This window comes from Dendropsophus ebraccatus, chromosome 7 (genome assembly GCF_027789765.1).
Source record: "Dendropsophus ebraccatus isolate aDenEbr1 chromosome 7, aDenEbr1.pat, whole genome shotgun sequence".
In the NCBI taxonomy this organism is placed as follows: domain Eukaryota; kingdom Metazoa; phylum Chordata; class Amphibia; order Anura; family Hylidae; genus Dendropsophus; species Dendropsophus ebraccatus.
The window spans coordinates 86,249,063-86,507,815 of NC_091460.1; the positions used below are offsets into that span (position 1 = coordinate 86,249,063).

Genomic DNA, 258,753 nt, shown 5'->3' on the forward strand with positions numbered 1-258,753 from the left:
ACCTTGGAGCGATCCAGTATTGCAGAGGCCGGGGTGATCAGGACAGGTGTCACACGGGAAAATGTTGTCCTTCCTGATCCCCTGTTACACCACACTCTGCATTCTCTGGGGTCTCCCTTTCTCCAGTGTGGGGGACGTCACCTGGAAAATGTTGCCCTGGTGCGATACGGGGTCCTCATATCCAGAAGCGCTGGGTCAGTCCGCTCCATGGCTGCTAAATATTAGGGCGCTATTACTACTTCTGATATGTTCGGATCGTGCCGCAAGCTACAGGGCAGCGAGAGACCAGAGGAGGGGCGCTGGTATAAAAGTTATCCCCGTACAGATGGTGACCTTTATCCAGCAGTGGAAGATCAGTTCCCGGACGATCTTCCCACTAACTCCGAGGATGGGGGGGCATCTGGGGCTGGATTAGGGTGTACTTCCTACATACACTCTAAAGGGTACGTGCACACTGCGGAATCGCGACAGATAACCCTTCGTGCATTCCACAGCTGGCACCCACGGCGGACTGATGCAGGCGCGCGTCTCCACACGTGTCATAGACTCCATTATATGCACGGGCGGATTCCGCTCTCCGTCCAACGTGTTCATTCTTTGGATGGACGATGGAATCCGCCCGTGCATAGAATGGATTCTATGACACGGGTGGAGACACATGCCTGCATCAGTCCGCCGGCGGGTGCCAAGCTGTGGAATGCACGAAGGGTTATCCTTCGCCATTCCGCAGTGTGCACGTACCCGAAATCTGTAAAGAGTACCCTAAGGTACGCTCACAGAGTTTGTAGAATTTCACGCATACCGTCATCTCTTATTGGACGGTACTGGCGGAAAAGATGTGTCTGGGGGGCAGCGTACGCTACACTACCCCCAGACACGTCACTGGAGGATGAGGATGATGAGATGAATGGAGGAACGAAGGACCCCCATTCATCCTCACTGGCTGTTTCGGTGTCGGAGGTTAATAATAACGTATCCCTCTGACGCCGAAAACACCCAGGGGGCATCTTATACGGGGATTAGTATATGGGGTATGTAGTGGTGTAGTGTCAAAACTTTATTCAATGTCAGTGTGTGTATGTAGTGTTTTTTACAGTAAGTATTAAAAAAAAAAACCTACGCAACAAAGGAGTGCTTGATAAATGCCGCACTTATGTGCGGCACTTATAAGCAGACCGTGGCAGTAGAATATAGAACAAAAAAACACCCTACGCAAAAAGGAGGAGTTGCTGATAGCAGCGCACTTTAGTGCGATGCGTGATCAACACTCAGCGGCGATAGGGTGCGGAAAATAGAAAAAAAAAAATTTAAAAAAAAAAAAAAAAAAAATTTGAACATCCTGTAGCTGCTGATAAGGTATTACACATATCAGCCGCTGAGGCAGCAGAGCGGCAAAATACGGAAAGAGCCGAGCTGGAGCCGAAAATAGCCGAGAGAAGCCGAACGTGACGTCACGGAAAGGAAGCCGAAGACCGAACGAAGACGAGGATGCCGCGAACCCGGAAGACGCCGATCAGGAGCCAGGGACAGGTGAGTAATGTACAAATACCCTGCTCTGGACCCCATCGGCTACCTAGCTGAGGGGTCCAGGGCAGTATTTACTATATTGTGGATTGATCGCCCCCCGCCGTGCCACCGGCCGATCGCCGTGAATGGCAAGGCGGTACCGGCGGCCGTTCACGGCGATCGGGCGGTTGGCACGGCGATCACCATTACTTTTACAGTAATGGCGGTCGGTGCCGTCCCGGACAGCATGACCCCATTTATTCCTGGGACATCTTTCGACAAACGAACACGGAAAGGTTTTAGTTGCCGCTATTGGCTGATCTGAATTCATCAGCCTATAGCGGCGATCGTAATTCACGGGACTTTTCAATAACCACCCCCGTGCCGGGAAAGCTAACCTGCCACTAGATTTATACAGGACCATCATTCACGACGAGTGTGTGAAACACGACAGCGACGGGGAAACATCGGGCGGAAAATTTACGCCCTGTTGTGCTAAATACAAGGGCGGCCAGAGGGCGTAAATGTAACCTAAGCTTGTTTTTTTTAGTGCTTTAAAGTAAAACCTTTATGCTATGTTCACACACAGTACAATAAAAGCAAAATACATATAAGTATTTAGATTTACATATCTACAGTAGGTAAAAATGCCGTATTTTGTATTTAATAATGAGCTACATTAAAGTCTATAGAAAAACAGCAATCTGTGAACATATTGTAAAAAAAGTACTTTTTTTAAAGTGTGTGCACAGACTGGCATTTTTTCAAAGACATTTATGTAGCAAATTATTAGATTTAAAATATTTTATACCTATTTTACTTACATATTTTGCTTTTATTTTAGTAAATGAACATAGCCTAAAACATGGGCATGCCATCTCCCCAAATGCAGCACCCCCCTGTCTGCCCATCAGATGAGCAGGATATATGCCAGGGAAAAGCCGCAGATTTTGGGGAAGTACACTTAGGTGAACATATTCCACCTATTAACTTTAGACCCTCCTTGGTGCACAGCTATTTCTGGTTGTGTACATTTCAGGGGGTGAGAGCAGACCTGGGTTGTTTATCAGTAGTACACACACAGGTTCTTTCTTTCCCTTACTTCTTTGGTCAATCACAACAGGGAAATCTTCACTAAAAGAAGCTTAGTGCCCTGTGCGCTATAGGAAGATATAGGTGATTCTTCTAACTTGCTAATAGTTTCCCTTTAATCTACATAACATACATTTTCCAATATAAGTTCTATTTTTTCAAAACCAGTACTGGAAGAAACTTTGTTACTTCCAATGAATGAAAATGTGCCTTGGTCATTTGATGGCAAACTCCTTTCCATATAACACTTTAAGGTATATAGTTGACCTAAACGGGGATTTTGATTGAAAAACAGCTCTATTTACTACCAATAGTCAGCCCCATTTGGCAATTAGCAGAGATCTATGGACCAAGGTGCTGAACCCATTGGCTGTAAATATGAGGAAGAGTGGATATAAAAATATTGTTCTATATATTCCAGATTGGACAGGTTTTACCCCCCCCCCTTATAGCTTTGGGCCTTAGTTGCTAACACAAACTTGCTTTTCATACCACTAGTTGTCACTAGTCTTAGTAGAATTGATAGGCTTAGAAGAATAACAACCAACATTTATGGCTTGCGTCCTTTTCCTCTTACTTACAAAAGATACTTACAACCAGTTTAGTTTTGGCATGTACTGACAAAGAGGCTTGTCCGGTAGTCGACCCAAAAGATTGTTCAGCATGACTCTGAAAAATAAGCAAGTAAGCATTTTACCTCCTTCATGATGAATGTATTAGGGTGCATTCACAGTTATAATTAATTGACCTTAACCAACTTTGGTCAACTGTCTTATCCTGAATAATTTCCTTTACCCATTATTTATATTTATTGTTACATTAATTATGCCCCACACTGCAATTTGTATGTAAATAGACGTCTAGTGCTTATTTGAATGTAGTAACTGTATCTCCCATTACTATGTCTTGGTGTAGGGAATATAGCACATAATACATGCAAAAAATGTCCCCTGGTCCTTAGTATTTGTCTTGGAATGAATAAATCAGTTCCATGTACTGGCCACATGTGTAGGTGTTAATAAGATCATTTTTGATCATGTTCCTTTTTAAGTTTATTTTTCCAGCCTCAGAAGAGAGACCTCTGATTTTATCAAATGTATTATTCTAGTTACTTTTTTTTTAAATTCTATAGGCAAGATGTAGTAATACAAAAAATTTACAGAAGGGCAATACAGTATGTTTGGCTAGCAGCTTTTAGTTATCTTTAGCTGCCACTTGACACCAGGTACTGATGCTTAGCTTGTCTATAATCACTCGCTCGCTTGTCTCTCGCTCCCTTTTCTTTATCCTAATCCTAATTTCTAATGTGTATGGTGTACTGCTATTACTTAAGCAGATACTCATCACTTTAACATTTTTGACATTTAACTTCACCTGCCAAGTTCTTGCCAAGCCTGCCTATTTTTGGAGAATGTTTTTCTTTTTGCATTTTTTTTTTTTTTCTGGGTGCAAGAGTAGAAGCATATTGATTGTATCATCTGTAAACAACTGACCTGGTCTAAACTGGCACCCCACATAAATGAATGGTATCTACCAAAGGATACTTTTGATATCTACAGTATGTTGTTGTGAATCTTACCTCGTATGCGGTGTAGTGATAATTTTTGTACATGTGTTTAACACATTTCACATCACAAGTTATAATTATGTAACTTACAACAATATGAGTGAATCTAATCCTTGGAATAACTGGGGAGAAATCCGGTTAATTTTGTTGTTCTCAATGACTCTGTTGAAAATAACATGAAATATATAAATTATTGGAAAAACAACGCATGAATTTATTATTATATTTTGTAGCTATATAATTGTATCAATAAATATGTGGTTTGTTTAATCCCAGATTTAGGCTATGTTCACACAAGGTAATACAGTGGCCATAGTTTACTACGGCCGCTGTATTCAGCAGCAAACTACATCAGCTGTATTACATGTTCCTACGCCCGACACTGCCATATTGGCCGCAGGAACATTATCTTTTTTCCCATTTGAATTGCGGGCACCTTTGCGCATGCCCACAATCCAATTAAGCTTTAACACAATATAAAGTATGGCCGGCAGCCTTACTTTACATTGTATGCACCACTATTTTCTACAGACGCTGTTTGCCGAGCTGCGGCCATAGAAAATAGACATGCTCATCATTTTCTATGGTTGCTGTTCAACAACTTCAAATATTGTTTGAAGTCTTTAATTCTTAGGGTTGCTATTACTCCACATAATCTGACATGAATCCTTAATGTATGATAGGTATGAAAGGTCGTCTATGACATCATAACTACATAGCACATAGTTCAGTTACGCAGCTTCCCCCATCGTGTTGTATAGACAAAAATCACAAAGGGCTGGGAAGCACAGATTGTCATAGCCTCACTAACAAAGAATGTCCAGTATATTGCATATATTGTGCTTGCATCACTGCTTTGTCACTCTCATCATCCATTGGTACACCTTGCCACCCACCCAGTACAACCCTTCAGTTATTCATGAAGTTAACATTCACTACTCTCTGTAAACAGTTCCTTCTGCATAATCCTTTGATGATTGGCCCATAGTGGCTATAAATAGATGGTCTGTAAGCCCTGACAAGGCAGAGGGGAAACACCTCTAGTGGATGTGGACACCAAGTTTGGTCTGTATACAACTTATATTACATATTTGTGCTATTTAGAGCTTTTATGAGTATTGAAATTTTGAGTATCATGTAGGGTAGGGTGCAATATACGCAATATTTTACATATTCAGTGTCAGTGTGGATAAGACCTATACATGTAATAACACTGTATTAGACTTTCTCTGCACTGATATATGTGCTTTTTCTAAGTAATATTTTTTTATTGTTGTGAAATCTATAAACAGAGTATAACATTTTAATTAAAACAATGGTATGATTTCTATATTTTTGTACGCCCTTTCTTGATGCAGTATATACATAATACTATGATTACATAGAAGCAGCTCTTTAAAGGGACCCTGTCCCCAAACACTCAAAGTAATTACATTTGTTTGATGCACACCTAAGAAATGTTCTTTTTAATTAATTTGTAGCTCAAATCTTACTCAAAGAAAAAGAATCACCTAGGGAACAATTTTCTAGCTTCAATCTTATTACATGTAACATACATTAAGCAATCAGTGATTACATTGTCATTCAAAACTTTTAATAGAGCGTCTCAGACATCTGAAGAACACCTTTGGAAATATGAAGTCTCCATCTTAAAGTGACTGTTTTTAATCCTAAAACTATTGTTTCACTGTAAAAAGTAAAAAAGCAAACTTACAACCATTCTAGGGTGTGAAGGTCTCGGAATACTCCTGGTTTAAGTGTTGTTATCGCATTGTGACTCAGGTAACTGTAGAAAATAATCAATATACAATGAGTCAGATACTGATCCACTGATGCTACATAGGTGACTTATAATACTCAGGTACTCACAGTTTTGTTAGGTTGTGGAGTCCCCGGAATGCATTCACAGATATGGTCTTAATTTTGTTATGCTGTAGATACCTGTAAATATTAAAATGGAAGAAAATTTAATGATCATGATGATGCTTTCATGTAGAACACTAGATGGTGCTACAGAATACTCAAAGCAAGGTTATATGGTCAACCAAGTATATGCATTTATTATTTAAAATGGGCAAAATATACATTATACAAATGATAGTTAAAATAGTTAATTGCTAGTTAAAAAAAATACATTGATGGTAATGACCCTGGATGCCATTTGGTCTACTTTTAGAAAGAATTAAGTAAAAGCTCAAAAATGATACATTAACTTACATTTTGACACCACTTGGGCCTATTTGCATAACTTTAGAGTATATACAATGTATTAAAAATCTTTAAAGGGATAGTATCAGAAGTTTAGAAGAAGCTAATCTGGCTGATATAAGCTAACAGGGCAGAGTGTACCTTTATTCTCTTCCTCTGCTATACCATTTTTATGTAATAGTACTCTTTAATAATTTGGTAATTTGAGTGCTCATTGTACTGGGGACAGTACTTTACCCCTTGGCACTCTGTTCTGTCCACCTGCCACCTAAATATGAATATTGATCCAGATAACCTTCTAAATGGATTAAAGAAGTTGTCGACTTTAGTTGTCCACAATGCTAGTTCTGGTATTGAGGACATTTTTTTTGTATATATAGCCATTAAAGGGAAACTATCAGCAGGTTAGATGAATCTAAAAGACACAGAGGATGAAGGTATGTCTTTTACCTTTATCCTCGGCACCACTCTAGTGCACTTAGTCGTTTGCTGCCCCTATATCCATGATCCAGCCTGCTCTATTGATTATTATTAGAAAGATGGGTGCAGATCAGCGCTATTGGGGGGAAGACTGTGGAGCAAATGACTAACTGCACAGGAACCTTCATCATCTGCGTTGTCTGCACAATAGGGGGCTACCAGCAGGTTAGAGACTAAGGTTATACTAAACACTTCCTGCTTCATCAGACATATCAAAAGTTAGAGATGGTTCTGGGTCCTATTGGGTCTGTGTTTTTTTTTTACACTTTAACCCTTTGAGGACCAGGCCCAAAATGACCCAGTGGACCGCGCAAATTTTGATCGTAGTGTTTCCGTTTTTCCCTCCTCCCCTTCTAAGAGCTCCAGCACTTTCAGTTTTTTATCTACAGGCCATGTAAGGGCTTATTTGTTACAGGAATAGTTGTACTTTGTAATGGCGTCATTCATTTTACCATAACATGTATGATGGAATTCCAAATATATTATTTATGAAGATATAAATAGGTGAAATCGCAAAAAAGAATGCAATATGGTAACGTTTGGGGGGTTCCTGTGTCTACATAATGCACTATATGGTAAAAGCGACATGATACCATTACTCTATAGGTCAGTACGAACACAACCATATGCAGGTTTACACAGATTCTCTAATGTTATATATTTTTTTTAAATGAAATCCTTTTTTTTGGCAATTAATTATAAATAAAATGGGACTATTGTGACGCTTATAACGGTTTTATTTTTTCACCTATGGGGCTGTATGGGGTGTCATTTTTTCCGCCATGATCTCTAGTTTTTATTAATACCATATTTGTGAAGATCGGACGTTTTGATCACTTTTTATTAATTTTTTTATATATATAATGTAACATAAAATCGGTAATCCGCGCACTTTTTTCCCTCTTTTCGTGTACGCCATTTACCGTTCGCAATGACGCTTGTTATATTTTAATAGATCGGACAATTACGCACGCTACGGTATATTATATGTTTATCTATTTATTTATTTTTATATGTTTTATTTATATAATGGGAAAGGGGGGTGATTTCAACTTTTATTGGGGGAGGGGTTTTGGGGTAGTGTGTTAGTGTTTTTAACTTTTTTTTTTTTACACATTTGAAGTCCCTTTGGGGGACTTTTACATTCACTACTTGGATTTTTACACTGATGAATGCTATGCCATAGGCACAGCATTGATCAGTGTTATCGGCGCTCTGCTCATTGAGCCTGTCTGTGCAGGCTCAGTGACTAGAGCGCCGATCGGACCGCATGGAGGGAGATGAGAGACCTCCGGCGGCCCGTTTTACCGATCGGGACCCCCGCAGTCACACTGCGGGGGTCCCGATCGGTAAGTGACAGGGGACTCCCCCTGTCACTTACACTTAAACACCGCGGTCGCGACGCCGCGGCGTTTAAGGAGTTAATGACACGCGGCAGCGCGATCGCTGCAGCGTGTCATTACCGGTGAGGTCCCGGCTGCTTTTTGCAGCCGGCCCCCACCTGCTATGAAGCGCGCTCCGCTCCGGAGCACGCTTCATAGCGTGAGAAACACCCAGGGCGTACAGTTACGCCCTAGGTCGTCTGGGGACAGACTTCCATGGCGTAACTATACGCCCTGGGTCGTCTAAGGGTTAAAAAAAAATGTAAGCTTTTTTTATGGGAAAAATGTTTTATTTTCTATGTGCATTTTTTTTCTTTTCATTTCTCTCATATATTATTACTTTTATTTGTCTTTCTTTATTATTTGAGTCCCTCTATTGAGAGATTGCTTTTATAAAGATCACTTGCTGCCAAATACATCTCACCACTTGACAAGTGCCATTGTCATAGGATTGTCATGTTTTTTCTTTACCTGTTATTTTAACATAACAGCTGATCAGCGTATGCCAAATTTAAACCATAAAAATAATGCATGTGTCAAATGCTTGAAAAAGTTTGATGAAGCTTTTTTCCCCAAAGAATCTCTAGATACCACAGCATCACTTCTTAATGCTTGTTTACTGTGTGAATCTCTTCTCTTTTTCCTCTTGTATTTTTCTCTTTAATAAATGGGATTTGCTTTTAAACATGGTAACATGCATTTGTTTTGTATTACAGTAATTGCTTGGGTCACTTCAAGTGAGAGGTTGTTGTGTGGGTGGTGAAGAGGATGTTTAAGCTGTTATAGTTCTTATTGATTGACAAAGGTGCGCAGTGAGTGATTTACAGGCTATTGTTCTGAAGCTTCTGAAGCAAGGGCAGTGAACAAAGAATCAACAAAGACAACATTAAGAAACTGAAGTATACTTTTGGGCAAGATTACCTTAAGAACATTGTTAACCCCTTCAAGACCGAGCCCTTTCATGCACAAAAGTCCGGGTCAAATTAATGCAATGTTCCTCCCGCCTTCTAAGAGTCATAGCGCTTTTATTTTTCCACCTTCAGGGCTAGTTGGGGTGTAATTTTTTGCACCATGATCTCTAGTTTTTATGTCATATTGGTGTCACAGAAAAATTTTGATAGCTTTTTATTAATATTGTCTGATATATAGTTAAAAAAATCAGCAATCCTGGTGTGTTTTTTTTTCTTTCCGTTTACGCTGTCCACCGTATGGGAACAATAATGTTATATCTTAATAGATTGGACAATTCCGCATGCTACGATATATAATATGTTTATTTTTTTTTAATATTTTTATAATAGGCAAGCGAGTATTTTAAACTTTTATTGGGGGGGGTGTTATAAGATTTTTTTTAAAAAACTTTTAAAAACTTTTTTTAATACCCTTTTTTTGGGGTAAAACATGCAATCATTAGATTGCATGTACTGATCTATGCTATGCCATAGCATAGCATAGATTAGTGTTATCGACGATCTATGCATAGAGCCTGCCTGAGAGCAGACTCTCTGCATCGATAGGCAATCTGACCGGACGGAGGTGGGTGGCTTACCCCTGCTGGTCGGTACATGCAATCGGGAACCCCGCAGCATGGCTGTGGGGGTCCTGATCACTCAGTAACAGATGCTTGTTCTGTCACTGAGTACCTTAAACACCGCAAACGCTATAGATTGCAGAGTTTAAGGGGATAATATGACGCAGCTGCGGGATCGCAGCTGCCTCTCATTACCCTCAGCTCCCCTCAGCTCTCCTCCCACTGCAGCGGTCCCACACACATCAAATTCCTTCAGTGTCAGGAACGTGCATATACGTTCCTACTGCACTTGGTATGTGCAGCAGGAACGTATATCTAAGTGTTGCTGACGTGTTGGGGTTAATGGAGCAACAGTGAGATGTTTTTAACTGGAACCGCTATATGTATTTAGTTTTAGCTTTATTAATTATATGTAATCTGTAAAAGTGAGATCATTGCTTTTTTTAAATAATGAAACTATTTTTTTTATGATTGTCAGATATATTGGTTTATTCAAACTTCCTTAAAGGATCATTGGGTTGTGTAATAGTGCGTTTACTCAAAGAGATTTATCTGACAGATTTTTTAAGCCAAAGCCAGGAACAGACTATAAACAGGGTGTAGGTCATAAAGGAAAGACTGAGATTCCCTGTCTTTTCAAGTCCATTCCTGACTTCCAAAATTGGTCAGATAAATCTGCCTGTGTAAACGCACCATAAAAGGTCCTTATTACATTCCTTCACTATGATGACTCTCTCTATTATGAGCTAACCAGAGTATATTTCTTTACAAGTGTTCAGAGCACAAAGACCTACAGAAATTAAGGACTTATTAAATGGGTCAATCTGGAGGAGCAAGCAAGCAACGACCTGTCAGATCAACATTTGCTTGCTCCTCGTTTTCCACTTGCTGCTTGTGCTATTACACACAAGCAGGCAAGCAGGTAAAAGCAGGGGGTGGGCCATAGGGAGCTGTGGGAGGAGCGCCCGGGACAATAGCATGCATATGGCTGATCGTTGCCTTTTAACAGGAGCTATTACACCAAGTGATTACTGGCTGTGACGTCAGATAATTGGCGAAATACGGCTGATAATCTCTTGGTGTAATAGGGCCTTTAGTCACATAGCCAGGCAGTTCAGGTCCTCTAATTATTGTGGGGGAACAGATGTGGTCTTGTTTAGGCACATGTGTGCAGAGTAGTTGGTGGACACATTGGTCAATAAATGCTCATAAACAGCTCAGGCAAGATGGCAGCCTCCATAACAAAATTATAATCATAAAATAGTAACAGATGAGTAAAAAACAATAACTTTTTATATCTGGCTCTAATCAGTAAAAGAAAATCTAGGTGATACATGCCCTTTAAAGGACTAGCCTCTAGCCAATTCTGACCCTTAACAGGTACCTAGCTTAATAGCTAGTAAACTGGCAGCAGGGAAGTCTCTTTTCTTCATGCCCCCATGCTGTTGTACTGTAGTACTGGCAGCCTTTGGTTCTGGTTACATTGTACCACTGTAAAAGTGGATATGTGGTATGGTATTTCTATGTCTCCTAATTGAGTGTTGAGCCTAAAATAGTTCGGAAGCCTTGCACATAATGCACAAAATACTGAGTGTACACATTTAGTGCACTCTACTCATTCAGTGGGTTCTCATGAACTGTGGGAGTCCAAGTCAGACCTCCACTGATCAACTTTTTATCTCTTGTCATGTGGATATAGGATAACTTTTTGAGATTGTAATGCCACTTTAGCCCCTTCACATCAGCTATATGACTATATAAGTTACAACCGCCAATGCCTGGTGCAGTTGAAATGTATATATACCCTGGTTTGAAGGGGACTTTCATGTGTGTATTGCTGCTTCACTGGGAGCAGCACCGGAACCTGTCAGCTGGGATGATGGCGCCAAGCCCACCTGACCCTTCCGGTGGAGCCCTGGATACTTATCCTTTCCTGCAGGTCCCGCTCCTGGACCCGGTCCCGGGATGGAGATCTCGCCGTCAGAAGCCACGCGCGCGCTCAGCAGAGATGAGTCCGATGCCCATAGAGAATGACTGCTCCAGTCATTCTCTATGGGCATCGGACTCATCTCAGGTAATTAGCATACAGCGCGTGCTCACCTTCCGGCGCCAATATCTTCGTACGGGAGTGGGACTTGCAGGAAAGGGGAGGTATCCGGGGCTCCACCGGGCGGTCAGGCGGGCTGAGCGCTGTCCTCCCGGGTGACAGGTTTCCTTTAAATTGCCAGCAGCCACTACAATGACAGACAGTAGCAAGTATGCTGCTGTCTGCCATTAACCCCTTAAATACAGCAATTTATAGCAATCACAGTGTTTAAGAATGCCAGTTACAAGAGCTTTACCTGTCACTGTCCTATTGGAACCCCAACAGTGTGACTGCCAGAGTCCTGATAGGTTTCCCTAGGTCTCTCATCCATCTCTATGCTGTCTGACTCTAGTAGCAGAGTTCCAATCTAACTGATCAGTGCTATGTAATGGCATAGGGCCCTATTACACCAGCAGATTATCTGACAGATTTTTTTGAGCCAAAGCCAGGAATGGACTATAAACAGAGAACAGGTCATAAAGGAAAGACTGAGTTATCTCCTCTTTTCAAATCCATTTCAGGCTTTGGTTTAAAATAACAAAAACAAAACCTGATTAATTGCTTATAAAAGTCTACTGTAAAAATTTTACAAAGCCCATCCCCTAATAAAAGTTAAAAATCATCTCCCTTTCCCATTTTACAAATATAAAAAAAACACATTTGGTATTGTAGCATCTGGAATTGTCTAAGCTTTTATAATATAATGATATTGTTTCTCAATAATGAAGAGAAAAAAAATGCATTGTTTGCATTTTTGTCACATTATACAGTGGTGCTTTAGATTACGAGCATAATTCATAATGGGACCGTACTTGTAATCCAAATCCACTCTTAAACCAAAGCAAATTTTCCCATAAGAAATCACTGATATGCAGACAATTGGTTCCACACCCCCAAAATAATGACAAGTAAAACTGATGAAACAAACAACGAGAAACAGCTGAATATGTCATATTATAAGTTACTGTACAGTATAGCACTCAGTATGTGGAGTATAATGTATAGTAAGTGCATAAATCTGAAAAAACAGCAGCAACTTGTAGATAAAGAATGGAGATGCAGATCCACATAATGCAGTAGCGTAGTACAAGAATATAGAAGCAGAGCTGCTGTTAGAGGTCTATGTGGTCACATGACAGCAATGGGGAAGGGGTGTGTGTTCAGCATAGACCAATCAGTAAGTGAGAATTACAGAGCTATGCAGGAGGACAGTGACAGAAACTTTTCTATACAGCAGTATGAATGGCTAAGTGTAAGTGCAGGCACATTATAGCAGCAGTGTATTTAGCTGAGTGTGAATGCAGGCACATTATAGCAGCAGTGTGTATAGCTGAGTGTGAGTGCAGGTATATTATAGCAGCAGTGTGTATAGCTGAGTGTGAGTGCAGGCACATTATAGCAAGAATGGAGAGGATGGGAAACACAAGGACTAACAGAGACTGCAGGGAGCATGAAGGAATGAGCAGGAAATATGTGGGCACAGTATAGCAGCACTTTTTGTCCGGTGAGAGAGGGGTTACAGCTATAAAAATATTACCTCCAGAGTCCTGTCCCCTGATACAAGCCCCAGCCTGAAGTGGATCTGCTATGATTTAGCAGGTGAGGGACACTTCCTGGGTCAGAGTACAGTGCTGTAGACCACCCTGTGCAGGCCATGCAGCTCCCCCACTCCCGCTCCCACCCAGTACAGGGAACACTTAAACCAAAGCAATGCTCTTAAACCAAGTTACAATTTTGAAAAACAGTGAGCTCTTCTTGCAAAATGCTCTTAATTGAAGTTACTCTTAAACCAAGGTACCACTGTATATCAGAAAAAAATTATAAAAATGTTAAAAAATGCCCATCTACACCAATAATGTACTAATAAAAACTATAAGCCCCCAAACAGCCCTGTAGGTGGAAAAATAAAAGAGTTATGGCTCTTAGAAGGTGGGGAGGAGAGCAATGCATGAGTGTGACCTGGACATATGTGCATCAATGTCCTTTGGTCAAGAAGAGGTGAAGAATGGGTAGTCAGCAGACAAAAAACATGTATAAATGTAGAAATTTAGAATGCTTTTATGTTATTTATAAGCTAACACTAGTTTTTCTAAGTTACATTTTTTTTCTTAAAGATAAATTTCTGTTTTGTTTATACAAAAGACAAAATATGTTTAATTTTTCTTCTTTGCCCTGACTTCAACATTAACCAAGAACGCCTCATTCAATGCACCGCTATTTTTTTTACTGACACTCTCTAAAGAATAATGAAGCGTAGTAAAACTCAGAATAATGTTAAGCAAAGGCCAAGAGAAAGAGTTACTGAGTCGACCCAAGTCGTTAAGAGAGAGGAAGCGTTACTAATTGAGAAACATTTTGTTAATTGCTATTAATATGCACATTAAAGCCTTTCACACAATGCATAATAAGCTCAACTTAAGAGAATAGTTTTCATGCATGGATATCACGGTAAAAGTAAACACGGGGGCTGGTTATAACAGAGGGAAATAATATACTGTAAGAGGTTTTTAATTAAAGGGGAACTATCAGCAGGTTAGACTTATCTAACCTGCTTATAACCCTTAATGCGCAGGGGAGAAAGGTATGTCTCTTACCTTTCCCCTCGGTGTAGTTTCTGTGCAGTTAGTAGTTGAATCCATGGCCAAGAACACCATTAAGAGCAATGCCCTGCCCCTATCACGCCGATCCAGCAATGAGGGAAGGGCAGTGCTCCTTATGGTGCTCAGACCCACGGATTCAATTACTTACTGCACAGGAACAGCACTAAGGATGAAGGTAAGAGACATACCTTTTTTTTCTCTGCACTTCATGCACTTTAGGGGGCTATCAGACAGGTAGATTCATCTAACCTGCTGATAGTTCCCCTTTAAAGGAGAATTCTGGCCAAATGAAAAGAGGAAGACCAGAGGGTGCTGGGAACATAATAAAGAAGTTATACTTACTCATCCTGGTGCTCCCGCAGGGCAGTGCCACTGCTCACGGTCATATGGTAGCTCCTTATTGTGTGATATCATGACTCAGCTCTAAAATAACCACTCAGCCAATCAGTGACCAAGGTAGGACATGTATGCAGTCACGACTGGCTGAGCTGGTAGTTCCTGCTGGGTCATGACGACAGAGGAATGAGGAGGGCTTTGAAACAGGTAAGTCCTATTATTTTGCTAATTTACTAAAAAACATAAATCAGCATTTCAAATCCAGTGAAACATCTTCAGATAACCACCCAAAGTTGGATTGAAAAATGGTCTTTCAGATGAGCAGTTTCTCTCTTTGGGTACTATTACACGAAACGATAATCGGCCAAATTGGCCCAATTCAGCTGATTATCATTCCGTGTAATAAAGACAACGATCAGCCGATGATCGTTGTCATCGGCTGATCGTTGATATAGGTTAGAACCTATACTTGTCGGATGCCAACCGCGCACTGCTTCGTGTAATAGCGGTGCACGACCGGCGACTGACGATATACATTACCTATCCACGCTCCAGGGCTGCTGCTAGCTTCAGAGCGTCCTCTCTGAGCTGACAGGCCGCTCAGCCAATCACAGGCAGGCGGGACCGCCACAGCCTGTGATTAGCTGAGTGGCCTGTCAGCAGACAGGCCCCTCTGAAGCTACAGCGCGCGGGACCCGAGGAGAAGCGGACCGCAGCAGCAGACCGCAGACCTGGAGCGTGGATAGGTAAATTTTTTTAAATTTAAGCAAGGACATCGGTAACAATGTCCTTGCAGCCCTTTTTAAACAATTATCGGGCCATGTAATAGGCAGATCGGCGCCCCTATTGGCCCGTCTAATAGTTCTCTTAGAAGATAGCCAGTCTACATAGAAAACAATGGAATCTGAAACTACATGAAGGGGTAAATTCTTAGATGGTTTGTATAGTCCACTTTTTCATCTATTTAGCAAGAGAGTTTAAAAGTGATAGTGAAGCAAATGAAAAGAGAAAGCTTGCTTACAAGTAACGCAAGTCTGGATACTGGTGAAATAAATCTGGGCCAAGTTTCTTCAATAGATTATGCTGCAAAGACCTGTAAATAAAAATGAGTTAGTTTAGCCATTACTTCACAGTGAGTGGTATGCAATGAAATATTATGACAATTATGTTAATAAGTAAACATTTATATGATAGCAGATATACTGTAGTTAAAAAGATCTACAAATGATTACTTGTGGGTCAATGCATGTAGTCAATGCAGTATTCCCCAATAGAAACAGTGATGGAAAGTGTCAATTTAATTTTTTTTTTATACATCTGACCTAGAAACATGGAAAAGTTTTGATTAGTTGGGATCTAGGTGTTCAGTTAGTTATAGATAATTGTTATTCTGCACCACTATTTTTTACAGGAAAGCATATATAGGTGGAACAGGACACAAGACAAATATGAGACAAACAAGACAATAACGATACAAGGGCAATTAAGCACAATGGCAGGTGGTCAGCAAGCTAGGGTCAAACCAGGAGAGGCAAATACCAGTACCAAGTCATTAGGTAATATACAGAGTCAATAAGGCAAACCAACCAGTCAACAAACCCAGAGAACAAAAATACAGACCAAGTCAGGTAACCAGTAGATTCAGATAGCAAATCAATGGAAAGGAAGTGAGTATACGGACACTAAGTATACGCTATAGCAGGCATCAGGCATAGTTTTAAAGGAAACCAGGTCCCGGTCTCAGAGGTAATTGTAGCAGACAGATAAGGACAGTTGTTCTGTCGATCACCGGCAAGACAAGGAGTTAACCATTTTGGTGCTGGTAGAAATCATTCCAGAAAATGCACAGGCATTAACCAGAATTAATTCAACTAGCCTAAGGCAGAGTCAACCCATGTTCACACTAGAAATATACAGAATCATCCCGGCTGCATTGCCTGTAACTAAGGATACCGTCAGGGTGCATCTTAGAGAGTCGCAGCAGTACAGTGTTTCTACTAATGTCTAATTTGATTTATGTTGACATTGGACAGTTTTCCACTTGTACTAATTGTACCACTTTTTTTATATTCTTTAATGTAGTTTATTAGCATTTTTATAGCGTTGATTTACCACTAAAAATTAATATTTTTTGAAGTTATTATATTTTGAGTCTCTGGCAACTAGTGGGTTGTTAATGGTGGATCTAAAATCAATGTAAATTTTTTAATATAAACATAATATCACCTTAAAAACAAAATTAAAAGAGTTAAGAGTTCACATGTACAGGATCCACAGCAGATTTGATGGCGCGGATATCAATGTAACTAAATAACTGAACTCAGCATCAAATCTGCTGCAGATCTGCTGTGGGTGCTGTATGTGTGAACGCACCCTAACATAAAAATAACCTTAGATTTTATAATATTAACAAAAACAATAGAAACAAGAGTAATTACTAAATGACCATACTATGTATATTGTTTATTAGGTTAAAGTGTCACTGTTGTATAACCTTTCAAAATCTAAATCAACGTGGGATGTGATATAAATAGGGATGGTCCGAACCCGCCGAGGTTGAACCCGAACGCTCAGCATCGGATTATCGCTGTCTGCCTTTGGCTATAGCTGTATCCCAGTTTTCAAGGCGTTGCTCCCGCTGGATCTGCCCGCTGCACGGAGCGGTAATCATTGCGGATGGTCCGGGTTCGTACGAACTCCGTACGAACTCGGTTCGGACCATCCCTAGATATAAAGCATGTTTGCTATTTACACCATCCTTTTTATTGTCATTATTATTATTTTTTTTTTAGTTATGCTTTAAAACAAAGCTATATTTATATAGTTACATAGTACAGAGTACATAGTGAAAAAAAGACACATGTTCATCAAGTTCAACCATGGAGGGGATGGATGGAGGGAAGGGAAATGGATGATGTGTAGGTTGTATCTGCGTAGCTTGCATCCAGGTCTAGTCTACTAAAGGCAGCTTTTTAGTCTTGTGTTGGTTAAAAAAAAAGCGACTAAACACATGAAGTCCTGGCCAGTACAGAGTGTCAATGCATCCATCAACCACATGACTGCCTTCTTTTTGAGCATGCAGATGACCAAGAGTTCCTACCTTTGGTCTCTTTTTTTTTTTCTAACAGCACAAGACCAAAAAGCTCCTTTCAGGAGAATGGACCTGGATTTAATGTAAGATGTATAGATTTGTTTTATTCAATATAGTTTTTTTTTGTTCACAACTTTTTATTTAGAGAACAGAAACAGACAACTTGCACATACTATTAGAAACAATAAAATATTGGTCATATGGTATACAATATAATGAAGGAAAAGGAAGTGAAGGCAGAAATCATTAGCTAAGTTAGGAAGGATGCCTTTACACAGAGAGATTTATCTGACAGATTTCTGAAGCCAAAGCCAGGAATGGATTTGAAAAGAGAAGAAATCTCAGTCTTTTCTTAATAACCTGTTCTTTGTTTAGTCTGTTCCTGGCTTTGGCTTCAAAAATCTGTCAGATAAATCTCTGTGTGCACCCTATGGCACAAAATAACAACAGATTGTCAAATCAATTAGTAAGTGCTGTGACGTTTAAAGAGAGAGGAATAGAATAGAGGGCATAACCAGTAGCAACAAAGTAAAAATAAGTAGTTAGTAGAAGGTTCATTGCAGAGAAAGTTCCTTTTGAAAAATTGATTACATTATATAGGATACAAGTAAGAATAGTTTTAATTCTGCACTGAATTCCACAACTGCTTTTATGGTAAACTTTTTACATGAAGATACTAATACATCTAACACAAAAAAGCATAGATTGTTTTTCTCATTTAGATAAACAGACTGCCCTGCTTTACTTACAACATGGTCACATTTGAGGAGACAGAAGGGACACTCCGTAATTTGGCTCCATCACAGTCAAGTTCTAATCCACGGCACAAACACTGAGCTGGCACTTCCCCAAGCACTGAATAAAAGGAGATAGAAACATGAGAGAAGGGATTGGCAAGGGGGCAATGAAAGGTCACATAGTACTGTTTATAAATGTCCCCTTCTTATAGTCAGTACCTGCAATGAAATTCTATTTAATAGGGTGTTGCAGTCTAGAACAAATTGTTAAAGTTTTTTTCCCAGTAAAATCTGTTGACTTACCAAATGCCCCACACATTTCAAAGTCTGACTTCCAATTGGTATATTTCCAGTACCAGATTATCAGCTGAAACCATTTAGTCAGTGGTGCAGAATGATGCAGCTATATTTTAAATATTATTTAGGTGTAGTAACATATATTTCTGACTGGATACTGATTTGGTTACTAATTGGATGGGTGGGCCTTGTGGATTGGAGACCCACCAGTGAAGCATAGGTGGCATGCCCTTATGATTGGCCTATTATCAATTATTAGTTGTAGTAAACCCCTTTAAACTAGGGTCCCCTTAGAAAACACCGTAGCTTAGCTTTTTCTTAAAGTATTAACCCCTTCAGGTTCGGGCTAATTTTCGCTTTTGCGTTTTTGTTTTTTCCTTCTCGTGTTTAAAAGGCCACAGTACTTGCATTTTTTTTTACCTATAAACCCACATGAGCCCTTATTTTTTGTGCCACCAATTGTACTTTACAATTTTTCCATAAAGTATGCTGCAAAACCAGAAAAAAATTATTTTTGCAGTGAAATTGAAAAAAAAAAAGGAATTTGTTTTCATTTTGGGGGGTTTCCTGTTTATACCAATCGTTCTATAGTAAAACTGAAGTCAAAAAATAGTAAAAAAGAAGTCAGATGAAATAAAAGTTATTTCAATATAATTGAAATAACTTTTATTTCATCTGACTTCTTTTAAAAAATTTAAACCTGGGGGGGCGTGTCTAGCCATGCTGCTGTGAGGACGTGTCCTGCAGAGCTCCTCCGGACCCATCCTCAATCTACAGGCATCCTGCACCTTAATCATGGGGAAAACCTCCAGAAAACCCAGGGGAGGCTCCTCCACCTCTGCCTGCTCACCCCAGGGGGAAATCGGCCATTACTTCCTCCGGCCGGAGGCTTCATCCACACAGCAGATGACGGAGCTGCAGGGGAAGGAAGATGGCCGCCGCCATGAGGACCCTGTGCCCATCACTACCTCACAAGCCCGCCTACGGTCAGTCACCCCATCGACCGCGGCCTGTGCTCCGGAGGATCCGGCTGCCCGCACCCGGCCGCAGCACTGTCACGGGGATCCGACGCAGGCCTCCCGCCCTTCCCCCTCACCTTCTTCTCCATGCTCCGGCGGCCATCTTGCCCGGACGCAGGGCGCGGGAGCCGCGATGCGGGAGCCGCCTGCACCGCCATCAGCCTTGGAGGAGCTGCACCCGGGGCCCCATCAGGTACCTACAAACTGTGCCCAGTGCCCGGCGCTCCCCTCCTCCTGCCCCTCTCCTCACAACAGCCCCCAGCAGGTTAAGGCCCAGGTCCAAGATGGCGCCCCCCTCACTGCCCCAGAAGCGGCTGTCACTCCACCACCTGCTGCAGCACTGAACCCATCGGCACCCTCATGGGTGCAATCAGCCCAGGACTTGGCATGGTTCTCTCCCACCTTTTCCCCCCTCCAGCAGGGAGCCCCCGCACCCCCACTTGCCCTGGCTTCAGTGGGCACACAAGGCGGCCTATCCCCGGCATGGTCTTCAGGATCCTCTTGGGGGGGCTCTCCTGCACGCAGCCAGGCCGCACCTGGTCAAACAGTGGCCCTTGTACATGCCCCGGCATGCTCCTCTCCATCCATGGGACTGTTGCTGGACATTCATTCCTCCATTCCTCCTTCTCTGGCTGGCAAACCACCGATATTCAGACAAGCCACACAGCATCCTTCTCTCTGTACCCAGGAATTACCATTGCATTTGTCCTCCTCCTGCACTTCTGGCCTTGATGATAGTAGACCTGCATCCTTGGTGGATCTTAAGATCCTCACTCAATCTTTACCCACTAGGAGTGACATCTCCATTTTAGCTAAACAATTGGTGGACAAATGCAAGCAAGAGTTTGCGCAGTTTCGCACTGAACTAACGGCGGTCTCCACCAGAGTGGATAACTTGGAGGTATCTCAGGAGACCACATCCACCTCCCTATCTGCCTTACAGTCCACTGTGAATTTGCATGCTGACCAACTGTTTGTCCTCCAGCAACACATGGACGATATAGAGAACCGCAACCGGAGGAACAACTTGCGTATCCGAGTCGATTGCTTCATCAGACCTGTTTGCTGTTCTCTCCAATATTTTCAACGATCTCCTAGAGCAGCCACCTAACACACATATTGAACTGGATAGGGCGCACAGGGCGCTACGCCCCCCCAGTCGAGATGATCAGAACCCCAGGGATGTCATCTGTTGGGTTCATTTCTACTCTACTAAGGAAGAAATTCTCCTGAGGGCCCGTAAACGACGTGCTGTGGTGTATAGGGGGGCTCATCTCCTTATTCTGCCTGATCTTTCCCGACACACACTTGCTCAGAGAGCAGCCCTGCGCCCCCTGCTGGACATCCTCAGAGACCGCAATATACCTTTCCGCTGGGGTTATCCTTTTGCACTGATTGTCCGCCTGAATGGCCGCACCCTTACCCTACGGGCCCCTGCTGATGTTTCGGATTTCCTCAGAGACCTCAACATTACTGGCCTCACTCTCCCGGACTGGCCCTCCCTCCTCTCCTCAGCCCGGGGTGCCAAGAGACCCCTCTCACCGAGGGCCCCAGCATCTTCTACTCAGGGACTCCCTCCGAGGCCGCCACGTCACCACGGACCCCGCGGATCTCCGCCTCCTGCACCTCGACCCTCAGAATCATCACGGAATCGAGACGGAACCACCTGAGGTGGAACGCTGCAGAGGCTTCCCTTGGGAGGGCTCTCCGGCGCTCTTATTTCTGACCTAGGGACTGCTGCTGATTGCCATTCTGTTCGTATTGCCCCCTATACATGTCTACATTGCATCCTTCCCCCCTTTTCCTTTTTGTTGTTTGGCCTTCCCTGGGCAGGTTCTGCTTCATGCCTGATACATTCCTCATAATTCTATTCATGTTTCATCATTAGCCATAGTTTTGCCTGTTTGCCTTGACATATTTTCCTCAAGGTCTGCGAGGAGCCTTCTGCACCGCGTATACGGTACTTGTCTGCCTCTCTCCCCCCATAGGCGGGACACTGGACCCGAGTTTTCTCTGGTCTAGTAGCCCTTTAGCTGTGTTTTTTGTTGAGAATACGCTGCAGTTTTACTCCTTACTGCTTGTATATTTGTACTTGTGTTGTGTTTATGCCATACATAAGAATTTGCCATGCCAGATCCTTCACTGCATTACCGACCCGGCGGCTAGGTACATTATCATCTCCTTATCCATTAGTGGTCACGTTTTCACTATTATTAATGCCTATGCCCCGAATCACGACCAGGTTTCCTTCCTCACCCGTTTGATTGAGTTGTCATTGCCTGTGGTCAAGGGGACTGTGATCCTATGCGGTGACCTTAACTTAACTTTGGACCCCTCTATAGATAACTCCTCGGGTCGATCATCTATTTCCTATGCAGCCATAAAGAGGGTCAAACGAGCCTTTTTGTTGCTGCAACTTTATGATGCCTGGAGGCTGTCGCACTCGGCTGACCGGGACTATAGTTTCTATTCTAACCCCAATGGGACTTATAGTCGCATTGACCACATTCTCATACAGCATAGTGCCCTGGCGTGGCTCTCCTCCACCTCTATTGGCAACATTTTATGGTCAGACCATGCCCCTGTCTTCTGCTCCCTCACGCTCCCTTTCCTGTCCAAGCCTCATTGGACCTGGCGTTTGAATGAGTCCCTCCTCTTGGACATTGTTTGTGTTGCTGACCTTAAACAATCGGTCACACACTTTTGTTCTGATCATGCTGGGGATACTACCTCCCCTGTTATTCAGTGGGAAGCTCTCAAATGTGTCCTCCGAGGTGTCCTCATTAAACACGGTTCCAGACTCAAGAGAGAAAAGGCGGTTTCACTGACAAAAGCGCTTGCTAAGGTTTCCTCCCTGGAGCTCGCCCACAAACATGCTCTGTCTCTCCCGATTCTGAGGGACTTACAAACTGCACGCTCTGAGGTTAAACGTCTCTTAGAGGCATCGTGGGGCCGTCTACTGCAGTCTTGTCGTAGTAAATTTTACAAAAATGGCAATAAGTGTGGCCGCATGTTGGCAAGGGCTTTAAGGGACAAATTGACGCAATCGCATATCCCCTGTATTCGGACCACTGCGAATGTAACTACCCATGTCACGCCGGAAATAGCATCCACATTTCATTCCTACTACACTACCCTTTATAATCTTCCTAAACCCCCGGCCCCGGTGCCCGAGCCCTTCTCTCCCCCTCCTATTGCTACTCGGATCTCCGGCGACGCGGCGGCGACCCTGGAGGAGCCGTTCGCACTGCACAAACTAAACTGTGCCATTGCACAACTCCCGGGAGGGAAGAGCCCGGGCCCAGATGGCCTGACGGCCCAATTCTACAAAGTGCTTCAGGAATCCTTAGGCCCCATTATGCTCTCGGCCTTCAACTCCATATCTGACTACTATGGCCCATGTCGCCCTTATTCCTAAACCGGGGAAGGATCCACAGTCCTGTGGGAGCTACAGGCCCATTTCCCTCCTTAATGTGGACCTGAAACTTTATGCCAAGCTACTTGCCAACAGGCTGAACCCACACTTGCCGGCTCTCATCCATGCGGACCAAGTGGGTTTTGTACCAGGGAGGGAAGCCCGCGATAATACTCTCAAAACATTAGACATCATTCATTACGCTCAATCTAACAACATACCCCTGATGGTCCTCTCTTTAGATGCCGAGAAGGCTTTTGATCGAGTCTCGTGGTCCTCCCTGGTACAAACCCTACAACGTGTTGGTATTGGCCCGTTTTTCCTTTCAAAAATTTTAGCCCTTTACAACGTCCCTTCTGCTCAGTTAAAATTCAATGGCACCTTGTCGGCACCCTTTTCTATTTCCAATGGAACGAGACAGGGGTGCCCTCTGTCCCCCCTCCTTTATGTCCTTATCATGGAAACTTTAATGTCCACCATCCGCTCTGACCCAGACATAAGGGGGGTCACCATTATATCCCACGAGTATAAATGCTCCGCTTTTGCGGATGACCTCTTGCTCTATGTCACAAATCCACGTCTTTCCCTCCCTTCCCTTATGTCTTGGTTGGACCGGTTTGGTGGGTGGTCTAATTTTAAAATTAACCTTACTAAATCTGAAGCCCTTAATGTCTCCTTGGACAGCGCCACTGTGCGCTCTCTTCAGGAGAATTTCCCATTTGCATGGGCCCCAGCAGGCATAACATACTTGGGCATACGCATCCCTCCTAAATTGTCCCAACTCTTTGATGTTAATTTTCTCCCTCTCTTAGGACGTTTCCGAACGGACCTGACAGCCTGGACCAAGAAAGATTTTTCTTGGTTCGGGAGGATTAATATCCTGAAAATGACCCTTCTTCCTCGATTGCTCTATCTCTTGCAGACCATCCCAGTCCGCATCCCTGTTTCCTTTTGGAAACAAGTGCAGCATTGCTTTTCTTCCTTCGTCTGGTCCCCTGGCCGTCCCAGAGTCAGACGTGAGGTTCTTTCTCGTCCCAAGGATGCGGGGGGGGGGTTGGTCTGCCAGACTGTCGCCTTTATTATTTAGCTTGTGTCCACGTGAGGGCTTTGGACATGTGCCATCATTCTACCTCCAAGCTTTGGGTACAGCTGGCACAAACCCAGTGCCCTCGGCCTTTGTCTACGCTCCCATGGACATGGTCCCCTACCTTGGCAGACCGTACACCCCTGTCCTACACCACTCGCCATACCCTTGCCTCTTTGCCAGCCGCCGGGTCTCCTTGTGCTCTGTTGGATAGTCGTGGTCCTATGACCCCCGTCACAGATAACCCTGATTTTCAACCAGGTATGTCCCGGACTTTCTTGGGCTTGCCTAGGGACACCCTTCTCCGCTTTTATCACATAGTCAGGCGGGGAGCACTGTTACCCCTTTCCGACATCCTCTCCTCCACACCCCCCTCGTCCAGACACCTGTTTGAGTATATCCAATTACGGCACTTCTACACAACTACCTCGCGTACCCACGCTCTCCACGCTTCGTTGTCAGATTTTGAGAAGCTGTGTGTGTTGCCTTCCTGCCCCCCACATGCCGTTTCTCTCTCTTATCAATTGTTGCTCTCCTCTAGATTTAATCATCTGCCCTCCTTTTGCTCAGCATGGGAGACAGAGTTGGGGAAAACTTTTACGCCACAACAATGGTCAAAGGCTTTTTATCTTTCTCACAAAGCCACTATGGCATGTAAGACACAGGAGACCAGTTATAAAATTTTGTCCCGTTGGTACCGGGTTCCGGCTGCCCTTCATAACTGGTATCCCCTGGTCCCTGATACTTGCTGGCGTTGTGGGGGCATGGGAGGCACCATGACACACATCTGGTGTGGTTGCCCCAAATTGCGGACATTTTGGCACACGGTTTTGCGCCTCATTAAGGAAATTACCGGTATCACTTTCCCTAATACCCCTGAAGCGACACTGCTTTTCATGTTCCCCACAGCTCAGTCGCGCTTTAAAAAATCTCTGGCACGCCATCTGCTCCAAGCTGCCAAGTCAGTCCTCCCTCGGAAATGGAAATCTGTTGACCCCCCGACCATTGACGAATGGTTTGCGGAAATAGCCCAGACGCATCATATGGAGGACCTCATTGCTATTACCCCGGCGGCGGTGAAGAGGTATACGGCCACTTGGGGTCAATGGCTTGCGTTTATAGATTCTGATTCTTATAGAACCGCCACGGCTTGAACCCCCCTCTTGTATCTAGACTCCTGGAGGGTGCCCCCTCCCCCCCTCTCTCGCCACCAGGGACAACCGCTCTTTTGTGATCCGTCTGTTGTCTTGTTCTATTTTGTCTGGTTTGTCTTGTTTGTTGTTTTCTTACTTCTGTCTCTCTTACTTTTGCAGTGCAATTCACATACAATAGTATACTGTTCTTTGCATTGACTTACACTGAGATCGACCGGAATGCTGCTCCTGTTTTTCTGGTCCGGTTACGGATGTTGATATTTCTACTGTTTTTTGTTAGTTCACGATTACGATAGCATTCTGTGCATTTACATTATTCTTTGTGTTTACCCCTTTCCCCCCAGAGGGACTTGCCGTCCCGAGTTCCCATTTGTATTGTAAACCTTCTCTTTTTGTCTTTGAAAATAAAAACCTTAAATTTAAAAAAAAAAAAAAAATTTAAACCTTTAATAAAAAAAACTCAATGTGTTTAATATTGCTCTATTCCCAGCCTTATAACGCTTTTATCCTTTGGTATATGGGGCTGTGTGAGGTGTAATTTTTGGAGCCATGATACTTTCTATCGGTACCTTGATTGCGTATATGCGACTTTCTGATCACTTTTTATTACAATTTTTATAAATTTGATGTGACCAAAAACAAGCAATTTTGCACTTTGATGGGTTTTTGTGTTTACGCCGTTTACCGTGCGAAATCAGGAATGTGATGATTAAATAGTTCGGACGATTACACGTGCGAAGATACCAAATATATATATATATTTTTTTTTTTTTATTTATAAAATAGGAAAATGGGGGTGATTCAAATTTTTATTAGGGAAAGGGATTTTTTTTATTAATAAAAACACTTTTCACTCTATACTTTAATTTTTAATCCCCCTGGGGGACTTTCAGTATTACTGCAGTGATCTTCCATAGAGATCAATGCAGTATACTTAATACAACAATGATCAATCAGATCATTGCTGTATTACTCTGGTCTGTAGCAAATCAGATCTACAGATTGCTGAGCTGGGATCAATGTCAGTGTGACGCTGAGTCCCGGGGTGGTAAGCAGAAGGGATCTCTCCTCTGCGATAGCATTGTAGGGGGGAGATCCTTCCACTAGACACCAGGGAATGGGGCACAGCATGCACCTAAATGCAGCTGTCAGTTTTGACAACTGCATTTAAATGTATAGCCACGGTCCCGAGCTAGCACCCGGGATCGCAACGGTTCACCCCCTCTCCCGCATTAGGACATAAATGTACTGACTGATATGGGAAAGGGTTAAGGGTAGTTCACCAAAAAATTGTAATTTACTTCTATTCAAAATATCAAGTCTTCCAGTATTTATTAGCTGCTGTAACCTGTATGACCCTGTGCCATAGCTGCTGTTGTCCAAGTGCACTTCTTTAGTATGTATGATTGGGAGCCCCCTTCCATTAATCTAAACACTGTACTCATGTAGAGATATCGCTCAAGCAGTTTCCTTACTGTATGTTAATTTTATTTAATATATAATTAACTAGTTAAATACTGTAAATATATATGTTTTTCTTGTACTATTGATTGTCTCCTGAAGAAGTCTGAAGCATTACTCCTATGCACTTTACATGTTGAGTGTATAAAAAAAAAAATTCTGTTTGCCAATAGAGTTCTGTCTGAATGTGAAAAAGTTCAGGTATACATTAAGGCCCAGATTTATCAAAGGGTATAAAATATACACTGGTGTAAACTGCCCCCAGCAACCAATCACAGCTCAGCTTTTATTTTGCTAGAGCTGAAAGCTGAGCTGTAACTGGTTACGATGGGCAGTTTTACACCCTGAGACAAATCTCCCCCTTAATGACTGTTTATGAAATGTGACAGATCTGTTCATGATATTCATTATAAACCACTTTGGCATTATAGAGGAAAGGCTGTGCTTGGGGAGCCAATGTGTGAATCTCCAGCCCTGCACACCCATTCATTCTAAGCAATATGTGTTATTGTTTGTTGGTTATTCATTTCAATGGCTGCTATGAAATATGAATGGTACATTTCCTCTGCATATCATCTAGCCCTGGGAAGTGAAATGTGGTGAATATATTCACATAACATAGAAACATAGAAGATTGTTGGCAGAAAAAGACCACCTGGTCCATCTAGTCTGCCCTTTTAGTATTTCTTTTCTTATTATCTTAGGATGGATATATATATATATATATATATATATATATATATATATATATATATGTATATATATATATATATATACACATACATATTTATCTCAGGCATTTTTACATTTTGGTATTGTAGATTTACCAACCACATCTGATGAAGTTTGTTTCAAGCATCTACTACTCTTTCAGTAAAGTAGTATTTTCTCACGTTGCTTCTGATCTTTCCCCCAACTAACCTATTACTCAGCTCAACTAACCTCATGTTCTTGAGTTCAGTTGTTTATTAAAAACACTTCCCACCTGAACCATATTTAGTCCTTTAACATATTTAAAGTTTCAACCATGTTTTCTCTTTCCCTCCTTTCCTTCAAGACTATACAGATTCAAATCCTTACAGGAAACCTTTCACCCCGGGCAGCCTGGACAGGGCCTTGCATACATACTGGACTAGTCATTTTCTTTGTCCATCAGACATATTGAGCATGCAGATGAGCCTCAGCGGGATCGCCACTGGGAGCTGGACAAGCAGAAGTGGGTATGTATGCTGGTCCCTGTACACCAGTGGGGTGGGTTTGGAAAGGCTGCCTGGGGTGACAGGTTCCCTTTAAGTCTTTCCTGATATGCTTTATGCCTGACACCCTCCACCATCTTTGTAGCCAGTCTTTGGACCCATTCTATTTTATCCTTTTTTAGGTGAGGTCTCCAGAACTGGACACAGTATTTCAGATGTGGTCTCACAAGAAGTCTATACAGCGGGATCACAATCTCCCTCTTCCTATTGGTTATACCTCTAGCTATATAGCTCAGCATATGATTTGCTTTCCCTACTGCCTGGTTGCACTGGTGACTCATTTTAAGGCTGTCTGATATCACTACCCCTAAATCCTTCTCCTCTGTAGTCTTTGGCAACACAGAACTGCCTATATCATACTCAGATAAAGGATTCCACCTCCCTAAGTACATTATTTTACATTTGGAAACATTGAAGGGCAGTTTCCATTGTTTGGACCACTTATTTAGTAAAACTAAATGATTTTCCATATTAACGACACCTCCAGGAATATCAGCCCTATTGCACAATTTCGTATCATCAGCAAATAGACAAGCCTTACGTACCAAACCTTCTTCTATGTCACTTACAGACATATTTAAAAGAACAGACCCTTGTGGCACACCACTTGTAACCAGCCTCTGCTCAGAATATACAACATTAACAACAACGCTCTTATATCTATCCGTCAGCCAACCACAAATCCACTGAACTCTCCAGGGATTAAGTCACATTTTATCTAATTTCTCTTCCAGCTCTTTATGGGGAACTGTATGAAAGGCTTTGCTGAAGTCCAGATAGGTAATATTCACGGCACAACCTTCATCCAGCACTTTTGTGGCATATTCAAAGAAATCAGTGAGATTAGTCTGACATGATCGGCCCTCAGTAAAGCCATGCGGGTTTGGATCCATCAAATTATTGATTTTAGGGGATCCATTATCTTCTTTTTTGAAAAGTTTCAACTATTTTAATTACTACTTATGTCAAGCTCACTGGCCTGTAGTTACTTGGCTTTTCTCTACTATCCTTCTTGTGAATGGGTATAACGTGTATACTTTGCCCACTTATGTTTAGTTTTATAGTCATCAATTCAGTTACTTTGGGAAGTAGATCTATCGATACACAACTCCACATGGTATGATACAGTTGCTCAATTAATACTTATTGAATTTTGGGTGGTTTACATGTCATGATTGGGCTGTTGTCTAACATGGAAACGTAATAAATAAATAAAAAAAAACTATATTCATTTTCTATTTTCTAACTTTAAACTTGGGTACATTGCTGGCATTTCCTGTTATGTCCTCTATCATTTTATATCATCCAGCTATAGCTGTATATGGCATCTTTACGATTATACAGTTTATTTCCTACATAAATAAAAAACAGCAATATTCTAAAAATAAAACTCAGATTTTCTTCTGTCTCCAATAATGAAGAATGTTTATGTTAGACCATTTCCTAAGGGGTCCTGGATAATCACACCACAAATCATTGTTCATCTGAAGACTCGGTTTTCCTCTTGCTTTGTTAACATATAGTAATCGGTTGGAATGGGCACTTCTACAAACACGCTGCTTATTAATGTCTCTTCAGAGGGAAGAATAATATGTTATTTCCAAATGTCCCCGAGAATTAGGTAAAATGTTATATATAAACTGCAAAATGCTTTGTGTAAAGGAAGACGAAGATTTGTTGGATGTGTTATTATGTCTTGGTAGCAAACCTTACAAGCTGTAACAAATAGTACCCAAAGATGTATTCTTTCTCTGCTGTTTTCAAAGAATTGTATTTAATTGGACTTCTGTCATTCTTAATGGACATTTACAGGAACATTCTGTTCACAGGGCTCTAAACCAAAGTTTCACTTTCTTTTGCTGTTAGAAAAGCACAAAAGTAATCATCTCCTTATTATAGATATCAGGATAATAAAATTAAAAGCCTATACATTGTAAGCTGTGTCAGACATTGACCTAAAATGACATCTGGAACCAAGATTGAACTAAGTAGTAGCGGCAGAGACATATATCAGAGAGGATATATCAGAGCTGATATCATTGGACCAATGCCAGACTACAGGAACTTATTTCTTTGTAAGGCACTTTTCACACCTTGTTGATGGTGCCTGTTTGCTGTATGTGTCAGGATATCTCATAGACCCCAGATGAACACAACTTTAGCATGCGTCAGTCCGATTGTTCAGAATTCGAATACTGGTGGCTGAAGTTGGATGAAGCTGTAGGGAGTCCTGGAAAACATGGATACAGCCTATGGCTATGTTCACACTACTGAAGAGACTGGCCGTTCCGTGACCCCGGCCGTGTCACGGAACGACCGGTTTCTGCCCAGATCATTCCGGCCGGTACTTAAGTACCAGCCAGATGATCTTTCCGGCCGCAGAGCTCTGATGCGGGCGCATCAGCGCGTGCCTGCATCAGAGCTTCCCCCTGCACACTATGGAGTGAGCAGCCGGGGCTGCTCGCTTCATAGTGCAAACTGACAGGGTTTCCTGCGGCAGCAATTCATTGAATTGCGGCCGCAGAAAACTGACATGTCAGTTATTTGCAGGGCCGCAAGGGATCCCGGCCGGAGTGTATACGATGTGTATATGCTCCGGCCAGGATCCCATTGAAGCTAAGGCATTGTTCCACCTCGCAAAAACTACAGCCGTTGTTGCCATCGGCAACAATGGACGTAGTTTTACGTAGTGTGAACATAGCCTATGGCTGTATTCATGTTATCCAGACTCCCTACAGCTTCATCCAACTTCGTCAGCATCGGTATTCACATGTAGTTAGCATTTTTTTTTTTTAAAGAATGCCCCCCCACCCAAACAAAAAACAAAAAAAGTACTTAAAGTTCAAAGCATTTATGCACGTAAACATTTTTTTTACACGTTTGGTGAAATTTTTAGTGTTTGTCGTTTTCAATAAGAGCATTTTTGCATGTTTACGGCTATTTCTCCCCAAAATCAACAAAATTACAGCTCTGTGGTATTCAACTTTGCAGACAATTGGGAGGACTACCTTGTGCCTGTGACCACCTTATCATATTCTGATAACTCAAAAAAGAGGTAATCACACAAAGAAATTAAAGGGGGATGTGTGTATGAATAAATCATCCTGAGCCCCCCATTCTGTAAGAATTTGCATCGAGCACTGGTCACACGTGCACCTAGCTGCTTTATTTTGTGTCTATGGGACTCAGTAGAATAAACTTTTTATGTTATTTTTTTATATGTGTAAAGTGCATACTGCTTTCCCAAAGCAGAATATGAGCTGTAAAAAAAATGTATGCTCTTTGTTGTCATATTAGCTATCCATCAAAATGCACTTGTGCTAGCAGACTGCTTCTATTGTATTTGATGCATTGACAGTACTTAGGTGTTGTATTGTATTCGAAAACCTAAGTATTCTGCTATTAATATTTTAGCTGTTTTTAAAAAGTACTGGTGATCAAATATTCTTTCACACACTGTTTTAGATAAATAAAAGTTTACTTCGTATATTTTTATATAAATGCACAACCTTGAATGTGGACAAAGCAAAATAGGAAATACAAATCCACTGACCTTTCATCATTATAATGTAATTGCTTAAAATAATGTTTATTATACCTTACTTGCCATTCACTAATCACTATTACAGCACCAGTAATGTCCCTGTCATGTTCCTTTATTTTTTGTGAATCACCAACCAACCAACCAACCAACCAATCAATCAATTAATTTCCACAGGGAATGAATAAGGATGAATAAAACAGAAAGCAATGTTGGGGAAATTACTGAGTGTACGTTTTTGTGTTTGACCCCATTAATCTTTATCCAATAGTTATTTCTTTTGTCTCCTAATACTACTGTGTTCATTTACCTTTTGCTATATATTTATAGGTCTGGAATCGTACATTTTTTGAGGCAGATTTTTAATATCGAAGCTTGGAGGTGACCCAAAAAGAAGGTTATGCAAAAAGGAAGCACTTTATTCTGCTTAATCTATTTGTGAAAAAAAGTGCATCAAACACTGCATGCCTTATTCCAGTTGAATAAATCTATATACAGTGGTACCTTGGTTTAAGAGTAACTTGGATTAAGAGCATTTTGTTTTAAGAGCTCACAGTTTTTCAAAATTTTTACTTGGTTTAAGAGCATTGCTTTGGTTTAAGAGCTCCCTGTACTGGGTGGGAGTGCGACTGGGGAAGGTCTACAGCACTGTACTCCACTTCAGGCTGAGGCTTACACCAGGGGACAGGACTGTGCAGGTAATCTCTCCATAGCTGTAACCTCTCTCTCCCCGGACAGAGAGTGCTGCATTATGTGCCCAGATCTGCCCTGCTCATTCATTCCTGCAGTCTCTGTCTGCCCTTGTGTTTCCCATCCTCTCCATTATGGGGATCTGCAGCTCCTTCCTGAATCTACAAACTGCGGCTGTGTTTTTCAGGTTTATGCACTTACTATACATTATACACCACATGCTGATTTCTATACTGTACAGTAACTTATAATATCACATATTCTGCTGTTTCTGAATGTTTCTTTCATCTGTTTTACATGTTATTCAGAATAAAATATCATTATTTTGAGGTGTGGAACCAATTGTCTGCATATCAGTGATTTCTCATGGAAAAATTTGCTTTGGTTTATGAGTGGATTTGGATTACAAGCACGGTGCCGGAACGAATTATGCTCGTAATCCAAGGCACCACTATATATATAATATATATATAGCCAATTATATATTTTGCTGGAACTGCATAAAAGTAGAAAAAAAAGCTATACTTACACGTCCCCACAGGTCTCCCTAAGCCCCTTTGGGTCATCTGATGCTCATGTCTTTCGTCTGCTTCCAAGACATCAAAGCATTAATCAGGACCTGACACAACTGTGTCCAGTCTTGATCAGTGATTGGCTGATCGGGCAGGTCCTGCTCTCGGATATCATATCAGAAGCAGACAGATGACGCTAGTGTCAAAGAACTGGAAAGCGCCAAATGGGGACTTCAGAAGTGGGGAACCAGGGGTACCATTTTTTCTAATTTCTTTAGAATGCCAAATACCCCTTCAATCTCAATGTGAAAAAATGTATACAAAGTACAGTGGTGGCTTGGATTACGAGCATAATTCGTTCCGGGACCGTGCTTGTAATCCAAATCCACTCTTAATCCAAAGCACATTTTCCCATAAGAAATCATAAAAATGCAGACAATTGGTTCCACACCTCAAAAATAATGATTTATTATTCTGAATAACATGTAAAACAGATGAAACAAACAATGAGAAACAGCAGAATATGTGATATTATAAGTTACTGTACAGTAATGGAGAGGATGGGAAACACAAGGGCTGACAGAGACTGCAGGGAGCAGGAAGGAATGAGCAGGACAGATGTGGGCACATACATGCATACATACATACATACATACATACATCTCTGTCCGGGGAGAGAGGGGTTACAGCTATGAAGAGATTACCTCCACAGTCCTGTCCCCTGATGTGAGCCCCATCCTGAAGTGGATCTGCTATGATTTGGAAGGTGAGGGAGACTTCCTGGGTCAGAGTACAGTGCTGTAGACCCTGCTGTGCAGACCATGCCCCTCCTCCACTGACCCGCCCACCCAGTGCAGGGAGCTCTTAAACCAAAGTAATGCTCTTAAACAAAAACGCTCTTAAACCAAGTTACTTTTAAACCAAGGTACCACTATATATATGTATATATATATATATATATATATATATATAGAGAGAGAGAGAGAGAGAGAGAGAGAGAGAGAGACTGATGAGGGATCGGTACTCTTTACCTTTTGGGAAATTTGTGGCTTGGCATATATAATAAAATAGTAAAACCCAGTAAAATCCTAACTTGAAGGAACACCATCTTTTAGGGTGTTGTGAAAGCTTTTTTGAATATTCTTTCTTCCTAAAATAAAAAAAGTATCTGTTCACTTTACATTCGTTATATTTGCTTGGAGAATTTCCTGATGTGTAGAATATCTAGCTGTGACATACACAGCTATATACCATCTATATGTCACAGAGCCCAAGCAAAATGGTCCAGAGAACATACTTTTGGCACATGTTCTTTCTAACATCAAATTTTCTGCAGTCACCTTGCGGGTTAAATCATGTGATAATTTTATTACTAGCATAGTTATGTGATACCAAATAAGTGTACTTTTTTTTTCTCTACATTTTTTTTTTTACACTTTCTTTTTTACTGTCGCACCTTGGGGATTTCACTGTCTGATTGCCTGATGACAGGCATAACACATTGCAGTGCAGACTTGCACTCCCATGGATTATGCCTGACATTGGCATACAGTAGCTGATGCCCTCATTATGTTCTTCTCTATGGATGCTCTGATTGCACTGCCCGCAGCATCTATAGGGTTAACTGCTGGGACCCAAGCATGGATTGGATCCTGTATCTGTACCACCCGAGGATGTACCATCACATCCATATGCGGTAAGGCACAGAAAAAATGGATGTGGCGCTACAATAATATGCGGGAAGGGGTTAAAGATGTTATCTTGGAGGTATCACCTTTACTTGCTCCCTCATGCTCGAGTTACGCTTATCTATATTGCCAACTGAAATTAAACAATTTACTCTCGAACTTTATCTACATAGTTTATAGTCATGCCGAAAAAAGCAAAAAGTAAAAACAGTGGGGAAGATTTATCAACAGGGTATTTTATTGTGTGTGGTCCTTTTCTGCTTTGGCAAGAATAGACTGGTCTATTTAAAGGGCAATTTACTATCAGGGATAAACCTGGTCTATTTTCTGTGGTGCTGATTTGTTTGTCTCAGAATTGTCTCTAAATAGTCTCATTGGCCCTGGTTTGCCTCCTAGGTAATGAGCATTTTCTTCTCCCTTTCTCTTTCAGATACCCGCATGCAGAGGATTACATTAGATTCGTTTGGACTACGTCGATGACCAGCAGACTTTAATGTTCAAAAAAATGGTAAACGAGGGGTGTGGGGGTGTTTTTATTTGAATAAAAAAAAATTCTAGGTGTGTTGTGTTTTTTCCATTTATTTACAGACTTAGTAGTGGAAGCTGTCGGATAAACGGAATCCATTACTAAGTCAGGGCTTAGTGTTAGCCGGTATAAAATGGCTTACACTAATCCCCCCCCCCCCATTATTACCCCAGTACACAATGCCACCAGGGAAACTGAGAAGAGGAGTGTCAAAATTGGTGCTCCTGGACTGTGCAGCAGCAGGCTGGTATTATTAGTCTGGGGAGGGCCAAAATAAATGGCCCTTCCCACCCTGGTACTACTAGGCTGCTGCTTGGTTTTTAACCTGGCTGGTTATGGAAAGGGGGGGATCCTATGCATGTTTTTTTTAAAATAAATAAATAAATAATAAAAAAAAACACATAGGACCCCCCCCATTTCCATAACCAGCCAGGTTTAAAACCAAACAACAGCAGCCTAGTAGTACCAGGGTGGAAGGGCCATTTATTTTGGCCCTCCCCAGCCTAATAATACCAGCCTGCTGCTGCCCAGTCCCGGAGTGCCAATTTTTGATGCTCCGGGACTACTGGCACCCGGCTTTTCCCAGTACCCCTGGTGGCATTGGGTACTGGGGTAATAATGGGGGGGGGGGGGGTAGTGGTAGCCATTTTATACCAGCTAACACTAAGTCCCGACTTAGTAATGGATTCACTCCACTACTAAGTCTGTAAATTATTGAAAGAAAACACAACACACCTAGAATTTTTTTTTATTCAAATAAAAACACCCACACACCCCTCATTGACCATTTTATTGTACATTAAAGTCCACTGGTCATCTACGTAGTTCAAACGAATCCGATGTAATCCTCTGCATACCGGTACCTGAAAAACAAAAAGAAAAAAACACAAGCAAAAACAAACAATAAGTAAGAGGTTAAGTCCCTGGGAGCCAGACTGTAACTCCCATGCCCATGCTGGAGGTCAACCAGCTTTTCCAGCATCCTGTAAGGTTAACCCTTACAGGATGCTGGGAAAGCTGTGGGACCTTCAGCATGGGCATGGGAGTTTTGCTTGTGTTATTTCTTTTTGATTTTCAGATACCATTATGCAGAGGATTACGTTGGATTTGTTTGGACTACGACGATGACCAGCGGACTATAATGTACAATAAAATGGTAAATGAGGGGTGTGGGGGTGTTTTTATTTGAATAAAAAATTTCTAGGTGTGTTATGTTTTCTTTAACCCCCAGACTGTTCTGGCACTGCACCTGCCCCCAGCAAGGAAGGGGGTTAAGTGCCCCCTTCCTTGCTGGAGCAGATGCAGTGCGCTCTCCATGGGGGGGGGGGGGTGTTGATGGTAGGGGCTGGGAGTTACTCTGGAGAAAACAGCAGGTAACTTCTGTATATTTTTTATAAATCTTATTGTCTATGTGTATTTAACTATTTACCCAATAAAGCATATGTATTCATTACTATTTTGGAGTGCCAGTTATCTATATTTGACATTGTTTTTTTCTCTGTATCATATACCATAGCACAACGAAAGACAAAATGTAGTTTACTTGTGACCACATTTATTCTACCATAGTACATAATGCAAAAAATTTTTTTTTCTACCAATGGCTTATTTTTTTCCCCACTATGATCTGTTGTTCAGTTTAGAGTCAGTGACTGGGGTTTCCAGAAAACCCCATTGAGTTTAGTTAGTGCAGTGCTTGAGGAGGTCGAGTATGACTTACAAGTGGACTCTGGCTACACAACTATGTTGCATGCCTGATCATGCGACCTCCTTACTCATACAGGTAAATGGGTTCGTGCAGGCAGGTTTCATTAATAGCCTGACTAGGGCTTCTCCCTGTACTCAGGTAGCCCACTGCCTAGCATAAGGGGGCATGGCATCTTGATTGTAACTGCTCATTAGTGGTGGAAAATACAGTTCAGGTCCCAGGGTCAAAGCTTTCACAAGTGATCTGACCTGTACTTTCTAGTCATGGCGAGTGGTTACACTCACAATACTGTCAGCTGCCCCCTGCCCAGACAGGCTTAATGGATCGTCTGTGTGCAGGGCATCTCCCTGCACTCAGGTTGTCAGTCAATCAATCAATTAATCCTGGGCGTGGCATTATTGTAAAATACAGTCATGGCCACAGTGAATATTTTTTTTTTACTCAGATCAGAGAGCACTGAAAAAGCAACATTGGAACACTGTTCTCCTGACTTGGCAGGTCCTAGGGCCAGTATGTGAGGCCCCAGAAACCTGACAGGTTGTTTTTAAACAACTAGGCTCTACTCTAGACATGATTAGATATGATATAAAGCAAGTTTGCAATTTACATTCATTATTTTTTTTTAGTTATCATAAAAAACACGGATCTTCCTGTTTTTTGACTCTTTTTTTTCTCAAAAAACAGGAAACAGAAAACAGGAAGTCCTGTGTACCCCAGGTCATCTAAGTGCTCACAGAGAGAAGGCAGTCATATGATTGACGGATACATTGAGCCGTGACTCTCTGTACTGGCCGGAATTCCTGTATTTAGTCTGTTTTTCAACCAGCACAAGTTAGAAGATCTGCCTTCAGGAAACTGGACCTGGATTTCTGGTAAGTTCAGCTTTGTTTTACAGCAGGATAACAACAACAAAAAATAATAAATGTAAATTGCAAATTTGCTTTATATGACATGTACTGTTGATTTAGATTTTGAAAGTTATAACAACAGTGACACTTTAAATATAACAAAATTGTCTAAAACTAAAAACACAATGAATACTAAGTGAATGTTCACAGTGACACAAGCTAATGTCCAATCCTTTCAAGTATATGCATTATTGATTCCTTGTGAAAGGTTTAACATTTAGGGATGTTGCTAGATTTTTGATTCTAGGCTACCCACAGTTATTTTTAGTGTAATTGGATGACAACTTACTGCATTCTGCTTCCTTCATCTCTGAGTCATAGATATTCACACCAAACTTCTCATAGTGCTTCTCGAAGAGCTTGTCAAGCTGCTGAGACCACCCATTGTTGTCTCCTGTAGGCATGCAAAAGACTGTTGTAAGTGCCTAATAGCATGAACAAGACAAAAAAGACTACTTTTACACCAGCAAGCACTCCATACAAAGATCCTTCAGGCTGTGTTTCCACATTTGTGTTTGGAATGCATTCCCAACGTGGTCCAAACTAAGCTATTTTCCCTCCAATAGCCATGTGATGTTTTTTGGGATTTCCAGCAACACCACACAACTATTGGTTAGACATGGGGGCATGGTTTTACCTGTTTTTGAAATGCATACTGAATGCAAGTGTGAAAACATCCTCACACAGCCCAATTATTTAGACTGATTGGCTGTATAAACGATTACTGGATTGTTCCTGCAGCCATTCAGTTACATTATTCTCAGTAGCACATCCCACTGTTTACATGAGGAGATGTACTGCCGACAAACAATGATTTATAAGACTGTGATGTCCATCACAGACACATTTATTACAAGTGATTGTCAATATATATTCCAGTATGTGGCCATCTGTTAACAAATCAACTATATAAAATGAAATCACATTATACTATTTAGTTGTATTTCTGCAATGAGTACAGGTATGAAGGCTAGAACAGCTTTGTCAGCCTGTACCTTCTAATAGTTTTAAGTACAAATTCTAAAGCAGGGGATCGGTCAGTTCCCCTTCAAGTGTCACTGTCATAAAATTTTTTATTGCAGAAATCAATAGTACAGGCGATTTTAAGAAACGTTGTAATTGGCTTTATTAGCCGAAAAATGAATTTTTATCATGAAAAAGCAGTTTGAAGCTCTCCCCCCTGTCTTCATGGTTTTCCTATGGAGAGAGAAAGTAAAAGCAGCAACAAAGGACAACAAAGAGTTAATTTACATTCACATCATGGGCTCTCTCCTCTGACAGGCACCACTGACCTCTCTGACCTCTAATTAGGGCTCTGAATAGCTCCCCCCGCTGAGCAATCCTTTGTTCTCAGCTGCCCACTAATCTCGCTCCTTCCCCCTCCCCATTCCCCTCTTCATAGACCAGACAGATCCGACTGATGAAAAAACAGTCGAGATTTCCTGATTCTAAGGAGTGGATGACAGAAAGGAGAGGAGGGGGGACCTGGGAAAAGGCTTTTTACATGCAGATAATGGCAGATTTGTCTGATAAACCCAATTACAAAGTTTCTTAAAATCGCCTGGACTATTGATTTCTGCAAAAAAAAAATTTTAACGACAGTGACTCTTTAAGAACCTTAAGAACCTTAATTGAGAGCAGTATAAGATGCAGGTAAAATGCACAAAGTGATATATAGATGTCTATGACATGTTTGAGTATTTGTATATAAAAATGGTGTAAATGCACCATTACATTATGAAAAAAAAACTGATTGAAACTGATCCATCATTAATTTTCAATTAATCACAGCCGTTGCTGTTGATTTGTAACAACGTCCGTAATTAATAGAAAATTTATGTTGCACTGCAGCCAGAGGGAATCCTTGCTAGAGTGTATACACACTGTATACACTCTGGCCGGAAGTCCTAGCGGTCACACTATAAACTGACATGTTTTTTTTTGCGGCAGCTTTTCATTGAATAGCGACTACACAACACTGACAGCTTACACAATGGAAAGTGCGGGGCTCCGGCCACATTTTCCATTGTGTGCTATGATGAATTGGATATGCGGGCACACATGGATGCGCCCGCATTCTAATTTAGCACAAATGAAGTTCATCCAGCCAGTACAGCAGTACTTGGCTTGGCTCTGACTAGAGATGAGCGAATCTCAAGTCCACTTGGTTTTTATCTAAACCCAAACACTCTGCATTTGATTACCAGTGGCTGAAGTTGTTGCATGCTGCCCTAGGGGGACTGGGAAAACATTGATGCAGTCTAAGGCTATGTTCCCACAGCATCAATAAAAGACTTCTGTTTTTGCCGCAATAGAATGCAATAAAGTCAAAGGAATGACGGACGTCCAATGCACATAGTATATAACACAACGGACGTTGTCTGCGGGGACGTCAAAATAACGATCATGTCAATTATTCTCGGATATCTATTCACACAGTTTTTCTTTCACCGTTTTTAGTATTAAATTCATTTCAATTTAACACATGCCCAAAGCCCAATTGGTAACCCAAACTAGAATAATGTATCAACAACCGACAGGAGGTTAGACAGATAAAGGACGTCCGTCATTTTAGACTCAAAATGAAGGACATAATTTTTAACAGAGCTAAAAAAAACATTGAGTGAACATAGCCTATGGCTGTACCAATGTTTTGTAGGCAGTCGCAGGGTTACACCCAACATCGTGCTTTGTGATTTAATAACCAGGGCATAACTATCTTTCTTACAAGTTGAGAATTTCAAATTCTCACATAAGTCTGAAGTTTGTCCCAAAAATGCAAAATGTATTGTTCAAAATTTCTCCCTAGCATAAATCGAATATGACACACAAAAAAATCAGTCTCAGAAAAATTTGGATACGTAAAAGCACCCCAAAGCTGTTACCATCTAAAGTGAGACAGGTCACATTTGAAAAATGTTACCTGGTTCTTAAGGCCATTATGGGCCTGGGCCTTGTCTTGGTCCTAAAAGGATTAAACAAATATAGAATAGGTGCATGTTCTTTACTTGTTTTGATTGATTGTGTATCTTAGCACCTTTCTGTATTTCATCCCAAATTGTTTCTATTTAAGGGCAGCAACAATGTAATTTACTATAGCAATTATTTCTTCTCATTTCATCGGCATCCTCAGATGTGCTGGATACTTCATAAGAGATGAACCCTGCTTGAATTACTTGTACTGTGGGTAAAGTCTCATCAATCATGTATGTCATAAGTATCACTAGTTTCATTCCATGACAGCATGTTTTCATAAGTATATACATATACTCATCTCCAGAACAAGAGCTTCATTTCCTTGACCCTGAAATTGGCAGACAGTGAAATATAGACCATGTCTTTTCTGTTATGCTCTTATGAAGAAAAGGTTTCATTATTTATTGTAGTAAGAGCAAGCTGCAAAAATAGTCTTTGTTCAGATGGTGCCTTCAAAAACACACAGGAAGTAATAGAAATAATAATTTATGTTGTTATGTATTTTTTTAACCCTTTAAGGACGGAGCCAGTTTTCATTTTTGCGCTTTCGTTTTTTTCCTCCTCGTGTTTAAAAAGGCAATTGCGCTTGCATATTTTCACCTACAGACCCACATGAGCCCTTATTTTTTGCGACACCAATTATACCTTGCAATTATAGACTTACTTTTTCCATAAAATATGTGAAACCAGAAAAAAAAATATTTGTGCAGTAAAATTGAAAAAAAAAAGTGCAATTCTTTTTATTTTGAGGGGTTTTGTGTTTACACCGTTCGCCCTATGGTAAAACTGTTATCTATGTTCCTCAAGTCAGTACAATTAGAACAATATGTAACTTTTATTTTATTTGATGGCTTTAAAAAAATTAAAATCTTTTAATAAAAAACTAAATGTGTTTAAAAGGCAATTGCGCTTGCATATTTTCACCTACAGACCCACATGAGCCCCATTTTTTTTTTTTGCGACACCAATTATACCTTGCAATTATAGACTTACTTTTTCCATAAAATATGTGAAACCAGAAAAAAAATATTTGTGCAGTAAAATTGAAAAAAAAAGTGCAATTCTTTTTATTTTGAGGGGTTTTGTGTTTACACCGTTCGCCCTATGGTAAAACTGTTATCTATGTTCCTCAAGTCAGTACAATTAGAACAATATGTAACTTTTATTTTATTTGATGGCTTTAAAAAAATTAAAACCTTTTAATAAAAAACTAAATGTGTTTAAAATTGCTCCATTGCCATGCTTATCATGCTTTTATTGCTTGGGCTATGGGGCTGTGTGAGGTGTCTTTTGGTACCTTGTTTGCATATATGCGATTTTTTGACCACTTTTTATTAAATTTTTTTCTGGATTTGATGTAAACAAAAATGCTCAATTTTGCACTTTGGCAGGTTTTTGCGCTTACGCTGTGAGATCAGGAATGTGATAATTTAATAGTTCGGGCGATTATGCAAGCGGCGATAACAAATATGTAAATTTTTTTATTTATTTATTTTTATTTATAAAATGGGAAAAGGGGGGGGGGATTTTTTTTTTTTTTTACATACATTAATTAGAAGCCCTCTGGGGGACTTCTATATACAAAGCACTGATCTCCTATTAAAGGAGAAGTCCGGCCAAAACTATTTTTTAATATGTTATTACTTACGGAAAGTTAGACAAATTTCTAATGTACATTATGGGAAATGCACGGCGCTGAATCCCCGCCAGCGCCGCTCTCCGATCACGCATGCCGGCTCCCAGTGCTTCCTGGTGTCCCGGCCGACATGCGTGATCGGAGAGCGGCGCCAGCGGGGTTTCAGCGATCACATAGAGTAAAGTTTGGCCGGAGGAGGAGGGGGGAGCGGAGGGCGATGATAGCTGCAGTGATGAGCGGCTCTCCCTGCGCCCATCAGCAGCAACATCAGTGGCGGCGGCAGCGGCTACAAAACCCAGCTACTACTCTCTCTGATGACAGTAGTAGTTGAGCGTAGTCCAGAGCGGCGGTTCGGCGGGCGTTTGGTAGTGGCGGGTGTTCGGTGGCGGCGGCGGCGTACTTACTGTTATGTACTGATTGATTACATTTATGGAATACTTTGGGGAGCAAGGACACTTGCTCCCCAAAGTATTCCATAAATGTATTTAATCAAAAACACTTTATACTGTATTACATGTACATACATATCCATTGTAATTTCAATGGAGTGTCCAGCAGGGGCGCACTATATATAGAAGTCAATGGTACTCATTGACTTCTATATATATAGTGCGCCCCTGCAGGCGATCCATTGTAATTACACCCCCGTTTCGTGACGTCATCTCTTTTTAGAGAATCTGAAGTCTCCCTGATCTACTAAATTAAGGGAAATAGCCATATATGTGCATTTCCCATAATTAACGTACATTAGAAATTTGTCTAACTTTCTGTAAGTAATAATATATTAAAAAATAATTTTGGCCGGAGTTGTCCTTTAAAATCAATGCTGTGTATATAATAGAGCACTGATCCATAAGATCAGTGCTCTATTATTTTGGTCTGCAGCAGACCAGATACATTGATTAACGAGCCGGGATCAGCGTCATTCTGACACTGAGCTCCGACTGGTTCAGTAGAAGGGATCCCTTCACTAGACACCAGGGACAGGGGGACACAGGCTATTTAAATGCAACTGTCAGCTTTGGCAGCTGCATTTAAATAGTTAATTAGCCGGGAGCGCCGATTGGCCGCGTCGGCTAATACACCTGGTCCCCGGCTGCACATAGCAACTGAGAGGAGCCCTAGCTGCAGAGAGGGTGCACTTCGGGAGCCCTCTCTGTTTACCCTTAATGGCTGTAGGACAAGTATACTGCGCAGTGTGGGGATTATTGACAGACATAAAGACCTGTTAGTGGCCTCTCTGCCTATCAATCATCCCCGCAGAGCATGCTGACACACAGAGAGCTTCCACCCAGATAACTAGTTGCCGCTCCTCTCCTGTTTTCGCACGGCAGAATAAAACTTTCCCCCTGCTTTAAAGCTACTGCCAATTGTGCTGATTGATTCCCTTTAAGTACTCTAGTCAGGCCTGTGCTAGTTAGCAATAAAATAGCTAACTAACTAATGTCTACATAGACCCAATAGCATTGTCATGTGACCAGTCCCCCAGGGAAACATTGAAACCTAGAAGACAGAAATGGTAAAATATTGTTTCTGCTTTCTCTTGTGGGTGTCTTCCTGTGTTTGCAACTAGGGATAAGCGAACTTTTGAAAAGTTTGGTTCTTTTCGATCCAGCGAACTTTCATGAAGTTCGGATTCGTACGAACCGAACCTAAAACGAACCTTGCAATAAAGGCTGAATAATTGCAGCTACAATAGTGGGAGTCTGATAGGGTATAGTTTCCTTTTGTTGCAGTTGCTATTTCAATGAAAAAAGTGGAAAAAATCAAAGTGCAAAATTAGTGTAAAAAAAATTAGCTAAGGTGTAAGTGATTAGACGTGGCATAGGACACAAAGTTCCTTGGACCCAGTAGGGTGGAAAACAGACATTTGACAATGAAACCAGCATTAGTCATATTACTGTATTGGACCCAGTGTGGAGGAGGGGGAAGAGGAGGAAGTAGCACTTGATCGCAAACAGCCCAGTATGGTTAAAAAGAGACTATTGGAGGAGGCAGCACCACTTGATTGCACCAAACCCAGTATGATTGGGAACAGACTATTTGAGGAGGAGGAGGCAGTACGTTATTGCACCCAGGCCAGTATGATTGCGAACAGACTATTCATGGAGGAGGATGGTCAGCCTTGGAGTGGTGGCCTGGGATTCCTTGCTGATGATGTTGGTTACCACACTTTCCAGAATACGGACGAGTGGGATGATGTCCTTGATGCCTGCTCACAGAGTCGCGTCCTCAAAAGGGATCAACAATTGGAACGCCATGTTCGAAGAGACCTGTGCACTATGAGGTTTATCACATGTTCCAAAGTGTATGACTCGCTTCTGCACTGCAGAGAAAAGGTTACTCCTTTTGTGGGCTACAGCACTTCCCACCGTTAGTTGACCTTGGCTCAGCCATTCATATATCTGCTACCTGATGGTCCATAGGAGACCCTGCCCACTGTGCCTTCGTTCACCCAGGCTCACAAAATGGAGGACATCCTGAGAGCGCCGGGCCTGACTTCGTTGGTAAGACACTGGGGCAGGTTGGACTGCAGTCAAATCAGTGGATGGCTGCAAGCTGGTGGAGGCAGAACTTGTGCAGAACTGGCCCCCTAAAGCACGGGGGAGGTGACAGTGGCAAGAATGGGCTAACTTTCTGGTGGTCTTCTGGGGGAATGTTGACCTAATGGGCAGTAACAGACATGTACTGCCCTTGCCCATAATTAAAGGACCAGACATCAGCACTGGGGTGCACGGTCTTGGACACCAAGATTCTCAATGAGTCACCAACATTTTTCTACACAACTGTGCAGTGATGGGACAGCTGATGGGACCTTTTTTGTTTCTGGGACAAAGATGGGACCTTTCTTTGGACTTTTTTTTGTTTCTGGGACAGTGATGGGACTTTTTTGTTTCTCAGACAGTGATGGGACTTTTTTTTGTTTCCCAGACAGTGATGGGACTTTTTTCTGGACTTTAAAAAAAAAACAAAAAAAAAAACCTCTTTGTTGTTGTGGCTGAACAGGTTTTTTTTTTTTTTTTTAAACCTAATTGTAACGATATGAACTGATTTTCCCTGAAGTTGCTTTCATGTGTCTTGGTTAATACTCACAGACAGCTGTCACATTACATTTTTGATTAGGCAGCCCCCAGGTGTATCTGAGGAGACTAATTTAAGGTCTCACCCTAACAGGGGTGACGTCACACATCTTGATATTCACAGAAAACCAGGATACAAGGGATTATAGGGATAATAATCCCTTGTATCCTTGTCTATTCTGTGACAAAAGTACAATTTTGCGTCGCCGTTGTTATTTTTACCAGATTCGTAACGAACTTTCTCAAAGTTTGGTTTGGCCCTGAACCGAACTTTTCCCAAAATTCGTAATGAAACTGGTTTGTAACGGTTCGGTTCGCTCATCCCTATTTGCAACTGTCAGGCATTTGACGGCTGATCGAGCTCCCACACGGCCGACAATATGTAAAGAAGCATCGGCAACCATTTAAGTGTTAAAGCACATCTGTCACCCCAAGGCTATGTTCCCACAACATCAAAAAAATAGAAAAGGTATCTCTCTTTTCTATTTAAAAAAAAGTCATTATTGACGCAATTTAATTGACTTCAGTGCAATGTATTGTAAAAACAGTGGATGTCATTTTTTTAGTCGTTCACTATTTGTTTTCCCCAATGTCCTGTCATTGTTACTATTTAATTCAGTGGCTATTTAATTAAAGACACACCCAAAGGGCAATTATAATAATGTACCAACAGCTGCCATTGCTGCCAGACAGCGAAATGACAGACGTCATTTTAATAGGAGAGGAAGAAACGTGTGAACATTGTCTGCTGGCGGTACTTTACCTCTTGGTGCACTGATCTGCCCAGCTGCCCACTGCTATCTCTTGGATATTTTCGTGGCGTAGCAGAGCACCATATCAATTTTATATTAATAATATGAAAGAGGCAGCGGGCAGGTGGTTTGGTGCACAGAGGAGTAAAGCACCCCCAGTGCGCCAAACACCCTCATTAGCATATTAATAAAGAGTTAGATTTCATCATAAAACAGGTACATTCTTATTCAGCGTGTTCTGCCCCATAAGATTCTTCTAATCTGCTGTTAGTTTTTCCTCAAATACAAAGGCCTGATACAGACATTCTCTTTCACTAAAGTTACTTTAACCCCTTAAGGATCAGGCCCGAAATGGCCTTAAGGACCAGAGCAAATTTTATGAATATGACCTGTGTCACTTTATACATTAATAACTTCAGGATGCTTTTACCTATCTGGCTGATTCTGAGATTGTTTTCTCGTGACATATTGCACTTCACATTTCTTGTAAATTGGAGTCGATACTTATAACGAATCTTTATAAAAAAAAAAACCCAAAATAACTTGAAAAATTGTGAAAAAATGCATTTTTCCAACTTTAAAACTTTTCTGCTTATACAGAAAATAGTTATACCACATAAATTATATATTAAATAGCATAAGTAACATGTCTACTTTATGTTGGCGGCATTTATTAAACTATATTTCATTTTTTTTAGACAATAGAAAGCGTAAAACATTAGCAGCAAATTTCCAAATTTTCAGTAAAATTTCAAAATCAGATTTTTTTAGGGACCTGTTCAGGTTTACTAAAGTGTATTTGAGGGGACTGTATGTTAGAAAGCCCCACAAAGCACCCCATTTCAGAAACTGCACCCCCAAAACTCTGCAAAAGCACATCCAGAAAGTTTTTTAACCCTTTAGGGGAGTCACAGAAATAAAAGCTAAGTGTGTAAGAAATTTGAAAATTTAAATTTTCTGTGCAGAGATTTTACTGTAATCCAATATTTTTCATAATTATAAACCTATTACCAGAGAAATGCACCCCAATATTGATTGCCCCGTTCCTGCAGTTTATAGAAGTACCCCATATGTGGCCCTATTGCGCTATTTGACGCAACCACAAGCCTCAGAAATAAAGGAGCGCCCAGGGAATTTCAATGGCTCCGTTATATTTGGTCATTTCTGACTGTACCACTTCAGGTTGGCAGAGGCTCTAGGGTGCCAAAACCTAAAAAACACCCCTAAAGGGACACCATTTAGAAAACTACACCCCTCAAGAAATGTAACAAGGAGTATGGGGAGCATCTGGACCCCACAGGTGCTTCACAGATTTTCCGAACAATATGGCGTGAAAAAAGACAAAAGTATTTTTTACACTAAAACGTTGTTCTAGCCTTCAATTTTTCATTTTCACAAAGGGATAAAAGGAAAAAAAAACACAAGACATGTAGCGCAGTTTCTCCCGAGTACGGAAATACCCCACATGTGGACATAAAGTGCCAAGCGGGCGCAGGACAAGCCTCCAAAGGGAAGGAGTGCCAATTGGCTTTTGGAAGCTGGATTTCACTGGAATGGATTTCAAGGGCCACGTCGCATTTACAGAGCCCTTGTGCTGCCAAAACACTGGAAACCCCACACAAGTGACCCCATTCTGGAAACTAGACCCCTTAAGGAATCTAACAAGTGGTGCAGTAAGCATATGGACCCCACTGGTGACGGGCACAAATGTGGAAAAATGTGACTTGAAAGTGAAAATTTAAATTTTTTCACTTTCACGGCACAAATGTGCCCGTCATCAAGGGGTCCATATCCTCATTGCACCCCTTGTTAGATTCCTTGAGGGGCGTAGTTTCCAGAATGGGGTCACTTGTGGGGGGTTTCCAGTGTTTTGGCAGCACGAGGGCTCTGTAAATGCAACATGGCGTTCATCATCCATTCTAGCCAAATCCAACCTCCAAAATCCAAATGGCGCTCCTTCCCTTCGGAGGCTTGCACCCACATGGCGCTTTATGTCCACATGTGGGGTATTTTCATACTCAGGGGAAATTGCTCTACACATTTTGTGTTTTTTTATCTTTTAGCCCCTTGTGAAAATGAAAAAATCAAGACAAGATCAATGATTTAGAGTAAAATTTTTTAAAAAATTACACTAAATGTTGGTCTAGCCTTGATTTTTTTCTATTTCCACAAGGGGTTAAAAAAGAAAATAAATGCAAAACGTGTAGGGTAATTTCCCTGGCACAGGCAAGCCACCAAAGGGACAGAGCGCCATTTAGAGGCTGGAATGGAGGATGGAGGCCATGTCGCAATTACAAAGCTCCTGTGCTGCCAGGACAGTAGAAACCCCCCACAAGTGACCCCATTCTGGAAATTACACCCCATAAGGAATCTAACAAGGGGTGCAGTGAGCATATGGACCCCACTGGTAACAGGCACATATGTAGAACATGTGCCGTGAAAATAAAAAATACAATTTTTTTAATTTTCACGTCCCAAACGTGGCCGTCACCAGGGGGCCATATCCTCACCCCACCCCTTGTCTTGGCCGCACAGAGGCTTTTAAATGCAACATGGCAAGTCTCTAATGGGAATGGCGGCCATACCTATTTAGCTGGGGAAAAGGGACAATTTTAATTTATTTGGGGATATTAGGCCAATTATTAGTTTATAAGGTTGAAAATGACAGGAGTCCATCAAATTCAACCTGTGTTGATCCAGAGGAAGGCAAAAAAAAAACCTTGTAAGGCAGACGACAGTAGCCTCATCACTGGGAAAAAATTCCTTCCCGACTCCATAATGGCAATCAGAATAATCCCTGGATCAACGTGATCCCTGAAATAGGAATAAGGGAAAGAATTTAGATAATGTAGAACTCCAATGACGTGTGGTACGCCTTGAAGCGATCCTGTATGCAGAGGCCGGGGTGATCAGGACAGGTGTCACACTGGAAAATGGTGTCCTTCCTGATCCCCCTGTTACGTCACACTCTGCACTTCTTCTGGGGTCTCCCGTTCTCCTGTGTGCGGGACGTCACCTGGAAAATGTTGTCCTGGTGCGATACGGGGTCCTTCATATCCAGAAGCGCTGGGTCCGCTCCATGGCTGCTAAATATTGGGGCTCTATTACTGCTTCTGACATGTTCGGATCGTGCCGCAAGCTACTTTAGCTCGGGCAGCGAGGGACCGAAAGAGGGGGTGCTGGTATAAAAGTTATCCCCGTACCGGTGGTGACCTTTATCCAGAAGTGGGAAGATCAGATCCCAAATAATCTTCCCACTAACTCCGAGGATGGGGTGGGGCATCTGGGGGCTGGATTCGGGTGTCCCTTCCTTCATACACTCTAAAGGTACGTGCACACTGCGGAATGGCGAAGGATAACCCTTTGTGCATTCTGCAGCTGGCACCCACCGGCAGACTGATGCGGGCGCGGGCCTCCGTCCGTGTCATAGACTCCATTCTATGCACGGGCGGATTCTGCTCTCCGTCCAATGTGTTCATTCTTTGGATGAACGATGGAATCCGCCCATGCATAGGATGTAGTCTATGACACGGGTGGAGACACACGCCTGCATCAGTCCGCCGGCGGGTGCCAGCTGCGGAATGCACAAAGGGTTATCCTTCGCCATTCCGCAGTGTGCACGTACCCTAAATCTGTAAGTGTACCCTGAGGTACTCTCACAGAGTTTGTAGAATTTCACGCCATACAGTCATCTCCTATTGGGACGGTACTGGTGGAAAAGACGTGTCTGGGGGGCAGCGTATGGTACGCTACCCCCAGACACATCACTGGATGATGAGGATGAGGATGACTGGAGGAAAAAAGGATCCCCCCCATTTATCCTCACTGGCTGTTTCGGTGTCCTAGGCAATAATAGCGTATGTGTCCGACACCGAAAATGCCCTGGGGGCCATTTTTATATAGGGATTGGTATATTGGGTATGTAGTGGTGAAGTGTAAAACTTTATTCAATGTAGTGTAGTGTAATGTAGTGTTTTTTAAGTTTTTTTTTTAACATTCAGTATAAAAAAAAAACCTACGCCAAAAATGGTGTTGCTGATAAATGCCGCACTTATGTGCAGCACTTATCAACAGACCATGGCAGTAGGATATAGAAAAAAACACCCTACGCCAAAAAGGAGGAATTGCTGATTAGCAACGCACTTACGTGCGATGCAGATCAACACTCAGCGGCGTAAGGGTGCGGAAAATACAAAAAAAAAAAAATTGGAAAAAAAAACGAAAAAAACATTTACTACATGCTGAACATCCTTATAGCTGCTGATAAGTGTATTACACTTTTTAGCCGCTAGAGAGCAGCAGAGCGCCGAAAAAAGTCGGGGCCAACAGAAAAGGCCGAAGACCCGAACGGAAACCGGAAGACACCGATCGGGACCCCAGGATCCGGTGAGTATGGCCAAATACCTGGCAGGTATTTAGCATTTTTGGGGACTTTGATCGCCGTGACAGTAATGGCGTTCGGTGCCGTCTCGGACAGCACCGGCTGGCATTATTTTCCGGGTCACCGATGGCCCGGAAAGGTTTCGATCGCCGCTATTGGCTGATCTGAACTGATCAGTCAATAGCAGCGATCGTCGGCATGGGGGGGGGGTTAACAACCCCCCATGCCGACAGGGAGAGATGGCCTGCAGTGTATTTTAGCAGGCCATCTCTCCCGATCGCATACGGCCGGTCCGTGGCGCCCTCTTAAAGGACCCGCATACCGGTACGTCATGGGTCCTTAAGAGGTTAAAGAGTCACTGTCATTTTTTTTTTTTTTTTGCTGAAATTAATAGTCCAGGCGATTTTAAGAAACTTTGTATTTGGGTTTATTAGGCAAATATGCCATTATCTGCATTCAAAAAGACTTTTCCCAGGTCCCCCCCTCCCTCCTCTTTTCCATTCACTGCAAAATATCAAGAAATTGTGACTTGTTGCATCAGACACAACCCAGAGAAGGGAGGGGGAGGAGGAAATTAGTTGGCAGTAGAGAGCAGAGAACAAAGTATTACACAACACTGAGGTAGGTGACAGCGGTATTCAGAGGTCAGAGAGGTCAGTGCTGACTGTCAGAGGAGATAGCCAGGTGATTAACTGTAGATTAACTTAGATTGTTGTCCTATTTTGGTGTCTCATCTCCCTTCACCCCTTCAAACAGTTTTTTCATGATAAAAATGCATTTTTCGGCTAATAAACCCAAATACAAAGTAAAATCGCCTGTAGTATTGATTTCTGGAAAAAAAATTAAACGACAGTGACACTTTAAGTAGCTTGATATAGTGTACTTGATATAGTGCTGCTTGAAATGTCTAACCTGCATATTTAGTTTCTGTCTTTCCCCCGTTGACTTCCATCAATGAATGTTTTCTTTTTCCATGTCTGTTGACGGGTTGGCTCTTCTTTGCTCTAAGTAATCAGATATTTCGACCTTGCTGCCTCCTCTCATGCTGTTTCACTAAACATTGAGTAAAAGCCTGCAGCTGTATCTCCCTCCTCTCTGTCATCTATTAATGGTTCTACACTAAATGGATTTTTTTGCATGGTCTGCAGGCAAGGGAAGTGGAGCTCCAGGCTAGAAGGGGTGGATACTTTTTCCTAATAAGATGTATTACAAGTTTCCTGTATTTCATGTAAATACTGCATATTTTTCATTACTAGTTGTGTAAATTTTTTGTTGTTTCATGGATTTTATTTTGTGTTAGTTGTAGTAGTTATGAATAGCACTGAAAGGATATGGACTCTGACATAATCCAGGCAAGTAGAAGATGGATGCTGCATTCTTTTACTTATCTCTGGAAGAACATGTTCTTAAAACAGATAAGCTTGTAATATCATATGCCCCAGGGCTTCTCCATTGATAAAAGCATCTTTTAATCCTTTTCTGTTTGCACAGACAGGACATTGAGTTGTCAGGCTTTTGGGTATGTTCACATTGAGTAAATCAGGTGGAATTCTGCGACTGAACTTTTTGCCGCGAAATCCCACCTGCCTCAGTGTGCCATAGCCTGTCTATGGGACAGCTCACGTTTCTCTGCTACCGCTGCTCTCCCCTCAAAGCACAGGCTCTCCCATAGACAGGCTATGGCACAAGGAGGCAGGCAGGATTCCACCTGATTTACTCAATATGAACATACCCTTACAGAATTTACTTTTCAGTTAAAGGGATCATCCGGTAACGTAAATTATATATTCTGAGCTTCTGTATCTGCGCTGTTCAGTCCGTCTCTGCTCTCAGCTCTCAGCTCTCAGCTCTGATGTAAACAACATACTAGGGCCGTTTCTAGTGGCGGGTGGGCCGGGCGACCGCACGGGGTGCCGACAGCTAGGGGGCGCTGGTGGCACATCCACCCCCCTGGACCTTACCTGGCGGCGCCCTCCCCCGGCATGCGCCCCCAGGCCGGTCCCTCAGGGGCGTTAAGCGGCCGCCGGATCTCTAGTAAGTACAGTGAGCTTCCGGCACAGGCAGTCTGCCACACACCGGCCCAGAGGCTCACCGCTGTAGCCCCACAGCGCCCGGACTTCTCCCTCCTGCTTGGCGGTGGACATGTAATGTGATGACCTCACATGACCGCCGCTGAGGTGAGGAGAGAAGTCCGGGCGCCGCAGGGCTACAGAGGTGAGCTTCTGGGCCGGTGTGTGGCAGACTCCCTGTGCTGGAAGCTAAATGTACTTGCAGGATCAGTTGCTAGAGGAAGACGCTGCTGCAAGATCCAGGATCCAGGAGCGGTGAGTGTATTTTTGTTTGTTTTTTTGTTTTCCTCTACATGGGGGGAGGGCTATTCTATGGGGGGCTAGGCTATACTTTGGGGGTCTACACGGGGAGGGCATTACTATGGGGGGGCTACACAGGGGGTCTATACTATGGTGGGCTATAGGGGGAGGGCTAAACTATGGGGGCTTGGCTATACTTTGGGCGTCTACACAGGGGAGGGCATTACTATGGGGGGGCTACACAGGGGGTCTATACTATGGGGGGCTACATGGGGAAGGGCTACACTATGGGGGGCTAGGCTATACTTTCGGGGTCTACACCGGGGGAGGGCATTACTATGGGGGGGCTACACAGGGGGTCTATACTATGGGGGGGCTATACAGGGGAGGGCTATCCTATATGGGGCTATTACTATCTGGACTAATACTATGGGGGGGAAGCACAGGGGGGTTATTACTATTGAGACTGCACGGAGGATTGATCTATGGGGGAGCAAAGGAGGGATAATTACTGTGGGGACAGAGCGCAAGGGGGATTATTACTATGGGGATGAGCACAGGAGGATTATTACTATGGGGGGAGCACAGGGGAATTATTACTATGGGGACAGAGCACAGGGGGGATTATTACTATGGGGACAGCACAGGGAGATTATTACTATGGGGACAGCACAGGGGAATTATTACTATGGGGACAGCACAGGGGGATTATTACTGTGGGGACAAGCACAGGAGGATTATTACTGTGGGGACGAGCACAGGGGGATTATTACTATGGGGGGGAGCACAGGGGGATTATTACTATAGAGTGGAGTACAGGGGGATCATTACTATGGGAACAGAGCACAGGGGGATTATTACTATAGAGTGGAGTACAGGGGGATTATTACTATAGAGTGGAGTACAGGGGGATTATTACTATGGGGACAGAGCACAGGAGGCATTATTATTATGGGAGGGAGCACAGGTGGGATATTACTATGGGGACAGAGCACAGGGGGATTATTACTATATGGGGGCACAGCAGGGGATCTTATACACAGGGGGTAACCCACATACCTACTGACTTCACTGCACATGACTCAAAAAAGTGGAAGTTGTAGGAGGTGGAAGAGCCTAAGATGTTTGTCTGGCAGGTTCTGAGGAGATGAATTGTACCTGGAAGAAATCAACATGGAGGCCTGGGCCAGAAGGAGAGGAAAAGGAAATTGAAGCCTCAGATCAAAGAAGACGTCACCTGTGAGTCACTGAATTACTTTTTTTTTTTTTGGGGGGGGGGGGGGGGGAAGGGGGGGTGCTTTTTAGCAAGACTCGCCCTGTAGTCCAAATTACCTAGAAACGGCCCTGCAACATACCTACACTGTTTTTCTCTCTGTACCGCAGGAAGGGTTAATCACTGTAATGGCCATATTACACGGCCTGATATTCCAGATAAGCAAGCGCCAATATTCTAGATCTGTGCATGCTTACTGAGCTTATTACATGGCTTGGTAATCGTGCAGCAAGGGCTGCAAGGTCCTCGCTAACAATGTAAATGTAATGATATTGTAAATAATAAAATACAGTGGTACCTCAGTACCTCGGTACCTCAAACCTAATTGGTTCAGGAAGGCAGTTTGAGAACCGAGCAGTGTCTTCTCATAAATAATATAAATGTGGTCAATTGGTTCCAGCACCCATCAGTTATTAACTACAGCACTCATTTATTACATTGAAAAATGCCTAGTTTAATCACTACAGTACAATACAAAACAGCCCTATACTGTACAGTACATTTAATTCAAGAAAGTTCAACAAAACCAGCGATTATAGTACAGTAGTCACCAGGGCCGGCCTTAGGGTAAATGGCGCCCTGTGCGAAACCTTTTTTTTGCTGTGCCCCCCCTTTTAAGGTAACATAAAGCTCCTTCAGCCTCCCACCCCTCCAGACAAAACCCATCAACCGACCCCCCAGTCATACACACAACTACCACCCGCAGCCCCCACACAACTACAGCCCCCAAAAAGCTACCAACCCCAGCTACCCACACAGCTACCACCCCCAGCCCCCCAAACAACTACAGCCCCCACACAACTACCAGCCCCCCAAACAACTACAGCCCCCACCCAACTACCACCCCAGCTTCCAACACAGCTACCACAACTACAGCCCCCACCCAACTACCACCCCCAGCTTCCCACACAACTACCACCCCCAGCCCCCCACACAACTACCGCTCCACACTCAATTACCACCTCCAGTTCCCTACACAACTACCACCCCCAGGTCCCCAAACAACTACAGCCCCCCCAACTACCACCCCCAGCCCCCCCAACTACAGCCCCCACCCAACTACCACCCCCAGCTCCCCACACAACTACCATCCCCAGCCCTACCCAACTACCACCCCCAGTTCCCTACACAACTACAACTCCAAGCTCCCCAAACAACTACCAGCCCCAGCCCCCCCACACAACTAGAGCCCCTACCCAACTACCACCCCCAGCTCTCCACACTACTACCACCCCCAGCCCCCCCACAACTTCCACCCCAAGCTTCCCACACAACTACCACCCCCAGGCAAATACATATATCTGTGCTGTCAGTTTCCAGAGGATTACAAGCTGTACATAGTTACCTTTTGCGCTGCTTGTGATCCGGCATTCCCTTCTCTGGCTCTCCCGGTCTCCTCATTCTGCAGGAGGTGGCAGTCGTTGGACTGGAGAACCAGAGAAGAGGATGCGGAATCACAAGCAGCACAGAAGGTAAGTATGCACTACTTTTGAAAGCATTGCTCCTGGCTGATAATCGGCCTGTGTAAAAGGCCCTTTAGAAATGATAATATCAAGTTTGATGGTGTATATGGCAAATTGACAATGCTAACTACAATAAATATGCAAATTCAAAAATTCAAATAGTCAGCATGGTATTGGAATTTTATTCTGCATGGTTTGGGGTTTTCTCCCTTGCTTTTATAATTAATACTTTAGTAGATATATTTTTGTCAAAAAATAACTGCATTTCAAAAGGTAAAATATAATTTTTTTCTATTAACAACTGAGCAAAAATCTCTTAGTGTACATAAATGGCAAGGTAAGCTTTTCTGTAAAATTTACTTAGCCCACCTTATGCTAATTTTAGTAGTTGTTTTATATTTTCCACAGCTGAAAAGCAAGCAGGAGTCTATAAGCAAAGTGCCAAGTCAAAAAAGCAAAACTGTGGGTAACATTCAGTGGTAACAAAGTCCAAGTAAAAAAAAAAAATCCTCTAACTGAGTGAAGACTTGCACAGTATTACAACACAGTTTATTAAAAACAAATATATATACTCATATAAGAACACATATATGGAAAAACTAGACGAAGCATGCAGCAGGACTTACGGACTTGTGACATTTCTCATGCAATGTTTGGGTTCATGACTGATATCTGGCCAGGTTTCCTCCCACAAAGAAACTTTACTGAGGTTAGGTTACCCCCGGGGGAAGTAGGCTTATTCAATTGTGCATAGAGGTGTTCACCAGGTATAGAGATGAAAAGAGATGAATTAGACCTGAACTGGGCATTGTACGGCCCAAGGGCCACATCCAGCTAACTCTGACCAGGACATGTCAGAGCATCTGTTATGCTAAATTAGTTAGTGTCAGCAGCCCTCATTAACTTTAGATTCATGGGGCCCTAAAACGCAATGCTCAGAGTCCACCTCACTGTCATCCCCATGTACCGCCATTCCCACAACTAGCACTGGTCGCTATTCCCTGGCTGGCCCTGTGTACCAATGAATGTTCCGCAGTATGGCCCACTGAGGTATCGGCGATGCTGGGTGACGTCACTTGCGCAGTACATGTCTTCTTATAAGGACCAAAAGTATTGAGAAAGGAAATATTGAAAAAGTTATAAAAGTAAATTACTTTGTTTTTTAAGTGTAACTGTCATGGATTTTTTTTTTTTTTATTGCAGAAATCAATAGTACAAGCAATTTTAAGAAACTTTGTAATAGGTTTTATTAGGCAAAAATGCCTCTTTCTGTGCTCAAAAGGCTTTTCTCACCTCCCTCCCTCCCTCCCTCACTTCTAATCTGTTTATTATCAAGCAAATATGACTTCAGAGTGAAGACTGGTTCTGCTGTGTCCATTATAACCTATGGAGGGGGGAGGGGCCAAAGCAGAGGAGTGAGCCGGAAGAACAGACACACATACCAGCTGTTTACTTACTGTCTGGGCACATTGACGAGTCAGAAAGGTCAGTGCTTATCTAGTAGCTTGGGGAGATAAACAGAAAGGATGTAAACTGTGTTTTCAGTCCTCCGTGCGCAACTCCCTATTCTCGACCCCTCCCCTCTCCATAGGATAGAATGGACAGAGAAATCCTGCTTCCTCTGAAGTGAGGGGGATTGCTGGGAAACTGCTTTTTGAGTACAGAAGGAAACTCTTTTGCTTAATAAAAACCTATTACAGAGTTTAAATCACTTGAAATTACAGTTACACTTTAAAACATAAAAACATTATTTTCTTAAAATAGGGGACTGTTTTTCTGAATAAATATAGAAGGCACTGTATGAATTTAATGTATTGCAGGTTCCTGGCAGTTTCTAGTCACATCACTATAAATTGTACCTATAAATATAGTAAAAGTGAAATCATAAATGTAACATTATTCAAAAAAACATTAACCCATAGCTGCACCAGGACGTTATTTAACGTCCTCGTGCCGCTATGGGAGTTCAGAGGGGGGTCGCGCGGCGACCACCCTCTGAACTGCCGCGATCCCGGGTGCCGCGAGTAGCCCGGGCTCGCGGCTATTAGCGGGCACGGTCCGATCGCCGTGCCCGCTAATTAAGTACTTAGAAGCAGCTGTCAAAGTTGACAGCTGCTTCTAAATACTTGCGGTTACACATCCCTGGTGGTCTAGTGGGGGGATCGCCCCCCTGCGGCGCGACTGCGGGGGGGCGATCCCTGCATCCATACCGGGCCGGGGTCTGCTCCGTAATGGCGCTGATCCCGGCTCGGCATTCTATTGCTTTTGGCTGCAGCAGCCAAAAGTAATAGAACACCGATCTCATGGATTCATGCAGTATAACTATACTGCATGGATCTCTATGAGAGATCAGAGTGCATATACTAGAAGCCCCCCAGGGGGGCTTCTAGTATATGTCTAAAGTAAAAGAAAAAAGTATTTTTAATAACACAAAACCCCCTCCCCTAATAAAAGTCTGAATCACCCCCCTTTCCCCATTTTATAAATAAAAATAAATAAATAAATTAATAAACAAACATGTTTGCTATCGCCGCGTGCGTAATCGCCCGAACTATTAATTAATCACATTCCTGATCTCACACGGTAAACGGCGTCAGCGCAAAAAAATCCCAAAGTGCAAAATTGCGCATTTTTGGTCGCATCAAATCCAGAATAATTGTAATAAAAAGCGATCAAAAAGTCATATATGCGCAATCAAGGTACCGATAGAAAGATCACATCATGGCGCAAAAAATGACACCTCACACAGACCCATAGACCAAAGGATAAAAGCGCTATAAGCCCGGGAATGGAGCGATTTTAAGGAACGTATATTGGTTAACAACGGTTTGAATTTTATACAGGCCATCAGATACAATATAAGTTATACATGTTACATATCGTTTTAATCGTAACGACTTGAGGAACATGCATAACAAGTCAGTTTTACCCCAGGGCGAATGGCGTAAAAACACATTTCCCCCAAATAAAAGAAATGCGTTTTTTTTTTTCAATTTCACCACACATATAATTTTTTTCTGGTTTCCCGGCACATTTTAGGCAAAAATTACATCTGCCTTAGCAAAGTACAATTAGTTGCGCAAAAAATAAGGGCTCATTTGGGTCTCTAGGTGGAAAAATGCAGGCGCTATGGCCTTATATACACGAGGAGGGAAAAACGAAAACGCAAAAATGAAAACTGGCTGTGTCCCCTAAGGGTTAATCTATAATGTGCAGTTTGCAGCCAGTGTGTACATTTGGAAATACAGGATCTTAGTAAAAACAATATAAAAAAGAGAGAAAACATCAATGCTGCACAGAGCTCGGACTGAATAGAGATGGGTATATGAACATTATATTGTATTTATCCACCAGGGCAGAACATTGAGTCAGCAAGCTTGGCAGGAACACACAACACCCAACTGTAGAAGACAGACATGAAAATGTGAAAAGAAAGAAAAGAATCAGTTGTAAAAATAGCAACTGCAATTAAGTAGATTGCGCTATAGATGTTTTCACAAATAAGTATATTTGGAAAATTGCTAGAAAATAGAGCGGTATTGCAGAACCTAAATAATAAGACATATTCTACAGAGCAATTGAGATCAGAACACAACAGGCACAACAGGATGTTTTTCTAGAGAGTATAAAAAACATAGAGAGGTTTACTTTACTTTCACGCTTCTCTGTTTTTTTTATTCAATCCTCCAGTGAAAAACACTGCTAAAATTGGGTTGTACTTACATTATAGAGGATCCTATATTGTTTTAGTTTCTTTTAAAACCTATTTAATTTTATTAAATCTATTAAAACATCTCCATGTATTTTTTATTTTTAATTTGTTTTATTTCATTTTTTTGACATATATCATGCATGCTAGTACTCTAGGCACCCTCCCCCCCCCTATAATGCACATACATTATCACTAGTCCTACAGTCCATCTGTTATGTTCGAGCACAGCTGCATTCATGACTTTCATGACTAAAAATGTGATCACCAGTAGAGTTGAGCAAAGAGAATTCACAGTGATTTATTAACAAAATTGACTAAGCAGTCTGTGTGTATAGTAGAGAACAAGTTGCAGCAGGCAGCAGAGAGAGAAGAACAGAGAGAGATAGGCACAGGGAGGAGAGGATAGGAGAGGAGGGCAGGCTGTGAGTAGATTGTGGGTAGATTTTTGTGAGAGCTGTACAGCTGGTGTCCAGTATACAAATGAACTGGGTGCTGCTTCTGCATTGTGGGAAGTCACTGGTTGTGAATAAGAAGTGACTTGTTTCTGCATTATAACAAGTCGTTGGGTGCTGAATCAATAACCCTGTGTTGATATGTGTACATGTCTTGGAAAAAGCCAGAGACCCAGATTCATCAAGGGTTTTGAACACATTATTTCCACCATTTGTTTTTTTAAGAAAAAACATTACAGTGGAAAAATCTTCTCCAATCAGTGTAAATCCTTCTTAAATCTGGCATTTTTTGTATTCCATTCTCCATCCCATGGTCCTCTGTAATAGGCCCTTAAAGGGGTTATCAAGTATTAAAAAAACATGGCCACTTTCTTCCAAAGACAACACGACTCTTGTCTCCAGTTCAGCTGTGATTTGGAAATAAGCTCCATTCACTTTAATGGAACTGAGCTGCAAAACCCCACCCAAACTGAAGGCAAGAGTGGTGTTGTCTCTGGAAGAAAGTGGCCATGTTGTAAACTTAGAATAAGGCGACAAAGTGTTGCACCAGATTTTTAAACAGCATGAGGCACTGTTATAAATCTGGTCCATCCTTAGGTCAAAATAGGCTGTGTCCTTAAAGCGATAAAGCAATGGAAAACCAGCCTATACAAATATGGGGGGAGCTTTATTAAACTGGTGTAAAGTAGAATTGTCTTAGTTGTCCCTAGCAACCAATCAGATTCCACTTTTCATTCCTCACAGATTCTTTGAAAAAGAAAAGGTGGAATCTGATTGGTTGCTAGGGGCAACTAAGACAATTCTACTTTACACCAGTTTGATAAACCTCCCCCATGGTGTTATTGAATGTTAGCATTGGATTTTGTTATATGCAGCAGAATGTCTGCCATATGACATAAAAGAAAGTCCCTCTTCATTTATATTTGGCACTCCTGTCATTCCTACCTCATGATCTAAATTATATGATTATATAAGGACAAAAGCTGCCTTCTGGAATGTACTCCGAATCCCAAGAGAATTATGTGTTACTTCTGCTTTGTATCACAACTTCTGTCTGCTGCCTGGCTTGTACAATGACATCAAGCAGGTAATAAAACATTATTGCTCAGAGTCCTTTTAATTATTTTGAATTATCCAACCCCATATATTTCTTTACAAAGAGCAGACAATCGTAAAATGTAACAAAAGGAGTAATACTCACCTTAACAATTCCCTGTTGCTCCCATGTCAATGATCCCCTGGTCCCCTGCTAGTCTCCAGCAATGATATCGCATATTGACATGTTTATCTGCCTTATTTTTAAAGCTGTATTGTAATTTATCTAAACTTTTCACATGTTGTCTAAAGTGTAGCCTATCTATATCATAAAGGTGAATGTCTGGAGGGGAGGGTTATGGGTATGGGGAGGAGCGCCCCATAGAAATGAATGGGAGAATCTCCACACTGCACACACAGGTGACATAATTAGTGCTGCGGCTCCCCAGCAGTAATGGCAGTTGGGAAATTAGCAACCAATAGGATTACTACTTTTATTTTCAAGGCTGGAGCTGAAATCTGATTGGTTGCTAGGACCACTTGCCTAAGAACAGATCCACAGAAATAAATGGTAGACTCGCACCCGAACTATACAGTATGGGTATACAGGACCCCCGAACTATACACTACAGGTATGCAGGACCCCACAAACTATACACTACAGTTATACAGGACCTCCACCAACTATATACTACAGGTATACACGACCCCCAAATTATACACTACAGGTATACAGGACCCCTATTTATACACTACAGGTATACAGGACCTAGACCAACCCCCCTCCACAACATGTAGTACAAGTTGTTCTCCTGTCCAGTTACAGGTGTAGTTCATTCCCCCTCCTTTTTCTAACCTATCCTGCCCTTTCTTTTTTACACACACCAACTACACCAATAACAGAGAAGTTTATCACACCTTTTTAACTCTATGTGCCAAAGCTGGAGGATTGCTGGGGGTGGCACGATGAGCTGGATTTGATCTTTGAAAGTTGTATAATCTGTCAGAACCATCAAGGCATTTTCATAATCTTTTAAAATGACAGGTACACTTTAAGTTACATTAAAAACTGCATAACTTTCTGGGTACACATATTACAAATAAAGATGCATTAAAGTAGTAATAATGATTTAATAAAAATATTGCTAATGCAAAGATATTATCATTACCAAAAACTAAGACAAACTAACATCTATTAACTCAAAAGACAAGTTGGAAAAAGACTAGAAACACTGGCTGATAAAGAGATTGCACGAGGCATAGGAATTCATCTTTTTTATCACATTTTACAGTAAAAGAACTGATATGTGACATATTGTTTGATATGCCTTGTAAATCACGGCACAGAGAACGTATTGCTCCATTTAAAGAACAATCCTTTCTACAGACATCCTGGATATGCTGGATAAATGAACGTTATCTTGTACATCAACCCGCAGAATTAACAAATGTTAAACTGTATTACAGAGACTCAACTACAGAATAGACTATGTCAAAACTAAATTAGACATATGCTCAGCTTATTCTATCCATATATATGGAAGCTAAGTAAACAATTTTCATGACTGGGCTCTCAGTGGTCCTGTGGGTAGCTCATAAATGCCTTACTATTTCTTCCAGAATCAGAACAGGTCTATTAGGGGCAGAAAATGTTATACTGAAAACTTTTCCTTTGCTCAACCCCTTAAGGTCAAAGCCAATTTTCGTTTTTGCACTTTTGCTTTTTCCATTTTATGTTTAAAAGTCCATAGCGCTTGCATTTTTTCACCTAGAGACTTATTTGAGTGCTTATTTTTTGAGAAACCAATTGTATTTTGCAATGACAGGCATTATTTTTCCATAAAATATGCTGCAAAACCGGAAAAAAATCATTTGCGCTGTCAAATTGAAAAAAAAAACGAATGTGTTTTGATTTCGGGGAGTTTCGCATTTACGTTGTTCACCCTATGGTAAAACTGACTTGTTATGCATGTTCCTCAAGTCGTTACGATTACAACGATATATAACATGTATAACTTTTATATTATGTGATGGCTTTTAAAAAATTCAAACCATTGTTAACAAACACACGTTCCTTAAAATCGCTCTATTCCCAGGCTTATAACGCTTTTATCCTTTGGTCTAGGGGGCTGTATTAGGTGTCATTTTTTGTGCCATGATGTGTTCTTTCTATCAGTACCTTGATTGCGCATATACGACTTTTTGATCACTTTTTATTAAATTTTTTCTGGATTTGATGCGACCTAAATTGCGCAATTTTGCACTTTGGAATTTTTTCGTGCTTACGCCATTTACCGTGCGAGATCAGGAATGTGATTAATTAATAGTTCAGGCGATTACGTGCGCAGCGATAGCAAACATGTTTATTTATTTGTTTATTTAATAATTTATATTTATAAAATGGGAAAAGGGGGGTGATTTGGACTTTTATTAGGGGAGGGGATTTTTTATTAATAAAAACACTTTTTTACTTTTATTTTTACATAAACTAGAAGCCCCCCTGGGGCTCATCTCTCATAGAGATCATTGCTGTGTATATACACAGCAATGATCCATCATATCGGTGATAGATTGCTATGGCCTGCTGCAGGCCATAGCAATCTATTGCCGGGCCGGGATCAGCGTCATTGCGACGCTGAGGCCCGGGCCGGCCAGAAGAACAGATCTCCCCCCCGCGATCGCATCGCGGGGGGGAGATCCGTGCCACTAGACACCAGGGATGTGCAATACAAAGCACTTCAATGCAGCTGTCAGGTTTGACAGCTGCATTGAAGTGCTTAATTAGCCGGTGCGGCTAACAGAGGCACTGCCTGGCTGCAGATTGCAGCCGGGAGCGGTGCCGTTCAGAGCAGGGTCCCGGCGGGACCCCGCTCTGAACACCCCCCGCGGCACCATGACGTACCAGGTAAGGGGTCGCTAAGGGGTTAAAGGAATTTTCCACTACAACATTTAAACAACAATAAAGAACAATAAAAAGCAATTACATGGTGAATTGAAAAAGATCTCTTTAAAGGGGAACTAACCTGCTTATAGCTCCCTAGTGGGCACAGGGCGCTGAGGATGAAGGTATGTCTGTCTGTTGCCTTCATCCTTTGTGCCATTTGCATGCTGTTACTTGTGGAATCCTCTGCCTAGTAAGCTATTTGGAGCACTGGGGGCGGGGCTACTGCCCCTCCGAGCACTGATTCCCCCCTGGGGCCGGCTAGAGGTGGATCACCACACGGGGAGCAGGGCTACAGCTTGATTGGTGTTCGGGTGCTGTAGCTCCGCCCCCAGTGCTCCTAATGTGGTATACCTCCACAGGTGTTTCGTGTCTCACACCTGTCGCAAAAGCCTCTTACTCAAAGCTAAATGGTGATGAAGATGGTTTGTAAATTTCACCACTAGATGTCAGTGTTTTGTATAAGGTCTTATGCATTGCACAGCTGAAGTTAGCAATTGGTTAATGTTTTCTGTGTACCATGGGTTCAGTGCTAGCCTATAGGAGGTGCTCTTTCATAACATATCACTCTTCTTCTTTGTCTTGCACTTAAGCCCCTGTAGGAAGTAGTTACTTGGTGGAGAAAGTTCCAGTCAGTTCTAGTCAGATTTTCACTGACAGAGGACACACAAGACAACAGTTCCTGCTGTAGTTAAGCCAGGGCCTGGCTGCTGCCAGGACCCCTGACAGCAGGCCCGGACTGACAATCTGGCAGATCTGGCAAATGCCCGCTGGGCTGCACAGATTGTCGGTTCGTGGGCCGCCGGTCTGAAAATCCAATTTGGCACTATTAAAAGCGTGTGACAGTTTAGTGTCTGGCAGTGGCCCTGACTCCAGCAGCGGCCCGAAGTAGCTGATTAAGCCACCGCAGTGCTGCTTCGGGTCATTGCCGGAGTCAGGGCCGCTGCTGGACATTAAACTGTCACACTTATCATTGCAACCTGTGCATTGATGCAGGAGGAGGAGGAGAAGCCTTTGTGCAGTGGGTGGCACTGTCTGCTGGGCCCAGCCTCGCTCTGGGAATACATGCAAGGCCCCCTGGGTGCTGTGGTGGCTGTAGTAGCATCCCGGCACAGGCAATGACGTCATGCACGGGCGCATCCTTTAGCCGGGAGCCATGTCTCCTCTCTATAGTTGCCTACAGTCCCGGTAGGCCCCGCCCCCGGTGCCCACCACGGGGATAACTAACCAGCACAGAGCCAGAGGGGGAAAGACGCCATGGACAACTAGAAGGATGGTAAGTATAATGGGGCCTCTCAGCCTCCCTGGCATCCTGTATAATGGGGTAACTCAGCGTCCCTGGCATCCTGTATAATGGGGTCACTCAGCCTCCCTGGCATCCTGTATAATGGGGTCACTCAGCTTCCCTGGAATCCTGTATAATGGGGTCAGTCAGCTTTCCTGGCATCCTGTATAATGGGGTCAGTCAGCTTCCCTGGCATCCTGTATAATGGGGTCACTCAGCTTTCCCTGGCATCCTGTATAATGGGGTCACTCAGCTTTCCTGGCATCCTGTATAATGGGGTCACTCAGCTTTCCTGGCATCCTGTATAATGCGGTCACTCAGCCTCCCTGGCTTCCTGTATAATGGGGTCACTCAGCTTTCCTGGCATCCTGTATAACGGGGTCACACATCTTCCCTATCATCCCTGTTAGAGAGGATGAGAGGAGGTTTCCTACTACTATAGGGGCACTATTGGGGGGAGTAAATTGAAGCTGCTGATAGCTCTTGGTAGCCTCTTACCTCCTCTTCCTAGCTTCGCTCCTCCGATGCTTGTAAATCACAATGTTTTTTTGAACTTTAATCCTAAAAAATCTGTAAATTAGTCTGACGTGCACATGAGTGTAGGAGGCAACATGCAGGGGCAAATGGTGCAGTGGGGGCCCAGGAACGCCCACAGGGCTCCTAACATTAGCAATGTGATGTACAAGCATCAGAGGAGCGATGCTGGGAAGAGGCGGTAAGGGGCTTTAACTAGTATATGGGAGGGATTACCTACTATATGGGGCACTATTGGGGGATATACTATTTGGGACACTATTATAGTAGCGCTCTGGAATTAAGGGCAATTTAAAAATAATTAATAACAACAATTTTAGGATCACCTACTCCATTGGGGTAATAATGGGGTAACTACTGTGTAGGTATAGCTACTGTATGGGGCACTATTATTGGGTAACTTTGTGTTATTTGCTCCCCCCCATCCTTTATAGTGCATCACATCCTCAGGTAGGGAGTTGGTGCACTATAAAGAATAGGGTTGAGATGTGTTAAGCTGTGTAGTTATTGTGTTTGGGGGATGTTAACACGGTGGTCTGAATTTTCATGAGTATTCATTTTTTTAGGGGTCTGGGGTCATTCCTTAATGATCTGGGATAGGAGAATGACTGGGATCAGAGAAGACATCACCTGTGAGTCTCCGGCCTTCACTATCCGCTCTCCTGACCTCTGTTATAGGGAATATCTGTGCCCCCCATGAGGTAACAATTCTGGAGAATCCTACATTAGAGCTTTGTGTTGTTCTCTCAGGCCGGGTCTACATGGAAAGTGACACAAGAATATAACATTCTATAACGCCCTGTGTATCCCAGGCCTGACTGACATCCTCTGCTTAATAAGATGTGTCCCCACAGTCTGATACTGATAGTGATGATTGGATGGGTCAGTGTGTAGGGACCAGGGGAACCATTTCCAGGAAGAATAACAGGGGAACTGCACAATACAAAAGTAGGGAGGACAGATGCCCCTGAATTATTTTAGTAGCGTAACTTTAGGCCATGTTCAAACATGGTATAACACCGGCCATTCTGTGACCTGGGCGGGTCACAGAACGGCCGGTGTTACTAATGATCTTCATTTCTGGTGAATTCGCAGCTGCACACAATGGAGCGTGCAGCCAGAGCCGCACACTCCATTGTGTGAACTGACCTGTCTGTGCGGCCACTATTCAATGTGTGTATACGCTGCAGCTGGCATTCCATTCATTCCAACACAACGTATGTTTTTGCATAAATCATGGCCATTGTTGCAAATTGCTAATTGTTCAGTATTTTGTGTCTGATCACAGCTGCAGACTATATATATATAGTCTGCAGGGTGATAATACTTTTCAGCACTTGCATACACCTGGTATCTGATAATTTTTCTGCCTGGCACAGTTGGCACAATGGGTGCAGGGAGACTTGTATGTGGGCTGGTGCGGTGTGTTTGCCAGGGCTGCTTTTCAGTCCTAGTCCGGCCCTGCCTGACAGGAACCAAGCTCAGATGCAGCGAATGCAAAGCCCACGCCAGGAACTCCAAGGGCATTGCTGAGGGACTATTCTCTTTCTCAAAACCCTGTAAGAAACAGGAGGAAAACAAATTCCCAGCTGAAGGAACTTACACATGACCCTTTATTTTCACAGTCTGGTCAGACACTAGTCTAAACACGGGTACAAGTAAACTCACTTTCAAATCTCAAGTATTTCTCTCAAGTTTCTCCGGCAGAGCACAGTGCTACTTTGGGTTGGGACTCCCTTGACAAACTCCTATTCTCTTCGCTGCTCCACTCTATTCTAAACTCTTCAAGCACTGCTATAACTACCTTTATTAAATTCAGCACTTCCAAGTATCTCTTCAGCACAAACCAAGTTAACCCCTTAAGGACGGAGCCAATTTTCGTTTTTGCGTTTTCGTTTTTTCCTCCTTGTGTTTAAAAGGCCATAGCACTTGCATTTTTCCACCTAGAGACCCACATGAGCCCTTATTTTTTGCGTCACTAATTGTACTTTGCAATGACAGGCTGAATTTTTGCATAAAGTACACTGCGAAACCAGGAAAAAAATTCAAAATCGTTCATTTTGATCTTTCAACATGTTATCAAATCGTCGTTCGCAAAAAATTTGCAGATCGTTCCGTGTAAACAGTTGTTCGCCGATTTAACCAATGTGCGAGATAGGCTTAAGCGATCGCAAAGCGATCGCAAAACGATTTTCTGTACGATATATCGTACCGTCTAAACGCTGATCGTCATGAAAAGAAAATCGTTACTCCGACATCCTTAATCGTACGATCGGGCCAATTATCGTTTCGTGTAAACGCACCATTACATGTATAACTTTTATTGTATCTGATGGCCTGTAAAAAATTCAAACCATTGTTAACAATTATATTTTCCTTAAAACCGCTCCATTCCCAGGCTTATAGCGCTTTTATCCTTTGGTCTATGGGGCTGTGCGAGGTGTCATTTTTGATGATGTGTTCTTTCTATTGGTACCTTGATTGCGCATATACGACTTTTTGATCGCTTTTTATAAAAAAATTTTCTGGATTTGATGTGAGCAAAAATGCACAATTTTGCACTTTGGGATTTTTTTGCGCTTACGCTGTTTACCGTGCGAGATCAGGAATGTGATTAATTAATAGTTCGGGCAATTAAGTACGCGGCGATACCAAACATGTTTATTTATTTATTTACTTTTATTTAAAACATGGGAAAAGGGGGGTGATTCAGACTTTTATTAGGGGAGGGGGCTTTTTACTAATAACAACACTTTTTTTTTGCTGCAGCCGAAAGCATCTGAGTGCCGAGCCAGGATCAGCGCCATTTTGGCGGAGACTCCGGGCAAAGCAGGATGCGTGGATCGCTGCTCCGGAACAACGGAACACAGGTACTAACATTACACCTGTGTGCTTGACTAGCACTGGCGTTACGACATTACCATCACTGAGCTGTATCATACCACTGATAACATCTCACTCCCAGTGGTACACCACACTAGCAGCTTACTGACCAGAGGATTTCGCATCTGATTACTGTATTAGCGGGCACGGCGATCGGACCAGGCCCACTAATACCCACGGCCCCGGGCTACACGCGGCACCCGGGACCGCAGCCGTTCAGAGCGGAGTCGCCGCCTGGCCCCGCTCTGAACACCTCTCGGGCACATATGACGTACGGGTACGTCATATGTCTCTAAGAGGTTAAAGGAGAAGTCCGACGAAAATTTTTGTTAAGGTATTGTATTGTCCCCAAAAATCACCAAAAATACAAATCACCAATATACGCTTATTACAGTAAATGCTTATAAAATGCTTTTTTCCTGAACTTACTACTGCATCAAGGCTTGACTTCCTGGATAAAATGGTGATGTCACGACCCGACTCCCAGAGCTGTGCGTGCTATGGCTGCTGGAGAGGATGATGGCAGGGGGACACTGAGGGACACAGGGCACTGAAGGAATACTGAGGATTGCTTTGCCATCATCCTTTCCAGCAGGCACAGCCCGCACAGCTCTGGGAGTCGGGTCGTGACATCACCATGTTATCCAGGAAGTGAAGCCTTGATGCAGTAGTAAGTGCAGGGAAAAAAGCACTTTATAAGAATTTCCTGTAATAAGTGTAAATTGGTGATTTGTATAACTTTTGGGGGGCAATACAATACTTACAGTATAGCTATTCAATTTATTCACCGGGACTCAGTAATCTCTTACTTCGCACCAGCACCTGTACGCATCCGCCGCATACCTTGGGTCATTTTTTCCTTCTGTGGGTGGCAGTGCCGATGGTCCAGGTGGGTCAATTGCCACTCAGGACTGCTGTGACAAGAGCCCAAGGGACCCATCACAACCTGGCAGGTCACTGATCATTTCAGGGGAATACAGCCAGCCACACTTTACAAAGCAGGTACTAACATTACACCTGTGTGCTTGACTAGCACTGGCGTTACGACATTACCATCACTGAGCTGTATCATACCACTGATAACATCTCACTCCCAGTGGTACACCACACTAGCAGCTTACTGACCAGAGGATTTCACATCAAACAGCATGAAAATGGCACCAAGGAGCAAGGTAAGAGCCATACCTTTATCCTTAATGCCCTGTGCCAACATCTAACCTGCTGATAGTTCCCCTTTAAGGTTATCGTCACACAACGTCTTTTTTGGCAAAATAACATTAGTTGTTTGATAATGACGGCTGTAAATAATGTTCATGAACATTATTTAAGGCTGTCAGAGTAAAATAACAGCCGTTCATTTAAAAACAATGGTCGCTATTTTGCATAAAAAGATTTGCGTGAACATAGCCTAAGAGGTTCTATGGTTTTAACAAGTAGATCTTTCTTTAATCAATGGCCTTTAAATTTGTAATGTTGTTGGAAGTGGTTGTTCAGCACCACAGGTCTAGCTCTCTTGGTCTAAAGTTGCAGCCAGGAGATAGGTCTTTGTACTCTCAAATGTCTATTCAGTGTACAGTTCTTTTTTTAAATCTATTGCTTATACCCTGAAATAAGCTGTGTATGGATATGTTCACACAAGTAAAATAGAAGGCAAATACAACGGTAATTTTTAGTGAAAATAACAATATTTGAACAGAAAAAATATATACATATTTTCAAAAGCAAGTTGTAGCTAATTTGCATATTCATCATTTGGCTTTAATTGAGCATATTATTATATTGAAAATTTATTTTTACCTCAAAATTAAGGCCATAGTTTTCCTGTGTAAAATAGACTAACACTTGAGGCATTACTGCTTTCTATAGGTTTATTGGATGCAAGAGAAAACCATCAAAGCCACTAAATAAACGTATTGCTTCTAAAGCACTTACGTATCTCATCTGATCATTTGTAATTGTAATTTTGTATGCTTATAGTCGGCAGTGACGGTTGTAGCATGTACATGTGTACATGATCAACTTTCAAAAACTTTTGAATCATATGCATTGTTAAGCCCATTTACTATGAAAAAGATCAGTGGCCAGTATACAGGATGTTGTATAAGACTGATGTACAATGATGTCCCCCACTGGCCTTTTCTTCTCTTTAAGGAGAGAACAGAAGTACAGAATAGATAATGTCATGATGCCCTGACTTGGGTTCAGAGCCCGTGGCTACCCTCCTAAACAGACCTATTATAATCCGCTACTGGTGAGTAGTAGAGATGAGCGAACCGGGTTAGGGTTTGAGTCGAGCTGAACCCGAACGTTCGGTATTTGATTAGCGGTGGCTGCAGAACTTGGATAAAGCTCTAAGGTTCTCTGGAAAACATGGATACAGCCAATGACTATATCCATGTTTTCCACAAAGCCTTAGGACTTTATTCAAGTTCAGCAGCCCCCGCTAATCAAATGCCGAACGTTCGGGTTCAGATGGACTCGAACTCGAACCCGGTTCATTTATCTCTAGTGATTAGCCGATGCCTGATAATCAGCTGATTGCATCTTTTTATTTATCTTTATTGGATGTGAATCTCTCTGTATAATCAGGGCTTGTGTGGCCAAGAAAGATAAATGGAAATTGACAACACAGATTTGTATATATCAGTGCCGTCAGTTTCAAAAGCAGTACCCATGCCTACCAGCAAGTCGGGTGGGCTGCCCAGATTGCCAGTCCGGAAGGCTTGTCTGGGCTGCAGAACTAAATGGTGTGGTACTAAAAATTAACTGGCAGCACATCGGAAGCCCACTGCCACGCTGCTAAACAGAGTCTGAGGGCCACCTCCATACAGAGGGGGGCCGCCCGCTGCCAGGCACTTGGTCATTACTCTGAGTGTCCGGCAGCGGCCCTCAGCCTCTGATTAACAGCACTGCCGGTTAATCTTTAGTACCGTAACGCACCTGTCCTACTCTCCAGAAGCTCCTCTCATATCTTCCAGCGCAGGCAGCGTGGTACAGAGACACTGCCTTTTCCCATGTGACCTGCAGCCCCTTTACCAACTGCATACTGTGTGTGTGTGTGTGTGTGTGTGTGTGTGTGTGTGGAGGGGGGCTGGGTTGGCTACTATATGTGACACTATTGGGGGGATTGGATACTATATGAGGGCACTATTGGGTGGATTGGCTACTAAATGGGTAAATATGGGGGGATTGGCTACTATATAGGGCACTTTTGGTGGGATTGGCTACTATACGGGGCACTTTTGTTGGAATTGGCTACTATATGGGTAACCATGGGGGGATTGGCCACTATATAGGGCCCTTTGGTGGGATTGGTTCTGATAGATTATACAACATCCAAAGATCAAATCCAGCTCATCGTGCCACCCCCAGCAATCCTCTGCCTGCTCAGAGTCCAGCTTTGGCACATATAGTTAAAAAAAATTGCTACAAACACAGCATCCATATCCCAGTGTTCGTAGCAAGTTTTTATTCTGAGAAATAAAAGAAACCCAGAAGCATATCCTATATACCAAAGCTGGACTCTCTGTTAGATATGATGATTTTGTTAGATTAACCCTTAAGGTAGGGGATCAGGTGATTTTAGTGTTCGCACTGCTTTTGTTAAGCCCCTGAGAGCTCACTTCATCCAGCTGCCTCTCATTTGTTACATTTTAAGGCTATGTACCCACGTAGTAAGACACCGGCCGTTATGTGACCCGGCCAGGTTACAGAACGGCTGGTGTCTGAGAAGATCATCCCGGCCGGTGCTACAGTACTGGCCATATCATCTTCACTGCCGCTAAATTCGGATTTGGGCACATCAGTGTGCGCCTGCATCCGAATTCCCCACTGTGTGCACTGACAGGTTTTCTGAAGCCGCTATTCAATGAATAGGAGCCGCAGTAAACTGACATGTTTTTTGCGGCGCCGCTAGGGATCCCGGCCGGAGTATATACTATATTTATACATACATACATTTATACAAATATGCAACAACGGCTGTGATTGCTACGGTACTTACGTAGTGTGAACATAGCCTAGTAGACAGGGCCAGAGCAAGGTTTTTGTCAGTGGTGCGCATAAATTGACTTCCTTTCCCTTACTTTTCTGGCCAATAAAGACACACACTCCTCTTTCCTATGTCATGATATACTGCTGGAGAAATTGCACTGGGCTGAACAGGCTGCACTCTGCTAGGATTAACACAGTCCAGTACTATAGGTGGCATGAAGAATGACGAGTAGAGATAAGTGAATGTCGAGCACACTCTGGTTCATCCAAACCCAAACAATCTGCATTTGATTACCGGTGGCTAAGGAAGTTGGTGGAAAGAAAAATACTGCAAACACAATTTTTCTTCCGTTCAAAAAAACGGATCTTGAACGGATTGCATGCAAACGGAGCACAATTAGGGCAAACGGAGCACACTAAAATATCATGGGAATCTATGGGGATTTTAACGGATCCGAGAGTTTCCGTTTTGCTTACTCCAAAACGGAAAAGGTAGACGGAATGGTGCCGGATGTTCAAACGCTGATGTGAACGTAGCCTTAGATATGTTTTTCTGTGGTAAGGAGTTATTTATGGTTAATGAAGTGACTTGTCCTGAATGCTTGTTTGGCTGGCAGATCTGTTGGCTTCAACATGACTTGAGGACTGGGTGTTTTAAAAGTACAGTATCCAGCCTTTCTCTCCTGAGAGCTGAGAGGCAGTCATGCTCATTAGATGGTCGTTAGATTATTTATATAAGGAACAAGGTCACTAATTCTATTTTCTACAACCTATTATTAACCCCTTAACGACATCGGGCGTAAATTTACGCCCTGATGCCGGTAAGGGAGTTCAGAGCGGGGCCGCGCGGCGGCCCCGCTCTGAACCGCACCGGTCCCGGGTGCCGCGTGTAGCCCGGGACCGTAGGTATTAGCGGGCACGGTCCGATCGCCGTGCCCGCTAATACAGTAATCAGATGCAGCTGTCAAACATGACAGCTGCATCCGATTACCGGACGCAGCGTCATCCCTGGTGTCTAGTGGGGAGATCGCTCCTCCGGGATGTTATCCCGGAGGAGCGATCTCCGTAAATGAAGCCGGCCGGGGACCGCTCCAAGATGGCGCCGTCCCCGGCTCGGCACTCGTTTACTTCCGGCTGCAGCAGCCGGAAGTAGACGAGTGCCTATCTCATGGACCTCTGCAGCATATCTATGCTGCAGAGATCTCAATGAGAGATCAAAGCACTTATACTAGAAGTCCCCCAGGGGGGCTTCTAGTATAAGTGTAAGGGTCTATTCACACGTCAGTATATTTTTCCAATCCGCAAATTTCAGTCAGTATACAATCCGCAAATTCAGTCCGTATTGCATCCGTATTGCATCCGTATTGCATCCGTATTGCTTCAGTAAAATACAGACCCCATAGAGTTGTATTGGATGTGTCAGTTACTGTCCGTACTAGGGTCTGTCCTTTTTTTTTTGCGGAACGGATTGCAGCCCAGTACACAACACGGATGTGTGTATAGGTCCATTGAAATACATTGGTCCTATATTATTGCGGATCCGCAATTGCGGACAGGAACAGGATGTGTGAATAGGGCCTAAAAGTTAAAAAAAAAAAGTAATTATTAGTAAAAAGCCCCCTCCCCTAATAAAAGTCTGAATCACCCCCCTTTTCCCAGGTTATAAATAAAAGTAAATAAATAAATAAATAAATAAACATGTTTGCTATCGCCGCGTGCGTAATCGCCTGAACTATTAATTAATCACATTCCTGATCTCGCACGGTAAATGGCGTCAGCGCAAAAAAATCCCAAAGTGCAAAATTGCGCATTTTTGGTTGCATCAAATCCAGAAAAATTGTAATAAAAAGCGATCAAAAAGTCGTATATGCGCAATCAAGGTACCGATAGAAAGAACACATCATGGCGCAAAAAATGACACCTGACACAGCCCCATAGACCAAAGGATAAAAGCGCTATAAGCCTGGGAATGGAGCGGTTTTAAGTGTCGTATATTTGTTGACAATGGTTTAAATTTTTTACAGGCCATCAGATACAATATAAGTTATACATGTTACATATCGTTTTAATCGTAACGACTTGAGGAACATATATAACAAGTTAGTTTTACCCCAGGGCGAATGGCGTAAAAACACATTTCCCCCAAATAAACAAAATGCGTTTTTTTTTTTCAATTTCACCACACTTTGAATTTTTTTCTGGTTTCGCAGTGTACTTTATGCAAAAATTTAGCCTGTCATTGCAAAGTACAATTAGTGACGCAAAAAATAAGGGCTCATGTGGGTCTCTAGGTGGAAAAATGCAAGTGCTATGGCCTTTTATGCACAAGGAGGAAAAACCGAAAACGCAAAAATCGAAATTTGCTCTGTCCTTAAAGGGTTAAGCACTATATGAAAGCAAAACTTTCCGTAAAGGTATACTTTAACATAAAAAAGCAGTTAGTAATTTGCTTTTGCTTGACATAAATTTTCTTTCTGAAAAGCATATGACAGATTCTTAAATAATGCGACAGTTTTTTTCTGACCCAGACACATTTTGTTTTGAAACCGAAATGTACAGAAAGCTGGCTATGAATGATAAGAGGAGGACTAGAATATTGTGGATTGATGTCATTATCATATCATTTTACCTGGCACTTGAAAGCTACTAATGTCACCACATTTCACATCTTGCAGCTGTTTTTAAACCAGTAAACAGTAATTGATTACTCTCTGCAAAATGACAGATCCTTTCAACACTGATAGTATGGGGTTTGTCTAGGTAATAAATTTACACTTGAAATACTCTATTTTTTTCCTTTTTTTCTGGATATAACATTGTAGTATAATTTTGACACATTTGTAGAGGCAGAGGACAAAACAGAGATTCTCTTTTATTGCATGTACATTAACTTTCAAATGTAGAACCAATTAGAAAAACAACTTGCTGGGTAGGTTCCTTTCTCCCTATGTACCAGTCTGTCATTATATATTTTAATCCCTTTATTGTATTACAGTACCCTGGAATGAATTTGCATTTTAAAATGGTTTTTATTCTGATTATTATCATTATTATTTTTAACCCCTTAGTGACCAGTCATACAAGTTTTTCTACAATGGCCACTAAGGGGACAAGCGGCTAAACTGCCGCCTGTTAATATGGCAGCCAGGCTCTGGCACTAACTGATAGGACCTGAAAAACCTCATATCTTAGTAGTTTAACCCAGTCAACTAGTTAATGCAGCACATAGCGAATGTGTAGGGAATCAGCAGCCTGGCTGTATACATTAACTGTCAACATAAGGCTGGGGCTACATGTGGTGTTTGTCACTGCAGATTTCCCTGTGGAAAAAGCTGCAGCATTTTGGTTAGGGATGGTCCGAACCTGAACTCTCGGCAATGATTCCCGCTGTCTTCCACCTCCGTGGAGAGGGTGGATACAGCTGGAGGACCGTCTAGAAAACTGGGATGCAGCCATAGCCATAGGCTGTATCCCAGTTTTCCAGGCGGTCCTCCGGCTGTATCCAACCTCTCCACGGAGGTGGAAGACAGCGGGAATCATTGCCGATAGTTCAGGTTCGTACGAACCCGAACCTCGGCAGGTTCGGACCATCCCTAATTTTGGTGTATCTAATGTGCTGTGTAAAAATGCTTGTCATAGTGTCAGAAGTTTTGATTGGCTAGGGTCTGGGTGTTGGTCTGGCCATTCGTTTAAATTAAAACTTCTGATGTATCAATATTACATGCCAGAAGTTTTTTTTACGCAATGGGTAGCCTTAAAGCTTGTGGGGCAATTCACTTATCATTTACTTTATTTAATTTTTTGTTTTGCTTATTTTTCCCTTTCCTACTTAGATCCATAACAATTTTATTTTCCACCAACAGAACTGAGTGAAGGTTGATTTATTTGTGGTTATAAAAAAAGTACTTTTAATGAGACTCTTCATTTTACCATATAATGTTTTGTGAAACAAAAAATCATCAGAATTGTCAATTACATATAGAGAGAAATGTACCAAGGCTTCTATAACTTTTATACCAGTTGCTCCCATACTTCAACTTTTTGAAACACCGCACCACTGACAATACTTTTGCGACATTTGATTAGCAATTTTTTTATGTAAATACACTGCAGTCCAGAGCACATCTATATAGCAAGTCTGCTAAAATCCTTTAGAAATCATGTTTTAGTTTTTTCATAGTGAAAATGCTTTTGATTTATCAAATTCTCTGTTACAATTTAAAATGTCCTCCAAAACTTTTGATATGTCAAAATGTAGGGAAGTTGTGTGAAATGACAATGACCATTTAAAGAACACACCAGGATAAACCAGTACATTGACACATATTTATTACTACCACAATTATTGTGCAGTTTACACAAAAAAGTCTGTCCTACTTGATGTGCCAAATTCATTATGAGACCAACTAACAGCTAGTCTAAACTTGGATAAGACAATCTTTATATATGTCAGGTATTTATCAAGCAGCCTGATAGAATAAATCTGACACATTGAGTTTTCACAGTATGAGGCTAGGTTCACACTATGTAACTGTGCGGCTGTATTTTTTATGCGGCTGTAAATGTGCGGATGAAACTACGGCCGTGGGAAAAAATAGACATGCGGCTCAAAACATACGGTCATTTACTTGGAAATCTGGTTCAACTAAAAATAAGAAATAAAATCTTAAGAAAGTGATGCAAACACCTCTGGATGCATCTGGGAAAGCAGGGAACACGGTTTACATGAATTGCTATTACCGGGGTTTGCGATCCTCTGCACTAATGCCGATGTCTCTCATGGTTAATCTATTAAAATAATAAAACACATTTTCGTTGTAATAAAGTCCCTTTCGTTGTTCAATAATTAAATTTAAACTAATCCATCATTTTGCAATTAAATATACTGTTAAAATAAATATATAAATAAATGTATATTTATATATATATATTTATTTTTTGACAGTATATTTAATTGCAAAATGATGGATTCGTTAGAATTAAATTATTGAACAACAAAACTGATTTTATTTCAACTAAAATGTGTTTTATTAATTAAAGGGGTTGTCCGGCGATAAAAAATTATTCACAGAATAACACACATTACAAAGTTATACAACTTTGTAATGTATGTTATGTCTGTGAATGGCCCCCTTCCCCGTGTTTCCCCCCACCCACGCTAGACCCGGAAGTGTGGTGCATTATACTCACCGCATATCGTGTCGTCCACGGTCTCCGATCGTCAGCAGTGACGTCTTCTTCGGGAGGCCGGCGGATCTTCCCGAGTGCCGGCAACCCTCTGCAGCGTCATCCGAAGCTCAGCCGCGATTGGCTGAGCATAACTGTGCTCAGCCAATCGCGGCTGAGCGGCTGATGACGCGGCCACGTCATCAGCTGCTCAGCCGCGATTGGCTGAGCACAGTTATGCTCAGCCAATCGCGGCTGAGCTTCGGATGACGCTGCAGAGGGCGGCTGGCACTCGGGAAGATCCGCCGGCCTCCCGAAGAAGACGTCACTGCTCAGGATCGGAAACCGTGGTCGGCACGTGACAGGTAATGTATAGCGCACCACACTTCCGGGTACACGGGTGGGGGTGGTGGGACACGGGGAAGGGGGCCATTCACAGACATAACATACATTACAAAGTTGTATAACTTTGTAATGTGTGTTATTCTGTGAATAATTTTTTATCGCCGGACAACCCCTTTAAATATTAATTAGTACAGGAAGCTCCATAAGCCGTTAATTCATATTGCCGGCAAAAGAGTATTCTGTACTAATCATCACTTTACTTTAATGAAAACATCAAATGTTTCTTCTAATTATGTTATCACAATAGCATTATTAGAAGAAACATTTAGAATTATATGTGCGCTCAGCTGATTGGCTGATCGGCTGAGCGCACATATAATTAGCGGGTCCGCAGCACAGTGACTTCATTGTGCTGCGGACCAGCGAAGAGGACACATCGGGGTGAGTATAGAGCTCTCCCCACCCCCTCCCCAGCACTGCACCCCTCCCAGCAAGGAAGGGGGGTCACTTAACCCCTTCCTTGCTGGGATGGGTGCAGTCTGACATCAGTCTGGCCCCCAAGGGGTTAAGGGGGATGCAATACATCCTCCCTTAACCCCTTGGGGGCCAGACTGTAAGCAGCGATCTGTAAAGATGCTGCATACTGTAAGGAGCACAACACCGCTCACAATGATGGGTGTTGTGCTCCTGTTTGTGTGTTTTTTGTGTGTTTCTCCCTTTTTGTTTTTCAGATATCGGTATCCTGGGGATTACGTCGGATTCCGTGGACTACGTCGATGACCAGCGTTTTTTTTTTTTTTTTTTAAATAAAATGGTCAATGAGGGGTGTGGGGGTGTTTTTATTTGAATAAAATTTTTTTTTAACTTGTGTCTTGTCTTTATTTCTTTACTTTATAGACTTAGTAGTGGAAGCCGTCTAATAGACGGAATCCATTACTAAGTTGGGGCCTAGTGTTAGCCGGTATAAAATGGCTAACACTAACCCCCTATTATTACCCCAGTAACCAATGCCACCAGGGGTACTGGGAAGAGCCGGGTGCCAGTGGTCCCGGAGCGTCAAAATTGGCGCTCCTGGACCGGGCGGCAGCAGGCTGGTAAGATTTAGGCTGGGGAGGGCCTAAACCAATGGCTCTTCCCACCCTGGTGTTACCAGGCTGCTGTCGTTTGGTTTTTAACCCGGCTGGTTATAAAAATAGGGGGGACCCTATGCGTTTTTTAAAATTATTTATTTATTTATTTAAAAAAAGAAAAACGCATAGGGTCCCCCCTATTTTTATAACCAGCCGGGTTAAAAACCAAACGACAGCAACCTGGTAACACCAGGGTGGGAAGAGCCATTGGTTTAGGCCCTCCCCAGCCTAAATCTTACCAGCCTGCTGCCGCCCGGTCCAGGAGCGCCAATTTTGACGCTCCGGGACCACTGGCACCCGGCTCTTCCCAGTACCCCTGGTGGCAATGGATACTGGGGTAATAATAGGGGGTTAGTATTAGCCATTTTATACCGGCTAACACTAGGCCCCAACTTAGTAATGGATTCCGTCTATTAGACGGCTTCCACTACTAAGTCTATAAAGTAAAGAAATAAAGACAAGACATAAGTTTAAATTTTTTTTTCATTCAAATAAAAACACCCCCACACCCCTCATTGACCATTTTATAAAAAATAAAAAAAACGCTGGTCATCGACGTAGTCCACGGAATCCGACGTAATCCCCAGGATACCGATATCTGAAAAACAAAAAGGGAGAAACACACAAAAAACACACAAACAGGAGCACAACACCCATCATTGTGAGCAGTGTTGTGCTCCTTACAGTATGCAGCATCTTTACAGATCGCTGCTTACAGTCTGGCCCCCAAGGGGTTAAGGGAGGATGTATTGCATCCCCCTTAACCCCTTGGGGGCCAGACTGATGTCAGACTGCACCCATCCCAGCAAGAAAGGGGTTAACTGACCCCCCCTTCCTTGCTGGGAGGGGTGCAGTTCTGGGGAGGGGGTGGGGAGAGCTCTATACTCACCCCGATGTGTCCTCTTCGCTGGTCCGCAGCACAATGAAGTCACTGTACTGCGGACCCGCTAATTATATGTGCGCTCAGCCGATCAGCCAATCAGCTGAGCGCACATATAATTCTAAATGTTTCTTCTAATAATGCTATTGTGATAACATAATTAGAAGAAACATTTGATGTTTTCATTAAAGTAAAGTGATGATTAGTACAGAATGCTCTTTTGCCGGCAATATGAATTAACGGCTTATGGAGCTTCCTGTACTAATTAATATTTAATTAATAAAACACATTTTCGATGAAATAAATTCAGTTTCGTTGGTCAATAATTTAATTCTAACGAATCCATCATTGTGCAATTAAATATACTGTCAAAAAATAAATATATATATAAATATACATTTATTTATATATATATTTATTTTAACAGTATATTTAATTGCAAAATGATGGATTCGTTAGAATTAAATTATTTAACAACGAAAGGGACTTTATTACAAAGAAAATGTGTTTTATTAATTTAATATATTAACTATTAGAGGCATCGGCATTCGGCATCATTGCCGGCTATTTTTGAAGTACTCCGTATGGACCGCCTGTCAATCCACGGCCGCGTTTCCAGCCGCAAACAATGGTCTTGTTCATTTTTTACGGGTCCATTTACGATCGGGCCGTAGATTCATACATAGTGTGCACTGTGCAGCCGTATATCCTATACTTTCCAGCGTACGCATGAACCACCAAAAATACCGCTGCACAATTACAGCCGCAAATACAGCCGCACACTTACATGGTCTGAACCTGGCCTGAGGCTGCGTTCACACTACGTATATTTTAGTCAGTATATGTATATTTCAGTCGGTATATTTCAGTCAGTATTGCAACCAAAACCAGGAGTGGATTAAAAACACAGAAAGGCTCTGTTCACACAATGTTGAAATTGAGTGGATGGCCGCCATTTAATGGCAAATATTTGCTGTTATTTTAGAACAACGTCTGTTATATTGAAATAATGGCAGCTATTTACTGTTATATGGCGGCCATCCACTCAATTTCAACATTGTGTGAACAGATCCTTTCTGTGTTTTTAATCCACTCCTGGTTTTGGTTGCAATACTGACTGAAATATACGTAGTGTGAACGCAGCCTAAGAATTGACAGTTTCAGCCATTTGGTTCACTGTGTATTTATACTGCATGGCCTAATGTGGTGGTGCATGACCTTTGTCACCTCCAACCCACCCCCCTTCACCCCTAAACTATCGTCATCTGCTGATTCCAAATCTGTAATTTTTACATGTCTACTCTTTTGCATTTCCCAACTGTAAGCCTGCATGTTGATGCATAGAGAGGACTACTTAGCTCAAAAATATAACAGAGAGGACTACTTAGACTCCTATGTCTGTGGGCTTATAGCAAAGGAATACAAGTACGTAGAAAGATAAAAAGTGCAGATTCAGAATCAACTTTGTTAAATCTATCGACTGAAGCATTTCTGAAGTGTTTTGGAGGTAAAAGAGTCACTTTAAGTTTAGGGGGTGTTTTGGGGGTGACAGATCTTGATGGTGTGTCATGCTCCATGCATTAATACTTCAATTTATACATTGCTGTAATAAAGTTATATTTCTAATATAACTTCAAGTTTGTATTTGTTATATAACTTATCTACTATTATACATTAAGTGAATCAGTGAAGTCCACAGCATAACTAATACCTGCCCCCCATCCTCCATGTACTGTGTCTTCTTGTTAAAATATACAGTACAGGAGGTGGGTGGTGGTATGTGTGTCAGCACCACTGCATGCGTGGCAGCCTGTGCAATATGAGAGATGATTACTCTGCAGAGGCTGCCACACACATAGCGCTACTGACAGCCTCCCTCTACAGTTCCTGGCTCCCGTCACTCCTTACTGCTGCCACTCAATGTAGATAAGTAGATAAGTAAAGAAATGTGCATTTATTTTAAGTTATACAAGATTTTTTTTTTTTTTTTTTTAAATGATTACTCTCTGGAGTACCCCTTTATAAGTTTTTCATAGTCTTCTTCCTTACAAAGATATTGCAGCATAGTCCTCCTGTAGTGGATGCTGCACACCCAGCATATTCAGTAATGTTCATTCTTATAGTAGTCAGACAAGAACCTTAGCTTCAACATAACTGCTAACATAGTAAAGTAAGAGAAACACAGCAAACACAGTCACCTAGACACCTAGAACACATGAAAGTGTAATGCATAGAATTAAATAGAAAACCGTCTCTGACCTACCACAGTTATCTTCATCTGCTTGATTTCCACACTCATCCACTCCATTGCAATGCATAAACTGAGGAAGGCACTTTGTGATATTACCACAAGGGAAGAATCCAAGAGGACAACTGTTTTCTGACCGATCACTTTCCGAATAAGCAGCTAAGCAGTATAAAAGACAAAAGCACATAGATTTAGGCATTATCCAAAGGTGAATTAGTTTATACATTTTATGCATATTAATACTGTATATGGCACTTATATTGTACCAGGTCTATCACTTTGCAATGAATTAGCACTGCTATGCCAACTAAGCTCTGCTTGCATATATCAGTCATTTCCATAGCTCTAAACATGAACATGAACTTTTATATGCATCTGTATATAAATTTAATACAAAATGAGTGATCTGCAATCTTTTTTACCTATCTGATGGCTCTCTTAGGCTGTGTTCACACATGCATTCACATTGCATTTTCATTGCATTACTGCATGATTTAATTGCAGTAATTAATAATTTTATTGCCTTCCTGACATCCTTTATATCATTTAAGGAAAAGTTTTAATATGTTATTACTTATGAAAAGTTAGACAAATTCCTAATGTACATTAAAGGGGTATTCCAGGTTATTTTGATATTAATTCTACTGATTTCTCTTGTAATATAATTAATATATCTCATTGGTTTCTATAATAAATTTTGTCTCTTTCTCTCTATTTTTATGTAAGTCACGTGTTTCTGTGACGTCACCGAACCGGAAGTGTGGGGACTTCCCCGACTCGGCCGGCCTCTTAGTGTTTATGTAGTTAGAAAGCTAGCAGAGCTTTACAAACGGCCTCCCTGCGCACGGGAGGTCACATGACACCCTGTTCCCGGGCGGCCTGTCAGTGTGAAGGAGGTCGCATCCACCTCCTGTATAATCACTAAAACCCTCCACCCCCTGCCAGTATAATCATCCCGATGTCTCCCCCGGCCCCCTCCATCCTGTGTATACAGTCCTTTTCAAAGATCTCTCACCCCATCCCCCGGTCTCGGCACCTCTTGCACTCAGCTGACAGGCTCTCTCTCTCTCTCTCTCTCTCTCTCTCTCTCTCTCGCTGTGTGTGAAGCAGGAGAGATTTCTTTCCTGCTCTGTACACAGTTCCTGGCAGCTGAGTTTTATCGGGGCAATTGACAGGCACTGTGTACGGAGCAGGAAAGAAATCTCTCCTGCTTCACACACAGCGAGAGAGAGAGAGCCTGTCAGCTGAGTGCAAGAGGTGCCGAGACCGGGGGATGGGGTGAGAGATCTTTGAAAAGGACTGTATACACAGGATGGAGGGGGCCGGGGGAGACATCGGGAGGATTATACTGGCAGGGGGTGGAGGGTTTTAGTGATTATACAGGAGGTGGATGCGACCTCCTTCACACTGACAGGCCGCCCGGGAACAGGGTGTCATGTGACCTCCCGTGTGCAGGGAGGCCGTTTGTAAAGCTCTGCTAGCTTTCTAACTACATAAACACCAAGAGGCCGGCCGAGTCGGGGAAGTCCCCACACTTCCGGTTCGGTGACGTCACAGAAACACGTGACTTACATAAAAATAGAGAGAAAGAGACAAAATTTATTATAGAAACCAATGAGATATATTAATTATATTACAAGAGAAATCAGTAGAATTAATATCAAAATAACCTGGAATACCCCTTTAATTATGGGAAATGCACATATAGGGCTATTTCTCTTAATTTAGTAGATCATGAAAACATCAAATTCTCAGAAATAACATGACGAACCATGAACCAGGGTGTAATTCCTATGGAGTGGCCAGCAGGGGGCGCAGTATATGTAGAAGCCTATGGACTTTATTGAAGTCTAAGGAGTATGTAATGTAATGTGAAAACTACACTTTATTGATGACTATGTGTATGGGGGATAAATGGAGGGCACCGAGCAGGGAGGGAGAGAGGTAGTCCCATCTATATACCTCCTCCCTCCCTTCTTGGTGCAGTGGTACAGAAAGACACTGTTACTCTTCCCATCATCTGCTTATAGTATGAGCAGATGATGGGAGTAGTAGTACTATGGAGATCCGCAGCACCAAGCCCCGGCCTCCCCCGCCACTGTCACCAGCAACTTCCTGGACCTAGCCTCCCCCACCGCCGCTGGTAACTTCCTGCTTCTGGCCCCCCATCAGCAAGCCCCCTGGCCTCCGCCGCCACCGGTAACTTCCTGGACCTAGCCCCCCCCGCCGCCACCGGTAACTCCCTGCTTCTGGCCCCGCATTAGCAAGCCCCTGGCCTCCTCCGCCGCAGCCGGTAACTTCCATCTTCTGGCCCCCCATCAGCAAGCCCCCCCGGCCTCCGCCGCCGGTAACTTCCTGCTTCTAGCCCCCGCATTAGCAAGCCCCCCGGGCCTCCTCCACCGCCGCCAGTAACTTCCATCTTCTGGCCCCCCATCAGCAAGCCCCCTGCCTCTGTCGCCGGTAACTTCCTGCTTCTGGCCCCCCATCAGCAAGACCCCGCTGCCACTGTGCGTCCTACTCACTTCCCTGCCATGCTGATCCGGACTGTCAGCTCCCTGCTGCCCCCACGTCCTGCCGACTTGATGATGAGAGCTGCTGGGGGTGACATCCGGGTCAGAGTCGGCAGGATGCCGGGGCGGCAGGGAGCTGACAGTCCGGACCGGCATGGCAGGGAAGTAGGACGTGCGGCGGCGCCGAAGGCCGGGGGGCTTGCTGATGGGGGGGCAAGAAGCAGGAAGTTACAAGCGGCGGTGGAGGCCGGGGGGCTTGCTGATGGGGGGCCAGAAGCAGGAAGTTACCGGCGGCAGAGGCCGGAGGGCTTGCTGATGGGGGGCCAGAAGCAGTAAGTTACCGGCGGCGGCAGAGGCCGGGGGGCTTGCTGATGGAGGGCCAGAAGCAGGAAGTTACCGGTGGCTGTGGCGGAGGATGGGGGGCTTGCTGATGGGGGGACAGAAGCAGGAAGTTACCGGCGGCAGAGGCCGGAGGGCTTGCTGATGGGGGGCCAGAAGCAGAAAGTTACCGGCGGCAGCAGAGGCCGGGGGGCTTGCTGATGGAGGGCAAGAAGCAGGAAGTTAACGGTGGCTATGGCGGAGGACGGGGGGCTTGCCGATGGGGGGACAGAAGCAGGAAGTTACCGGCGACGGTGGGGGAGGCTAGGTTCAGGAAGTTACCGGCGGTGGGGGAGGCTGGGGCTTGGTGCTGCGGATCTCCCTAGTACTACTCCTCCCATCATCTGCTCATACATGAGCAGATGATGGGAGGAGTAACAGTGTCTTTCTGTACCACTGCATCAAGCAGGAAGGGAGGGAGGAGGTATATAGAGGCACCTACCTCTCCCTCCCTGCTCGATGCCCTCCATTTATCCCCCATACACATAGGACTAGCCAGATATCCCTCCGGGAAGGAGGGAGGAGATATATAGATTGGCCTACTTATCTCCCTCCCTGCTCGGTGCCCTCCATTTATCCCCCATACACATAGTCATCAATAAAGTGTAGTTTTCACATTACATTACATACTCCATAGACTTTAATAAAGTCCATAGGCTTCTACATATACTGCGCCCCCTGCTGGCCACTCCAAAAGAATTACACCCTGGTTCGTGGTTCGTCATGTTATTTCTGAGAATTTGAAGTTTTCATGATCTACTAAATTAAGGGAAATAGCCCTATATGTGCATTTCCCATTGACTTCTAGGGCCACTTAATATGGTGGTTTTGGTGGTTTCCTAACAGGAGCTGCCCCCTGGCTGGGTCCTTCCCGGAGGGATATCTGGCTAGTCCTGTGTTTTGAGACTCTTAAATGAGGCTCCACAGGCTCCTCTTTTGCATATTCATGTTTCCCAGGAGGCAATGCACCTAGGACTTCACTGCATTGAGCGCTTTCACTAGCAGCCGGCAGTGTTGTCATTTGGCTTGTCTCCCTGAGTTCAGCAATCTGTTTCTCTTATGCCCCATACACATAGTGATCAATATAATGTAGTTTTCTCATTATATTACATACTCCATAGACTTCAATAAAGTCCATAGGCTTGTACATATACTGTGCCCCCTGCTGGCCACATCATAGGTTCTTGACGTCATGTTATTTCTGAGAATTAGAAGTTTTCATGATCTACTAAATTAAGGTAAATAGCCCTATATGTGCATTTCCCATACATTAATGTACATTAGGAATTTGTCTAACTTTTCATAAGTAATAACATATTAAAAAATACTTTTGGCCGGAGTTGCCCTTTAATGCAATGAAACTCCAACATGTGTCTGGATGTGCCGCTCAGCCAATCAGTGCACAGCCGGAACATGGACCGGTAATATATGTACTGGGCCGTGGGGGGTTAAGGGGGCTGCCTTTTACATACTTGCAGCAGTATGACAATTCTACTCGGAGTATGTAGTCTCCTTGACAATGACAGTGAAGAGTTCCCCAGTGGATATCGCTGCAAACTTGCATAGTGAAATCTGCTGTGGATACGTTATGTGTGAACCCACCTGTAGGCTACATTCACACTTTCCTGAATTTTTTCAGGATCCTATATTATGTCTGCAATCTTCTTCAATTCGCAAAAAAATACGTATGTTATGTATCCGTTACCCTTTTTTTGTGGATCCATAAAAGTGGGAAGTTGTTTGATAAAATGTCTGCCAGGAGGACACCTGTGACATCAGAATTGTGGATTAATATTTTGTGGACATCACAAATGACACTTCCATATCATTTGCGGATGCTACCCTAGCACATTACCATAGATTTCTATGGGATAATCTGTGCTACAATTATGATCCAGACAAGGGTTTGTCAGTAATTTTTGTGGCATGGATTACGGGCTATTAACAGACCCAGACGTGTCAATAGCCCAATAGGTATAAACAGGTCCTTACTCTTGTCTATAAATTATAGACAAAAGTAAGAAACATGTGAATGTAATAATAATAATAATGATAATACTAATAATACATTTAATTTATATAGCGCTAACAGATTCCGCAGCACTTTACAATTCTGGAGGTACATACATAGACAAAAAAATCAGACATAACAAAGATACACATGTAATTATCAAACCACACATGAAGAGCGAGGGCCCTGGTCGCAAGAGCTTACAGACAATGAGAGCCTTATGGTGTTGATTTGAAAGCCACAGGTGTAGCTACTGTAATTCTCTGTGATCATTTGTCTTTGCAAAGTTTTTCGAGTAAATTTTCAGTGTAGGTATATTAGTATTACAGTACAGGGCACCCAGTCACATTTATCTGCCTGATCAAGATGCTGTATGGTCTTACAGATAGGAGGGTTGTAAGTTAGGTCATCTCCAAACGATGTCTGTACATCCTACAAGGGCATATGGAAGAGGTTGTCTCAGTGAGGATAGTACAAATATATCAGAGTATGCAGTCCAATGCAGCCATTTCAGGCTGGCAATAGTGATAAGTTATGATATGCTATCAGCATCACGACCTCTCTCTTTTTGCCAAAGCAAAGAGGCAATACCAAAGTTTTTGCTCTGGTGGTCCTAAAAACTACATGTAAAAACAAGAAAAAAAAAAAAAAGCCTTTGTGACCTCCTGGCTTTTGACCCTTAGATATTCTCTGACTTATAATGGTTATGATAGTTGCCATGGTAGCTGGGGGCCAATTCATGTACAGAAGCCTGTTAGGCCCAGCAACTCCTTTATGTGGCATGACTATCTTTCTAAGAGAATTTCATATTTTAAACATTTTTTAAAGATTTTCTCAAGATTTTGGATTTTTTTCACAAGTAATCACAAGTAGTATCAACCTGAATTTATCACCAATATAAAGTACGGTATGAAAGTATATAAAGTTGTATGTGTTACAAAAGATCAGATTTGAAAAATGGGGCTGTATCCTGCAGGTCCATTCAATTTAGGAGTAAAATGTGTGTGAACAACTAAAATAACGTGTGCAAAAACATTGGTAATAACAGATGTTATTTATTTTATTTATTTATTTTTTTAAGCGGACGCCTTTTCTCTTTTTTTATTTTTTTATTTACACAGTGGAAACATAGCCTTAATGGGTTGGAGACAACAAAAATTGGAGTTTTAAAATGCATTTTTTGGAACACTATATATAATGCAGTTGTAGTAAACCTGTTATTTAAATAGAAGAAAGACCAAAGCTTGGGCCATATTAATCAGGTAAAGATGGTAAAATCCAAATTGAACTATTTCATTGAGTTATCATCTAAGTTAATACTATTCTGAGTTAACATCACTTGGATGAGTCACTAATAGTTTGACATGATGGAAAGTATGGAGGCTTGAAATGAGACATCGCTTATCTTGACATTTCCTTACATGAGTAATCTTCTGATTACATAACCTATACATCGTACATAGCACCTATAAAGTGGTTGTTTGTGCTTTTTTGCCAAATGAATCAAACAGTGAAGCGAGGGAAGTTGCATATAATAAGAATAAATAAAATTATTCTTGGCAGTCTTGGCTCACTTAAATGTAATTTAGATGCCCAACCAAACCTAACCAACAGATGTTGCCACTTTTTCAGGGGGATAATAACAAAGCCTTTCTCTAATCATATACAAACATTGTAATAAGATTGTGTCCTGAAAGGAAGATACATTTCTAGCAACAGAAAGAATTTAATTTTACTATACTGAGCCGGTTATGAATATGTATCACATATATCATACCACAAGAACTAATGGTCAACCCTTGGAGAATTCAGCAATCTTGGATGGGATAATAATTTAATGTATAGAACTGCTATATGTTAACTATATATTAGCATTACTGTGAAGAATATATTCAGGGAAGAACTAATTATAGGTAGAAACAGTTTAAAAATTTATGTTATGTGCAACACAAATTAATGAAAGTTTCTCTTTACCAACGTCATGTCCAGGATATAGCACACATTCCATTTCCATTTTAAGTAAAAATTTTTTCCGTTTGATATTTCTGTTTTAACATATTTAGACAGGAACAGCAGAAATTAACTTTTTTTTACTCTCTAGAATTCTAAAGGTGATCCTCCTCATTTTATGTGGGGTAGGAGTAAATTCCATAAGATAAATTTAAAAAACACCATATTAGGGGCAAAAAATGTTTTTTTTTTGAGACAAAGAAATATCTGAAACCAATCTGCAGTGTGTGAACATGCTTTTATAGTACCGACATTAAACCAATAGCTTTTAATTTTGTAAGTGATAAATAAGACAAACAGGCAGAAGCTATTTAAATGCATAACCTAAAACCTACCTTCTGTGAGAAAGAAAAACTCCTCAGAGCTCTTAGGCCTTCATGTTCAGTATCTTTGTGAAGGCTTTCATTTCAAAGATCAACAGTTTGTGCCACATAGCTTTCCTTTTTCCTAATTCACTAACAAAAATGTTTTATTATCTCAGCCACTGGCTCCAGATCTGAGATCCACCTTACGTCCCAGGTCTTCATTGCGTTTTTATTGGCATTTTGGCAGTGTGATGGCAGCCTGAAAGGGGTTATCCAGGTTCATAGCTATTATCTTTAAAAAACTGCCCCCCGTCCCGTCCCGTCCCAGGATGTATGTGGTATTGCAATTCACCTCTATTCACTTCAATGGAAGCACGCTGTTACAAAAAGAATGCAATGCTGGAATTTTTTTTCCCTTTTCATTTACGCCTGATACGGCCATTTTTTGAACCGTTTCCCCACGCATGGCGCCAGTCTACTACAGAGCATCGGAGGCAGGCCGGCCCACCCCATTGGGAGGAAACCCCCTCCCCTCTATGATGCAGCTCCATTGCAACCATGCATGGGAACCAGGCCACGGGTCAAAAAAAGGCCAAAGGCACCAGCATCACCATGCTGACACGGTCTATTCATGGTAAAAACAGAAAAGCGATGTACCGCTGGTACATTCGCTTTGAAATGCCTACCTCCCCAGGAACATGTGTACATTCTAACTGCGCGGGGCATCAGCAGTTGAAGCGTACATAGCCATATGACTGACCTGAAGAGGTTACTTTGACCAGTTTTATAAATCTTAGCCACAGTCTACTTTTATCTACTGTAGATGTATTCTGTATAGATATAACATTATAACAAATAACAGTTTAACAAATTGTATACTAAATTCTTCAATAAACATTTTACAAACATAATAGCAGCTATTAATATTCCCCTGCACATGGGAAGGGAAACACTGTATTCGGATTACATTTAGCAGCAGCCTGCTGTCTCAACCACTAAACCAGAATAGCATAATGGCAAAAAAATATTTCCCGGAATAATTAATTACCACTCTAAATACTTTTCATTTTTTTTTGCATAAATGTATACAATTATAGAAGATAGAAACATTCACAATATCTAAAGCACATGGGTTGTAATTAGTATGTATATTGTATATTGACATTTTGTTCATTATCAATCATTATTATCAATCTTTAGGTGTAAAAATAATGCACGCATATAGAAGAATTGTCGCAATTTTTTTTTTTAAATAAATAAATGGAGATTGCGAGCAGCTTTGAAATATACATGTTTCGTGTTTTTGGTATATTTTCATTGTTTAAATCAACCTCAAGAATGCAGCCACTAGGTGTCTCCCTTTTTCTCAAACTGCAGCCCATGCTCCCTATGGACAATATTTTGTCTTTTTTTATTTTTCTTTAAAAACAAAATCAAACACAAGAGAAATGGGACTGAGTGTTTACGTGGCATGTGTGCTAGTGTCAGCTATATCCTACTTTTTAAGATGTAAGTGACTGTTAGCGTTTGCCCTTCTGGAATGGTGATTGCCTGGTGTGACTGGGCAAGTGTGCAGCTTGGGAAAAGTGTATGGCTGGAGTGTGTGTTAGTGTGAGCTGTACACCGTTTTTTAGGTGTGGATGACTGCTTACTGTCCTTTTGGTATGGCTAGTGTGTCAGGTGTGCATGAATGGTCTTGTTTGACAAAGACAAGTTGACAAAGTTTCTATTTTATTACAGTAATTATTGAACATTATACTTTTATGCAGAAGATATATAATTCCTATTATGCCACAGCAGCTGTAGTAGTGTTAGGGCCACGGTGGTGTCCCGTGCTCTGGACCGCCTCCGCACCCTCTCTCCCGCATCTGCAGCAGCCGGTGTCCATAGGCAGGGATTTAAAGGGGCAGTGCGCTCCTAATTGGCCTGTATGTCTAATCACTCCCCTATAAGTTCCAGCCCTGCCCCCTTCCAGGTGTTGGAGCCTCTACATGCTTTCCATAGCGTTTGGCCCAGCTCCCTGTTTTTCCTGATTCCTGTCCGCTACCTGGTCCCTAGTCCTTGTTCCTGATTCCTGTCCGCTACCTGGTCCCTAGTCCTTGTTCCTGGTTCCTGCTCCTCTGTTACACTATTGCTCCTGTGTTCCGCCTGTCACCCACGGTTACGCCTACAGGCCTCTGCCAGCACCATCTCCTGCCTACTGCTCCTGCCACACCTCGCCTGCCGTCACTAGCAACCAAGCCAGGGGTAGCGACCTGGGGGTCGCCTGCCGCAGCAAGTCCATCCCGCCTTGCGGCGGGGTCTAGTGAAAACCAGCGGCCCCTTAGACTCCGCTCCCTGGTGAGGTCAGTGCCATCGCTAGTGACGGTCCAGTGGCTCCACTACTCCAGGCGTTACAAGAAGTTAGAAAATACAAGAAAATTTACTAGATTGTGCCATTGGACAGGGCTTCTGTGACTGCTGTGCCACTTTGTATACAGCAGTGATATCAGATACCAGGTGTACACAGATGTTGCAGAGTATTACACCCCACAGACTATAGAGACATATACAGCAGTAGAAAGAGACAATAGAAAGGTGCAGCTCACAATAGCAGTACTGAAAAGGTCGAGGCTTAACTAAGGTTCCCGGTCTGCTGCCGAGAGCACAGACCGGGAACAGCGCAGAGAGAACGCGGGAGATACCCTGAGAGCCAGCGGCCGCTACAGGACGGGTGAGAGGCGTTGTACACGCCAATCGATATAAACATTGATTTTTGTTTACAAATAACTACCACAATTACAGTACCCATTTCATGAAATATCGGAAGCTCTATGTGACCTATGTAAGGTCTATGTGAACTATGGGCAAAAACTGAATTCATACTGAACATTGCAGGAGGACTACAAGTCTAACATGAACTGTTTTTAATCCTTACAAGAAAAGGGTTATTCTTAATGAATTAATTCTATACTATTTGCTACAAATCGGAACATTTTTAGATTGAGCTAACACAGACTGTTTGCCGTAAGGGCGGGAATAAGTGTGTATTTTCCATTCATTTATTTATTTATTTATTTATTTTTTTCCTTGTCTGGGACCCGATAATATTGTATTGTCTATATAGAATTGAAATACCATTTATTTGATTTTTTGCTATATATTTTCTTGTTATATTTGTTCGTATTTATTAAATTATATTATTTTATTTGAAAGGACTGTTGGGGTCTAGAGGAACTAAAACTCTCTTTGCAATACATATACAGCAGTGACCAGATACCAGGTGTTCACAGATTCTGCAGACTATTACACCCCACAGACTATAGAAAAGTATACAGCAGTGATATCAGATACCAAGTGTACACAGATGCTGCAGACTATTACACCCTGCAGACTATAGAAGAGAATGTAGCTGTGGTATTGGATATCAGGTGTACACAGATGTTACAGAGTATTACACCCTTCAGACTATAGAAGAGTATACAGCAGTGATATCAGGTGTACACAGATGCTACAGAGTATTACACCCTGCAGACTATAGAAGAGTATACAGCAGTGATCAGATACCAGGTGTACACAGATGCTGCAGAGTATTACATCAGAGTTATGATCAGGGTCAGTGACTTTATTAACCGCTGTAGTACTCCTATGGACCATAAGGGTACTCCAGGGGTTAATAAAGTCACTGACTCTGGGTGCATGTCCTCCTACCCCCCACTCCCTACTCTCCCTTGGATAGAGAATATATAAGAGGTTATAACTCACTCAATGTATGTCAGGAACCTCTTCTTTGTTCTCTGCTGTCCCAGTTGTCACACAGGCCTGCAGCCTTCCTCTTCACCTCCAGAGCACTGCCACAGGCTGACCTGGCTGCAGACCTGAGGTGTTAATAGGTGGAGCAGGCCAGGCCACCATCGACAGGAGGACCCCAGGTCCAGGTGAATGGGGGCAGAGGAGGAGGAAGATGATGGAGAGGGGGTCGGCTGATGAGTGCTCATCTGAGCAGCACTGAGCAGAGTATGCAGCACCACACACACACCACATGTAGTAAACAGTCACTGATACACACACAGGTTGCAGCCAGCCCGGCACCAGCATTCTGGAAAAGATCTCTTCTCCTCCTCCTCCTCTAGGCCATCAGCGACAGCGTGTGTGCTCTGCAGCAAGATCAAGCACCCCGTGTGTCACTGACTCAGCTGCTGACAATGAATGCAGTGAGACTCTCAGCCCTGCGGCCTCCACCTCACTGTCTTTTAAACAGTAGGTGAATCCCCTCAGTGCTTGGCGATCCCCCCCCCTCCCCCCCTGCTATCTTTGTCTGGCAGCAGCTATGCCCGATTTGTGTCCCCTCTCCTCCCCGCAATCAGTGTCTGGCAACAGCGGCCTGCAGCCTGTCCTACTAGTTTACATTAATCCTTAACTTTTAATATGCGGACTGGTAATGCGGATTGGTAATCAGGGCAGCCCAGCCGGCAGCCCAGCCGGCAAATGCCCGGTGTGCCAGATTACCAATCCGGGACTGTGTGTCACACAGAAGCAAAAACCAAGCCCAGTTCACACCAGGCTACTGCACATTCCTGTTAGGAAAATTGGCTGTGTTGTAACATCCCTTGACAAAGCCACGCGAAACGTGCGTAGGGTGAGTAGGTGAGTGGGACTCAGTGTAATAGAGGTATCCTCATTGGTTTATGTATATATAACATACTTTGGTGATTTCACCTTCTGTGGGGTATTTACTTGTTACCCCTGGCACTATACAGGGCTTTGCCTGTCTCATACTGTCTTCTTTGTGCCATTTAGTTTACCTATCTGTATTTGTATGCCTACTTGTGTAGGCTGCCTGTATTACAACATTTACACATTTTTCTTATGAGCATTTTCTATGCATGTGCAATATATGATCTTATAGAGTATTTACCGTTCAAAAGTTTGGGGTCACATTGAAATGTCCTTATTTTTGAAGGAAAAGCATTGTACTTTTCAATGAAGATAACTTTAAACTAGTCCTAACTTTAAACAAATACACTCTATACATTGCTAATGTGGTAAATAACTATTCTAGCTGCAAATGTCTGTTTTTTGGTGCAATATCTACATAGGTGTATAGAGGCCCATTTCCAGCAACTATCACTCCAGTGTTCTAATGGTACAATGTGTTTGCTCATTAGCTCAGAAGGCTAATTGATGATTAGAAAACCCTTGTGCAATCATGTTCACACATCTGAAAACAGTCTAGCTCGTTACAGAAGCTACAAAACTGACCTTCCTTTGAGCAGATTGTGTTTCTGGGGGGTCAATTAAACGCACAAAAAGGCCAGAAAAAGAGAACTTTCATCTGAAACTCGACAGTCTATTCTTTTTCTTAAAAATGAAGGCTATTCCATGCAAAAAAATTGCTAAGAAATTAAAGATTTCCTACAACGGTGTGTACTACTCGCTTCAGAGGACAGCACAAACAGGCTCTAAACAGAGTAGAAAAAGAAGTGGGAGGCCGCGTTGCACAACTAAGCAAGAAGATAAGCACATTAGAGTCTCTAGTTTGAGAAACAGACGCCTCACAGGTCCCCAACTGGCATCTTCATTAAAAAGTACCCGCAAAACACCAGTGTCAACATCTACAGTGAAGAGGCGGCTGCAGAATTTTGGGCTTCAGGGCAGAGTGGCAAAGAAAAAGCCATATCTGAGACTGGCCAATAAAAGAAAAAGATTAAGATGGGCAAAAGAACACAGACATTGGACAGAGGAAGACTGGAAAAAAGTGTTGTGGACGGATGAATCCAAGTTTGAGGTGTTTGGATCACAAAGAAGAACGTTTGTGAGACGCAGAACAAATGAAAAGATGCTGGAAGAATGCCTGACGCCATCTGTTAAGCATGGTGGAGATAATGTGATGGTCTGGGGTTGCTTTGGTGCTGGTAAGGTGGGAGATTTGTACAGGGTAAAAGGGATTCTGAATAAGGAAGGCTATCACTCAATTTTGCAACGCCATGCCATACCCAGTGGACAGCGCTTGTTTGGAGCCAATTTCATCCTACAACTGAACAATGACCCTAAACACACCTCCAAATTGTGCAAGAACTATTTACAGCAGAAGCAGGCAGCTGGTATTCTATCGGTAATGGAGTGGCCAGCGCAGTCACTAGATCTGAACCCCATTGAGCTGTTGTGGGAGCAGCTTGACCGTATGGTACGCCAGAAGTGCCCATCCAACCAATCCAACTTGTGGGAGCTGCTTCTAGAAGCGTGGGGTGCAATTTCTCCAGCTTACCTTTTTCTTTGACGAAAGCAAAGTTGGATGTAAAAACAATGTTATTTCAAATACAAATCATTATTTCTAACCTTGTCAATGTCTTGACTCTATTTTCTATTCATTTCACAATGTATGGTGGTGAATAAGTGTGACTTTTCATGGAAAACACAAAATTGTTTGGGTGACCCCAAACTTTTGAACGGTAGTGTATGTATGTCCCCTCACTGATTTCTTTACTGTATGGTTGTGTTTCACTTCGTCTGTATTTTAATGAATTTCATTCAATATATGAATTGTTCAAATAAAGATTATAATAATATTTATATTTGATGTCCTGCATTCTCTGTGATCCCTTGGAGGATCCTTTTTCTTTTTTGTTTTGATTTGTGTTGTTAAGGGGTAAAAGTGGAGCTGCACTGGCAGACACAACCTATGCACTGGAGTGGTGTTGTTTGTTTTTTCATCAAATCTGTTTTTATTAGGCAAAGGACAAATAAAAAGCAAGGAACAAGTCTTTGTAATAACATTACAAAGAAGTATGGGGGAGTGGGAATGAGGAACATGCACATAGGACCAGTGTCCATTGGAATGTCCAGACTAGACAGCGGCATGACATTCACAAATCCTGTAGAGTGTGTCAGTCCAGTGGAGCCAGTAAGAAGGAGAATCTGGATTTGGGAACGTCTACAGTATAACATGAGGGAGGCATAAGTAGGTGGAGGAGGGTGGCATAGTGGGTAGATGTATAGGGTAGATATAAAGAGGAGAGAAGAGAAGTCACGTTTCAGGTTCCTCCAGTAACAGTGGAGTGGTGTTGTTGCTGAAAGATGGCAGCCATGTTTATGTACTCTCGTACAACTACTGTTTAAGTTGATAGAACAGAAAGTTGAAGCTGAGTAGTTTAGAAAACTTAGTCTATTCTGGACTTCACATGAGTAATGTTTTACATATTGTTCTCTCTTGTTAAAATATGAATGTGATTGAAAACATGCAACCAACCGACGGAAATGCAAAATAAAGTGTCCCAGCAATACATCCCACAAGAAAGGCTTTCAGCACGTCATGTTTCATTAACAGGGTAGATAAATGATAAGACTAGAGATGAAGATTTATAATCAAATGCAGCAGAGTACCCCACTCTTTTCATTTTATTGTTATATGTAATACAATGTCCAAGCATGAATAATGAATAAAACCTCAGACCTCAAATAAAAACAATAGACAGCCGCCCAAAAAAGAGAAAAGGCGTCCGCTTTTTCGATTTAAAAAGATGCCTGTTATTACCGCAATTTAGTCGACTACAATGCAATGCATTGAAGTCAATTTTAATGTTTCAATAAGTTTTTATTGGCAAGAATTTAAAAATTTTACACATTCAACAAGTTTGAGCAGTCAGGAAATACTATACAAAGTAAGCAAGGAAAGGCAATGAAAACACTCAAACATCACACATAACAAGAGATAAAGTAACGAGCATTACTAGCGAGGAGATGTTAGCTGCTGACCTAGAAAAACGTAAGCGCAGTGATATTTTCTGCCAAGTAAGGTCGAGCATTGACTGCAGCCTCTATACATCAAGTCCATAAAATACTAAAATAGAGATCACACTAGGGTTAAAATAACTCTATAGGACCAAGAACTGTTAAGAGATGATAATTTTAACACAAAGCGCATACTAGCAACAAGAGGGGCTGCAGCCTAGCTGAAATCTGACATAAAAAAGAAACAAGGCTATACGAAATTATGGGCACTAGTAAAGAAAAACATTACCATGACATTGCTCTGTAGGAACAATTAAAAGTAGAGCATCATTGCGCATAAGCAAGTTAAAGCTAAAAACATCAGCGCAGGAGACATCATCAAGAGCATCAATACAAACATCATTACGAAAACCACAAACAAACAACTGAACAAGCGTCTTTATGACCCTACATAAACAGACAATATCAACTCTAGATGGAAAAAGAGTTGTAAAGGTGTGGGGCACTGAGTCCGTGTAAAAACCGAGGAGTAGGTACGGGTAGATGGTATAACAGGTTCCGCAAGCCAGCAAGTCGCTGGGGTATTAGGGCACAATGTTAGTCATATGAGTTCTTAATCAGGAGAGCCTCTCCTCTCCGTTAAAGGTGGTGTGGAAGGGTGGTGTTGTCCATGCGCTATGTTCCACTCGTCCAAAAGAAGGAGACCTGTCTGCAAATCGTCAACAATAAAGATTTCAGTACCTTTTGAAATATGCAAGCGTCCCGGGGAAGTCCATTTATAGTGTATGTGATTCTCTCTCAACACCGATGTAAAAGGGGCCAGTGGTCTGCGCCGTTCGAGTGTAATTGCTGACAGATCAGGGTAAACTGATATAGTTTATCTAATAGCAGCTACAGTTCGTGCAAATCCATCGTTAACAGCAGAGATCAGCGTGAGAAGGATTTGCCTCAAAGAGTCGGGTTCCATAGGGGCAGTTATGTCACAAAGAACATCAAGCCAGCTGCTCGTTGCTTTATCAATAGCGACAGATGGAAAACAAGTGGCAGAAGATCTCGGGGACTGAGATAGTACTTGAGCGGTGGTAACCGCTTCTGGGATCACCGGAGGCTTGGCTGTAGTAGAGGGGCTTGGAGTCACTGGACCGGGAAGGTTCCCAGAGGAGCGTTTCCGTCGGCGCCGTGAGGAAGCTGGTGTAACAGAGGGTAATGGCTGTTGGCTAGTGGCAGAAGTGCAACTTACATCAGTCCGAACCGGTGGGTGATGTCTCAGGTGTTGCAGCGGTCTAATGGATGCCGGCAAAGCTTCCTCCCTATGCTGCTCTGCTGTTTCTGCCTCTGCCGGAGAAGTCTGCCACGCTGCTCCGGCGACTGCATTGAGAAAGTCCAGGAAGGGAGCAGCGGGGAGGCCCGCGCCATGTTGAGAGGCCGCAGTGGTGGGGAGAGATGATTGTTGTCGTCTCCGGGCGGCTGCCGTTGCTTTCCGAGAGGTAGCAGTCATAGTGCAGGAGAGACAGAGAATTAAAGTCCGTCGGGAAGTGATGAAAAAGATAAATCTAATCGGTGAAATCGTTGCTCGATGAAGGCTAGTGCAGGAGCTCCGCAGAACACGTCCTCTCTCCTCGGCGGCTAAACCACGCCCCCCCCTGAAGTCAATTTTAAGACGGACGTCCAATGCACACAGTGTATAAAATGACGGATCTGCGCAGATGTCAAAATAATGATCATGTTAATTATTTCCGGACATTCCGGATGTTATTTTTTAGTTGTTCACACTGTTCACTATGATAGATGTGCTGTCTGCTGGAGCACGCCCTAAGCAAACCATTATGGGAGGAGGATGGGCGGTCTGGGGGGGGGGGGGGTGCTCCGGCAGACAGACAGCTCATCTAACTTAGAGATTATTATTTCTAAGTTAAGTGTACTGTCTGTCTGCCGGAGCACCCCCTGCACAGGTAATGCTTTAGCATTCTGAAATTCATCAAAAATTTAAGGGGCTGCTTTCTTGTCTCCAGTTTGTTTGTGGCTTTGCAATAAGGCTGTCATGTCAATGCCTAGTCAGACCTTGGCACGGCCCTCTGCTCTGCTGATCCCGGTTTGGCAATACATTGCTTTGGGCTCCAGCAGCCCAGAGCAATGTATCACTGATACATTGTGAAAAACAACCAAAAAAAAACATTTTTTTACTAATAAAAAATCCCCTCCCCTAATAAAAGTCCAAATCACCCCCCTTTTCCCATTTTATAGCTAAAAATAAATAAATATATTTGGTATCACCCCATGCATAATCACCTGAACTATTCAATTATTCCTGTTTGCACACGGTAAACAGCTTAAGTGCAATAAAATTCCAACGTGCAAAATTGAGCATTTTTGGTCAGATCAAATCCAGAAAAACGGTTATAAAAAATTCTCAAAAAGTTGCATAAACGCAAGCCAGCTACCAATAGAAAGTATAGATCATGGTGCAAAAAATTTGACCTCACATAGCCCCATAGACCTAAAAATAAAAGCGTAATAAGCATGGTAATAGAGCAATTTAAATTATTATTATTTTTTTTTAAAGCTGTCAAATAAAATAAAAGTTATACAAGTTGCAAATTGTTGTAGAGAACATGTCAGTTTTACCATAGGGCAAACAACGTAAACATGGAATTCCCTGAAATTAAAACAAATTCCTTTTTTTGACAGCAAAAATGATTTTTTTATGGTTTCACAGCGTACTTTATGGGAAAATTAAGTCTATTGTTGCAAAGTACAATTGGTGTTGCATTAAATAAGGGCTTATTGTGTGTCTGTTGGTGAAAAAATGCAAGTGCTATGGCCTTTTAAACATAAAGAGATAAAAGCAACAGTGCACAAACGAAAATTGTCTTTGTCCTTAAAGGGTTAATATCTTAACGCTCTGGCATCATGAAACATCCTTCAAAAATATTTGTCAATTATTTCAATTAATATGCCTGTTTTTTCCCAGATCGACTGGAGTGAACATTATGGAATTACTCAACCTTGTAATTTGCTTTTCTAGAACAAATACTAGCAGCATTTTAACATGTCATTGAAAGTATTTTAAAACTCCTTTGTGAAGGAAATCCAAAATGAGGGGTGGAAAATGAGGTTAGTTGCTCCCAGTCAGCTGGGATTATAAGGAAAATCTATGCCAGTTCAGTCAAGAATTTTGTCTGATAAGATATATTACAAAGTTTCTTATATTTGCTTGTACTATTAATCTATGGATAATTTGTTGAAATGATGAAGCCATCTTCCATTAATGAGGTATAATTTACTCTTTCCCCTTGTGCAGTACTTCATACTTACTGTTCCTGCTCTCGCTCTTCAACGGATACTACCAGTGCCCTCCTCCCAGCCTTGCTTTCCACCTCTGCCCCCTTTCCCACACCTCTGTGCATACTTTTTTTTTTTTTTACAAAGAACAATAAAATAGAATTTGTTTGTGAATGGCATTAGCAGGGGCAAAACTAGACTTCTAACAGAACCCGGGATTTCCCCCCACCACTTTATTGCTCAGATGTACAGGTCCCACTGGCGTTATTAGGGTCTGTCTCAAAGACCTCTTAGGAACATCCCACCCATAATGTTCCAGGCTGTAAGACAGTATTCGTACTCCCACATAGTAACAGTGTTTCTCATAGTTTTACACTGTGAGGCCATGTTCACACAGTGCATGAACAACGGGCGTTGTTGCACTGAAAAGTGCATTTATTTCAATGCACTACGGCCGGCAATAATCGACATGTCAATTATTTCTGCGGCCACAGTGAACATCAGACGTTCAACAAACTGTGTGAACGGCCCCGCTCTGAACACCCCTGGGCGGGTCGTCTAGGGGTCGTCTAGGGGTTAAGGTTACTAGGCCGGGCCTTAAGCCACAACTTTTGGGTCCTAGAGGTATCCAGGGGTCCTAATAAATCTTCCCCCCTGAATTCAGAAAGAGGGGTTAACTCTGTTAACTCTGCTCCCCTAATACTCAAGTCCATCCACTTGGGTTTCTGATCTGAGGATTCCCACTGACTGTAGATGTGCTGGCTCTTTCCTGAGGGTGCACCTGACAAACTTTCTCTCAAAGTCTCTCTCTTGGTAGTCTCACCTCCAAGCTGATCTTTTGCTGCTCTGCTTATAATCTCTGTCTTTCCTTGTTCCCCTCAGCAGCTTTCTTCTCTTTGCTCTGTGTAATGTTGTCTCCTCAAGAGCTACTCAACTTGTCTCTGCTACACACTGCAACTGCCAACCTTTTTATGGGGAGCATACTCCGCCCGCTTTCTAGCAAGTTCTAGGGGCCTCTTACACTAGCTAGAGCAGTTCCCACTAAGGACAGTAGGTGTCACTGTTTTGTGTGGTGTGCAGTGTAAAGCATGTAAATACATAAAACAGTTTACACACAATAAACCACTTGTGGAAAGGTGCCATCCTAAACCCTGCCACAGGAATAGCGCTTTGGTATACTACACATGCACAAAGGTTAGAATAAAAATTTAGCCCCAGAAAATATTTAGTGACGTGTCTACATTGTAGATTAATAGGTTAGACAAATCTAAAATCAATTTAGCTCTTTAATGGCAAAATGACTATGTTGTTTTACTGGTTGCCTAGTTACCATTATTACATTATAACACACCTCATGTTCCTGCTGTGCATACAGATAATTCATGCACTTAGGGCTTACTTACTACAAATCTTTATTTTCAGGTATACAGTTAAAATCGACAACCTGGGAGCCATTATTCTCAATTAGCAGAAACTATGAAAAGTATTTTCATATAATTGTAACATTAGCCAAGAGAGAAGCAGACTAGGAGATTCAGGAAAATTAATTGCCGTTTTGACAAAGAGTTATTTCTGAATTGCAAACTTGACCTCCTGTAGTGTTTCAGTTGTTTCTAATGATGCTAAATAGTCATATTGCACGTGGCTGCACGTTATTATAACCTAAAGGCATGAAGGACATAGTCAGGTTTTTCAGTACTCAAAGGGGGCCTGTCCTCGAAGCTTCCAAATCAAACTAGTTATCCACGTTTATAAATCTTTAAAGGGGAACTATGAGCAGTTTATACGAATCCAACCTGCCCATAATTTTCTATTGCGCACGGGCGCTGCGGATAAATGTACTGTATGTGTCTTACCTTCATCCTCAGCACCATTCATATGCAGCTTTAATGTAATCCTCTGTCTGGTAGGGCCATTTGAAGCACTGCCCTGCCCCCAGAGCACCGATCCACACCCAGAACACTGATCCGCCCCTGGACGGATCGTCACTCTGGGGGCGGGCAGTACTCCTAAAAGCCTTACCACCCAGAGGACTACATTTAAACTGCACAAGAACAGTCCTGGGGATGAAGGTAAGAGACTAAAGACTTAAAAAGACAAACTTCAAATTAGAAGGCTAACTTTCCAATAAACTTTGTTTCTTGTAAATCCTTGCCAAGGGCTTCAACATTTAAAAAATCCCTTATATTACCCCATATTTTTAGGCAAACAAACAGCCCTTTCCTATTATTACTGTCAGCCATTCCCTGGGAAAATGCATACACTGGTGTTTGGTGGGACATAGACAGCAGATATCTTACAGATATTAAAGATTACCTGTTATGAAGAATAACTGATACACCAGAACTCCACACTGTACACAATGGAGCATGTGGCCGGAGACGCGCGCTCCATTGTGTGAACTGAGGGGGTTTTCTTCATCCGCTATTCATTGAATAGCGGTCGCAGAAAACTAACATGTCAGTTTCTCGCGGTGCCGCAGGGATCCCGGCCGGAGTGTATACTATGTGTATACACTCCGGCCGGGATTCCCTCAGCCTTCAGCACAACGTAAGTTCCGTACTAATCACGGCTGTTGTAACAACGGCCGTGATTACTGTGGAACTTACATTGTGTGAACATGGCCAGAATCTGTAAGAAATAGCGGATCCCATTGATTTCTATAGGGATATGTATTTCTTAGGAGTGAGGAAATCCTCACCACTTTCCAAGTGTAAGTTTACACAGAACATGTTACCGCTCCCAAAGTATTTTTTTCCTATTTTTAAAATTTATCTTGTGTGATACAAAGCCCTTCTGATCTGCATCAATTTGGGGGTCAGATTTAGTAATTTAAATTAACAGAATTCTGGGATAATCTGTAAAACTACTGGCACATTTGCATATTTGTTTTTCATATTCAAACCTTTTTATTAAAAATAAAGGGTACAAAAAGCAAAATGGGAGAAGGGTGTTAAAGGGGCTACCCAGCTTTAAAAAACATGGCCACTTTTTTCCAGAAACAACACAACTCTTGTCTTCAGCTTGAGTAGGGTTTCTCAACTTGGTTCAATTGAAATGAATGTAGCTTAAAGGAGACCTGTCACTCCCCGTGCCGGGGTGACAGGCTCACGACCCCCAGCTAGATCCCCTTATACTAACCTCATCTGGCCGAGTCCCACTCCCGGAGCCGGTCCTGGGACGGAGATATCCCGGTCAGAAGCCGGCGCGTGCTGTGGAGATAGGTCCGGCATCCATAGAGAATGAATGGAGCCGAACTCATCTCTGCAGCACGCGCACGGCTCCATTCATTCTCTATGGACGCCAGACCTATCTCCACAGCGCACGTGCCGGCTTCTGACCGGGATATCTTCGTCTCGGGACCGGCTCAAGGAGGTCTGTATAGGGGGATCTAGTTGGGGGTCGGGAGCCTGTCACCCCAGCACGGGGGGTGACAGGTCCTCTTTAATTGCAAACCACTCCTGAACTGACAACAGGAGTGGTGCTGTCTCTTGAAGAAAGTGGCTATGAGATGTCCTCATAACTAGGATGCTCCATTCCCCTTAGAAGATTAGTTGCCCGTCTTTGTATACTTTCCAACTCTAGGACATCCTTTCTATGAATCGGTGCCCAGAATTGAACAGCATTACAGATTTAAATGATTGAAATAAAATAAAATAAAAAATAAATAAAACAAAAGGAGTGAGGGACCTGCTCATAAGAATTTACAGACTATGGGGGACATGTATCATCCGGCGTACGGATGATTTTCGGTGGAAAGTGGCGATTTGCGCATTATTTTATTCGCAAATGGCCGATTTGCGAATAAAATATTCGCAAATCGGCACTTTCCGCCGAGTACGCCGGGGGGCGGGGGTGTGAAGGGGGCGGAACAGAGGGCGCGGACTCAGAGTCCGCGCGATTTACCATCCGTTCCGCCAAAAGATACGCCGAAAACCTACTCCAGTCCTCAGCTGCCGTAGGTTTTCGGCTGTGCGCACCAGAGCGCACGGGATTTATGTAGAGGCAGTCCGCCGGACTTAATAAATGTCCCCCTATGAGTACTGCGGGTGACACAAGAGGCAGCAAGTGCTTTGTAGATGGTCCAGCCATTGTACAATAGAGAATACTTTCTATATTTTCTCTTGAAGTTAAGGTTTCACAAATTGTTAGAAGCACCACACAGTTTATATTTTAATTTGTAAAAACAATATGTCCAATGGGATAGAAGGACGTTGATATATGATGTTGGATTAGGTCTCATGTGGGTTTCACATAGTACTGTGGGAAATTGCATGTAATAAAACAGGATGCAGAAACAGCTGTATAACACATGAGAACAGAAGGTTTTAGATGGTAGATAAAATGTGAGAAGAAGAGATTAGCTTCATTAGCTGCCTACAATTTCTGCACCTCAAAAAAAAAGTTTCCTATAAGAAGGCTGTGTATATATACTGTAGTATATGTGGTCAAAAGTTAATGTATGCCACTATATGGATATAATGGCAGGCGAAACGTGTGGGTACCATGAATTTAATAGATTTAGCATTGTTTGCATCATTTTTAGCATGTATGGTCATCTATTATATAAAACTAGGGATGAGCAAACCGAACCGTAACGAACCAGATTTGTTCCGAACTTCGCAAAAAGTTCGGTTCGTCACCGAACCAAACTTTGAGAAAGTTTGTAACGAATCTGGAATATTCGATATCCGTACGCATATCTCCTGATATTCGAATATTTGATCGAATATTCGATCCCATTAAAGTCTATGGGAACAAGTATTCGATTATTGAAAAACATCTATTCGACCACTTGGAGGTCACCAAGTCCACAATGACACCTCAGGAAATGATGCCAACACCACTGGAATGCAACTGGGAAAGGAGGGGAAGCACCTGACACTGGTATTAAATTCTCAAGTTGGTGTTATACAGGTGAATTACCTGGTTATTAAAGGGTGTATGAATATTTTATAGGTACAGCTGGACGGCTGTATTATGTAGCACGTAGCACTTGGTAAACAGAGTGCCTTATAGTAGCACAGCAGCCTGCTTGTACCACCCTGTGTATTTATGTATGACGTAGCAGCACAGAGCACTGGATGAACACACGTACTACTCTTTTTTTTAGATTGAGCAGTCTAGCACGTATCAGCAGCACAAAGCACTTGGTCAGCAGAGTGCTTGCACTACCCTTTGTAGATTTGCTACTACATATTTGAATGGAAACACCCAGTCACCTTGTTTGCTGTCAATGAATGGAAACAACCAGTAGCCTTGTTTGCTGTCAATGAATTGAAACACCCAGTAGTCTTGTTTGCTGTCACTGAATGGAAACACCGATTAACCTTGTTTGCTTTCAATGAATGGAAACAGCCAGTACTCTTGTTTGCTGCCAATGAATGGAAACACCCAGCGACCTTGTTTGCTGTCACTGAGTGGAAACACCCAGCGACCTTGTTTGCTGTCACTGATTGAAAACACCCAGTAGCCTTGTTTGCTGTCACTGAATGGAAACACCCAGTACTCTTGTTTTCTGTCAATTAATGGAAACACCCAGTAGCCTTGTTTGCTGTCACTGAATGCAAACTCCCAGTGTCCTTGTTTGCTGCAATGAATGGAAACACCCAGTACTCTTGTTTACTGTCAATGAATGGAAACACCCAGTAGCCTTGTTTGCTGTCACTGAATGGAAACACACAGTAACCTTGCTTGCTGTTACCAATTTTGGGAGTGTTTATATGCTACCTCTGTTTTAATGGTTCTCTGTGTGATCACTGCCATGCTGTTGCCCAGAATTTGGCGTAAATGGTGCGATTAGGCAGCCTCAGAGGCATCCATACATGCTTCCCCTCCTGTCCCATATGCATCCAGAGGTGTTGGCATAAATTCCTGAGGTTTCATTGTGCACTTGGTGACCTCCAATTCGTCGAATATTGATTTCCAGGTCCCAAGGATTTTTCTCCCATAGACTATAATGGGATTCGATATTTGTTCGAATAGTCGAATATCGGGAGCTATGTGAATCTAATTCAATCGAATCGAATATTTCACTATTCACTCATCTCTAATAACCAGGTAATTCACCTGTATAACATCGACTTGTGACTTTCTTACTGGCGATTTTGGGGTGTCAGATGCTTCCCCTGCTGTCCCAGTTGCATTCCAGTGGTGTTGGCATCATTTCCTGGGGTGTCATTGTGGACCTCCAAGTGGTCGAATAGATGTTTTTCGAAAATCGAATACTTGTTCCCATAGACTTTAATGGGATCGAATATTCGATCGTATATTCGAATATCAGGAGATATGCGTACGCATAGGTTCGTTTTAGGTTCGGTTCGTACGAATCCGAACTTCACGAAAGCTTGCTGGATCGAACCAAACTTTTCAAAAGTTCGCTCATCCCTATATAAAACCTGTAGTATTTTGGTAACTATTTTTAGCCAAAACCAGGAGTGAGTCCAAAACACATAGTAAGGGTCACTTCTTCTATTAGGTAATCCTTCTGTTATAGCTTTTTCTGTGTTGGTTCCATTCCCAGCTCTGGCAACAAATATTGCCCAAAATGCCAGCCAAAATAGTATACAATAATGCATCCAGCTAGTAGTCTGTAGTCCTTGTTGTCACCACCAATTGGCAGCGGCCTGTGTAAAAATGCAAAGTAGTTCAGGTCCTCACAACTGTATAATGTGTATGTAAAGATTTCCCTTCCTCTTGTCCTTGTTCTGCCCTTTTTTTCTCTCGCATGCTAGAGATACAGTATAGCAGCAGCCTGGTCATCAGTTATTCTTTCTACAAGCCTTCTATTGTAGCTCACATCACTCCTCAAGTAAGCCAATGGCAGTATGGTTTGACATGAAGTAGGACAGTTAAGTGAACCGAATATGTGCAGCCCCTTGCACTAATACAGAACCTGCAAGTATGAGCTGATGTAAACACTGAAGAGGCTGCAGTGATGTGGCCCCTTTAAACAGCTGATCAGTGGGGATGCAGAAAGTTGGACCACACTAACCCCAACTAACGTAAATGTAAAGTTTATTATTACAATCTGAAATACATGCACACAAATATATATTTTACTCAATTCTAACCTTCCTGAATTCATCAAGAGTGAAAAACATTGAAATTTCAACTTTCAAAGTGTTCAGCTTTAGAAGTTTATCTAACAGAGATAGTAGTCATGACTCACACATAAGTAACTGTCCTCATTGGGGATCACTTGTTCATTCTCTTTTTTAATTGCAGCACACATTTCCTCATTAATGACCCTGGGTAATAGAAGCTGATAAGTCATAAATGTGCTCAGAACATTTGGTAGTGAGGTAGAACATTTCCTCCTAATTTTAATGTATCATCATCTAAAACACAACATACTGTTCCTGTTACTCTTACTGTACTGTTGTTTTTAACCCTTTAAGGACCGTGCTAACTTTCGTTTTTGCGTTTTCGTTTTTTCCTCCGTGTGCTTAAAAGGCCATAGCACTTGCATTTTACACCTACAGACCCACATGAGCCCTTATTTTTTGCGTCACTAATTGTACTTCGCAATGACAGGCTGAATTTTTCCATAAAATATGCTGCGAAACCAGAAAAAAATTATATGCGCAGTGAAATTGAAAAAAAAAAAACGCAATTATTTTTCTTTGGGGGGGCTTCATTTTTACTCTGTGTGTCCTATGGAAAAACTTAGTTCTTATATATGTTCCTCAAGTCATTACAATTAAAACGATATATAACATGTATAACTTATACTGTATCTGATGGCCTGTAAAAAATTAAAACCATTGTTAACAAATATACGTTCCTTAAAATCGCTCTATTCCCAGGCTTATAGCGCTTTTATCCTTTGGTCTATGGGGCTGTGTCAGGTGTCATTTTTTGCGCCATGATGTGTTCTTTCTATCGGTACCTTGATTGCGCATATGCGACTCTTTGATCGCTTTATATTACATTTTTTCTGGATTTGATGCGACCAAAAATGCGCAATTTTGCACTTTGGGATTTTTTGGCGCTTACACCGTTTACCGTGCGAGATCAGGAATGTGATTAATCAATAGTTCGGGCAATTACGCACGCGGTGATAAAAAACATGTTTATTTATTTATTTATTTTTATTTGTAAAATGGGAAAAGGGGGGTGATTCAGACTTTTATTAGTGGAGGGGGCTTTTTATTAATAAAAACACTTTTTTTTAACTTTCCCTTACAGTAATATGAAGCCCCCTGGGGGACTTCTATATACACAGAACTGATCTCCCATTGAGATCAATCCTGTGTATATAATAGAGCAATGATCCATCAGATCGGTGCTCTATTATAATGGTCTGCTGCAGACCATCTGAATAGATTGCCGAGCCGGGATCAGCGTCATTCGGCCGCACCGGCTAATACACGCGGCTAATACACGCTGCAGAGAGGGCTCACGCCGGGAGCCCTCTCTGTTTACTCTTAACGGCCGTTAAGAGGTTAATTGAGTTGTATTGTAGTGTCCCAGGACAGGTGGTTCATTACGTTTTATACCTCTGTCCAGTGCCACACCAACAGCTGGGAGCTGTTATTTCCACTCTAGCCACTAGGTGTCACCTATACACAGCTGCAGTGTATATAAAGGTTTAGGTTACTGTTATGTTGACCAATTACAGGTGCAGACTTTCTATCCCTACAATCTTTCTAATCTCCTGTTTTTCCTTTGATACAGCCCTATATAAGTTGAGGTAGCTTCCTGGTCTGGGTCTTCTTTAGTCAGGAGTTGTGTATGAGAGACAGCCACAAGACACAGGTTCCTGCTGCAGTGACTAAGTGGGCCTGGCTTAGGCCCTTGACGGGGACTGAGATTCTTCTTATGAGAGACTGATACAGATAAACAAACTATGAGAAAAAGCTCTCTATATATATGATATTGTAAGTTACTACATAGTATAGCAATCAGCATGTGGTGTATTATGTATAGTAAGTGCATAAGAATAAAAAAAAACAGCAGCAGTTTGTAGATACAGGATGGAACTGCAGATCCCCATAATGCAGTAGTGTAGTACAACAGGTTAGAATAGAGAGCAGGGCTGCTGCCAGAGGTCTGTGTGGTCACATGACAGCAATGGGGAAGGGGTGTGTGTTCAGCATGGACATTATAGCAGCAGTGTGTATAGCTGAGTGTAAGTGCAGGCATATCATAGCAGGAATGGAGAGTATGGGAAACACAAGGGCTGACAGAGACTGCAAGGAGCATGAAGGAATGAGCGGGGAATATGTGGTCACATAAATGCAGCACTCTCTGTCCGGAAAGAGAGGGGTTAAAGCTATGGAGAGATTACAGTCCTCCTGACCTGCAACACCAACAGCGTCATCTATATTTTACAGTGTAAATGCTACAAAGAATATATAGGCAGGACAAAGCGACAGTTAGAGGTCCGAGTCGCAGAACATCTCAACAACATCAGGAAAGGGAACCTGTCACATCCTCTGTCAGCGCATTTTGCAGAACACCACAATAGGGACCCATCAGGACTTACATTTACAGCACTACAAAAAATACACAAGAATTGGAGGTTGGGAAATCACATCGCTAGCATGTCCAGAGCTGAGACCCAGAAAATTTTTGAATTCGGGAGTCTACAACCCAGAGGCCTAAATGCTGAGGTTGAACTTTTTGGGTTTATTTGACCATGGGCGGCCCTGCTGGCATCCACAGGCGGTTCTGTGCCTGGCTGATTATCAGCGCCAGAACCGAGTCTGGCGGCCACCACGTGCAGCCCCACGCCACACTTGCTATACTGTGAATTATTTATTATACCATATAGCCATCCTCTGTCAGTGTATTTTTGTTGCAAGACTGTTACTATTTATGTATCCATTTCATTTATCCATACACTATTATTGGTTCATATCCACTCACTTGTATTTATATTTATTAAGATATTTACGTTGAACTTTCAGTACGTTAAATGTACCCCACCAACCTATGGAATAGAGAGGTACAACACCTTTATACAGGGTGTAACAGATTTGCCTGGCAGCCACCTAACATTGGCCTACACCCCTCACCAGTCACCTGAACATACCCCTGGATCTCTTCCCCATCTCTCTAAGTCTGGGAGGAGCTGGCTCAACAGTGACTTTGTCTACTGCACTACTGGCAGCAGAGCCACGCTTTGACACAGACCAGGAATAAGACTGGTGACGTCACTGTATTCACCGTGGGCAAGACCGGGACGCCGGTGACCCCGGAGAAGACGCAGATCCTGTATGGGTGAGTGGTGCACATGCACCAAACTATGTGAATGTGTATGAATCCTCCCCTATGACAACAAACAGTGAAAGAGCCAGAGAGATCCAGTGCTTGCAGTACATCTCAGATCCAGTGCTTGCAGTACATCTCAGACAGAACACCAGGGATCAGTGATATCTATTATACTGGTCTAATAACCATACACTCCACACAACAACTGACTTTTGAATTTTAACAACAAAGTGGGATCAGTCCAGTGAGCCAGGACTACTACCCCCATCTGCCTGCTTTCACTGTGTGATTCTGCTGCAAGTCAGTGAGAGGATGATGGGAATCCCTCTCTTAGTCTGAACCAAAAGACCAGTTCTACCACTTTTTGTGCTGATTATATATTTGAAGCATTGCAGTACAACTACTATATGGCTATTTATATGAGTATCTAGTTGTTTTATACACTTTTACACCTTTATATGTTTTTTTTTTCTTTTTTCTTCCATTTGTTTTCATATGCTTTTGTACCGCATTCCCTAACCCTCTGTGTTGATCTATTGCACTACAAGGGCCCCGGGGCTTATGCATTTGTATGGTTTATGCTTTTAATGTGTTTATGAGTATTTTATCCTGGACTAGACAGAAAGACACTTCAGGTTTAAGATTTTTTATTATATTTTTATTACATTTTATTCCAATAAATTGACACATATTATCAGATTTTGCTTTGAGGACTGGTATGTTTAGAATTTTTTAGTTACTGTGTACATTGGATGGTGTATTCCAGTTAACCTCAGCCAAATCAGATACAGGTGAGCTGCACCTTAGATCGTTACTTAGATTACAGTCCTGTCCCCTGATACAAGCCCCAGCCTGAAGTGGATCTGCTATGATTTGGAAGGTGAGAGAGACTTCCTGGGTCAGAGTACAGTGCTGTAGATGGCTTTATGCAGACCATGCCCCTCCTCCACTCCATCTCCCGCCCAGTACAGGGAGCTCTTAAACCAAAGCAATGCTCTTAATCCAAGTTACAATTTTGAAAAACTGTGAACTCTTCTTGCAAAACTCTCTTAATCCAAGTTACTCTTAAACCAAGGTACCACTGTATATGGTTAACAGCCACAGAAATTCCCTGTGCAGCATTTATAGTTCACATAGCCTGCGGACATGTTGGGGTAAGTTGGGGTGTGGTTAGTGGGGTGGGGGCAGGGCTAGAGGATGTGTGGGGGCCCACAATTACTAAACAGCCTGAGGCCCATGGTACCCTTATTCCGCCCCTGGTAGGTTCATCCTAAATATAATCCTTACTACCTAGTCTTTTGAAAGGCATATGTATAGGTCTCCTTGTTGATGCTGCATAGTATATATAAATATGCTATGCTGTTTTATTTATGTAGTCATCATGTTCTGTTAGGGTTCTGGTGTTTTATGGCATTTGAGATTACCATGCTAGTGTTAAATCCATTAAAGAGGTGTTACAGTATTTGGCCCTGCTAATAATAGAAGCGAGCTCTAGTTTACAACTCTCAATAAAGTTACTGAAACCTCTGAGTTCCCCTACACTAAAGTAAGTTGCCATTACTTTCCGTAATGAATTAACTTATTACGAACTGACATGTCATAAAAGTCAAATTTGTTAAGAACCTGTTTCAGCAAAACAAACAAAACCTCAGACCAAAGCAAACAGGCTGGGGGTGGTGGGAATATGGAAAGTTGAAAATTTTATGATGTGGGAAATCCCCTTTAAATTACTAATACAATTTCTTCTGGATAATTAAGTAAGATCTGTTATCATACCACAGTAGGCTACCCTGTTAAGCCTATGTTCACACTGCGTATGAGTCGGTCCGTAGTTCGTACGCCGCCGTACATGTGCGGCTGAAACTACGGGTGTGGGAAAAATCAACATGCGGCCGTAGTACAGTTATGCTTCGCTAGCTTAATTCGAAGCGATCTGAAACAGGTCATTTACTTGGAAATCTTCGCCCAGCCCAATAAAACTCACAGAACCTTTTGGATCTAAAAATCACGTTCAATTTGGCTGAAATAAGTTCTCCGTACGGGACCGCAAGGAAATCCACGGCCGTGAGTTGGAACATTTCCGTCCTCAAACAATGGTCTTGTTCGTTTTTCACGGCGCCGTATACGATCCGGCCGTAAGCTCATACGTAGTGTGCATTGTGCGGGCGTATATCGTATACTTTCAAGCGAACGTATCAACCTCAAAACTACGTGCGTATATTCGCGGTTCGCACTACGGACGGAAAGATACGTAGTGTGAACATAGCCTAATTAAAGTGTACTTGTCTGTTAAAAATTTTTTTTACATGTCCTAGGGACACATTCACCAGTGAGCACAGCTCCCTCCGCTCTGAGTCTACGAAACCAGGATGGCCCCATAGACCTACATTAGAATTCTGTTCTGCAAAGTTCGCATTTCTTTTGGCTCGGTCTCGTGACCAGTAGGGGTCTCAGTATTGTTGAGTGAATGAAAAAAAATTTGGATACATCTCCTCAACGGCATATTATTTTTTTCCCCTGAAAGATAGACCTTTAATGCAGGAAAGTAAAGGGGCACATCTCTTCTGCTATTATAAAAATGCCACAAAAATGTTACACAATCTGGCTAGTAAAGAGCCAAATAAAGAACACAAGAATTACACAAAAAATTTCTTCACAAAAGATTTTTTTTAGCTGTTTCAGCAATATTGTTGTATACAAGAAACAAACTAGGATAAGAAAAAAAGATATTGAAAAAAGGATATTGATAAAATAGAACGGGTCACAAAAGAGGGGCCACAAAAATGGTGAAGGGTGTGAGGCATAAACCATATCAGGAAAGACTTAGGGATTTAAATCTGCATAGTCTGGAGGAAAGAAGGGAAAGGGGGGACATGATTGAAACCTTTAAGTATGTTAAAGAACTAAATAAGGAGGGAAGTGTTTTTAGTAAAAAACTGAGCTCAAGAACAAGAGGACACAGTGAGAAATTAGTTAGGGGAAAGATCAGAAGCAATGTGAGAAAATATTACTTTGCTGAAAGAGTAGTAGATACTTGGAACAAACTTCCATCAGATGTGGTTGGTAAATCTACAATAACACAATTTAAACATGCCTGAAATAAACATATATCTATCCTAAGTTAATAAGAAGGGAAATACTAAAAGGGAAGACTAGTTGGACCCAGTGGTCTTTTACTGCCAACAATCTTCTATGTTTCTCTGTTTCTATGACTTAAATATGCTGAGTAAGAATCACCCCACCCTGACACAACTGATTGACTGAATCCACAAATGGGGAAAGACATGTCTAGAGTTTTAATCAGTTGGGATCTCAGTGTTGATACCTTAAGTGTACCTGTCGTTATAAGTATCAAAATCTAAACCAAAAGTCGATGTGATATAAAGCAAGTTTGCAATTTACATTCATTATTATTATTTATCTATTTTTTAGTTATCATGGAGAACACTGCACTTTCTGTTTTCTGACTCTGATGGGAAGTCCAGTGTCTCCCTGGTCATCTGAGCGCTCACAGAGAATGCACTCATGTGATGAATGGACACATTGAGCTTTGACTCCCTGCACTGGCCAGAATTCCTGTGTTTAGTCTGTTTTTTTCAACCAGCACAAGTCAGAAAATCTGCCTTCTGGAGACTGGACCTGGATTTCTGGTAAGTTCAGCTTTGTTTTACTGCATGATAACAACAACAAAAATAATAAATGTATATTGCAAACTTTCTTTATATCACATCTACTGTTAATTAAGATTTTAAAAGGTATAACGACAGTGACACTTTAACCGATCACTAGATTGTTGTTCAATCCATCATGTTGCTGTTTTACAGTCTATGGAGCCTGTCTTCTGCACAAAGAACCAAGCTGGGGAATAAAGCACATTACTACACACTTCACCAAGCTGTATCTATCAATGAGTGGGGGTCTCAGCAACCAGACACCAAATAATCAAAGGTTCTTACATATAGTCATGATTTATCAAAGTGTATAACATATATATATATACTGGTGTAAACTGCCCTCAGCAACCAATCACAGCTAAAATGAAATGGTAAAATGAAAGCTGAGCTGTGATTGATTGCTGTAGGCAGTTTACACCAGTCTATATTTTATACCCTTTGATAAATCTGGCTTATAGTCTTCATATTATCTGTTGATGCATAACGCATCCCTGGTGACAGGGTCTGCATTGCATTTCATGGAGTCTGTATGACAGTATGCTAGTGCCAATGTGCATGACTTATGCTGAGGGAGAAGACCAACATAAGGCATAGGTGAGGGCTATTGTTAATAGAGATATTACTTGCTAAGCAAAGGGATTTTATATAATAGGAAAGTAATATAGTATATATCTATAATTTTATTATGGTTGTCTTATAATTATAACAATAACTATATCTGGTATTGTGATGATATCCAGAGGTTACTGAAATGTAAATAATTTCAGATTTATAGTTGTCTACCTAAAATGGTCATTGTTCAAGGCAGCCCACCGACTTTACATTGTTTCAATCCAATAAAGAATGACCTTTGTTAAATTATTTGGTCTTCATCAATGAATTGGCCACTATTTATTGCTCCATAAATACTTAGACATTTACTGTGCTTAATATGTTTTTTACTGCTAGGAATACAGCTGAGCTTATTGATCTAATACATACTAATAGGGTTATTGTTGTCATAAAGCTTAAACAGCAATGGTGGGGGAGAAATACAGAGCTATAGTACGACGAGATGTTAATATGATTACAATAAGAAGAAAAGCAGACAAGGCCATAAAGCCATATAATAGACAGCGATGCCTAGTGCCTCATTGCTTAGTTAACCATTTACCGACCTATCAGTGAGGGAGTATGACTGATACCTGATGGGTGTAAGCTGCTATCTGTAAATGGCACCCATCAGTAATGGCCTACATTGGAGACCACTCTGATGTCGCCATTTAACTGTCTAGATGTCACGATCAATAGCAGTTCGACATCTAAACATTTTTCTCATTAGGGAAATAGTGGCTTAAAGGGGTTATCCAGCGCTACATAAAAATGGCCACGTTCTTCCAGGAACATCCCCTCTCTTGTCTCCAGTGTAGGTGGGGTTTTGTAACTCGATTCCATTGAAGTGAATGGAGCTTAATTGCAAACCACACGTGAACTGGAGACAAGAGTCATGCTGTCTCAGGAAGAAAGTGGCCATGTTTTTGTAGCACTGGATAACTGCTTTAAACAGCACCCCTGCAATGTAAGAGCTGGGTGCCATCTGGTTGTTAATTGAGCATTGCCACTACCCCCCCAATGCACCAATCCGCACTGGCTAGCCACACGCTCCATTGTGTGAGCTGACATGTTTTGTACAACCGCTACTCAGTGAACAGCGGCCGCAGAAAACTGACATGTCAGTTTTTCGGGCGGCCTAAATCCTGGCAGGAGCGTATACAATGAGCATACCCTCCGGACGGGATTCCATTCATTCAAATGCAAAGAATGTTTTGCATAAATTATGGCCGTTGACGCAAATTGCAACAACGGCCGTGATTTATGTAAAATATACGTTGTGTGAACGTGGCCTTAAATATAACATGTCTTATTTTGCATTTGTCCATCAGTAGATAGTTCACATGTTGCATTTGTACTATTTACAACCATTAAAACTGTCAAGATGGACTAATACAGAAATGTGACCTTGTTAAATATTTGAGTTCCGACTTTAATCGTCCTCTAGAGAGAACACTCTTTTCTAAATGATTTACTATTTTGAGGATCCTATAAATACATGCATATAAATGGTACAAAAAAACAACCTTAGCTTTTATCTGAGAATCCATCTATAAAATTTCACATGCTACTCTTGAGACATCAGTGTGTACAGTGCTGTTAGATTTTTGGATAAAATATATGGGTTATATGGTGATAATATTCTGGGCTTATTTTGCTGAATGGTAAACACTCTCCAGATTCATGCTCATCCAAACTGTTTAGTCCTAATTCAGGACATCACAAAAAACTATGTGCATTAAAGGGGTTATTAAGCTTTTGAATATTAATGGCCTGTCTTTGTAGAGGACTGCTAATATTAAATTATTGTGTATAAACCCTGAATCTGTTTGAATCCTGTTTGAAATGACAGGAACCATTTAAGAAAAATAAGGAACAGTGCAATATACACTTCAAAACATACATGGTGGAAAATTTCCTTTTCAATATGACTCTAAATTAGCAAGAGATGCACAGTAAAAACCTGTTAAGAAAGCAATGCTTTTGCATAGGAATTTGCCACTGACTATTGTTCTGCAAAGAGTGAAATAAGTGAAAAAAAGTGTAAAAGAATACTGTATTTTCCACCATATAAGACAACTGGGTGTATAAGACGACGCTGACAGATTATCAGGGGTTCAAAAGTCATCTTATACGCCAGAAAATTTTAACCTCTGCCTGACCGCAGCAGGGATTACCAGCTGCAGCCAGTCACCCACTTCTGAATTATAATCTATACAGACTATAATTTAGAAGTGGGTGACTAGCTGCAGCTGGGGAGCCCTGTTGCAGTCAGGCAGGTTAACCCAAGGAGGAGGCTGCAGGTCCGGGAGAGTCTGCAGTGTAGTCTCCCTATTAGACATGACCCCACCTCCTTCGTCCTAGTACCGCTGGCAGTGTGCAGCGTCCCCTGTGAGCAAGGCCCCCACTATATGCGCTGATACCTGGTGTATAAGACAAAATGTTACTCATTCATCTCATGTCATTTCAATAACCTGGACATAATAAATTGTCATTCAAGATCGAGCCTTATTCTTATATTGTTATACTGACCATATGGTTGTTTGAATTTTAAAGATGTTTCATTTCCCCTACATGTCATCTCTGGTTCATTGAAGATTATGCCGATAGTATGCAATCTTTGGTATACATGTTATACTTAAAACAATCTTTTATATCCATATAGGTAATTTTGAGCTCTGTATGAAAATATATAAAGAAATGAATCGGTACAGAATGTAAGACCCAAAGTTATATGGTGTGAAAAGTACTATTAAATCAGCCAAAGTCAGGCGAAAGGCTCCAAAATTATATATTAAATGTATTAACCCTTTGAGGACCAGGCCCAAAATGACCCAGTGGACCGCGCAAATTTTGATCTTAGTGTTTTCGTTTTTCCCTCCTCCCCTTCTAAGAGCTCTAGCACTCTCAGTTTTCTATCTACAAGCCATGTAAGTGCTTGTTTTTTACAGGAATAGTTGTACTTTGTAATGGCGTCTCTCATTTTACCATAACATGTATGATGGAATCCCAAATATATTATTTATGAAGATATAAATAGGTGAAATCGTAAAAAAGAATGCAATATGCTAACGTTTGGGGGGTTCCTGTGTCTACGTAATGCACTATATGGTAAAAGCGACATGATACAATTATTCTATAGATCAGCCCGAACACAACCATATGCAGGTTACACAGATTCTCTAATGTTATATATATATTTTTTATGAAATCCTTTTTTTTGGCAATTAAATATAAATAAAATGGGCCTATTGTGACACTTATAACAGTTTTATTTTTCCACCTACGGGGCTGTATGGGGCGTCATTTTTTCCGCCATGATCTCTAGTTTTTATTAATATCATATTTGTGAAGATCGGACGTTTTGATAACTTTTTATAGATTTTTTTAAATATATAATGTAACATAAAATCGGTAATCCGCCCACTTTTTCCCCTCTTTTCGTGTACGCCGTTTACCGTTCGCAATGACGCTTGTTATATTTTAATAGATCGGACAATTACGCACGCTACGGTGTATTATATGTTTATCTATTTATTTGTTTTTATATGTTTTATTTATATAATGGGATGGGGGGGTTATTTCAACTTTTATTGGGGGAGGGGTTTTGGGGTAGTGTAATAGTGTTTTGAACTTTTTTTTTTACACATTTGAAGTCCCTTTGGGGGACTTTTACATACACTAGTTTGATTTCTACACTGACCATTGCTATACCATAGGCATAGCATTGATCAGTGTTATCGGCGATCTGCTCATTGAGCCTGCCTGTGCAGGCTCAGTGTAGCAGATTGCCGATCGGACCGCACGGAGGCAGGTGAGAGACCTCCGGCGGTCCGTTTCCACGATCGGGACCCCCGCAGTCACACTGCGGGGGTCCCGATCGGTAAGTGACAGGGGACTCCCCCTGTCACTTACACTTAAACGCCGCAATCGCGGCGTTTAAGGGGTTAATGACACGCGGCAGCGCGATCGCCCCCACCTCCTATGCCCCCATAGGGGCCCCCACCTCCTATAAAGTGCGCTCCGCTCCGCAGCGCGCTTCATAGCGGGAGAACCACCCACGACGTACAGTTACGTCCAGGGTCGTCTGGTGACAGACATCCATGACGTAACTCTACGTCCTGTGTCGTCTAGGGGTTAATATGGAGAGCAAGTTATGATTCCATTAAATGCTTTAGGCTATGTTCACACAACGTATGTTTTCGCAAAAGTACAGCCGTTGTGGCAATCGTTGTCAGTTTTCTGCTTCCGCTATTCAGTGAATAGTGGCTGTAGAAAACCATGTCAGTGCATGCTATTGAGCGAGCAGCTGTGGCCGCACGCTCAATAGTGTGCAGTGGAGAGTTCTGATTCGGCAGGAAAGATCATCTGGCCGGTACTGCTGTACCGTCCAGGATGATCTTTTCAGAGACCAGCCGCTCCGTGAAAAACATACAACAAAGCAGAAACTAAGGGAATTGCTTGTGCTTCCCTTTGAAATGCTAAAGCCAATATCACATCTCTGCAGAGTTCCATTAGTACATGTTTCCAGCTGTTTAACAATTTTAATGTCATCTAAAAAAAAAAAGAAAAGACAAATGAAGATATACAGTGGGGGTCATTGAGAATGGAAAACAAATAGAGATGAGCGAACCGGGTTCGGGTTCGAGTCGATCTGAACCCAAACGTTCGGTATTTAATTAGCTGGGGCTGCTGAACTTGGATAAAGCTCTAAGGTTGTCTGGAAAACATGGATACAGCCAATGACTATATTCATGTTTTCCACATAGTCTTAGGGCTTTATCTAACTTCAGCAGCGACCGCTAATCAAATGCCGAAAGTTAGGGTTCGGATCGACTCCAGCATGCTGGAGGTTCGCTCATCTCTAAAAATCATGTATACACATGGTGCTATGTAACACTTGTTAGAGAAACAAGGTGCAGTCTCTAGATGAGAAATGCAATATTCTCAATAAGGCAAACTGCTGACAATGTCAAGAATTATTATTATTATTATTATTATTATTTATTTATAGAGCGCCCTTAATTTCAAAGTGCTATACAAGCGATGGGGGGTAGCAAATAGAAACAATACAAGATCAAAACACATTACATGAAGGCAAATAGCAAACTGATACATGGGGGAAGAGGACCCTACCCACGAGGTCTTACAATATCACTTAGTGATGAACTAAGTAAGTAATAGCAAGAAGCAACTTCTATACTTGGTGGTTCCTAGATCAGCCTAAAAACCATCTCCAAGGAAAAAATGAGGAATCTTATCATAATGTATATCTAACAGCTTAAAGAACATTATTCATAGGGGAGAATGGGAAGCCTTTTTAACTATCTTACTTTCTTCACCTGTTTTAAGTGGCAGAATTATATCACACATGTTCACACTGTGTTTTTGTTTCCATTTGACTGTTTCCATTACAGTATGTTTAATTGTGTTACATACCAAACATAGTTGTATACGGCAAATAAAGGGCGGTTTGTATATTGTTTTTTTTTTATTTCAATTTAATTAAATAAGTCAATGGAATACAGCAATATCAGTTTTTAACATCCGTATATATATATATATATATATATATATATATATATATATATATATATATATATGCAGTGTCCCAGAACAGGCCCTTTGGTCTGCTGTTCTATCCTCACACTTTTATTATAACCATTCCTGTTCTGGAAAGCTATGATTCACTGAAAACTGTGTGTGTATTTTGTCACCCCTCTCGGTGTTCAGGTCTGCTATTCCATTCATTTCTTGTATGCATATTCAGGTATCAGTGCCTAAGGGTATTATGTTGCCCCCCAGTGTTCAAGTATGGTACTTCTCATGTATATTTCACTGTATATGTCTAATGGTGTGATGATGCAATGGCTGGATGTCACGTGACTGCCCCTGCTTCCATGGTAACTCCAATGGCCATCGAGCTTTGGCTGGGGAATACCATGTGACTTCCTGCTGTACCTCAGTCTTGTCTTCCACCTTCAGGGGGACAAGTGTGTGTTCTCTCTGCCCTGTCAGGAGAGAGATACGTGTGCTCTGCTGCTCCAGTTCCACAAGAAGTGTTCCTGGCTGTGTTCTATTCTCAAGTCCTCATGATTCTTATCTATTCTCAAGATCTGGGTGCCGTTCTTCAGTCATTCCTCTCATCATCTTCTCTAATCATCAACAGCAAGTATTCATCTCAGTTCCATTCCACCCAGCATCTTATCCTCAGTATCACTACTACTCCCATCATTCAGCACGCTATCATCACAGCCTATTGCAGCATCACCCATTACTCTGCTTTATTTAAGATTGCCTTATTCCCGGTTGCATCCGGAGAGAGACTGTTTCTACTAGTTACCACCGTTACAATAAATACACAACTACCGTTGTTTCTGAACCTTGGCATTGGTGTAATTATTGGTGCCCTGACTAAGGACAACGAAGAATCGCATGCCCAGCCTCCGCATGGTCAGGAGCTCGGTTCTCAGTTGTGTTGCCCTCGTGCCAAAACCGTGACAATCCTCTGCTCAGCAGCTGCTCCGGCTCCTGCCAGTAACTACACCTATCAGCGGAGAGGCCCCTAGGGGCCCGTGTATCGCATATATATATATATATATATATATATATATATATATATATATATTTATATAATTTTTTTCTTTTTCAAGTGTATATAACCTATATATCTTAAGTAAAAAAAATACAGTGTGAACCCAGGCTTAACCCTTTAAGGACATGGCCCATTTTCGTTTTTACGTTTTCGGTTTTTCCTCCTTGTGTTTAAAAGGTCATAGCACTTGCATTTTTCCACCTAGAAACCCCCATGACCCCTTATTTTTTGCGTCACTAATTGTACTTTGCAATTACAGGCTGAATTTTTGCATAAAGTACACTGCGAAACCAGAAAAAAATTCGAAGTGTGGTGAAATTGAAAAAAAAAACGCATTTCTTTTATTTGGGGGAAATGTGTTTTTACGCCATTCACCCTGGGGTAAAACTGACTTGTTATGCATGTTCCTCAAGTCGTTACGATTAAAACGATATATAACATGTATAACTTATATTGTATCTGATGGCCTGTAAAAAATTCAAACCATTGTTAACCAATATACGTTCCTTAAAATCGCTCCATTCCCAGGCTTATAGCGCTTTTATCCTTTGGTCTATGGGGCTGTGCGAGGTGTCATTTTTTGCGCCATGATGTGATCTTTCTATCGGTATCTTGATTGCCCATATACGTCTTTTTGATCGCTTTTTATTACATTTTTTCTGGATTTGATGCGACCAAAAATGCGCAATTTTGCACTTTGGGATTTTTTTGCGCTGACGCCGTTTACCGTACGAGATCAGGAATGTGATTAATTAATAGTTCGGGCGATTACGCACGCGGCGATAGCAAACATGTTTATTTATTTATTTATTTGTTTACTTTTATTTAAAACCTGGGAAAAGGGGGGTGATTCAGACTTTTATTAGGGGAGGGGGCTTTTTACTATTAACAACACTTTTTTTTTTTTTTTTACACATATACTAGAAGCCTCCCTAGGGGACTTCTAGTATATACACTTGGATCTCTCATTGAGATCTCTGCAGCATAGATATGCTGCAGAGATCCATGAGATCGGCACTCGTTTGCTTTCGGCTGCTGCAGCCGGAAGTAAACGAGTGCCGAGCCGAGGACGGCGCCATCTTGGACGCGTCCCCGGCCGGCATCAGTAACGGAGATCGCTCCTCCGGGACAAGGTCCCGGAGGAGCGATCTCCCCCACTAGACACCAGGGAAACGTTGCCTCCGGTAATCGGAGGCAGCTGTCAACTTTGACAGCTGCCTCCGATTAGCTAATTAGCGGGCACGGCGATCAGACCGTGCCCGCTAATAGCGGCGGTCCCGGGCTACACGCGGCACCCGGGATCGCGGCACTTCAAAGCGGGGCCGCCGCGCGGCCCCGCTTTGAAGTGCAAGTGAGGACATAGGACGTACCGGTACGTCCTATGTCCTTAAAAAGCAAATGTACCATTAGGTACTTTTTTTTTTTTACAGTAGAAAAGTGGCGCTAGCAAGGGGATCCTTGTGACGCAGTTGCTTTTTTGAAACGCTACCCGGTTTCCGCACTCTGCGCCATTCCTTTACCGTGCATTGGCTCAGCTCCACGCTCTATAGACTTAAATTATGAGCATGTCTCTTTTTTGAAACAAAAATCATTGGAATCAATGGATCCACGTCACAGAGGGGAGGGGATATGATACCACTGGGGGGCGGCAGGCTTGCCCCCAGTGCATGGCCAAAGAAAGGCACCGAGCACTATTGATGGGCGTGTGCATGGTGTGCATGATGAGAGTGTGCATGGTGTGGATGATGGGGGTGAGCATTGTGTGCATGATGGGTCCACACAATACTCACTCCCATCATCCACACTCTCATCATCCACACCATACTCACTCTTATTACCCACACCATGCACACTCCCATCATCCACACCATACTCACTCTTATTATCCACACTATGCACACTCTCATCATCCACACCATGCACACTACTACTCACTCTCATTCATACAATTAGCAAAAAAACCCAATCACATCAATCACACACATTCACAGACGAACATAGACTTATACTTACATCTTGAGTGACCTCTGGGAAGATGAATTGTGCATGCGTGGGAAGCAGCCCACCCCCAATGAACATCTTCCCTGCATCGAAGCTGTACATAGAGCCCGCTATGCATATATGAATATGCATAGTGGTCAGGATGGGAGTGGTCGGACTGGGCGGGAGGCAGTGGTGCTCGGGGCGTTCGGGTGACGCCCCAAATGCTCTTAGGCAGCAGCAATTAGGGAATTAATAAAGAATGCAGGGGAGAAGAGTAACGTTAGGGACAGTGATCTACTCCTAAGTTACTGAGCTTCTGCGGCATATCAGCAGGTTCTCTGGGCAGACTTTAGGTGCCACTTTAAGTGGTTACTGCTTATATATACTATAGTAATCTCTTCAGTTAATGTGATTTATTGTTCAGTTTGCATACAAATGGCACAATAAATCACACTCACTGAAGAGATGCTGACTTCTACTACTTTTTACATTGGAATTTTGTCTGGGTGAGAGCTGACCTGGCTGGAGACGATGCATTTAACAAGACAGAGATGTGTGTGTGTGTATATATATATATATATATATATATATATATATATATATATATATATATATATATATATACTACTTATGAATTTTATCATTACAGTGATCCCTCAACTTACAATGGCCTCAAGATACAGTATTTTCATATTTTCAACATACAATGGTCCTTTCTGAACCATTGTAACTTGAGACTAGACTCAACATCCAATGCTACAGACAATCAGGATCTGCTGCACATGTGAATAACTAGATGATGGACCAATGAAAGTGGCTATTTTACTGGTAAATCCCCAGTATTAGTGAAATGCATGCACTGGTTGGCTGTCTCGTAGTGATTCTCCAGAGTATAGTGTGATACTACATGTCCTGTGCTGCTCTTTACCTGGGCCAGCTTGAGCTGCCCCTTTGGGCACCTGGTGAGGGCGGCTTCATTTCATTTTTCTGGGACCCTGTGTGATCTGTACAGGACTCTGAAAATGCTTCAATCTCTACTTAGAAAGTAATATACAGTCTCTAGTCACTTTTTCTGACTGTACAGAAGGATTTGCTTTATCCATATTAGTTATCTGCTTATTTTTCTTTAAATCTTAGTTTTTTCTAATTTTGGGATGACATTTTGGAGGATTCAGATCCAATTACCAGTTTTCCATAGAATTTTTTCATCATACAATATTTTCAACATACAATGGTCATTGTGGAACCAATTAATATCGTATGTTGAGGGAACACTGTATATGTTTCAATTTACATTAACAAATCAAGTTTGAAAAGGTTGTTCATATATAAATAAAGCATTATCACTACATAAACAAAAGTTATAAGTTCCAACTTTTTAAAATATTCTGCTCCATTCCTCGCCATTTTAAAATCTCTGCATGAGTCTTGTTAAAATAAATACAAATAGTTGCATTCAGAGGCTGGAAGCCTGTCTTGATCTAGTTCCACCATCCCACAGATGTAGGCTGCATCAGTCTAGACCAGTGCAGGGGAACCTTCAGTACTCCAGCTGTAAAAACTACAAATCCCATCATGCCTGGGGAGCCAGAGCTATATTTTTGGTTGCCCAGACATAATGGGATTTGTAGTCTGGCAACAGCTGGAGTGCTCAAGGTTAGCCTGCAGTGGTCCAGGCAAATTTCTATAAACTAACCAAATCTCAGATTAATTATTATCCTTGACTCTTACACATAGGTAGAAGACATTTCTCTAGGACGGTACAGTCAATAAGAATGTTTCAATACGCCCTCCATATTACACTACAAGCCTATTTATGACTTCTGTCCATTCCTGAGAACAGTGGCCTGAAAGAAGCCAAAAGGCAATACTCCAAAGACCAAATGCCATGACTGTGTACTGATTTTAAATCAGTACCACATGGTATTTTGGTCAGGATTGGAACTAACAGAGATAAACTAGAAAGGAAAGATTTGCACCTTTTGGCTCTGTTCCCACAATGGCTCTTTCTGGCTGTTGTACAGCTGCCTTTTAGGATGGCTCTCATTTTGAAATGAAGGTACAGCCATTATGCTAATTACAGACAGAATTTGCATTTTAGTGCTATCCAAAAAGGTGGCCATAAAACCGCCAAATAAAGGTGTTGTGGGAACATAGCTTTTCTGTGTTTTTAACCCAACCCTAATTTTGATTAAACATGAAATACTCACCAAAATAATATTTAGGAACTCAGCCTAATACCCAGTGTACATTCAAACCATCTTCCCTATTATTTCCCCTTCAGCCATGGTCAGAGAAAGTAAGTAAAGACTTTACTTTTATTTACTTTAGGGTGATTGTGCATGAGCTGGAATTTATTTATGCGGATCTGTCACAATACGCAGCAGACACGGGGGGAGATTTATCAAACATGGTGTAAAATGATTATGGCTCAGTTTCATCTTCCAAAGAATCTGTGAGGAATGAAAAGTGGAATCTGAGCCAGTTTCACTTTACACCATGTTTGTTTGTGTTACATGCTGATTTTGTTATAGATTCACCATGGATCTCACTGCTATACATACAAAGTGGTGAAATCATTCACAAATACATAACATGAGCGGTTGTGACTGCAAATCTGTAGGTTAATATTACAGCACTTCTGGTCCATCTGATTTCAGCCAGTCTGCAGCAGTGCAGCAGCTACATGGAAAGTATTTGATGTTTGTATTCCTTTAAGAACCTCCCTCTTTAATGCTGCCGTCCAAGGCACAGTCCCTCAGGTTTCTAGTGGCAAATACAGCCCTGAATATAAAAAGTGAGTTGGGATATCTGTATTGGTGAATCTTTCAGTTGATTTGTCCCTATAATTTTACTATTATGTGTCTGTGGTGTCTGTGGTATATTAGAGAGCATTTGACCTTCTCTCCCATTTTTTCTTTAGTGAAAATGTGAAATGTGAAATGTGAATAGCTGACTGAGAAAGCATAAACCTCCCCATGGAAACGTATTATTCTTTACACCTTGTTAAGGCAAAAAAGAATGATAAATTGTAACTGTGAATAATTATAAAAAAGAGATAGCTGTCAGTATTCATGTTTTTTTTCTTTTAGTGTTAGTGTTTTATTTTATTAAAGGCTTACATACTGCTGTTATATTTGATAGTTAACTCATCAGTAGGGGTCTGATCTAGTGCACTGTGAAAATCTTCAAATATTAAATGGATGCCAACTATATGCAATTGGATACCATTTATGATCTGCCCGTCAAAAAGATGTTTTTTTGGGGGTTTTTTTTCAGTGTACAATGGAGAAAAAAGGATAAGTCTGGAGAAAACATAATGTGGATAATGCCTTAGTGTGTATACAAAAGTATCCCATCTGTTCCACTATCATCAAGCAACAAATTGAAAATGAAATAAAAGGCACCTGCATTCACATGGCCAAGACACTACAATTCACTCCATAAATATTTTAAGCCATAGTAACCACTTAGTGACAACACTTGGCAACAGTCGATAGAAAAGTTCCTGATCATCACAGTATGTTCCCCTTGTGTCAGGTCTCTCTATAGGAAGTTTAGTCTGAGTTTAAATGAAATGACAACATTCAGAGGTAGGCTTAGCAGATGTTATCTTATACACATATATTTTGGTTGTTTTGGATTTATTTTTTCAGATTATAGTAATTGTTACGATAGCACTCTATGTAATATCACGTATGTCTGCAATTCCAATGATCAAGTCTATGCTTCTCAAGCTTAAATTTTGCTTACTTTAATTCTTTGTTTAAGTACTTTGATACATAGGTAGGTTAAAAGTACAAATTGGAGGAAAAAGATGGAAAGAAAAACAATGGAAAACACTATTCCAAAAATTAATGGAGGCATTCCAAACCTATCGTCAGCAATAGAGAAAAGGGATATGTCAGCTGTAATTCATGTTCTAAACTGCTGACAGTGTTAGATATCTGTTAGGTCAAAGAGATACATGGTACCTTTCATATATCTGTGCTTCCAGAATGTAGAAATATGCTTTTATTGTCTGGTTCAAAGAATCAAAGAGGCTTTCCCAAGCTCCTGAATAGCTACAATCTGAAATGCCTCCTCCCCTAAAGCAGGTCAATAAATTGTCAACGTTTTGAAGAAAAGACTAAATTTACAATAGATTCACAAGTACTGATTGATTTCTTAATAGGGCTGGGTTCATCTAATGTCTTAAAAAAATATAATTTTTTGGTACAGGAAGCGAGAACCCCCCAACAGTAGGGAAAAATGGGAGGAGGTCTTTGGGGAAATTTCATTAGATGTATGGGAAGTTATTTTACGTTATCAGAGTAGGTGCTCCGTGAATGTGTCTCACAGACTCATCTAGCTTAAAATTTTATATTGATTATATTACTCCCCCAAGTCCTTAGCAGCTATAGGTATAAAACAAAGCTCAAGGTGTGTGAGATGCTCTATGGAAGGAGAACATAGTCAGTGTGAAATTTTCCTTTTTACTTTTTTCCCCTCTTCTTACAAACAGCTTGTGGGTGGGTTATGAGGGAAGGGGGGCTGGTCATAGTAGAAGTGTATAGGACCAAGTCATTATTCTTATAAAAGTGAAAATGTAGTTTAGTGTTATTTGCTAAAAGGGAATGATGTACCATATGGTTTAATATGAAGTAATGCATATTGTAATGATAATCACTGATTATTAATGGTGAGGCTGATATGGACTATTTTGTTTGATGTTATGTATAACGGCTTTTTACTTTTTATATGGAAAAATATTCAAAAACAATATAGGAATTAAAAAAAAAATTCTACTTTCTAGAATCACAGACGAATATATGAAAGGTACAATGTGTCTCACTCATCTAACAGCTATCTAAGAGTGTCAGTAGGTTGGAACGTGAAGTACAGCTTAATTCCCTTTAAAGCAGTTTTGACAACACTAATAATAAAGAATAAATTTAAATAAGATTAGGACTTATCAAGATAAGTGGTTCCATCTTTCCTTGTGTTTAGTATATAAAAGGAAAACCATTACTACTGAGACTACAATACATCTTGTGGCAGATGGTGGAAGTGTGCAAGTTTTCTATTGTTCTCACAATTAATGGTGAATAAATGGTCTACATTACATATTTATTACATATTACATATTTATTGTAAAGTGTTCTTCAAAGAAGTAGACACTTAGACAGATTAGTTTCAAAAGATTATTCTACAACATAATAATTTCTAATTATTTCCTATTGTACCTGTAAACCAGAAAACAGCCCATGGCTAGATGTAGCTAGTCATCAGGATTTGGGAAATACCTGGTCCTTTCCAGTGCTAAAATAAATATCTTCTTGTTAACATAAACGAGGCTCAAAAGCACAGGCAGCGTTCCCCAAGACGGTAAAAACTCAGGTAAGGCAAGCCCATGTCTTCTTTATCTAGTGGTTAACAAATTATATGAGCAACTGGTATACATCCCTCCACAGCCACATCTGTATTAGAGGTGCTGCACTGAGTATATAGATCAATTTACTACAACAAAAATAGGAAATGTAAAAGAAACACCATGCTTTGGTGTGTCTTTTACATTTTTTATCTAGTAAAATGGAGTAGATGAATAGAAGCAGATACAGGGGCAGTGATTACGCGGACATGGGCTGGACATGCCTGGGTTCTTGCCATGCAGGGGAATACTTTTGAGCCTATTGGGTCTCATTTGCACATTAGCAAGAAGGCTTGCAGCCCAGCAATTCATACGCGAGTTAACATATTTATTACACTGTATAAAGTGCATCATGTTTTAGTAAAATTTGATTGCATCATATTCCTCTAGCAAACCTAGTTTGGAAAGCCTGTATGAAATCCCTTTTTTGGCTTTAGACTCTAGCATTAATACCATATGTGTGAATAGATCTGTTCCTTTGTGTTTGTTTTATTGTATGTACTTGGGCATCAAATAACTCTATAAATAAAATTACACTACGTCTTGAACACTAGCCTGGAATGTTTGATTTTAATTACATGCCAGCTTAAACAAACATCTTTGGTATTATTTCTCCTACTTTAATTGTTGCAATTTTACCTTAACTGCAGATTGTTTAGGCTGTTCACTACTCATATCCGTTCTACATGTAGTGTTACTACATAAGCTTTAAAGGGAGCCTAGTATTAACACAACTTCCATATGCAATTGTACCTATAATGATGTAATAAGTCACGGCAAACTACCCTCAAGGGGGATCGCTTTAGTAAATTATCTAATACATTGTAAACATTGTCACATGTTATGTGTTAATAACCATTGATAGTTGAGAAGTATTGTGGTGGTTTGAACAAGACACCCCAGAGAATGTATCTTTTTTAACCATTAGAAGACTGGGCCAATTTCAATTTTTGCATTTTCATTTTTTCCTCCTTGTGCTTAAAAAGCCATAGCAGTTGCATTTTTTCACCTAGAAACCCACACGAGCCCTTATTTTTTGTGCCACTAATTGTACTTTGCAATAACAGGCTGATTTTTTTCATAAAGTACACTGCAAAAGCAGAAAAAAATTCAATGTGTGGTGAAATTGAAAAAAAAAAAACAAACATTTTTTTTTTATGCTGTTCGCCCTGGGGTAAAACTGTCTTGTTATATGTGATTCTCAAGTCGTTACAATTACATACATAATGTAACATGTATAACTTTTATTTTATTTGATGGCTTCTAAAAAATTCAAACCATTGTTAACAAATATATGTTCCTTAAAATTGCTGGGATTTTTTGTGTGCTTAATAATATAGGAAAGGGGGGGGGGGGTGATTCAATGTTTGTTTGTTAGGGGAGGGGGTGTTATTAATAATAACACTTTTTCTTTTTTTACACTTATACTAGAAGTCCCCCTGGGGGACTTCTAGTATTAGCACACTGATTTCTCATTGAGATCTATGCAGTATAGTTATACTGCATAGATCAATGAGATAGGCACTCTATTGCTTTCGGCTGCTGCAGCCAAAAGGAATAGAGTGCCGAGTCGGGATCAACGCCATTAAAGCACATATCCCGGCCCAGGTCAGATGTGGGGATCACTTCTTCGCAACAACGTCGCGGAAGGGCGATCCCCCCCACTAGACACCAGGGACTGGGGAAATCAATTTTTCAGATGTTGACAGCTACATCTGAATACTTAATTAGCTAGCACGGCAATCGTAATGTGCACGCTAATAGCCTTGGTCCGGGCTACAAGCGACACCTGGGACCGTGGCGGTCTATAGTAATCCATAATTGTTCTACATATCATACATATTGACATATTCGATTTTGAAAAAAATAATGTACCATGTACAATTGCCTATACTACTCATCTTCTGTATACATTTATTTACATTTTAAAAAAGTTAAAAAAAACATACAAAACTAATAAATAGCCTACAATTCCATGGTTTACCATTCCACTTTATCAAGGCTATTGTGAGGTCAAAATTATATTAAAGCACGGAAAACCTATACCTATTAAAGGAGTCCAATAATAGTATATAGACTTCATGCAGTTCACCTACTTTAGTGGACCTGAGCTCTCTGCATAGTACATGAATGACCAACACACAATAAATAAAAAAATTTTCTCAGCAAAAGTGGTTGGGAAATAGCTTGTAAGCCCTGGCTACCCCAAGCACATTCAGGTGTTTGGTGAAGTTGTCCAGCATAGGATATCAATAATTGATCAGCAATGTGCCAACATTATAGTGCGGACACTGAACTGCTCATTGGCAAGGGAGCTGGGTGTCAGCACCCCACTGATCAACTATTGACAAACTATCCTGTAGATAGACTATCAGTTGCTTTATCCTGGACAACCCCTTTAACCAGACATGATCAGCTTATCTGTTAGGAAACAACCTGCATGCCCAGCCCGCAGTGCTGCCGCAGCGTGCGTCTGGCACCTTGCAGACGGCGTCCCTAACGACTGGCCTGGCCAGGTGCAGGGAGCGCTCTGGTTCCTAGGGGCGCGGTGGTGCTTACTGCTGATGTACGGCCGAGCCTCACCGACCCCAGTCGTTTGGCACTAGGTGTTAGTGGTTTGCAATCAGCTAACTAGCAGCTGGTACCGCCAGCCAGCTGCCTGACATGATCTGGGCTGGGACTTCTGGTCCCATAAGTATCCTCCTCTTGTGTCCATTCCTTGCCTGCGAAAGAGCCTCAGACCCTGAGTTCCCTCTAGCAATTGTTCTTGTATTTACTTTCTGGCATTTTGACTTTCTGGCTTTGACTTCTGACTTTGATTCGGGACCCGTTTTTGTACTGCTTTGCTAGTGTATGTTTGACCTGGACTTTATTGACTCTGATTTATTGTGATATTTGTCAGTTTGTCTTGTTCTGTGTTCCCTTTTTAAGTTATGGTCTGTCGTTTAATTGTCCTCTGCACCCTAGAGCAGTTGAGGCAAGTAGGCAGGGACAGCGGGGTGGGTGCCAGCATCAGGGCTGCAGTTTGGTCCCCCACTCCAACACTTTCACTGTAGTGGCTTTCTGTGTGGCACTTTTAGATCCTGTTTTAAAGTACTAAACAGTTAAATAGGAACATAGCCAATAAAGGGTTTGTTAGGAGTCAAAAAAAGATTCTTATTGTTTTTAGAATGTAACATAAAGCTATTAGGGCTTCTGTTTTTCAAACTGTGTGTTTTCCATGGTCCTCCAGAAGCATATATTGAAGGAAAAAAGTGAGCAGAAGTAGAGGGGCACTTGCATGTGCCATTATAGCCAATACTGAATAAATGGGATCAAGTCGGAACTCCTCTTCTGAAGTAGTTGTGCTGCAGACATGACTCCTATGATAACCTTGTAATGCCAAATGTCCAGGGAGGGACTCAAGGAGAAATCAATGTCAATAATTTATTTTTCACATTGATAGCTCCTCCAGGATGTCAGTCTTACACAATACAAATGTATCTGACTTGCAATGTTCTGTTTGGTTATTGTTAGTTATCTGTACTGTAATGAATTGATACAAGAGAATTGTGTTTGTTGTTAAATAAGTGTATTAAGTGTATTAAGATGAAACGCTGAGGCATTTCTAAGTCCTCTCAAAAGAAAAAAAGCATATGCACAAAAAAATGGTAGCACATCACAAAAATCTTTATTATAACACTGGCATAGATACAAAGTACCACATAAATAAGTGAATGTACCAGAGTAGTAAAATGAGGGAGACAACACCCCAAATACTGCTCTACATTAAAAACACTAAAATGTCACCATAAGTCCTGCTGGTGTTCCAGCCAGGGCTAATCTACCACTCTGACTCTGGACTGTATGTACAATAACAAAAATCCAACATCTCTACCTAGACAGAGACCCAGTAAAACAAAATATAACCACAAATAATGGAGCATAGGGAAAAAAAAAATAAAATTGGAAAAGATCACCAGATACAGTCCAACAGAATGAGAGTCAGATGGGATAAGGAAACACCCCACGCGTTCCGCTGTCTAGCGGCTTCCTCAGGGATGTGGGCAGTAGAGTGAGGGGCATAGTATAAAAAAAATATCATACCATGTGCAGGAGAATCAAACATCTCAAACATCATGTTTGAGATGTTTGATTCTCCTGCACATGGTATTATATTTTTTTCATCTAATCTGTAATTGCTTTCACATGTTGTATAGGTATATATACTATGCCCCTCACTCTACTGCCCACATCCCTGAGGAAGCCGCTAGACGGCGGAACGCGTGGAGTGATTCCTTATCCCATCTGACTCTCATTCTGTTGGACTGTATATGGTGCTCTTTTCCAATTTTCTTTTTTTTCCCTATGCTCCATTATTTGTGGTTATATTTTGTTTTACTGGGTCTCTGTCTAGGTAGAGATGTTGGATTTTTGTTATTGTACATACAGTCCAGAGTCTGAGTGGTAGATTAGCCCTGGCTGGAACACCAGCAGGACTTATGGTGACATTTTAGTGTTTTTAATGTAGAGCAGTATTTGGGGTGTTGTCTCCCTCATTTTACTACTCCTGTACATTCACTTATTTATGTGGTACTTTGTATCTATGTCAGTGTTATAATAAAGATTTTTGTGATGTGCTACCATTTTTTGTGCATATGCTTTTTTTCTTTTGAGAGGATAATGTACTACTTATATGCATTGGTTTAGCACTCCATGATTATTAGTGGTGCCCACTAGCTTCAGTCTAGTTATCTATGAAATTACTTGCTTTGTAAATCATGATGAATATTGCTGTGTGGCACACTTACAGTTACATTACAAACTAAATAAAGGAACTGTAATATTACAATCTCTTTAAACATTATAATTGAAATACTCCCTTTAAAAATAGATATGCAGTCAAAAATAGAATTGCTCAGGGCCAAGGATAAGTCACATACAACCCATTGTATTTCCGCAAGTGCAATCAGGGGAATACAGACTCCCAGAAAAAAAGCTTATTTTCTTCTTTAGAATAAATTGTTTTCACTGATAAATGTATATTCATGCCACAATAAAATCCAGAAATTAGGAAAAGATAGATTTACATTTTCATCTCAAATCATCTCAGATTTTACAGTTTCATCTCAAATAATATAATTCCCTTATCTACCCATGGTATTTAGGTAATGTATCTATAAAGATATGATCATAGTATCCAATTATATATTTTTCCTTATCATTAATTGGCATTTTACGGTAATTCTTTAAATGTCTTCCACAAAATCAGGCGAATAATATACCAGTTATTGCTCTGCTCATTTGTAAATGATAAGCATAGATTTAAATTCTATTACAAGTCCTCTTTATATATTCATATAAAAAGCTGCATGGCTTAAAAAAATACCTTAATAATTCTCTTAAAGGTGATCTCCAATTTAACTAAAAACTTCTGCCTGCCAGGGCTATAAAAGAATAAACTACCCTGTACTCACCATGATGACATACTTTCCCACCCCTCCTGATGCAGCCAATCATTGAGCTGCAGTGTATTTGTAGCTTCATCAGGAGAGGAATACCTACATTATTAGGGTAAGCAAACAAAGGGACCAGGGTGCCCTGGAATGCTTTGCTTGAGCTGGAGAACACCTTTAACCCCTTCACATCAGCAATCTGTATATACACATCCCTACTGCACATAACCCGCGAGGTAGGAATGTATATATAGGTTCCTGACTGAAGGGGCTGTAGATGTGTGCGGGAGCGCTGCAGTGAGAGCGGTCCTACACATATTAGTGTTTTCGGGGCTGGAGTTCCCTCAGCTGCTTGCCATTAACCCCTTAAACACAGATTTATATATAGTGGCACTGATTGATCGCTTGTGCCGACGGGCGGGGGTAATCCACTTACCTCCATCCTGTCAGTTAAGCCATCTATGGATAGAGTCTGCTCTCAGGCATAGATTGCCGATAACACTGATCTAGGATTGCATGTTTTAAAGTGAAAGTAAGTGTAAAAAAAAGTGTAATAAAAAAAGTTTTAAAAGTATTAAAAAAAAACTTACAACCCCCCAATAAAAGTTTAAAATATTATAGCTCTATATAGCCTACAGGTTGTATAATGCCATGATACTGCACCTACAGTATTCTGTGGGGCCATACTGTACCTCTACATACCGCCAATATCATACACAATAATCCTTATGAATATTAAAAAAAAAAAAGCATGGCATGCGCTATCAGCCACAATATTATATATTCTTCCTAATACACTCCCTGTTGGTTTGTGGTACCTACCAGCATATACAGCCTCTGGGTTACCTGTCATCTGCATGGTCTGGGCCTCCTCTGTGTTAGGCCTATAGCCTCTCTTGGTGCCAGTTCCATGTGCCACCTACAGGGGGCCAGAATGAGTTCCCAGTTCACAAAATCAGTTCCCAGCGCATCTGCCTGATTCATACTGTTTTTGTGTTCCAATAAAGTCTTATTCATTTACAGTTCTGTTACAGTGTATAACCTCAGCATGTCTATATGACTCTCTTGTACCACATTTGCCTCTCCTGTGTTTGATCTTAGCCTGCTTCTGACTACACTTGTATACTTTTTACCTGTCTATTACATAGAATGGAAGATTTAATTTATTATAAGTTATATAGCTGATTTAAATAATCTCCTCACTTACTTATCTCGACTATTCCTAAAGGAACTAAGTTTGTACAAAAGAAAAACAAACCCCTAACATGCTCTTCATTTGTCACAATCTCGCTTTCTGACATGACTTGGTTATCTAAGTACTGCTAGATGCTACGAACACCGAGAACACTGTCAACTATAATGCTGAAAATACTACAGTTCATTTTCTTGTGTTTTATAGAAGGTTAACCTCAATTTTGATTGTATTGATCCTTCTTCAACTTCTCTGTAATCCAAGAATAGAAAGCCCGAGGTGACGTAAATTATATTTTCTGTCAATGAAACCAAGAAACTGAAATGATTGTAAGTCTCAGCAATGATATTCATTTTCATTACAGTCATTGTGAATGTAGAATGTATAAGTGTGGTAGTCAGTGGTATTTAATATGCAACACATTTGGCTATTACCGAGAGCACAGTGGCTACACTTAGTAAAACATTAGTGCTTCAGCAATACCCAGAAACAGTATAATAGGTCTGCGGCTGTAAACACAGGATATTCATTAGGATCACATTAATGACTACTTCTTCACTTGTAACGGCACCCTGAAGACAAAGGCATTTTTGAGACTCTCTCCACAGTTATTAAATATATTAAAATGAACTATGGATATTCAACATGTGAGGCAAACTTAATCCTCTTGGATCTCTTTTATGATCCCACTTTATCACTTTCAGTAAATATATATATAAAAAAAGCATAAAGTCGTTTGCCACAATGATAATGTGAATCAATATGATTATGTAAATATATAGTGCACGATGTCGGCTGATCGTTGCTTTTCAGTTTTTTTTTAACATGTTAAAAAGCGAACGATTGAGATCAGCGATATGCTGCTGTCCCACCGTGCAACAGGAGCGGTGGCAGCAGACCGCTGCTATCCTCTATGAGATGCCCAGATGATCCAGTGATCACCTGGGCAGCCCCCCTGCAGCTTCCCACGGCCCCCTGGCTCTTACCTGCTCGCTGTAGATGTGTGTGTAATAACACCGAGAGCGGGCAGGAGAATGAGGAGCAACCTGACAGGTTGGTGCTCGCTTGCTCTCCCTATCGCTCCATGTAATAGGCGCTTTACTCATGATTTAAAAGGGTATAGTGCAATTTTATAGTAAAATGAAAGGTGTGAATACAAAATACAATTGGTCTTAAAAAAACATTTTCAAGTCTTGAAGGGGTAAACGTTTCATACAATGTTTGTAGGTGGTAAAGGTACAGTAGCATGCAAGAGACAACATAGGCAATAAAAACTCTAGAGTCCAGTTGGTTATTTTCCTTTTATCCACTCATTTCAATCAGAAAAAAAACATATAGGTGTTCATCTGAAATCAAGTAATAGAGCAATTCCAAGTGCCAAGGAGGGAAGAAAATATAAAAAAATAAGTTGTAATGGTGTGGAGCATTCCGGGCCTATAAATTACAATTACAAATGGTTAGACAGCGAATATGAAATAGCTCATCTGTCTTGGTAATAACTTCTTATGAATGCAGAGCTATAATGCCTAGAGGCAGTACGTTCTAATAATGTTACTGTTTATTTACCGTTTACTGCTTCTCTAACCTATTATTGCTTTCATTTCTATTTGCTATTGATATACTGTACTATATATTCCAATGAAAACTCTCTGGCATATATGCCATGGTTATGTACAGTGTTGTTTATGCTGGGTAGCTGGATGCCGGTGTGTAATGTCATGATCAGGTGCCCTTATGCTGCGTTTACACGCTCAAATTTTTGCAATAACGATCGTATTTGAGCGATAATCGTTCCGTGTAAACACAGCAAACGATCAAGCGATGAGCGAAAAATCGTTCATTTTGATCTTTCAACATGTTCTCAAATCGTCGTTCATCGTTCGCTAAAAATTTGCAGATCGCTTCGAGGAAACAGTCTTTCAAAGATTCACCCTACGTAAAAGATGGGTTTAAGCGATCTTAAAAACGATCGCATTAACGATTTTTCTTACAATTTTTCTAATGATTTATTCGTCTAAACGCTGATCGTTATAAAAACCAAATCATTGCTTCAAAAGCACTAAACGATCGATTGGGCGAATAATCGCTCCGTGTAAACGTAGCATTATGCCCCAACACAACTTATTTACTGCCATGGCTTTATGCTAAATAAAAGAAAAAGGAAATATATTTAGCATAATGACTTCACCTAAGACATAATAACAGGTTAGCCTATGTTCTTGAACGGATGTTTTTGTTTTTTAGCTTTTTTACCATTCTATATCTGATTATTTCAACCTAAAATCTGCTCAAAATAAAGAACATGCTCATTAATCTAAGAAGCATTAAAAACATAATTTTCTTTTCATTTGTGCACTAAGGGATGATTTTTTTTCTCCACTGACATTAATAAAACACATTATTATAAGAAAATCTGCACATTTTTATCTTTTTTAATTTCACTGTGTGTGAACATGGCCTAACGGTATTTTAGCCACTGTAGGTCTTTTTAAGAAACAATACATTGGTACTGGCTATTAATGTCAACTGAATGGTTTATATTCCCAGATTGTAATTTTAAACACCTTTGACCCATTATCCAGAATGCACACAAGAACATAAATCTCTGCCTTTGGCTTTAACATTTGACACAATAAAATATTCATTAGCTAGGTATGTAGGAAATAAGGTAGTGCATCCAGAATCACAACTCACTGCCCTGAGAATTATTTAAGGCCTTTTTTTTTACTCTAGTATAGATACACAGATATGCTAAAAGAGGTAATTTCCTTTCTTCATAATTGTTCCATGTGTAACAAACAGAAGTATAGCTAATAATGTCAGACCCTCCACTACTCACATACTGCATGATCACATGGTAAAGAGATAGAAAATTCAGTCTTCAAACAATGTTCATTTTGCTGCAGATTAAGGCTGATGTTCCCACTATGTACCAATTTTTGAAGGCAAGAAAAACACCACTAAAAACCTACGTCTAGGGGCACTCTTACATGTAGAATTTACTTTTTTCCACACTAAGAAATCCATGCTTCATGTTCATTTTTCAGTGTTATGTAAGGATGTACAAATAGATTTCCTTGTGCTGATTTGGACAGAAATATGAGTGGTTATCCAAATCAGCAATAAATAAAAACTTTAACAATTTAACAATATAAATTTAGCAATAAGGGTGTAATTGCTAAAACTGACAAAACACAGTAGCATTTCATAAGTATCTACTGCTTATGGCTAACCACAACACAACTGCAATGCAACACAATTCCTCCTTTACCGCCTTCAGCCCACCCGCACAATTCTTCCTTCAGCCTACCCCCAGTATTTACAGCTTTACGCTGGGTTCACACTACATATATTTCAGTCAGTATTGTGGTCCTCATATTGCAACCAAAACCAGGAGTGGATTAAAAACTCAGAAAGGATCTGTTCACAAATTGTTGTAATTGAGTGGATGGCCGCCATTTAATGGCAAATATTTGCTGTTATTTTAAAACAACGGCTGTTGTATTGAAATAATGGCAGTTATTTACTGTTATATGGCAGCCATCCACTCAATTTCAACATTGTGCTTTCTCATGTACATCCTCCAATGTGGTCTACATGATAAAGTGTTATATATATGAAGCTAGTGGGAACAACTAATAATCATGGAGTGCTAAAACAATGCATATAAGTAGTACATCATCCTCTCAAAAGAAAAAAACTACTCCAAGATGGCGCCGACTTCTCTATATATGTATAGTGACTGCCATATTCATGTCTGGTTACCTTTACCTCTAGTGACAATGTCTTCCAATGCTACGGCACATGCGTGACTACTCCAAAATGGTGCCGGCTTCTCAGTCGCTTTTATACTCATATATGCGGCTGCCATATTCTTGAAGCCCATACACTTCTGCCTCTAGTGGCAGCTTCTTGATGCTACTGCACATGTGCTGCTCTTCCAAGATGGCGCCGGACATGTTTGAGATGTTTGATTCTCCTGCACATGGTATGATATATTTTTTTCATGTAATCTGTAATTGCTTTCACATGTTGTATAGGTATATATACTATGCCCCTCACTCTACTGCCCACATCCCTGAGGAAGCCGCTAGACGGCGGAACGCGTGGGGTGATTCCTTATCCCATCTGACTCTCATTCTGTTGGACTGTATATGGTGATCTTTTCCAATTTCCCCTTTTTTTTCCCTATGCTCCATTATTTGTGGTTATATTTTGTTTTACTGGGTCTCTGTCTAGGTAGAGATGTTGGATTTTTGTTATTGTACATACGGTCCAGAGTCAGAGTGGTAGATTAGCCCTGGCTGGAACACCAGCAGGACTTATGGTGACATTTTAGTGTTTTTAATGTAGAGCAGTATTTGGGGTGTTGTCTCCCTCATTTTACTGCTCCTGTAAATTCACTTATTTATGTGGTACTTTGTATCTATGTCAGTGTTATAATAAAGATTTTTGTGATGTGCTATCATTTTTTGTGCATATGCTTTTTTTTTTTTTCTTTTGAGAGGTACATGATAAAGTGTACACGATGCCCCACAGGGATTTACATTGGGGAAACAAAACAGAAAGTACAAACTAGAATGAACTTACATTAAAATACAATACATACAATAAAAAGAAGTCTCAACACCCCTGTAGGCCAACATTTCTCAGGACTGGACCATAGAATAACAGATTTAAAGGTTATGGTCCTCAAAGGTCACTTCCAGAGTGACAGAGAGAGGAAAGTGTGGGAATTCAAATTGATAAAAACATTCCAGTCATTAACACATGGATTAAACCTGGCACCTGGATTTATGACCCACTACATGGACACACTCCACAGATAAGACTGAACTGACCAACAATCTTGGACTTCCAAATAACCTTTAATTTACAACAAGTCCTTTTTATTGCCCTGGCTTATCTATGTGATGTATATACCCCCTCACCCCCCCCCCCCCCCCCCCCCCCCCCCCCCCCCCCATTCACAGATGTCTCTCCCTTCTTGCTTGTAACATCCCTAAAATGTTGTGCTGTTTCTGTAAGTCATTCGTGAACTTGTCTGACGAAGGGATCTTGTGAATCCCGAAAGCTCACAGCTCTAACAATTTTTTGTTGGCCAATAAAGGTATCACTCCTAAAATACTTTTATTTCAATTATTTACCATGATATGAACATTGTGTGAACAGAGCCTTTCTGTTTTTTTAATCCACTCATTGGTTGCAATATGAGGACCACAATACTGACTGAAATATACGTAGTGTGAACCCAGCCTAATGATCTCAAAAATTGTATTTCAAATACTCATATGCATAAATAATGGAACAGCTAGAACAAAAAAAAAATGCTTTAAGTTAAGGTGTTTTCACCTATGTTATCTATGGACCAATATAATAGCTACTAATTCAACCAGCTTAAACCAGTGGCACTGGGTGGTGCAGGCCTTGATGTTTATTTTCTCTTCCCATTCATTTTTTGTTATTTCCCCCTTTTACTGATTGCTAAAACTACTGACCCTCTCTCTCTAGAGGCCCCATAGAAACTGCATTGGTTACCTTAATGACGCACAATTTGTGAAGGCATTTTTCTCCGAGTTATGATGATGTCATGACTCAGGGGAAAAAGGTGGTCCCTACTGATAGACTGGCTGCTCAGCCAATCAGTGACTGGAACAACGTCCCGCCCGTCACTGACTGGCTAAGCAGCCAGTCCATCATCCGTGTTGTGATGTCTCAATGCTGGAACCTACTCACTGCGGGCACAAGGAGTGGTAAGTCCATACTTGTAATCAATTTCCCCACTGCCCCTGCCGGCTGTCAGATTTTATTAATTGCCGGACTTCTCCTTTAATGACTTACAGTATAAAAGCTGTTATACATTATGCTTTCATGTTCAGAATTCTTGACTTCGTTTCACTTTAGAAATTAAACCGTTGCTTGGCAATATTTGCAGTAAGCAGCTTACCTCTATGAAAGACAAGCAACCATGTTCCCTTTGTGTGTAACTCCTAGTGTAATATTTTGGAAGGTCATGAAGATTTTATGACTGAGGAGTTGGGACTGGTTGTTAAAAAAAACAAATGGGTGGCTACAAAATATTTTACTAAACTGAAGCATGGCTAAATTTACCTACTAGCAGAATATATAAAAAAATTTTTTTACAGTGTGACAGTATGTTCACACATTTGCTGAAGTGAAAACACAGCCATATAGTTATGGCCACCAATAGTGATCATGATAGTTATTTACGGCCGTAATTATTAAAATACGGCCATTATTTTGCCTCAAAAATGTTTACGTTTTAATGTACATACCCTTGAAATTCAATACATTTCTTTGCTCTTTTTAATCATACTTCAGTAGTTTGATTCCACGACCAAGACTTCAGATTGTACTGACAAAATAATTTTTGAAAAAGCTTTTTTCACTTCAGGAACAAATTGGGGGAAGATGGCATCTCGTTATATAGACGATCACGAATAATGATCAAGACCTCCACCGATATATTCCTAAAGTGGGAGCCTAGCCTTAACATGACAAATGCTTCAAATAGTCACTGTTACTTTAACTTCCCACCTTTTGAGCCAATGCGATTTCTATTATTATTTGTAAATTACTTTATTTACCAAAATTTCCCCTGAGGAAAATTTGCAATAAGGTGTATCCTTCCCTGCAAACAGTTTTCCACTGCTTGTTGCAGCAGGGATACCAAGATTGAACAAAAGAATGTGAGTCTGGGCTTAGATTTTGTTATGCAGGAGAGAAAACATGGACTGTGCATAAAAGTTGAGCCTGTCTGCCTCCTCCAGAGGGTCTATATTGTGCTTCAGAGAGTCCACACAATGCCTGAAAGGTTAATCAATGTTTAGCTCTGATCCTGCCCTCTGTAAAGGAATGATAAATTAGCTATAGCCTGTGAAAAGGGTCTCAGGAGCTCAAAAACAGCCATAAGTGGGACCTAAAAGACTTATTAGAGTTATTATTGTTTTGTGAACTTTGACTATATTTGGGTTCGTCTGGACCCAAACTTTTGGCATTTGATTACCAGTGGCTGAAGAAGTTGGATGCAGCCCTAGGGAGTCCGGGAAAACATGGATACAATCCAAACATACTTGAAGTTTGCTCATCCTATGAGGTTTCTTCTGTTTTTAGAACTGCCTTCCAGACCTGAATCTATTCTCAGATCTAGCTTGGCTACCTCTCCTGCTGTGTTCTGGAATGTTTAACTTAATTTTGTTAGTGAGACCTTCCAGAGTATTCTATGTCCTGGTATATCTTGATGATATTCTCATCTACCCCAGGGACCGGAAGACTCATAGACTGAGAATTTCCTGTGAAACATTTTTAAGAGTTTCCCTATCTGGGTTACTGGGTTATTTATTTTAGAGTAGACGATAACTGTGCCACTGTTCACACTGTGTGATATATGTCCAGTCAAATCCGGGTCGCCTACAATGGCAAACAATACAGTCTAGTAACAAATGACTCAGGACTCAAACAATACTTTTTGCTGATTCTTTCTTTGTTCAAAAAATTTAATAAAAAAATAATCAAAACAAAAACATCACCACAGTGCAGAGACGTTTGGGAATCTGGTCTTCACGCCAGCAAGACAGCGCTCTTTGGTCTCCCTAGTTCATAGGAGACTCTCACTCTCGGGGAATTAGACAGAGACGTGTTCACGTCGCAACGTTTCAGGGATCCTCCAGATTCTCGAACGTCTCTGCACTGTGGTGATGTCTTTGTTTTGATTATTTTTGTATTACATTTTTTGAACAAAGAAAGAATCAGCAAAAAGTATTGTTTGAGTCCTGAGTCATTTGTTACTAGACTTATTTATTTTAGAGGTCATAAGATAGATGAAGATAAAGTCTCTGTAATTCTGAATTTGACCCATGGAGCTCAATGATCTTTAGAAGTTCCTCAGCTTCACAAATTATTACTTGCAATTCATTAGAAAAGTTTAAACTCTTAGGGCCAGTTCACACTGAGCAAATTGGGCGGAATTCCGTGGTGGAGCTTTTCGTTGCGGAATCCCGCCTGCCTTAGTGTCAAACAATGACTCTATGGGAGGGTTCATGCGCCTCCTCCGCTCTCCGTTCAAAGAATTGACATGTCACTTCTTTTGCTGAATTTACTCAATAGGAACATGCGCTTACTATTTTAGGGAGGAAAGGGGCTAATAACCAAAGTCTTTAAGCCAGGGGTGGGGAACCTTTTCCATGTCGGGTGCCCATCGAGCATTAATAAAATCATTTCAGTAGCATGGGTTTGCAGCACCCTGGGCAAGGCTAAGTATTGTTCCCTTATTGCCCCTGCTATTGTATTTAACCCCCAGTGATGCCCCTTGTACTCTAGTTAACCCCCAAGTCATGCCCCTTGTAGTCTAGTTATCCCCCCAGTGATGCCTCTGGTAGGCCTAGTTAACCCCTCCAGTGATGTCCCTGGTAGCCTACTTAACCCCCCTCCCAGTGATGTCCCTGGTACCCTAGTTAACCCCCCCCAGTCATGTCCCTGGTAGCCTAGTTAAGCCCCCAGTCATGTCCATGGTAGCCTAGTTAACCCCCCTGTCATGTCCCTGGTAGCCTAGTTGACCCCCCCATCACAGGGGAGCCGTGGGCCGCATCGGGAGGTCTCAGGGGCCAGATGCGGCCCGTAGGCCGGAGGTTCCCCACCGCTGCTTTAAGCAATCATTTTAAATGCTATCATCTTAAATCTTGTTTTTTTTCTCTGCTTTTTTTTTGTCATTCCAACTATATTATGCTATTCTTCCTAGAATCAATGCCTCGATTAGAATGGGTGTGGTTCATTCTTAGAATTTATGGGGGATCCGTTTTCTCTCTAACAGGAATTATTTCATTAGTGACCATGAGTTGCTGGAATTGAAAATGGCACAGTCTCTTGTAAGGCTATGTTCCCACTATGTAAAAACAACAGCCATATTTCATAACAACGGCCGTTGTTATGCACACAATGACCGTTATTTTTGAAACAACGGCTGCTAATTTTACATACTGTGAAGATAGCCTAAAAATGAAATACTTTCTGTTTGTCCACAGGCTTGATCCATGGTAAGCTCATTAGGCCATATACTCATGGTTCAACCTCATCCTCCTCTATAATCTGACTATAGGGTGGATGCATTCTCAAAATGTTTTGATATGATTTCTTTTCAGGACATGATGCATGACATTGATCTTAACTGTATCCTTGCCATGACCAATGTCTTACCTGAATGTCACACGACAGATTCGGCACGGATAATCCGCTGGGAACCTCCGTCCTCTGACTCTGTGTCGGATCCTTCCTGCTATGTCTTTAAATAGGAGAGCTCGCGTGCCTCCCCTCTTGCTTAAAAAATTGACATGTTGGGCAGAGGGATATAGACATAGTAGGAGCGATTCGGCATGGAGTCCGCGTACGGAGGTTCCCGGCGCAATCTCTGCGCCTAATTTGTAGTGTGGTCACACAGAAGAACCGCTCAATGAGGTTTTCTAGCACAGGTGTACTGCTACAGCTTCTAGATTGTATGACAAGTCTTGATGAGTACCTTAGGTTGAAGCTATTGTGATGTCTTATGTCTTTAGCTGTGGCCTCGCTGGGTCTGGGTACAGATCCCCTGTCTACACATGGAGGCAACAGTGTGTCAAGAGCTTTCTGGTGGCCTATTTAAAGGGGACCTCAGCTGTAGTATGTTCTTTAGTAACTAAGGTTCATCCTTCCTCAGCTCTTGACTGTATATATTTCTATATGTGTTTGACTTCTGACTCTGATACTCAGAGTCTTCCAGTATTTATCAGCTGCTTTATGCCCTAGAGGAAGTGGTGGTTTCTTTCCAGTTGGCTAGCTGTTGCCACCTTTGTCTTTGATGGCACTGCTCTAGATATTTTCTAACTCCCCATAGGAAACCTCTTCTGCTGTGAACTGTTCTTGTCATGTAAAGAGGTGGCAGCAGAAAGACTGGAAAGAATACATAACTTCCTGCAGGAAATAAAGCAGCTGATAAGTACTGGAAGACTTTATTAGACTGAAAAGAATATGCCACTTCCTGCAGGGCATACAGCAGCTAATAAGTACTAAAAGGCTTTATATTGTTAAACAGAAGTAATTTACAAATATGTGTAACTTTCTGACTTTTTGATTTGAAAATATTTTTTTCCTCTGGAGTACCCCTTTGAGGATAAGAGCCAAGGGATTGTTTACATTCTAGTATGTCACTGAAACAGACGGTATCAATTGTTATCATTTACTTGAAATTTGAGCATAAGTAACAGCCAAATGTGCTCATAAATCTCTTTAATCTCTAGGTAGAGTTTTCCTGCTGTGGTCAACATTTAGGATTTGGAGCCCCTTGATAAATGTGGGTCAAGGAGGTGAGACCCTATGCTAGCTTTATTTTATGGTATGTTATCAACAGTACAAGTGTACAACTAAACCTAATATTATTTAACAAGAAAATAGTATTATTTAATTTAATTAAATAAAAAAATGAGTTTAAAAAATGACAATTGTTACTAATACTGTGACTGACCAGATGAGTGGAGGTAAGATCAATGTGTATTGCCAAGTATATAAGCAAACATAATTTGACGAATGGATGTAATTATTTTTACCACATAATATAAATCAGCTTAGGAGTCTATCTTTTGCAATATAACTTACATTTCTTCTCAAGGGCTCAATTTTCAGCACTGCATTTATAGCTTTTTTCCTTTTTTTATTACGTACAAGAAAGCAATCTCTTGGATAACAGATTATTTCTCATAAAGGACAAAAACTGATAGACAGTTCTGGACACTCGAAGTTCATAAAGCCAAAAACTCCAATAAAAAATCCAGTTATAAATTTCTATTCCGTTACTAGGAGGCTCAGGTTTCACATCTACCAACAGAAAATTATCTTTAATGGTCTGCAAATTAACCATACCTCTAAAATTCACATTGACTCATTATAGGAAATATATACTGCACATTCAACACATGAAAACCAGAAGTGACATACTGTATAACTACTTCACTACAATCCCCCAAACATTGATGTTGATCAAAGGAGCTTGTAACATAATGATTTAAAAATCTTCTCCCATTATCTCCATGTAATTGCATTCTTCTCTACATCGTCACAATGCGGGGAAATGAACATTTCTTAAATTACATTGACATTTAGATTTATTTTGGTGCCTAAATAATTAGTAATTGATATTTCAGATGGAACATGCATTGTATTATGATGGGTACAAAGAGATAGTAAGTTATAGTTTATTTACTTACAGTTCATTCCAGTAATCCAAGCTAGATATATAAGGAATCCCGGTAGCATATCTGTGAGGCAGTAGGTACTGAATTAAAGGAAGGCTGTTTGCCTTGTTTAGAAGGCAGATCATTCAGTGGATTTAGTCTCCAATATTTCTGACTGCAGCACCAAGAGCTCACACAGCTATGTGCTTCCCTCCCTTCTAGCCTCCTCTGCTTCTGTTTGTTCAGTTACCTCTTTAATTGTGCTTTATTCCTTGTCTCTTTTATGACCCCACTGCATACACACAGCAAAGTGAATGAGAGAAGAAAGGAGAAGACAGGGAGAAGTGAGGGGGAGGAGATAAGGGGAATGCCAGAGTAATGTGGTGAAAAGATTTTTTTCTTATTTATGGTCTATACTGTGAAAGTTGTAAATTTAGTACAGTAATACCATCCTATTCCAGTGACTGAAGAAGGCTTACTACTCACTGAAATAATTCCACAAAACACTGCTGAATTAGCCTTACAAACATACGTTATCTCCTTTAAATTGGAGACAGGGCTTATTATTATTATTATTGTTATTATTATGTTACAAGAGGGTCAACTGTCCTCAAATGCTAGGGATGAATCTTGTTAAATGCTACACTTAGCATCTTGCTTGAAGTTACAGTAATAGAATTAAAGTTTACGTAGAGCAAAAGAGGCAAAAGAGACAAAACCAATCCCCCAATCTCCTCAGTGGCTTTATTAAAGTGTGGGGTGGCCTTTTGCACTCTCTAGAGCAGTGCTTCTCAAACTGTGAGGTGCCTCACCAGTGAGGGTGACATGATAGGCAAAATAAACACCAACCTGCATTTTGTTGATGGTTTTACAATGTTGGAGACTAGAAAACTATTCGATAATTTATCAGACTACATGCAACCTGAAGAAATTTCAATAAATATATTAGGGATCTGCTATGTATATATGCAGTTGTCCAATATACAAATTTTAAATCATCTTTAACTCACTAGAGATGAAACTGTGTATTGGAACCTAAAACGTATTGTCCCTATGCCTTATTAGGATGTATAGACACAGAGGGGGTTGCTTCTTTTCAGGATTCTGCTCCATAATGGGTCGGGAGAGTCACCACATGTCAGTGGCTCCTGCATTGTTGCACACACCGATTCATTAGAATCAGTAGCGAAATTTGATGGGGGGCAGAGGGGGCGGCCGCCCCCGGGCCCACTCTGGCAGGGGCCCACTGTGATCTACAGAGATTATAATTTGACGCCGCTGCCCGCCGCTGTCCGCCGCTGCCCGCCGCTGCCCGCCATTGGATGGGTGAGTGCAGCCCCCCCCCTCTGTTACCGGCAGCCCGATGCAGCCCGGCCCCGGAGGCTCACAGCTCCAGCCCCGCCTCCTGCATCCCTCTCCTCTCCTGCTCGTCGGCAGACGTGTGACGTCATCCGTTGCTGCCCGCCCGAGCAGGAGAGAAGAGAGATGCAGGCGCCGCGGGTCTGGAGCTGTGAGCCTCCGGGGCCGGGCTGCATCGGGCTGCCGGTAACAGAATATGTAAGCAGCTAACGGCACCGGACCAGAGAGGACCTGCTGGATCCACCAGAGGTGAGTATACTTTTGTTTTTTTGTTTTTTACATGAATGCTCATGTGGGAGCTTCACTTGGGGCCTATAACATGTGGTTACAGAGGGGGTCCTATACTATGTGGGGGCTGTACAGGGGAAAAATGCAATGTGGGGGGCTACAGAGGGATGCTTTTACTGTGTGGGGGGCTTCAGGGGGGGATAATATGTTGTGATTATTCTATGTGGGGGCTGGCTGCACAGGGACCTATACTATGTGGGGGGGGGGGGCTACACTGGGGGGGGGGATAATATGTTATGGCTATACTATCGGGGGAGGGAAATATGTGGGGGCTGGCTACACAGTGAGTGACATCCCCGTATACTGTGCATATACTGAGTGACATCCCTGTATACTGTGCATATAGTGAGTGACATCCCTGTATACTGTGCATATACTGAGTGACATCCCCCTATACTGTGCATATACTGAGTGACATCCCTGTATACTGTGCATATAGTGAGTGACATCCTCCTATACTGTGCATATAGTGAGTGACATCCCTGTATACTGTGCATATACTGAGTGACATCCCCGTATACTGTGCATATACTGAGTGACATCCCTGTATACTGTGCATATAGTGAGTGACATCCCTGTATACTGTGCATATACTGAGTGACATCCCTGTATACTGTGCATATAGTGAGTGACATCCGTGTATACTGTGCATATAGTGACATCCCCGTATACTGTGCATATAGTGACATCCCTGTATACTGTGCATATAGTGAGTGACATCCCTGTATACTGTGCATATACTGAGTGACATCCCTGTATGTTGTGACTTTACTATGTGGGGGCTGGCTACACAGGGACCTATACTATTTGGGGGATACAAGAAGGGGGGAATAATATGTTGTGGCTATACTATGCGGGGGCTACAAAGGGGGATATACTATGGGCGCTACACAGGGGGAAGGGCTATACTATGTGGGGGGGCCTATATTATGTGGGACTGCACAGGGCATCTTTATTATGTGTGGGGGGCTATATGCCTGACTACTATTTGGAGGCACATATTGGGCCTGACTGCTTATGTGGAAGCACAGAGGGGGCACTGTTACTGTGTAAAGCAATGGGGAATATAAGGTTATAATGAGGTATAAGGTTAGGATGATGCTGGAGCGTGGAGCCTAAAGTGTTTGTCTCGCAGATTCTGGGGAGAAGAGTGATGGCTGGAGAAATCTTCACGATGGGATGAGCCAGATGAAAAGAAAAGGAAAAAACAGACAGCTTTCACTACCAAGAACGTCACTTATGATTCATGTAGGAAGACGCCTCCTGTAAGTCACTGGAAGTAACTGCACAATCATGCATAATCACTTTTTTGGTGCATTCACACGTACAGGATCTGCAGCAGATTTGATGTCGGGTTCCGTCATTGAGTAATAGAACAGGAAAAGAGTTGTCAGCTCACCCACTCAGTCTTGCTTCACCTGATGTGTGGATCTCCGTGATGTGGAAGCTCGCGGGTACTAATATTGGAGACCGCAGCCCGAATCATCCATGATAAGAAAAAATGTGTTCATCCGCAGCTTCATAAAATTCAATGGCTTTATTCAACGTCACAAAACATAAAATAACAGGTGATTTAAAAGACACGCCGACGCGTTGCAGGGTGAGAACCCCTTAATCATGGGGATGATTAAGGGGTTCTCACCCTGCAACGCGTCGGCGTGTCTTTTAAATCACCTGTTATTTTATGTTTTGTGACGTTGAATAAAGCCATTGAATTTTATGAAGCTGCGGATGAACACATTTTTTCCGTCATTGAGTAACAAAGCTATCTGCAGCATCAAATCTGGTGCATATCCTTTATGTGTGAACACACTCTTAAAGGGGTAGTTCACCCAAAAATTTTTTCTTTCAAATCAACTGCTGCCATGAAGTGCCAGAGATTTGTTAGTTACTTCTATTAAAAAATCTCAAGCCTTCCAGTACTTATCAGCTGCTGTATGCCCAACAGGAAGTTGTATTATTTCCAGTCTGGAGAGCAGGAGATGTTTTCTATGGGGATTTGCTGCTGCTCTGGACATTTCCTGACATGGACAGAGGAGGCAACAGAGAGCACTTTGTCAGACAGGAAAGAAAACACCACTTCGTGCTGGACACACAGCAGCTGATAAGTACTGGAAGACTTAAGATTTTTTAATAGAAGTGAATTACAAATCTCTGGCACTTCATGGCACCAGTTGATTTGAAAGAAATTATTTTTTGGTGGACTGCCCCTTTAAGGTCTGTAGATCCTTTGTATAGCTGGATCTCTACCTCTATTTGGTCACTGCTAGAGATGAGTGACCTTACAGTAAGTTCAGGTTCACATGAACCCAAATTCTCTGAACTTCATCTCTAGTCAATGCTGAGGTAGAATATTGCATTTTATATACTGGTGCTATAAAGGGAATATTATTTATAGACAGTACAGCAGTATTATCCAGTCACTGTATGGTGATGACGGCAGTGGTCATGGTATTATTTGTCCTGTGTATACTCCTTTTATTGGTATTACTTGTGTTCGTGTAGTGGATTTTATTCAGTGACAGTATAGTGGTATTAGTCATGTTGTTGTAATGATGGTAGTGGCCATAGTGTTGAGGTATTATCTGTTACTTGTATACTGTAATAATGGTAGTATCAGTCTCTTTATAATAGATTGGCCAGTAACAGTAATGATGATATTCGCTTCCTGTATACTGGTGTTTTTTGGTAACTATAATAGCTATTTAGAGATATACAGTATTATCATGCATAGAAAATTGTCTTACCAGTGCTAACATTATACAGGAAATGTGTAATATTATTTTACTTATCCTACAAATTTCCCTAGGACCCTACTTATATATATTATCACTGCTGTAACCTGTTGTTGCATAATAGATAGATAGATAGATAGATAGATAGATAGATAGATAGATAGATACAGTAGATAGATAGATAGATAGATAGGAGATAGATAGATAGAAGATAGATAGATGATAGATAGATAGATAGATAGATAGATAGATAGATAGATAGGAGATAGATAGGAGATAGATAGATGGATAGATAGATAGATGATAGATAGATAGATAGATAGATAGATAGATAGATAGATAGGAGATAGATAGGAGATAGATAGATGGATAGATAGATAGATGATAGATAGATAGGAGATAGATAGATAGATAGATAGATAGATAGATAGATAGATAGGAGATAGATAGATAGATAGATAGATAGATAGATAGATAGATAGATAGGAGATAGATAGGAGATGGATAGACTTGGCACCATTTCTGTAAATAAAAATGAGTTGAAATACAACACAACACGACCTAAGTGTGTTATGGTATGTGGGCTGGAGGGGTGTGAGTGCCAGGGCTGATTTTCAGTCCCAGTCCGGCCCTGCCCCCCCATGTCACTCCGCCGCGGCCGCCGCCATCTTAAGCTGATCGGGTGCACTGAGGTTGAGTATGGCCTCAGCGCACCACTGCTGGTACGTGCGCCGCCCACCTGTCAATCACCTCCGGCGCGGCGCTGTCCCTCTGGGTTCCGTCTCCCGCGCTCGCACCAGGTCAGTCACTTGCTGAACAGCATAGGAGCCGGACGGCCGCCTATGACTGCTGCTGCTGCACACAGAACAGGGGAAGGCCGACCTGGACATGTGGAAAACGGGGTGAGGCTGGACATGTGGAAAACAGAGGTGTGCTGGACATGTGGAAAAGGGGGGGTGGTGCTGGACATGTGGAAAAGGGGGGTGGGGTGCTGGACATGTGGAAAAGGGGGGGTGCTGGACATGTGGAAAAGGGGGGGTGCTGAACATGTGGAAAAGGGGGGAGCTGAACATGTGGAAACAGGGGGAGCTGGACATGTGGAAACAGGGGGAGCTGGACATGTGGAAAACTGGGGGAGCTGGACATGTGGAAACAGGGGGAGCTGGACATGTGGAAAACTGGGGGAGCTGGACATGTGGAAAACTGGGGGAGCTGGACATGTGGAAAAGGGGGGAGCTGAACATGTGGAAACTGGGGGGGCTGGACATGTGGAAACAGGGGGAGCTGGACATGTGGAAACTGAGGGAGCTGGACATGTGGAAACTGGGGGAGCTGAACATGTGTAAACTGGGGGAGCTGGACATGTGGAAACAGGGGGAGCTGGACATGTGGAAAACTGGGGGAGCTGGACATGTGGAAACATGTGGAAAGCAACCGAGCTTCAATACCACACACACACACACACACACAAGATAAAGACAGGGGTGGTGTTTTTTTTTTTCTAGAAGAGAGCAATCATGTTTTTCTTATCCTGAAGAACCTCTTTCATTTTATGTGTCTATATATGTAAATGTAGAAGCCTCTAACACTGCTCTTTATCTTAATTCACTATGAGTAATGGAGCAGAATATACCCTTTATTATTTAGAAAGCATTGTTGTTAAGTGAGGTTCCCTTTGGGAAACATAATCGGTTGGGGGCCCACTCAGACTTGCTCGCCCCCCCTAGGCTGAACCCCTAGCTACGCCCCTGATTAGAATGGACACCAAATAAGAATATGAGGAAATCATATGTATATCTGGAAGAGCTGTTGCCTTGGTTACTGATTACCACTCTGCTCTAAAAGCAGTGGTCTTGCTGGTGTAAATATAATGATAGTATGTATATTTAGATATATTATATAGTATTTAAACAATATATCTATACATCTACATTCTAGCTATATAAAATATTCGCAAATCGGCACTCTCCGCCGAGTACGCCAGGGGGGCGGAAAGGGGACGTGTAGTGGGCGGAACGGAGGGCGCAGACTCAGAGTCCGCGCGATTTACCATCCGTTCCGGCCAAATGTACGCCGAAAACCTACTCCAGTCCTCAGCTGGGTAGGTTTTCGGCAGTGCGCACCGGCGCGCACGGGATTTATGTAGAGGCAGTCCGCCTCTACATAAATCTCCGTAGCGCCGGAGCTGCGGGGGCATTTATAAGTCCGGCGTAAAAAACGCCGGACTTAATAAATGCCACCCAATGAGTTGTCAACAATGGGAGGGAAAGAGCAGCATATTAGGAGGGGACAAGTTTGCTAAATTAATGTATTTGTATAAATATTGAACTTGATGAGACCTACAAGTACAACTATGTTAAATTGATATACCCCTTTAATGGCACTTGACCATGCTGTGTGTGAGATGTGTCAATATACAATAAGATAACAATAACTGACCTCTGACCACTAAGAATATATAGTAAACTTTATTATTTACTCATAACCATTTCTAGTTTGAAGAAAGGGTTTGATATCTGCTGTAGAGATGATGATTGATTATTATCATTACGGTCTCTATAATTGTCACAGTATTGTACTAAATATGGCTCATACACAATGGGGGAATACAGTATATCAATAGTTTTGAGTAGGTTTTGGTAACAAATTGTTGCAAAATGTGTGAGCAATTGCTTCTTTGTGAATATATGTTTCTGTGTTATTTGCTCTTGCTGTTATTTAACATTCATTGGCTGTTACTAGATATCTATGGCTATAACTAGGTCCCTAAATCAGCATATGAAAATGGTGATATGAAAAAAAAAAATTAGGACACACTGTTTCTTTCATGCTAAATGTCTCCTTGTTGAAAAGTATGTACAGTACAATTCCATCACATATCCAAATAAACACATCACCACAGTGCCATAGACAATCAGGGTCTGGTCTTCACATCGCAGCCACAGCACTCTTCCATTCCCTCAGTCCATCAGAGACTCTCACACTCCAGGGGAAGCAAGGTGGTGAGGTAAAACGCCACTACGTTTTGGGGACCTCCTCCTTTGCATCACTTGAGAAAGGGGAGGTCCCCGAAAGGTAGCGGTGTTTTATGTTACTGTCTTGCTTCCCCTGGAGAGTGAGAGTCTCTGGTGGACTGAGGGAACTGAAGAGTTCGTGAAGACCAGACCCTGATTGTCTATGGCACTGTGGTGATATGTTTATTTGGATATGTGGTGAAATTGTACTTGTACATACTTTTCAACAAAGAGACATTTAGCATGAAAGAAACAGTGTGCCCTAAGTCTTTTTTGTATCTCTAATTTGTGGAGTCAGGTTGAGTGGCTCGGTGTTTATTGGACATCCATCACACAGTGCTGCTATTGGCTTGGGACATTGTATGCCTTTATGTGAATAACCAATGATCCTTCATTTGTCACTATTTTATGTCCCAGTTGTTGCGAGATTTTTTTTTTTTTTTAGAAATATTACCATTAGAGTATATTTACCAGAAATGTTATTACAAGTTTTTGCTCATTCTTTGAAAATATATTGCTGGCTGTGGCATGTATGCCTTCTTATGCCATACATTATCTGAAAATTCATAAGTTTAAACAGAAAGTATTTTAGATTGTGCACAGCTTTGCAGGCCTTCGAATCTCAAAACTGATAATGTTTAGAGCCTACATACTCCACATATGAGATCTTCTTATGTTTTCATAGCATTTCAGAATATCAGTTGGCTAAAAATTTGTAAAGAAAATAACCCCTGTAATACAGCACCAGCATGGGTTTATGAAGGGTCGGATCTGTCAGACTAATTTGATCGGCTTCTATGAGGAGACCAGATATAGATTGGGCCTGGGGGAGGCTGTGGATGTTGTGTATCTGGACTTTTCAAAAGTGTTTGATACTGTGCCACATGAAAAGTTGGTCTATAAAATAAGGATGCTGGGACTAGGGGAGAATATATGTAAATGGCTCAATATATTTAATGTAAATGAATAGATGCAGCTGTCTCAGTGATAGGAAACAGAAGGTGGTTATTAACTGAACATACTCCTATTGGGTCACAGTGACGAGTGGGGTACCACAGGGTCAATAATGGGTGTTGAATGTTTTACATAAAATAATTTTAGGACTAGGGAAGCATATGTGTAGATATGTTGGCAAATGGCTCCGTGATAAAACAGAAGGTGGTGTTTGACATCTTAATGTCTTGTAACTTTTTCTTTCTCTATATTTTCCCTATGCTCTTTATATTTTGCAAAACTAATTTTTGATGTATAATTAAAAGCCACTGAAGGTCATACGTACAGGGAAGTGACAATTTACAGTGACGATAATATCCATTTAAAACATTAGAACATACACTTGTTTCTGTAGAGAACATTTATCACCTAGATTTTTTTTACTAACTAAAAACAGGCACTCAACATGTAATCTGAATGGCTGTGGATATACACAATTACTAACAAAAAAGACTAATTTTAGAAAAGAAACAAACTTGCATGTAATGCAGTTCTTAAGCTACATCCGAATGTCTTTTAAAAGGAGAGTCGTCCATCAAGTGTCTAATTCTCCCTAGATGCCCAATCATCTGTGCTCACCTCTGCTCATGAAACAATTATCACGCATGGTGCCTTCAGGTTTTGAACAGAATTAGGTTATTAAGATTTTCTGCTGTTCTTTATACATTGTGCTTCCTGATGATATACTATTAACACTAACATATTCACAGGAATTACACCATGTAGAGAACAGTCAGGTCCTGATACCCAGCTTTCTCCTACCACGGTCTGCCTCTAACTTGATGGCTGTTCCATTAAATAACACAGCTTGTTTCTGACACTTGTATTGTTTCCTCAGTGCTCAATGGGATTGCTTCATTATATGTTCCTAAAACCCTTGTTTCTTTTATTAGCTGTAAATGTGTCAGCATTATGTCACTACTACTCCATATACCCAAAAGATTCAAAATATTTTAGAATTTTTTTTTTTACTTCCAATAACTTTTCACATTTCCATATGTCTGCAAATCTATTCAGGTTGTGGACTCCACACAACCAACACAAAGCAGGTAAAAGGAAGGGAGGATGACTGCATCAATTCAGGATAAACTTCAGCTAAAAATGTCAGGGTAAAAAATGTCTTTTTTAAGCTATAGTGTACTTCAAAAACATAACTTATATATGCACATAAAACTGATGACAGTGAATCAACACTCCTGTAGCAAAAAGCTGAGCTCACATGCTAGAGTCTCAATGGCGCAGCAAGCTCACCAACATCAGGCAGCCTGTACAGCACATGGATACAGTAGATTAATGCATAACTCACATCACTGGTGTTAGACTGGGCTATAGTGGATATATCTAAAACCTGAGTCCATACTGGGATGACACAAAGCTCTGAAAAATGTAAGTAAAAACTTAAGATTAATGACTAAGTATGAGATTAATGCCCTGGTGCAAGTATTGCAAGCAGAGCAGAAAAGTATGTAATGCTGACTAAGGCTATGTTAACCCAACGCATAATTTCATTAAACAACGGCCATAGTTGCAGTTTTGCAACCATGGCCGTTATCTAATAAAATTGACGATTACATTCATTGTAATGGAATCCTGGCTGGAGTGTATATACACTGTATACACTCCACCGGGATTCCTTGCAGCCGCAGAACAAACTCACATGACAATAAATAGTGGACGCACAACACTGACAGTTCAGACAATGTAAAGTGCGGCTCCGGCCCTACTTTACATTGTCTGCTAAGCGCCGGAATGCTCACCCAATTCTAAAGAAATTAAGTTCATATGACCGGTACTGCAGTACTGGCTGGGTTGAGCTTCACTGACACCAGCATTCTGTGACACGTCCGGGTCACAGAATGTTTGGTGTCTTACGTAGTGTGAACCCGACCTAATTATTTAAATGCTTACAGCCATAATACGGGGAATGAGAAACCTACAAACTGACACTCGTATTGTTAAATTTCCAAAGGAAACAACATGGACAATAGGAAATCTAATCCCTTAGGTGAAATCTAATCCCTTAGGTGTCATTGTGTCCAAAGTATAGATCCATCGTAGCTCCTTTGTTAATAATAATTTTTTCCTGTCACCACCTCTTTTTCAAATTGGTGACAGGAAAAAATTACTATCAGCTAAGCCTGATCGATACACTGGACACACTGACACCTAAGAGACTCAACTTAGATTTCCCATTGTTTATGTTGATTCCTCTGGGTCTGGGGTAATATTTTATGATTAATCTACATATTCCAGATTTACATTATTTTAATTATATGTCTGTCCACTTTTGCAGATGGGGAACCATATCCTATTGGAATGAAGCAGGGTTAACCCTTACAGTGATTTGCTGCCTTGGACCATGGCACCAAAAATAGGGCTATGTTGGATGTTGATTTTTTTTTATATATATATATATATATATATATATATATATATATATATATATATATATATAAATATCTGAGCATTACATTTCTGGGCTAATTTGTGTGGTTTATTAGAATTATCGTACATAATGAGATTTTGCCACAGACGTGTACATGGGTAGTGGTGGCCTATTAGTACAAACCCTGAGGCTGTATTATTCCTGCAAGCCTGTCAAGGTTATTGAAGACAGCAGGGTGTGTGTTAGTTAACTTTCCGATGTTTATTGGGTTGAGTGAGGCTGCCATAATCAGCACTATGAAACATTAAGCCAAGATACCACCTGTGTGAGTGCATGAAAACCTGCATGTCTGTCCTTAGGTTTCTTATTCCCCTGTATTATGGCTGTAAGCAATCGCATAATTAGTTAACATTACATTCTTTTCTTTTCTGCTCTGTTTACAGTATTTGCTCCAGGTAGCGCGGTCCCTCCTCAGCTGCTGACTGGCTAAGCAGGCCTGATACATCACAAGCCAGGTCCCCACTCAGACCAAGAAGCAGCCGTGGGGCTGGGAACTGGAGCGGGGGACAGCAGACCCCTCCACTAGAGGCAGGGAGGTAGGTGCATGTTGTTATTTTTAGCCACCTCCTCCCTGGCTCTCTTGAAAAACATGTCTAACCCCAGACTTCTCCTTTATTCACACACTTAGTCATTGTTTTTTAAGAGTTTTGTCTGCATATGTTCTCAGAAAATATGAAGGTTCATTATTTAAGGGTCTTAAGAGGATTGTCTCTGGCTAAGCTAAAGTAAGGGCCCTTTTACACTGCATTTAGAAGAATAAGACTAACTGCAATCTGCCTCCTAATGCAGAAGATGGTTTAAAGGTAAAACAATAGCAGATAAAAGTTTCAAACCCAAAATGCATGGTGATCACTTTTGTTTTAGCATCCTTTACTGGCCTCTATACTATACCGTGAGTCAAATCATTTATGTTTTGCAATCTGTCAGCGATTGGATATCTTATACTTTTGCAATATATAGACTTGTCAATATTTGCCTATGTTCAACCGTTATTTTGTCCTACATACATGTCATTATTTCAGTCTCCTTCTCCCCGTTCTCAGCTGCTGTCAAGTTGCTGATGTACTTACTGTGATTATCCCTCCCTTCATTACAAAGTTAGTACAAAGTTGCAGATAGGGACTTTACATAAGCTGTCTCAGAAGGGAGGGGGATGAGGGTGTTGAGAGCAGAGATGTCCTTAATAGCTCAGATACAGTTTTCTGTGTCTTTAGCAGAAAGCAGCAGGCTTGGAACTGGGGGAAGGAGACAAGAAAGGTAAAGGCATGTATGGAATCAATAGTCTCCAGGAGGGAGATGATGTAAATGTACTAATTTTCTGTTTTCTGTTTTTGCACGTTGCCATCTTGTTACAATCTGCAGGCTGCTCTCAAGATGTAAAGATCTTTAAGAAGACAAATGTATTTCCTATCTATACCAGATTTTTCTTTAATACATTTTTAAGTCCATTATCTTTGTATATTGACCTCACCTTTCAGTGAAGCCCCTTTGGGTGATCATCTCAACACTGTAGGTTCAATAAGTTTTACTTGGTGTTTTCACATTTGAATTATGTTTACATTCCTGATATGTATTTTGATTTTCTTCTTCACAATAATACTCTTTCACCATTACCAATAATTTTTATATTCTATTTTATTGGTGTGCTAAAATCAATATATATTTCTGTCCTAATGTTAATGTAACACGTGTAGACTACAAATAAGAATATACAGATATAGATAGATACTAAATGTCAGGGCATAAAGAGCTGATTTTCATAACTGCATGGACAGAATTTTTATATAGTACATTCAATTTACTATATTTAATCTAAAAGATTACAAGCTACATCTATAACACAATCGTGTGACATCTGTCTTATCTAAACTCATATGCTACCATTTGCTAACAGTAATATTTCTATTTAAAGTATGTGATGTACAATAAATGCTAACCCCTTCATATTTCATTGATCTCTGATGTGATACTGTGTCATTTTCCCACCTATAGCATGAGTGTGACATTTGCCCAGACGTGATTAGAAACATGTAAACCAGCGGTATCGTACCTTAGTCTCATCCTCCACAGCTTTGAAAAAACATGAACTGTTAAAATTTTTAACAGAAGTAAGAAGCAATATGTACTGTAAATAGAAGCATTTGATGGGCTTCTTATATTGATATTCAGTACTTTACAATCCACAAAAGGTCCAAAAGTGGGTTGGGTAAGTTAGGGTGCCAAGCACCGAAACATACCTAATCATTATCCTTGCAATTGTGGGTCTCATGCATACAGAGTTGTGTGAAAAGGATCTGTGATAATGAGCCATAAGCACTTCTTCTGCCACCGCATCATACTTTATTTAGAAGCATTGCTCCATAAGGGTGCCTTTACACACACCGGATCCACAGCGGATTTCATGCTGCGGATTTGCAGCGAAATCCACTGCGGATCCAGTGTCAGTGCATCCCTATGAGAATACATACTCGCAGTGGGATTGACATCCCACTGCATGTAGGTACGTAAACCCCCCAGCGGCCGGAGCATACATCACCTGCTCCCAGCTCCGGCTTGCTTCGGGGGTTCTCGGCAGGACGTCCCAGTCAGCCAATCAGTGGCTGCGCTGTGGACGCACCGATTGGTTGAGCGGGACGAGCAGATGCCAGGAACCCCCAAAGCAAGCCGGAGTAGGGAGGAGGTGTTTATGCTCTGGCCACGGGGGGGGGGGGGGGGGGGGCGGAATGGTTAACTTACATAGACGCAGCGGGATGTCAATGCGAATATGTATTCTCATAGGGATGCACTGGCACTGGATCCGCAGCGGATCTCATTCTAAAACTGCAGCGTGAAATCCGCTGCGGATCCGGTGTGTGTGAAGGCACCCTAAGGGTGCCTTTACACAGAGAGAGTTATCTGACAGATTTTTTAAGCCAAAGCCAGGAACAGACTATAAACAGAGAACAGGTCATAAAGGAAAGACTGAGATGTCTTCTCTTCTCAAATCCATTCCTGGCTTTCACTTACAAAATCTTTCAGATAAATCTCTCTGTGTAAAGGCACCCTTAGGGTATGTTCACACTGAGTAAGACAGGCGGAATTGCACGGCGGAACTTTTTGCTGTGGAATCCCGCCGTCTCAGTGTGCCATAGCCCGTCTATGGGAGAGCGTGCGCTGCTCCGCAGCTGCTGTTCTCCGTTTAAAGAAGTGACAGGACAGGAGAGCAGCGGCAGCGGAGGAGCGTGTGGGCTCTCATTCACTCACATCGGGACACTGAGCACGGCCATATTTGCTCAGTGTGAACATACTCTTATGGAGCAATGCTTCTAATAAAGAATGATGGGGTAATATGGTGCAGGTTTGGACATGCCACTGTTATTTTTCTATCATATGCATACTTGTTTTTAGTGTAATGTTCCTGTTTGTTAATCCCTATTGTTTGCATAGCGCTCTGGAATCAAGAGGCTTTAAAAATAAATAATAATAATAATGTTTACTGTTCTGATGACATCACTGCTCACAATGGCTTATTTTGAATGGTTTTCAACGGCTTGAAATATTTTAGTTTAAAAACAAACAGGTGGCACAGTATAGAATAAAAGTCTAAAAATATGCCTTCATTTTGAAAAAAAAAAATGTAAATGAAATTATGGCATATTTTAAAAACTGAGATCAGATGTACGTGTCCTTTTCTATCTACTTCTTATAGTCAGTGTGCTCAAATCCATATTGGTTGAACACTTTATTTCAAAACGTGCATTTGAACTAGCAGGAGCCAGGAGATCAATAATCATATTAATATGTATTCACGTTCCTCTGTCCATGAGTGATATAAAAGACAAGGAGATCAGTAAAACAATTAGATTTAAGAAGCATTTACTTTGCCATTGTTTGCTTAGGGTTAAAAAGCCATGGGCATTTTATAGATTGATATTCCTCCATTATAAACACTGCTCTAGAATAATTTACCTGCTATAGAAGGAGATCCTGAGAATGTGGAAGGCATGGTCCCAGTTGTCTCCACATGGAAACAGACTTGGGTACTACAGACCAACTGCTTGCCCTACTTCATGACATCTCCTGAAACTGCCCCAGTACTTTGTATTCTGCTAATAGACAGCATTTTCCCTGTTCTTAGTGCTCGGTAAATAATGCTAGCATGCTAGCAGAGTGGCAGCGTCACACTGCCTATGCCCTCTACCCAGACACTCACACGTTTCTGGCTACCGTCACCTTAGCAGTCCTAAATTTGTTGCGGCTCTTACCACATATTCCGGCATTTGTAGAACTGTTTACTTACTATTCCGGATTCTGATTACCACTGTACCCTGAAGAAGAAGTGATATGCACAAAGCCCAAAGGGCTATCAGGTGAGCAGACTTTATCTGCTTTATCCACATACTGTTAGTATTACACATGGCGCCTGGGCCTTTTTTCTGTTCTGCAATTCTTAAACTATTTTGAGGTAGTTATTATATGTCAAAGAAACATCCATGCAAGAAGCCAAGGTTTCCCAGTGGGAACATTGCACACAGCATTATACAGCATTTTTTATCCATAGTGCTCATAGTACTTATCCATAGTTTCTCATAGTACTTCCTGGTCCCATTTCTCATAGTGCTTCCTGGTCCCGTTTCTCATAGTACTTCCTGGTCCCGTTTTTCATAGTGCTTCCTGGTTACGTCTCTCATAGTGCATCCTGGTTTCGTGGCACTGAAGCAACGACTGTCTGCTCAGACTGATCTATTATAATGTAACACAATATGCAGCACATTAAACTGCACTGTGTGTTCTGGCACATTTCTATCCTATCCAGCATTGTTTTTTTCAGCAGTCTGTGCTATAGTATATACTCTCTCAGACCTTTACTGAAGCATTTAACTTTTCTCTCTATGCAAATCAATAAGCTTTAGGTGCCAAATACGCTGTTGTTGCCTCCTGGCTGTTGTTTTTTGGGTCCATTTTTGTACATTCTATGTACTGAATACTGGAAACACCCTTTATGATTCATAATTTTGAAGGTGCTCTGACCAAATCTATCCATAATAATTTGGCGCTTGCTCAAATCCATTCACTGGTCAATTGGTCCTGCTTCCAACACTTCAGTTCACTTGTTGTCTAAGGGTGGATTCACACTGAGGAAGCAAGTTCCCGCGGATTCCGTTGCTTGTCTTGTTAGCGGTCGCGCGCATCTCCACCTGGGCCATAGACTCCATTATATGCACAGGCATATTCTGCCATTGCTCGAAAAGATTGACATGTTAATTCTATCTGCGGACGGCGAAATTCAGCCGACCGTGGAATTGAGTCTATGGGATTGGCGGAAATGCGCATGGCCGCTATCGGGGATAAGCGACAGAACCCGCAGAAACTTTTCCACCCAAATTCCTCAGTGTGAACCCACCCTCATACTTATTCTTCCCCTGTAGCCTTGTCACTGCCAATGTTATTCACTTGATAGGTTTGAGCAGGTGTAACGTTATGGCTCATAAGTGTACCTACCAGGAGATTTTTCTGGTATGGACATCAAACATATAAGACCTAAGTCTTATAAGTGGACATAAAGACATAAGCCGCTTGATTAGTATTCTACTATTTTTCTGTTTGCCAGTGAAGTTTTAATGACAAAGTGACCTTTATTATATGTTTAAGTCCATCTTGATGATAATTACATCCTATTTGCTAGCAACATATTATTTATTTAGTCTCATAAGAGATTTTAAATTGCCTACAGTATGTCTTGTTTTCTGTGTAAAGAGCCCATAAGATTTTCTAATGAATGTGATTAGAGAGAGGTTGGGAGCTTTACATACCATCTGCATTTACCTGCATGAATACAATAGCCCCACACAATCATATATGCTTTTAGAATCCCAATACTTCTCACTAGAACAAATACAAAAAAAAAAGCTCTCTTTTGCAAAATATACTTTGCATCCCTGTTCATCAATGTTTAAGACTAGGAAGTTTGAGTTCACTGGATGTCATTTGGATTGTAACCTGGAGTTTTCTCTTCAGGGTATGTTTCCACACAGTATTTTTTGCTCAGTATTTTGCAACCAGAAATGCTATGTTCACACACTGCTGTCATTTAACCCTTTCACATCAGTAATCTGTATATATGTTCTTACTGCACATACCCCATGCAGTAGGAAAGTACATATCAGGACAGGGGAAGTAGGGACAAGACACGACAGTGAGCCCTGATGCTGAACCCACCAACTGTCCCTACCTACTTGCCTCAAACGGCCCTAGGCGGCCATGGACAACCACAAAGACGATTCCTGTACTAGATACGTGCACACAGAACAAGACAGACAAGCAAACACAATATCGGATAGTAAAAAAAGCAAGGTCAGGACTAGAGATGAGCCAACCGGGTTCGGGTTCAAGTCCATCCGAACCCGAATGATCGGCATTTGATTAGTGGCGGCTGCTGAACTTGGATAAAGCTCTAATGTTGTCTGGAAAACATGCATACAGCCAATGACTATATCCATGTTTTCCACATAGCCTTATGGCTTTATCCAACTTCAGCAGCCACCACTAATAAAATGACGAAAGTTCGGGTTCGGATGGACTCGAGCATGCTCGAGGTTTGCTCATCTCTAGTCAGGACCAAACGGGCAACGTAGTACAAAATCAGGTAACAATGGGACAGTCAAAAAGTCAAGCCAGAGGTCAGGTAACAAAGTTGAGCAATATAGTAGTAAGGTCCCTATATAATATAAGCACCTTTGTGCAGCCCCAATGTAGTATAGACCTGTGTGCTGCCCACACTGGGTAAGTCACTTACCTCCATCCTGTTAAATCAGCCATCCATGCATATAGTCTGCTTTCATAGATCACCAATAACACTGATCTATGCTATGCTATGGCATAGCATAGATCAGTACATGCAATCTAATGATTGTATGTTTTACTGTAAAATAAAAGTTTAATTAAAAAAAAGTTTTTAAAAGTATTAAAAAAAAATCCTCATTAACCTGACCAAAATACTGAGCAAAAATACTGTGTGGGACATAGCCTCAGGGTGGAATAATACAAGGGAAGTACAACAGACTGAAATATTAGAACCACTAGGGAAGCATCATAACATATGTAATTTGTGATTGATTTGTATTGGCAGCAGGGTGTATTCGGATGAAGAGGTCATGCTAATAAATGTCACAATGAATTTGTAGGTGTAAAACAACATTAAAATCAATATATTGCAATTATAACATAACATTGGGTTGTTTATATAGCATGTTACTGAATTGCCTGGACATTGTTAATAATAGCTTGCATCAAAACAGTTTCATGGGATTTATTTATTAGCATAGGGCTACACTAATGTTTTAAACAAGTCAAGCTTATGTAGCTACAATGGCAGTTTCAGTACATCAAACCTACTGGCTTGTGGCAGAGTTCCCTGGTGACAAACTTGAGAAATATGTTGGCTGGTGGTCCTGTTTCATGCTTTACTTGAACTCATTAATTTTCACTGCAACCATTATTATATATTTCCTTGTAGCCATAGTATTAAAAGTTTACCACTTTGTCTAAAACAAATCCAGATCCATGGAAGTAAGATAAATTGTGGTAAAAATACTGAGCCATAATACCATAAATAACCTGTGGACAAATGTGGTTTTTGGAAGAAGGAAATCATACTTTTCTAATCTTGTACAACACCTTTAATTTTCAGACTAGCTTATATCAATGTAGAAAAAAACAAGGTTAATGTGAACCTGTCATTACATATAAAAAATAAAGGGTAACTCTTGAACATCTTATGCTTACCTTTTCATGCTTCCCTGGTGTCCAGCTGCGGAGCCTCTGGTGTCCCCCACTGACTGCTGCAGCACCACTTCCAATCACTGGCTGCAGTGCTGTCCTATCTCAGTCAGTGATTGGCTTAGCAAGCTGTCACTGCCGAGTCAAGTCTGTCTCAGAAGGGGCAGGGTTAGCAGGGGACACCAAGATGCCGCAGCAGGGGAGCATGGAGAAGCATGGAGAAATTATCATCTTTGTTAAGTTTTCTGGTAGGGCTTGCTTTATGTATGCTGTCAGTTTTGACTTTAATTTCACAGCTATAGTGGTCCATTTAGTATCTTATTCTGCTGCTCATTTTTCTGCATTTCACTTTGTCCTTAGATCAGTTAGTTACTTAGCTACAGCAGTGCACAGGGGCGTGTACAGGGGTGTGTACAGGGGGGCATATACAGGGGGTGTGTATGGCTGCTGGCCAATCAGAATTCATCTTTACTGAGCCAGTCTGTGCGGAGCAGAGGGACCACTGACAGCACTTCCTGCATTTGCTCTCTCTTTTTTGCTGTTAGGGCCTGTTCCCACTGAACTTGTTCATTATTTGAGCGGAGAGCAGAGGCGCTCGAGAAATCACATTGAAGCAATAGGACAGGCAGGATTTCAAGTGGACTACGCTGGTAAACTCAGCCTCTCTTGCTCAGTGGGGGTGGGCCCTTACTAAAGACCAGCCTTGACTGCAATTTTCCCATAAGTGAGACACCTAAAAAAAAAAAAAAAAAAGGTAAATTACAAAGCTGTAGTATATCATCTCCCCCGCTGCTTTAACATTATTTATTGCTAATGACAGTGCCCATTTAAACAATCATTGTTGAAGCTGGCTTTTGTAACAGCGATAAGCAAGGGGATGTTTGAAGGTCAATTGCACTTAAGTGCACTCTTACACTTTATGCCATATCTCCAAAGTCCAGAGAGCTGGATATTGAGACATTTTTCAATTTACTGTAAGCTGCCAACAGAGAGCAACTAAACGTTAGTAGCCTTTACATGGGAGTTGAATCAAGATGAGAAAGAGGATGTGAAGATAAATGCAGATGCTATGCAGACCAAACCTTGATCTGCATAGCTATAGAGCTATTCTGCAGTGCTAGAACAGAGCAGGGCATTGGGAACTGCAGGAACTGCAAGCTCCTTCAACTAAGGGTACTATTACATGGAGCGATTTTTAACGATTAACGACTAACGATAAACGATCGCAAAACAAAAATTGTTTATCGTTAACCCGAAATCGTTCACTATATTACACAGGTCAACAGTCGTTAGTTACGATCGTTACTACAATCGCTTTTGTGATCGTTACTATGATCGTTTAATCCATCTGATCTCAGCAAAACAATGTGCAATTACACTGAATGATTAGTGAACAAATGCGAGCGAACGAATATGGAATTACAGCGAGCGATTAACGATAATTTTAGGTTCAGATCTAAATCAACAATCAACGGCATACAAAGAATTTTTCGATGGTTGCCTGCAATTACACAGAACGATTATCGTTTGTGGGAGGGGTTATAGCTAAGAAGGCATATTGGGATGGAGACAAAGTTTGTTGAATTCCTAGCTAGAATGTACACAAGAACAGGAAATCAGTTACAAAAAAAAAATAGACAGGAAGTTGAGCTAATGAAAGCAATGGAGCAGATGTATTAAAAGCAGAAGAAAAGCATCAATTCCCACAAAAAAGGAGGGTAGTATAATAACTTCAATCAATATAAGTTACTTTATTAGACAGTTGAAAATAGGCTTCATTGCCAGACAAACCCCTAAACAGTGTTTTCAAGATTAAGTTAAGCTAAAATTCAACATGTCCGACCTTAGGCTGGGTTCACACTGCGTTTTTGCAATCCGTTTTTTTATCCGTTTTTTTGCCAAAAAAAAGGATGAAAAAAATGGATGCATTTGTGTGCATCCGTTTTGATCCATTTTTCTATTGACTTCCATTGTAAAAAAACGGATCGGTTTTTTTTTTACGGACACAAAAACATAGCTGACACTATTTTTGTGTCCATTAAAAAAATGGATCCGTTTTGTTCCGTTTTTTTTACAATGGAAGTCAATGGAAAAACGGATCAAAACGGATGCACACAAATGCATCCGTTTTCATCAGTTTTTCATCTGTTTTTGTGCAAAAAACGGATGAAAAAAAAAAGGATTGCAAAAATGCAGTGTGAACCCAGCCTTACTCTCACATGACATTATCTATCATCATCTAAAGGAGAGCTGGGAGGCCACCATACAGTTAAGAAAGTAGGCTGGCAATAATTGTTCCCAGAAATTAGTCTCATGATGTATTGTTGGAGAATGACCATGGGGAGACATTGGGATTTCATACTTGATATATTACACACACACACACACTAATAATAATAATAATAATAATAATAATAATAATAATAATAAAATAGAGAGCAAATAATTCATACAGACACCGAGACACTGTTTACCTATATGCCAGTAGGAGGTAATTTAGTCTATGGACAGACACAGAAATATAAGGGAGAAAATAAATACATAAGACAATTCTCTACATATGATGCAAAAGTAAGTAAAGCAAAAAGTAAGCAACAGTAAGCAGAAAACAATGTCTAGCACATTGTCTCATGAAATTGATCACTTGTCAGGGTTTATAAACATTCTCATACACTGTTCCCTATTTATATTTCAGGAATTACTTTTCTTCCTATTTTAGTTTTCAACCTCAGAGTACAGGAACTACAGACTGGTCTCTGGGAGAAGCACAAGTGCTCATGTAGATTTATGATGTTCCTGGGAAATCGCAGAATTATTTACTTACAGGGAAATGTGCTATAAGCTTTCTAAAAGCCTACTTATTAGAATGTAATGCAACATTAATAAACTGGTAGACAATGTATCATTAAATCATGTTTCAATTGAAACAGATTATAATATATCCTAATATGACTACGAGAACATTTTATCACTGGTCTATGCTTTTCTATATACAAATACAATACAAAAGAAATAAACAATATTCACACGACGTCAATTTTCAATAAATAACGGCCGTTGCTACACCAGATGCTAACATTGTGTCCTATGGCATCCCGGCCAGAGTGTATACACTCTGTAAACACTACGGCCGGGGTTCCATGCGCCGGCATAGAAAACTGACATCTCAGTTTTGTGCGGCCACTATTCATTCGGGTGTTTCAAATCACCATAGCAGACAATGTAAAGTGCGGCCGGAGCCAAACTTTACATTGTCTGCTATGGTGGTTTGAAATGCAGGCACACCCAAATGCCCCCACATCCAAATAAAAAAGAAGAGAACTTCATTTGGCCAGTACTACTGTACCCGCCAGTGTGTACTTCACAGACAGCGGCCGTTGTGGACACCTCCTTGTCACGGAACGGCCGCTGTCATACACTGTGTGAACCCGGCCTTACATTGCATAATCAACTAGTCAGAGAGATTTATTGACAATAAGCTGATAACAGAGTGCCTCAGTAGATCCAGAAGCAAGTGGTCAATTTTCCTGCAGAGACACTGTTTGGGTTCAAGAATGCAAGCATTACATGTGACCACAGTCCATTTACAGGCATGTTTCATGTTAGCATATCTACAAATGTGCAGAATGAAGATCATGAAATGGTCATATTGCAAATCATAGAACAAATTGTCACCAATATTGCATTCATGTACCAGTTTCATGTTATTAATGGGCTATGTTATAGGAAGGAAATTGAATTATTTATAACAGCCTCTTTGACTTATGGATTCAACAATGACACATGGCTTATTTACAGATGCATCCGTATTTTGAACAATGTCCATCCAGATGAAATAGTGCATACTGCATTTATAAAATATGTGCATATTTCATACACCCATTTAAATATCGTCAATAACCTTTAGCTGCATATTATACACCAAAAATATGGACATAAAAACAAAAAAAAAACCTTTGTTGAAGAGACCCACTCTATCTACAAGGGTACTTGAAAGAGTACAAATGACAAATGAGACAACCTTTTAGGCAGACTTGACACAAAGATACAGAATACATGACACAGTATGGAAAAATAGACCTTATTCATGCCGTGCAGTGATATTATTGTTTACTTCTTCACAAAAACAAATGCAGCATCCCAGAACCCATCTTTGTGCTGCTGAAGTGTTCTGTTATGTTGGGCGACAACCATATCACCATTTTAGGGGGGTATCATGTATTAATATGATGTTTAGGCCATGTGCAAACTACGTAAGAGACTGGCTGTTCCGTTACCTGGCCGGGTCACGGAACGGCCGGTCTTTGAAAAGATCATCCCCGCCGTTACTGCAGTACCAGCTGGATGATCTTTGCAGCCGCAGAGTTCTGATGCAGGCGCATTCGTGTGCGCCCGTATCAGAACTCCCCACTGCACACTATGGACGAGCGTCAGGAGCCGCTTGCTTTATAGTGTGCACCGACAGGGTTTTCTGCGGCCGCTATTCACTGAATAGCGGTTGCAGAAAACTGACATGTCAGTTTTCTACAGTGCCGTGAGAGATCCCACCCGGAGCATATACGTATGTGTATACGCTCCATCTGGGATTCCATAGTAGGCAAGGCAACATATATTTTTGTATAAAGTACGGCCATTGTTGCCGATTGCCGATTTTTTGCCTATTGCCGATTTTTTTTAATACACAAAATGAGGTTCTTAGCAAACCATTTGATCTAAAAGAATGTATCAACTACAAACGTTAAGGTGAACCCAAGAGATTTGGACTCTATACTTAGCTATCGGCCTCTCTAAGAATGTAAGTCGGCTGTGTCCTGCTGTTGTAATAACCAAATTTGATATATTAAAAATTACATTTTGTTACTACCTAAGGCTATGTTCACACTTTGTAAAAACAACGTCCGTATTTCATAACAATGGCCATTGTTGAGTAAACAACAGTTGTTATTTTTGAAACAGTGGTTGAAACAGTGTTGTTATGAGATAAGGCTGTTGTTTTTACAAAATGTGAACATTATGTTGAATTATGTGTATATGGAAATGTTTTCAGGGATGACTTTTGTTATTGATTTACTGTGTATATTTACCATGTGAATTATATGTTACTCATAGCCCCTTATAATCATGTTATATCATTTAATGTTGTTACTACTGTTAGGTCACATGTATGATACTTCATGGATACCCTATGGATAATTTACCTTTATATAGTCACTTATAGGATAAAAAAATATATAAATTTAGCAAATAATCTCTAAATCTTAACTTTATTTAATGGTAATATATCTATGGTATGTGTAAATTTGCAGGAAAGATCTTAAAGTGTAACTGTACTCTGTACTCAACATTTTTTTTCACAGCCTCCCCCCTCACTTCAAAAAAGGAGCTTTTCTGTGTCCATTATGATCTATGGAGGGGGAGGGGCCAAGTGGGGAATGAGTGAGCATGGAGAGGAGAAAAGGCAGCCCTGCACAGCACATCATCCTGCAATCTTATCTCACTAGGTTCCCAGACCAGCACTGAGCTTTTTTGTGCCTAATCTCCAAACTGCCGGGTTGCTTGTCTCCTCTTCCTGCTCACTTATCCCCCTCGGCCCCTCTCTCCTCCATAGGTTTTAATGGACACAGCAAACCCATTTTCATTTAGACGACTTTGCCTAATAATAAATAGATAAGAAAGGGGGAAAACAGCTTTTTGACTGCAGAAAGAGGCTTTTTTACCTTATAAAACCTAGTATAGAGTTTCTTAAATCACTTGCATTTCTGCAAAAATGTTCAAAATGACAGATACACTTTAAACATTTGCCATTCCATAATAATCAATCTCTGCTTGATGGTTATTAGCACCAAATTCTGAGACAGTCAAAAGAATCTTTTTACATTAATAAATGCGTTGAAGTACAATGCAATGGTCATTACTTATGGATTCTTTGTAACAAAAAGGTCACCACACTGTTTATTCATTTCCTTGTTATTGTTACAACCATCTGGACTAAATTGAATGAGCTACTTGAAATATAAAAATCCTCTTTATTCAATGTCAAAAATAAGACAAAGGGATATTGTCAGATTAAAGCACCAGTACTGTGGCCAATTTGTTTGAGACCATAAGAACACATCTGCACTTTTCTTTTACAACTTCCCTTAGATACCCTAAGAATGAGGTGAATGTAGTCTATCAATAATTCACTAAAGTTTAGTGCTGCTTTTCTTTCACAGTATTTTGATAGAAAGTCATATCAGAAGCCCTTTAAGAAAGTTACTAAAATACACTTTATTTAAATTATTTAACTAAATCTTGAACATTTCAAGATATAGGGAGACATTTATCAAGCCAAAATGACATATTTTTTTAGCGGAAAACGGTCAGAATACATTAGCATCTGGTCATTTTCTGCTTGGTCCGCAATGGGGGCAGGAAGGGGGTGTGAAGGGGGCGGAACGGGAGGCGTGGACTCTGGGTCCAATTCATTTAACATTATTTCTGCTGGAAAATGAACAGGAAACGTATGCCAGCTCTGAGCTGGAGTAGGTTTCCTCTGCGCACACACTGGTGCTTACAGGATTTATGAAGAGGCAGTGTGCCTCTACATAAATCTCCGTACTGTCGGCACTGCAGGGACATTTTTAAGCCTGGCTCAGAAAACGCTGGACTTACTTACTTACTAAATGTCCCCTTTATCGTTGTCTATTAATGGAGAATTCCAAGCAGAGAAACTTGTTTCAAAAGTGTCGGGGAGGGGGATTATGAAAAAAATAAAATGCACTTGCCTCCTCAGCTCCTGCGCTGGTGGACGCATACGGCCACTCAGGTCCCCCAGTCTCTGAGGCAGGACCCTGTTATGGCCGCTGACTGGCTGAGCGGGCCTGATACAAGACGTTCCAGCTCCCCTCTCAAACCAGGAGGCAGACGAGGATCGGGGGACCAGAGCGGCGGAATGTGCCCATCAGTGCTGGAGCAAGGGAGATAAATGCACTTTAAAAAAAAATATCCCCGCCCGGACCTCTTCTTTAGGTGACAAACAGTGATCTACTAATCATAAGGAGCTGACTAGTGAAAGTATACTGGAAAATGTAATAACTTTTCAGTATGAGAAGTATATTTAACAGCAATTATTTGCCATTGCATGCCAGCCACTCAATTTCAACAATGTGTGAACACAATACTGACCACAATACTGTGTGGGAACATAGCCCTAGGCTGAATCCATGTTTTCCAGGCAGAGCACCCATAATAATGTAAAAAAAACTATTAAAATCAGAAAATGGGAACAGATTACAATAAAGAACATGCTTCAGTAATCAAACTGCTGGCAGGTTCTTAACATAGCATGTGCAGAGGTGGCAGAAGCAGAGTAAGTGCTCACATCAGAGTAGTCTAGTCAAAATGCTGATAAAATAACGAGACACAATAAAAACCTGTCCAGCATACACACTGCAGAGATGAGACATGGGAAGTTTAAAGTACTGGGCAGAATAGCAGTTACCTAGGACTTTGCTCCAGAATGCAACACATGCACATAAAAAAAGACAGAAAAAATAGCAAAGTTTTTCATTTTAAAGGTGTACTCCAGCGGGGAAGGGGGGGGGGGGGGTTGGGGCACTTTTTTGCTGGCACCGGGGAGGAGGTGGCTGAGTGAAAAGACGTCCACTCACCTCCCTGGGTCCGCTCCGCTGTCCTGTTCCCGGCCGCTTCCTGGTGTCTGACGCCGGCCCGAGACGTGACGTCTCAGGTCCGCTCAGCCAGTCAATGAAGAAGGTGGGATCCGTTTCAAGTCCTAAGGCGGGATCCGTTTCAAGACCTAAGACGTATTGTCTCGGGCCTGCGCCAAACACCAGGAAGCGGCCGGGAACCGGGGATCTGAGTGCCTCGATGAGGGACCCACCACTGGAATCAGAAAGGTGAGTGGACGTCTTTTCCCTCAGCCAACAACAGCCGTAGTTTGCAACCATGGACTTTATTTCATGAAATTGCTGATCGCATAAATCACTATAGAATCCTGGCTGGAGTCTATTCACTCTGTATACACTCCAGCCGGGTTTCCTTGCGGTCGCAGAAAAAACTGCGCCCGCACAAGACTGACAGAGAAGATAAGGTAAAGTGCAGCTCCGTTTCTACTATTGCCTTAAGATGTAGATCTATTATCAATGGGGAAACTTACCTCTTAACACAAGCAAAATAATGATCCTTCCTACAATGATAAATATGTTATTCATAGAAAATCAATACAAATATATTAGCTAAGAGAAGATCCTGTCTTTCTGTGCTGATCTTCTATTTATGGGGAAAACATTTTACCATATGAAGTCAAAGTAATCATCTCAGCATCCCAATCTTATGGTGCGTTTACACAGACAGATTTATCTGACAGATCTTTGAAGCCAAAACCAGGAACAGACTATTAACAGGGATCAGGTCATAAAGGAAAGACTGGGATCTATCCTCTATTCAAATCAATAAACAGAAAGATTTATCTGACAGATTTTGGAAGCCAAAGCCAGGAATGGCTTTGGCTTCCAAAATCTGTCAGATAAATCTTTCTGTTTAAACGCACCCTTAGCTGAAGTAATTATTACATAAGTGTAATTTTCCTTTTTGAGCTCAAAATCTTGAACAATCCATTTATAGAATGACAGGCATCAGCTTCATTGGATTCACACAGTAAAAAATAAGAACAAAGAACTGCAGTAAAATAGGTGAAAAATTTAGAATTTTTTAAATCCACTGTGTTTCATTAAAGTCTATAAAAAAGCAGCGTTGTGGACGTTTTTTTGTTTACAATGAGTTCTCTGATAACTATTTTTCCATAGACTTTAACCCCTAGACGACCCAGGACGTAGAGTTATGTCATGGAAGTCTGTCACCAGACGACCCTGGACGTAACTCTACGTCCTGTGTGTTTCTCCGGCTATGAAGCGCGCTCCGGAGTGGAGCGCGCTTCACAGCAGCTGGTGGCCGGCTGCAATCAGCAGCCGGGACCTCACCGGTAATGACACGCTGCAGCGATCGCGCTGCCGCGTGACATTAACCCCTTAAACGCCGCGATCGCGGCGCAACCGCGGCGTTTAAGTGTAAGTGGCAGGGGGAGTCCCCTGTCACTTACCGATCGGGACCCCCGCAGTTTGACTGCGGGGGTCCCGATTGTTAAAACAAAAAAATAAAAAATAAAACTGTTATAAGTGTCACAATAGGGCCATTATATTATTAACTAATTGCCAAAAAAAGGATTTAATAAAAAAAAAAATATATAACATTAGAGAATCTGTGTAAACCTGCATATGGTTGTGTTCGGACTGACCTATAGAGTAATAGTATCATGTCGCTTTTACCGTATAGTGTATTACGTAGACACAGGAACCCCCCAAACGTTACCATATTGCATTCTTTTTTACGATTTCACCTATTTATATCTTCATAAATAATATATTTGGGATTCCATCATACATGTTATGGTAAAATGAAAGACGCCATAACAAAGTACAACTATTCCTGTAAAAAACAAGCACTTACATGGCCTGTAGATAGAAAACTGAAAATGCTGGAGCTCTTAGAAGGGGAGGAGGGAAAAACGAAAGCGCAATGATCAAAATTTGCACGGTCCACTGGGTCATTTTGGGCCCCCGGGCCGCCTCCTCTGTCGCTGATTTTTGGACTTTTGGTGTTTGTTTACATAAAGAACTTCCAGGTCACAGGGGTCAGCAGTGACATCACAGCTCTGCAAGCCTGTAGCTCCACCCACTCAACCCATAGGCAGGTAATGTCTGTATTACTACAAGTGTCCTTTGGGCAGCATGGTGGCTCAGTGTCTGCCAGTTAGTTATGTTATCAAATCAACTAGTTTTTTCACTCTTTTATCTGTTGTAGGACTACAAACCCCAGCACACATGTACATGATAGGAGTTGTAGTCCTGGATTACATATACACTACAGTAGCCATCCTACTGGTGGGCGGGGTCTCAATGAGGCAGCATTCTGTTACAAGTTTACCTCAGCAATAGATTGATGACATGGTGACTGCCATAAGGTGAAGTCTCTCTCCTCTCCATATTACATACTGCAGCAGCCTGTCTCCTCTACATATTACACACAGCAGCTGCCTCTCTCCTCTCCATATTACACAGCAGCAGCTCTGCCCTAACACTATACATCTTTACACTACAATAGTAACACTAAAGAGGAAGATTTAGCAAAGCCTGTGCAGAGGAGCAGTTACCCATAGCGACCAATCAGATTGCTTCTTTCACTTTTATAAAAGGCCTTGGAAAATGAAACCTAGAATCTGACTGGTTGCTATGGGCAACTGCTTCCCTGTTCCTCTGCATACATTTTGATAAATCACCCCATAGTTCCTTTATTTACTGTTTATAGCTCCAACCTATGCTGCACTGCTGTACAGAGATTGCAGTCTATCATATTCTCTTTACTCCTGCAGTTTCTTCTAGGCTCAGATGTCAGTTAGATGTTAGGGGTGTGGTTAAAGAAATATATGCATAACCCCACCCACCTGATGACTCACTGTTCCCTCACTGTCAGGAACAGGAAACAGAAGGGACCAGAATTTCACAGGAAGTAAAGAAAACACAGGCAGAGTGGTCATGTGACTGAGCCTGAGAACACAGTAAGCGCTCTAAATAAAAAATACATGTAGAATATGCAACATCCACAGAGGTCAATGCAATGCTAGTTTATTGAAAAATCCCGGACAACCCCTTTAAGGGTGGCTTCACACAAACCGGATGCGCAGCGGATTTTGCTGCAGACTCGCATCATGAAATCCGCTGTGGATCCGGTACGTGTAAAGGCACCCTAAAGGGGTTATCAAGCACTACAAAAACATGCGTGGGGTTTTGTAACTCAGTTCCATTGAAGGGAATGGAGCTTAATTGCAAACCACACCTGAACTGGAAACGAATGGTGCTGTCTCTGGGAGAAAGTGGCCAAGTTTTTGTAGCGCTGGATAACCCCTTTAATGGAACACATTTTGGTTCTCAATTTACAGGTTGACCCAGCCTAACAGTTCTATTTTTTGAAAAAGCAGTATGTGCAACTCAGTAGTATAACATTCAATACCAAATATTGGAGTTTCACTAAGATATTTCCACACAATTGCTGCAGCTCATAACCCAGTATGGGAACATTTCTGGCTTGACTTTAAACTTGGATGGATCAGAGGCTCTGATCCTAAAGGGGCCCTCGATCCCAACCTAGGCTGCAGAACATGCTAGAAAATGGGCATACTCCCACATAAAATTCTTAGGTGTCCTCATTACTAGAAATCCCTATAGCTTATATTTGACCAACATCAAGTTATACCACAACCATCTTAAAATTTTTGCTACAACCCTTTTATCCTATCCTTCTCAGGAAGAGCCAATCTAGTCAAAATGATTGCCTTCCCCAAGCTTCTTTATATTATGCAGTCCCTTTCTCAGTCTGACATCAAACTAATTACAGCGGCATACAAACTCTTTATTTGGGAATAATGCTCCCCCTAGAATAGCTATGCGATTCCTACAACAAACTAAATACAATTTAGGCCTTAATTTCCCTAACCTTAGAAACTACAACCTGGCCGCCCTTTCATGCATAGTTAGGGACTGGACCCATGGCCTCTCCTGTTATACTTCATATGACTTAGACAGTGATTTAGCGGGTCCACACTCTCTACTCTATGCTCTACATACGCCCCTTGACCAACTTCCCGAAGAAATTAAGCGCAACCCATTGCTCTCCTCACCCATAAAGGCCTGCCAGGCAGTCCATAGGCTTTCAAACCTACCCGCACACGTGTCCTTGTTGCTCCCCTTTCTGGGAAATCCTTACTTCCAGGATGGGAAACCAGCGCACGTCTTTTCCACCTGGCAGTCTCATCACAATATAACCAAAGTCCTAGACTTACTTTCTCCTGCACTAACCTCTACCCTGTCTCTCTGATCTAAATTTTCCCTTCCACTAGCTATGCAAGGAAAATAATGCAAATAGTAAAACCACAAAAAGGAAGATCTCACAGTTAACTTTCTAATGAAGACTGGGAACACTTCACACCTTATCTCTTAACTCTTACCTTATCTCACACCTTACCTCTCCGCATGGCCGCTCTAAATGGCTACAACATATGCTCCACCTCACCTCTAGAGATGATCGAACATCGGAAAATTTTAAGTTCTATAGAACTTGAACCTTGTCGAACCTTCCGCATTTAATTCCCGATGCCTTCCCTGTCCGTGGGAAAGGAGGAGACAGCCCGGGTACCGCCTGGAATTCCGGGATACAACCCTTTACACTTACGCCATTTACCGTGATAGATAAGGAATGTGTTAATTTAATAGTTTAGGCGATTACACACATATAAACATACCAAACATGTTTATTTTTATTTATAAAATATGTAAAAAGAGTTGAGATTTCCTGATAATGAGAGAGGGGAGGAAGGGGGGGACCTGGGGAAAGGGTTTTTTTTATGCAGATAATGGCATATTTGCCTAATAAACTCAATTAAAAAATGTCTTAAAATCGCTTGTACTATTGATTTCTGCAAATAAAATAAAACGACAGTGACACTTTAAGTTACCGTGCTAATGTTTAACCCTTAGAGGACCGGGCCAATTTCAATTTTTGCGTTTTCGTTTTTTCCTCCTTGTACTTAAAAGGCTATAGCACTTGCATTTTTTCATCTAGAAACCCACATGAGCCCTTATTTTTTGCGCCACTAATTGTACTTTGCAATGACAGGCTTAATTTTTACATAAAGTACACTGCGAAACCAGAAAAAAATTCAAAGTGTGGTGAAATTGGAAAAAAAAACGCATTTCTTTTATTTGAGGTTTTTTCGTTTTTACGCCGTTCGCCCTGGGGTAAAACTGACTTGTTATATATGTTCCTCAGGTCGTTATGATTACAATATGTAACATGTATAACTTTCATTGTAGCTGATGGCCTGTAAAAAATTCAAACCATTAAATACTGTGTTAGACAGACCGTTATTCCTTATATTTAAAGATTCTATAACGACAGGGATTGTTCCACAGGACTGGCGCATAGCTAATGTGGTACCAATATTCAAAAAGGTCAAAGAGTGATCCTGGAAACTACAGGCCCGTAGTCTAACATCTATAGTAGGTAAAGTATTTGAGGGGTTTGTAAGAGATGCTATACTGGAGTATCTTAATGAAAATAATCTTATAACAGCACCAGCATGGATTAATGAAGTATCAGTCCTGTCAGACTAATCTGATCGGCTTCTATGAAGAGGTAAGTTATAGACTGGACCTGGGGGAGGCTGTGGATGTTGTGTATCTGGACTTTTCAAAGGCATTTGATACTGTGCCGCATGAAAGGTTGGTCTACAAAATGAGGATGCTGGGACTTGGGGAAAATGTACTAATATGGGTAAGTATCTGGTTGTGTGATAGAAAACAGAGGGTGGTCATTGATGGAACATATTGTTTAGTTACTAGTGGGGTACCACAGGGGTCAGTATTGGGTCCACTTCTTTTTAATATTTTTATTAATGATCTTGTAGAGGGGCTACTGAGTAGAATCTCCATTTTTGCAGATGATACTAAACTGGGTAGAGTAATCAGCACAGAGGAGGATAATATCATATTACAGAGGGATTTGGAGAAGCTAGAGGCTTGGGCGGTGAAATGGCAAATGAAGTTTAATGTGGATAAATGTAAGGTTATGCATTTGGGCCGTAGAAATAATAAGTACAGTTATGTGCTTAATAATAAAACACTGGGTAAAACTACTTCCGAAAAGGACCTGGGGGTATTGGTGGACAGTAAACTCAACTTTAGTGATCAGTGCCAGGCAGCAGCTGCCAAGGCTAATAAAATAATGGGATGCATCAAAAGAGGTATAGATGCTAAAGATGAGAACATAGTTTTGACTCTTTATAAATCACTGGTCAGACCACACATGGAATACTGTGTACAGTTTTGGGCACCGGTATATAAGAAGGACACAGCTGAACTGGAGAGGGTGCAGAGGAGGGCCACAAAGGTCATTAAGGGAATGGGTGGGTTACAGTACCAAGACAGGTTATCAAGCTTGGGGTTATTTACACTAGAAAAAAAAGACGTCTTAGGGGCGATCTGAGCACAATGTACAAATATATGACAGGACAGTACAGAGATCTTTGTAGTGGTCTTTTTACTCCTAGGTCTGTAACCATGACAAGGGGACATCCTCTACGTCTAGAGGAAAGAAGATTTCATCATCAGCATCGATGCAGGTTCTTTACTGTACGAGCGGTAAGACTGTGGAACTCTCTGAAACATGATGTTGTCATGGCAGATTCAATAAAAAAAGTTTAAGGGAGGCCTTGATGCCTTTCTTGAACAATATAATATTACAAGTTATGGGCCTTAGATTTCCAGTGATACGTTGAGCCAGGGATTGTTCTGGTTGCCATTGGAGTCGGGAGGGAGTTTTCTCCCTGTGGTGAGGCAATTGTCGTTTGCCTCATAGGGGTTTTCCCTAGGTTGAACCTGATGGACTCTTGTCTTCTTTCAACCTTATTTACTATGTTACTATGTTAACAAATATATGTTCCTAAAAATCGCTCCATTCCCAGGCTTATAGTGCTTTTATTCTTTGGTCTATGGGGCTGTGTCAGGTGTCATTTTTTGCGCCATGATGTGTACTTTCTATCGGTACCTTGATTGCGCATATGCAACTTTTTGATCGCTTTTTATTACAATTTTTCTGGATTTGATGCGACCAAAAATGCGCAATTTGGCACTTTGGGATTTCTTTGCGCTTATGCCATTTACCGTGCGAGATCAGGAATGTGATTAATAGTTTTGGCGATTACGCACGTGGCGATACCAAACATGTTTATTTATTTATTTATTTTTATTTATAACATGGGAAAAGGGGGGTGATTCAAACTTTTATTAGGGGAGGGGGCTTTTTATTGACAACATCACTTTTATTTGCCGAGGCGGGTTCAGCGCCATTACGGTGCTGACCCCGAACGGGGTAAGATGTGTGGATCCTCCCCACTAGACACCAGGGAACGGCTGCATCAAATAATCGGATGCAGCTGTCAACTTTGACAGCTGCATCCGATTACTGTATTAGCGGGCACGGAGATCGGAGCCCGCTAATAGCCACGGTCTTGGGCTACGAGTGGTGTGCGGCCCCGCTCTAAACGCATGGAGGGTTAAAGGGGAAGTTCGGGCAAAATAATTTTAAGATATATTATTGCCCAAAAAAAGTAATGAAAATTACAAATAGACACTTATTATGGGAAATGCACCTATAGGGCATTTTCCTGCACTTACTACAGCATGGCGTGTTCAGGTCTCTGTAAAATTGGTGATGTCACGTGACAAAACTGCCGCCTCCTGCTGCTCCAGTCTGTCCCACCGCTGCAGCAGGTGTCGGCAGTTTATGTGACGTGACATCACCAACTTTAAAAGACCTGAACACGCCATGCTGTAGTAAGTGCAAGCAAGTGCACTATAGGTTGATATCGAGATGGGAGGGAATGAAAGTAGCAGAGGACGTTCTTATAGGTGCAACCCTCACTGGTTGAAATTGATCGATACACAGGTAATTGAAGAAGAAATGAAAAAAAATTATGAAATAAATGCTGGCTCAGCTGATGTAAATACAGTATGGGATGCCTCCAAAGTGAGTGGGATTAGAAAAAAGCAACAAGAAAATAGCTTTAGGAAAGAAGTAGTGAGAACTGAAAGGAGATACATTGTAGAAAAGACTGAGGAGGCTAAAGCCAAGTGGTATAGGGCTACTGAGAAGCTTACCCAATGTTTGCGAGAGAAGGTGCTTAACCAACTTAGGTTTAAGGGAAGATATCAATATTCAGAAGGCGGGAGACCGGAAAAATCCTAGGCAGTCTTGTAAAGGGGAAGGAGGCGAAAAAGATGGTAACTGAGATTAAAAACCAACAAGGGAAAGTGATCAGGGACCCTGAAGAGATACTAGGGGTATTTGCTGGCTTTTATCAGGAGGTGTATAAATCGAAGTGGCAGAATGAAGAAGATCTGCATGATTATTTGTCATCTTTAGAGCTACCCAAGTTGCTAAACGAACAGAGGCAATGGTTAGACCGCCCTATTTAATTGGAAGAGCTTTATCGGATTCTTAGAAGTATGTCAATAGGAAAAACCCCAGGGCCAGATGGTCTTCCAGTAGAGGTTCTCGGAGTAACTGAAACAGCTGTGCTAGCCCAATTTCAGGAAGTTTTGGTTTAACTCCTATACAAGAGGATATCTTCCGGAGTCTTTGTACGATGCTGATATAGTCTTTATCCCCAAGCCTGATAAGGATCCCTTAGAGCCCGAGTCTTTTAGACCCATATTGTTAATTAATGCGGATATGAAGTTACTGTCTAAATTATTAGCCAATAGATTGGTGAAGGTATTTTCCTCTCTTATTGGCAGTGATCAATGTGGGTTTGTTCCAGGAAGATCTACCCACAACAATATTAGACGGGTGTATACGAATATCCAGGTGGGTAGAGGGGAGGGGGGCCACTCCATACTGTCATTGGATGCTGCCAAAGCATTTGACAGTGTGGAGTGGCCCTTTCTATGGAGATTACTGGGGGAGCTCGGGTTCGGTGAGGTATTTATGAGATGGCTGCAGATTATTTATTGTAATCCGAGAGCCAGAGTGTCTGTTAATGGTCAGTCATCAGAGTATTTTGTGCTTGGCGGGGAACACATCAGGGATGTCCTCTCTACCTCCTGCTTTTCGCCCTGGTTATGGAGCCGCTGGCTAGGGCTATAAATAGAAGTAAAGAGATAGAGGGTTTTGGAGCTGGGGGGAGAGAGGACAAAATAGCCCTGTATGCAGACGATATGCTGCTATTTCTGGGAATACTGAGAAGGGCCTAAAGGCTGTGATGGAAGAAGTTGGAAAAAAAGGGCGTTTCTCTGGTATAGATATTAATTGGGGGAAATCAGTGCTGCTTCTCCTGGATTCTAACATCAGGGTGAATGACTATTGAGACCTTAGGGTGTTGGGTCCCGAGGGAGAGTTTAAATACCTAGGGGTGTCGATCACAGCAGATCTAGGAAGATAAGAACAGCTTAATATTTCCCCTAGGTTGAAGAGAATGAAGCAACAGGTGACAATCTGGAGCAGACTTTTATTATCTAGGGCAGATAGAGTGAGCCTTTTAAAAATGATATGGTTACCCCAGTTAAATTATGTTCTAGCAGGATCTCCCATATGGATTAGTAGAAACATCTTTAGAAAGATTGACGGATTATTTAATGAACTCATATGGAACAGAAAGAGAGTCAGATTAAAATTGGAGATACTAAAGTTAGCTTAAGAGAAAGGCGGGTTGGCAGTACCGGATTTATTTAGGTATTTCCTTGCTGCCAATTTAGCGTGGATGATAAACTGGAGAGAGCTAAAGTTTATGGTAAATTGGGTTAATGAGCAAGATGGGTGTGCGAACGATATATTTGAGTTGGTGGAAGCAAGAATAAGAGTAAAATACCCAAAGAATTCTACATATAGGCTGCTAACTAAAGTATGGTCCACAGTGAGAAATAAGGATAAATTGGGTGGAATGTATAAGTTTACTCCAGCATGGCGAAACAGTTTCCGGGATTAGATAAGATACCTGAACCGAAATACTGGGTAAGAAGAGGCTAAAAATATGTGTACCAACTGTTTGAAGACGGAACACCAAAAAAATATGAAGAGCTATGTGGTGATTTGGGTGTGCCAATATGTTATTTAAGATTTTTACAAGTTAAAAACGCTATGAGTCACGGGTAAAGAGGTGTGTTGGAATATTAAGCAAGAGTATGATGCAAATTGTTGGGTTGGTGGTAAGTGTAAAGGGTAAAATTACTAAGATATGTAAGTTATTGGGAGAGCTTCAAGATAATAGAGCAAATATTATTTCACAGAAAAAGTGGGGAAATATAATTGGTAATAGGGAACAAGGTTTTTGGGTAAAAGTTTATGAAAATGTTAGGAACCGGACAGCGGGACAAGACAAGACAGTGAGCCCTAAGCTCAGCCCCGCCCACTGTCCTCTACCTACTTGCCACAATCCGCCCTAAGATGGCGGCGAGCAACTGGGCGGCAGTCCCTGCACTGGCTAGGTGGGACACAAAGACAAGACAGACAGACAAAACACAATAAAGAATAGTCAGCAATCCGGGTCACAACAGTCTGGCAGCAAAAGTACAAAATCGGATCCAAAAGCGTAGTCAGAAAACAGGCAATGAGGTCAGGGGCAGGCGGCAAACAAGGGAGGTCAAAAATACTAAGCAGGAGTCAGGAGAAACCAGAAAACAGAACACACAAGCAGGCAGAGACAAGTCAATAACCAGCAATGATATCCAAGACTGAGGTAGTTATATAGGAGGCCAGGGTTCTGATCCAGAACATAATTGGACCATCCCCCTGATCTCCAAGCACAGACAGCTGAGAACAAAACAGATCCACTGGCAGGAAGACCTGTCAGTCACAGCAGAACCAAAACACAGATTAACCATGACATGGCCAGACAGAACTCAGCAGGTGAAGTCGGGTGTGTCTCCCAACCCAGGTGAGCAATAAACCAGAGTTCACACACAGCAAAACAAAACACAGAAACAGGATACAAGAAAATCAGTGCCTTCTCGGCCGAACAGCACGAGCAGAGGGACGCATAATGCTCTGCAGAGATACCATCCTGACAGTACCCCCCCTTTTATGAGGGGCCTCAGGACCCTCACAGGACTTAACTTCACTTAGAAGATTGCCATCTGACTCCCATTCATCAGAAGAAGAGTCCATGGCATGAAGAACAGGCTTAATGACAGGACGAGCAGAAGAACATGATAAATTGGCATCAGATACAGGCAAATCAGTTACAGTAGAACTAGCAATGTTTATTTCGCTGGAGGGTACCTGTGCGCCCAAGTGACCTTCCTGGGAGTCACCTGAACGCCGATGATCTGGGTGCAGGTTTTCTTGCCGCTTGGGACGCTTGTGGCAGAAACTGATAAAGTGGCCACTGTCACCACAGTAATAGCACAGACCGTTGTGTCTCCGGTGTTCTCGCCTGGTCCTGGCGTCCAATAGTCCCAGCTGCATGGGCTCATCCTCATGAATATCGGGGATAACAACAGAGTGTTTGACAGAGCAGGGGACAGAGGTCTTAGAAGGGTCAGAGCCTACTTTTTCCCTATGTCTGTCACGGAGTCTACGGTCTATGCGAATAGCCAAATTCATGGCCTGCTTTAGGGTGGAAGGATCTGGATGTCCTGTCCAGGCATCCTTAATGCCATAAGATAACCCCTGCTTAAATTTGCATCTAAGTGCAGGATCATTCCATCCGGATGGAACGCACCACTGGCGGAACTCTGCACAATACTCCTCCACCGGTCGCTTGCCCTGTCTCAAAACTGTCAACTGCCTCTCAGCTGCTGCTGCCCTGTCAGGGTCATCATAGAGTAACTCCAATGCAGAGAAAAACTGATCTACAGAAGACAATTCAGTGGCATCTGGAGGCAAAGAAAAGGCCCACTCCTGCGGAGGTCCTTGTAAGAGTGACATAACTATGCCCACTCTCTGGCTCTCATCCCCAGAGGACCGGGGACAAAGTCTGAAAAACAACTTACATCCCTCTCTGAAGATTCGAAAGGCCCTTCTCTCGCCTTTGAACCTATCAGGAAGCTGCACAGGAGGTTCTGGGGGAACAGCAGCAGATAGCATGGCATTTTGGCCCAGGAAAGACTCTACCTGCTGTACCCGTTGCGTAAGGTCCAGAACAAGCTGGTTGAGACTTTGCATTTGCTCAACCAGAGCTTTCATGGGGTCCATAGCAAGGTGGAGAAAAAAAAAAAAGTAGGGCTGGTTATTCTGTTAGGAACCGGACAGCGGGACAAGACAAGACAGTGAGCCCTAAGCTCAGCCCCGCCCACTGTCCTCTACCTACTTGCCACAATCCGCCCTAAGATGGCGGCGAGCAACTGGGCGGCAGTCCCTGCACTGGCTAGGTGGGACACAAAGACAAGACAGACAGACAAAACACAATAAAGAATAGTCAGCAATCCGGGTCACAACAGTCTGGCAGCAAAAGTACAAAATCGGATCCAAAAGCGTAGTCAGAAAACAGGCAATGAGGTCAGGGGCAGGCGGCAAACAAGGGAGGTCAAAAATACTAAGCAGGAGTCAGGAGAAACCAGAAAACAGAACACACAAGCAGGCAGAGACAAGTCAATAACCAGCAATGATATCCAAGACTGAGGTAGTTATATAGGAGGCCAGGGTTCTGATCCAGAACATAATTGGACCATCCCCCTGATCTCCAAGCACAGACAGCTGAGAACAAAACAGATCCACTGGCAGGAAGACCTGTCAGTCACAGCAGAACCAAAACACAGATTAACCATGACATGGCCAGACAGAACTCAGCAGGTGAAGTCGGGTGTGTCTCCCAACCCAGGTGAGCAATAAACCAGAGTTCACACACAGCAAAACAAAACACAGAAACAGGATACAAGAAAATCAGTGCCTTCTCGGCCGAACAGCACGAGCAGAGGGACGCATAATGCTCTGCAGAGATACCATCCTGACAGAAAATGCAAAGAATTCTATTACAGATAAAAAACACATGGTGACGCAGTTTTTTTTGCACGCATAGGTTGTATTACACGCCATTAGATATTAATAAATGGAGTAAGGGGAAATCTGTGGGGTGTTGTAGATGTGGTTGCGAAAACGCAACCTTAGAACACCACTGGTGGCAATGTAAGAGAGTGAGTAAGTTTTGGAGTGAAGTTTTTTCAGTAATGATTCAGTTATTAGATTTGGTAATAGAGGATGAATATGTATGTGCACTGTTAGGGGTTTTTGAAGACCAGCAATTGCTGAGAAGCACGAAGATGGTGACTTATAAATTGTTTTTGGCGGCACGCCTGACTATACTACGTAACTGGGTTTCGCCTAAAAGTCCAACGATCGGAGAATGAAGAGAGTTGGGAACTATGATGTTAAGGAATGAACTCTGGCATTATAGGTATATAAAGAAAAGTAAAGATCTAAGGCAGAAGGAACATGTAAATAAATGGGAGAGTTATTGGCGTAAGAATATTAGTTAAGTTTTTTTTTCCCCTCCAGCTGAGAGGACATAGATTAAGCTGAATTAACAGGAGGTAAGTGAATGGGGTGGCGGCGTGTCGTGCCTCTTATTGAGGGGGGAGCGGGGGGTAGGGGGGAGCGGGGGGTGGGTGGGACGGGCAGAGGCGGACCATGGAGTTACGACTCCAGTTAGGAGATAATAGTTGGCCACGAGGAGGTCATATTAGCTGGTTTATGATTTATGGATTAAAATCTGGATTTTACAGAAGCTTAATGAGTGAAAAGGGTGCGTGCTGTACCTGACACTTGGGAGCGACTACGATCCATTATAATGGATGGTGGTTTCTCTCGGAGTGAAAGGAACAGGTGTTCATGGGCGCTGGGGGACAGCGTCTTGGTCACCTGGTATGGTTGAGAATGGCCTGACTCCAGCTGGGGGTGTCCTTGTAGGGGGCATGCCTGGCGGTAGGAAGTGCTGGAATGAAAATGGATGGATAAAGCTATTTTAAGAACTGCTAACTGGAAAGTGTATGAAGGGTTAAACTTAAGAAGTAATCCAACGGCTCTACGGTGAGTCCGCCGTGCCTGGGTCTGCCCGGCCCCCTGTTCTTGTCTTGGTGGAGGTGGGACATTGCTGCTACCTGAGAGAGAAAGATAAAATATTCGTAGTAAAATAAGCTAATATGAGAATAAGAAGAGTATGGGGTGGAAGATAAGGGGTTTCAAGAATTAGTTAGGTAATAAGGCGCCCTGCAGGTATAACCATACAAAAAGTCTGTAAAGGTATGTAAAAGGGGTTGATGGCGGATATGTGATTGAAGTAGGCTGTTTATTTTTGGGGATTCTGGTTGGTTTTAATATATTAGAAGATAACTACTTTTTCTCCTGTTTGTGTTTTGATAATTGTTAACATGGATATTTTGAAAATAATAAAATTTATAAAATAAAGTGCACTATAGGTGCATTTCCCATAATAAGTGTCTATTAGTAATTTCATTACTTTTGTTGGGCAATAACATATCTTAAAATTATTTTGCCTGGACTTCCCCTTTAATAACTATGCACAGTGAAACTGTGTATTTGGTTGATGTACCTACTTTTTGGCAACCTCTGCCAAGCCCCCCCCCCCACACACACACACCTATCCCTCTCCCTCTACCCATCCCCCTCATTCCATCCCCTTCCCTACCCTATTCACCATTATATGTTGTTTACTATGTTGAAAATTAATAAAAACAATAAAAAAAAAAAGGTTTTCCACAAAAACATGTGGACATTGTGTCTCGGAGTCATTAGGGAAATACAAAGCGCTATGCGAACAATTACTTTTTCTTTATGGTATTTTTCCAGTAGCATGACCTGGGAATGACTTGTACAACACAGCTCAATTTACTTGCAGCACTTCTTCAGAAGGAAGAGATTTTTATTATGATAGTTGGGTTAGCTGTGGCAATTCCTTCCAGGAAACAAACCAGATCTAGGAATGGGTATTTTTTATTATCACCACTAGTAATTTTTTTATATACATTGAAATGATGCATTGTGACAGACATAATAATTATATTTGACACTATGAGACAGTAATTATCATCAAAGGACAGACGCCGAACCTTGCTTGATGTGCATCTATGTATATTGAGAACATGACAGCTGACAAATACTCATTTGGATTGACACCCTTGTACACTGTTCTATACATTTAGGATTGATCAAAATATTGTAGTTTTATATGATCATATTGACTAGAATCAGGTTTGTCATGACCTAGACAATTGTCTACCATCTATACTTATTCCCTTGTCTTCATTTGAAAGTTAGTCTTTATATCCAAGCCCATTCGGGTTTACTTGATTGATGACCAACCTGGGTTCGGTTTGGTGAGGCATGTACCCACTGCATTTGACTTTTTCTATTCCTGTGCTGCTTGAAAGTGTTGTACTTTGTAGTGGGAACATAGCCTTAAAGTGACACTGTCACCCCCTTTTTGCATTCTGACTTCTCTACACAGGTCTAAGAGGTAAATGTAGCAGTTTTCATACCTTATTTTATATCATGCGTCATGGTGCTTGTTCAAGTAAAAAGTGATCTTTTATCAACTGCAGATTGTGCTAAGTGGGCGGGGCTTCGAGGCATTAGCGCCACTTGGCCCCACCCACAGCACCACTGTTGGCCCCGCCCTCTGTAACGTCATCGGCACATAGGTCCCATCCCCTTGATGCCCATTGGTATGCTGACCTAGGGGGTGGGCCTACACCTTTAGGCCGGCCTGTTCCAATGGTAGGCGAGGGGATGGGGGTTATGTGCATATGACGTCATATAGGGGTGGGGCCAATGGTGGCACTGTGGGCGGGGCTAAGTGGTGCTAATGCCGCGAAGCCCCGCCCACTTAGCACAATCTGCAGTTGATAAAAGATCACTTTTTACTTAAACAAGCACCATGACATATGATATAAAATAAGTATATAAAAATAAGTATGAAAACTGCTAGATTTACCTATTACACCTGTGTAGAGAAGTCAGAATGCAAGAAGGAGGTGACAGTGTCACTTTAAAGTCATGACAAGGAGATGTAGCAGTTAAGGGTGGTGGATGAAGAGAAGCTACTGGGATCTCCCTAATGACTTGATGTTCAGACAGCATTAAAGTGATGACAGTCTTCTTTTAAAAGGCTGGTCTCACAAGCCATTGCAGCTTTTGATGCAGTTTTTTTTAGGTGAAAATCAGAAGTGGTTCCAGAAAAAAAGGCGAACTATACTTCTTTCATTTATATTTATGTGTGAACACAGTTGTAGACGAGGTGTGAATGCTAGAATAAGGAGATTAAGAGCTTCATAATCGTACCCCACTGAGCATAGTCATACCTCCCTGAGCCTAGCATTCACACCCGATAATGCAGCACATTTCCCGGCTACCTTAATAGTCAGTGAAACTGAAGATAGTCAAACAAGTTGTACAACCCCATACAGATAAGAAATTGTGGGGCATACTGAGAAAGTAAAAACACAGTTGGAATCACATAATCAAAACCAATAAGGTTATGTGACTAACTACATTTATTGGACTTTTTGCTTCAAAAAGACCTTAAAAATTAAACTTCTGCAGAAGCATAAAGCATTACTTAACTATCTATTCCAGTTTTCAAACTACCAAAAATCCATTTGTTTGGGGGTTTTTGTTCCGTTTTGTGTTTCTGCACTTCCTGGTTTATCGGTTGTACACAGTACTACAGGTTCCAGAATGCAATGCTTTCCCTCAGCTGTTCATCACAGTCCTCCACCCTGCCTATTCCCCGCCCAAAGCTGTTGCAGAACATCTAGGCTGTGTTCACACATTGCAGCTTTATTGTGTTACTGAATAATTTGTAGTAATTTATGATTTCATTTGGTCCCACCCACCCACACAGCACACTGTGTTCTCTACCTGTAACACCACACAGCACGCTCTATTATCTATCTGTAACACCACACAGCACACTGTATTCTCTACCTGTAACACCACACAGCACACTGTATTCTCTACCTGTAACAGCACAAAGCACGCTGTATTCTCTACCTGTAACACCACACAGCGTGCTGTGTTCTCTACCTGTAACACCACACAGCACCCTGTATTCTCTACCTGTAACACCACACAGCACGCTGTATTCTCTGCCTGTAACACCACAGCACGCTGTATTCTCTACCTGTAACACCACACAGCACCCTGTGTTCTCTACCTGTAACACCACACAGCACACAGTATTCTCTACCTGTAACACCACAGCGCACACTGTATTCTCTACCTGTAACACCACACAGCACACTGTATTCTCTACCTGTAACACTGCAAGCACTGTATTCTCTACCTGTAACACCACACAGCACACTGTATTCTCTACCTGTAACACCACACAGCACGCTGTATTCTCTACCTATAACACCACACAGCACCCAGTATTCTCTACCTGTAACACCACACAGCATGCTGTATTCTCTACCTGTAACACCACACAGCACACTGTATTCTCTACCTGTAACACCACACAGCACGCTGTATTCTCTACCTATAACACCACACAGCACGCTGTATTCTCTACCTGTAACACCGCACAGCACCCTGTATTCTCTACCTGTAACACCACACAGCACGCTGTATTCTCTACCTGTAACACCACACAGCACCCTGTATTCTCTACCTGTAACACCACACAGCACCCTGTATTCTCTACCTGTAACACCACATAGCACCCTGTATTCTCTACCTGTAAGCCCACACAGCGCTGTATTCTCTACCTATAACACCACACAGCATGCTGTATTCTCTTCCTGTAACACCACACAGAACTCTGTATTCTCTACCGGTAACACTGATATTGGAATAAAGTAAAAAACTTTTAGATTTTTTTTCCACACACATGGTGATCAAGCATCTGTTATCTTTGAAGTTGAGCCTCACAATAAGGCTCTGATCCTCTCTGCCGTTTAGCATCATTTACTTGTGTTACTGCATCATTTTTGTGAATACGCTGCAGTACTGCAATGACATTCCAACATGTGTGAACAGAGCTCTAATTTCACTGCACACTTCTGCACAATTAGAGAAATCAGTGCAACACCTGCTTCTGGCCGGTCAGAGATGGTGAATCACTCAGGGAATTGGAGGATCCAGCCAAGCCTCCTGTGACATCACGCCCTGCCCCCTGACTGCATCATCAGCCTAATCTCAGCAAGCACACACAAGGTGAGACAGAGGCATGTAATCTTTGTCTCCTAAGGGGGGAGAGCAGAAGGTGCAGGAGACAATGTAGATTTGCACAGATGCCATTTTTCTTCACTTCCTGGATTTCTATCAGCTTCCAGTATGGCAGATACGGTAATACATAGTATAGACACATATATTTAACTTTTAATATACTTTTAAGGTGCTTAAATGACACATTCATTCTCTTAAAGGGCAACTATCAACAGGTTAGATGAATGAAGATCTCTTACCTTCCTATTCGGTTCCGTTCCCGTGCAGTTTTAGGCTATGTTCACACTACGTAAGAGACCGGCCGTTCCATGACCCTGGCCGGGTCACGTAACGGCCGGTCTCTGGCCGGATCATCACGGCCGGTACTCACGGGGAAGGGGGCCATTCACAGACATAACCTACATTACAAAGTTGTATAACTTTGTAATGTGTGTTATTTTGTGAATAATTTCTTAGCGCCGCACTACCCCTTTAAGGGGTTGGCTACCTCTAAGGTGCTTTGCTAAAATATTTGGTAATGATAATAAGTCACTCACTAATGTTATTATAATTGGTATGTCCCTGGTATGCATAATAAGAAAGCTCCACCTCTTGATCATCCGTAAATCTCCCGGCCAAATGGACATCTAGTCAATAACATGCTGCTTCATAGGGGAGCATATGGCCAGACTATAGCAAAAGAATGAAGATGTCACTCCGGTAAATGTGAATTAAGTGGAATATTTTATTCACCCATCATGTACTTTGCGACATTTTATTCTCTTAATGAGATCTTTTTCCAGCAACAGAAAGAAAATCTCATTGAGACTGACACGTCACATAACACATGATGGGTGAATAAAGCTTTCCACTTTAGCTGAATTTTTGTGGTAAAAAAAATTATGAAAGAATCTTGGTGAAAATAATGTAAACCAAGGAATGTAAAGAAATAGATTCTTTCTGGATATTATTTGTATGGTTAGCACTGTAGCCGTGCAGCGCTGGGGTCCTGGGTTCATATCCCACCAAGGGCAACATCTGCAAAGAGTTTGTATGTTCTCTCCGTGTTTGTGTGGGTTTCCTCCGGGTACTTCGGTTTCCTCCGACACCCAAAACATACAGATAGGTGAATGTAGATTGTGAGCCCTAATGGGGACACTGAGCAATAATTGACAAAAACTATGTGAAGTGCTGCGGAATCTGTGTGCACTATACAAATAAAAGCATTAATTATAAAGCATTATTTCAATGAAAATAAATTTAAAAAATGTTTAAAAAAATACAATTTTTCTAGGGTATTCGTATTTCTTCAGTGGTTCTAGGTTTACAACCCCCACTATGTGTATGCTAGGATTTGTAGCCCTGGAGTACATACACACTATAGATGGTAGTTTCAGGGACAGGTAGTACAAGGTAGGAAAGAGGACACGACAGTGAGCCCTAAAGCTGAAGCACCCCCTGTCCTTACCTACTTGCCTTAAGACAGTCCTAAACAACTGTGGGCAACCACAAAGACAGTCACTATACTACACCAAGTGAGAACACAAAACGGAGACAGACAAACAACACAATAAGCCAATGTCTTCAGTCCGGGTCAAAAACAAGAGATACAGGGCACAGTAGGAAATGCTTAGCTCAGTATACACTAATAGCCAGCGACTTGCTTCTGACCATGCTGACTATTTATGAGGTGAAGGAGTCCGGTCCAGATCCCCATTGGACCGGAGCTCAAATAGCAAACACCCTAACTGGCAGAGGCACCTGCCTGTCAAGGAAGATACAAGAATGCTCAGCTGCAGGAATCAGCCTGCAGAGAAAAGAGTAACCCTATCCTTGCCAGAGGCTAAGAGGCAAGGCGGGTGTGGCTGAATAGATAAAAACAGAACCCTGTTCACACCAGGTTCAGTGCCTTCTGTGCTGTATGCCCTTAACAGAGGAGCGCAAAGGCACATTCCTGACAGGTAAGTAATGCTAGGTTTACACGGCATTTCTACTGCCCATTTATCATATCCATTAAAAGGAAAAAACGGCTGGTAAAAATGTATGCAGCTATATATCATACTGCTAAATCCATTTCCCATTGACTTACGGACACAAAAATGTGGTCGACCAGTTTTTCTGTACATTAAAATTAAATGTACTGTAATGGAAACAGAAACAGATATAAAAATGCACTGTGAATCTAGCCTTACCTGCAGGGCTGCAACTACCACTATAGCAGTCATAGCGGCTGCTATGGGGACCGCCGCATCGGGGCCCCGTGGCCTCCTCCTGCAATACACTTGGCCTCCTGAGCTGTCGTCATTTGCAGCAGCAGGTGGCCAAGCAGACCTCCCGGGTTCTGCAAATGTCCCTTTAATTGACGAGCACTTGCAGTTGTGCAGTTATGACTTCACTTGATGGCTTAGTGGTCAGTCAGCAAGGGGGAGGGGGGCCCAATCAAAAGTTTGCTATGGGGCCTAGCCATTTCTAGTTACGCCCCTGCTTATCTGTAATTCGGAATCACAAAGCTGAGACTACTATACAGCCTCCTAGCAAGCATTTCTAATCTCCACAAACATTTAAATAATCCGGAAAAATGGTGGGGCCAACCTACAGCTGGGTGGTTTATTAGCAGTCCCAGGGCAGGGCTTATATGACCCAGGATTCTGTTGTAAGTTTACCTTAGCAGTAGATAGACTGGTTACATATAGTAGAGGCAGAGGACTGATTACAGACAGGGAAAGCCTAGTCTTGCTACTGTACATCTGTACATAATAATAATAATTATAATCATTCCTATATTTATATGTAACCAGTTTATTTTGTAGTGCTGTACAGAGGTTGTAATTACTCACATTGATCCCTGCCCCTGATGTAATTCACATCATTATATCTGAATTGACCTATTACTATATTTTGGAGTACAGAATAAAACCCATGCAAACATGGAGAGAAAATATAAACTCCTATTAGATGTTGTGGGATTTATTTCAAGGACTCTGGCATTATAAGGCACCATTGTCATTCATTGAGTTACCATGCCCATAGCTCCCAACATTTGCTGGGAGGATAGAGGGACAGTCACTGCAATGCACCACGCCCCCTATAGCCACTCCCTCCACATAACCACGCCCCCATAGCCACACCCTCATATCCACGTCACCTATTAACATTATATAAAAAAACAAATATTATTACCACATCGTGACTAATACCCCCATACCATTACTACATAACATTCACTATAAAAAGACCAGTATCTCCACTACACTGACCCATATGGATGTAGATACAAATGCTCTTTACACCATATTCTTTACACCATATACGTGATTACAGTACAGCTACATTCAGTGACTTACAGGGGGCATCTTCTCTGATCGGAATTGCTCACTTTTTCTTTTCTTCTCCATCTGGTAGTGCATCATGAAAACCACTACTGGCAATACTTCGTCCCTGAAGAATCTACCAGACAAATATTTTAGGCTTTTTGCTTGTGCACCATCCTCACCATCTATACAAAGTACCCATCTTCATTCCTCTGAACTGTAACAGTGCTCACTCTATGCCACCCTGTAGTGTTTAGGCTTGCTGTGGACCCTAAAATAGTACTTAGGCCCCTCTGTGTCCTCACATAGTAGATAAGCCACCTCTGTGCCCTCTTATAGTAGTAAGACCCCTCTGTCTTCCCCATATAGTAGCTAAAACTCTCTGTCCCCTGGTAGTAGTAACCCCCCTCCCATGTAGCCAATACCTCCTGTCCTGGTAGTACGTCCCCCCTCCAATGTAGCCATTGTGCCTTGGTATGAAGCCCCCTCCCCCCATGTAGTCACTGTACCCTGGTAGTAAGGCTCCCTGGAGAACCTACATCCAGTCCTGTATACAATGTATCAGTATGGAGAACCTATATCCAGTCCTGTATACAATGTATCAGTATAGAGAACCTATATTCAGTCCTGTATACATGTTATCAGTATAGAGAACCTGTATTCAGTCCTGTATACAATGTATCAGTATAGAGAACCTATATCCAGTCCTGTGCTGTACAGTGTGTTAGTATAGAGAACCTATATTCGGTCCTGTATACAGTGTATCAGTATAGAGAACTTATATCCAGTCCGGTATACGTTTCAGTATAGAGAACCTATATTCAGTTCTGTATACAATATTTCAGTATAGAGAACCTATATCCAGTCCTGTATACAGTGTGTCAGTATAGAGAACCTATATCCAGTCCTGTGCTGTAAAGTCTGAGCTGTATACAGTGTACCAGTATATATAAGATGTAACAGGCAGCAGCTACAGCTCACAGAGCATTGTCTGTGTCAAGCTCAAGCCCCCCCCCCCCCCCGGGGTAGCCATTGCCCCCTGGTAGTAAGCCCCCCCCCCCCCCAGGTAGCCATTGTCCCCTGGTAGTAAGCCGCCCTCCTGAGGTAGCCATTGCCCCCTGGTAGTAAGCCCCCCTCAGGTAGCCATGGCCCCCTGGTAGGCACTACTCCTCTCTCCCATGTGGACAATGCCCCCTGTACAGTAAAAAAAAAACAAAAAAAAGCCATTTACTCACCTCTGCAGCTGATCTCCTCTTTACTTCAGCGTCTCCTCTCCCTGCTCTGTGTACATGAGTGAGGTGGCAGAAAGACGCCTTCAGCCACAAGAGGTTTAGCATAGCAGTAAGCCGATGTCTCCTGCTCTGCTAGTGTAACTGAGGTGCAGGGGGCGGCGGGACACATGGGGGCTGTCCCGGAACGGTGGGACATGACTTCAAAAGCGGGACTGTCCCACCGGATCTGGGACAATTGGGAGATATGCATGCCACCCACAATAAATTTATTAGCCCTGGTCTCCTAGACTGGGTTCCATTCTGGAAGGACACAACAGTGCCATATACTTATCTGCTGTGCCGCAGCTGACGGTTCTAGGGCTGCCCGCTGTCTGCCAATGTCATAATTTTGACAACTTCAGCTGACGTCCTGTTCCCAGAGGAAATGGTTGCTCAGTATAGTGCTAAGTGGTCATTTCCTGCTCCCTGTGTCCTGCAAACTTACTTTTACATACTTCTGCGCTTTATGTAGATGCGGCAAACAAGTTATTTGGGTGGCTCAGCTCGCCTGTGGGAAGTGACAAGGAGAGAGAGCTGTGAATCATGCCCAGAAAGTTGTGATTACAGCGCCTCAACAGCCCTAGGACCGTGGCTAGTTAATCTTCTGGGACCGCTCAAATGACAAGTTTGCATTTACATACAGCATTGGACTTGATAAAAGTAAAGTTTGCGAGGCACAGTAGGCAGGGACACAGGGAAGAGATACATGTTCATTCAGTGTATGATTAGTGGTTTTAGCAATGTTGTACAATTTTTTGTGTGAATTCTTCCCTTTTACTGGTCCTAGGTTATGGTACAATATCTGAGCACTTAAAATTTTGCCCACAGCCACACTTGGCCTAAAACCAACCCTGCTTCTGTGATAAACCAGTTGTGGGGAAAGTCATAAAACCTCCCTGTTTCCATGTAATTTTTATGCTTCTTACATGACTTCTTCTATGACTTTCCACAATAATAGTCAATTGAGTCTAAAATACATGTTATAAAAGTTGAATTCTGCTGAGAAACAACAACTTTTAAACTAACTTTATGAAATTAAAATGTTAATCTCAATAATGTAATTCAAACAGTTTTACAAAATAACAGAATTTGTAAGTAAGCCCAGTCTTCACATGAATATGAATAACAATGAGTAATTACAGAGTTATAGAATTACTAGAGCAGAGTCGATTTCCCATATGGATTCAGATATATTAAGCTTAATTGTGTAAATAGCCAAATACATTGTGGAGATTAAAAGACAAAGATTACCCAGTATCACTGAGGATAGAGGACTTGGAGGAGCTGATTGTCATATCTTGCCATTCTCCCCCATCTGTAGTAATGAAGGAATTAAATTCCCCTCTTTCACGGATCTAACCTTGCTTCTAATAGGGTAGGGGATTGGGAGTGCAGCAGTGCCTTTATTTAGAAGGTCTGCTGCCCAATTAATAGAAAAAACTTTTTCTTAATATGTAAATGGGACAGTTTGGTTCACTGGGGGCAGTCCTGTAGTCATTAGTGCAGCCATTTGCCCTCCCACCACCTTCTACAGCATGTCTCCTTATGAATATTCATAATGGTGCTCTACAGAGATGTCACTCTCTGGCGACACTCATTACAGAGGGCCCTTAGGAATTTTAAAAAGCATAAAAGATCTGCTAGTGCTTTGTATCTTAGAGCTCCCCCCAGGTACCATTTATTTACTACATGTTGCCATAACCTTAACATTAACTTAATTTTAACCCCTTAAGGACCCCTAAAATATTACCTATTTTCCTTCTAAGAGGCATAAATCTTTAATTTTTTAATCTACTAAGCCATGAGAAATGGATAAAAACCCACATTTTTTTTTTTTTTTTTTGTTTTTACGCCGTTCGCCCTGGGGAAAAACTGTCCTGTTATATATGTTCCTCAAGTCGTTACAATTACAATGATATGTAACATGTATAACTTTTATTTTATTTGATGGCTTTTAAAAAATTCAAACCATTGTTAAAATCGCTCTATTCACAGGCTTATAGCACTTTTATCCTTTGGTCTATGGGGCTGTCTGAGGTGTTATTTTTTGCACCATGATGTGTACCAATAATGTGACCAAAAATGCGCAATCTTGCACTTTGGGATTTTTTTGCGCTTACGCCGTTTACCGTGCGAGATCAGGAATTAAATAAATTAATATTTTGGGCGATTACACACGCGGTGATACCAAACATGTTTATTTATTTTTATTTATAACATGGGAAAAGGGGGGTGATTCAAACTTTTATTAGGGGAGGGGGCTTTTTATTATTAACAACACCTTTTTTTTTTTTTTTTACACTTATACTAGAAGTCCCCCTGGGGGACTTCTAGTATATGCACACTGATCTCTCATTGAGATCTATGCAGTATAGAAATACTGCATAGATAAATGAGATAGGCACTCTATTGCTTTCAGCTGCTGTAGACCCGGGATCAGCGCCATTACAGCGCAGACCCCGGCCCAGGTCAGAAGCAAGGGTCGCCCCTCCGCGATCACGTTGCGAGGGGGCGATCCGCCCCACTGGAAACCAGGGAACGGCTGCAGTAAGTTTTCATATGCAGCTGTCAACTTTGACAGCTGCATCTGAAAACTTAATTACTGGGCACGGCTATCAGACCGTGCCCGCTAATAGCAGCGATCCCGGGCTACAAGCGGCACCCGAGACCGCGGCGGTTTAGAGCGGGGCTGCCGTGTGGCACTGCTTTGAAGTCCCCTAGGCGGCCCAGGACGTACAGGTACACCCAGGGTCGTCTAGGGGTTAACATACACAAAAAAATTAATTAAAAGAAAAATGGCTGACTGGTACTTTACGCTCAGTACAGAACGAGACTCACACAGTACATAATCCCATAAGCAAGAAATAACAATTAATATCAACAAAAATGGTGGTGGTAAAGAAAAAGAAAAAAATTGCACTAACACTTGTTATAGGGCTCTTATACCGTATCAGTACTAAGGGTATTGTACATGCCCTATTGTGTGTTTTACGGCATTGTTAAGGGGTTAAAATAGCTCAAAAATACAGTACTTAAATACACTCTTAGGTGGCCTAACAGTGTTTATAGGGTTTCTTAGAGAGTGTGGTAACAATTATTTAACCCCTTGCCTCTAAAGCCTGTTTTGGCCTTAATGACCAGGCTCATTTTTCAAAATCTGACCTGTCTCACTTTATGCGCTTATAGCTCAGTGATGCTTTAACGTATGCTAGTGATTCTAAGATTGTTTTTTCGTCACATATGACACTTTATATTAGTAGCAAAATTTGGTAACTACTTTGTGTATTTTTTGTGAAAAACATCAAAATATCATGAAAAATTTGAAAATTTTGCATTTTATGAACTTCTGAAATTCTCTGCTTCTAAAAAAGGAAGTCATAGCACATAAATTAGTTGCTAAATCACATTACCAATATGTCCTCTTTATTCTGGCATAATTTGGGAAAATATTTTACTTTTTTAGGGTATTACGGGGCTTAGAAATTAATTAGCAAATTATCACATTTTGTGAAAATTTCCAAAACTGATTTTTTTTAGGGACCAGTTCTTTTTTAAATGGATTTAGAAGGCTTGTATACTGGAAACCCCCATAAGTGACCCCATTTTGGAAACTAGACACCTTAAAAAATTAATCTAGGGGTATAATGAGCATTTTAAACCTACAGGGGCTGGAGGAAAGTATTCACAATTAGGCCGTAAAAAAAAAATCGAAAATTTAATTTTTCAAATAATATATATGTTTAGATTAAAGTTTCTCATTTTCAAAAGGAACATGAGAAAAAAAGCATGCCAAAATTTGTAACGCAGGTTCTCCTGAATACAATGGTACCCCAGATGTGGGCGTAAACCACTGTATGGGCACACAGCCGGGCTCAGAAGGAAAGGAGCGCCAATTAGCTTTTTTAATGCAGATTTTGCTGAAGAAGTTTCTGAGCGCCAGGTGCATTTGCAGAGCCCCTGTAGTGTCCGCAGAATAGAATCCCCCCAAAAGTCACCCCATTTTCGAAAGTACACCCCTCAAAGAATTCATCTTTGGGTAGGATGAGCATTTTGACCCCACATGCATTAGAGGAAAGTATTCAAAATTAGACAGTAAAAATGAAAAACACAAATTTTTCCAATAATATGTTTGTTTAGTTTGAAATTTCTCAATTTCACGAGGAACAAGAGAAAAAAGTACCCCAAAATTTGTAAAGAAGGTTCTCCTGAATACAACGGTACCCCATATGTGGGCATAAACCACTGTATGGGCTCAGAAGAAAAGGAGCGCCAATTAGCTTTTTCAATGCAGATTTTGCTGAAGAAGTTTCTGAGCGCCAGGTGCGTTTGCAGCGCCCCTGCAGTGTCCACAGAAGAGAAACCCCCCAAAAGTCACCCCATTTTGGAAAGTACACCCCTCAAAGAATTCATCTTGGGGTGTGGTGACCATTTTGACCCCACAGGTATTAGAGGAAAGTATTTAAAATTAGACAGTAAAAATGAAAAACTTGAATTTTTCCAATAATATGTTCGTTTAGTTTGAAATTTCTCAATTTCACAAGGAACATGAGAGAATCCGCACCCCAAAATTTGTAACGCAGGTCCTCCTGAGTACAACGGTACCCCATATGTGGGCATAAACCACTGTATGGCCACACAGGAGGGCTCAGAAGGAAGGGAGCGCCAATTAGCATTTTCAGTTCAGATTTTGCTGAAGTAGTTTCTGAGCGCCAGGTGCGTTTGCAGTGCCCCTGTAGTGTCCGCAGAAGAGAACCCCCCAAAAGTCACCCCATTTTGGAAAGTACACCCCTCAAAGAATTCATCTTGGGGTGTGGTGACCATTTTGACCCCACAGGTATTAGAGGAAAGTATTCAAAATAAGACAGTAAAATTGAAAAACTAGAATTTTTCCAATAATATATTCGTTTAGTTTGAAATTTCTCAATTTCACTAGGAACAGGGGAGAAGCTGCATGCCCAAATCTGTAACGCAGGTTCTCCTGAGTAGAACGGTACTCCATATGTGGGCATAAACCACTGTATGGGCACCCAGCCGGGCTCAAAAGGGAAGGAGCGCCAATTAGCATATTCAGTGTAGATTTTTCCGAAGAAGTTTCTGAGCGCCAGGTGCGTTTGCAGCGCCCCTGTAGTGTCAGCAGAATAGAACTTCCCCAAAGGTCACCCCATTTAGGAAAGTACACCCCTGAAAGAATTCATCTTGGGGTGCAGTGAGCGGTTTGACCCCACAGGTATTAGAGGAAAGTATTCAAAATAAGACAGTAAAAATGAAAAACTCGAATTTTTCCAATAATATGTTTGTTTAGTTAAAAATTTCTTAATTTCACGAGGAATGGGAGAAAAAACTTACCCTAAAATCTGTAACGCAGCTTCTTCTGTGTAAAACGGTACCCCACATGTGGGCATAAACCACAGTATGGGCACACAGCCAGGCTCAGAAGGAAGGGAGCGCCAATTTGCTGGAGCAAAACCGCAGCTAGAAATAGTTATTAGAATAGCGCAGTTACTAAAATACAATAAAAAATGAGATTACAGGTAATGTGGGGTGGTCACGGGCAACCTGGGGTGGTCACGGGCAACCTGGTGTGGTCACGGGCAACCTGGTGTGGTCATGGGCAAGCTGTGGTGGTCACGGGCAACCTGGTGTGGTTATGGGCAACCTGCGGTGGTTATGGGCAACCTGCGGTGGTAACAGACAATCTGGGGTAGTTACGGGCAACGTGGGGTGGTTACGGGCAACGTGGGGTGGTTACGGGCAACGTGGGGTGGTTACAGGCAACATGGGGTGGTAACGGGCAACGTGGGGTGGTAACGGGCAATGTGGGGTGGTTACGGATAAACTGAAGTGCTTATAGGTAATCTGGGATGGGTACCTGTAATTTGGGGTCGTTACAGGCAATCTGGCGTGGTTACGGGCAATCTGGAGAGGGTCACTGGCAATTTGGGGTGGTTAGAGGCAAAGTGCGGTGGTTATAGGCAACGTGCGGTGGTTATAGGCAACGTGCAGTGGTTATAGGCAACGTGCGGTGGTCAGAGGCAACGTGCGGTGGTCAGAAGCAACGTGCGGTGGTTACGTGCAATCTGGAGGGTTACGGGCAATCGGGGCTGATTACGCACCATCTGGAGGGGGTCACTGGCAATTCGGGGTGGTTACGGTCATAATGTGGTGGTTACAGGCAACGTGCGGTGGTTTGCAACGTGCGGTGGTTAGAGGCAACGTGCGGTGGTTAGGGGCAACGTGCGGTGGTTAGGGGCGACGTGCGGTGGTTAGGGGCGACGTGCGTTGGTTTGGGGCGACATGCGGTGGTTAGGGGCGACGTGCGGTGGTTAGGGGCAACGTGCGGTGGTTATGGGCAACGTGCGGTGATTACGTGCAATATGGCGTGATTACGGGCAACCTGGGGCGGATATGGGCAACCTGCGGTGGTGACGGGTAATCTGGGGGGGTTAGGGGTAATTTGGGAGTAAACTGCAATTATTACTATAATAAAAAGTGTGTGTTTTATTTTTTTGTATGTTTTTCACTTTTTGTACTTTATGCATTCATTTTCACTGTATTACTATGATTACTGTGGGACATCCTCCTGAGGGTCGCACTGAGGGGACACAGTGAGTACAGTATGTGGCAACGCATCATTGTCTGGTCACATCACTTTATGGCATAAATAGCCTCTGAATAGAATGTGACGTCTGTGACTTAACCTATGTACCCTGACCCATACTGACCTACCCGCACCCTACGGCCCCTGATGACGTAACGTACTGTGTTACTGAAACGCGTTGGACATTATTGATTTAAGGGACATTATGGTCGAATGATCTCCTGACCTCGACTGATGAACTATGGTTTTGGTTCAATAGGAGCAACTTCTTTATTGGTTTTCGTGAATTGTCACGTTTCTTTTTGAGTAGTCAGCATACCGTGGAGGTGTTTTGAATTGTGGAATCGAGATCTGTGATTAGTACATAGATGATTCCTAGACACGACCCGACAAGACGAACTGACATAATACTCATGCTATTTGGATATCGGAGACTTACAGATCTTCTATCACAGTAATCATAGTTCAGTGACAGAGACCAAATTGGTCTCTGTCACTTTAAATTTTCAGAGCTGGCTGGTTGTGAAGCGCATGCGCACTTCATAACCAGCCAGGACACCGAAAAGGAAGGAGCTCCAGGATCAGGTAACGTATATGGGGAAGGGGGGGTGACTGGGGTGACAGGGGGGGTGGGGGGCGACTTGGGGGGCGACACACTGACACTTTTTATCCCCTGTCACCAATGATTTATGGTGACAGGGGATAAAAAGTGCTTCTTTGCACTGGGAACAGGCGATCAGCGGTATATAGTATATACCGCCGATCGCTTGCTCCGGGACCACACGGGGGGGTCCCCCATCACTGCCCCATACTCTGAGCTACCTCCGGTGGCGGAGAGCATGGGGCTTTGATCATTTATTCATTTCCATCCCTGCGAACAAACATCATTTGTTCGCAGGGATGGGGGCGGCCATCTTGGATGTGATGGCTGCTCGGGGAGGGGAGGGTTAGTGATCGCCCACTAGGGGGGCTGATCTGGGGTCTGATTTATACATTTTCATCTCCCCCCACCGTGGATTCACGGTGGGGGGAGATGAAAGCGATCGGCGGCGCCGGTAATACCCGTTACCGGCTGATCCCCGCTATAACGGTAATAGCGGCGATCCGCCGGTTTCGGGGGACGAGGGAAGGGGGGCCAGGGGACACATCAGATGTGGCGGCGGGAGGAGGCAACGTTCTGCAGCCTCCTCCCGCCGCCCGATCGGCGGGGGAACACAAATCTCCCCCATAGACGCTGCAGTCGCATTGACCGCGGCGTTTATGGGGTAACTGCCCGCGGAGAGCGCGGCTCCCCTCCGGGCAGATGCAGCGGGAGGATGCTATGTGACATAGCCTTCTCCCGCTGCCCGATCACCATCAGGGACAGCGGGGGGAGGCAGAGAAAGCATGACGTTTGGGGAACGTCATGCTGCGGGAACTACTTGTTTACATGATGTTCCCCAAACGTCATTTTGCGGCAAGGGGTTAAATGGGTACTCCCCCCAAGAGCTAAAAAAATGAAATGCTCCCAAACTGGTCTTACTCACCAAGTCCCCCTGAGTATTTTGAGCCGTCTCCCATCTTTCTAGCTGCTGCCGTTCCTGAGTTACAAGTTTTTCTAAAAGCCATATCCAAGATAGGAAACTACATTTCCCATCATGCAATGCTTATGCCTGATGATGGTGAAGTAGCAGAGCTGAGACAATGAAGGAGATGATGACAGTGTAGCAGAGCTGAGATGGCGGTGACTGTGTAGCAGAGCTGAGTTGAAAGTGACATTGTAGCAGAGCTGAGTTGGAAGTGACGTTGTAGCAGAGCTGAGTTGGGGATGACGGCGTAGCAGAGCTGAGTTGGGGACGACGGCGTAGCAGAGCTGAGTTGGGGACGACGGCGTAGCAGAGCTGAGTTGGCGGCGACGGCGTAGCAGAGCTGTGTTGGGGGTGACGGCGTAGCAGAGCTGAGTTGGGGGGTGATGGCGTAGCAGTGCTGAGTTGGCGGTGATGGCGTAGCAGTGCTGAGGTGGCGGCGACGGCGTAGCAGAGCTGAGTTGGCGGTGACGGCGTAGCATAGCTGAGTTGGCGGTGATGGCATAGCAGAGCTGAGTTGGCGGTAACGGCGTAGCAGAGCTGAGTTGGCGGTGACGGCGTAGCAGACCTGAGTTGGCGGTAACGGCGTAGCAGTGCTGAGTTGGGGGGGCGGCGTAGCAGAGACGATTAGGGGGGCGGAGCTTGCCGCGGGCGATCGCGGGGGCGGAGCTTGCCGCGGGCGATGGGGGCGGAGCTTGCCGTGGGCGACCGCGGGGGCGGAGCTTGCCGCGGGCGATCGCGGGGGCGGAGCTTACCGCGGGGGGGATGTGAGTGAGGGATGCCACGGGTGATGGGGGGCGGTTGGTTGTGGGCCAGGGGGCTGTGTGCTCTGGACACAGGGGGTGAGCTCTGGGCTGGGGGTGACCGGGTGGCTGCTGATAGAGAGGGATGCAGTCACAGCTGCGCTGATCACTGTCTCCCTCTGTAACAGCAGCCACCCCATCAGTGTTCTCAGTCACTTCACTGTGCTGGGACTGAGGACACGTGATGCCGACACATGGGGGGGCCAGGAGCAGGGAGCGTGTCGGTGTGGACTGAGGTCTGATGATTCTATGCAATCCGTGGAGGTGAATGCAGCTGGATAACAGCAAAACTGTGCAGAATCCGTAATAACTTTATATTGGAAAGATGGAAAGCTACAGGTGGGCAACGTATTAATGCAAAAATAATTTTTGGGGGAATACCCCTTTAATTTACCTTTTTAATATTTTTTTCATTGTAAAGCATTAAGTATGTGGAAAATTACATGCGTGTGTACACATTAGTGCCCATAGGGCACTGCTGCATATTTCTGTTTGTTAACAATTGATATATTACTCAATAAACAAGAGACATAGCACAAATCATGAAAAGTGGAGCCCTGTACCAGAGCAAAATGTTACTGTTGTGTGATTGTTAGACATGCTTTTGAGATGCCACAAAGTCTATTGCCGCCAACTAATAAATCTGTCTATTCAAAGTGCTAAAATTAGTGGTTACGAGTGTGTCTTCCCTGTCATCAGCACGAGAAGTTCTTTCTTGGTGGAACTGTTGTATAAACAGAGGTATGCCTAGGCATTCTACTAAAACCAGGATTGGGTCTATAACACATAAGAAGTAGAAATCTTTCCATTATAATTATTTTCTGTATAGGTTCCTTTAAAGGGGGACTCAGGACAAATCTAAAAATACAGGGCCAGCAAGAGATGGGGGAACATAATAAAGAATCTATACCTACCTGTCCCTGTGCGCCTGCTCCAGTACCCTCTCAGCCAGTCACTGTAGCGGTTTCCCGTCCCAGGCATATCTCAGCTGGGACATGTTGTTGCAGGAGCAGGATCTGCAAGAGACCGGATGCTTTTAGAGAGCTGGTGACACTGTGGGGGCACAGGAATAGGTAAGCATTGATTCTTTATTATGTGCCACTTTCCCTCCCTGGATTTTTAAGGTTCCCTGGAGTTTAATGGCTTTCGCTACTAAATACTGATGAGAAATACTGACTGAAATATTGCAGTGTGACACAAGTCTTATACTGATAGGTTTCTTACAATTCTAGTAATGATAGTTACATTTGTATTGTTCACTGCAGGTGTGGTTGTTTGTCAATGACCCTTGTTTTTATTATATAAGCCAACGGCTAGGACGCAGTGTTCCTTCCAGGTATGGGGAAGTCATCTTTGTATTTTCTTCAGATAAGTTTAGGCTTTGTCAACATACTGGAACATTCTGAATATTTACTGTGTGTAAAATAAAGACAATTTTAAAGTTTTTAAATGTTCAGCAAATCACATTGTTTATATGAATGATTCATGACTGCATTGTCTGACTGAAAATGTTCATTTGTGTCTGCTGCAATGTTGATAGAAAACCATAAGAATGGCAATTTGAATGTGACATGTGTTAGACAAAACTTTAGAAATCTACCAGTGTCTTACTAGGATACCTTGGGGGTCCACCATACATACACAGATATAACCGGTGCCAAACCTTTCACGTTAGTATAGTTACTTTGCATAAAGCTGCCTATGCCCCTATTTCTTGCAGTGAACTACCAGGTGTAGACAATTCTCTAAGTTATGAAGCTGTGTTCACACATGGCTTATTGTTACATTTTACAAGCAAATATACTATTTTATTTTGGTTTGCACAACTGTGATAAAATAGCCCAATTTTTGTGTCAATATTACTGAAATTGCTACAAAAATACATAAAAAATGCAATGTGTGAACGCAGCCTTGGAAACATGGCAGATAGGAGAAAATGACCACTAGTCCATCTAGTCTGCTCTTATTGTACAATTCTCACCAAAGGGGACCACAACTGTTTATTATAGTCTCACCACATCAAGGTGTCAGGCTAGAATAAGGTCATTTAATGACCGCTATAAAGGCATATCAGTAGTCATTAAATGGTGCTACTGGAGGGTTGGTACAATAATGATTTTATGGTATATAGACTCCCGTGTAATGGATGTGTTAACAGCTGTTGCATTCTATATTGTGTGTCATTGAACCTGTGCGTCGGTTACTCCTGTGTGCATGGCTGCAGGTATTTTAACTCCTTGAATATGTTCTGATTTTTTTGCATTGATCAATAAAGTATCAAGTTTTTTGGAATAAATATTGTCCGTCTTGTAGGTTTTGTGTCATTAAAGGGAACCAAAGACCTGGAAAAAAATCATACAACCTATCAAGGCCAAAGTAGTTATGGATAAGGCGGAATTTTCTGAAATCATTCCCCTGTAGATGTGATTCTTAGTTTAGGAACCTACAGGGTCAGAGAGGGGCCATCCCATAATGTTCCCAAAGTGTCATCATTACGGGACAGCCCCTCTCTGATTGCATTCATAAACTTCAATGGGTCTACATAATGTCCACAAATGCAGACAGTAATCACATATGTGTGTAAGAGACCCAATGCTTTAAAGGAGTATTGAGATAGCTCCAGGTCCCCGGCTGAACAATCCCACCACCACTCCTGAGATGAACCTTGTCTCAGCAATGAGAGCTCGCGCAGCTGATCACTGACTGAGTAGGAACAGCACTGTGGCCAGTGAATGAAACTGTAGGAGGGACCCGAGCGAGTGTGATAAGGTAAGAATAGGCTCTTCAATATTTTGTATATAACTGCAGCAATATATAAATCGTTTTCTAACATGGAAGTACCCCTTTAAAATGTTATTAAAATAACTTTTCACATATCACAGAGTTATGTCAAAAGTTTTTATAGGTTGTGTTCTGAATGTTCACACCCTAATCAATCAGGAGAATGAGTGGGGAGAGACATGCGTGCCCCATAGACTTACATAATGAAGCTGTCTCCGTCATGTGACACAAAAACAGGAGAGAGCACTGAAAAAAAAGATTTCTCCAGTCCAGAACCTTCTGCTTTGGTCCTTTAATGGAAATAAAATATATTTAATATTTTTTTCTCATTATAGTATCATTTTTAAAATTTTAAAGAATTCACAATTGGGTCCAAATTAGTTTAACAATTTTTATTTTTAATACAGTTTTTAAGAAGTAAATTTATTGTATGATTGTATAAAAAAAAAACTAATTTTAAAACTAATTTGGATTCGATTGGAATTTCTTTGCGCTCTTAAAATGATACAATACTAAGAAAAAATAAATAACTATATAACTATGCTGCGAAACGCCGTGTGTCCTATGGAGCGCAGGAAGAGGGTCCAGTGGCAGGCCTGAGCTTCCTTTGTCACACCAGGGTCGTGTCCACACGTCTAATGCCACAGTCCTGGAGTGGCTGGCTCACACTTCGACGTCCACAAGGATGAGTAGTGAGACAGCCAGCCAGGTATCTGTGGGTACTTTAGACACGACCCTCACTTGGCACGGGCACGCAGCAATTGCCCCACGTCCTCCATCTCACCATCCACCATCCTCAGCAACATCCCGCTAACTTTTGACCCGCCGCCTGCAAGGGAACTGTTGGCGTCTATGAGCAGCCAACTGCTCTTTGATGATGATGAGCACATGGGGGAAGAGACAGGGGACAATCAAGTGCAGGGCATAGCTGTGTCAGAGGCAATATCAGAGCAGGCCCATGTTAGGCCTGGCAGAAAAGCAGTAGGCAGTAGATGAGAGAGGGCTGGGCAGGAGCCTGATGAGGATGATAGCATCATTCTGCAACAGGATGATGCTACATCGGATGTTACATGGGATCCACGGCAGGATTTTGCTTATTCAACGGATTCGTCAACTGGGAATCCGTCTGCCAGCAGACCCGCCACAACTAAAAAGCAGACAGGCAGCAGTAGTCAACTAACAAATCTGAAGCATAGCCGGGACAAGCAGATGACCACTGGGGAAACCTCCTCCACTGCAGGTCCTAGTATCAGCAGTGCCCGTCCATCCTCGCAGCCTGTCAGTACTAGACTCTACACCTCTCCTATGTGGCAGTTTTTTAAAAAGTGCCCGAAGGATACCTATGTGGTCATCTGTCGCCTGTGCAACAGGCTCATTAAAAGAGGCAAGAGTTGCCATCCTGGCACCAGCGCCATGGCTGCCCATATGAAGCGCCACCACCTTTCCACCTTGGAGAAACGGGGTGATAGTGGGTCACAGCAGGCCCATGCAGACCCGCGGTCAACAGCAGCAGGAAGCAGCAGTAGTCAGGCGGGGCCTTTCACAGAGTCAGAAGTCCTCTGTGGAAGGGAGTGTGGCTTCACTCCCTTCTTCGGCTGGTGGCCCCTGTGTTGCTAGCAGTAGGCAGCCTGGCATCATGGAGTTCCTATACCGGAGGCAGACATATGCACCCAGCAATCCCACAGCAGTCAAGCTGAACGCCCACCTGGCCAAGTTGCTGGTACTCCAGGCTCTGCCGTTTAAAGTTGTTGACTCAGCACCTTTCCATGAACTGATGTCGTGTGCGGAGCTACGGTGGAAGGTGCCGAGTCGACACTATTTTTTCAACACAGCTATTCCGCCCATGTATAGCTATGTTTGCGAAAAGGTTGCTGACTCGCTGAGCCATTCAGTGAGCAGACATGTACATTTAACCACAGACATCTGGAGCTGTAATTACGGGCAAGAGCAGTATATGTCCATTACTGCTCAGTGGGAAAATGTAATATGGCCGGCAGACCCCCAGCAACTTGGCCAGGGAAGGGCGATGACACCACCCCGTTGTCACAGCAGGGTTCCTGTGTCACGGTCCTTCTCCACCTCCTCCAGTAGGTCCAAAACCTCCTCAACCACCAGTGTTCCTCCAGTGTACCACTTGGGTGTAGCACGGAGGTGTCACGCTGTGCTGCATCTAGCCTGCCTGGGTGAAAGGAGACACACAGGGGAAGAGCTGCACCGCCTGCTCGAGGAGGAAACCTTTCGTAGCTGACTCCCCGCCATCTTAAAGTTGGGACGGTGGTGAGTGACAATGGGAGCAACATTCTCTCTGCGCTGCGTCGAGGAGGTATGAGGCACACCCCGTGTATGGCACATGTTTTAAACTTAATAGTTACACACTTTCTAAAGTCTTCATCACATTTAAAGACTGCGCTGTCAATGGCTCGAAAGCTGTGTAACCATTTCAGCCATTCACTGGCATCCATGTTGACTACTGGTGTGCCTTAACTAGCATCCATGTTGACTACTGCTGGGCCTTAACTGGCATCCATGTTGACTACTGCTGGGCCTTAACTGGCATCCATGTTGACTATTGCTGGGCCTTAACTGGCATCCATGTTGACTACTGCTGTGCCTGCCCTTGCTTTCATGTTAACTACTGCTGCTCCTGTACTGGCCTCCATGTTGGCTACTGCTGTGCCTTAACTGGCATTCATGTTGACTACTGCTGCTCCTGTACTGGGCTCCATGTTGGCTACTGCTGTGCCTTAACTGGCATCAATGTTGACTACTGCTGTGCCTTCACTGGCCTCCATATTGGCTACTGCTGGGCCTTAACTGGCATCCATGTTGACTACTGCTGTGCCTGCCCTTGCCTCCATGTTGACTACTGCTGCTCCTGTACTAGCCTCCATGTTGGCTACTGCTGTGCCTTAACTGGCATCTATGTTGACTACTGCTGTGCCTTCACTGGCCTCCATATTGGCTACTGCTGGGCCTTAACTGGCATCCAAGTTGACTACTGCTGTGCCTGCCCTTGCCTCCATGTTGACTACTGCTGCTCCTGTACTGGCATCCATGTTGGCTACTGCTGTGCCTGCCCTTGCCTCCATGTTGGCTACTGCTGGACCTTAACTGGCATCCATGTTGACTACTGCTGTGCCTTCACTGGCCTCCATATTGGCTATTGCTGGGCCTTAACTGGCATTCATGTTGACTACTGCTGTGCCTGTCCTTGCCTCCATGTTGGCTACTGCTGGGCCTTAACTGGCATCCATGTTGGCTATTGCTTGGCCTTAACTGGCATCTAGGTTGATTACTGGTGTGCCTGCCCTTGCCTCCTTGTTGGCTACTGCTGGGCCTTAACTGGCATCCAGGTTCACTACTGGTTTACCTGCCCTTGCCTCAATATTGGCTACTGCTGGGCCTTAACTGGCATCCAGGTTGACTACTGGTGTGCCTGCCCTTGCCTCCATGTTGGTTACTGCTGGGCCTTAACTGGCATCTAGTTTGACTACTGGTGTGCCTGCCCTTGCCTCCTTGTTGGCTACTGCTGGGCCTTAACTGGCATCTAGGTTGACTACTGGTGTGCCTGCCCTTACTTCCTGCTGCTCCTTCACTGCATTTGTGACCTTTTTCCTGCATAGACCCTGTAATGGTGAATTTCCTGCATAGACCCTGTAATGGTGAATATTGAAGTCTAAAAAAAAAATGACTTTAGATATCAAAAAGATAACAATGTTACTGACATGTAAAGCCCTAAATTCAACCAAATACACTACCCTCGTATCATATAGATGCTTTAAACTATGAAATCCGAAGAAATCCGAAATAAGGTCGAACCGAACTTTCCTAAAAAATCCGAAAGTCCGGGCGGACCGAACTTTTGAAAAGTTCGCTCATCTCTACTCAGATTCGAGACCAGGTCAATGGCGGCACACAGAGTTCTAGCAGCAGAAACATCTCTACAACAACTGTTGAGAGGAGAGGAAACAACTGCTAAGGACAGGCAACAAGCAGAAGAGACTTGTTTGGGTTAAAGTCCAAATTTGAGATCTTTGGTTCAAACTACTGTACTGTGTCTTAATGTGACGCAGGTGAAAGGATGGACTCTACATGCCTTGTTCCCACTGTGAAGCATGGAGGAGGAGGAGAATGAGGAGGTGTGACGGTGTGGGGGTGCTTTGCTGGTGACACTGTTGGGGATTTATTCAAAATTGAAGGTATACTGAACGAGCATGGCTACCACAGCATCTTGCGCCAGCATGCTATTCCATCTGGTTTGCATTTAGTTGGACCATCATTTATTTTTCAATAGGACAATGACTCCAAACACACCTCCAGGCTGTGTAAGGGCTATTTGACCAAGAAGGAGAGTGATGGGGTGCTACGCCAAATGACCTGGCCTCCACAGTCACCAGACCTGAACCCAATATATTGTTGGTTTGGTGTGAGCTGGACAGCAGAGTGAAGGTAAAACGGCCAACAAGTGCTAAGCATCTCTCGGAACTCCTTCAAGACTGTTGGAAGATCATTTCAGGTGACTATCTCTTGAAGCTCATCAAAAGAATGCCAAGAGCTTTTTTTTCAATCAACAAGAGAAAATGGCTGAAAAAACATACACTGCACCTCCTGATCAAATGAATAAATATCTATGAAATCTTTATTAATTCATCAATGAAAAAAGGGGACAAACATTTAAAATCATTTAAAAATACACACATACCAATTCACCGGTTCCAATCAAACACGGCAAAAACCTGACCTAACACAAGCCAATAAACGGAGCAGCAGCAAAAAATCATATGAAGGTGGCAAATATATTAAAAACCAAAATTATTATGCAAAATTACAAATGAATCCCAGAAACCAAAATAGATGAAAAACGATGTAAGGCACAAGGCCAAAAATCACCTAGGGAGCATAAAAAACAAAAATGTGAAACAAGCATATAGATGGCTGCTGCTACCCCAAGTCAGGTCAGACCAGAGAACCCCACGCGTTCCGTCACCAGGACTTTCTCAAGGGTGAAGCTCTAGTCCCACCTTACACATATTTATATCAAAAGGTAAATGGATAATAAGAAACAGGTATGTAGCGTTTGAATCGACTTACTCGTACAAGAGAGGAGGACCCCAGGACGCGTAATCCACGCCGGCTTAGCTTCGCCGCCATTCCTATTAGGTCATGTGTCTAATCACATGAACACTACAAGGTCACGTGATGGTGACGTGAATAGTAACCCTATGCGCATGCGCCGGAGATTAACACTCGTGTTGCCAGAGGCATCACTGTGTCAATAGTGGCCACTATATAAAGAAAAACATTTGTATTCACCAAGGAAAAGAGTGGTATGTAAATAAAGAGTACAAGAAACAAGAGTGGAATATTGAAAGATGATTTCAAGAATGGGAGCCTAAAATAATTTCAAAAATATGAGCCCAAGTATCCAAAAATTATAATTGCAATATGCAATGTCACTATATAAATGGATCCGATACCACCAAAAAATATATACATGAAAAGGTTATTATTATTAAAGAGTTAAATAATAAAAGTGCAGTTTATAATTCATAAAAATAGTACAAATACTAATACATAAAGAAAAAATATATACAGACATTCAATGCGTGAAGGCGACGTGCCAAGCCGGCGTGGGAAGAGCGCCGGCCAAATAAAGACTATAATAGTCATATGGGCAAACACACCAACCCCTAGCCATCAACCAGGGCAAATGCGAATCAGTCCAAAGTAAATTCATCTATGTGCAAAGGTCGTAGATGGCTGGAGAGCCGTGCCAGATCCAAAGATCGCCTCTCATGAACTCCAATAAGGTATTAGGAATATGATTCCATGTGGATATATCAGTCAGGGGATCCCAAACGGTACTCCAAAGTTTGAACACACTGTAGATCCAAGATGGCTTTCCATAGGTTTAGGAAGAGGGAAAGGTTGTATAAAGGTTTCAAACGACCAAATAAACCTGAAATTAATAACGAGGACCATCAGATCAATACCAAAGAATAATAGTAGAGTACTTGCTGTCTCCCTTAGATAAAACCCAGAAAAAGATGTCCCCGTCAACCCCCCCCCCCCACCACCCAACCCCCCCCCCCCACACCAAACAAGTGAAAAAACTGATGCAAAAATCTCAGGATGCAAAATAGAAAATCGTGAAGAAATAGCAGGGTGAAAGCATACAATATAAAGGTGAGACTAATAAATTATATATAGAAATCTATATTGAGGTGAGCCGATGATAGTGCTCAAGTGACCCCCGATACCCATATATGTTTTAAATATAGAGAATAGTTATATGAATGAAATGTGACCAAAAAGATGAAAATAATCCACAACTGAATTGGTGATAAACTATGGTGATGAACAAGATAAGAAAAAAGGGGGGGGGGGGGGGAAGGGGGGAAGGGGGGGGAGGGAAACAGGACCCAGGCGGGAGACTAAAGAATAAAAAAGGAAGGAAGGGACAAAAAAAAAAAAAAAAAAAAAAAAAAAAAAAAAAAAAAAACAAATAATAAATAAAGAATACTAAATAATGATCAATAAATAATAGATGATAAATAAAAATAAAAATTAAAAACAGTAACAAGGATAGAAAAAATATAAATAAAAATAAATAAAAATAAATATGAATAAAAATATAAATAAAAATAATGTTGATAATAATGGTAATGATAATAATGATAAAGAAGAAAAATAAAGCTAAAAATAAAACTAAGAAGGCCACCTACCCTTAGGTTTTGTAAAAACCGGTGAAGAGCAATTCCTCATTAAGTCCATGGGGGGTCTTTGTGTTCAACTCGAAGATCCAGCGTGATTCCTTGCGTAAAAGCAAAGGGGTTAGACTTCCACCCCTTATATTGCCCTGGACCTTCTCGACTCCCACCACTCTCAGATCATCACTCTTACCTTGATGGTATTTTTGGAAGTGGGCTGCCACCGAGGTTAACATCTTTCCTAAACCCAAGTCTCGATTCGCGAGGGAAATTGTGGAAATATGTTTTTGGACCCTTTTCCTAAGTTCCTGTGTCGTTTGTCCGACATACAATTTTTGACACGGACAAGAAAGCACATAAATGGTGTTTTTGGTTTTGCAGTTGATGTAATGGCGGATCGGGAACCGTTTTCCGTTCGACGGATGGACAAATACCTTTGTCGGTGTCAGATGCTTGCAGATGCTGCACTCACCACACGGAAAGGATCCCCACAAGGTGTGACCTCTCCCCAAGGAATTTGTTGGACGTACAAAGTGACTCGAAGACAGCTTGTCTTTTAAATTTTGTGCTCTCCTAGCGATTATTTTAGGTGCTGGGTGAATGTATTTCGCTATGCGCTGGTCATGAAGGAGTATGTCCCATCTTGATCCAATCAGGTTCAAGACATCACCCCACTGATTATGGTATGTGGTGATCAATCTCACTTTGTCATCGTTTGTTCTCTCTCTCTTTTTCAAAAGGTCGCTTCGATTACTACTTCGTGCACGTTGGTAGCCTCGTGAAATCACATTCTTTGTATAGCCCCGGCTTCCTAGTCTATTCGTTAGATCCTGGGCAGCCGCCCGAAAATCTGAGTCCTCAGAACAAATCCGTCGGAGTCGTGAGAACTGACCAATTGGTATCCCAGTTTTGGTATGGTGCGGGTGAAAACTGGAAAAATGTAATAAACTGTTAGTAGCAGTTTGTTTGCGGAAAAGTTTGGTCTGAATCCCATCATTCTGTAGACGGATGTTGAGGTCAAGAAATTCCACTTCAACAGGCGAAATTTTCCAGGTGAGATGAATGTGCCAAGGGTTGTCATTCAGGCCATTTAAGAAATCCACACAAGAGTCCTCCGTTCCTGTCCAGAAAAAGAGGACATCGTCAATGAAACGATACCATCTGAGTACCCTCTCCTGGAATTGTTGCGAGGGGTACACGTGTACCCCCTCCCACCACCCCAAAAAGAGGTTGGCATAGGAGGGGGCACAACGCGCACCCATCGCAGTCCCAGATGCCTGTCTGTAGAAAATGCGGTCAAAGACAAAGTAGTTGTGGTGCAGAACAAAACTAAGAAGATCAGAAATAAAAGAGTATAACATACCGTCCTCTCCTGCATGCCGGCTCAAAAAATACTCCACCGCCTGAATCCCATCACTGTGTGCGATGTTGGAATAAAGCGACTCAACGTCACAGGTGACCAGCAGGATATCTCCTGCTGTCGGTAGATGCTCCAGTTCCTGCAACAAGTGAGATGAGTCCCGCAGGTAAGAGGGGAGGTTGAGTACAAAGGGTTGTAGATGTGTGTCCAAATATATACAAGCTTTTTCGCAAAGGCTACCAATGCCCGCCACTATGGGACGACCCGGGGGGTTGTCTAACCTCTTATGGATCTTTGGCAATAAATAGAAGGTTGCCACCACTGGCTCAGCCACCCAGATGAAATTGAATTCCTTTTCAGTAAGAATGCCGTAGTTCCTTGCAGAAGTAAGAAGTCGTAACAGCTTCTTTTGAAAGGTCTGTGTAGGATCTGAGGGAAGGGGAACATAGAAATCCCGATTAGCCAGCTGTCTTTTTGCTTCGGCCACATACATATCGGTTGGCCATAACACTATGTTCCCCCCCTTATCTGCCTCCTTAATGAGGAACGCAGTATTTTTCCGTAAGCCCTCAATTGCCCTTCGCTCGGCCATGGTGGTATTTTGGCCGTGATGTTTATTTGGAGTAAGTTTTTGAATATCCTGTAAAACCAGGTCAAAAAAGAGCTGTATTGGTGGAAAAATATGGAATGGAACCGTTTTTGTTGAGGGCTTATGGAAACGTGGTTGAGTCCTACCTGGTGTTCCTTCGTTTTCCTGGAGTAAGTCCAACAAATCGTTGAAGAGTTGTCTATCCTCCATGGGAATTTCTTGGGTAATCTGTGGCCGATCATACAGTAGCCTAAAGGATAATTGTCTGCAGAAAAGATAAACATCTTTAATAAGTGTGAATTTGTCCAATGTACACATAGGTGAGAATGTTAAGCCCTTCTCAAGTACAGTTTTCTCAATGTCAGTAAGTACGTACGATGAGAGATTGATAATCTGCAATAAATCAGTGGGGGTGCCTACTGGCGATGTGGTCTCCTCTTGGGGCGGTTGTTGTACACTGGAGGGCGGTATTGGGCCGTTCTTTTTCGCGGATTTACGGCGTCCCCTCCTGATCTTCCCTCGTTTTCGCTGGTTTCGGATAAAAAACCGTCACTTTGACTGGATTCAGACACACTAGACCTGGCATTGCCCACCCCAATCTGGATACGGGCATTGCCATGATGTTTCCACTTATAGGCACTTTTCTTTTCAAAGTCAGTCTTGTCCCTGACAAATTTGCTTTTTTTGCCAGCAACTATCTCTTTTTCATATTTGTCCATCAATTCCTTTAAGCGAGTCTGGAAAGGAGCCACCATGGTGTCTTTGTCAAAATTGTTAATAGACACTTCCAGATTACGGATTTTAGTCTTAGTCTGTATCAGTAATTCCCTATCATGGTTAATTAGAAGACCCATCATTATTTTGGAACATTGCAATAGACCATTCTCCCAAATGCCACGAAATTCAGGAGAGACCTCCCAAGCCGGAAAAATCTGTACTCTGAGTCCCCTAGGAGCCAGAGCACATCTTGTGTACTCCTCTAAACTGCTGATATTCCACCATAGTCTAGTGACCAATTTATGTGCATCAATTAAATCATCAGTAATTTTCTTAAAGTCCGGGTCACTCTGACCCCCCTCTCCTGCCTGAAAAACCGAGGATGCCTGTTGGCTCCAAAGAGCCTCACGGGCATCCATGTCAAACGCCATACTATAATCAAATAACCTGGTACAAAATAACCATACAAATACTGTGTGCCAACGCCCAAATGTTGGATACGGCAAAACCCCTACAACACAAACCAAGCAGTATATATAAAGAGCTGGGCTGGCACCACAAATAATGAAAAAAGGAGTGCTAGTTTGTCAACCTAAACAACATATGCAATCAACAAGAGAAAATGGCTGAAAAAACATACACTGCACCTCCTGATCAAATGAATAAATATCTATGAAATCTTTATTAATTCATCAATGAAAAAAGGGGACAAACATTTAAAATCATTTAAAAATACACACATACCAATTCACCGGTTCCAATCAAACACGGCAAAAACCTGACCTAACACAAGCCAATAAACGGAGCAGCAGCAAAAAATCATATGAAGGTGGCAAATATATTAAAAACCAAAATTATTATGCAAAATTACAAATGAATCCCAGAAACCAAAATAGATGAAAAACGATGTAAGGCACAAGGCCAAAAATCACCTAGGGAGCATAAAAAACAAAAATGTGAAACAAGCATATAGATGGCTGCTGCTACCCCAAGTCAGGTCAGACCAGAGAACCCCACGCGTTCCGTCACCAGGACTTTCTCAAGGGTGAAGCTCTAGTCCCACCTTACACATATTTATATCAAAAGGTAAATGGATAATAAGAAACAGGTATGTAGCGTTTGAATCGACTTACTCGTACAAGAGAGGAGGACCCCAGGACGCGTAATCCACGCCGGCTTAGCTCCGCCGCCATTCCTATTAGGTCATGTGTCTAATCACATGAACACTACAAGGTCACGTGATGGTGACGTGAATAGTAACCCTATGCGCATGCGCCGGAGAGCTTTTTTTTCCACACTTTTTGTTAAGTAGTTAAGTATATAATTCCACATGTGTTAATTTATAGTTTTGATGCCTTCAGTGTGAATCTACAATTTTCATAGTCATGAAAATACAGAAAACTCTTTTAATGAGAAGGTGTGTCCAAACTTTTGGTCTGTACTGGATATATAATACAAACACATGCACAATACATACATGCACACATCATACACAGATACTGTATAAACAAATGCACATTATATTGAAAATACATTTATGTTAGTGCATATAACCTGTGTACATACTTATTACAAACACAAATGAGCAGGATACAGTATATACATACACACATCATGCGCAGGAAATGCACATTATATATATGCATAGACAGTACTTACACACATGCACAATACACACCGACTCACATACTGTACATCCATTACATACACAAAAATGTATCTTTAGTGCAGAAAAGCAATAGGGAGAGTCAACGTAGTCTGTGTAGGTTTCAGCCCCTCTCACTCCTCTCCTCATGTGTCCCCACAGCCAGCAGCAAATAGGAACACAGAGGCAGCACGAGAGGAAGAGGTGGGGGAGGGGCCAGGGCAGAGGAGATGGGCCTCACCGATGCTGTGTACTACATGCTTCTGCCTGTCATCCTGGTCACTCCCTGCTTCTATACAAAATTCTGAGACCCTAACTTACTATATAGAAGCAGTGAGTGACCAGGTGGGAGGACTGTGCAGCACTGCTATGAGAATATATGTTGGGCTTGGAGCTCATGAATAGCAAGGCCTGCTGGGGAGGGGAGGGCACACCTGGGCATTCCATGGCTCCCCGGTATGCCACTCCAAGCCTTAAAGCTACCTCATATTTTGTGCAGCTTTTTGTGCTTGAGTCTGAAGTAGATAGCGTTTTGTTCGGTATATGCCCAGCCAAGGAGAAGAAATTAATGGGAGAATTTCAGGGAAAGAAAAGGGAAGGATCAGGAGAGGTTCCCCCAAACTGTAATGTAAGACAAGTAAGTACAAACAATTATAAACAACAGTGAAACCAATAGATGGTGTCAGCATCATGAAAAAGGAATCCACCCCCTTGTTCTTTTTCTTTGCATTATGTTATGAAGTCTTATCCAGAGCATGATGCTACCTCTCTGACTTACCATCTCTGACTTACCATCTTTCCATAGTGTATCCTGGTGTTACTCTCAAAAACACATCAATCTGTCCACATAATGAATGTAAAAGCAAATGTGATCATCAATGTGACACCTTTAGGCTATGTTCCCACAACTTCTTTTGATAATATCTTTTTTGGTAATGACAACTGTTCATAATAAAAAAAAAGGATTATGATCATTATTTAGAGCCAATATTATAAAATAATGGCCATTTAAAAAAAATTTAAAATAAACCACAGCCTTTATTTTACCTAAAAAGATGTAGTGGGAACATAGCATTACTATGACATACTGTCATTTTATATTTAAAGTTACAGTTGTTCAGTGTATATATAGTAGTAGAGCTCATATAAATGTAAAATCCATTGTATTCTGTTGTTCTAACCTGCAGAGGTAGGAATCCTGCAATTTACCAACATATTACCAGTTGGCTTCAGTTGTTTCTTTGTATTTACTAGTCACCCAGAGGGACACCAGGAGGCACACTGTCTGTACTTATTTACTTCTTGTATTGTGGCAATTTAATCTGTAGCAGTTTTAAATCTGATTATACAGAAACTAAAATTAAAGTAATAATTATTCTTTGTATAAACACTGAAATCATTGTATGCTACTAAAACAGTGGGAAAATAAGCAAAAAACCTGTCTAGTTCTTATATTGTTTAAACTTGAAAAACATATTAAATCGTTAACAGTATCTCAGGATGTTTGAAAATCTTTAAAACTGTCTATCCTAAAAGTTTTAGACCACATTTAATGTGTCATAAAAACATGCAATTTTTAGTGCATATAAACCCCATCCTTTGCCCCGCCCGTTGTTGGGCATGACAAGTAAATAATAATGCAAGCATACTTACCTGCCATGACCCCATGCCTACTGCTTTCCATTACTTCCTGCTACATCTAAAGTCTTGGCCCTGCAGGAACTGCCTGCTCAGCCCCAGTCACCAGCCACCATGACCAGTGAATAGCTGAGTGGGCAGTTACTGTGGGGAAAACACATTAAAGGAAGCAATATAGGACAGTGGAAACTGAGAGTCATAGGAATGGTAGCAGCTGATGGAGGTCAAGATAAAGTAGGTCCCATGGCCTCTTCTTTTTCTCATTACTACAGATTTAAAGTGTTAGTTAAACTATTGTCATAACAAAATGTAAGGGAACCTGGCACCTGGATTGAATACAGGGACAGACAGACAGTGTGAGCGTTAGCACTAGCCCCCCAAGGCTGTCAGAATACCAACCAATCCAATCCAATATGAAAGGCCAGCTCAAGCTCCAAGAGAATATCACAAGTGGACTTCTTACGAGATGCCAGAGTCCTGGGCTAGAGCGTGATTGGACCAGCCCTCTGACATCCAGGCCACACAAAACACAGACTGGCAGGGAAGGGAGATAAGTGGAAAAGGCAACTGTCAATCACTATTCAGTGTAAACCATCCTCAGCCCAGCTAAGGCTAGCAGAAGAACCCAGATGGGTGTGGTGGAATCAGTCAATCACCACACAGCAAGTTACGGATTAATAAAGAGTTCAGACTGATAGAAAAAACGCACACTGAATCATTGCCAAAAGCACAGTCTTGGCCATACTTTACAGACAGAGGACTGCATTGAGGTCTGAACAGGCACGGATATAACACAAACATTTACAACAAGATGTCTGCTTGGTACAAGCCCTACATCTAGTTCACTTGATTAATCTATATTGGGAGCTATGGAAATAGATGAGCATGCTGGTGCATGTTTTGGATATTGATGCAGGTCCCAGAAGTGAGTCTACAATGAGACATGTATGGCATAATCTGTGGATAAGCCATAAATGTCTGAATAGCCATTTACCGTCTGGATACGCTTACTGTAAATGGAATGTTTAAGGGGTTGTCCAGCGAAAATCTTTTTCTTTCAAATCCACTGGTGTAAGAAAGTTTTATAGATTTGTAATTTACTTCTATTAAAAAATCTCAAGTCTTCCCATACTTATTAGCTACTATATGTCAGGCAGGAAATGTTTTATTTTCAGTCTGACACAGTGCTCTCTGCTGACATCTCTGGCCGAGACAGGAAATATCCAGATCAGGAGAGGTTTTCTATAGGGATTCATAGAAAACCGAGACAGAGTTCCTGTCTCGGCCAGAGGTATCAGCAGAGAGCACTGTGTCAGACTAAAAATAAAACAATATTTCCTGCAGGAAATACAGCAGCTGATAAGTATGGGAAGACTTGAGATTTTTTAATAGAAGTAAATTACAAATCTATATAACTTTCTGACACCAGTTGATTTTTAAAGAAAAAGATTTTCGCTGGACAACCCCTTTAACCCCTAACGACCAGGGGCGTAAATGTACGCCCCCGCAGCCCGTGCCTTAACACAAGCAGAAGTACATTTACGCCCGTGATTTACCGTATCGTTGTGTGTACACACATTGTTAGGGAAAAGATGGCTGCTGTAACATACAGCATGCCATCTATGCTCGTCAGCATGGGGGGTGATTTGCAGACCATCGTTGCCATTGGCTGATCAGTACAGATCAGCCAATAGCAGCTGAAAACAGCTTTCCAGACAGCACCAACCGCCATTAATGTCCTGTATGGGGGTGGCTACAATGCTACTACCACGATCGCCGTGACCGGCAGGCCAATCACGGCAATTCAAGTGTTAAAATAAAGTTTTCCTGGTTCTGCACCCCTCAGCTACTTAGCTGAGGGGTGCAGAACAGGTGTGTATAGTTTAGGTGCACTATACTCACCTGACCCTAACGACCCGAGCATGGATCCGGCGGTCCCCCTGCGTCTTCTCCTGGTCGTCTAACTTTGGCTCCCGTCAGCTCCACATCGTCTATCTTCAGCTATCTTCGGCTCTTCGGGCTCCCCGTCATCTATCTTCGGCAATCCTTGGCAGCTTTATTCTTCTGCCCCCTAGCGGCTGATCAGTGTATATTATACACTGATCAGTTGCTTTGGGGGTAAAAAGTGTTTTTTTTCTCACTTTTTTCTTTTTATTTGCCCTATCGCCGCTGAGTGCTGATGAGCATCGCGTGTAAGTGCACCGCTAATCAGCAACTCCTCCATTTTGGCGTATGGGTTCCCCCCTTTTTTTTCCATATCCTACCGCCACTGTCTGCTGATAAGTACCGCACATAGGTGCGGCATTTATCAGCAACTCCCTTCTTGGCGTAGGTTTTTTTTTTCTTACTGTTAAAAAAAATGTAAAAAACACAACATTACACTACACTACATGAAATAAAGTTTTACACTACACTATTTACATACCCCATATACTAATCCCCGTATAAGGATGGCCTACAGGGTGTTTTCGGCAGAGGAGGCATACGCTCTTATTGCCTCCGACACCGAAACAGCCAGTGAGGAAAAATGGGGGGATCCTTCTTTCCTCCATTCATCCTGATTATCATCATCCAGTGATGATGAATATCCATGTAGGCGTCCTAGGAGGACGCCTCGGGCTGCCCCCCAGACACATTATCCCATCTCGCTCCCCGCCTCCCAGACACGTCATCCCATCTCGGCCCCCAGACAGGTGACCCCATCTTGACCCCAGCCCCCCAAAATTATGAGCCACAGATTCCTGCCTTTGTAGCACAAGCAGAAATCCAAATGAACCCCACAGGCATCAGAGAAATAGACTTTTTCAAACTCTATTTCTCTGATGACCTTATAAATTTGATGGTGGCGCAAACAAACTTGAACGCACACAAATTTATAATCCACAACACCTCCTCTACTTAATTTATTTCCGCTGCATGTGGCCCCCTGTTGATGCAGCGGATATGAAAACATTTTGGGGGCTCCTACTGCACATAGTCCTCAGGGTACACTTCATCCTCAGAGTTAGTGAGAAGATCGTTTGGGAACTGATCTTCCCACTACTGGATAAAGGTTACTACCTGTACGGGGATTACTTTTATACCAGCATCAGCCCTTTCCGGTCCCTCGTAGTAATAAAACCCTAATATTTAGCAGACATGGAGCAGACCCAGCGCTTCTGGATATGAAGGACCCCGTATCGCACCAGGGCAACACTTTCTAGGTAGCGTCCCCCCCACTGGAAAACGGGAGATCCCAGAAGTGCAGAGTGTGGCGTAAAAGGGGGATCAGGAAGGACACCATTTTCCAGTGTGACACCTGTCCTGATCACCCCAGCCTCTGCATACAGGATCGCTTCAAGGCGTACCACACGTCATCGGAGTTCTAAATATTCAAAATTCTTTCCCTTACTCCTATTTCAAGGGTCACAATGATCCAGGGATGAGTCTGATTGCCATTATGGAGTTGGGAAGGAATATTTTTTCCCTGTGATGAGGTTACTGTCGTGTGCCTCACGAGGGTTTTTTGCCTTCCCCTGGATCAACACAGGTTGAATTTGATAGACTCCTGTCCTTTTCAACCTTATAAACTAATAATTAGCATAATACCCCCAAATAAATAAAAAAATTGTCCCTTTTCCCCAACTAAATAGGCATGGCCCCCATTCCCATTAGAGGCTTGCCATGATGCAATTACATAGCCCCTGTGCTGCCAGGACACGACAGGACCCCATTCTGGAAACTACACCCCATAAGGAATCTAATGAGGGGTGGAGCAGGGATATGGACCCCTGGTGACAGGCACATTTGTGCTGTGAAAATGAAAAAGAAAATGTATTTTTTATTTTCACACCACATGTGCCCTTCACCAGTGGGGTTCATATGTTGACTGCACCCATTGTTAGATTTCTTGAGGGGTGTAGTTTCCAGAATGGGGTCACTTGTGGGGGGTTTCTACTGTCCTGGCAGCTCAGGGGCTTTGTAAATGCCACATGGCCTTCATCCTCCATTCCAGTCCCTTTGGTGGCTTGCCCTGTGCCCATATGGCATATTATGTCCACGTGTAGGGTATTTTCATACTCAGGGGAAATTACCCTACACGTTTTGTGTTCATTTCCTTTTACAACCCCTTGTGAAAATGGAAAAAATCAAGGCTAGACCAACATTTAGTGTAAACATTTTTTAATTTTTATACTAAATCATTGATCTTATCTTGATTTTTTCATTTTCACAAGGGGTTAAAAGATAAAAAAAAACAAAAAATATGTAGAGCAATTTCCCCTGATTACGGAAATACCCCACATGTGGACATAAGGCGCCATGTGGCCGCAAGACGAGCCTCCTAAGGGAAGGAGCGCCATTTGGCTTTTGGAGGCTGGATTTCGCTGGAATGGATTTCGAGGGCCATGTTGCATTTAAGACAGTTAAAAACCCCCACAAGTGACCCCATTATGGAAACTACACCCCTCAAGGAATAAAACAAGGGGTGTAGTGAGCATATGGAACCCACTAGTGACGGGCACAAATGTGGAACAATGTGGCGTGAAAATGGAATATTACATTTTTTACACTATAATGTTGGTCTAGCCTTGAATTTTTAATTTTAACAAGGGGTTAAAAGAAAAAACAAAACACAAAATGTGTAGAGCAATTTCCCCCCATTCTGTAAATACCCCACATGTGGACATAAAGCGCCATGTGAGCGCAAGGCAAGCCTCAGATAGGAAGGAGTGCCATTTGGATCTTGGAGGCTGAATTTGCCCAGAATGGATAATGAACGCCATGTCGCATTTACAAAGCCCTCGTGCTGCCAAGACATTGGAACCCCCCACAAGTGACCCCATTCTGGAAACTACACCCCTCAAGGAATCTAACAAAGGGTGCAATGTTGGGCACATTTGTACCATGAAAGTGAAAAAAAAATTAATTTTCACTTTCATGTCACATTGTTCCACATTTGTGCCCGTCACCAGTGGGGTCCATTTGCTCACTGCAACCCTTGTTAGATTCCGTGAGGGGTGTAGTTTCCAGAATGGGGTCACTTGTGGGGGTTTTCCACTGTTTTGGCAGCTTTGGGGGCTTTGTAAATGCGACATGATCCTTGAAATTCATTCCAGTGAAATCCAGCTTCCAAAAGCCAATTGGCGCTCCTTCCCTTTGGAGGCTCGTCCTATGCCAGCTTGGCACTTTATGTCTACATGTGAGGTATTTCCGTACTTCGGGAGAAACTGCACTACACGTTTGGTGTTTTTTTTTCTTTTCTTTTATTCCCTTGTAAAAATAAAAAATTGAAGGCTAGAACAATGTTTTAGTGTGAAAAATTAAATTTTTCCTTTTTCACGCCACATTGTTCTGAAAATCTGTGAAACACCTGTGGGGTCCAGATGCTCACTGCACCCCTTGTTACATTCCTCAAGAGGTGTAGTTTTCTAAATATTGTCCCTTTAGGGGTGTTTTTTATGTTTTGGCACCCCAAAGCCTCTGCCAACCTGAAGTGGTACAGTCAAAAATGACCAAATATAACGGAGGCGTTGAAATTCACTAGGCGCTCCTTTGTATCTGAGGCTTTAATTTCTGTCAAATAGTGCTATAGGGCCACATATGGGGTATTTTTAAAAACTGCAGAAACGGGCCAATATATATTGGAGTGCATTTCTCTGGTAATAGGTTTATAATTATGAAAGATATTGGATTACATTAAAATCCATTAAAATCATTAACATTTTCAATTTTAGCTTTTATGTTAGCTGTGACTCACCTAAAGGGTTAAAAACATTCTGGATGTGCTTTTGCAGAGTTTGGGGGGGTCTGAAATGGGGTGCTTTGTGGGGCTTTCTAACAAACAGTCCCCTCAAATATACTTTACGGCTGCGTTCACACTACCTATATTTCAGTCAGTATTGTGGTCCTCATATTGCAACCAAAACCAGGAGTGGATTAAAAACACAGAAAGGATCTGTTCATACAAGGTTGAAATTGAGTGGATGGCCGCCATATAACAGTAAATAACTGCCATTATTTCAATATAACAGCCATTGTTTTAAAATAACAGCAAATATTTGCCATTAAATGGCGGTCATCCACTCAATTTCAAAATTGTGTAAACAGAGCCTTTCTGTGTTTTTAATTCACTCCTGGTTTTGGTTGCAATATGAGGACCACAATACTGATTGAAATATACGTAGTGTGAACCCAGCCTAAACCTGAACAGTTGCCAAAAAAATCTAATTTTGAAATTTGACAGTTTTAAGCTTTCTATTGTCTAAAAAAATTAAAGATAGTTTAATAAATGCCGCCAACATAAAGTAGACATGTTGCTTATGCTATTTAATATATAATTTATGCGGCATAACTATTTTCTGTATAAGCAGGAAAGTTTCAAAGTTGGAAAAATGCAATTTTTCACGTTATTTAGTATTTTTTTTTAATAAAGATTTATTATAAGTATAAACTCCAATTTACCAGAAATGTAAAGTACCATATGTCACGTGAAAACAATCTCAGAATCAGCTGGATAGGTAAAAGCATTCCGAAGTTAATAATGAATAAAATGACACAGGTCATATGCTGCGTTTACACGAAACAATAATTGGCCCGATCGTACGATTAACGATGTCGGAGTAACAATTTTTTTTTTCATAACGATCAGCGTTTAGACGGTACATTATATCGTACGGAAAATCGTTTTGCGATCGCCTAAGCCTATCTCACACATTGGTTAAATCGGCGAACGACTGTTTACACGGAACGATCCGCTAATTTTTTGCGAACGACGAACGACGATTTGAGAACATGTTGTAAGATCAAAATGAACGATTTTTCGTTCGTTGTTTGATAGTTCGCTGCGTTTACATGTACGATTATCGTTCGAATTCGATCGTTAATTGTTACATGTAAACGCACCAATATTTATAGAATTTGCCTCTGTGATTAAAGGACAAGTGCCATGAAAAACTTTTTCCCAGTAATTGAAGCACATTACAAAGTTATATAAATCTGTAATATGCTTCAATCACCTATCTGCCTCCCTTCCCTGTCTTTTCCCCCCTCCACCCCCCACCAGGAAGTGTCCTAACTCACACAGACCTAATTACTGTCGTCACCGTCACCAAGCTCTTCTCTCAGCTCCTTCTCCTGTTACAGCAGCCCCCCCCCCCCTCCCCTGCCTTGTCAGGTGACTCAGCTTGATCAGCTCCCATTGGCTGAACAACTGCAAGCCATCACTTGCACTGGGGAGGGGGAGGCTGGTGTAACAGGAGCTAGAGCAGCCCTCCTGCTGATGACTCATCCTCACAAGAAGGAGCTGCCTGGTGACGGTGACGACAGTAATTAGGTCTGTGTGAGTTAGGACACTTCCTGGTGGGGGGTGGAGGGGGGAAAAGACAGGGAAGGGAGGCAGATAGGTGATTGAAGCATATTACAGATTTATATAACTTTGTAATGTGCTTCAATTACTGGGAAAAAGTTTTTCATGGCACTTGTCCTTTAAGGCCATTTCAGGCCAGGTCCTTAAGGGGTTAAAGGGAATCTGTTAGCTGTAATTCACATTCCAAACGGCAGGCACTGTTAGGCCCCGTTCCCACTGAGCAAAACTAGCAGAATTCCGCGGCGGAATGTTCATTCTTCAGCGCGGATAGAGCATGAGCGCGTTCCTCCCATAGACTCCCATTATGAGCGGGAGGCTAACGGCTTTCCGCGGCGGACAATTCCGCCACGGAATTCCGCTAGTTTTGCTCAGTGGGAACGGGGCCTTAGATCAGGGAGACTCACTGCACCTTTCATATATCTAGCTGTGCTTCCAGATTGTGGAAATGATTTTCCTATGTGGTACAAAGAGTCAAAGAGGCTTTTCCAAGCTTCTGATCTGCTGCAGGCTGGAATGTTACTGCTTGCTGCACTTGAGGATCTTGGGAAAGCCTCTTTGACTCCTTGCACTATGAAATAAAAATAAAAATGAAATGAAATTTTTTTATGCTATGGAAGTACGGATGGAAGCAAGTCCCGCTCAGTACACTGACTGGCTGAGCGGGACATGAATCCGTGAACCCCCAAAGCAAGCCGGAGCGTGGAGCAGGTACAGTATGGTCTGGCCGGCCGAGGGTTAACGGGGCTGTCAGTTATATACTCACAGCTGGATGCCAATTCTGCTGCAAGTATGTCTTCTCACAGAAACCAACAGGAAGGGACCCGCAGTGGATCTTGCTGCGAATTCGCAGCGAGAAATCTGCTGCTCTGTCCCATGTGTTTGTACCCTTAGGGGGAGATTTAGCAAACTGATGTAAAGTAGAACTGGCTCAGTTGCCCCTAGCAACCGAACAGATTCCACTTTTCATTCCTAACAGATTCTTTGAAAAATGAAAGGTGGAATCTGATTGGTTGCTAGGGGCAACTGAGACAATTCTATTTTATACCAGTTTGATAAATCTCCCCCTTAGTCTTTATACACAAGCTTTGTAACATATGCAATTTATTTGTGTAACATTTTATCAATTGCATCATAATGGTTATATATTGGAAAATGCTTTATACATTACACAAACCAAATACTTATCTGATCAATTAAAAGTCCTCTAACACTATTTCAGTGATGTGATTGCTTTTCTAAATCTGGTATCTTGGCTGAATATGCTGTTCTGTACAAATAAGTACTTAAAAAATCACTTGATGTAGGTGTAATTATAGACAAGACGGTGTTTGATATCAAACACATATTTTCTGCTCTCTGATGGACCTAGATAATTTTCCCAAGAGTACTGCTTGACATCAAACATAAGGCATACCTTTCACTGCTGATACTAAAAACATGAAACAACTAATATATTCAGTACATAGCTGCTCTTAAAGGGGCATTCCTATTGCAACTAATATAGTTAAACTTGTAGGGTACGTTAAGGTAAATATTTTTGCAATTACATTAATTTAGCAAACCTCTCGCCTACGCTTTTCCTCCCTGTGGCAGGGACCAACTGGTACCAGAAAGGAAAACAGATTTGTAAATTATTTTACCATTTAAAAATATCGACTCTTCCAGTACTTATCAGCTGCTGTAATCTCAGGAATCAGGAAGTGATGTTTTCGTTCCAGTCTGACACTGTGCTCTCTGCTGCCACCTCTGTCTGTGTCAGAAATTTTCCAGAGCAGGAATGTTTTTTTTATGGGCATTTGCTACTGCTCTGGACAGTTCCTGTCAAGGACAGGGCAAGTGACATAGTTACATGGCTAGTTCGGGTTTAGAAAGATGTGTTCATAATGTTTCAGGTTCTCTAAACATATTTCTGTGGATACATGTGAGCAGAATATTAGCACCCTTTTGTGGCCATGAGGACCCAGCTATTTTTCATAGTCATATTCTAAGAGATATAACTTATATTTTTCCACTAATATAGCTGTATGGGATTTATTTTTGTGAGGCGAGTGGCATTGTTTAATGGCATCATTTTGGGATAAGTGGAATTTATTCATTAGCTTTTATTCATTTTATGCATTCATTTATTCCATTTTTTATGACTTTCCCATGTGGTATATAACCATGTTGTCTTTATTATATAACAAGTACATATCCAACGATCCTCCTTTGCACAGACAAAAACATCACAAGAAATATATCTAGCAACAGCAATGTTAGCAGTAAAACATGATTTTAATTTATTGCTCCAGCTTTATAAACATAATTCACTTGATTGCATACAGAGCGCATGAGAAAACCGGGTGCATGGACAGGTAATGTAGGGCAAGGGCTGCACGGACCTTGCTAGCGATGTCCGTGCAGCCCTTTTGGATCGATTATCGTACCGTGTAATAGGCCCAATAAACGAGCGCCGATCTAGCAGTATTTACAGTATTGATTGGGCCCTCATTGGCCTGTGTAATAGGACCCAGAGTCCTCCAGTACACATCTATGTTCATTTATAGACACAAAATCACAGTTTACATAATGTACAGACAGTCCATGGACATGATGGCAGTTAAAGTCCAGAAGTGATCGGAGCTCTAGGTGCAAATGTGTAAAAACTAGATGGAGCTACCTTTTTATTGTCAAACTGTGGTATCCAAGTGACAAGTACCTGACCTAGGTAGCACTGCTGGTGTACTACAACTTTACTAGTGGAGCTTATTGTATCTGCACAGAAGCAGTGCCAACATGATTAGAGCTCTAAAATGGTGAACACAGAATTATGTGACAACACTTCCCTGTTCTGTACTATAATGGCACAAGTCAGTTAGGGGTTAAATCTCCAGCAGTAGACACGGCCATGTGCTCAGTCTCCAAGGTATCAATAGTAAGCAGATATTCTGTACTGCTCCTATTGTAATCCATATAAGGTTTGCATCAAATATTTCCTGCTGACTACAGAGGCCTAAGATACTGAGCACAGGGCCTCAAGACTTTTTTTTTTTTACTTAATCCACTTGTCATTTTTACTTATCAAATTAATACCAATGCTTGATATTAATAGGTAATTCAATCTAGGAGTATGGTCTTACCTCCAGCTGAAGAACACCTAGAACTGTATGTATTCTAACCATAGTTCACTGCCTAGAAGTCTAATTATCCAAGAGTTTCAGACTAGATTATTCCCTCTCACATTTAACTTTCTAGAAGGATTAGTTACACTTGAACTTTTCCACTTAAATTACTTTGCTCTAAGAAGTTCTATTAATGTAGTTTAAATCTCACTGTTCCTGAAGGGTTTAATTAGAAGATTTATCGTCATTCTAATAATCATAAATACATATAGTGTCTAGTTTTCTAAATAGTAAATTTAAAACACAAAACAATTGATAAACTGAACTGATGACACTAATGGTGTGTTTACACAGAGAGATTTATCTGAAAGATTTTTGAAGCCAAAGCCAGGAACATACTATAAACAGGGAACGGGTCATAAAGGAAAGACTGAGATTATTACTTTTTCAAAACCATTCCTGGCTTTGGCATCAAAAATCTGTCAGATAAATCTCTCTGTGTAAACGCACCTTAAACTTACATGGTCAGTGTTGTTTCCAACAAGTTCCAAATAGCCTAACATTAAATTGCCAAAATTAATTACTTACTCAACTAAACTTCATTAAATGACCTAATTTACCAAAGATGACTCCTTAACCCAGAAAAACAGCTCTAACATGTTGGCAGCTAGCTGTTTCTTCTCTTTAATTTGCTGTTCACTGCCTGCTAATACAGGAAAACTGTCTTTTGTATCAGATGCTGCAAGACAGATTACAGGGAGTGGGTGCAGGGCTTAGTAAGAGAGTCTTTATTCCCTCTCCATAGGATCTGCGCTGTCCATGCAAGGTAAATCAAGGCTTCCTTTTCTTTTCAGCAGCAACAGTTTCAGCGCTTAGTGTAACTTCTCACTACCCTTTCACGAACCTCAGCAGACTATTATTTGATACACACACACCACTTAAAGGGGTTATCTAGGATTAGAAAAAATAAACCTTTTAAAGATTGTTTATGGTCAGAATTATTGGAATGGCTATCTGCTCTTTTTTCCCTACACAGGGATAAAGCAATCCCAAGATCAGACCAAAGACATAAATGATTCTCTTGACAACACAATACATAAATCAATGATGTGCATTTGTGTTAATTCTTAGGGGATAGTTTATTATTTCTAAAGGTTCACTGAAGGCTTTTGGCCAACAAATCAGTTTAAGGTCAGATTCACATGTACCGAATCCACAGCCAATTTCACCCTGTAAGTTTGCAGCAAAGTCCGCTGCAGTTCCCTTGCCTGTAAGCTTTCTATCATCCCGCTGCAAGTATGTAAGTGACAGCCCCTTTAATCCCCCATCGGCCGGTGCATACATTACCTGCTCCGTGCTACTGCTTGCTTCGGGGGCTCCCGGCATCTGGACGTTTCGCTCAGCCAATCAGGCCGGAGCACGGAGCAGGTAATGTTCACAATCAGAGTCTGTGCACCTGGCACCACCTAAGTCTGAAGATCCTGTATGCTGGTTGTGGGTCTGTTAAACCTGGTTCACACTCAACACTAACTGACCTGAGGTGCGCACTTGTACAGATAAAAGAAACAGTCCAATGTGCAAGTAGAAATGGAAATAGGCGGCACTCACCAGTCATCAGTAGCAAAATCTTTAATTACGTGCTGTAAAGTCCATGCTGCATGGTGTACTATGCATGATCTCTCTCCCTTACTCTATAATGGACTTTATAGCACGTAATTATAGATTTTGCTACTGACGACTGGTGAGTGCCACCTGTTTCCATTTTCTACTTGCACAACGGAGCAGTTAATGTATGCTCCGGCCAATGGGGGATTAAGGGGGCTGTCACAGGCAAGGGATCTGCAGTGGATTTCGATGCGTGAAATCTGCTGTGGATCTGTTACGCGTGAATCTGGCCTTAGGCTGGGTTCACACTACCTAAGACACCAGCTGTGTCTTAGGTGGGGGGGATCTGCTCACTAGACCCCCAATAATGGGGGAAAATAGCTATTTAAATGCAGCTGTTAGCTTTGACAGCATCATCTAAATAGCTAATTAGTGGAGGCAACGAATGCTAACTGGTGCGGTCCCCAGCTACTAATAGCAGCCGGGATCGCAGCAATTCAGAGCGGGGTTGTCGCGTGACCCCATCCCTTCCCGACCCAGGAAGAACAGTTATGTGAAGGGGTTAAAGTTAATGGAAGTCAATGGAAGTGGGGTTTTGGCACAGAAAATCTGCATGTTTCCACATGACAACAGTATGTCTTGCCCATGTAAATGCATCCTTAGGTCAGTTTCACATAAGCATATTGTTAAAGGAGAAGTCCAGACACAGACTTTTTTTTTAAATTGCCTGGGAGGAGGTGGAGTCTGTTGTCCTCAGCTCCAGTTCCTAATCCCTGGCCATTTCTAGGTCTGAGTGGGACCTAGGACATGACGTGTCAGGCCCACTTAGCTATTCAGCAGCAGGAACGGGACGCCGCTACAGCCACTGACTGGCTGAGCAGACTATGAACATCACATTCCAAGTCCCCTCTCTAGACAGGAAGTGTTTAGGGACCAGGGACCAGAGGAGGACAGCAGACCCCAGTGATGAAGCCGGCAGTTAAGTGCATGTTGTTTTGTTTACCCACTTCCTCCCTGGCAGTTTTGGGCAAAAAAATCTGTGCCTGGACCTCTCCTTTAACACATTATTGCATCATTATTCAAGCTGTGAATCCTGCCCAGATCAGGGGCCATTAAACCTGCACTCAGGCTGGGACTTTCAGCTTAAAATTGGTTGCAAAAATGTTTCACTATTACGCCGGTGTAAAACGTGCCTTAGACTGGCCTCACACATTATATTCTAGTCAGTATTTGGTCCTCATTTTGTATAATGGGGAGCGACTTGCAAAAGGGTAAAAAAAAATTTATTGTGAATAATGGAAATATTACAGATGTGAAATCTATAGATCTTGATGAGATTCCTTGAAGTATCATCATTTAGACTTGTGGCTTCATAACACCGACTTTTCACATTTCAAAATGTCACATTCAATTTACCACGCAGTTCTACATTTGGCATCATATGCTGAAAAACGTATTAATCAGAGCAGTGTGACATTTTCTTGGAAGTCTTATAGAAAATGATGCAGACAACACCAGCAAGGATTTATAATCACCATGATTAACAGTTTTTCCTAAATCGCAATTGAAAGCTCTATATTTGTGCTGGTGCTCCAAGTTTCCGATAGGCTTGTTCCCACAAAGAGCAGAGCTCTTACATCTGATATCACAGATTAGCAGCGTTGTCATGCTTTGCCTGAGGGAGGCATTAAAACCATGTAGTTTATCACCAAGTAGTATCAGCTTATTCGAAAAGTATGACCAGAATATTTTGCTTTGCAGCTTACCAGTATTTTTTATTTATTTATTTTTGATGGGGGGAATCTTTGTTACCAAGCAGAAATAATTTTATGAATTATACATATTTTTTTAACAACCTGAAATTCATTTTGCAACATTATTAGAGAAGTACGGGCAGGGACAGGCCAGGCAGATATGTGGGTTTGTCTAGCGTCATGTAGATAGCATCATTACTTGATGTAAAATTTTGGAAAATTAAGAATGTTCTCTACACAGTATGAAAATGCTTTGTCTATTCAAGTGTAGCATGATCAGTCTTCAGTTTTTTGTGCTATTGCCCCATTGATTTAAAAAAAAAAAAAAAATCCTCTACTATATGTGCCCAACTGGACAGTAAAGGCCCTATTACACGCACTGGTTATTGGCCATATTCGGGCGATATCGGCCGTTACAGTCAATAATCGTCCTATGTAATAGGAGACAATGATTAGCCGTCATGAGCGATGTTCGCTGTCGGTCATTTTTCAACATGTTGAAAGACATGAAACGACTAAGATAGCAATGATCTGCTGCCGTGGAACAGGAGCAGCGGCAGCAGACGGCTGCTACCTTCTGTGGGCTGCCAGGACGATCTAGTGATCACCCGGAAAGCCCCCACGCTGCTCTCCGAAGCCCCCTGCTCTTTCTCGCTCGCTGTCGACGCGTGTTAAAGCACCAGCAGCGAGCAGGCAACGATGATCAAGTGAGCTCTGACAGTGCTCGTTTGCTCCTCTCCATTGCCCAGTGTAATAGGGCCTGAAGGCTTAGTAGATCATGGATATCACTCTACCAATATTAGAAAATGATAAGAAGAGTTGAAATGCTACTTTAGGGTAGCTTGACGTACCGACGTACCGACTTGCAGCGTTAATAACGCTCCGAGTCGGCTAGGTTCTGGCAGATCACTTTCACTGAACGACCGCTGCGTGTATTTAATTGTGCCGGCCGCTTAACCCCTTCAGCTGCAGCCCGGCTCCCGCTCTGCTCCCGCTCTGTATACATTACCTTTCCTCGCTGCACGGAGTCCCAGCGTACTGCTCTCCCGCCTGGCCAATCAGTGTGTTGCCCTGCCGCAGCCACTGATTGGCCGGGTGGGAGAGCAGTACGCCGGGACCCTGTGCAGCAAGGACAGGTAATCTATACAGAGCGGGAGCCGGGCTGAAGGGGTTAAGCGGCCGGCAGAATTACATACACGCAGCGGTAGTTCAGACTAGAGAGGTTGATCAGCAGACAGTGAACAATTCTTCTGATTGTAGCAGGAAATAGTGCATTTGTCATCCTCGTTTTACACAACTTAGGGTAATCACCTCACTCCCCTCCCGGCCCACTCCCAAAAGTGATTTTTTTTTTAAAGATACTTTAGAGAGGTTAGGAGAGAACACATCAGCAGAGCAGCAAGTGTTCATCTGGTTACCAAGAGAAGAGGGAGTAAAGCCAATTCTATTTGCTATACAGAGATAGACGGTTGTGTGGTCTGACTCTGTAATCATTGAACTTTGAACATGATGGAGACCAATATATTTCACCAAGAGTAAGTTATTATGGGATTATGACTTTATTTTATTAAAATTGTCTAACACTATCATAAATATGTTAAAGGGATTGTCTCAAATTAGTAAATTGGACAGATTTTTCCCCCCCAGAAACATCTACACTCTTATCCATGTGCTTACTCACTATGGTTTCCAAGAAGGCGTTAAGGAGACATTATTGCTGTGTGGGGTCATTTTAGTGTGAGAAGGGAACTAAGGAAGCATTATTATTGTGAAGAGTGCAATAAGATGCTACTTTTTCTGTGTGTGAGGGTACTATCACCACTGTGAGGAAGACACTAAGAGGCATCATTACTGTGTATAGGCTGTAAGTATTACTGAGAGGAGGGTATAAAGGCGGCAATACTGTGGCGGCAATTACTGTGTGTGGGCACATGGTTACTGTGTGGGGTACACTATTATTGTGAAGGGTACTATTACCATCTGGAGCACCGTCACCACCACAGCTCCTCCACCTTTCCTTTGTACCACTTTCGACAAATACTTTAGCAGCAATGTACCAGTATTGAAACATACAATGTTTATGCTCTTTTGTAAAAAAAAACTTTATTTCCTCAGTAATTGCTTCATAAAATCTTATTTCCATAGTCATTTCAATATTCTTCTGATTAAAAGCAATATATTACAATATATAATTGTAATATTTGCATTTTTTACCAGAATTATTTTTAATAAAATTATTATGATAAAAACTAAAGAAGTAATGAACTGTGGAGAAATATTTGAGTCTTGAGTCTTGGGTATTTTGCCTTCTTACTTGAAAGTAACTGCATACCTCACTGAAATGAGAAAGGTAAACATGCAGGCATTATATATATATATATATATATATATATATATATATATATATATATATATATACATACATACACATGCATAGAAACACTTTAAGGCTATAGTAATATAGTAATTATACCACAGCTATAAGCAACTGGACATTACCCTGTGTAATTTTTTAGAAAACATAAACGTATGTCTTTCATAATAATGGGCACAATTGTGCAAATAACATCCGTTATTTCTAAACTAACAGACGTTATTCACACAATGACACGTGTTATTATGAAAGACATACGTTATTTTTACATGGTGTGAACCTAGCCACACTGCAAATCTTTCCATCATAGTTCCTGATAAATCATTATTACTTATTGTGATAATAATATGTTTAAACATAGCCTTAGACTTGTCTTTTGTATACCAGCTATTAATTGCCATACTCTGCACCAATATTTTATGCTGAAATGGGGCATTTTTATTATTTTAGCTATTATTTTAGCTATCACATCCCTTGCCCTCTAAGTCATATCTCCTTGCATAATGGCACAAAGGGTGGCCATAAATCTAAAATTATTGTTCTTAGAAAGTAGAGGTATAAATCTAAATTGTTAAAGGGGTTATCCAGTGCTACAAAAACATGGCCACTTTTGCACCACTCTTGTTTCGAGATTGGGTGGGGTTTGAATCTCAGTTCCATTGAAGTAAATGAAGCTTAAAGGAGAAGTCCGGCAAAATTTTTTATTAAGGTATTGTATTGCCCCCAAAAAGTTATACAAATCACCAATATACACTTATTACAGGAAATGCAGGTAAAGTGCCTTTTTTTCCCTGCACTTACTACTGCATCAAGGCTTCACTTGCTGAATAAAATGGTGATGTCACAAACCGACTCCCAGAGCTGTGCGGGCTGTGGCTGCTGGGGAGGATGATGGCAGAGGGATGCTCAGTGTCCTGTGTCCCTCAGTGTTCCCCTGCCATCATCTTCTCCAGCAGCCACAGCCCGCACAGCTCTGGGAGTCGGGTCGTGACATCACCATTTTATGCAGGAAGTGCAGCCTTGCCGCAGTAGTAAGTGCAGGAAAAAAGGCACTTCATGTGCATTTCCGGTAATAAGTGTTTATTAGTGATTTGTATAACTTTTGAGGGGCAACACAATACTTCAATAAAAAATTTTGCCGGACTTCTCCTTTAATTGCAAACCATACCTGAACTGGAGTGGTGCAAAAGTGGCCATGTTTCTGTAGTGCTGGATAACCCCTTTAACTTGCTTAAAGAGAACTTGTACAACTTGCGCAATGTGGAGACCATATGGACACAGGAATGTTTTTTTTCACACATCTGGCTGTCTGTTCTAATATAGCAATTTAGTTCAAATAGTTAGTTTAGTACAAATATATTGGACATGTTTGACCTACAGTAGTAATCTATTAAATAAAAGGAGACTGATATCAGTCTGAATACAGTTCACATTGTTTTTAAGTTTTCATTTATGTTTAACTACATATATTAAATGGCATCCTGGAGATTCCTGCCAGTAGCATACATAATTGTCAGAATACAATGGAGCCGTGTTTAGTCGATGGAGTAAATTATTAATTTTAATGTTCATTGTTACCTCCATAGAATAGGGATCTTTATATTGAGGGATATAACATATAATTGGAAGTGTTTAATAGCTTATCATAGACTGGTATAGACCAGCTACAGATTTGATAGGATTTAAGGGGTCATTTACATAATAACCAAGCATTGGTCTCTTCTGTAGTGGGGAAGTTTGATGCCAAGTAAAAAGATTAGGCAGTGCTCTGTTCTTTGTATGTCATTGTATTTGACTATTTTTCTGCAGATGCACATGGTTGTCTGGCCTATGTGATTATGCTCTTACACAGCAGTACTCTCTAATGTTGAGCAAACTTCTTCTAACCGGAACACTATGCATTTGACTCCCAGCGTCTGCAGAAGTTGGATGCCTATGGCTATATCCATGTTTTCCAGGAATCCTTAGGGCGGCATCCAACTTCTCCAGACCCTGGGTGTCAAATGCTGGGCGCACCGGTTCAAAGAACATTGCCAAGTCCAAACTATTTGGCATGTTTGCTCAACACTAGTACTTTGTGTGTTTTGGAAACACAAATAACAATGTTTTATGTTCCCTCCTAATGTATCAGAACAAGGTGATAAAATGATATCTCCCAGTGTCAGCAGACAATGTGACACATAACAATATATAACATTTTTTATATTTTCTGGGAAAGACATTTCTTCTTCATTTTTTTTGTTTTTGTTTTGGTGAATACTACTTTGTCTTAGATGCTCACAAGTTCACAAGAAGATCACTGTCCCCTTTTCTGCAGTTATTAACAGTGAAACATTCTATTTCAGCTCTTTTATTATGATGACTTCATGCAACCTGTTCATTACGCAAAGTGAATAAATTGAGTGTATGAGAAGTACAGTAGTTACCTTTTACAGCTACCATGCATGTATGACCACAGTTCGGACAGCACTTAAGATTCCCTGGACAATCTCTATCAGTAGAGCACTTCAGCTGAGATCTTGGATAACAGACATTGGGGCACATTCCTGGCTTTTCTGAACAAGTAATAAAAAAATCTGATTAGTTTTACTACTATAATATGATATAATATAATAAAATATCCTCTGGCTAAATAAAAAGTCTGAAAAATGCATTTAACAGCACTGTATTAACAAGGTTGTGTTTTTATCACACTATTTGCATTCATTTGAAACTGAGAATGGATCCTAAAAGTAGGCCAAAATACATCAACCAAATACACAGTACAAAAGTAAGCCAAAATACATGGCAAAGTTCTGTGTTTCTCTTTATTTTTAAATCCCAAAACAGCAAACCAGAGACAGGTGGACACATGAGACAGGGAGATGTTCAGGGCGACACTCTTGGAGAGATTTATCTTATAGTTGCTAACTCTGCTATACGCCGTCAGAGTATCCATTAGGGCCTGCAGGGAACTTTCTGGCTTTGTAATGTACACCAGTAAGTCATCCGCAAAGGCTGAGCATTTTAGATGCATCTCTCCAAGTCTGATACCGATGGTTTGTTTATTAAATGTGCCAGTTATAGTGGTTTTGAAGTGACACGTCCACCTTTAGGTTTAAAACACAATATGATTTGCAAAGAATTTCATGGTGCACAAAACTAGTAAATGTGGGGAAACAAGAAAGCAACAGGAAAAAACAAGTAAAAAAACCCTGCAAGTTGATGACGGAAACACGTTAGTAAAGGAAGTTCAGTAATCATACAGAAGGCAGGGAAAATAATGAAAGTGAACAATTTCCTTTATATTGTACTCATTCTGCATTAACGGGGTTGGCCACTTAATAGTAAAAATGTTAATTGTACTGTATTAGCTAGTGTACTGACAGCACTTACTGACAGCAGCTTCCTGTGTACCTCATAGAGCTATAAGGACTCCCCTCCTCCAGGGTGTTCTCTCCTGATCTGTGGTGATTCTGTCCATAAGATGGCTGACATGGAGAATACAGAGGGCAGGACATAGTCCCATTCTCCTCTATGTTCAGCCATCTTATGCATCATGCATGCCCAGAGCATAGGCTTATTATTAGCTATGAAGAGGCCAAAGTACAGTGTAGGTCCATCCCGGCATGAGGCCACCTTATCGTGGTTGGATGGTTTACACTATTTGCAAATGTTCTACCAAGAGCCTCAATAATTTTATGAAGATTTTATTTTTGCAGTTGGGGGGCTGCTTTTAGCGATTTTCATATCTGTATTGAGTCTGTGTCTTGCCATTAGCGGTGAACTGTTGCATTTTTTGTGCTTTTGTGTGCAATTTGAGCCATAGCAAAGTGCTCCTGCCTACTGTAAACACTGTTGTAGGAGAGCTGGCCAAATTTGTCTTTTTGCCTGTGTTTCAGACAGGGGAGTGCCTGCCTCTACTTGGTCGTGCACTCCATCCATCCCACCCAGGTGGTTATTTTTGCCAGTATTAGTTGGGTCCTGCATGCCCAGAGCATAGGCTTATTACTAGCCATGGAGAGGCCAAATCCCGGGCATGAGGCCACCTTATCGTGGTGGGATGGCTTACACTATTTGCAAATGGTATTCCAAGAGCCTCATTATTTTTAGGGAGATTTTTTTTAGCAGTTGAGGGGCTGCTTTTAGCAAGTTTAATATCTGTATTGGGTCTGTTTCTTACTATTAGTTGTGGGTTGTTGCATTTTTTTATGTGTTTGCAATTTCAGCCATAGCAACATGCTCCTGTCTAGTGTGAATGATGCCATATGAGAGCTGACCATCTAATGGACTAGAATCACCGCAGAACATGACAGCACAGCATGGATGAGGAAAGTCTGATATTTATTTTCTTATGGTGGATTTGTATTCAGAAAAAAAGAGCATAAATTATCAAGGAAGCAGGGAGCATGTGTATTTCCAAATTGGAATAAAGTCTGGGGAAAAGGCACTATGTACTGTACAATAAAATTGTCCATAGTGCAAACTCTAGAAGAATGCTTTCATGGAGGAGGAAAAGAAGAAAGCAGATGAGTACAATCAGATTAGATGACAATGATGGGGGAGATTTTTTAAACATAGTGTGAAGAGAAATTGGCTCATTTGCCCCTAGCAACCAATCAGATTCCACTTTTTACTCCTCACAGACTCTTTTTAAATGAAAGGTGGGATCTGATTGGTTGCTAGGGGCAACTGAGCCAGTTTCACTTTAGGCCATGTTTGATAAACCTCCCCCGATGTTTATTAGGTCTATGACATAGACTATTACTGAATATTTCCTGCTGCAGATCCTGTGTGAATGTACTCTTAGGGTATGTTCACACTGAGCAATTCCGCCTGATTTGCTCAATGTGAACATAGCCTTAAAGTGGAAATTGTGGATTATCATGCCATGCATTTATTTGAAAATGGCATACATGAATCATTATCAGATTCAGTTTATTGCCTGAATTATTATGATAATACACCAAGCTGTTGTCCGGATTTATAATGCAAAACACTCACCATTCAGAACTTTGTTAGGCATTAAAGCGGTCATCCAAACAGAAGAACGCAGCTGCATTCTTCCATAAACAGCACCACATCTGTCCTCAGGTTATGTGTGGTATTACAACTTAACTCCTTTCACTTTGGTGGAACTGAGCTGCTATACAACACATGAACTGAGGAGAAGAGTGGAACTGTTTCTAAAAGAAAGCAGCTATGTTTTACTATTCCTGGATAACCCCTTTAAAATCTTTGTAATGATCATTTTATATATATTTTCTACCTTATGAGTTCAAACTACTAGGTCCATGGCTTTCATCCTGTATAGAACTCCCATATTCATTGTGATATCTCTACTTGGTGGTAGGGTCTTTAGTGACTAATACCAGCTCAATGTGGAAAGTGATACAACTCACCCTTCATTAAAGGAAGACAGTCTCTGGAAGAACCCCGCTCACAACACTTGGCATTTTTCGGACAATCAAAATCATTTGAACATTTTGGTCTTTTTGCCATACCTACTTCATGTGGTAGGTCATTGAATGGGCAGAAACCTTGACGTTCTAGGAAACATTCATAGGAAAAGAAAATATAATTGAGTGAAATTATATCCTATTTAAACAATTATTTGTTGTGGATGAGAAAGCCATTGCAAGGCACTATAAGAATCAGCAGCTAGAGCTTCCTGCAGAATAACCAACTTTTTAGTGTGGCTCTGATTTTAAATGGAATCTGTAAGGTCTGAAGCAGGTACAGAGCTGCAGACACAGGCAGATAGGTGATAGAGAGGTAAAACATATATGCCTCTGTCATTGCTGACGGCCATTTTTTTTAACAACCGTAAAAACATCAGAATTGCTGATTTTTATTGCATTTTATCTAACAGAAAAAAATATTTAAACATGATCAATATGTCCCATCTACACAAATATGATACGAATAAAAACTCATGGCAAAAGATCATGGCACAAAAAACAATGCCCGAATTGGCAAAATTAAATTTTTCCCCCCAATTTCACCCTGTAAATAATATTTTACATTCACATTCACACATCCGTAACTTCGTGGACCCTACGGACAGGGAAGCCCTGTAATCAAGAGTTTCCCCATGCAGCATGATGTATCAATACCATGCCAGGAGCATGAAAACCGTTTGAAAATCCGCCACACTGTGGTGACAGAAGCGCGCAGCTCTGTTATGGCTCTTAGAAGGCGAGAAGGAAAAAAAAGCAAAAAATGCAAGAATAAAAATGGCCGTGGTCATTAAGGTAATTTTAGGCTTTATCCTTAAGAGTTTAAAACTGGCTTCTTTGTAATATACTGTATCTTCAACTACCTATTCACTTGTCTTAGGCTGCATTCACATGTCCCATAAAATTGTCCCTGGTCGCGGATCCGTAACCACAGACAATTTTAGGGACCATTGAAGTAAATGAAGCCATTCACATGAACTGTGTTGTGATCCGCACCGTGAAACAATAGCACAGGTCCTAGTGCGGAAAGCAGCACGGATCACACACACCCTGCCGCTGCCCGGCATTAGAGGTGAGCTCCTGTCATCGCATCTACTACTCACCTATTCCCCTTCATGTTCATCAGGCAGCGTAGTCCAGGCTACTTCTGGTGAGCGTGTGTACTTGGCCTGCATGGGGGAACAGGTGAGTAGTAGATGCGATGACAGGAGAGCACATCATCAATCCTGTCATCTCTGCTGCCGGGTGTGGGTGCGGGAGATCCGTGCCGGGCAGCATAGGGTCTCCGCCTAGGCGATCTGTGCTGTGATCCTTGCTGCATGGATTTTGTGAATAAAGCTTATTATGAGATATTATGAGATATATTAGAGATACCCAAATCCTCTGCAGCTACTTTTTGAAAAGAAAAAACAGAGAAGCCACTGCTGATGGATCTTTTTATGGGCTTGGTCAGTTCTTTGGGCACAAGAATGTAGTTTTATAATTAGGCTGCAACCCATTACCACATGTCTACCTATATGAGCCATGCTCATGACTGTGATATGGCTCTGTTTATTTTGTATGGAGCAATGATAAGGCTTCAATACAATTACATGTGGCTTCTTCTGTACCTCATTATGTCTTTTATTTCCCTGGAGGCATATAGTTTTACATCAGATTTTCCAGATTCTATAGGAGAGAAAATTCTAAACATAAGGTATAAATGTAACACATACTTGATGACTATATATTATGAAGTCTACGTCAGCCTTTGGCTACACATCTAGCACTGAAAGACAAAAAGAGCAATAACTGAAAGTTAATATAAACATACCTGCATATGCACATTTGTATCCACGTCCGGTATTACAGCATTTCATTTTCTCTGGACAATCATTGTCGTTTGAGCAATTGCTGTCACAAGAAGCTGTCATTCTTATAAAAGTCTCTGGCCTTGGACATAAGCCTGGCCTAGCTACAAAAAAAATCATACAGATCATGATACAATTAGATGTACTTAGAAGTCAGCTTGTAGTGTATACATTGATAATGTAACAATTTTGGAGACACGATAAAGAGAGTGAACATTTTATTTAATGTTTTTGTTTCATCATTTATACAGAATAATTATGCTTTGTTTTCATGGCAAACATAAAAAAGGAGATGGACAATAAGGATACATCAACACCCTTGGGTCATCATCATTATAGTACATGGAGCACGGCGGGAGCAGGGAGCACGGCGGGAGCAGGGAGCACGGCGCTCCCAGTGCTTCCTGTCCCCGGCCGGCATGCAGTGCAGACCGGGAAGCGGTATGTGGGCGCAGAGAGCAGCGGCGTTGAGCGGCGGTAAGAGCGGCGATGATCGGCACAATAGTAAGAACTTGTTAGCTGGGAGGAGGAGGGGGAGCGGCGGAGGGGGCATCCTGAAGCTCCTGGGACAAGCAGCTGTGCGGCGGCGGCGTTCATTATGGGGATAGAACAGGTACTACTCCCCCATTATCTGCTCATAATATGAACAGATAATGGGAGTAGTAGTACTGTGTATATGTGGCAGCAGCACCGAGCAGGGAGGGAGGGGGAGGTAGATGCACTTCTCTCCCTCCCTGCTCGGTGCCCTCCAAACGTACTGGTTAAATACTTGCTCCCCAAAGTATTCCATAAATGTATTCAATCAAAAACATACTGTATATTACATTTACATACACATCCATTGTAATTCCAATGGAGTGTCCAGCAGGGGGCCCACTATATATAGAAGTCAATGAGTACCATTGACTTCTATATATAGTGCGACCCCTGCTGGACAATCCATTGTAATTACACCCCCGATTCATGACGTCACATTTTTTTAGAGAATCTGAAGTCTCCCTGATCTACTAAATTAAGGGAAATAGCCCTATATGTGCATTTTCCATAATTAATGTACATTAGAAATTTGTCTAACTTTCCATAAGTAATAACATATTAAAAAATAGTTTTGGCCGGACTTCTCCTTTAAGACCAGCATGTTCCATCTTTACAGCTGTAGCTTAAAGGACTTACAGCATGGGTCTATAAGTTACATGTAATTTTCACTGACACATATTACACTGGAGTACAGAAGAGGCCGTAACAAAAAAGTAAGCAATGTTTCCTTTTACAGATATGTGAATAAACCTTAAAGTACAGTATGTGTGACATGAAAAGTACAAACATACATAAATAAAGATATTTCACATTCCTTCCCATGTGAAAAAACAGCATGTTTCTTGAAAATATCCCTTCCTGTCAGCCTAGCCAAAAGTTGCATGTGTTCTGTATGCTTCTTCCTCATCACTTCTGGGAGTCTCATGGTATCTATCTATCTATCTATCTATCTATCTATCTATCTATCTATCTATCTATCTATCTATCTATCTATCCTGTATGCCTGCCTGTGTAATCCTCTTCTCAATCGCCTCACTCTTTCCTGCTACTTGCCTCTTTGCCTCTGGTTCTTCACAACTTTAGAACAAACTGCCTTTAACTATATACTAGAGAGACATATTTTAGAAATAGTGAAACCCACCACATTCTCTCTGACAGCAAAATCATAGCTTATTCAGATGCTACTATACTACAGCCATCTGTTTTAAAATGTAAATTACAGACTTTAAAAAAAATGCAACAAAATGACAGGTCAAGGGTCCCACTTGCAGCAGATGGCTCTTTTTTATCTCCTCTCTGTACATTATCCATTATCTCTTCAGTTGGAAAAAAATATATATGAACACTGGTTCAAAATGCATAACCGCTCAGTCATTTCAGATGAATTTATGGTTTCAAAGGCTTCTGGTTTAGTTTCTTCATATATTTCCGTCATGGAAATCAAGTATGTGACAAATGCAATATTATATATTTTTATGCAAAATCCGAAAACTATTTGCGGTGACATATTTATCATTGCATATTTATAACCATAATCTAATCATTATAGATATATTCCTGAAGAACAAGGCAATAATAAATGTAGGCATAACCAGATCTACCATCCAAGTAGATGCGCCCATCAATAACCTGCAAGCCAAATCTAATAAAGCCACATTAAAACATAGTTATTTGTTATTTCACTTACTATTTTCTGTTACTCTCGGCACTGAGATGACTCCCATCCATAGAACCAGAAATGTTGCTAAGGAAAGCTTGTTACAAGTCATCCTTCTGCTTTATGTTACAGCTGGTGTCAGAAAGATACTGTATCATAAAGTCACAAGCTTTGGAAGTCAAAGGATTAGTAGCACAGAGGCAACTCCTAATTTAATAGTTCCAATTTATAGTCCAGCCCATCCCACCTACTGGAATAACCCATCATACAGTAACTATATGGATACCTGTATAACTATTAACTGTAGGTGTCTGACATTAATTACAGGAACCAGAAAGTTCAGATCCGACAAATAAAATAACAGGCTGCTATATACAGCCATAAAGATTACTGTCATAGGAGCTGGTTCTGCTAGTAGTTAACATATGATAATAGCTGGTTGTGGGCAACATGGCAACTTTTTCTGTTTGTCAACAATTAGCTTAACATCTGCATGATCTATGCCGCCGTGATGATGGAAAAAAAGCAGTGACGGAAAGCCAAACATTTACTGTACATTTGCATTTCAGATTTCACAATTAATCTCACTTCTGGAAAAGTAAAGCTTAACACTTGTAATTAAAAGCCTTTGCATGCTCACGAGTTGTAAGGATGGGCGTATACCCTTACATTGATTTATGTATTAATTCACACAAGCTGAGAAACAAAAAGATGACAAATCCTTCAATGCATCCTACTTACTCCTTTGGGATGTCAATAATAAACTAGTTCACATCAGTGCCTTATCATAACACTGTAATGCGTTGTGTTTGGATATTCTATTGCACTAGGGATCAAGATATTGCCAGTAACTGAGGAGTAAGGTTAAACTTAGGTTTGGTTAACTTGTTCTGATATTGTACTGCACTCCTGGGAAAAGTCAATCTAACATATAGTACCAGGCATAAAGAAAAGGCTTACTAGGTCCATAGAAGTTCAGTCTGGATCATTTTGAACACAATCCCCAAAAAATACAGTATCCCTCATCCACTGTATTATGCTTGGATCATTTTAGCCACTAACTGTGGTCCATATAATTCCGTTTGCGTATTATATATTACTAGTATATCCCACTACATTTACAGAAACAGTGATTCCTGGATAGGAGTAACTGCAATACATGACATCCAGTGCAGCATGCCGAAGAATGGAAAACAGGGATTTGGGCGAAAATACTTTTTTAAAATATTTCCAATTTTAAACATGGCTTTTCTTGTGTAAATCTTTTGGTTTGGAATTCCCTGCAGATTGGGAATTTGCTGCAACATATGGACCATGTGAAGTTCACATTTAAGTCCTACAAATGTGACAGAATCCAAAAGAGGTGCACATTAATATACTGTATTTAAACATAAGTAGCCCATATTGTCTGGATCAGTTGCAGAAAGAGTTATAGGAACCTGTCTGAAAGAAGCACTCTAAGCAATGTTAAATTACTTCTACTTTTGCTTTATGTGCACTACCTTTTTTTTATAAATGTGAATTCACCAGTCCAGCTACCATCTTGCCCACTTATCTGCCCTGATAAATGTTGTAGTTTATCTGTATTGTCATGTGACAGGATGGTATTGCAAACCTAATGATTCTTTCCTGTGTGGATTAGGAATATGTGCTTGAAGTAGAACTTTCCTCTCAACAGGGGCGTTGCTAGGGTCGTTAACCCCTTAAGGTCAAAGCCAATTTTCGTTTTTGCGCTTTTGCTTTTTCCATTTTATGTTTAAAAGTCCATAGCGCTTGCATTTTTCCACCTAGAGACTTATATGAGCGCTTATTTTTTGCGAAACCAATTGTACTTTGCAGTGACAGACATTACTTTTCCATAAAATATGCTGCGAAACCAGAAAAAAATCATTTGCGCTGTCATATTGAAAAAAAATGATTTTTTTTTTATTTCAGGGAGTTTTGCATTTACGCCGTTCGCCCTATGGTAAAACTGACTTGTTATGCATGTTCCTCAAGTCGTTACGATTACTATGATATATAACATGTATAACTTTTATATTTTGTGATGGCTTTTAAAAAATTCAAACCATTGTTAACAAATATACGTTCCTGAAAACTGCTCCATTCCCAGGCTTATGGGGCTGTGTGAGGTGTAATTTTTTGCGCCATGATCTGTACTTTCTATCGGTACCTTGATTGTGCATATATGACTTTTTGATCACTTTTTATTACATTTTATCTGGATTTGATGCGACCAAAAATGCGCAATTTTGCACTTTGGAATTTTTTGCGCTTACGCCGCTTACCGTGCGAGATCAGGAATGTGATTAATTAATAGTTCGGGCGATTACGTGCGCGGCGATAGCAAATATGTTTATTTATTTGTTTATTTATTAATTTATATTTATAAAATGGGAAAAGGGGGGTGATTTGGACTTTTAATAGGGGAGGGGATTTTTTTGTAGTAAAAACACTTTTTTTTTTTTTTTTTTACATCAACTTGTATATCCACAGCAATGATCTCTCATAAAGATCATTGCTATGTATATACACAGCAAAGATCGATTACATCGGTCATAGATTGCTATGGCCTGCTGCAGGCCATAGCAATCTATTGCCGAGCCGAGCCGGGCCAGAAGAACAGATCTCCCCCCCGCGATCGCATCGCTGGGGGGGGGGGAGATCCGACCCACTAGACACCAGGGATGTTGTGCATTAAGCACTTCAATGCAGCTGTCAGGTTTGACAGCTGCATTGAAGTGCTTAATTAGCCTGCGCGGCAACGGGACCCGCGCCGGCTAATAGAGGCACTGCCCGGCTGCACGTGTCAGCCGGGATCAGCGCCGTTCAGAGCAGGGTCCCGGCGGGACCCCGCTCTAAACACCACCCGCGGCACCATGACGTACCAGGTACGTGATGGGTCGCTAAGGGGTTAAACATCCAGGGCTCAGGCCCTGTGAGGTCTATCATAAGCGGTTAGTGAAGGAGCCCAGTGCAGCAGCTAGTAACCCTAATTACTGCTCTAGCTCTACTGCCGCCACTTATAATAACTGCGGCTAAGCAGACATAAGCAGCAACCTGCCCTGGTCTCCTGTTAGGCTCACTGTCATCAGTAATGGTACATCCCCTGCTGTGCCCTGCTGTGCCCTCCATATAGTAACAATGCCCCTCTCTGTGCCTCCATATAGTAATAACGCCCCCTTCTGTAACCCCATATAGTAATAATACCCCCCACTGTACCCTCTATATAGTAATAATGTGCCTGCTGTACCCACCATAGTAATAAAGTTTTCCCCTCTGCCTGCAATTAAGCTGACCCCCCATGCACAAACTACCCCACCTGACCCCCCCACACACTTCTCCACCTGACCCCCCCCCCCACATACACACTCTGGGGGAAATCATCAGCTGTCACCGACACCGCTCACTCAGCGGTCCTCATGCAGCAGTCCAGGACATACAGGTCCAGGATGCCAAGGTGAAGAAGACGATCGTCCAGACTCCGGAGAGAGACTGGGCAGGAGCTGGGCGCTACTGCGGCTGTCCGCAGTGCACGCATGCAATGACGTCATCCGGCACTTGTTTATTGGATTTGTGCGCCGCGGCGGTACCTTGGGGCAGGCAATACATGGTGCGAGCAGGCTAGGGATCCCTATTAGAGGCCGTGGCTGCTGTTTTTTCAGTGCTGGCGAACCGTGGGTGAATGGGGGAATACTTTCGGGGCTAGGCTAAATTCATTCGGGGCTTGTGCCCCCAAAATTCATGCCTAGCGACGCCACTGGTGCAAGCAGGCCAAAGATCCCGATTAGAGGCCGCGGCTGCTGTTTTTTCAGCTCTGGCGAGCCGTGGGGGAAAACTTTCAGGCTAGGCTGAGTTCATTCGGGGTTTGTGCAAACCTGAGGCCTAGTGAACTAGAGGAGAAATGGACATGTGTTCTCACTCCCTTGGTCAAGTCAGATTTAGTTCAGAATTACCTATTCTAACCTTTCTACGCTCCACTGGTGTCCAACTACATCACCTTTGGTCTCTGGCAGGGTGATCCCGCCTCTACAATCACTGGGCATGGCACTGTTTCGTCAGTGACTGGCTGAGGGGGCTGTCAAAAAGGGAAACTCAACTGCCCAACAGCTGGCAAGAGCAGCGTTTGTCAATGTACCACATTTTCAGCAGCATGCTTTTGGTGCTGCATGCTTTTGACTCCTGCTAGTTTTTGGGTTTTCAAAACGCAGCTGTTTTTTTAGCGTTCACAAAAGTGTGATGAAGGATGTGTTTAGATTAGTTTTTTTTATAATCAAAGTAAATGGAAAATGGATCAATGCAGTTGCGTCCAGAAGATGGAGCCAGAAGAGGAGAGCTGCTGCCTGCAGCCACACAGTGTGGATTAGGTGAGTAGGATGTTTGTTTTTTGGGGGGCATTATTAGTTCATGGGGGGCACTCCTGGGGGCATTATTAGTTCATGGGGGCCACCTCTGGGGGCATTATTAGTTCATGGGGGGGCACCTCTGGGGGCATTATTAGTTAATGAGGGCACCTCTGGGGGCATTATTATCTTATGGGGGCACCTCTGGGGGCATTATTAGCTCATGGGGGCACAGCAGGGGATCCTACATACAGGGGGCACAGCAGGGGATCCTACATACAGGGGGCATCCCACATTCCTACTCGCTTTACTGCACATAACACCAAACAGCAAAGTTACTTTGGGAACCTATAGGAGGGAGAAAGGAAAGGAAGCTGCTAGAAATGTGCGGAGCCTAAGATGTTTGTCTGGCAGGTTCTAAAAAGATGAAACATATCTGGAAGGAATCATCATGGAGGTCTGGACTGGATGGAGAGGAAAAGGGAAAGTGACGCCTCAGATCAAAGAAAACGTCACCTCTGAGTCACTGTATGACAGTTTTCCTATTTTGTAGAACATTACTTAGTAGGGGCGCCCCGAGGTAATTTTTTTTTCCAAGGGGTGCCCCGAGGCGGGAAAGGTTGGGAAGCACTGGTCTAATGTCACAGATTTACAAGATGGACAAGGTCAAATATGAGGAGACAAGTACAGTAAAATGTTATTAGATGGACAGCTTTGATATTGTAATTATTACATGTACGACAGAGAACTTACAGTTTCTATATACAGAATAATTAGGCCCATAATAGAGTAGAAAAAACAGAATACTTCAATCAGGCTTTAAAATATAGAGATTTCTATCACACTGTGATTCTTTGGTTATGCTTGAAATGGTGAAAAGGATTTATTTAGAATACTGTGCATAGCATGATATGTCGAACAGCAGAAAAAAAGATTGTTGAATACCTACTATTAAGCAGGGTATGGCAAAAAATAGCTATAACAGTGTAACTATTACTGCAAAACGATCATTAAGTGTAATGGGCATAGTTATTTATCACCATTTCACATAGGTGATATGGGCATTGGGCACTGTTCCTTTTACTTACTAAGGGCCGCACAGTTTAGGTATGTCACCCTGTCTTTGTTTTTTTAAGATAAACGTCCAGTGTTTGCAAAAGACGTCCGAAAATAATTGTCATGATCATTATTTTGATGTCCCTACAGACGTCTATCATTTTATACACTTTGTGCATTGGACGTCCGTCATTACATTGACTTCAATGCATTGCATTGAACTCAATCAAATCGCAGCAATAACAGACATCTTTTTAAATAGTTTAGTAAATAGTTTAAATAATTTTCTCTTTTCTTAATGTTGTGGGAACATACAGTAGCCAATGAGTGGACTTCTTTTAGTGTTAGAGTCTTCACCTTCCAGAGCTAATGATCTGGAGGACTGCTTAGGATTACGGGTTCAGTGGCTGTTGTTCCTGTGTAATGAAAAGAGAAGTAGCCACCTCAGCCCTGTCTGAAGCATCCACGTTTCCACCTCCACAGTTACAACTCTCAGCCTGCAGGGGTAGGCTTTCACAAAAACACTGTAGCTTTCCCTGGTACACAAATTGGGTCTCAATTCCCACCAGCATCCAGTGATACCTGGGTCTATCCAGGGGGAACCTCTATAATAAACACTTGTTTGGAAACCCCCCACATCCCTGCACCCAACTAAGGGCAGAATGGAACTGTGGAGAGTGGAGCCCAGCCTGCCACAGGTGCAAGGCCACCCGTTTATCCCATTAGCACACACTTCTCATTTCAAGTAACTTGAAGGGGTGCTCTAGCAAAAAATGTTTTTCTTTCAAATAAACTGGTTTCAGAAAGTTATATAGATTTGTAACTTACTATTATTTAAAAATCTCCAGTCTTCTAGTACTTGTCATCTGCTGTATGTCCAGAAGGAAATGGTGTTTTCTTTTCAGTCTGACGCAGTGCTCTCTGCTGACATCTCTGTCCAAGACAAGAATTGTCCAGAGCAGGAGAGGTTTTGAATGGGGATTTGTTACTGCTTTGGACAGTTCCTGTTTTGGACAGAGGTGGCAGCAGAAAGCAATGTCAGACTGAAAAGAATACACCATTTCCTGCAGGACATATAGCAGCTGATAACTATGGGAAGACTCAAGATCTTTAAAAAGTAAATTACAAATCTATATAACTGTCTGAAACCAGTTGATTTGAAAGAAAAAGATTTTTCGCCGGAGAACCCCTTTACAGTAGGCCTGTGGTTGCATCTTGGCAAAAAAAGAAATTATGAATGTAGTAGCAATGCCTATGCTGGTAAATGAGCTGAAAGGGCTGGATTATAAGCATTTACCGTGGCTCACACTCCACATCAGATTCTCCTGATTTAATGGTTTCCTCTAAATATTCAATAAGAATTTGAGTCTGTCCATTTCTTATGAAATCCATTACCTTGCTTTCTGTGTAGGCTGACAGCTGACATGCAACGTTCACTACTTACACACAGCGGGCACAAACCCTCCTCTGCTACCTGTGTATTGAACTTTGAACTTTGGCACCATATATTAAATCTATGAAGTAACTGCTCATGGCAACCAATAAAATCGCAGCTCCATTCTATCCTTCACAGGGGTAAAGAGGAGCTGGACGTTGGTAAGCCAACAATAAAGAAGTATAAACAATGCAGGACAGTAAAATTATATAGGAAACTTTTCACGATCATATATTTGTTAACAAAACTAAGGTTTGAATTGTTTATATAATAATATGTTATTTCTGCGAGCATCTAATTTCCATTCAAAGGGAGTAGCACTGGGTGTTGCAGTATTTTAACTGTAAGACATAACACAATGTATAATAAAAATAAAGGTAACATTAAATAAACTATGGAAATAGTAATACAGGCATGAATATTTTTCATGAATGCAACATAAGCACACATAAACTACAAAGCAGGACAACGATTAAAGTTTCACTATAGGATCAACTACTGTCCATTGGTGGTAGCCATGATACTGAAAGAGTTCCTCTCAGGTCATGGTTATACCTGGCCCAAGGGACTTCTTGCACCAAGGGGTGATAATTACTAGAACTTGTTATGGTATGTATGGGAATGTGGATTCTCTAAACTTCACTGATTAAGCTGCAGAGTCTATGGGTCCTTTTACACACACAGATATCTGACCAAAGCCAGGAATGGATTTGAAAATATGATAGATCCCAGTCTTTCCTTTGTGACCTGTTCTCTGCTTATAGTCTGTTCCTGGCTTTGGCTTCAAAAATCTTTCAGATAAATTGGTCAGATATCTGTGTGAGTAAAAGGAACGTTAGGTTTTTTTTTATGGCTAAAAAAAGTATTTAAAATATTCCAATGCGATGCATGGATTCGCATTTTTGTTTTTGTGTGTGAAAGTCTCTTTGAGACTTTGGGCGTTTTTTGGGTTAGCGTTTTTTCCCAAACATGGACTTCAATGCCGAAGTCCACCTTTGGGTCAAAATGCAGACCCGAATGCACCCGTTCCAGAAATGAAGGGGTTAAGTGACTTCTTCCTTGCTGGAGCGGGTGGCAGACATGACACACAGAGTTTTCTGTGTTACGTATCCTGAGAGGGGGGGATGCAGAATGGCACAATCTGGTCAACAGGGAGTTAAATGAACCCCCTGTAAGCCAGACTGTGTTCCATTACAGCTGCTTGATTGCTGGAGCATTATTATCTCAATCAGAAGCTGAAGCAGTGTCCCTGCTCAGACATTGATTACAAGAAGACGGGGAGAAGTCCAGAGGGTAAGTTAACCCTCCCTGCCCCCCAGAACAGACCACAGTCTGGTCCACAGAGGTTAATTTAAAGGAGTTATCCAGCACTCCAATCTGGAGACAAGAGTGGGGCAAAAGTGGCCATGTAGTACTGGATAACCCCTTTAAGCCCCTGTGGACCAAACTGTCAACCTCTGGACCACACTATGGGAGAAAAACTCCACAGTTTGCAGAAAAAATGCCACCTCCCCAGCCTGCTGCGTTTTGCAAAAACTGCCACAGAGCCGCAAAAACGTCAAGTAGGAGACAAAGATGCCATCAAAAAAAGACCACCATAAGTGCAAGGCAGATCATAAACTTCTATTGACTCCCAGCTAACATCTGGCTGCAGGCGTTTGTGCAAAAAAAATAAAAAATGCCATGTCGTTTTAACTTTAAAAAGAGGCAGTGTGAAGGCAGCCTTAGAACTCTCCTGCTCAATACGGTGTGAACTGTCTAACAAGCGCAGTTATTGATTATTCTTTGGTTGTCCCTATGTACTGGGACCACTTAAGAAATAAAATAAACCATCAAAGATGTGGTTCTGGAGAAAGCGAGGAGAGTTAATAATCCTTTTCCTTTGAATATGGCTTTCCTTTTTTGACTCTATTGAGACTCAATGCTATTTTGGCACACATACAATAATAAACTATAAATATGCACACGTAAACAAGTGTAATTGTGAAATCCAAGGTTTTGTTCTTTTCTTGTCTTCAGGCTTTTCCATTTTGGTTAACAAAGGTTCACAGATTGCATTTGTGGACACATCTCTTAGCTATGGATACCTGGTGAACATCGTGTTGTCAGTAATTCCCCCTAATAAAATGGTGTCCACTCCGCCAATTAGTCTGCAGTGTGCTTCCATTTATATTGCGGTTTAGAGAAGCAGTATAGAGATCACTTGCTGTACTAATAACACAGAAGACGTAACTAAAGGAAAATTCTGCTTTACCCTAGAGCACTGGAATCTGGTATTACGTCCAAGTATAAGACCTCAATATTTTAAAAACAAAGGAGATTTTATCTTCATTCCACATGTGACACGAGGTGTGAACCACATTAAATACCAGAAACACTAGACTAGGTAGATTGAAAGCCTTTTCCCTGAGTAAACATGCTATTGTTCATTTTATGCTGAAAGCAAGAGATGTTGCTTTTGGTCACTGAAGGTTTCTCATAGGAATTTCATTCTCCAGGGAAGAATCCAACTATTAAAAGTACTCACAAGCAATTTCTCAAATGGCGTACAGCAATGTCTAAGCTATTCCTCCTTGTAGTCAGATGCTCCATAGGAATTTCACAAACTGTACATTTAAGAGCTTAAATAGAAAAACAAATAAGCAATGCAATTATACATGTCGATATAATCTCAAGCAGAGATCTATAGAGAATTGAGAAGTAATTAAAAGCACACAGAAGCATACAAAATCCATCTGTATATTTAAAAAGAAACTTGTAAATAGGGTCTACTATAAAATTCAACTCCCTTTAGCTGCAGTTTACTGTGTACCTCATGATAACTTCTGTGGATCACTAGTGTCTTTTTTTAAATTGGTATCTTGTACAGTTAGTGACAATTTATTCAGATATCTCATTTTACATAACTGCTTTGTAAATATCAGCTCCCATATTGCACTGTGTTGTTTTAAGGAACCAATCTGGAAATAAGTTTTATGTCATAAAGACATAAAATTCTGACCATAATATGGTGTAAGTGCACAGATCCAGACCGATCGCTAGATAAAGCCAGGAGAAGTGTCTGCAAAGCACATTTTTTTGCCAGCTCTGTCCAACGGGAGCAAGACAGTCTCATAATACAAGTGCTCAGGTGCTCATTGTTCTAATGATCAGTTAAAAGAGAAGCCCGGCCATGTGAAAAAATTGTCATCCGGCAGGGGCGGGGGGAATGAAAAAAATTCAACTCTTTCGATGCCTTTCCAGCGCTGGCTCGCTGCACCCAACCCCCGCAGGACTATGGGATCTTCTTTGGAAACAACATCCCAACCTGGTTGATGGACTGCCTGCTCAGTGAATGGGGCGGAACACCGCTGCAGCCACTGATTGACTGATGGGCAATGCATCAGCCCTTTCTGGCAATTTTTCCCCAGCCATGACGACATGGCAACTCGGGGGTTAATGCTTTCCGGTAGCGATCCCTGTGCCTGTGACATGACGCTTCGTGAGCATGGGGAGAGGTAGGTAAGGGCCCTATTACATGGGCCGATTATTGTTCGAAAAATAGTTGGATCATTCGGATTTGAACGATAATCGTTTAGTGTAATAGCAGACGATTAAACAACCAACGAGAAATTGTTAGTCGTTTGATAGAATTTGGACCTACTTTTATCATTGATTGTTTGCAAATCGTTCGCATGAAATAAGACGTGGTTCAGTTGTTTGCAGTAGCAACGAACGCAATAGCAACGACAAAATGACAGCAAAAATGATCATAAGTAACGATCTTCATTTGTGTGTAATTGGGTGAACGATTTCAGGTCGTTCACCATAGCGGCCGTTTGAGATGGTTTATCGTTAATCGTCAAAAAATCACTTTGTGTAATAGTACCCTAACAGTTGTATGTTATGTTCCCCCTGCCGGCTGTCAATTTTTTCAAATGGGCGTATTTCTCCTTTAAGGTCAGAACACTTACATCCCCGACCAAACAAAACTTTTGACGTCTCTAGGACATGTCAAAGCTTTACTAAAGTAAAAGGTATGCTTTACGTTTACTTTAGAAGTGTCACTAGTATTTGTTGTGAGTAAATATCACTTGATTCTATCAAAAATTATGTAAAAGTTTAGGAAAACAAACATAGTCATTTGTGGACTAAATTTGGTCCAGTAAAGTCAATTGACATGGCAGGGGTACATTACAGTATACACTAGCATACCCTTTGGTGTCTCATGTATGAGATGTAAATGAGGCCTTTACATCAAGCAATTCAGAATAAACACCAAGAAAGAAGATATGTGTCATGGGCTGAGCTAGCGGAGGATTTAATAGTTCACCATGGGTGGCTCAGAAAAATATATATATATACAGAAATGCTATTATTAGAAATGTTTTCTTTTAATGCAGAAGCACTGCAATGATAACATACAGGGTGAGGAAAATCCATTTCATTAAGTTTAGTTTTGATACTCATGTGCTCCTCAGTGACAGACAAAGGGTGTGGACCAAGGGCTAGGCAAGGTATAGGCATAGGAATTATAATAATCTGTACCATCTACTTTATGACATGTTAGTCACCAATCTAAACACTCACATGTTAAAATGGGAGTGAGAAGATATATCAATGATAATAGACAAAGGAGTTTCTTGGTTATATATAAATACAAGGATACTGGGATTCTATCCTAACCACTGAACTGTACTTCCATTGTCCTCATTATGAGATGTGAGCACAGCTTGTATCCTTAATTATAAGCAAAATGATGTTCACTAGTAAGAACGTTTTTTTTTTAAACCATGACAGCACCATGATGTACTCAGGCTCTGCTGCTATCTAGGTCAGTTTTGTGGTCGTTTGTTCGTATGTATGTAAATTTAAATATCATTTAATAAAGTTATCTATTTTCGCTATACGTCATTTTTTTCTTTTTTGGCTTCATGCTTCAGACTGTCCAACATATTTGAAGTCTGTCTTTGGACCTGTTCTAGGAGGTGGTGAAACTACCAGGGCTGTAGCGGTCCCACCCCGGCGCACGGGGAGGTCTGTGATGCGCATGCTGCCGGGGATAGGACGGGACAGCCGCACATCAGCCGGGGGCAGACGGAGGCTGCAGGAGAATAGAGGCTCTATGGGGGAGCGCGTTGTGAGTTGTGTGTTGTTTTTTTTCTATCTGCCTGGAGGGGGGGAGGGGGCCATCTAAAAGGAGTCCCTCTCTTATTTTTTTTTTGGGGGGGGGGTTGCTACAGTCCCTCTTTAAAATATGTAGTGGTGAAGCTGTATTATAAATGAAAAGTTTTGGGGAAAAAAAACCCCAAAACATAAAATGAGTATACATTAAATATCTCTTAAAGGGGTTATCAGGCATTAGAACAACATGCCCACTTTCTTCCAGACACAGCACCTCGCTTGTCTCTAGTCCGAGTGAGGTTTTGCAACTCTGTTCCATTGAAGTGAATGTAGCTAAATTGCAAACTACACCTGAAAGTGCAAGCAGCAATGAACTGTCTAAAAACCTGCTTATATCACATCATAGTGTTCCTTAGTGTTGCTCATTGGATCAAGTGTTAGTTTTGTATCAGAGGAACAGAAGTGGTTATGATAACACTTTTTATATTCAGCAGGTTGCACTGTAACTAAGATGGGATAAAACAGATTTGCAAACATAATTAGAAAAGCTTATCTAATCAAACTGTAATTAACGTTTGAAGCCAGATTGTAAGAGCACTCTCTCTCTCTCTCTCTCTCTCTCTCTCTATATATATATATATATATATATATATATATATATATATATATATGTATCTATCTCTATCTATCTATCTATCTATCTATCTATCTATCTATCTATATATATATATATATATATATATATATATATGCATCTACATAAACTATATGTACAAAAGGATTGGTACACACCTCTTAATTATTCAGATATTTCCTTTAGCCCCTTCACCACAGACATATAGAATCAAGTACCTGCAAGTCCAGTGTGCCTTAACATTTGTAAAAAATAAAAATAAAAAATAAAGACAGAATTTGAGTGTGGTACTGTA

General features: G+C 41.8%; 2 protein-coding genes across 2 annotated transcripts; both read right to left on the reverse strand.

Moving 5' to 3' along the window:
* Positions 1-3,188: 3,188 nt before the first annotated feature.
* Positions 3,189-139,524, reverse strand: RXFP1 (relaxin family peptide receptor 1). Its single transcript, XM_069976181.1, has 9 exons — positions 139,419-139,524; positions 82,365-82,508; positions 38,165-38,269; positions 18,629-18,734; positions 15,810-15,881; positions 6,035-6,106; positions 5,880-5,951; positions 4,256-4,327; positions 3,189-3,267 (listed from the first exon to the last, which is right to left on the reverse strand). The coding sequence occupies exons 1-9, from the start codon at positions 139,522-139,524 to the stop codon at positions 3,189-3,191; spliced, it is 828 nt and encodes a 275-aa protein (XP_069832282.1).
* A 96,605-nt stretch (positions 139,525-236,129) lies between these two features.
* LOC138796889 (perlwapin-like) lies at positions 236,130-246,074 on the reverse strand. The gene is made up of 5 exons (XM_069976621.1): positions 245,918-246,074; positions 243,657-243,797; positions 241,787-241,933; positions 238,832-238,960; positions 236,130-236,367 (listed from the first exon to the last, which is right to left on the reverse strand). Exons 1-5 carry the CDS (start codon positions 245,997-245,999, stop codon positions 236,342-236,344), a joined length of 525 nt encoding a protein of 174 aa, XP_069832722.1. The 5' UTR covers positions 246,000-246,074; the 3' UTR covers positions 236,130-236,341.
* Between the last annotated feature and the right edge of the window lie 12,679 nt (positions 246,075-258,753).

Bases quoted from the DNA above. Each gene is read 5' to 3' on its own strand.
- RXFP1 (XM_069976181.1), bottom strand. From the start codon at position 139,524: ATGGCAGCCGCATATATGAGTATAAAAGCGACTGAGAAGCCGGCACCA. The intron at 18,735-38,164 runs GTAAGTTGTCAT...CCTTTTATTCAG, and splicing joins GATGAAGGAAGCAGAATGCA to TGCTTGGGGAAGTGCCAGCT. The intron at 5,952-6,034 runs GTGAGTACCTGA...TATTTTCTACAG, and splicing joins CTCCACAACCTAACAAAACT to TTACCTGAGTCACAATGCGA.
- LOC138796889 (XM_069976621.1), bottom strand. From the start codon at position 245,999: ATGACTTGTAACAAGCTTTCCTTAGCAACATTTCTGGTTCTATGGATG. The intron at 241,934-243,656 runs GTATGTTTATAT...AATGTTTCCTAG, and splicing joins ATACAAATGTGCATATGCAG to AACGTCAAGGTTTCTGCCCA. The intron at 236,368-238,831 runs GTAACTACTGTA...TTCTCATTTCAG, and splicing joins ATGCATGGTAGCTGTAAAAG to TGAGGTATGCAGTTACTTTC.